Here is a 277802-nt window from a genome sequence, read left to right on the forward strand (position 1 = left end):
GACAGAATTCTTAGCTGCAAAGAAAGAGAGCAAAGCCAGACTTCTAGCCTGGGAGTTGACCTAATGGGAACTGTACCAAAGGGTGGGGCCATATCCCTGGCTGCGGGAACTGACTGGGACCTGGGTAGGCTGGGCAGTCCCCACAGAGCCAGACAGAGGGCCTGCCCCCCTGCCCTCCTCATTCCCCAACCTCTTCCTGGACCTTCTCTCCCTCTATAGTTGGAACGCAGTGAATACAGTGATAGCGAGGGAGGACAAATGAGGAGAACTGCATTTATTTGCCCTAATCCATCCTGGAAGAAGTCAGGACAGACTCTGAGCTGCTTGGCCCAGGGGGCAACTTGAGCTGCAACTAGGGTGAGGGATCCTGGGGGCTGTCTAGGACACTGAATCTTTTGTGCCTTCTCCTTGCTGCCAACACCCCCCACACACACTGCTGTTGGGACTCTAAGGCCCTTTGTCTGTCACTGCTTAGTCACCCCCTTTGTCCTCATCTCAGTTAGGGGGGTGGAAAGGGGCAATAAGAGTCCTCTGGTGATAGCTCCTCTTGCCCCTGCCCCTTCTGGTCTCCCATCCTTTGTCTGACTCCTGCAGCCCCAACCCCCTCCACTTAGGACTAGGGTCAGGGCATGTGGTGGTCAAGAGGTGGGCCTAGCAGTCAGAAGGGGGTGGGTGATACAGGAAGTGATGGACACCAAGGCAGGTATTAGTGACCTGAGCAGGAAGGGAGTGGGAAAGGAAGTACAATGGCGGATGTGATGTGGAGCACAGGAGGTGACAAGGCAGAGAGTGAATAGAATGGGGGCAGGGGCAGGTGGTCTGCCTCCGGGAAAGGAAAGTGCTGACTGTACTCTCCTTCCTGGGGATATCCTGGGGAAAGGAGTGGCCATAGCATGGGGTGAGCAGAAATTGCCCCTACTTCTGAACCCTTTACTTCCTTGCCTTGAGAGTCCACCCCTAAGACTTTGCTGAGTTCTCTCCAGTCCAGAACCAAGGGAATCATTTTGCTTCCTTTCCCTAACACCACCTCTTCCTTCCCAAGCACTCTCCCCATCCCAGGCACTGGGTTTCTTTTTCTCTCAGTACCCTGATTTTTCTGTGAACACAATGCTGCATCCACCCTCTCCCTGTCCCCTGGGGAATGAGAAATAAAAGATTACTAGACATTCCAGGAACTGTAGGGTTCTTGCTGGGACAAGGTGGGGCCAAAAAAGGGAACCAGGTGGGGATTCCCTCCTTTGTATTGACACAGGGTGCATCTGGGTTCCTGAGAGGGAGAAAATCATTCCTGTGCTGGGGACTGGCTGACTTGAGGCTGGAAGAGGGTTCAGGGCAGTTGGGAGTGGGTAGGAGCAGGGCCAAAAGCCTGGGGGAAGCTACTGGGAGCTGGGCCAGAGAAATGGGGAGTCAGGAAGTGGGAAGGGGGAACCTTGGAGGGAATGGAGGCTTAATGGCTGTTTGGGCTTTGGAGGGGGTGGGGAGTGGTAACTCAGGAAGGGGGAGCCAGAGGGAGAGAAGAGACATTAGGGAAGAGGATGTACCACTCTGGATCTTCCTTCTATAAAAGGAAAAGTTATTAACCCCTCCTGCCTTGTCCTCTGCCCGCTCCATGTGCCCATTCTAACCAGACTCATCCTACCTTTGGGCAGTACATTCCCTGGTCACTGTCTTCTTGCCTGCCCCCTCTCCCTGCCTCCTGTACTCTCTCCAGCTTCTTGGTCCCATCCTGAGCCATGTCAAACCACCTCCTTTCTTTGTTCTGCCTTCCTGGATGCTTCCTTACCTGTTCCCCACCCTCTTTCCCTAGCAGCTCATTCAGTTCCCTCAGCCCTGGAAACCAGCCTCTAAGGGCAGAGGGCAGCAGAGGGATCCCTGAGAAAAAGGAGGCCGTGCCAGGTTAGATAGTGAGAGCGAGAATTCTCCTGGGACCATGGTCCTTTCTGTGCGTATTGGTTGGGCCCTTTCCCTGACTTCCTACCCCTCCTGGGGCTCTGTCCCACCAAAAAGGGAAAGAGACAGCTGAGAGCCGACAGTAGAGTTTGGGAAAAGGCTATGTCATCAGCTGGCCCAGTGCCTGTGATCCATCCGGCTGCTAGAGATTCCCCTCCCCTGGGCAAGTCCCATTTTTTTTTCAAAGGAAAACAAAAATTAGGAGTTTGGGAAGCAATGAGACACTCATTTGAGTCCTACCAACAAAGCTCCTGGCTGAATGGCTTATAGCTCAGCCAATCATAGCAGCTCGATACGATTAAAAGAGCTGGCGCGGACAGAGGCTGGGAAGAACCCACAGGGAGACCCACAGACACACAGACACAGGAGAGAGAGGAGAGAGACAGAGACAAAGGCTTGGCGGCAGAAGGAGGCAGAGAGAGGGCAGGCACAGAGCAAAGGCAGACAGAGTCTGAGAAAGTGCAGAGGGAAAGGGGAGAGAAGCTGCAGAAGACACGGGCAAGGAGAGACAAAGATCCAGGAAAGGGACTGTGGGAGGAGAGTTTGGAGGAGCCAGACAACTAGGCACCTCTCCTAAGCCTAAGAGCCAAGTTTTCTCCATCTCCTCGGAAGGTCCCCAGCCCCTCTGAAAACTCTGCCTCTGACCCTGGCATGAGTCCGAGCCCCCAGGCTACAGAGAGGAGCTTTCCAAAGCCAGGGCAGGGAGGACTTGGTGCCCAGACGGCCTCAGTCCGTCCCAGCTGCAGCACCAGTGCCATGTCCCGGACGGACTCGCATCCCGGGAGGGGCTTGGCGGGGTGCTGGCTGTGGGGAATCCAACCCCGCCTGCTGCTCCCCACTGTGCCCTTCTCAGAGCTGGTGCTGCTGCTTCTGCTGCTGCTGGCCTCCCTCCTGCCCTCAGCCCGGCCGGCCAGCCCCCTCCCCCGGGAGGAGGAGATCGTGTTTCCAGAGAAACTCAACGGCAGCATCCTGCCTGGCCTGGGCGCCCCTGCCAGGCTTTTGTACCGCTTGCCAGCCTTTGGGGAGACGCTGCTACTAGAGCTGGAGCAGGACCCAGGCGTGCAGGTTGAGGGGCTGACGGTACAGTACCTGGGCCAGGCGTCTGAGCTGCTGGGCGGGGCAGAGCCCGGCACCTACCTCACTGGAACCATCAACGGAGATCCGGAGTCGGTGGCATCTCTGCACTGGGATGGGGGAGCTCTGTTAGGGGTGCTGCAGTATCGAGGTACCGAACTCCACATCCAGCCCCTGGAGGGAGGCACCCCTAACTCTGCCGGGGGGCCTGGGGCTCACATTCTACGCCGGAAGAGTCCTGCCAGCGACCAGGGCCCCATGTGCAACGTCAAGGCTCCTCCCGGGAATCCCAGCCCCAGCCCCCGAAGAGCCAAGGTAGGCAGCCCTGGAATCTGTGTCCTGCAGTGTCCTCCTGCCATGTCTGTCCTACTGACCTCTATTCACCTTCTCTCCACCCACTTTACTTCTGGCTATTCTGCTTCTTCCCTCCCTTCTGCCTGCTTTTTTCTCTTTCCACTAGCTCCTTTCCTGGAAGGTTCTGGCTTCTCCCTGCCCCAACCCTTCTCCTAGCCAGACTGCTGGTCCCAGGGGGCTTCCCAGAGGTGGGTCAGAGACTCTGTGCTGGGAATGACCACTCCACTCCCTATCCCCTCCCCACCCCTGCTGGCCATGGCATCCTACTGACACAGTCCCCAACAATGAAGCCCTCCTAACAGCCCTTTGGCCTTGACTGTTTTCTGTGCCCCAAATTTGATTTTCACTCCCATCACTAGTTAGAGGAGTGAGGTTTGAGGCCCAGGGAATTGGCCTCTGGATTCGGATGCTGCCTTCAAAATTGTCCTGGCACACTGCAGACTAGGGCAGGAGTGGACAGGGGAAGAAAGGCATCCTGAACCCCCTCCTGGTCAGTCCCCTTCCCACACTGTGGACTCACTGCAAGGCTGCCTGAGGCTCCATCCTTTCCTCCCTCCCACTCCTGGTCTCCCCCTTCTTCCCTTCCTTCCTCCCTCCCTCCCTCACTAGCTTTAATCCAGACCAGACGCTCCCTCCACACCCGCCACGCTGAGATCTGGCCCTGGCCCTAGCTGCTGACTGAATTGTTCCTCCCACCACACAGGGCAGACACGTTGCAGCCCAGCCTTCTAGCCCCAGTCCTGCAGGCCCCAGCCACACTCAGGCCTGGGGGACCCCACAGTCCCTCCCAGAGGCAGTCCCAGCTGCTTTTCACCAGGGGGGCCCACATAGCTCTGGGACGTGGCATCCCCATCTCCTCCCCTTCTTAGAATCAACAGATGATTTCTCAGAGTTACCACAAAAGCCCTGGGATTTGGGGTTGAGGGGAAGGCCCAACCAAGACCCATCAGGAATCCCGTGGGATGGATATATGTGGACCAGCTGTCTCTGCTGAGTTCCAGACCCAGGAAGTAAGGGAGGGGAAAAGTGATCCATGGGTCTGGGATATTTCAGTGTCTTCCCCTATTTTTTCCTCTCCAGCGCTTTGCTTCACTGAGCAGATATGTGGAGACTCTGGTGGTAGCAGATGACAAGATGGCGGCATTTCATGGTGCAGGTCTAAAGCGCTACCTGCTGACAGTGATGGCAGCAGCGGCCAAGGCCTTTAAGCACCCCAGCATCCGCAACCCCGTCAGCTTGGTGGTGACTCGGCTAGTGATTCTGGGGCCGGGTGAGGAAGGGCCCCAAGTAGGGCCCAGTGCTGCCCAGACCCTGCGCAGCTTCTGTGCCTGGCAGCGAGGACTCAACACCCCCGAGGACTCGGACCCTGACCACTTCGATACAGCCATTCTGTTTACCCGTCAGGTGAGGCCCTAATCAGCACCACAGGCCATGCACTGCATGACTCCAAGAAGCACCACTGCATCAACTGTGATGTAAGTGGTGCCTCTGGAGTTGTTCAGCATGGTACCTGGCTCCAGACACTCTATCAATGCTTTCTGGGCCCTGACGATGCTGGGTACTCAGTGCCCAGGTCCCCAGTAATCTGGATCTCAGCCCAGTGGACCCTGGTGTCTTGGTTCCTCATGCATCTTCCATGATCCCTCTCCACAGGACCTGTGTGGGGTCTCTACTTGTGACACTCTGGGCATGGCTGATGTGGGCACTGTGTGTGACCCGGCTCGGAGCTGTGCTATTGTGGAGGATGATGGGCTCCAATCAGCCTTCACTGCTGCTCATGAACTGGGTACGTTAGGGGTGTGGTCATGGGCCACCTGTAATGGGTGAGAGAGGTATCACAGGGTGAGGTGAGGAGACAGTGAGCTCACCAGGGTGCAAATGGGAGTCACAAAATGTTTCTTCCTCCTCCCCAGCTCTAGGTCTGGGGCCATTATCCTTCTTCACTCTGGGTATAGACAAACATTTAGATTTTTCTATTAAATGAGATGGTGTGTAGAAAGCTACTGTGAACTCTGTGTGTGTGTTTGTGGGAGGAGTGGTGCAGAATTGAGAGAGAGATTATTCACAAGAGTCAGTGATGGAGTGGGTGGTGTCAGGGCTGGGATGCTGGCTATAAGAAAAAGTGGGTAGGGAGAGGTGCTGAGGGTATGATGGGAGAAGGGGAGACAGAGTAATGAGGGCTAGATATTGAGAAGCCCTCAGAGGATCAGAAGAGGATTTCGGGCAGGGTGGGATCTGATCATCCAAAGCTGCAATCAGGTTTATGATGGGCCTGCAGCCCCCTGAGGGCACAGGGATGAGACCCTTGGACTCTAACAGGGTCTCTGGTTTCACAGGCCATGTCTTCAGCATGCTCCATGACAACTCAAAGCAATGTGTGGGTCTGAATGGACCTGGGAGCACCTCTCGCCATGTCATGGCTCCTGTGATGGCTCACGTGGATCCCGAGGAGCCCTGGTCCCCCTGCAGTGCTCGCTTCATCACCGACTTCCTGGACAATGGCTACGGTAAGCAGACAGCACTCCCCTTTCCCTGTGCAGGACTCAGTTCCTGGCCCTCTCTGTACCCTCTCCTCTGCCACATTCCACATGGACTCCCTCAAAATTGACTCCCTCAAATGTGCTTCCTCTGCAGTGTGGGATGGGGTGAGAAATGCTGCTGTCTTTGTGTGGTCCCCACTCGCTCTCTGAACCAATAGGACTGCTAAGGGAAGCAAGTTTTGGCTCAATAGATTTAGAACTGACCTTCTGAGAGCCAGAACTGTCCAACAGTAGAATGGGCTAGCTGTAAAGGCGGTGACTGCCTTGTCACTCAAGGTGTGCAAGCCTGGCAGGATGACTACTACTGAGCAGGGATGTTGGTGAGAAGCAGACTCAAGAATTCTGTTGTTAGTTAGAATATGTAGGAAGACTCAATGCTTTGAGTTCTTATCCTGATCCTGTTCTTTAGATGTGTGTAGATGTGTGGCTGTGAGTAAGTGACTTTACCTCTGTGTAGCTGATCTGTAAAACAGGCGTAATAATAATAACAACCATAATTACCTCATAGATGTTGGCCATGATTAAATGAGATGCTGTTGGTCAAGCATTTAGCCAACACAATCACATAATAAGCATCCACTAAACTGTAGCTGCTATTTAAAGCTTCTTCCAGCTCTAGGACTGGGATTTTAGGATTCATCAAGCCCCAGGGAGCCCAAGGTTTCAGCTGGCAATCAGCTGGCACCCCTTCAGCCAATTGCTGACTTTATACCCCTTGCTTCTTCCCAGGGCACTGTCTCTTAGACAAGCCAGAGGCTCCCCTACATCTGCCTGTGACTTTCCCTGGCAAGGACTATGATGCTGACCGCCAGTGCCAGCTGACCTTCGGGCCTGACTCACGCCATTGTCCGCAGCTGCTGCCGCCCTGTGTTGCCCTCTGGTGCTCTGGCCATCTCAATGGCCATGCCATGTGCCAGACCAAGCATTCACCCTGGGCTGATGGTACCCCCTGTGGGCCTTCACAGGCCTGTATGGGTGGCCGCTGCCTCCACATGGACCAGCTCCAGGACTTCAATGTGAGATCCCAGGGCAAGAGTGGGGCAGAGGGCCTCAGGGAGTGGGGACTGGCCCCAAGCCGAGAGAGTATTTATCCCACTTTTCCATTCTGTCTTTCTGTAGATCCCACAGGCTGGTGGCTGGGGTCCCTGGGGATCGTGGGGTGACTGCTCTCGGACCTGTGGGGGTGGTGTCCAGTTCTCTTCCCGGGACTGCACGCGGCCCATCCCCCGGAATGGTGGCAAGTACTGTGAGGGCCGCCGTACCCGCTTCCGTTCCTGCAATACCCAGGACTGCCCAACTGGCTCAGGTGAGGAGAGGGAGGGATGAGAGCCCTTGGGAGGGATTGGTAGAACAAAGAATTGTCCCTTGAGTTCAAGGACCAAGGAGGTGTTGACTGTCCCTGCTGTTGAGGGTAGTGACTTTACCCTTCAGGAACCTTTCCTGGCAGTCTGTGGGGAAGAGAGGTGCCATGCTGTCCAGGGGTCTGAGAGGCTAGATGGAGGGGCTGGAGAGGGCAGTGGAAAGAGAGAGGGGCTCTGACTGTCCATTTTAACCCTACAGCATTGACCTTCCGTGAAGAGCAGTGTGCTGCCTACAACCACCGCACTGACCTCTTCAAGAACTTCCCAGGGCCCATGGACTGGGTCCCTCGCTACACGGGTGTGGCCCCCCGGGACCAGTGCAAACTCACCTGCCAGGCCCAGGCACTGGGCTACTACTATGTGCTAGAGCCACGGGTAAGGGCCCCCAGATCCTGTCTGTGCTCACACACTGCCCAACAAGCCCTCTACTTTTTGATTGTAAAGATCCAAAACAGCAGCATTGCTGGCATTCCCACAGCCACGCCCAGCCAGCCTAGGGGCCCACTCAGACTTCTTTGTCCATGGGTATTTGGAAAACAAGCCCTAGACTCCAGATAAGTTGCCAGTTTGGCAGCTCTAGCTGTCCCATTTCCCTTGGTTTCTTTTTCTCTGTCTCCCCATCTTCCAGTGCTCCATTCATGAGAATGGAATTGTGTGGCCTTTTGGGCAAGTCTTTGACCCTCTTTCCATGGGCTCCTCTGTCAAATTACAGTGGTAGCCTCAATGAGCTTATGGTTGGCCAGTCCCTCACTGAACAGGCCTCTTGGAGACAGTGATGTCCCTGCACTCCCTCTCTGTGATAGGGCCGTAGGTTGAGGCTGAAGAAGGAACAAGCCTAGCAGTTTTGCAGCCTTCACCCCCATCCTGGGAAGAATGCCTATAGGTTGGCTGCCCTCTAGCGTCCAGCCAGGATGGTACCACCAAAGTTTAGGGCTTGGTGTTGGAACTCAGACCTGCAATTGGCGTGTTGGCTTCTCCACTTGCCAGCTGTGTACCTTTGGGCAAGCTCCTAATCTTTCTAAACCTCAGGGTTCCATCTCTACAAACCTCAAATAGTGGTTTTGAGGTTTAGATAGCATTTAGCACAGTGCCTAATTCATACTGAGTGCTCTGAAAATGGTGGCTTTTACTATTATCATTATGATTATCATCCCTTACAGTGGCTAGGGTTCCCTCCACAGTCCATCCACTTCCCCTGTCTGATGAGATAATGGTCTTGTTTGGCTTACCAACCCCTTTTGACTCAAGAAGACCCTTTGCATCACTCCTTCTCTCTTCCTCAGGTCGTAGATGGGACCCCCTGTTCCCCAGACAGCTCCTCGGTCTGTGTCCAGGGCCGCTGCATCCATGCCGGCTGTGACCACATTATTGGCTCCAAAAAGAAGTTTGACAGATGTATGGTGTGCGGTGGGGATGGTTCTAGCTGCAGCAAGCAGTCTGGCTCCTTCAGAAAATTCAGGTTCATCCACTGTTTCCTCCTCTCATCTTCCTGGACATTATTCTGGGCCCTGGGTTACAGAGGTGAACTCAGCACTGTTTAGCCTCTCAAAGAGCTTAGCTACAGTCTAGTGTGGGAGACAGATAAGTAAGCAGTTGTAGCACAGTGTCCCACCTGTTCAAAGGTGTCAGCCTGGGCTGCTGTGAGGGCCCTTGTGGGCATCAGGGAAGGCTTCTGCAGGAAGTGACTTCCCTCCTGGAGGAAGAGTACGAATTGGACCGGCACCAAGGGGCAGCAGGTCTAAAGGCCCAGAGATAAGAGGGAGAAGGGCACGTTTGCAAGTAGCTCAGATCTAGGCTGGACAGCTTATATCTACACACACATATACACACATATAATCATACAAACAGCTCAGAAAGGCTGAGAGGATTCAGGAAGATGCTGAGTTCCCCTCTACTCCTTCTACACAGGTACGGATACAACGATGTGGTCACTATCCCAGCAGGAGCCACCCACATCCTGGTCCGGCAGCAGGGAACCCCTGGTCTCCGGAGCCTCTACATGGCCCTGAAGCTCCCAGATGGCTCCTATGCCCTCAATGGTGAATATACGCTGATACCCTCCGCCACAGACGTGGTACTGCCGGGGGCCGTCAGCTTGCGCTACAGCGGGGCCACTGCAGACTCGGAGACACTGTCAGGCCACGGGCCCCTGGCCCAGCCCTTAACGCTGCAGGTCCTGGTGGCTGGCAACCCCCAGAACGCACGCCTCCGGTACAGCTTCTTCGTGCCCAGGCCAGCCCCTTCGACGCCACGGCCCACGCCCCAGGACTGGCTGCACCGCAAGGCGCAAATTCTGGAGATCCTCCGGCGGCGTTCCTGGGCGGGCAGGAAATAACCTCACCATCCCGGCTGCCCTTTCTGGGCACCGGGGCCTCGAACTTAGCTGGGAAAAAAGAGGAGGCTCTGCAGCTGCCTCATGCGGAGACACAGTGGGGGAGGGGCTGTGAGGGTGAGCCCCGCCCCCTTCTCTGCCCTGACGCGCAGGCTGGCCCTGCCCTGGTTTCCTGCCCTGGACGGCAGTGATAGGTGGAAGGGGCTGGGAGACAGTCCCCTATCTAAACTGCCCCCTCTGCCCTGCTGGTCACAGGAGGGAGGGGGAAGGCAGGGTGGGCCCCAATTGTATTTATTTAGTATTTATTCACTTTTATTTAGCACCAGGGAAGGGGATGAGGGCTAGGGTCCTGGGGAAACTGACTGCCTGCCCTCATGGCCCTCACCCCAGCTAGGAAATCCAGGGTGGTACTGATAGGTGCAAGTGATCTGTGTATGTGTATGTGTGTGAGAAAATGTGTGCGTGTGTGTGTGTGTGTGTGTGTGTGCGTGTGTGCGTGAGGTTCATCCTGCCCAGCTTTCCTCTCTCTGAATTTTATTTTCTGGGAAAGGAATATTTTCAGGGAGTAAGGGATTATCATATTTTTAAAATATAAATTGAATTCTACTATTTATATGCTCCTTTTGGAGTCAGACAAATGTGGGTTGCACCCTGACTCCACATCTCTGAACATTAGTTTCCTCATTTGACAATAATAATACCTCCCTTGTAAGGATTAAATAATGTAAATAAAGAACTAGCATAATGCCTCGCACTTGGCAAGTGCTCAACAAATGGCAGCTGCTGTCAGTTATTATCACCACCCTACTGTCCACCTCCACCGTCCATGGCGTCTGCAGTGCATTTGGAGGTGGCAGAGACCTGTGTCACTGGTGCCTGCCCTTACCCCCAGGCTCAGTTCCTTTGGTTGGGAGAACCCTAGCCTGGATTCCGAGGGACTGTCAGAGAAAGGACGATTCTGTCCCTGATCTCTGGAGGCTCCCAACCACACGGAGATGGAGGTGTAGTAAACACTTGGCTACAAGCACAATTTATAAGAACATGAAGGTGCAAAGATAACAACAACAACGACTTTAATACAAACAAGTGCTTAGTAATGAAAGTTCTAGTTGAGGGGATTTGGTGGTAGGGAGCTGTCACAAAAAGAGCACTGGAGGGGGAGCCAATGAGTCTGAATCTGAGTTGGGGTTCAGCGTCTTATTAGCTGGTAGTGTTGGGTAAGTCACGGATGCTGAGTCTTAGGTTGTCCATATGTGCAAGGGGGCTAAAAATAGGTCCTGTTCCCACAGGGTTGTTCTCAACAAGTGTTACAGTATTTTCAAAATAGTGGAGGCTGTATCCGAGTGAGAGGTTACCCTCCTAACTACTGAGTGTCTGGCTCAGGGTCCCCAGAATCAAACAGTGTAAACCCAGCAGACTTCTTTGAAGATGCAAGGTTAGAATGGAATTTAATAAGAGGAGTAGGGGCGGAAAAAAAAGGCATGGAGAAGGAATTGAGATGAGGGGGAGCCAGCTGTGCAGTGGTGGCAAAACACCTGAAGGGCAGAAAGTGCTAGAAACAGCTCTACTTTTCCTTCTGAGCAGGTGAATTTCCTTAATAAAGAACTTGGGCAGTCCTGTGTGTGTCATGGAGGGAACAGTGTTGGACAAGGGTGGCAGGTGATTCCTGCAAGAATCTGTAGTCCTGAGTGGCAGTAGCAGGACTGCTAGGAATTGGGAAGGGCTAAATGTGAAGGTGAGGGAGGATCTATAGGTAAAGAAGACTTTGAAGTGGGAATGGAAGAGGGGACATGGGAGAACTAGAAGTGCTCCACTCTGCTGTCGTAGCTCTTAGCTGGGCTGCCAAACATTGCTTGGGCTCTGGTGCTGGGGCTAGGAGGTTAAGACAGGCTATGGAGAATGTAGTGATTGTGTGCACTATGCTCACTGGGGCTGGGCTTTGCTGATGAAGTTCTATACCAGGCAGTGTCCTACACAGTTCTGTGACTTTATACCACCCAGCATGGCACTTACTCTCTTGGCAGCACTGGGAACGGGGCCACCCCCTACTCTGCTTAGCCTCTTCTCTTCAGTCTGCATGGCCCCCACTGCTGTGCTGGGGCCCTGGCCCTTCCTCCTGTCTTCCTACCAGCCAGGCTAGAGGAGGAAGAAACAGGAGAGTGGCACAAGGCCAGAGTGATCTTCACCTGTTTCATCTAATTAACAAAATTGGGCCCTCAGTAACACAGTTACAGACCTTAATACTATGAGCTCATGGTACAGTATGCAGAGCTCTGTGCTGAGTAGATGTGAGGCTACAAACACAAACAATATATGACTAAAGATGCTCACTGCAATCTGGGCGAAGGTTTTGTACCCAAAGATAAAGAATGGACAATACAGGACATTTGAGTTTGCAGCTCCTCGGAGAGAGGGCGTTGGAGTTAAGTTCCTTATGACTTCCCCTGAAATTGTTTCCCTCTCATGGGGGGCAAATGAAAGTACAAGGCTCTACTAAAGTCTATAAGGACTGCAAAGTGTGGTCAGGGGGAAGTCGGGTTCGAGGCTGGAGGGAAACAGGAACTGAGCATTCTCCTGTTATGCAGCCTGCAGATGTGGAGGAAGTTGTTGAGAAGGGTGTGCAGACCCTTGTGATTGGCCGAGGGATGAGTGAGGCCTTGAAGTTACCCCCAACAACTGTGGGGTACCTCAAGAAAAAAGGCATTGATGTGAGGGTCCTCCAGACAGAGCAGGCAGTGAAGGAGTATGATGCCATGGTTACCCAAGGTGTCAGGGTGGGAGGGGTGTTCCATTCCACCTGCTGATGGAGACTTAAGAGAATAAATCACTAAGACATGATTTAACAAAAAAAAAAAAAGAATGGACAGTACAAAGAACTGTATGATGAGGGTAAATTGAACTGTGTAGAGACCAAACCCTGGGCTTAATGGACTATGAGGGTTAAGGAGACTGAGTCTTGGGCTGGGCCTTGAGGAACAGGTAATCATGATAGCCCTTCTTATGTTTCTTTAGTGCTCAGGGTAATTCACACTTTGTAAATCACTTCTACACATATATCTTAAGGGAAAGCCCTTTACTCACTGAGTAGGGTTCTGACTGCCATGAATAAGATTTTCCTAGAGGCCACTTGTGTGATTAGGGTGGATGAGTGGTGGTTCACAGTGAAAGAGGAGACAAGAGAGAGACAGCGCCTCAAAGAGAGGTGATGGGCATCCTGGTCCTAAATCCCAAGTGAGGCCTAACCCCTTTCTGGAATGTTCTGACCCATACAACCCTTCCCAGACCCAGGCTATAGACTGCCTAATATCCTGATGTCAGGGGTCCAACAAGTTCTTGCTATGGATGTGGGGAGTGCATACATCCCTGGAAAAGCCAAGATGAGCTCTGTCTCCCCAGTCTGTCTACTTACTGCCTTCATGGCCCTGAGCTGAGGTGTATAAGCAGAAGCAGAAACAGGAATAACAGGAAGGAAGAAGGCACCGAGACAGTCCAAGTATCTGGTCCTTAAGGGAATAAGAGAGAACTGGAGAAAGAAAAGCCAGTGACTGTCAAGAGAGCAAGAGCCAAGTCCCTGGAGAAGTTCAAGCAGAGACAGACCACCATTTCATGTGACGGCAAATGTGCCTGTGTGTTTGAGGTGGGGGAGGAGACTGAAGCAAAAACTGTGAGTTGGGCCAATTTCTTTAAGTTCTTTCTGTCCCCTAGATTCTCTGCTTCTGTGGTCAGAGCAGAGGAAATCTGGGCATTTATCCAACCACTATTTTTGTGGTAGGGGTGGGAGAGCCAGCATTTCTGGGGGAGCTGTGGAATGAGCTACTCGTTTACACTTCTACTCCATCTCTAGCCCCACTTCTTTAATCTCTATATAGTATTAAAGTATTTTGTTTTCTAAAATATCAGATTGACAGTAAGTGACAAAACCAGCACCTCATTGGTCAGGTTGTGTGGGGGAGGAAGGGGGAAGAAAGTGGAATTTAATGTATTAACATTTTGTTGGCTTAAAGGATGTTTCTGAACAAATTGAACACCTTCTCCATTGACTATTGCTGGGGGGAAGCCAAACTCATTGGCAGCAAGAGGAACCAGCTGACAGCTGGGGGAAACCACCAGTTCTAAAAATGCTCAAAAAGAGGTTGGGGGGGAGGGGCAGTAACAATACTGTACAATTTCCTCAGACAAGACCTTATATGGGAACAGGCCCAGAGTACCTAAGTAGCTTTAGAAAGGAAAGGGAGGGAAGGAAGTAGATTTAAGGCATCCCTCACAGCCTTTGGGCAATGAGCAACAGGTCCTACAAACCCAGTAATATATACGTACACAGTGACACACATTGACATATACATGTCCAACTTTGTAGAGATACATTAGCATATTCTCTTGATAATGTAGAGGTGATAAGTAAGCATTGAGAAGCTGGAAATATGAGAATTGGGGCCTGAAAATGGGTCAGAGGAAATACATTAATTGACCTAATTTCCCAATGAGAATGAACTGTTCATCCCATTTATTTGTTAAATAAGCCATGAAGTTATAAATGAGAATCAAATCATGTTCTCACAGTATCTGGAAAGGACACAGATTTTTGGAGTCAGACTGAATCTAAGATTTGCAATAGCTGAGATGTAATGATGTGATCTTAAACTACTTGATCTCTGGGAGCCTCAGTTTCTTTACCTATGAAATGGGTATACTACTACCTGGCTTTTGGAGAGGTTGTCAGAATTTAAGAATATAATGATGTAAATGCTTGGCCCTGTGTCTGGCTTCTAGTAAGTGTCAATACATGTTGATTCTCTTCCCCTCAAATCTCTTCCTTTCACTGTCCACTTCCCACTCCTGCATTAGCATTAGAAAATAATTATACCAAGGAACTTTCTAGGTCAGATGTATGATGGTTTCTTTTGTAGAGTTTGTGCCAAAAATTCTGGGTTACATTCAGGGTTGAAAAAAGGGAAGGCAAGGTCTCTATCCTCAGAGAGTACACAGTCTGGTGGTTGAGACAGTCAGTAAGACAAAAATTCCAGAACTGAGTGCTGGGCACCATGAGTGAAGGGGCATAAAATATGGGATCATAGAAGTGTTCCCAGAGGAGGTGTCTGCCTCCCTTCTAGAAGTAAGCTGTAAGACCTCCTGGTGAGTAGGATAATAGTGGGAGAAGAATTTCTGCTTGCTAGGTCAGCTCCTGGGCTCTTCTCTGTTATGCAAAATCAAAGTCAAGTGAACAGACTTGAAGCTGGAGGATAGTACTGTAAGGAGCTGAGTAGGGTTAGAAAGGGTAGTTTTGGGGAGAAGCTACCATCTAGGTGGAAAATGTGGAGTGGAAGAAAGAGGATTTTAAAGACCCTGGACTGCGCATTAAAAGTGCTCCTTTTGGAGAGGGTATAGCTCAAGTGGTCGAGGACATGCATTCCTTAGCACGCATGAGGTCCTGGGTTCAATCCCCGGTACCTCCATTAAATAAATAAATAAATAAACCTAATTACCTCCCTCCCCCACAATGATAATAATTTTTAAGTGCTCCTTTTAGTGCCTCCCCCCTCCCTTTCCCCTTCCCCATGCCTCTGATGTTTCCTTGAGTAACTGAGGTAGAGATTTAAATGATTTTAAATTAGTTTTTTATTACTAGACAGGGTTTCTTCTATTATGTTGTGTGTCATGACTGGGCCTCTAGGGGCCTCAGGATTTATTCAGAATATAGAAAGACAGGATGTTGTGGTGGAAACCAGCAAATTAGAATTTACGTTTTCAAGAACATAGCAGTTCTAGGTGACGATTAAGCCCAGGGTGTGGCCAGGGTGAAAAGGAGTAGAAATGAAGGTTCTTGAAAATAGGGAGCTTACAAATGAATGTAGGGTAGTTTTCAGCAGTTGGTAGATAGAGATGGGGGATAGAAGGTGAAGGTCAGTTTTATACAAATAGACACCATGGAGAAGCAGAAGCTAAGAGGGAGGATCCTCTAGGAGAACATTTCAATTTTCTGTATAAGTCTGTCTTTTCTACTACATAACACAGTGAGACCCTTAAAAAAAATCAGGACTTTTACTTGGCTCCTACTTTGTCCTCAAAATTAAAACTATTAAAATATCTGCTGTCTGCTGGCACTTTTCCATAATTGTCAGTAATTATTACAAAACTCCTTAAGTAAGATGGGTTTCACTATACAGATGAAACCCAGAGAGTATATTGCTCAACATCATCCTGCCAGTGGATTTCAAAACTACTATTTTTCTTTTTTTCATTTCTTTCCCTTTCTTTCTTTCCTTCTTTTTCTTTCTTTCTTTCTGGAAAACCTTTCATGAACCTCCACTTGTGAATGAGGTGCAATTTCTGGACTATCATATTTATCACACTATATTGTTTTCATCCCCCACCCGCCAACACATAAGACCATAAGGTTTTGAGGCAGAAACTGCAAGTAATTCAAGTTTCCTCGGTGTGAACATCTGCTTCTAAGGAGCACAGTATGCAAAGGGGATGGTAGAAGCCACAAGATAAACATATTGCAAATTCATGATGCGTCCATTTTGTGCTAATATATGAGGAAACCCATTTTTACATTAAAGCAGAAGCTGCCCTTCCCTCACACTGATTTTTTCCTTGTTTTATTAACTAGCCGTTACAATTTCAAAGCCTGAGGGATACAAAAATGCGCCAGAGCATTCTGCAACGATGTACACTGAGCAAGAAACAACTTTGATACTAAGTGGCACTAGGTCGCAGGGGGAGCCACTGACACACTGGGAAGGGGTCTCAGCCCAGACTGGGGTGATAGTGAGATCTTCGGAAACATCGGCCTCTTGGTCAGTCTTGGCACCAGGAAGGTCCTGGTTTGCGCTGCTGTTTTTACAAGTCTGAAGGGTGGTAAATGGAATCCCGCTAGAAGTCAGTCCGGTGGGGGTGAGCCCCCGAGCTACCTCCCGAGGGGTCGAGCCCCTCGCGGCCTGCGGCTTTGCCTCATCCGAGCCCGGCTTGGCTTGGCCGCGCTGGGTCACGGGCCTCCCGGCTGCCCTGCGCTCGGACCCTGCGCTCCGCCGGCCCTGGGCGGCTCCACCCCAAGGCCCCGCCTCGTGACGCGAGGCCCCGCCCCCGCAGCGCCCGCTTCCAAGATGGCTGCAGCGGTGCCTGCCCGGCTGTCGGAGTGGCGGTGACGACGGGAAGCAGAAGACCAGGTATGTGGGCTGGGGATGGTGGGATGAGAGGCCCAGGAGAAGGGTTCGGGCGATCGGGAAGGTGAGAAGTTTTGGGTAAAGGCTAGAGACAACAATGAGCAGGCAGGAGGACCTAGGTGCAAATACGGACAGAGGCCGTGGGCTCACATTGCAAGATAGGGCAAACGCAAGAAGAGGTTGGGGCGGGATGAGGGTGCTCTGAAAGAACTGGGCTGTAACCCCCTGCAGCGCGCTGACCACGCCCCTCTAGGTTAGCTAGTCCAGGTACTTCTGACAGGTTCTGCCTAGCCCTCCCTCTCCCTATCTCATTTCACCAATAACCCTGATCCCTACTCCCGCTTGGACTGGGGAAAGGTGGAAAAAGGTAGAGGACGCCACCCCCACCCTACTCCGCCCAGCGCTCTAGGCTTGTTTGCTTGCAGCTCCCAGGTGGTCACGCTCCCTGCACCTGCGGAGCTAGCTTCCAGAAACGTGAAGAACGGAAAGTGGCCTGTTTCCTCCACCTCCCTGGGTTCTCTTGAGGCCACTCACAGCCCTGTTGTGCCTGCCTCACCCCTTGGCGAAAGTAATGTCTCCAATAACTGCCCTGTCCCCACTCTCCAAACAGGTTGGTCCTGTTGGGATGGGGGATGGTTAAATACGGAGTGACTCTGACACACCACAGGGTAACCCGGAGGAGAGGCCAGGGACCTAGCAACTCCTGCTCCTCCTCTTTTCTTTCCAACCACTTTCTCTCACTTCCCCAGCTGGGAAACCGGCTTCACTCTGATCCTAATTTCTGCCCCTCTGCGTGTGGCTGGTTATCGTTGACCTCTGTTCCAGCTGGTCCCAAGATCGCTTTTGGAGTTCTGGATGGAGCCTTTCTCTGTCCTCTGTGACAGTTCCAATTTTAGATAATGTCTCACATCACTGCTCCCCCGGGACCCTCTGGAGCCCCCATGAAGACACCTTGAACCTAGGTGAGTCTATCCCCCTCTAAACCTGGAAGAGAGGTTCTCCAGAGAATCCTCTGAAATGGCCTTGGGACATGATGTAAGCATTCTTGGGGGTGGGGACTGAGAACAGACGGCCAGAGCAGTTTGAGGAAGGGGTGGAGGAGAGTGAAACTTGGGCTGGAAGTGACAGGTGGTAGGGCTGCTGGTGGTTGCATTCTATTTCTTTCTGTACATCTGTGTGCTCCATTCTGTGACTTTGTTCTTTGCCACTTTTTCCTCTTTACCCCTGGCACCACCTTCATTCCTACCTGATGATCTCTCTGTTGGTTTCCTCTCTTCCTGCCTGCCCCAGAACTCTCCTCTCTCCCTCTCCAGACCTCACCCCAGGATGTTGCGGCGGCTGCTGGAGCGGCCCTGCACATTGGCCCTGCTTGTGGGCTCCCAGCTGGCCGTCATGATGTATCTGTCACTGGGGGGCTTCCGAAGCCTCAGTGCCCTATTTGGCCGAGAGCAGGAGCCAACATTTGACTATTCTCATCCCCATGATGTCTACAGTAACCTCAGTCACCTGCCTGGGGCCCCTGTTGCCCCAGGAGCCCCTCCAGCTCCTCAAGGTCTGCCCTACTGTCCAGAACGATCTCCTCTCTTAGGTGAGTACAGAAGGAAGGCAGAAGTGAAGGGAATACCAAGGTGTGGGGGCAGGGAGGCTTGGACAGGCATAGGATGGCAGGAGTGGGTCTTAGAACAGGAGGTTCCTGTAATTGGAAGGTGGGCAGAGGTTGGGATACAATGGACTCTGAATTTGGGGGGTTGATTAGGCTCTTAGGTTGAGCCACAGCTTTCCATTGCCTGCTTATTTATGGGCTCTTCCCACCTCGGGCTAGGAATTACTTCTTTTGTAGACAGTCCTTGGTTTAGTTGTTAGTTGGAGGTCATTCTGTTCTCTCCATTTCCTAACTGTAAGCTTCCAACCTTGTGAGGTAGGAGAGACTTCTGGAATCCTAAAATAAGAAGGTAGGTTGGGTAAGGAGCCTGCACCTTCCAGACTTTGCAAAGCTGTCCCAATGATGGGGAACCCAAGGCTTTGTGAGATTTCTGAAAGAGCCCTTGGGGAAGCAGAGCCCCCAAATCAGACTGCCAGGGACAGTTCTCCTTGCCCCTCTAGTCCCTGACCTTGCCATTCCCTTCCAACAGTGGGTCCCGTGTCCGTGTCCTTTAGCCCAGTGCCATCGCTGGCAGAGATTGTGGAGAGGAATCCGCGGGTGGAACCGGGGGGCAGGTACCGCCCTGCAGGGTGTGAGCCCCGGTCCCGAACAGCCATCATTGTGCCCCACCGTGCCCGGGAGCATCACCTACGCCTGCTGCTCTACCACCTGCACCCGTTCCTGCAGCGCCAGCAGCTTGCTTATGGCATCTATGTCATTCACCAGGTACCCCCAAACCCCGCACCACTCTGACTTTTTTTTCTTATAAGGAAGCCTCAAGTAAATTCCACTCCACTCTCAAATAATGGGTCACTGAAATAACTTTAAGAGGTCAGACTGTTTAATGTGGGAATGCATCTAGCACTGCTCTGCTAACAGGTTAGCCCCATATCTCTCCTTATTCTGTTTAGGGTATTCCCACTGTCCTATAATACTTTCATGATTTTTCCTCTCTTGAATTTGGAATTGTGCAAATTTGGAATTGGATAGATATGGGCTAAAATTCTACTTCTGCCATTTGTTCCAATATGTGACCTTGAACAAGATACTAACTCCCTAAATGAGGCAAAAAGCAGTAACTAATATACCACCTGTTTCACATGGTTGTTGGTTGTCAGGATTAAATGCTGAACAGCAGCATAAGTCGGGCACATACTGATACTCAATTTTTTTTTTTTTTGTGTGTGTGTAATGAGAAAAGGAAAGTTTGTCTTTCTCTTCATTCTCTTGGTCCTACATCCCACTTTGATTTTCAATCTCTTTTCACTTTATATTTCTGCCCCCTCTTCTCCATGCTACCTATAGACATTGTTTGGTCCTCCTACATTATCTTTCAGGCTGGAAATGGAACATTTAACAGGGCAAAGCTGTTGAATGTTGGGGTGCGGGAGGCCCTTCGTGATGAAGAATGGGACTGCCTGTTCTTGCATGACGTGGACCTCCTGCCAGAGAATGACCACAATCTGTATGTGTGTGACCCCCGGGGACCCCGGCATGTTGCTGTTGCCATGAACAAGTTTGGATACAGGTAGAGGGCATGAGAGGGTACTGGAAGCAGGGAAACCCACCATCCAGTGGAAGAACTGAGGGGATTGTGCGTAGAGATGTCTCCTCTAGACTTGTGGAATCCAAGGATCTTTCTCTCCCCAGCCTCCCGTACCCCCAGTATTTTGGAGGGGTCTCGGCACTCACTCCTGACCAGTACCTGAAAATGAACGGCTTCCCCAATGAATACTGGGGCTGGGGTGGTGAGGATGACGACATTGCTACCAGGTCAGACTTCCTGCCACCACCTCCCTTCCTCACCCTAGCCTGGCTCCCTGTCCCCTGAGGCCACCATGACCATAGCCCTTTACCATTAACCTATAGCTCCCTAGTCCTGCCCATTCATCCCCCTGAGTCTTAGTCTACCTAGGTTTTGCATGCTGCTCTCCATTCTCTTATCCTTCAGGCTCCTAGATCTGATTAGTTATGTTCCTAGGAGAGGAGAGAAGAGAAGATGAATAGGCTATAGTATCATGGGATTCCGGAGCTGGAAAGGGGCCTAGAGACCATTTAGTGCTGCCTCTGCTAGGATTGCATCCAGACCACTTCCTGTGGGGCTGGGAAAGGAGGGACTCTGCTCCACATAGCCCAGAATTTTTTTTTTTTAAAGTCTGTGCCAGTGGCATGATGCCAACTCATTTTTAGCATGTGAAACATTTTGACCTTCAGCCTTGGCTGACCCAGTTTCATATCTGTGGTGTGAATATTTGGGCTTGATATGTTGGATCCATTGCCTTTCCTCCCCCTTTGTCCTCTTGAGGTGGCATCTCTCTGAATTCTTGTTCTCTGTATGTGTGTAAAGCACCTAGCAATTTCTAAATGTGTATATCCTTTCAGTACCTTCCCAGGCCATCTTCACTTCTTGCTTCTGTGTGTCAAAGTTGGAGCTTGTTTCTTACAGATCCTGATTATTTGGTTCCATTTCTTTTCTTAACATGGGAGGGGGGTGGGGAAGGGGAGGGCACAGGAGTGAAGAAACTCAGTCACTAATCTAAGTAAGAATCGCTGAGCTTGGGTCAGCAATTCCCAGGCTTGTCCTATCTTTTTGACAAAATGGCTCCTCTCAGTCCTTCGCGGACCACAAGGGCAGCTCCTGGGAGCCATTTAGGAAAGGAAGATGGGAGGTGCAAACCTACCTCTGCCAATTGTTTAAAGGCCCCAGGGTACCTGGCATTAGCCCTGAGGATTTGGATACAACGAGCTTTTTACATTCTCTTCAGCCACTTCCTTCTTTCAGTTTAATTTGCTCTCCTCTTCCAGTACTTGGCTTTTTTTCTTTTTTTCGCCTAACTAGGAATAGCTGTTCTTTGTGTACAGAACATGCAACCCTTTCTTGCTGGCCTTAGCTCTTCTTGCTCACCTGTCAGCAGCTTTCTTCCACTCTGGATCCTCCAAGGTGCCCTCATTTTCCCATAGGGTACGCCTGGCTGGGATGAAGATCTCTCGCCCCCCCACATCTGTGGGACACTATAAGATGGTGAAGCACCGAGGAGATAAGGGCAACGAGGAAAATCCCCACAGGTAGGAAGGGAGGACTGCCTGGGAATTGTTACTGGATCTTCAGGATTCTGTACCCTAGTCAGGTGGCTCCTAAAGGTCACTAGATTCTTGGCTTTTCCTTTCTGGGTCTTAGTCTCCAATCTCTAACCCTCAGATTTGACCTCCTGGTCCGTACCCAGAATTCCTGGACGCAAGATGGGATGAACTCACTGACGTATCAATTGCTGGCTCGAGAGCTGGGCCCTCTCTATACCAACATCACAGCAGACATTGGAACTGACCCTCGGGGTCCCCGGATGCCCTCTGGTCCCCGTTACCCACCTGGTTCCTCCCAGGCCTTCCGTCAGGAGATGCTGCAGCGCCGGCCCCCAGCCAGGCCTGGCCCTCTGCCTACTGCCAACCACACATCCCCCCACGGTTCACAGTGACTTCTTCCTGCCTATCTTAATCATGAAACTGAATCAGAGAGGTTGTATTCTCCCCACCCTCAGCTCCTCACTGCTCTTAGAGGGATGTGGGGGAACTGAACTCTAGTGCTGTGCTGTGGGCAGAGGCCTCTCCTCACTGCTGAACTGGAGCTGAGCTCCTCTAGCCCTGGGGGGGTCCCTATTTCTAGGGTCACCTGCCAGGGCTTATGACTGTGAATCCTTGATGTCATGATTTTATGTGATGACTCCTGAGAGTCCCCTGCCCATGGGGTAGGAGCAGGGCTGGACCCCAAATCCCTTCCTCTTCCATGGAGAGAAGAGTGATCTGGCTTCTTCTGGGACTTCTGTGAATATTTATTCTATTTATGGTCCCCAGGAAGTATGTCTGAAGGAAGCCCCTCCCTGGGTACTTTGTGCCAGTGCTGGAGTAGCTCCCTCTTCTGGACCTGGCTCAGGAGGCTGGGATTTTGATATATTTTCTAATAAAGGACTCTGTCTCACCTCTGTTCCTGCTTTCTGCATCCCAGGCACCCTTTGTCTGTCTTTGCTCACCAACCCCTCCTTATGCCCGTAGGTGATGGAACAGCCAGACCAAGCTAAACTCCAGCAACTTTTATTTTCATGGGTAAGAGAATCCCCACCTGCAGGAGGCAGGAAGATGTGGGAATTGAGGATCAACTGTTAGGGTCTATGCCTAGGACCTGGACTGCTGCCTGGCGCCCACTCTCTATGCAATCATTGACAGCAACCCCCTCATAGGAGGCTCCGGCCAGAGTCAAGGGCAGCTTTTGAGCAGCCAGGAATTGGGTAGCTGACTCTGGAAGGAAAAGATAAAAAGGAATGTTACAGGTGGGGGTCTCCATGGCTCTCCGCAGCCCAGTTGCCTTCCCAACTTACCCAGTTTTTGCCAGTGGCCTAGTGTATACTGAGGGATGGAGTTCTGGAGAGAGAAAAGGGAATACAAGGAAAAAATTATTACTGATGTCCCAGGCCTAGATGGACAATGACAAATATACTAGTCCCTGCCTCCAAGGCCTTCAGGGGGTAGTTGAAAAGTGTTTATCTTGTGTTACCAACTCACTTTGTGTAGATGGACCAAGCAGTGACTTGGTGGCTCCTTCAGACCTAATTGTGTGGCAGCTGCTTTCTCTGCCTTCTGTTGGAACAGCTCCTGAGATAAGACACAGCCCTTGGCTTCTAGCATCTGTAACCAGGAACCTCCCAGCATCACCTAGGGAGGGAATATGGCACTGACCAGCCTGGACTTACCTATACTGGGGCACAGAGGAGCCCTTTGGGAACCCCCACTAAGCAAAGCTGCCTTCTCTCACAGTCAGTCTGAGACCAGGGGGGCTCCCATCGTGCTCAGGGAAAGCGACTGAGTCATACACGATTCCCAGGATGCCTGGATCTTCTGAGGATGGCACCAAATGTCCAAATCCCTGGCGAACAGGAAAAGACTGGGTCAGGAGGGAAGGGTTCCAGATGAGCCCATGTCTCCCCTTCCTCTGTCACCTGGACAGGCAGACGAGCTCCTTGGTATTGTAGATTCACCACAGCCACAGACACAGCAGTGATGGTACTCAAGGCACGAGCCAGAGGTGCAGCCTCAGTAGGGAGCAGCTTGCTGAGTACTAGAGGAGAGCAGTCAGAGGCCAGCCTCAGGAGGCAGACACACTACAGTTTCACCAACCCTCCTTGGGATTGGACTCCCACAGGGATGACCAGTTCAGGGGCATGGTATGGTTCTGTTGGCCCAGGAAGAAGCTACAGTTTGCCTCACCCTGGTTAGGGAAGGGGAGGGTGGCTACCCCATTACCTGAAGCTGGAACGGCACTAATAATGTGGTCAGCCTCCAGGCTGCTGTGCCCTAGAGACACCTGGGAGGATGAAAACATTGAAAGACACACAGATCATGAGAATTTTGCCTCAGTTTCCCAGGTACCCAAGTGGCAAGAGAGAGACTAGGTGCTGACCCAGGATGAAGAGACTGAATGACTAAGTAGTCAGCACAAAAATCAACCCCCTATTACTCCAGGAATTGGGCCAGAGGCCAGTGTGGCCACTCTGAAATGTTTAGGGGAGCTGGGTGGTTCTTTCTCCTACCTGGGAGCCTTATAAGCACTACTTCAGTCCAAAAACTTGGATCAAATGGGTCTTGGAGCAAGGTCCACAAATAAGGCCTAAGAACCAGGGGTAGCCCCTATTTAAATAGCTTCTAGGGCGGGAAAACAAGGAGTAACTCCAGTTTTGCCAACTAAAGCATTTAGACAAAGATGAAAACTCTAACACACAGGTTGGTTACACTCCAGGGGGCTCTCCTACCTTCCAGCGCCCTCCTGCCTGGAGGCTAAGCCCACAGACTGGCTGGCCTTTGAGAATACTGACACCCCTACTAGTCAGATAGGTGTTAAGGGCCTGGGGCAACGTCTCCAGCCCTCCACGGAGTGACCACTGGCTCCAGCGCTCAGCTCTAGCTTGGCGAATGAGAGCTGAGTCTGGCTGTGGGCTCCGCCCTGCAGGGAAGGAAGCAGAGAAGAATCATTAGAATAGCACCCCTTGCCTCCAGTCCCTCACTCTGGCAGTCCTTAATATCTTCAACCCTTGAACCAACACCCCCCCCTCACCTGCCCCCAGCAGCAGCCCCAGTAATATGGAACGATGGGTTTGCTCAGCTTGGAAGAGACTGGGAAAGCAGGACCTGATGCTGAGCTCACGGCTGTTGCCAGCAAACACTCCGCGGCAGAGACTGTCCATGGCTAGAGACGCCACCTTAAGGGTGAGACTGGGATTGAGAGTCCAAGGAATAAGCTGCACTAATTTCCCCTGCCCCTGCTTGGTAGGGAATGGAGGTAGGGTAGGGTTTGGTTGGGAAGCAGTTCCACCATAACAGAAGAATGGGACGGAAGTGAAGGCATTCACCCCCAACACTGAGTTTTGGGGACTACTGGGTATGAAGGGAAGAGGGCATTTTCAGATGATACAGAAGAGACCCTAGGCTGTAGGTCTGAGTAAGGAGCTCTGCAGCTAATTTAGGAGGGCAGGGTTGTGGGGGCCTCTGGGCAGTGTTACCTCAGGACCAAGGCGGCGCTGGGCAAAACTGTGCACAGTCTCATCAGGGTCTTTCCCCCGGGGTGTGGTCAACTCCCTTAGCCCAGCCCAAAACAGAGGTTTGGAGAAGGGAGGTGAAGGGCGAAGTAGCCCCCTGCATGGAGGAAGGCAAAGTGAAGAGGGAGCTCTGACTTACCTCCCCAGCTCCAGGGGTCATTTCCATTTATTTGGCCCCTTTTGCTGGGAGGGCTAACAGACTGGGTGATGAGGAAATGGAAGGGATGTGATGATGAAACAAAGTAGGACAGCAGTAAGGAGGTGATACGGTTACCTGATGCCAGACGGCAGGGCGTGCAGGGCACCACCTACATACAGGAACCTGTTCTGGGCAGCTGGATGGTCTCCCCGGACAGGTAACACTTGTGAGTCCAAGCCAAGCTCAGAAACCTGCTCTCCACATGTCCTCAAAAAGAGGAGAAACTAAGGAAAGGACTGACCACCAAATCTACTTCCTCCCATCACCTCTATCTTCTAGCGAAGGCCTCTCCTCAACCTCTCCTAGGCATTCCACAAGCTGCTCACCATGAGCAGGGTCCGGGCTCCCAGGGCTCCTGCAGGCCGAATTCCTCGAGGTCCAAGTTCAAAGATAGCACCATCTGGTCCTCTTACTGAGCGAATCCAGCCTCCTAGGCGCTTGCTGCCCTCCACCAAGACCACCTGCGGACAAGAGGGAGACAGCAGCACGGCCTATAGCCTCAGGTTAAAGGGTGTGGACGGGAAGGAGGGGGCGCATTCCTTCTTGCTGGAAATGGAAGCAGAGTATTAAAGGAGGGTCCCTCAGGCATGGCGGGTTGGGGCACTCACCTTGGGCGGACAGGAGGCCCGGATCAGGTGGTAACTGGCGGCCAAGCCGCTGATGCCTCCGCCCAGGACGACCACGGTCCGACCCATTGGGAAGCCTGGGGGAAAGGAGGCGATACGGACAGGCTGACCGGAATCCCCTTGCTCTCCCAAAGCCTGGCCAGTTCTGCGTTCCACCCCCGCCATTCACTGCTTTAGGGAAAACTAAGGCAGAGCCAGCGGATGGGCTGGTGGAACTGTGAGGTCCCTGTCCAGGGCCCAGGACTTACCCAAAGAGAGAGGTGAGAAAAATGAGGGGGAAAGAAGAGGTATAGGTCTCAAGACAAACCCAGCCGGCGTTCCGCGGGGAGGGGGATAAGGACCACACCCATGCTATCTTCCCGCGCAGGGTTCGGGGCGCCTACTGGCTGCCTGAGTTCGGAAGCGCTCTCCCTCCCACCCCTCACTAGGCCTAACGTTTTCAGTTCGCTGCCTCCGCCCCCAACCTTTTAGGTCTCTCTGACTCCCCGTCCACTTTATTCTCGCGGCAAGTTCCAGAACCTACTTTTTCTGCTTCTGGATTGGTGAGTCCTAGAAGGTCCCGGATCACATCCACCAGTGAAAATACTGAACTGACAGTGGCTCCTCCTCCCGCAAAGGCGGAGAGATAGCAGCTCTGCGGTGCTGGAGGTAACTGGTTCGGCGCCGATTTGTAGACAGTGGCCATATCCAGCACCACCCTCCCCTCAGGGCTGGAGTGACGAGAGCTAGATCCTGGTTTGCATTCCCCAGCTCAAGCTTCTCAAGCCCAGTTAGGGTGAGAACCCTGGAGGAAGGGCCCCATGAGCTTTCGTTGTAGGGAGAGTAGATAGGGACACTCGAGGCTGGTCTGTGGGGAGGCAGCTCCATAAACAGCTCCTTGATGTTAGCAACAGCCTGGGCCTACGGGAGCTAGGGCCGCCCGGCAACGTACTGTGTTTGTCAACAGGGGTCCTTGGGTGCCTCGCTCTCGAGGGGCAGCCCCCTTTGCCGGCAAAACCCGTCGACCCAGTGCCTGCACTCTAGTTCCAGGCTTCCCCGCAGCTTCACGAGTCTCAAGCTCGCCTTCCCGTTTCCTCCCATGTAAGCCTTCGCTGCTTGGGCAAACGTTGGCATCAGCGTGTCCCGGTCGGGCACCGTCGTCCTCAATCCCACCCACAAGGCTGAGCACGCCCCATCTGTTCAGAGAGGAAACTGAGTCCTAGGAAGACTACAATTCGGCCCAGTTCTGTATCCCCACCCCCTACGCACAAATACAAATAACGATATCTTTTTCTTAATAAATTTATTCACAAAAAGTGAGATTGTAGAGGGTCTGGGGGCTGTACACAGGCAGGGGGCTGGGGAGCTTTGTACATGGGGCTGGGAGACAAGGGAGCCTCCAGGTGGAAGGATACTTCTTAATAAAAAAAATAATGGGAGGTACCACCACCCCCTCCCCCCTCCCCGATTAAAAAGACACAAAAATAGACGTCTCTGAGGTAAACGGGGAGCTTGGGGCTTAAGGGTGTTGAAAGGGTTTCACAGGTGCCAGGGCTTAAAGAGGGTGTCACAGGCACCGGGGTGGCTCCTGCATCAGTTGGTAGAACAGCACGTAGCCCTCACTGGATGCCACTTGGTTTTCACTGACAGGGGAGACACTAGGAAGAACGGAGATGGGGAAAGCGGTGTGATCATTCCTGTATATTACCCCCTACCCACCAAGATCAACCTCACAGCATCCAGGTAGTGATCAAGAAAGACCCCCTCTCCTTTTACGAGGCACTCTGTTCTCCTAGGGCTTCATATTACGGAAGGGTGTCAGGGCTGCAGCAGGAATGGGGCAGGAGTTGGATAGGAGGCTGCTCTCACCGAGAGTCATTGTAGACATGCCAGCCAGTCTGGCACCGGCATAGGGCTGTGTAGTGGCCATAGTGGACGCTGCCCGAGTGGTTGCAAAGGGCATACAGCTGATATATGGGGCTTCCTGTGGGGTTAGAGATGACCAATTCTACAGTCAGAGCTGTTCCCCGCTCCCACTCTCTCCCTTCCCTTCATGAGACTCCTTAGGACCTTCCCTACCAGACTCACCGACTTTGTCACTGGCAAAGTCCCCTAGGCTCAGTCGCTGCAGTGGAAAGTCTACACCTACTGAACTTTTCTTGATGGAGCCTCGGGAGGCAGAAAATCGATTAAGATCTAAGCTCTGGTTAAGGAGAATTTGGGACGTAGAGGGCCTTTGAGGGGGACAGAGGTCTTGAATGTTGTCCACTCCCCTCCCTGAACACACACTGGGAGCATGGTAGGGATAGGTGGACTGGCAGGCTTTTCCTAAGGAAAACTGAATTCCCAAATGTCCAGCCTGTGCAAATATGGAGAATGAGGAAAAAGAATGGATGGGAGAAACAAAAATTTGAAGATTAGGATACGGAGCACGAGGATTCGGGGGAATCTCTGTACTGTCAACTTTTTGGTACTTCGTGTTTTCTGCCGACATCGGTCACACACCTGAATAAATGTCAAATAACACGTGATCAGGTTAATGTGATCCTCACCTCAACTGGCTTTTCTGACACCCTGACTTACGTATAAATTTACTATGCTATTACTTCTGTATCCTCTGCCTTTCTGCCCTTTGCCCTAGGAGTAGTAAGATATATCTGGAATTCCAACACAAACCCTGACACTTAAGTGTTTTTCCTCATACTAAGGCATCATGCAACCCCTTTTATCCATATGGAGCCCCCTCCCCAGGTCTCCCACCCTTACTATATCCCTTATGAACCCCCACATACTGGGGCATTCTCCGATTCTAGCTCTTCTTCCTTGGTGAAAAGGCTGAAACAATCCCGCAGAGACACCTTGCCCCCAGCAAATCCTTTCTGGGGGGGAAACGGGAATGAAGGGTCAGCATGTTCTGAATTTCCTTTTCCAACTCTTCTCAATTAATCCAGGCTTCAACTCTGCTCCAGAGACCCACAGGGTTCCCTCCCACACTGGGGGTGGGTAGGGGTGGGTCACAGAACCCATGTCCCATCCACCCCTGGAATCCTCTGGAATCCCACCTTGGGGATGGGCAGGGACAGGTCACAAAAAACCTCGAAGGTCGTGGAGCGATACCCACAGGCCTGGCACTTGAGACAACTTTTCAACTGGCCCACAAACAGGTCTAGATAAAAGCAAAGGGGCAGGAGAAACAGTCATTGTGGGATGCCTGAGATGCTCCCTTGGATTCCTGTCTCTTCCCACCCCTTTCTTTGCCTGACCCTTCCTTTCCCACCACCACCGTTCCTCCCAACCCCCTCACACCTTTTCCACATTTTCATCATCCAGTCTTATTTACATACCCCTGATAATACTTATTTTTTTCTGTGAAGCCTGCACCCCGCCCCCCATGCCCTAATATCCCGCCATCACTTTGTCCCGTTCCATACCCACAATCTTGCTGTCCTCTCGCTCCAGGTAACGCTTCCACATTAAGTTGGCTCGGTCATCATCGCTACCACAGATCAAGGGAAGTGGGGAGCACCCATGAGATACTAGGAACACTGGGCACCCCCAACACCACTGAAGTGATCCATAGAGCCCTGTACCCCACCCATATCCCAGCTCCTTCTCTAAATTTCAAGAAAGAGTCAAAGGAAGAACATGCTGTCTTCCTCCATCTGGTTCAAACCCCTTAGGTACCTTGATGGAAATTAATTATATCCTCCTCCGACAAAATGGTAACATCCCTAGCATTCTCCTCTGTCTCCATCTGTACCCCTCAGCCTCCCTCCTCCTCCTGCCTCTTCCTACTTCTGCACTGCTTCTCAAACCATTTTCTAAGCTAAGCATTTCCCTGGACCCTACATCTTCAATCTTGACTAGCTCAGTTCTGTGAAGGATGAATGCTGCTGATAAACTACTGGGGAGAAAAAGAAGGGGGAGCAATCTTACCTTAACTCAGGTTCTTCTAGCAGAGCCCCTCCGCGGCGGGGTGGAGAGGGAGCTGGACCACTGGCCAGGATTGGTGGAGCCCGGCGGCCTCGTCGGTTGATTTCGAGGTGTAGCCGCTCCATGAGGAGCTTCAGAAACTCTTGCGCATCCTGCTGGCTGCAGTCAGACGACGAGTGTGGGCAACTGACCTCTACCTAGATCTGACCACAGACACTAACTCCTGCCCAGGCATCAGTCCCCACTTCCTAGATGAAGATCATCTCAAGGCTCAGAATGTTGCTGCCAGGGGCCCTGGTCGGCCCTACCCCAAAACATGGCCAGAGAGAAATCCCACACCCCAAGCTCTCCCACCTGTATCCAGAGAAGGAGGGAACGTATTTCTGGAAGACAGCTCGGAACCGAGTAGGATTCACAGCTTCGCAGGAGTCAGGGTGCCACAGGGCACCAATCACATCTGCAAAGGCTATCGGGGTGGGAATGGGGAATGGAAAGAAAGGTTAACAACTGGAAGAAGAAAGCAAGAGGAGGCTCAGAGAATCGAAAACAACCTCTAGGAAAGGAGGCACTGGGAAAAACAGATACAATTGACAGCTTTCAGGGTTGGGGCCACCAGCACTGGCAGGTGGACATACAAAGGGCTGGGGAAAGAAGACTTGAAAGGAGGGAGCAGGAGTTGTTGCCCCACCTTCAGTGAGCTCTTGGGCTCGGCCTCCTCCAGGCACCTCTTGCCGGAAGTCCCTTCTCAGACAGAAGTCCCGAAGAGGCCGAGTGCTGCTCAAACACTGCAGCACAGCATTCAGGAAGCACTGGAGAGCAGCAGAGACACTGTCATTATCTCTCCAGACCAGTGCCCAGGAAGCCTTAGGAGAACTCCTTAAGCTCTCCTTTCCCACGCCTTCCCTAAGTTTCCTTCCCCACGCCTGCCCCAGCACCATTTCACATTCCTGTTACAAAAGACAGAAGAATGGCTCTTACCGTGTTCCCCAGATTTCGGAGGCCAACATGACCGGAGCCCAGAAGCAGTGTGTGATGAGCCTGGAAGGTCAGAGTACAGTCAGCGGGTTCCCATATATCCCACCTGGCACTTTAACCTTTCGACAGCATGCTGCCCACTGCCTCCCCAACCCCAGCCTTCACCCCCAAACTCCACACTCTCCCTCACTGGGTATTGGGGTCTCCCTACCTCACTGGCCATGAGCAGTAAGCCCATCACAGCTGAGTGTACCACGGACTCAGCCATGGCTGTCCCACCTGTTGCCCACTTACTCCTTTGCCCAGCTAGCCGGCGATACAGCTCCTGGGGCAACTCCCCAAGCACTGGCATGGTTGCCCAGTTGCTCCCCACCCCAACCTTGCTACCCCCAAGACCCCCTCCTGCACCCGTGGCCACTTCCTGCACCCTCTCCTGATGGCTCCAACTGCAATCAGCCTAGCTTACTTAGCTTGGGAAATGGGCAACCACACTAGCTCAGATGTTCTAAGCCCGCCCCTCTTGGGCTCCAGAGATTAATTAGGCCTAGGCTGCATCCCAGGAGAGAAGGTACAGCAAGGGAAAGTAAGGGCCTGGGGACCCAAAGAAGAATTCCAAATGGTTGAGTTAATTCCCAGGGGACTGAAATGGCACATCATGCTGGGTAGTCACAGACAACCCCGAAAAGGGCCTATGAGGCTCAAGGGTACTTAAGTAAGGGAGAGGAAAGTCCAAACTGCTGTAATGAGGGGTTGAAAAAGAACTTGGGGAAAAGGGGGAAAGGAAAGCCATATGATGGCAAGAAAGCTGGAGGCATGGAAGAACACGGGCATGGAAGACCATATGTGCTGGCAAGTCCTCACCATCTTGTCATTGGAGTAGAAAGGCTCAGAGGGCCGGGCAGATATCACGTGGAAAGGGCCATGGGAAGTAGGGGGCTCCGTCCGTATGCTGAGCAAGGTGGGGGGCCCAGGAAAGCCCCCAAGGCGGCGGAGAGAGGTGCTACGTCTCAAAGGGGGTGGCTCAGGCCGTAGAGCCAAGCGGCTCAGTGCAGCTCCTAGCTCTCCAGTGCCACGATGCCCTCCCAAGGCAATCCCCATTGGACGCAAGTCTCCACTGCTCACAGACTTGGAACGAGCTAGGTTGGTCCTGGATGGGAGAGGCAGAGCCACAGCTGGGGGTGGTGAGCCAGGCAGGGGAACTCCATGATCTGCCCGAAGCGGGCCTCTGGGACGGGGGCCTGAGGTCCGTCCGCGTCCCAGCTCCAGTTTCTTGAGCCGTTCCTCAGGGGGACCTGGCCTGGGAGGCAGAGGTCGTAACATAGGGTTCGGCCCAGGGGCTGGGCTTCGGCGCTCCTTGCTCCGGGCCCGAGAAGCAAATGGTAGCTTGGATCCCACTCTGGGCTGGACATTAAGAGGTGGCTCTCGGGTCCGTCCCAAGCGGTGCTCAGAAGCCTGGGGCATTGTGGACACCACAGACTGGACCTGGGAGGAGAAGAGAGGGTCAATATTTGAATATGGAGGGAGATGAGAACATACGCTACCATACTAGTTTCTACATGTATGGAGGGCAGGAACCATGTCTATGATGTTAGTCACTGTATCCCCAGTACCCAGCATAGTGTTTGGCACAAAGTAAATACTTAGTATCCATTAAGTAAATGAATTAATGAATGGTAGTAGCCCAGGGCTTTGCCTCTTTCTACATTCCTCACCCTCTTCCTTCAGAACACAGCTTTACTGGAGAGCCAACAGTAGTCTCTATCTTGGCTGTCTTTATAATCTAAATGCTCATGAAGGTCCCCCATACCTGGCTAGTCAAGTGGGATGTGCCCTGGGTGACTTAGGACCTCTGGTCAAATGAGGGTGTGGATGCAAGTCTAACAGTCCATAAGACAGCATTCAATACTCAAACCCCTGCCCCTCCGGGCTGCAAATGAAGCCGACTAAAAGGGTGACTTGCGAATCACTCCCTCCCCCACCTCTGAGCTCCAAAGTGGTGTCGGGGATCAGGGGCAGTGGCCGGGAGGGACGACAAACAACTCCCTGACCCCTCATCTCTGCACCTCTCCCACCACAGCAGGCTTAACCGGGTCCGCCCCCCTCGAGGGCAGAAAGGCCGAGGCCGCTGATTGGCTACGGAGTCCGGCGGCGTGTTCTCCGCGATCCACGGATGCTGTCGCTCCAGCCCAGTTCTCCCAGGCCTGCTGGGCTCCCCGCGGCTCTGCCTTGGTGGAGGGCGATCTCTCGGGTCTGGAGCAGTCCTCCCTCGGCATTCTCCCCCCCCCCCCCCCACGCCATAACGCCCCGGACCGTACCTGTCCCCCGGTGAGGCGGTGGGGGAGGCCAGCCGGGGCCAGGCCCCAGCTCAGGGCCACCCCCTCCTACCCTCGTGCAGCCCCCCTGCAGGCCCGGCTGCAGCTTTAGCAGCAGCTGTCGCCCAGATCTCTCCCGCCGCAGGGGCCGCCGCCATCTTTGTTGGTCCCGCCCGGCCACCGGCCACCGGCTTCACTGTCTCTCACAGCGCCTGCGCACCCACACTCGGAGTCCACCCACCCGCTTTCATGGCGCTTGCGTGAACCCGCCCCCTCGGCTCCGCCGCCGACACCATGGAAACACAGCCAACTTTAGGACCGCCAGTTCCCTGTTCTGCCCAGGATTGTCTTTAAATCATCGCTCCAAAGCAAGTCCCTAAAGTACAGAATACCATCGCCCCATCCTGTGGCCTTTAGGGATGTAGATACGACAATCATGGTATGGCCCTCCGACTTCCAGCACATATCATTCCCAGGGAGCAGGGGTGTGAATGTGGGAAGCTGCAGGGCCTGGATCCAGCCCACAGACCAGTGAAGAAGTATCCACATAGGGTTGGAAAGATCCCTGGTGGGCAAAGAATGTTAGCCCTGCAAAACCATTCCTCAGGCATCTTGCAGGCCAAAGCAGTAGGCTCCCTGCTAAAGGACAAGAGCAGAACTCAACAGCAGAGAGAGCAGTCAAGATTTCCTTTCATTCCCCAATTCCAGACCAGAGCATCCTCCATTTCCCTCTCCTTCCGGAACTAGTGTAATTGTACAGGTGCCTTGGGTCTCAGCCTGCTGACCGTTAGCCTGCTCACCCTCTATTAACTGCCACCAATGAGAACCACAAGCCACTGAGGAATCAGCTTTTATTGATGAGTTATCTCCAGAAACTAAAAAGACTATGTATCCACTTTCAGTCACCCCCATCCCTCCAGCACCTTACACTGCTCCACCTGGAGAAGGGATATAAACTGTTTTTCAAGGCCCTAGTCTTTCCCCTCCCTGTGTAGCCCAACTCAGAAATTCAGTAGCAGTACTGTTGTTTTTTTCAGCAGTGTCTGTTGCAGCTACAATTATGGCTGAAGGGGTGTGGGGGTAAGCAGTTAGGTGAGTAAGAAGAGTGATGCACAGGAAAACAGGAACGTAGCCTATCAAAGGTCCCTCTGTCCTGCCTCAGTGGCTCCATCCTTCATTAGTTGCATTTCTCTTTATGCTGAATCACTCCTTTCTGAATCAGATCGGGGATTTCCACTGCCAGCCAAGGACCCAGCTGCAACAGAAGGGAGACCCTGTGAGATTACTACCACCCAATCAATACCTCTTATTCCACAGAAGCTCCTTCCTAGAGATATTCTAGGAGAACACGCCCAAAGGAGAACAGTTATTCCTTGTACTCTCAGTTACTTTTATTACACTGCTTAGGACCTAACCACTTCCCCCTCCCCCTCTGTATTCCAGACTTACCCCTAGAGCCATGAGATGAGCTAGTCCAAACTTGGGCACGTTCCTGGCCCACAAAGGCTTAAAGTGATCGGTCAGGCATATTTTGCCACCCCTGTAAGAGGGACAAGATGAAGAAGGTGTTGACATGCAAGGTATGCTATAAAGCATAGCAGGTTCTTGGGAGCACAGGAAGACTACCAGTGATCAGAACTGAGAACAAGTTCAGCTAAGTGCTTTTGCCCAGGGTTGGCAGAAGACCTGGAGCAGCTCTAGGCCAGCAGACTCTGGGAAAATTCCTGCCTTCCAGAGTTCTTCTCCAAAGCCTTCTTTGACCTTTTCCCATCTCCTTTTCAGTCCTACCTGTACATCTTTGCTGTTTTTCCATCCAGTTCAGGGACTGCAATTTCTGGAGCAGTAGTGGGATATGTGATAGGAATCTGGAAGAATTATAAAGCCTTAATGAAACAGAATCAAGATAGAAAGGAACCAATCTAATCAGACATACACATTTCTTAAATGAAATGCTCTGCGAACTCCCCAAGCAGCATGTACATACCAGGATTCTGGACATGGAGAAGAGTAACTATAACCTACACTTGCTTCAAACTTCAGCCTTTCCCTCCCATTTAAAAAGTTTTCTTTGGTCCCTCAAAGAGGTTAGCTTGTGAATAATTACCTAATCCCTCCTGTTCTACTAACCTCCATATTCCCTACTCCATCATACTCACGTCAAACTCGATGTCAAACTCATATTTGAGGAGGTCATGGATGTACCAGCATTTTCCAAACCACCTGTAACAAAGACCAAACCTCAGTCCAATCTTCACATTCTTCTAATTCTCAAATGACACTTTCTTGGTTTAGGTGACCAGCCTGGGAGCCTCATGGGGTACGAATTGGGGAACTCTGGAACTGTGACAGTGGAGACCAGAAAGGGAAAGGAAAGGCCTAGCAATGTGCTTTAGGACATCATAATGCTCAAACTATGTAAGATCCCCACCCCCACACCTCCCAAGAGGGTCTGCCTACCGAGTCCCTTCCTTGTTGGACTCCAGTCGGAACCAATCATTGTCCGCATTCTTGTTGTTCTCCACATACTAAAAGCAGAGAATAAGGTCTTTGAGGGGGGAGTTGGGACCAAGGGCAGTCCCCACTCCCTCAAAAGAAAAGTGTGTGATTACTTCCTCTCTTAGTATGTTTATCCAACTTTTCTGGCATAAGTAAAGCTGAAGACAAATCTACATGGTAAGTAGGGGACTTATCCTGAGCAGAGAACAGAATGCTTGGGTTCCACTCAATTTAGCTGGCACAAAACACTTTATGATATTTTCTGGGTCCTATTCTCACTTCTGACAGTGTCTGCCCTCATCCCACAATTCATTTTACGGTATATTCCTTCGCTGGAGGACCTCATATAGTCCTGGTTTTGACTAGCACCCATATGCTGATGACTTCCAATCTTTATCTTTAATCCAGACCTTTTCTCAGAGCTTCAAACTCCATTATTCATCTGTTTACTGGAATTTCTAATTCCATTTCACAGGTACCTGAAATTCAGCATTTCCCCCTAGTCTTTCAGATCTGTTTCTCCACTGTATCAATCTCAGGTGGCAATATTAGCATTCAGTCAAAAACCAAGCCAAAAATCTGGGAGTCATCCTTGACCCTCCCTCTCGTTTACTCTACAAACCAGTCCTTTATGATGTCCTGCTGATATTACCTTCTGAATATTCTTCAAACCTATCTCTTCTCTCTAACTTCACTATAGTTACTGAGTTTAGATCATCATCTTTCTTTGGCTTTTTTTTTTTTTTTTTTTTTTAACTTGAGGAAATCACAGGGGTCAGCACATCTGGAGTGCAATGGATAAGCCTCACCCTGGGAAAACCACCTTTGTGATCATGGTATCTCCCTTGCCAGAGAAGTATCCTTTGCCTGGATTAATGACAGCCCCCTAACTTTAGTCTTATCCCTGTCAATTCTGTTTTCCTCCCTACTTCCACTGTAATCAATCTAAACTCAAATCTCACCATGTTACTCCTCCACTTAAAATCCTTTAAAGGTATCCCAATGCCTCCAAGATAAAATTCAAGTGCTCAAACCTATTCCTCAAGTCTTATCTACCACACCCTGCCACACATTTGATGCTCTAACAACTCTGAACTACTTGTGTTTCTTCACACATCATGGTGTTTCTAGCTTCTATGCCTTTGCTTATGCCGTTTCTTTTGTCTTAAATGTTCTTCTCTTACCCTCATGTTTTATCAGGCTAACTTATGTTTAAGGATCAGCTCAAGCATTGCCTCTTCTAGGAAGACTTTCTTGACCAGACTCAAGCTGGATTAGGTATCTCACCTCCTGCTTCAAACATTCTAGCAATTTCTCAGACTCCCTTTCCCTCTTTCACCTTGTAAGGTATTATAATGATCTGTTTCTGTCTATCTCGGTTGGCTCCACTTTATTTGGCCTTCCCAAGTGGTACTAGATGTACAATATATACATATTTTAATGAAATGAATACATGTACCAGGAAAGCTGCTGGTCTTTGAAACAGAGACCACCGCAAGGAAGTCAAACTTTCTTCTTCCACAGAAGGGAGACTAGCTGAGAACATGGCTCATTCCTAACTACGAGCTCAGCTCCTCAACTCTCTGCAACTAATACCTGCTTGAGGTTTTAGCTTTAACGTGTATTCCTTCCTCAGGACAAGTAAAGGAGGTAGCAGAGAGAAGCGGACCAGGACTTAGAGCATCAGGAATTCCTTTTGACCACCTCCCCTACATCCAGGAGAGCAACCATCTGGGGCCAGAAGAACACGTCATCTTCCAGGGCAGCGTATCCCTAAAGTAACTGCTGTTTTTAGCCAAAGTCTGGTTCCACCGTGGTTTCTAACCTGAGTCTCTTCTACCTCCTCCCCTCCGCGCCTCCCTAAGCCCCTCAGCCCCGCAGTCGTCTAATATCTATGAATTTGGAAGTTAAACTTTAAAACCGGAAGCGGCTTCCACACGGAGCCGATTCGTAAGGACACCTGATTGCCCGCAACCCTTTTGCGATGCGGTCCGCAGCAGAAGCACTACTGACCCGGATAAGAGACTGATACTCCTCTTTGAGTCGCTGCACCCACAACTCTCGATCTCGAGGTCCTGCGTTAGTCTTCAGCACCGGGATCTCAGACACAACACGCCGGGTGGCCTCGTCCGCCATCTTGGTCCAGGGCGCAAGTGAAATGCGGAAGTGGCATTACCTGTAGTTTACATTCAGAGTGCCTCCATCTTTACTATGGGAAGATGGGATATTGGGCTACCTTAAGGCTTCCTAGAATGCGATCTTTATTTTCTAGTAACGAAGACAAATTTGTCACCTGGTCACCAGCTTGTGGGTACAACGAGAGGAACAGAAAGGAAACGGATTACTCTGTTCTGAGTATGGCACCTAATAAACGGCAAATTGCTGAAAGAGTGACTTCCGTTCATGCTCAGAAACGTAATCTCAGAAAACCCTTCCGGCCACTTTCCCAAACTTAGAGTTGTTAGAATTTCAGTCTGTTCTAGGCACTGTTTTCTTAAAACGCGAGATTCACACGTTAACGCTTGGAATAAGCTTCCTTAACTTCCATGTAGTCCGGGTGAGATAGCGGGGGCCCGGGGGGTGTGCAGGGAGGCATGCAGTCATCCAATAAGAGGGTATTGAGCTCCTGGTAATGATTGGAAACCGTGGAGAATCAAAGTACAATATACAGTCTTGGCTGTTTAGATTTAATACAATAGAATTAAACAATTTTTAACAAGTGTCAAAGGAGTTCAGAAGTCGCAAGATGAGTTGCCTTACTCTAGCCTAGACATTTTTGCTTCTGGAATTAACTTCTCTAGGAAGGAGTCACGTCTCTGACTCTTGTGCACGACACACAGTAGGTACTCAGTAATCCTTTGCAGAATGTTGTATCTTCCTAAGTTGGCTTTTAAACCCAAGAGCATTATTTTTAGCCTTAATTTAAGTGTCTTGTTTACAATGTTGATAGTTTCAACCAGTGTCAGTAACTTTGGATCAGAGCCCATTAACCATCAAATTCTATAGTCTTATCTACAAAATTTAATTTCTAATGGCTGAAACCTCCATTACAATGTTGAGAGCAGACATCCTTGTCTTGTTCTGATTTTAGGAGGAAAAGCATTGTCTTTCTGAAGTGTAATATTAGCTGTAGGCTTTTCGTGAATGCCCTTTATCAGGCTACAGAAGTTCCTTTCTCTTTCTAGTGTTAAAGGTTTTTTAATCAAGAATGGATGTGGATTTTTTTTTTCCAAATACTTTTTCTTTAATCACTGAGATGATGATGTGAGCTTTGTCTTTTATTTCTTTCTTTAAAATATTGGATATTCAATAAGGCTAAGGCAAAGCTCTGTAATATCTCACTAGAGATCTCTCTCCTTGAGAAGTAAAGGTTTATTCCCTTTTGGGTGTGGGCACTGTGAGATGGCAGATGCAGAGATTTGGAATGAGGCTTGCAATTTAATTGGCATAAGACTTTGGAGATGGGGAGAGAGAGACAAATGGGTAAATATAGGTTAAAGGATATAAACTTTCAGTTATAAAAAGAAAAAATTCTGAGGATCTAATGTACATCATGACTATAGTTACTAAAATGATATTGTATGTATTGTATGTTTGAAAGTTGCTGAGAGTATATATTAAGCATTCTCAGCACACACACACACACATACATACACACACACGTTAACTATGTGAGGTGACAGATCTGTTAATTATACTGATCTTGGTAATCATTCCACAATGTATATGTATATAAAATCATCACAGGTATATGATATACATGTATATCAAATAATTTAATTATATACAAGTGTATTTGTCAATTATTCCTCAATAAAATTGGAGGGAAAAGACTTTGAAGAGTTACTTTAACTCTGGGAACTGCATTTTCTCACCTATAAAAGGAGGATAGTAATGCTTATAGGGTGACTGTAACTATATGTGCAATGTGTCTTCATTCATTCACATAATAGACTTTCAGGATGAAATTCGTATCAAATATAAGCCATTAATTTTCAAACTTTTAAAATACTAGAGCCAGGTTAACAAGCAGACTCTCTCTTGAAATTTCAAAATACAAAAATGACCAATGCAGATCTACTCTTGTTCAAGTTCAGGCAGAAGACCTCTAGCTTTAGAATACTTCCCCTATTGTAATCTTTAATTGTTTTGAAAGACTGGAAGCTCACAACATGGACTGCATGTCAATCTTGTTTATTGCTGTGTCTCTAAAACCAAATGCCATAATGCCTGACACAAAGTAAATGCTCAATGAATATTTTCAAAATAAAGGAATATCTTGATAGGTAAGTTAAGCATCAGAAAAGCTGTCTTCTTAAATCTGCATCTTACTGCCCCACCCCCATCACCTTACTAGAGCACTTTATAAAGCAGAGCTCATAATGTACATGATAATACAAAAGGCTGTCTCTTCTTTAGACATTGGGCTGTCTCATAAGTATAGTTGTATCTCTGAATATTTCTTTTAGAGATTCTTTTTTCTTTTTAAATTATAAGCTTAGCTTATTCTTGCTTTAAGTAATTCTCACAAGAGTTTGAAAAGACTGAAGAAGAGTGTATAGGTTGGAACTTCATCTTTTTTCAAAGGAAGAGCTCATTCACATGCAAATATTTATGGAGTTCCTACTACATTCAAGCACAAGGCAGGCAGAGTCCTTGCCCTCATGGAAATTGTCCTAGAACAGCTATAAAAAGGAATTGGACAGAACTGATTGGAAAACTCAATTCTGAGAAATGCACTGATGTCAGACCATTGTTAATGGGATAGTACTGTTGGGTACACAGGGAGCACCTGAAAATGGTTGAAAATCCCACTGTTGGTCACCATGGGGAAAGGTAACTCCTGGGACAAAAGGAGAAATCTTGAATTAGGGAAGGAATTTAGATTTTTTTCTCCCTCTGGTCTTTAAGGGGTTAATCTGGACTCTGATATTCTGGAAGATAACTCAGAATGGTGAGGGAAATGCTGGCTCTACTACAGGGAGGTAGCCACCCTTTAGAGGATCAGTGTAGATGGGTTTTAGAAATTTTTCTCTTTTGTTACTGCCTTTAATTATTCTGGACACTTCAGCAAAGAATTCTTGTAAGTTATAACTTGGTCTCTGTTATGCTGTGGGGAATTAGGGTCCACACTTAGAGAACTTGGTAAAGAGAATGATTAAATAAATAAATAAATAAATAAATAAATAAATAAATAAATAAACCCCCTAACATTTACACAGTGCTTACTATGTGCTAGGTACTGTCCTAAACATTTTGCAAAATTAGCTCCTTTAATTCTGGCAACAACCTTAAGATAGTGACTTCCGTTATCCTCATTTACATTTGAAGAAATGAGGAATAGTCAAGTTCAATGAAAGAAACACACACAGACACTAATTTGTAGAACTGGAATTCACTCTCAGGCACAGTCTGGCTCTAGATTACATCCTTAACCAACTGATAAGCCTTTCTATCATTTCTAGCCCAATGTGAAATTAGCAGCATGGATCTGGGGGGGGGGGTTGGAAGTGGTGGCAGGGGGCTGGTCAGGGCCTTAAAAGGGCATATAGCTATCAATAATGAACCCATGTTTCTGAAAACACAAAGACTGATGGTTCTGAACCAAGCAGTAGAGCTGCAGGAACACAAATGAGACAATCAAACCCTCCCTGGAATGGGCTGAATTGTGCACAGGACCCTCTGGTATCACCCCCAGGGACATTGGAACTATGGACTTTGAGTTTAACTGTTCTCTACTAGCTAGTAAGATCTTGGCAAGGGTTGGGGGTGCCAGAGGATTTTGTTAACAAAGATGAAAAGATGTAGTCTTTGGGGAGGAGAAACTAATACACAATCAATTACCATAAAATAAAAAATCTTTATTCTGGAGGTATACAAAGTACTGCCTGAATAAGTATGCCTGAGAGAATAAGGTAAAGCTAGTAGTATTTGAACTGGACCTCTTAGGAGGAATACACTGAATGTGCAGGCAAGGAGAGAGCAAGGTAAGTACGGTATTCTAGGCAGACAGAAGAGCATACAAAAGGCTGGAAGGCATTAGGGAATACAGTTATTAATGACAGCAAATATCCAGATCATTATTTGTAACAGAAGGGGAAAGAGAGCTCCTAGAAACCATTAATGTTATACTAATTATATGCAATATGCTATATACAAATATTTATAAAATAAGCATAAAATCAGACTGCAAAATTTTACACACACATGGTTTTAAAATATTCACTCTTAAATAGATAATGCACATATTTACTCAAAATTCAAAATGTACAAGAGGATATAGAATGAAACACAAGTTTCTTATCCCATTCCTTGGCTATTTAGTACCCTTCCCGAGGGGTTCCTCCCCTCCAGCTAGTTTTTTATATATCCTTTCAGATATATTCTATGCACTTACCAATATGTACACACATGTGCATTCTTTTAAAACTTTTTATGCACATCACAGCATACTATACACATTTCTGCACATTGCTTTTTTCACTGGATAACATATCTTGGAGGCTGTTCCAAATTAATGTATATAAAACTACCTCATTCTTCTCCTCTCCCCTCCTTTCTTCTTTAGTAGATGTACACCACTGTATGGATCTACCATGATTTATTCAACAAGACCCTCATGGATGTATATTTAGATTGTGTTCAGTCTTCTGCTATTACAAACAATGTTGCAGTTTATAGTCTTGTCTACTCATCATTTTGCACATGTATAATAAATACTTAGATATGGAACTGTTGCCACAAAAGATTGGTGCATTTTAAATTTTGTTAAATATTGCCAAATTGCCCTCTATAAAGACTAAATCAATTTTTATTCCTATTGGTGATATATGAAATGACAAGCTTTCCCCCAAAACAAATCAATGTTAACAACAGAGTTGGGGTTTCTAAAATTTTTTTTTTTTGCCAATTTCATGACTGAAATGGAATCGCAAGAAAATTTTAATGTCCATTTCTCTTATTATAAGTACGGCTGAATATATTTTCATAGGTTTAGTACCCATTTGTATTTCTTTTTTTGTAAGTTCCTATATCCTTCGCTCCTTTTTGATTATCATCCATTTTTTCTTACTGATTTGCATGAGTTTTTTTTATATTAAAGAGATTAGCCATTTGTGATGAGTTGTAAATATTTTTCCCAGTTTGTCATCTGTCTTTGCTTTTATTTATGGTATTTTTTTTTAACCATGTAGAAAATTTTCATATATGAAGTTATCAGTTTTTTTGCTTATAATTTCTGGTGCTGAGATATCACAAAAGTCTATATTATTTTTTTAAAAAATTATCCCATTTTCCTAGAGTACTTTTTCTCTTAAACTGAAAGTGGCTTTGCTTGTTCCAGCTTATTTAAACAATACAGAAAAATAAACTCAAAATCCTACCTCAAGAGATTAAAAACTATCACTTTAAATATATATCCTTCCAGACATCTCTATGTACACATTTCCTTTCTTCTACATTCTCTGGATTTATATAGGTTTTTGAGATGGATGCAAAACTTCAGAACTTTCAGCTTTTCTTTTTTCCTAGTATGTGTAATTAAGACTATACATTTTTCTGTAAGCAAAGCTTTAGCCATATCCAAGTTTTGGTATGTTGTATATTTATTATCATTCAGTTCCAATTATTTTCTACTCCCACTGTGATTTTTTTGGGGGTGTGGGTTAGAAGTTTATTTCATAACTTCTAGTTACCTTATTGCTACTTATTTCTAGTTTAACTGCAATGAGGGCAAGAAACACACTTTGTATAATTTCAATACTTTGAAATTTGTTGAAATTTGCTTTATAGCACAATACGATCAGTTTTTTAAAAGTTCCAAGTGTGCTTGAAAATAATTAGTAATTTGCAGTTTGGGGGTATAGTGACTATATTTGCTTGTTGAATGAAATTTGCTCATGTTAAGATTTTTATATACTAAATTTTTTTGTCTATTAGTTCTTTATCAGTGAATGAGTGGCGTGATAAATCTCCTGATTGTGAATTTGTCTATCTTTCCCTTGTAGCTCTGTTGCTCTATATATTTTGTTATTCAGTGCATACAAATTTATAACTTCCCAGTGAATTGGACTTACTGATATGAAATGCCATTATTTCTAGTAATGCTTTTGCCTTCAAGCCTACTGTATTTGTTATTATATAATTTTCTTTTGGTTTATGTTTGCATAGTATATTTTTCTCATTTTTTTACTTTCAACCTTTTCATACCCTTATATTTTAGTTTCTAGTACTTTATATTAACTATGATTAGCTATTAATGCATATGGAATTAATTTTGAAGGGTATTTAAGGTGACATCTTTATTAATACAAAATTTCCACACATATTTGGGTCTGTCCTTGGACCTTCCATTCTATTCCATTAATTTGTTTACTCACAGGGTATTAACCCACTGTTTTAATTATTGTAGATTTACATATATGTTTATATCTGGTTGAGTTGGCTTCATTACTTATCTTTTTCAGAATTTTCCTTTCAATTATTCCTTATTTTTCCATGTGAATTTAAATACATTTGTTTGATTTTTTTTAAAATCCTGCTGATATTTTGATCTAGACATTAAATTTATAGGCAGTGTTGGGAAATTGACAACATATGTTCTATCCAAGAACATGATGTTACTTTCCATTTGATCAAGATTTCTTTTATGTTGGTAGCATTTTAGAATTCCATTCATACAGATCTTGTACATTCTTGTTAGTTATTCCTAGGCATTTTATCTGATTTGTTGCTATTGGGTCTTTTCTTCAGTTTTATCTTTTACATGTTTATATATATAAAGGATATTTATTTCTGCATGTTACGTCCCCCTACATCACTTTACTAAATTGTTATTATTTGTAATAATTTTAAAGTTGATTTTCAAGATTGTCTATGTAAATAAGCTATCATCTGCAAAAATGATAATTACATTATTTTAGCCATGTATAAATGTGTATAAATAGCTAAAGCTTGGAAGAAAACACGAAGAAATGAGGTAATATGAGTTAGGAAAATTCTCTTTGTTATAACTTCATTAATGTTTAGCTAAGACAGTAATAGGATTTTTAGCATTTTAAATGAGTTCAAGGCCTGGATACATGGTGTTTTTGAAATCAAAAACACTACATAAGTGAAATTGTACTCCCTTCTGGTATTCTGAGGAATTCACAATATGGCAAATGTCCACATTTTCAAACAGGGAAATTCTAGATAGTGAATTCTGGAAACCAAAAAACTGAGATTCCTGATTCTCAGTAAAACTATAGAATAGCTACTAAAGAGTGTTTTATGAGTGAGAAAAGAAAGCAGTGATCCTCAGATGCCTACAGGGGTTCAGCACGATGTGTTTCAGTCTCCCCAAGTGTCAGCTCTTCCTTGCCTCTGGGCTTTTTGCAGGTATCCTCTCAGCCTAAGAGATTTCTCCCTTTCTTTACAAGAAGGCTGACTCCTTTGTCTCCTTCCGGTCTCAGCTTCCATGTCACCTCCTCAAAGAGAAGCTTTCCCCAATCATTCATCTTCCTGTAACAGCATTCTGTTCTTCTCCTTCATAGTACCCATCTCAATTTAAAGTGATTTATTTGCTATTTTCCTTAGTGTCTGTCTACCCCTGTATACAGTGAACTCCATGAAGACATGGACCATGTCTGTTTTGTTTACCACGTGTTTCCTATCCTACATGCCTATCACAGTACTTGACATTAGTAAATGTTTACCATGTATTTATTAAATAAATGACTGAATAACTCTCCTTGCCAGTATTACTAGATTAACAGACTAGGAGGACATCACAGATACAGTACATCTTGATTTCAGAAAAACCTAACAGTTTCCTGATATGTTCTTTGAAAAGGATAATGAATTGGCTAGAATATAGAAGCATTTTTATTCGATTAAACAACCAACCAAAGAAATGATTAATTCTCTAAGTAGCTGGTGGGGTTGGTAAGACAGGGATTTTTAAATTTTTTTCCCATCATGGCCTGCCTGTATGATAACCAATGACTTGGAAAAAGTCATCCCCATGGGGGCAGCAGAAAGCATTAACAAAGACCCTCCTGAACTTCTGAAATCTGGTGAAAATTGTTATATATAAATATTAGATAACATTTATCCAGTACTTACAAAGCTAGGCCCTGTGGTGATACTTCACATATATTATTTAATATAGTCTTAGAACAATGACCTATGAGATCGATGTTATTTTATATCTGTCGCTTTTACAGATGAGAAAATAAGCTCAGAGAAGTTAAGAAACTTGCCTAAAGTCACATTAGTGAGGGTCAGAGCTGGCAAACAAAGAAAAGAGAGTAAGTTAAGGAGAATTTTGGACAGATCATTAGGAGTCAGTGACTGATTGTGGTCCCTATTCTTCTATTCCCTAGGAGGGAGGAGTCACCAGAATTCTAGTTAAGGGCTTACAGCTAGTTAGGAATTACGAGTGAAATTAGAAGCCAGTATGATGCCTGGGTGAAAATGAGTAACTGGAGTAGCTTGGTAACTGGAGTTAATGGGGGCACCAAGAACTAGAAAGGACTGTCAGGTCAGCAAGTCACTGTAGAATAAAGTTCAAGAGTAAAGCCCAGGCAGGGCCACAGGGATCAGAGTGGGCCTGGAAGATTCAAGAGGGTATCTGGGACGATGGGTTGCTAACAGCGTGCAGAATTCTTTAAGGGAAAGTCTGGTTTTAAGACTTTAATTCTGGCAGAACTAGGGAACAGCATGGACTGGGACAAGCAGCCTTAATAGAGTATTGAGATCAAGGAAGATAATAGATCTATTATAATTTGAGTTGGTACTACCATTGACTTGGAAAAAAAAATTTAGTAGGGACATATTAGCTATCTGAAGGGCTGACATGTAACTATGATGTATTGATTCAGAGAGGGGAAAAAAAAAAAAAAGGACCAGAAAGTGGAAGTTACAAAGAGATTTTTCTAAGTACAGAAAAAAAGGCTTTTCTAATCACTGAAAATTACAGTGAATTAAGAATTTTAGTGCAAGACATACTGGAAATAGAGGCATGTGAAAGGTAGCAGAAGGATGTCAGTTTAAAGATTCTAGTGAAGGATAGAGATAATTGTGGGAACAGAGTTTATTAAGAAGAAGGAAAAGATGGGAGTCAGGGTCCAGTTGGAGGGGCCAATGTTTGAAGGCTAGAAGGATGTTATCTCAGCTGAGGCCTGAAGGAAGAGACAGGAACTGAGGAACAAGGCAGACGAACAAGAGAATCCTACACAGGGTTCTCAAACTTCTCAATAGAGTTTTCTCAAGTTTTTAGCTGAAGCAAGGAGAGGGTGGAAAAAACATCAGGCAATAGATGAGGTTTATGCTGTAACTGCAGAAATGATGTATAGTTTAATCCAAAGGGGAACAGCTGTTTAGCCTCAAATGACAAAAAATCTTGTTTGAAATATTTTTCTCCGTATTGGGCATGAGAGTGCCCACCTCTACGCAAATCTCCTTGGGTTAGTTATTTACTCCATTTCACCTCAGGATATCTGCTCCGCTCTTTATTGGCATTATGATCTCTTCAGCACCTATACCACCTGTACCTTCATGTTATTAAGAGTGAACTTCAAGGGTCCCCCAAACAGAAAACATTTCTACAAATGTAGTCATAAATGGACTGATTTAGGAACAGCTGGCCAAGCAATTGTCCCAATGTCTGGAATTTGTAAAATTTAGTTAAGGTTTGGCCCCAGGGCAAAGGATTAAGTCCTACAAATCCTGTAGAGGAAGAGGGATTACTTTGAAGGCCTAATGAAGAACCCCAGCCCTTGCTTTAGCTTTCCATTCTGAGTGAAGAGGGCAATCTGTCTTTTCCCCGCAGGCTGCAAAGAGCAGACAGGACACCATAGTGTCAGAGATGGCAGTCCTCCGCATGGACTCTCCTCTCTTATCCTCCAAATGGGGTTGGGTTAGGTTAGAGAGGAGATGGGCTCATGGAAAGGAATTACTACTGTGATGCCAAGACTGCTAGGTGTTAAATCACTTCTGGATATGGGTATAGAGAGAATATGATTCTATTTTAAGAAGTAGGGTCTGGGTCTGCCTCTTTCGTGGGCTTATGTGGTGGGGCACATCCCCCTTCCATACATCACAGCTAGTTCTGTCCTGATGAGTTCCTTTCTGAAAAGCCAGGGAGTAATCTGTGAAGAAAATGAGAATATAGGGAAGGTTGTTTGCAAATGAACAGTTCCAGTATCGGAGGGAGGGACTGGGGCTGTAGACATTTTTAGCTTTTTCTAATAGGTATCTCTTCTCTTCAGTCTTCTAAAGTAGAGGCTGTTCTTTCTCCCACTCCTGTAGGAAAGGGTGGCAGGCTATCATTCTTCTCTGCTATCCACTGCTACCTTCAGATGACTGTGCTTTCATCCTCTTGCAAAAAATCTTCCCTCTTTGAAGCTTATGCCATTTGGCTGTACTACTCTTAATCCTTCATGCTTACTGAGTGCCTATTAGATAACCTCTCTGCGCCAACTCTTCCTATCATTCTGGGTGGTTTTAGGAAAATCCATACAATCTCTAGTTAGTTCTTGACCTTCTCAACTCCAATTTATACTCCTACTTTTGATTCCTTAACTATGCCATTTCTGACAACACAGGTTTTTCTTGAAGGCAGCTTAAGGGCCATAAGAAGGAATGGGAGAGGTGGTATTCTTGAGTGTGGAAATATTGGTGGTGCTAGAACTGGCTGGTGTCAAGTTCAAGACCCACTGAAAGACTGCAACTGGCAGCCCTGACACAGAAGAATGGAATACATGGGGGTTGAATTCCACATGATATTTGGAGGAAGGTTCAGGATCTGGATTTGACCTTTATGCTAAGCGTCCTGGAAACCTGGGTCTAGAGTTAGCTTTTAACCTTTCCTGCTAGCTGCCTTTCTGGGGACATCTGACACTTTTAACAACTTTCATCCTCTTGGAAGACTCTCTTCCCTCTGTTTCTGTGACAATCACCATCCAGTGTTTTTCCTTCCTCACTGGCTGTTCCTTTTTGAAGATTTTCTTCTTCTACTTGTGCCTTAAATGTTAAAATTCACCAGGGCACTTGTCTTAGCCCTCTGTTGTTCGCTGGGGAGTTTATCCAAATTTATGGCTTCAGCTACCACTGAAATGTTCATAATTCAGAATTTCTGGCCTGTACAACACTGGAGTTTTTAAAAAGTAGTTTTCTATAAAAGCAATACTAAACAAATTAAAACAGTAAAGATGGATCTAAAATAAAAAGTGTAAGTTTCATCCCTCCCAGGCCTAATCTTCATGTTTGTTTGTTTTTAACACTTGTATGAATATGCCATACATATTCTTCTGCACTTGCTTTTTTTCCATTTAATATATTTTCTCCTATGTTTCAGATCTGTGTATTCAATTACCACTAGCGCACCTCCATCTGGCTGTCCCATAGGTATCTAAAACTTTCCTTTCTTTGGACTTCTCCCTTATGATATATATATCTATCTCCCTCATGATATATATATATATATCTCATTATATATTATATATATATCTCGTATGGCTAGCATCTTTTTGCAGTCAACAGCATGAAAAAATCTGTTTTTATACATTGTGCCTACCAGTCACTCAGTTTACCTCAATTTTGTTTCTACCCCACCATATCTCTGAAACAGCTTTCTCCAAAACTACGAAAGGACTTACTTGTTGCAAAATCCAATGGATACATTTTAGCCACATCTTACCTGAACTGTATGTTAACACTTTGATCAGTTTCCTTGACACTTCTCTCCTGGTTTCTTATTTCCTTCCTATTTACCCCTTCTCAGTGTCCTCTTTTCTGTTCCCTTCCCTCATCTCATTCTTTAAATGCAGATATTTCTCTCTCAAGGCTCTTACTCACTTCCACGGCTTTAACAACCTTCTATATTCACACACTCAGGCGTGCACACACTCCAAACCCTCCTTTGGGACTCCCACCCAACATTATCTAATGTTCCATTGTCTAATGGATATCCCACAGGCGCCTAAAACTCATTCTTCCCCCACCTCCCAAAGCACAAAGAAAATGGTATTATTATTCCCCATTTGCCCCAAGTCAGAACACTAGGAAATACCCTGGATTCCTCTCTCTGCTTCATACCCACTTCCGATCAATTTTTTCCCCATTTGCATTCCCCCTTCATAGGACAGAGCACAGTCGTATCTTACCTGGTAAGAGCTTCCGAATTGTTCTTGACTCTAATTTCGTCCCCTCCAATCCATTCTCCCCATTGCAACTAGTGATCTTTCTAAAATGCAAATATATCGGTTCACACCTCCGCTAAGACTCTTCAAGACGTATTCATCGCCCTTAGGATAAAATCAATTAATTCACAACGCCTCGCGTTAACCGGCCCCTTCCAACCTCCCAGGCCTCATCTATTACCTCTCTTTTAATGATACCACACTGCTGGCAATTCCAGATGGTACCTGGCCCCCCACCCCCAATTCCCAACAGTCCAGGATTCAGCCCAGGCGACACTTCAGGAAGCGCGTGTTCAAAAGGTAAATGTTCAAAGAGTGAAATCTGAGAGGGTATCTGAGCAGCGCTTTCTGTTCCGTACTCAGGTTTCACAGAACGTCCGGGTTACCAGGAAGCTCAGAGCAAAGGTCAAATCCAGAGCATGAACCTTTCCCCAAGTTCGCAGGGCAACCCTGACCCCGTAATGTTCCGCCCTTATGCGTCATGGGTACCAGTCGCAGTCTTTCAGCTGGTCTTGAAGTCGACACCAACCAGCTCCAGACCCACCAATGTTTCCACACTCAAGAATGCCACCCTCTCTCATGCCTTTACACGGCCCTGAAGCCGCCCTGAAGAACAACTTGCGTTGCCAGCTTGCCCGAAAGCAAGATGGCTGCCAATCCCTATTCTCTGCTACCAAAGTGAAGCTATCCCCTCCCCGTTTAATGCCGCTGCCAGGCTGCCCTCACCTAGCATGGCTACTCCGGCTCATGCCTCACTATGGTCTCGAAGCCGCCGCTAACCGGCCAGGTTCCGGGAGGCGCTGTTCAGGATGCAGCCACCCCCGCCCGCCTCTCCCCTCCCCCACGCCCGCGGCGGCGGCGGCGGCGGCTGGAGCCCGGATGCGGCCCCGTGAGACAGGCCCGGGAGAGCGGCGCGGATGGATCCAACATGGCGGCGCCGAGCCTGAGCCGAGAGTGAGGCGGCGGGGCGGCCGGGGTGGGGAGGGGGAGTAGAGCGGGACGGGGCGGGGCCGGGCGGGGCCGCAAAGGGCTTGGGGAAGGAAAGTGGAGGGGGAGGCGGTGGCGACGTCCAGCCTGAGAACCTCAGGAGAGGGAGGTGACGGGACGCTGCGAGGTGGGGGAGGGGAGCGGCCGAGGGGGGCGTGCGGGGGAGGTGGCAACTGTGGGAGAGGGCAGGGTCGAGGCGGAGGAGTAGGGCAGGGGAGGGGCGTAAACAAGGGCCGAGGCTGGGCCGGGCTAGGGGTATTAGAGAGGCCGAGGTGGGGAGTGGGGCTACGATCCCGCCGGGCTGAGGGGGTAGGAGCGGGAGGGAGAGGCTGAGGGTGTGAAGGGGAAGGGGGCTGGTGGCTTGTGGTTGGAAGGGGGACTGGACTCTTGTGAGGGGTGTTGCGGAGAGGTGGGAAAAGGTGAGGATGGGACTTGAGACGTTTGGAGGGAGGTTCTTTAAGTGTTAAATTGAAGGTGGAGGGGGAAGGGCCTAGGGGAGACTTTGGGTGGAAAAGGAGAGAACGGAGGTTTGGGGAATGGAGAGCGTGTCGGTGTGACGAGGTAATGGAGAAAGTGAGAGTCTGGGAGGAAAGTTTGGGAGGAAGGGGGACGGGATGGGAGATAGGACGGTGGAGCTGCACGGGTGATAGAGGTTCGGGAGTTTCCCTTTCCCCTGTGGAAAGGGAGAGAGAGCAGAGTTGAGCAGCATCAGTTGCAACCAATTCTAATTGCCAGGCCTTTAGCTTTTACTCGAGTGGGAAGGGCAGAAGGGAATGGTCATGTGGGTTTGGAGAATTGGGGTTGGATGAGGGTTCAACTGGATTTGCTTTCCAAAAGCTCCCTAGCTTGCTGCTCCCTTGTTTTCCCTGGTTACCAAAGGAAGGGAAAGTGGGGAGGCTGGTATGCTGGAGTGTGGAAGGAGTGAAGGGCTTTCCTAGTTTTAAGTAATTAGCAATGCCAGAATGGGGAAACAGCCATGCTGTGATGGAGTCCTGTCTGCTAAAGTGGTGGCTCTGGAAGTCTGAGACGGGAAACAGAAAACACAGGATTGCATCTAGGCAGCCATGCTAATTAAATGAGTGGTTTAGTTTCCAGACCTTTCTTTCGCTGTTTAAGTGCTAGGAGGGAGGGGTCGGTATCCATATATGAAAAATGTTCTTGGTGAAATGTGTATGTTTGAGTGGATACTGCCCCAGTGGATATTTTGTTGTGTGCCAGGTAAGGGAAAGAGTGAAGATAGAATTTGGAGGATAGTTGTGATCTTATAAGTGAAGTGATGGAAAGAAAGTGCCTTCTTTGGCTTTGACCACGTTCTTCCTAATTCTTTTCAAAGATGAAAGTCAACGTTAATGCTGTAACAAAATAGGTGGTCTCATAAGGAATTGAGGAATCAGGTGAGATGTCAGAGGATAATTGGTTTTCCCAGAAGTTGTTGAATTTGGAATGTTTCTTGCCCTGAGCCACTGAGGCTAGAAGTTCCTGGAGTTGGTATTGTTTTTCTGTAGTAGAGAGTTAGGGAAGCCTGGGGACTTTGTTAGAACTGAGTTCTCTCATTTAGCTTAGAGTGGATTATTTCAATTGAAATGGCTTTAGGCTTGTCTATGTATTTTTGCAACTGAGATTGACTGACTCTTTGGGTCTCTGAGGTTTCAAAATAAAGCTTGAAAATTTACCCCACCCCCGCCCCCCGTTTGTTTTTGTTTTGCTGCTGGCTTTGAACCTTGTGCTAGGAAGAGACCTGGGAAGTTAAGTTTCTTGCAGAGGTAAGTCTGGAGCTTTTTATTATTTTCTAACAATAGAAGGGAATGGAAATGGCAGTAGAAATGTAATGTGGGTTGAGCCCACATTAGATGTCAGGGAAAATAGGTTTTTACCCACCCAAGTACATAAGATCTGTTGTAGTCACTGTCCCTTTGGGTAACTGGAGATTGGTAGGAGGGAAAGGAAAGCAGAAATTAGGTGCCTTGGGCAAGCCTCCAGCTTTGTTTTGTTATTATCTAGTGTTCTTGGTCAGCTCTGAGAGAAACATTTTTAAACATATGGAACATTGTACTCTAGTCTACTAAATGTTGCCCTTGGAGGGTTGCTGAGGCACCTGCCATGGGAAGGCTTTTCCTTTAGCTTACTCTTTCTTCCAGTTGTTCTGGAATCTTCATTTTGAAAACATACTATGTAATTCTGACTTACAGATATTTGGTTACATTTTCTTGGTGCTACTAACAAGGAAGCTCTCTGTGTTAGTCTTAGCCATCTTTAAGGTTTTCCATGCCCTTTACGTTTCAGGTTTCAAGACATCACTCTTTAGTTTTCCATATGACTTTCCCTCTCTGAGGGCTTCTGAGAGAGTCAAATACCTCAAAAAATACACATCTCATTCCTGGTTGGGATGGGGCTAGACTCTGCTTGAAAGTAGAAACTTAATAGATGAACAATCAATAAAATCAATCAAGAGGATGTCCTGTAGATACATATAGATTGTCTTTTGGCCCTTGGCTGGCTTGGACCTCCCTAAAGAAAACAAACAACAACAACAACAAAACCCTCAACTCCAGGATATGCAGCAATTCATTTGAATAAAGAATTAGTTTGGGGAACCTCTTTGGGGGATCCATATGTTAGGCTCTCAAATGGACCCAAATCAGCCAGCAGGATCAGGACTTTGGTTTACTGAAGTGTTTGTCTCCTGGTATCTGACGGTATTTCAGGCACCAAGATTCAGAAGTTCTTTCTGATCTTCTGTTTAGAGGGGGTACATTCTCCTCACTGCTCTGATACCTTACATCTAGTATACTTTAAACTGAGTTCCCTCGATTCACTGCCACAGAAAGTTTGGTTTAAGAGGAAATTGGTCACATTCTTTTAGTGCCGAAGTTAGATTCTTGGAACCCCCATCTGAATTATTGAGTGAGTGAACTCACCATCCTAAACGATAATTAAGTGGGGAGGGCTGCCTATTAGCCTGCATGCCAGCCTCCTGACATTTCTCCCAAGGACATGGCCTTGGGGAACTTCTACCTCTTCTACGTTTTGCTTCATTCCATAAGCAGTGTAAGTCTGACCAGGAACCTAACAAGAAGAGTCTGCTACTGATCTAGTTTTGGGACTTTAAAGATGACTGCAAGGGTTAAGTGCAGGATCCTTTCTGTCTGTCTTGCAGGGGATGGCTTTTCTCTAATCTTCACAGAAATCCAGATTGAACTAGGTCAAATTAGACCTCCTGGGAGGGGGCAGAAGGGAGTGTAGCCCTATTACCTGCTGTTCACCTGAATAGCAACAGCAGGTGATAGAGAAGCCAAGGTTGGAGTGGAATGGAACTCCTTAGTTAAGTTAAATGAGTCTTTGACTGGCTTTTCTTTCCTTCTGAAATATTGTTTGATGGGTTTGGGTTGGGGGGACCAGATGGGTTCCTTATCCAGGTCTAGGGTGGATAGTGACATTCTGTCTCTTCTTTAGACCCTTCATCATGCTCCATCTAGAATAGGGTTTCTCATCCTTAGCATTATTGACACTTTGGGCCAGATGCGGCTTTGTTGTGGGAGGCTGTCCTGTGCATTATAGGGTGTTTAGCAGCCTCCATCACTTTTACTCACACTAGTAGCACCCTCCTTACCACCCCCATCCCCCAGTTACGACAATCTAAAATGACTCCAGACATTGTTGAATGTCCCCTGGGGGACAAAATCGCCCCTGGTTGAGAACCACTGACCTACAAGTTGTGACAATCCTGGCACTTTGATCTAGCCGAGGACCTAGGACTTAAAGGTGGCTGTTTTCCCCTTAAATCTAGGGAGTTAGCCCTAAGGGTTGAGGCCTGCTGTAGAATTGCATCCATTGATACATAATTAGGGCCACAGTGCTTTGCTGTATTCATTTTCCAGTAACCAGGTACGTGGGGACAATATTTCTTAATTTCCCAGAGTTTGTAGTCAGGACACTGAATTAGGGAGCTCTGGAGCAACCTGCTTTTCTGATTGGTTGAATGTGAAACCTGCCTATCTGTTTTTTTCTGGTATCCTCATAATCAACAGCTGACCAAGGGGAACAGGTGGGATAGGGAACAAGAAGAAGTTGTAGGGGCTCCAAGGAGGCTGAGTCTTCTCATATTGCCTGCTATGAGCAAGAAGTTATTTTTTTTCAGTCCCCTCCATTTGTACCCTGTGACTGCAGCAGGTGAAACGAGAGGAAGAGACAAGGAAAACCAGCTAATAGTTGAATAGGTATTTTCCCAGTTGTTTCCTATGCTTTGGGTGGGGCATCTGGGCTCTCATAGTTAGATATGGGCTGTATTTCCTGTCCACATGTCCGAACCCATGGTGTAGGGCTAGGTGATTCCAGGGTGTACCTCCCCTTTTCTCTGGGGTTTGAGTATTTCTGTGCTTCCATTTAGGATTACTAAAAAAGAGAGGACCAGGTCCTACTTGCTCTTCAGTGTTTTGAGTCCCCAACAGCTTGACTTTTCTGAAGTAGTTCATCATTTTCTTCTCTTTCTTAACCTAGCCTCAGTTTCTTGGAGTATAAAATGGACAGAACAACCTGTCTCATTGTTGAGTAGGGTGCTGTGGAATGGGTAGCTCTGCAGTGTTGGGGAGGCTATAGCTAGTTAGAATATATGCTGGGTGCCTGAGTTATGTGTATTTTTTTTTCCCTCTTAAAATAGCTTTATTGAGATATAGTTCATAAACCACATAATTCACCTATTTAGAGTATACAGTTCGATGGCTTTTAGTATGGGCATAGTTGTGTGTCGAATTGAGTGAATTTTTAATGGGGTCCTCTCACTCTTGGACTTAAGTTTTTTCCTTAATTGATACTGCTTGTGGTGATCTCTTGGAGATTCAGTTCAGTTCAACAACAGGTTGCTCCTACTATGTGCCAGCCTCCATCCATTGCTGGGCACTAGAGATATAAAGAGGAATATGACTTAGTCCTTCTACATGAGTCACTTAAGATCTAATAGGATAGTAAATACACAAACAATTTTAGTACACTTTGATAAATGGTTTAAAGGAAATGCACACAGTGTTCTATAGGAGCACAGAAGAGGACTACTTATCTCAGCATGGGGTGTAGAGAATGAATTTGAAGATGGCATCTGAGCTGAATCTTAAAGGTTGAGTAGGAGTTAGCCATCTGAAAAAGGGTGGTGATGGAAAAGAAGGGAGAGGGGCATTCAGGCCAAGGGAACCTGAAGAAAGCTGTAGAGAAATGAATTGCATGATATATGCGAATTATAAACAGACTGACAATGTTAGAGGAAAAAAGCAAGTTATGAGGTTGACAAGGTAGGCATCTTGGTGTGTTGTATAAGGAGTTTGGAGTGTTTTTATAGGTAGGGGGGAACTGTAGATAGCTCTTAAGCAGAAAAGTGATGTGGTCAGTTGTACATTTTAAATAGTTAATGCAGCTGGATGTAGGGGATAGATTTAGCCAGGTTAAGGTTGGTGGTAAAGAAAGTCCTTAAGGATGCTGTTGTAGTAATCCAGGTGAGAGATAATTGGGACCTGAACCAGGGCTGTGGTAGTAGCGGTGGAAAGGTGAGGCAGATTTAAGAAATGTTTAGAAGTAGCATCAGCAGGAATTTATAATTGATTGGGTGATTGGAGGTTGTGGTCAGAAGATGGAGCAGTATCAGGTGGTTCTGCCTGGCCAGGCAGTAAGTATGAGTGGCTAAAGTGGAAGTGAAAGTTGTTGGACTTGAGGATTGGTTTTTGGCTTGGTCACTTACATTACTCAGGATAATGGAGAAATTTGTGTATCAAATGGCAAAATATATAATAAATGTAGGGATGTGATTGGTCATTGACAGGACTGGTAAATGACAACGATGAGGAAGGGTTAGAAGGTGGTATATCCAGATGATGTGTGAACATCAGGGGAGTACAAGTGGCATAGGAGAATTGCAAGAATGCTCAATGCAGGGGCTTAGTAACGTTGTTCTAGTTCTGGCCCTGCTGTCCCTAAGTTCATCTGCTGCAGCTTCTATGTTAGAATTAAGAGTGAATTCTCTACTTCCCTTCACTTTTGGCTACCTTTCATTTAAGGAATGAATTGATTGGGGTGGGAGGCTGGTAGGGAGAGTACAAGGGACCAAAAGCAGTATTTTGGAGGCTGGGGGAAAAATTGGGGTAATATCTAATAGCCATTTCTGCTGAATATGTAGCACTAAAATTGCATATAACAGTCTCTCTTAGAGGAAGTGACTATATTTCTCCAGTTGGGTCTGGACATAGGGCAGCATCCGCTGGGTGTGGAGAGTCGTAGGTTTTATTTTTTAATAAATACTTTGTAAAATTTAAGAAACACTTATTAAACACTACATTGTGCCAGGCATTGTGTTAGGCTCTGGGAATATAGGAACGCATAAGACTAGCTCCTGCCATTGAGTGGCTCACAGGTTCTTTCCTTGCCCTTACAGTATAGTGGGGATTGCAGCTGCTGAGTGGGAATTCTGGAAAGCATTGCGCACCTGAGCCCCCAGCATGGCGGGCCTAAAGCGGCGGCGGGCAAGCCAGGTGTGGCCAGAAGAGCATGGTGAGCAGGAGCACGGGCTGTACAGCCTGCACCGCATGTTTGACATCGTGGGCACCCACCTGACACACAGAGATGTGCGCGTTCTTTCCTTCCTGTTCGTTGATGTCATTGATGACCACGAGCGTGGCCTCATCCGAAATGGACGTGACTTCTTATTGGCGCTGGAGCGCCAGGGCCGCTGTGATGAGAGTAACTTCCGCCAGGTGCTGCAGCTGCTGCGCATCATCACTCGCCATGACCTGCTGCCCTACGTCACCCTCAAGAGGAGACGGGCTGGTGAGGGTGCAGCAGGGGCTGGGGACACTGGAGTCAGGGAAGAGTTGTGGGAAGCCATGAGTGAGCAGCGTAGGAGTCCAAGCGGGAGGAGGCATTGACCCCGGGAAGTACCGAGGAGAACAAGTTGTGAGGCCCATTGGAGGGTTGGACTAGGAGAAGGGAAGGGTGTATCTTCTCCTAAATGAGTCCTTCTCTCTCTACAGTGTGCCCTGATCTTGTAGACAAGTATCTGGAGGAAACATCAATTCGCTATGTGACACCCAGAGCCCTCAGTGATTCAGAACCGAGGCCCCCCCACCCCCCTAAAACAGGTGAGAAGATATTAACTCCCCCTAATGTCTGTAATCAAGAAAGAGGACACTGGACCTGTCATTTTCCCAGCTTTGCCAGCTTAAAGAAAGGACTTTGTCCCCCCCCCCCATATCTGGCAGCATAAAAATCAGATGAGGTGTTAATGCTTCATCAGGTCCTGTAATTGTTCCCACATTTTGTCCACCTTTCAGGTCACATTATTGATACTGCTCCTAGTGCTAAGTCTAAATGATTCCTTCCTCATTCCAAGGAAGTATTTGAATTTCTGCTTTTACCCTGCTATGTCTTCTCCCTTTTTACCCTCTGGTCAGTGCCTCCCCACTATCCTGTGGTGTGCTGCCCCACTTCGGGCCCTCAGATGTGTAGCAAGCGGCCAGCTCGAGGGAGAGCCACACTTGGGAGCCAGCGAAAACGCCGGAAGTCAGTGACACCAGATCCCAAGGAAAAGCAGACATGCGGTGAGAAAGTTCAAGGGTTCTAGGTGTGGAGTAGACTTGAGGGGAAATACAAAGAACTGCTGGGTTGCTGGGCAGTTTATGCTATTCAGTGCAAGGCTCACTTTGATTGTTATTGCAAAGTGAGGTTGAATGGCTTAGTCTCTGGGTGGAGAATTCCTCTACTTTGTGGCAGAGTACATTCCAGTTCTTTCTAGTTAATACCAGATGAAAGAGATGCCGTTACGCCATCCTTATTGTAGGATGAACCAAGTCATGATAGAGTATTAAAGTGAACTTCTGTGTGTTAATTAGGAAGATATCTCCTAGAATCAAGGTGCTACCTGTAAGTGATGGAAATAATCTGAGCCGGGCATGGCTCATTTAAGGGAACTTCTTGAGTTCAGGCAAGGATTTCAGAGGTACATAGAAAGGAACTGGTTCTGGGAAGAGAGAGAGAAGCTGTCCTGTGATATTCCCAACTTTGCTACTCTGCTGCTCTTTTCAACCTTGCATGTGAACTCAGCCCTCACTGCAACCTCTTCTGCATATATTCTTTTCCCCACAGACATCAGACTGCGGGTTCGGGCTGAATACTGCCAGCATGAGACTGCTCTGCAGGGCAATGTCTTCTCTAACAAGCAGGACCCACTTGAGCGCCAGTTTGAGCGCTTTAACCAGGCCAACACCATCCTCAAGTCCCGGGACCTGGGCTCCATCATCTGTGACATCAAGTTCTCTGAGCTCACCTACCTCGACGCATTCTGGCGCGACTACATCAATGGGTCATTACTAGAGGCACTTAAAGGTGTCTTCATCACAGACTCCCTCAAGCAGGCTGTGGGCCATGAAGCTATCAAGCTGCTGGTCAATGTGGACGAGGAGGACTATGAGCTGGGCCGACAGAAACTCCTGAGGAACTTGATGCTGCAAGCATTGCCCTGACCTTTTCCCCCTTCTCACTTCTCTGGGGACTGTTCCCACCCACCTCTGGAGCTTACATACTGTTCTGGGGTTTGTTCTCTACCCTTCCAACCAATCACACCCCTGCCTTTTTTTTTTTTTTTTAAAGGAAAGACAAAGGAAAAATGGAAGTGGTGTTCCCCACCCCTCCCTGCACCCATGTGCCTGGGCTTCCCCTTTGTGTCCCTTTTCCACTTAACCCCCTGATGTGTGTCTCACCTTGCCACTGAGCCGTAAGACAAATGTATAGGGAGAAGCAAAGTCTATAGAACATAGTCTTTGTAAGGGATTGAAGTGAACACTGCTTTGGGGTGCATTGAGGGGTTTTCAGTACTTCTGGCTTTATGAGGGCTCTTAAATTTTGTCTGAAAAACCAAAGGGCTGTGAGTAGGGAGCTGTGTGGAAGGTGGGACTTTGAAGTGTATTTTGGAAATTAATCACCACCCTCTCCAAAATTATAGAATTTTTAAAAAACAAAGAAGCTGTGGCCCTTTCCACTCTATCCTGGCCTCTGGTGCTGCTCCTCTGCCTCATTCCCTCCATTCCATAGCTTCAAACCTGTCTGGTGTGGCTCCATCCTTTTGCCCCTTTGTCATACCTCTTCAAATGAGTAATAGGTAAGAGGACTAGGTCAGCCCAGTCACCTTCCCAACTGTGGTGTTTGTGTGTTTGCACACATACACAGGGTGGGTGGAGAAGAGGTTGCTGATTCAAATACACTCCCCCTGAAAAGGGGAAGGGAGTGTGACACTTTATTTCCATGTTCAAGTGAAAATAAATAATGTACCCTGCAGCCCTTTGCCCCTTTGCTTTCTTCTGGCTTGGGCAAAGGGCATCATAGGTGAAAGTGAAGTAATTCAGTATCAGTTCCTTTCTTGTTTTTCCTCCCCCACCCTCTATCCTCACTCCCACTCCCAAGCTTGGGAGCATGCACTGGGGCTGGGACATGCACTGAGTGTCGCACTTTTATTTGGGTAGGGAGGCATGTTGAATGAGCCAGGAGGCACAGAACTGGAGCCTAGTCCAGCTGATACAATACCACCTTCCTTTTCAGCTCCCCAAAGTGATGTCCAGACACAGACTTTATGATTATTATATTTTTTTTCAATGCCAGTGCTGCTCAGCCCTCAGCATTACTTCAGTTTTCATGAAATAAACAGTGACTATAAAATTCCACCTTTCTGAAACTGAAATCTGAGCTCAGGCGAAAGTTTTTTCTTTCCCAAGAAGCTGAGCCTGTGTTCCGTCAAGAGAGAGAAGGTTCTCCAAGTGAGGGGAGCTGCGCCTGGGTCCTGCCTACAAGTCACAGCAACACCAGCTCACAATGGGGGTCTCAACTGACAGAAGTCAAAAGTCTTAAGACAATGGGTGACCCAGACTGCTGTAGAGGTCAGGCCTGCGGTGCTGGAACACAGGCAGGTTTTGGCGCAACTGTCGCAAGTAACCGAGGTCAATTCGGGCAAGGCAGAGGCCTGGTCCTTCAGAACAGCGGGCCACCACAGTTCCCCAGGGATCTACCACCATGCTGTGGCCATAACTTGCTCTCTTCTCATGATGGCGTCCACACTGTGCTGCCGCCACTACATAGCACTGGGTTTCAATGGCACGGGCCCGCAGCAACACCTGGGGACAAACAGAGGCATTCACTTAAGTCCATGAACAACTAGTCGGGAAGTGATAGGCAATGGACATTACAGGCCTGTCTACCCATTGTGACCATTCTCATAATTGCCTACGAATGATTTACTATCTTAACTATTCTGAGAGACAATGATCTGTGGAAATGAATTTTCCCAGTAGGTGGGAACGGGAAGAAAATCTTTCAAATGGTAGAGCCAAGGGGAGAGAATAAGGTTCAGAGAAGGCGCTTATGTTCTGAAGAGGTGTCCTCTTACCTCCCAGTGGGCTGGGCCTGTAACAGATCCAAAAGCTGAAGGGTAGGTAAGTATTTCTGCTCCAGCCTGAACCAATGCCAGAGAGAGTTCAGGGAACCGCATGTCATAGCAGATAGCCAGACCAATCTGGAATGAAAAACAGCCTATTTAGTCCGCCTGCCCTATCTGTCACAGCATCTAGTCAAATCTCAGCTACCCCACTTAGGGCTTTCTATCCTCCACTACCACTTTCAAGTATTCCTATTCCCCTCCCTCATGTTCCTCTCCCACCCTCATCCTCTTGCATCTCCCACCTTGCCTGCTGGTGTGCTGACAGGAGACTCAAGACTGGGCCCAGGTATGGTAGAGTTGCTTTCACGCATAGGTCCCTGTCCTGGAATCTCTACATCACACAGATGTGTCTTCCTATAAGTGGCCACTACTGACCCTAGAGTAAGAGGGAGAAAGAGTACTCAGGGCTGGTGATCTGGAAGCCCAGCTTAGTTCCTCTCCTCCCAAGGAGGAGGCAGCTTATGAGGTACGTAAAGAAGTACAAAGGCCCCTAAAACCCTTGGACAAGGAAACAGAGTTTAGACAACAGTGTTCTGGAGAATCTTAGTTTAGGTAGAAGAGTCTGAGAAGAGGCAGGCTAAAGAATTTTGAGGTCTCACCCTTGTTGTTCAGAATCACATGACAATTGTAGATTTTCTGAGTCTGCTTCCAGTCTTGGCCACGCTCATGGAAACCACCCAAGGACAGCCAGAGTCCACATTCCCTGAGGGGGAGGGGACACTGACGACTCTTCTCAAGGCTCTACCCTCATATCTGGCAATCCTGGGACATTACCCCAAAAGAAACTACCTCTCCCTCCCCCTTTCCCTGATACCTGGCAAGCTGGGTATATTCTCCCAAAAGGTTCCCACTCAGTGGCTCAGACAGGCGTAGCGTCTCTTCAGGGTCCCGTGCAATGAAGTCAAATGCCTCAGGCAGGAAAGCCAGGCAAGCGCCCAGTCTGGCAGCCTCCCGAACCAGCTCAGCACATGTTTTAAAGTTCTGCTGCTTGTCTGGTGTCGACGTTACCTGGCACACAGCCACCAGGGGCAGTTCCCAGGAGGAAGAGGAGATAGCCATGTCTCTGGGTCTGTGAATAGCATAGGCAGGACTGATTTCCTAGTATGGGGAAATCCAAGTTTAATGATAAGGGCTTAAATGAGGAGGCAGGAAGGCTGGACTTCCTTTTGATTTTTCTCTTACAGGGCACAATGACCCATGGCACAATGACCCACTTATCAAATGTTCTGTAGATGGTTGGCACCCTAGTGTTTCCCACCACCCATTCATTTAACATTTATTGAGCATCTACTATGTGCCAGGCACTGAGGACCCAACAAAACATGTTACCTTGGCTGAGCACAAAGTACTGAGAGTCGAGGTATCCGCAGTCCAGGACACAAGAGAAAGGACAGGAGCTGGTGAGGAGGCCTGATGATAAAGCCCAGCCTGAAGAAGGTGAGGAAATCAGGACACCAGCCCCTCCCTCAAGCAATAAATTTCTAAGATCCTCTGACTTCTCTCTGCATGCTGTGAGGCTCAATCAGGGCCCTGCCTGTAAAAACCCCCAAGTCTTCAAAACACTCTCTACCGTAAGTAAGTATGGGCTACCAGAAGAGATCATAAAGTGGGGAGATGGAGAAAAGGGCTCTGCTCGGCACCTGAATATCCCGACTTCCAGAGATCTCACATCAAATTGAAGCCCTTTTCTTCAGCCAAACTTTTCGTCAGTTCAAAAGTCATCTCCAAGATACTCCCTTGGTTTTCCTAGCCGCTCTTCTCGACTGTGCACTTGCACAATTTTATTGACTCAAAGCATATTTCCCCCCTTCCACAAGAATCTCTGAGGGGAAGTCCACCCTCCCTCGCTCCTCACCACCTCACGGCGGGCAGGGGACAATTAGCACTCGGATCCCAACCCGCGCCCCTCTCTCCAGTTAACCCGTCCTTCCCCGCCTCTCTCAGGGCAGAGCCTCTGTTGCACCAAGTTAAAGCACCGCAGGTGGAATTCACCGCGGCGGGCAGGATAAGTAGTAGGTCCTACATGAAGATACGGCCAAAACCAATCGCAGGATCTGAACCGAAGAGCGACCTGGAGACTGAGGCGCCGGAGCCAGTGGGCGGTAACTCGGAGACCGGACGTGACGCGAGGCGGGGGCGGAACTGCGCAGGCCGGAAGCCCAGCAGGCGGTGAAGATGGCGGAGAGCAGCGGTCGCGCCGGCAAGAGCAGCGGGAGCGGCGCGGCGAAGGGGGCGGTGTCGGCAGAGCAGGTGAGGAGCCGGGAAGGCGAAGGAGAGCAACCCGGCTGGGTCTGGAGTCGATTCGAGAAGAGCCGGGAGCCTGCGACTGGCTCAGGCCTTTACTTCAGTCCCACATTAGCGTGGCCACCCAGAGAGGGGAGGGTCCAAGAGAAGATAGCCGAGCCCCCGGGGAGAGAGTAGGCGGATTGGTAGGTGAAAGCCACGCCTCCGTTGGGGCGTTTGGTGAGCCTAGGGGAGAGGAAAACTCTGAGAAGCAGAATCTGGGAGGATGCACAGGTCTAAGAGAAGATGCGTGGTCACTTTCCCCACTTCTCCGCACCCTCAAACAGGATATGGCTGGGCAAGGCAGCTCGTAACGAACCTCAGGGGATTAGTCAACGGGCTGGTTGTGTAGTCTGTTACGTGACCCCGAAACCTCGCTGACAGTCGTCGTCAGTCTGCAGAGCCACGTGACTCCCATACTCGAACAGTCTAGTGTTCCATACTGTTTTGATTCGGGAGTCATTATTAGGTTGAATTTCTTAAGAGAGCAGAAACCCTTTTCTAATCCGAGCTTGCTTTTCTCCCATCGGTAACGTTTGATAAATTAGTCAGAAAGCCCTTTGTGGCTTGGGAACCGTGGTTTGCTAATAGAGGGGCTAATGTTTACTAAGGGTGGGAAGAAATCTACGTAATAGGAAGGGGAACGTAGTTAAAACAACAGCTCTTTTAATTACAGGTTCATTTATCAGTTTTTCGTTGAACAGTTACTACAGGCAAAGGTATCTGCATAAAGATTTTTAAAACTGACACCTGCAATGAAAGAGCTCTTAGTCTGGTGAGGAAAACAAGACATACAAAATGTTAATATGAGGCAGGAGTAGACCTAAGAGAGGTATAAAGTTATTTGGAATTTTGGGGAGGTAAGAAGAGATAGTTTCTGATTTTGGGGGAAAAGGCAAGGGAGAAGGAACCTAATATTTTTGAGGGTCTACTATGTGTCAGATACTCTGCTGGGTACAGTGAAACAGATACATGAAATAGACCTTGTTTTCAAGTTAATGGACAGACTCATTTCAGAAAAGACAAACCAAGCAATAAGCTTCACAGTGTTCCTCGCTGGCTTTCTCAATGTCGGCTAGAGGAAGGACCCCTCCTAAGCAGGAGGTTATGAGATTGGGGGGCCAAGTGGGAAAGGGAAGTGTGGTACAGTGGGGTGGCTAAGTGAAGGAGTGCACTGGGGTCAGATAGATCTGTGTTTGAATCACATTTCTGCCATTTACTATCTATACATGACCTCCCGTGAATTACTTCTTTTGGTCTCCTGGGAAGACATAATGATTCCTACTTCACTGTATTTCAATTATTAAGCTAGACAACGCATGCAAAGTGTTTTGCACAGTGATTGGAATATACTATGTGCTTAATAAATGCTAATTATTTTGTTTTCTAGAAGAGAATCCTTCATCTCGATTATAAAGGATGAGGGAAGTTAGTCAAACAAAGAAGGAAATGGAGAATTTTCTAGATAGAAGGAATAATGTGTTTAAAAACACTGTAGCATGAGACTGCCCAACATGTTTGGGATACAGGTGAACTTAAGGTTTGGGATGGACTGCAAAACTTGAATGTGAGGAAAAAGGGATAAAAGGAATTTGGGGTGTCCCTCAGGTTTCTGTCTTTGATGGTGCCATAGGGAATGTAGGAAGATGGATAAATTTGGGGAGAAAATAAGTTTGGGTTTGGGCATCTTGTGGGACATCCAGGTAGAGACATTTAGTAGGAAGTTTTATTTATAAATCTTGAGTTACAAAAAGAAATCTGAGTTGGAGATACAGATTAGAGAATTACGAGTTTATGGATGATAGACCAAGCTGTGGTTGGGGATGAAATCATCTAGGGTTTGTACAGAAAGTGAAAAAAGAAGCAGAACAAGAGTGAAATCAGTATTTAAGGGGTGATAGAGAAAGAGAAGCCCTTAAAAGAGACTGAAGAATTGTGATAATTGAGTTCTGAGGCTGTTCCTTGCTTAACGTTCTCTGGCTTTTGTTTGTATTCCAGACAGACCACTGGGTAAACAATATTATATTTATCATTGCTGCAAATTTGAGCCACATATATCCCATATAGACAAGCTGGAAGCAATAACACATTGTACCAAGCACTTTAACTTGTTTTATCTTCTGTTAATTACTATGATTTGAAGTAGCTGTATTGTCCTCCCTTTACAGATAAGGATATTCAAGTTTTAGACACTTAAGTTAACTTATCCAAAGTTAGTAACTAGAAGAGCAGGGCTTTTAATTGAGGGACTTGAGAATAAGACAGACCTATTTTTTTCTACTTATACCATGACCATATTAGAGATATTTCGGCTGAGCTTGAAGGATTGGATAGATGTGAACAAGTGGCAATGAAAATGGAATATACAAAATAAGATAAGAAGAGGAGAACTCGGGAAACCATAGATTGACATGAGGTGCAGTTACTGGTTTGTTTAGCCAAATCATGAGTAGTAGCAAGTTAGAAAGATGTGGTCTTTAAAGCAAGCTGAATCTTTGCATGGCAAAGAATTTGGGACTTTTTAATGTAAGTAGTAACAGAGTCACAGAATATATGTTATACTATTGATTTTTCCCTCATTACATAAAACAATATGTTCATTTTAGAAAATAAAAGAAAAAGTACAAAATAAGAAATAAGTAACCGGGGGGTGGGAGTAGCTCAGTGGTAGAGTGCATGCTTAGCATGCACAAGGTCCTGGGTTCAATCCCCAGTACCTCTGTTAAAAATAAACAAACAAACCCAGTTATCTCCCCACCCAAAAAAAAATTTTTAAAAAAGGAAATTACCCACGATCCTACTATCCATAAATAACTATTCTTATCATTTTGTAGTATATTCTTCAAGAGTTTCCCCCCTTTATGTTTTTGTATATGTGTGTGTAAATAGAAAGGGAGGGCATGTGTATTGTACACATTTACATATTTTACAAAATGAGCATTATACAGTATGTGCTGTTTTGTAATCTGCTTTTTAAGCCTAGTAATATATCATGAATATCTTTCTACGTCATCCAAGTGTTAGCAGAATTAAATTAGCAGCAGTGTATATGATGGATTTGGAGAGTCCAAAAAGGAGATAATGTAGAAGATTCGCAGTAGTTCAGAGAAGAGGTAATGAAGGTCTCAACTAGGGTGATGTTGGTGAGCCTAAGAAAAGTTGCTAAGGTAGAGGCAATAAATTTGGCTTTTAATGGGATAAGGGTGTGTTCAAAGACGAAACCAGGGTTTCCTGTCTGAAGGTTAGAGTGGTGTTATTAGCAGAAATAGGGGAGACAAGAAGAGGAGCAGTTTAAAACGGGGCAAAAGATGATCAGTTTAGCTTTGAATGGCCTGAGTTTAAGGTCTCCATAGGACATTTAGGTGGAGATGTTTTGTAATAATAGCAGCTTCTATTTACTGACAATCTGTTGTATGCTGGATATTGTTCTAAGTCCTTAATGTAATTAATGAATCCTCACAACATCCTGAGACAGATATTATCTCTCCTTTATTGGTGAAAAACTTAGATTCAAAAAAGAAGTAACTTGTAATAAACTATAATGGAAAAGAGAAAAAAACTATGCATATATACATACATATATATGTAAAACCAAATCACTTTGCTGTACACCTGAAACAAACACAATATTGTAAATCAACTATAGTTCAACAACAACTACAAAAGAAGGAGTAACTTGCTCATGGTGAGACTTTGTAGCCGTTTCTGACTCCAGAGCTTCTTCCTCTAACTTGGAAGTGTGGATCTGGAATTTCTGAGAAAGCCTGAGTTTGTAGGCAATTACAATAAAGGCAGTTGTTGAAACTATGGAAGTAGCTAAGAATACCAACGGAAATAGTTCAGGTAATAAAGGGAGAAGTCCTATGAACAGAATCTTAGATTCGGTCTCCATTGTAGGGGTGAGAGGAATCTTTAGAAAAGAGAAAGGCGGTTGACAGAGGTAGGAGAACCAGAGAACTGAAGGGTCCTGGAAACTAAAGGAGAATGGAGTACCTACATTATATCGGTCACTTGACATATATCTTGGTTTAGTTCTCATTGTTACCTTGTGTTGGTTCTCTTCCCTGTTTGATTTTGCCCCTAGGAGATATTTGGCAATGCTTAGAGACATTTTTGGCTGTCACAAATAGAAGGAACTACTACTGGCTTTTAGAGGGTAGAAGCCAGGGATGTTGCTAAACATAGAGTGCACAGGACAGCTCCCACAACAAAGAATAACCTGGCCCAAAATATCAGTAGTGCTAATGTTGAGAAACCCTACCCTATGGTATATTAGCTCCATTTTATAAGTGAAAAAAAAGAGAAGTAACTTGGTCATATAGCAAGTAAATGGCAAAACTAGGATTTGAACCCAGGTCAGAAAGTCAGAAGTCTGGGCTTTTTCCACCATGCCACATTGCTAGTTGAAGGAAGAGTTTCAAGAAGCAGATTGTAGATTGAGAAAAGGTCACTGGATTATGCAGGTAGTTAGGAGACCGTTCATGATCTCTGTCTGAGAAGATAGTTTAATAAGTAACAATAGTTTAATAACTAGTATAGACAGAAGACAATCAGAAGGCGATTTAAAGTCGACTGGGAGTGAATGAGAGGTGAGACAGTGAGTATAGACTAGTCCTGAAAAAATTTGATGAAGAGAAGGGATGAGAACCATCATTTGATGGAGTAGTAAGATCAAGTTTTAAAAAACTTGTCAGAAAAAGTGGCACTGTTTGTCAGAAACAGCGGCACTGAACTGAAAAGAAGATATTTAGTGCAGCGATAGCCCAGAAAATGCTTTTCCAAATGCATCTACACGTAATTCTATATCTCTTCTATTCTTCTGTTGAACCCAGTAAGAGTACATATCATGTAGATAAGAAGACCAGATGACATTTGGGGGATAAATGTAATGATTGTATACTTTCCCCAAAGTTACCAGAGTTATATGGTATTGATTAAAAAAACAAACAAACAAAAAACACAAAAATAAATCAAATGGAAATAGTTTGACTTTCATAAGAGATTATTATGTGATAAGCCAGGAAGCTAGGAATAATATATCCATAAAAAACGGATTCTTAGAGTTAGACAAACCTGGGTAGAAGTCGCAGTTCTGCAGTTTACTGTGTTATTTTATCCACCCTCCACATTCCACCAGCCTTGGTCTCCTGATCTATAAGATGAGAGTACATGTCTTATGTTTTTTATTATTGTTGTTTGCATGGATTAGAATTAAATGAAATAAAAAGTCTAGCACAGTACCTGGCACCTAATAGTGTTCCTTTACTATGCAAATTGAAGGAAGGCAGGTTATTATAGGACTATGAAAGAAATAGGTATTTTAAAAGAGGTTACATCTGCATATTTGAAATTTTCAAAGAATATAGTGATAAAGATTAGAAGGCAGGCTGCCTGGTGGAAAGTAAGGAACACAATATGTAAAAATAGAAAAGGTTTTCTATTAAAAAATGTAAGGCATTGATATGCATTTATATATGAGCACATAGAAGGAATTAACATGGGGGTAGAGAATAGCTAGAACTGCTTCCTTGAAGAATCTAAGTTGAAACCTGAAGAAAGAATTAGAATCAGGCAGGGCAAAGGGAATGAGAGAGGTCTGGGTAAGTGTACTAGGTAGCATGTGGATTCTGCCCTGTCAAAGGCAGCTGATTAGAGGAACTGCAAGTGGTTCCACAGGGCAAGAGACCTGAGTGTAAGAGGTGGGGAAAGGCTGATTGGGAGAGGTCAGCAGGAACCAGGTCTTCATAGGATTTTTTTCTGCTGTGTTCAGAAGTTTGGATCTTTTACCCTGAGCAGTGGGAATCATTGAAGCTTTATGTGTAGGAATAATATGGTTAGTTTTAAATTTTAGGTTATTTGTGCTGAATGTGGAGAACGGATTGAAGGGGGCAGATCTGGAGGCAAGTGTGGAACTCAGGAGGCTTTAGTGCAGGTGAGAGAGGATAATGAGACGGAAGTGGATGATTTGAGGTATTTAGCAGATGGGTATGATTTAGAGAGTAACTGGGTGTGGAGAGTGAGTCAAGGATGATTCCCAGGTTTCTGGAACTAAGATCTCTTCCTTCTCTAAAAATTGTTAAATTAACAAAAATAATATAAGCTACCATTAGGACTCTGAGGCAACAGGTGCAATCATGATATTTCTGATAGCACTGTAAAGTCATCTGGTCATCTTGGAGAGCTTTACAGCAGCAGGAATTAGAAGCTATAGTAATGTTAATCCCTTTTGACTCATTCATCTCACTTTTGGGAATCTGATTCAATAAAAATGGCTGTAAAATTTTTGTACTCTTTGTCCAGATATTTAAAGTCAATGCTATTTATTACAGAAAAATTGGGAACAACCTAAATGTCCCAATAACAGAAGAATAGACTGTTCTTAAAAATATATCAATAGGGTGAAAATGCTATTATAGCCCTTAAAAAAAAAAGAAACCACATCCTGTGGATGAATAAAGAAAATCTCTCCCTCCCCCTCTCTCCCTTTCACACACAAGACACACATACACACACGCACACACAGAAGAATATTATTCACCCATAAGAAAGAAGGAAATCCTCCCATTTGTGACAAAATTGGTGAACTCTGAGAGCATTATGTAAAGTGAAAATAAGAGAAAGACAAATACTGTATGATCTTACTTATATGTGGAATCAAAAAACAAAAACAAAACACAACATGAACTCACAGAAACAGAGTAGATAGATGGTTGCTTGGAGGGGGAAGTGGGGGCATGAGTGAAGGTGGTCAAAGAGTACAAACTTGGAGTTATAAGATGATTAAGTTCTGGGGATGTAATGTACAGCATGGTGACTATAGTTAACAATACTATATTGGACACTTGAAAGTTGCTAAGAGAAGAGATTTTAAAAATTCTCATCACAAAAAGTAACTGAGGTGATGGATGTATTAATTAACCTTATTGTGGTAATCATCTCACTTATAAAATCATAATGTTTTATACCTTAAACTTACACAATGCTATATGTCAATTATATCTTGAGGGGGTAATTAGGTTAATTTATTTATTAAATTTTTTTTTTAATGGAGGTATTGGGGACTGAACCCAGGACCTCATGCATGCTAGGCACGCATGCTACCACTGAGCTATTCCCTCCCCCTTCCATTGTATCTTAATAAAACTGGGAACAACAGCAGCAAAAAAAGACCACATCCCTTGTAAAATTATTTGTACATGCCAGTTATGAGAATGTAAAGAGCTCTGTAGTAGTTTCAGGGCTTGAAGTTACTTTAGAATAGGATAAGTAGTTGGTATTTTTTTTAGGGGGAGGTAATTAGGTTTATTTTATTTATTAATTTTTTAATGGTAGTACTGGGATTGAACCCAGGACCTCATGCATGCTAGGCACGCACTCTACCTCTGAGCTGTAACTCCGCCTAGTAGTTGGTATTTTAACTGGATTTTTTTTGATGTTTATGTGTAAAATGATTTAACAGGGTTGAGAGAGTCAGCAGTGACCTGGCCATCCCTGCTCATGACAGGCAGCTTTAGGAGAACAGGGGATAAAGGAAAGGGAAGGAAAATTAGGTCGAGCCATAGGAGAGAAGATCATTAGAAAAGTTGTATTTTAGGAGGAAGAATGTGGGAATAGAGCACAGCCTCTCTGTCTTCATTACCTGGCAGACCCCAGAGATGGCAGGTTAATATCAGCTTATTTTGCATTTAACTAACAGTTTTCATTTAGCTGCTAAGAGATTTCATTTCCTTCAAGTGCATCAGTGGCTGAAACTTTTATAATAACTAGGGATAGCTCATATACTTAAATAGATTTACTTTAGTTTGGTATTTGATTAAAACTCTATAAACTGGACCAAGAGGAAATAGGGGTTGTTAATTAGCAAGAGAGTTTGAAGAAAAGTTGGAATTAAAAAATATATTTTTACCTTTAGTTGTGTTAAATTGGTGGTTGAAAAGTAGATTTCTATTAGTTACTAAGGAAATAAGTTCAGGCCTCAGAAATTTTAGACATTTTAGCTGATTTCATTGATGTATGTTAAATACAACATCCATCCAGAAGAGTGGGTCATTTGGATGCTAGGAGAACATCTAGAATCTAGTTTAATTGTAGAATATTTTTAAATGAAAGTATTTTGATGTGTTACATTGACAGTGGTGAAAATGCTAATTATAAATGGAGTAGTTTTGATATAGGCAATTAAGGTGAAGGAAAGTAGCTTGTAGTGAGTGAGATTTCCAAGGCATTTGCCAAAATGAGTGGATGAAATAGACTGAGATGAGAGGATGGTGGATGGGAGAAGGAAGCAAGTTGCTAGAATGACAGGTTCCTAGTTAAATTTATTCCTTCATTCATTGGGCAGTAGAAGGGACTAGGGGTGGTACAGGACAGCCATTTGGATTATCAGCTGCATATGAACCTTGCAGAGAGAGCTAGAGATAAGGGATCCTAATAAAGATGAGGTGGTTAGTCATCAATGGTAATGAGACTAGAGATGATGTAAATAGGAGTGAGAGATTTGGCAGCTGTTTGAATGAATAGGCCCACTGCTCTCAGCTGATTTGGAGGGTACAAGGGGGCACTTCTGGATTTGGAGAGAAGGCCGTTATAGTAATTAATGTACTTCACTGCTTACAAAGCTATTTCACACTAATTCACTCATGTGATACAACAGCTCTGTGAAGTAGGTATTGTCTGCATTTCACAGGTGAGAAAACTAAGGCTCAGAGAGATTAACCAAGTGGTTCTCAGTTCTGGCTGCACATCAGAATTTTGTGGGAGATCTTTTTGAAATACAGAGGCTTGGGCCTCACTCCCAGTGATTGTGAAATTGTTTTTAGGCTCCACTATTTGTGTTTTAAAAACATTCCCCTGGTGATTCTAACATGTAGTGATGCAGCAAGGGTTGACTGAATAGGGTGAGAGGTCTGTCAAAGGCCATAAATCCAATATGTGGCAGGCGCAAAACTTGAAACCTGGTCTTTCTCTTTCATCTGCTACTTCTTTCCAAATACAGTCATCAGAGCCATATACTGGAAGTGATGGTGGTGGTGTATTAGTATCCAGTTTGATTTCCAGAGTTAAATTCTGGTTTTCACAGTTTTAATTCTCTGCTCAGTTTCTGGAGAACAAGATGCTGGTAGTAATCACTTTTCTAGGCCTTCACATATGTTATTTCTTGTGCCTTTTTAGCATCCTCCCCTGCCCCCCACCCCGCCCAATTTGTCATCCCTCAGGCTTCAGTTAAGGTGTTTTCTCTCAGGAATCCTGTATGTTTAGAGGCTACAAAAATGGACTTTGGGCAACTTTTTTTAAAGGAGTGTTTTAGAAAGATGGTGGTAGGTAGAACTGAACACAATGAAAAGAAAGGTTAAACAGCTAAGCCACACAAAGTTCAAGAACTTGGGCATCTTTGGGGATTTCAGGGATAGGGGATCATCTCTATAAGGTATCTTAGCTCCAGCTGCCTTCTGTACCTGTTTGTCTCTACTCAAAATTCAACCTGCAGAGAGTCTAGCATAGAATAGGTCAATGTCCCTGTGGTCAAGGAGCAAGCGTTCTGTGATTAGTAGCCCCACAAGAACCCCACTGAATTAAGGAGGGGCAGTTCCCCAATGGGAGGGATGCTAGGCAGATCCAAACAAGAATCGCTCATTACAAAGCCTTTCCTGATAGCCCTCTTTAGCTGCAAGTCTAAGTTCCCCTGTAGGTGCTACAGTGGCTCTCTACCCCCATTCCTATATTATAAACGCCTTTTCCTCACCAAACTGTAAGCTGCGAGATGGCCCAGCAAATGTCTCACACCTAGTAGGCATTCAGTGTTGGGTGAATGGAATTCCAGACAGACTTAAGTTAGAAACGGCAAACTGTGTTCTACTTCTTTTCCAAGGTAGGTGTCTACTACTGCATCTTTGTAAAGCCTGGCATCCTATGTTGTATGTTGACCCTCTGCCATTTTCACTGTTCACTCTCTCAATTTTATCTCTTTCTCACCTTCTTAGGTAATTGCTGGCTTTAACCGCCTGCGGCAGGAACAGCGGGGCCTGGCATCGAAAGCAGCTGAACTGGAGATGGAGTTGAATGAGCACAGGTGAGGAAGCCGGGAGAAGCAAACAGTTGGAGAGTTGGATGGGCCATTTTGTAAGAGAGGGTTGCTGCAGAGTGGGATGGAATTCTCAGATCTTGCCTTGTCCTCCTTCCTCAGCCTAGTGATCGATACCCTGAAGGAGGTAGATGAAACCCGCAAGTGCTACCGCATGGTTGGAGGGGTGCTGGTGGAGCGGACCGTCAAAGAGGTGCTGCCTGCCTTGGAGAACAACAGGGAGCAGGTAAGCAAGAATCCCTGAGTAGAAGCTCTGGGCAACAAGGGGTAAGGAAGAGGAGGCCAGGGATTTAGGGAGTATGGGGGAGGAAAGTCTGGGTAGGAACTCACGTCGAAGACAGCATAAATAGCCTAGTAGCCTTTGCTCTTTAGGCTATGCTAAGTCTAACTCCTTAGGCAAAAGAGTTGCTGTGTGCCTCTTTCCATAGGCTCTGTGACCTGGCTGGGTTGGAAGAGGGGAGGTGGATAGAATGGTGTTTCTCACACTGTAGTCCATGGATCCTTGCATCCAAATCACCTGGATGACTAATTTAAAATACAGCTTTCTGAATCTGCTGATTCAGAACCTTTGGGGATGGGACCCATAAAGTGGCATATTAAAAATAAGCAGCCCAGGTGCTTCTTCTGCACACTAAGGTTTATAAATCATTGTTTTAAAGAAAGGAGTACTTTTAGTGTCTGGGCTCTAATATTAATAGTTGGTTAAAGGTGAGGTTAGAGGTATCATCTCTCCTTCATTTCCCCAAGTCATAGTCCATAACAGATGGGAGAAAGGAGTCCTGAAATCCTTATGTAATCCCTGTTGTTTGCCCTCTAGATACAGAAGATCATTGAGACACTGACACAGCAGCTTCAGGCAAAGGGAAAAGAACTAAATGAATTTCGGGAAAAGCACAACATTCGTCTCATGGGGGAAGACGAGAAGCCAACAGCCAAGGAAAACTCAGAAGGGGCTGGGGCTAAGGCCAGCTCAGCTGGAGTGTTGGTCTCCTAGGGAGCAAGGCCTTTGCATTTTTTTCTACCCTGATTCCCACTTCTAATTTCTCTTTATTGTTATTATTATTATTTTGTCTGCTGTTGTAATATTTTTTTTGTTAATTAAATGTTTTGGTCAGAATGTTTATCTCTAGTATGAAGCTTTCTCCCAGTACTAGAGGCAGAATTTGCATGGGGCACGGACAAGCATATAATTTGTGGTTTTGCTTCCATCAGGTTAATGGCTCACAATATCAGACTAGGTCCCATATTTTACCGTTTCCCTTGCAAATAAAGATACATACCCTATTCACTGCCCTCCTCCCAAGAAGATTCAGAGACAAACGTTGACTCTCGGGATGAAATTTAATGAGCTTTCAAAATGAGGCAGATCTGGTGACAATGCTTTATGAGTTTGCAACAAAACAGAGGCTTGGCAATATATCTTGGCACTGTTCTTTAGATAAAGAAGTCCAGGATGCAAACCTGTGAACTAGCTGTCCTGCCATCCTCACCGAAACCCCCAACCAGGTAAAGCTGATCATTCCAAAGGCAGGTCCGATGGCCCGTGCGTTTTAGCCCATGGTCTGCACAGGGAAAGTGGAACCACAGAGAAGGAGACTTGCCTGTTGGGTAAGGGCGGAGGGTGGTTATTGAGGCAGTAGCATTTTGGTCCCCATGGGGCTCTTAACAGGACCAAATTCTTGCCCGTTATTTTTCTCCTCACTTGATTTATGGGCCTTTAAAATATTTAATATTCTGTTTATTCCTTCAACTTGTTGACTAATTCTTCCTCCTCCCTAACCCATTCCTCCATCCTCTTTCTTTCTGTAGTCCTCAGGTTCTCCTATCTTCCCACCTTTTACCCTTCTGAACCATTAAACTGGCTCTCACGGGTATCATAGATGTAGAGGTCATTGCAGATGGTGTCTCTGGCTCTGGTCAGAGTTTCTCCACCAAACAGCACAGCAAAAGGCCCAACCACAGAACATGAGTGATGCCGTAGTCCTCGAGGCCCCTGCCGAGACCCCTGGCCACTGCTCACCAGCCTTGCAAGCTGTTCCGTCAAACGGGGGGCAACAAGTGGTTCCTCCTTGAGGGATAAAGAAGGGACTGTCTGGAGGCATTTGGGCATCACAGTTTTAGCTCCCTTCCACCCTTAGCATGTGAGTAGATAATACCTTAATCCTCCCATGACTCCAACGCCCAGCTACTTCTGGTTCAGCTGAGTTGCATCCCCCAAAGAGCAATAGCTGGTGACCTTGGTGGAGCCCAGGACTTTGAAGCAGGGCAGCACAGTGACCTGAGCGTGAGACTGTATGGCAGCCTTCTTCCTTATAGCTGTGGATATGCAGAAATGCAGCCCTGAGTTGGGTTTTCTGAAAAATCTAAGTGCTGTACTGCCATTCCCCGATTCCCACCCACCTTGTAGAAAGGAGGCAGGATTCAGTGCAGCAGTTCGGTTGAGAAGGGAGGGTAATATTGGTAGAGTTTAGCTATCTTAGACATTAAAGAGTTCTGGGGAAGGAAGATTTGGATAAATTGTGTGCGAATCTACGTAGACAAAGGGTTTTGGGCAACGGTGTCGTACCAATAAGTGCGGGCGCCAGGGTCCAGCCTTAACGTGTAGATGCTTCCATAACGACGCTGAGTGCGGGTCCCGCCCTCCCTGCCTGCCACCCGCAGCTCTCGATCGGAGAGGCGGGTACAGGTATGACTACTGAGGCCAGCAGGGGGGCAGTTGCCTTGGGCGGCTCTCCACGCCTCCCACACACCTAGCTCCGTGTCCAGGGCGGCCACTGTGGCCAGGCGACGCGACCCGTCCCAGCCGCCCACCACGCAGAGCCAACGCCCGCCCACTGGCGCTGCGTCGTGATGGCTGCGCCTGGGGCCGTCCTGGGTTCCTACCCGCACGGCCTGGCCTCCAGCCGGGTCAAAGACCACCGTATCATTGCTCGGCTCTCTCGCTCCTCCGGCTAGAAGACCCCCTACCAGATAGAACCGTCCCCGCAGTTCGGTGCATGAATGGAAGGCCCGGGCCAGCAGCGGGTCCCGCGCCACCGGCCGCCAGGTCCAGCCCGAGCCTCCCGCCCCACCCACCGCCCCGGCCATGGGTACAGGGAGGGGCGGGCTGCGGCGCCAGGAGTCCGGAACCCCCCTACATCGCGGCCCAGGCTTTCCCGGAACAGCCTCTATTCCCCTACCGGAAGCCGTTCCGGGTCCCCACCACAGGCCACCGGCTTCGCTCCGCCGTTGCCCAGCAACCACTGCCGCGGCTGCCGCACCACCGCTGCAAACTGAAGGTCGCAAAGCACTGGTTACCGTGGAGATAGGAGACTTGGGTAGCCACCAGGAACCACACAGTGTTGTCACCATGGCGACAGGAGCTTTTCGAGTTAAAGAAAAATCTTGAAAGATTAAATTCCGAAAGTCGGAGGATACCCAATTCGTGAGAAAGATCCCTGTTATCTAAACTACAAATTCACTTGGGATTATGACATTTGGGGGGATGAGGAGGGAACCAAGTGCTTTTGGCTTTGGCGTTTCTAATACGTACTGACCTCTCCAGAGATGAGCTAGAGGAGGCAAAAGTCAGAGGGAAGGCAGTGAAAGTGGACTAAGCACTGACCTGGGAGTCAGGAGACTTGGGTTCTGGTGCCAACTATATCTTGTCTCTCAGAGTGATTATTTTTCTCCAGGTCTTCTCTTTCTCATTTATAAAGTGTACCTTTGGCTTCTCCCTTAGGTGTCTTCCAGACCGACTATCCCGTAGTAAAGGCTTGAAGGTCCTAATTGACTGAGTGGGACAGTCCTTTCCTCTCTGGCCACTAGAGGGTAGTAGAATCTAGTCTGTCAGGGAACATTGTAAGGGGAGGGGAGAGAGAGAAAGAGAGAGAGATTGGGGTGGGGGTGAAGAAAGGAAAATACCTTAGGCATACTTGAGCCTTGGAGAACTTTTCACTATTGAGTTCTAGGAAGAGTAATTCCTTATTTCATCCTGTCTCATAGGCTTACACAGCACAAGGAAACTGAGGTACTGTGGCATCTGGAACTCAGAATTAAGGTCAGGGAGTTTCTCCTGATAAGATCCAGGGCAGAAGCTGCCCAGCCTTAGAAGCTGGATGGGAGTGAGGTAGGGGAGGAGTGAGAAGAACAGACTCCTGCCCCTCCCTGGTATCTTCCTTTTATTCAAGCCAAGTCCATGAGCTTCTTCTTAACTCTATCCCTCCAAGACCCAATGAAGAATAAAGAAGCCCAGCTCCAAGTGAAAATGTACACTTGGAGTGTACATTTAGCTACAGGTGAAAATGTAGACAAATTTCTACTCCCAGCACAGCTGGGGTGGGACAGAAACAGGGCTTGTGTCCCCCAAGGCTGGGCTGTAAATAAGAGTGATGACTGCTTACTTTTGCCTTTGATTTCTACACATCAACTTGATCCCCATCATGCCCAAGAAATTTAGGGCATAGAGAGTGGCTGGGGCTGCACTGGGGACGGGCATGTAATTCAGGGATCTGACAGCATAACAGGGCTTTTCCTACTCCTGATGGTAACTCTCAGTCCTTAGAGAAAACAGCATGGGGAGGGTATGGGCAAGAAGGTACCAGGACCTGTTTCCCACCTATAACCTTAAAGCTGAGACCCAATAGTAGCTTAGAAAGTCTCTATCCACCCAACTATAGCTTCCTCTGAGTCTGACAAAGAGGATCCTCAGTTTTCCAGATCATGGTAAAAAAAAAATGTCTTAAAAAAAATCACTAACTTCAAATGTCCTTGGTTGAAATCTGAAAGCTAGTCTTTTCCCTAAGGCTCTGACTGGCTAACCTCCCAACAGCTGGATTTGGATCTGTCACACTCCTACGATTTAGGCGAGGAGCTGCCTGGGGGGTGGTGTCATTTTGCTTAAACCTTATTGGCTTATATGCCCATTTTAGGCTATTACTTTTGCTTAAGTCTTTGGCTGCTCTGCCAGACTCATTTTCTGCCTCTTCTGGATAGAACAGGGAACTCCCCACCACAGGGGCCTTTCCAGCTCCTCTCTCCCAGCTTTGTTTTCCTTCTACTCTCAGCTTCCACTTTGACTCTGAGTCCTCAGCATTTGGCATCTCACTTGAACATGGAGCCTGAGCCTCACATATTCCTTGAGTGTATCCTCCCCCTTACCAGTTCTGCACCTCCTCCACTTCCAACTAGTAGCTAGAGGTGTCTATCCATTTCTGCTCCTGGGGAAGGACTCCTACCTCCCCAGTTTAGTCTGACTCAAGCTCATATTTTGAAGAAGGCAGAAAAGAAATGGAGGAGGGGGAAGAAGAAGAAAAGAGAGAGAGAGAAAGAAAACAAGCCTATTTGCATTTGTCTAATCCATACTTGACTCCCCAGGGCAGCATCTAAAATGGTCTATAATGACCTTGTCAATGATTAAAAAAACAAAACAAAACAGAAAAACAAAAACTGAAAGGGCATTAAAATAAAGTGAAAGGCACACCTGAGAGAGAATTGTTAGAGACAGGGAGAAGGGCAACCAGGGCTCCTCCTCTGGACCTGCTTTCACCTGCTAACAATGTACAGGGACAATCTCTGTCCAGGAGTGGGGATGGGAGCAGATCATCCTGAAAGTCTTAGAATCCTGATGTGATCCATGAGTTTGGTCTCCTCAAATGGCTGTTTCTGGCAAGCAAGGATCCATACAGCTCAGCTTTCCAGTCTTAGTCCAGCCCCAAACCTGTACCCTCTTGTCTCAAACCTCCACAAAACTCTTGGTCTATCTTCTCCTTCCCTTAACTCCATTTTCTGACCCTGGAACCATCCCTGGTTCTCAGCATTGTTCAATACACCTAGAAAGTGAAAAATTGGACCCTAGGGGTCTTAGTCACACTCTCAAGACTCTCTTAGTTCCCTCTGCCTACATCTCCCAGGCTCTCCCATCCTTCAGGCCCTCTCTCTGGCTCTTCCTCTATTGTCCACTGACCTTTCTACATTTTTCCCACATTTCATTCTGGCCACTTGATTTCCTGGCCCCATGCTTTCTTGGCACCAATTCTGGCTCTTTGCTCTCAGCTCAGCCGGAATAAGGACATGGACAAACAGAAGGACAGAGGAATGACCAGGAAAAGAGACTCCAAGAGACCAGATCTTGAGATGTGTTTGAGACGTGAGCTGAAAGGAGTTTGAGAGAAAGGTAGAACTGTAAGCCGACTTGGGGGTGGAGGGGAGTGAGAATCAGGGGAGTTAGAGAATGATCGGAGGCGAGATGAGGATGGGAAGGAACTTGAGTTTTTGAGGGACATAGTGATATTAAGTAGGAAAGTATCAAATGGGTCGTTGTTGAGTGGTGGAAACTGAGGGTGGAAGTGGAAAGTAGCTGAGTGGGCAGTAGCTAAGTGATCCCAGAATTGGGCAATGGGCATCCAGAAATTTCGCTTTAGGTCTTTCTGTCTGTTTCAGAGCTTGTCTCAGCTTCTTGTCTCTTTGAATTGCCCTTCTTCAATAACCCGTCTGTGTATGTGTGTGTTTCTCCCTGTCTCTCTGTATCTTTCTATCTCTAGGTTTCATCCTGTCTCATTGTGCCTTGGGATCTCTCACCATTTCTACTTTATGTTTTCTCTCTGGGTCTCTGCCTTTCTGTCCTCCCTATCCTCTCTCTCCTGAAACAGAGCCAGCTCTCTGACTTTCCTGCAAGGAGCTTTGGAACCTTCCAGGAGTGGCCAGGCTTCTCTCCTTTGGCTGTATTCTAGAATTGTAGAACCAGTTTGGTGTCCCTGGGCACAGTCCTAGGGTATTGATTACTGATGAGGATGTGAGTGAGCTTCAACATACAGAGTCTTTTCAGGGAGTCAGATTTCCCCACAGAGGACCTTAGAGCATGGAGGCCTAGGCCCAGGGAGAGAAGCCAGCTGGCAAGGAAAGATTTGTCTCCAGTCTCTGTTCCTCTACCCTTTCCTTCTAGCTCATGAGCCAGTGCTTCCTACTCTTGCTAGTTATCACAGGTAAGGGCCTCTTTCTCTATTTCTTGATCCCTAGCCCTTCTTTTATACCACTCCTAGAACTGAAGGAAAAATTGACATTCAGGAAGGCTTCAAGGTGGGGCTGGAGGACAGTTACTAGAGGTTTCTGCAAGGAAAGCATGAGATGTGGCAGATGATGTGGAAGATGCTCAAAAGGGAGTCAGGGGCTCTACGCGGTTTCCACCCCTGCTTCTCCAATAGACTGGGACTTCCCTCCTCCATCCTCAGCTCACAGGCTCCCAACCCTGCTATCTCTGGAACTGAAAACTGATGCAGCACAGGGTCCAAGTCTCTGAGTGCAGTGGGAGTGAAGCCAAGAACTAGTCCTGCTGCAGTGGGGCCTTGGGGGTGTCTTGGAACCTGAAGACCTGGCCCTTGCTTTCCAGGGCCACGCAGAGAGACAGCCTGGAGCACTGGGGCTCTGCAGCTGCCCCATATTCTGGCCTCTGACCAGGGCAGCTACACCTGCCTGCTGAGTGCTGAGCACTGATGATGGAAACAGGTGGAGCTGCAGGTCTGAGGTAACTTCGGTGCTGGTGTGGAGAGGAAGAAGGGGATTAGTGTTGACGTGATGGAGAGGTGAATATTCCTGGATCATACAGGAGGAGGACTATGCTAACAAATTGCAAAAGGAAAATCTACCTTCCAGTTACAAGAACCCCCTGATCCTACTAGTCCCCCTGATTCCCACCTCCCGCTTGTGTCCTCTCTGCTTCTGCCCCTCTCCTTCAACGTCTTCCCTCAGGGTCCTTTCAACACTTGCCCTCTCCCCTCACAGTCTTCCCCACTGTTTCCCCCCTGGGTCTCATGGTGTCTTTCTTATTCTTCCCGCATGTTCTTTTCTGTAGCTGTCCTGCCAGCCCCAGTGCCTGGTCCGAAGGTGATGCTTGACTGAAGGGCCTCAGGAGGCTTTTCCCCGGGGAAGCTAAGTTGGGTGGTGGCAGGAGCCCAGGCTGATGGCCAGGAAGTGTCAGTCTTTGGCTCAGAGAGGAACCACACTTTCAGCCTCTAAGGTGGATACTTGGGGACATGAGTGAGAGGCTACAGAGGCCTGGTGTTACCTGAAGATGCCCTGGTGGTGCAGGTCCTGCAGCCTGAGCTGGCCCCTGGGGGCTGCCTACATGTTCCCTGACAGGTGGGCTCTCTGGGAGGAGCCTGGCTCTTTCTGAGGACGGGGGTGGGGACAGGGATGGGGAGAATGCAGGGGAGCATAGTTTGGGTTCTTCCTAGAATACACTCTGTGTCCTAGGACCCCGCCTAATTGTTGCTCTTACCTCCCCCTTACCACTGCCCCACCTACTGCTGTTGTTACTACGTGGAAGACTATGACTTCCACAAGGGCTTCTACTCTTGTCCTGCATTAGCCAGGACCTACTTCTAGCCTTCTAAAAGTGCTATTCCACCCAGAGACATGGGGTCAAAGAATAAACGTGTCTCTCTTTTAACCCACGCCCTGGTCCCTGATCTTGTGATTATGTATTTACAGAAGCTTGGGGAGTTCATGGGGTGAGAGCAAGGAGGGGGGCTCTGCACTCAATGGCCTACTGAGAAACAAGGCCCAAATATGCCTTATGTTCAGCTACTTCCTCACTTCAGCTTTAGGGCTCTTTAAGGACAAGCAAATCCAGTCCCCTGAGCTCCAAGGGATATTGTTAGGCCCCGAGGAAGTGTGGCTGTCATTAAGGGATGGGGCTGGATACTGGGGATCCATGGGTCTGCAGGATAGGCAGATAGGAACGGCACGGCACACAGCACATGGTAATGTCTAGGTGGAATCTTGGAAAGCAAGACACCACCATCCTCATACTGGGCACAGTGAAGCTCCAGTTGGAGGGGAGCAAAGGTGTTTTCCACTGGAGGAAAAACTGCTAGAGCCCCTGTTTTCTGTGTGAGGGTCCCTCCCCACCCTTCCGTGGATGAGGAGCATCCTAGGGAGGAGCAGGAGGAGAGACTTTGAAGCTTCTATCTAAAATAACCTTGGTCCTGGGGGAGGGAGTCCAGTCCCCTATCAGTAATCTTCCACTATAATGTCAGTCAGCCCACAACACCTCTCTGTGCAAACTACAGAAACCAAGGCAGTGAGCAGATCAGGAATAGCTTAATATCACACAGAGAAACAAAGCCATTTAGAAATGGATTGCAGACATTTTGTCCACACCCAGGCTTCCAACTAGTTCCACTCTGATTTATTATCCACTCTCGACTCTCCCAAAGCCCAAGGGTCTCCCTGCCAGCTTTTGACTCTTTGACCTGGGCTCTCACCACAGACAAACAGGATATTACTCACTAAGAAGATCTCTCCTTCCCCCAACCCATCTTTCTGATACCTGCCCCCAACCCTTCCAAGCTTGACCCACTCCCTCCTTTCCCTGCTCACTCAATCTGACCCTCACTCTCACTACTCTTCTCCCCCACACCACCCCACCCATCCTTGTCCCTCCCTGACTCACCTCCAAGCCCCATTGACACAAACAAAAATTTCAGCACAACCCACTCCAACCGGTTTAGCTTAGGTGTGCAGCCTGCCATGGGGACAGACACAGGTTACAAGCGGATGCTTGGACACACGCAGGTAATGAACATCAGCAGTTATGCACACAGAGACGGCCCCAAGTATGGACACAGAGACACGGAGGGAACACATAATGGAGGGATATACACTGTTACAGCTGTTTACGTGTCTGTCTCTCCTAACTGAGGGCTCCTTGAGGGCAGGGACCACGTGTTATGTCTTTGTCCTCTCCCTGGAGCCTGGCACAAAGTGGTGCTCACTAAATATCTGTCAAATGAACTCAGGCATGCAGGCGTGCACGCAGTGATGCCACTCAGACAATATACCTGCTAAAGATGCCACCTTTACTTGAATTGTTCCCATTCTTAGGTCCCAGAATGTGGGTGGGAGGAGGTAGGTAGTGAGGCATGAGGGGAATGGGGGTTCAATGAGAAAGAAAGAACAGAACCCAGGAGACCAGGTGCTGGTCTGGAAAGTCTTTCCTAACCAATGTTTTCTTTCAGCCCCAGCATTGGAATTTGCCTTCTTCCATGGGCATCATCTCAGAAGAGGAAAGGAAGGGCCTAAGAATGAGTGTGTGTTCCCTAAGAGCATGGCCCTTGTCGGATATACAGGGTTGAGGGCACAAGAGGGCAGGGGGCTTGGAGACAGAAACTTGTTAGATGAGAGGTAAAAGATCTCTACTTCAGGCAGAGGTCTGGAGTGACTGCCAGGCCCAAGTGTTCCCTTTCAGGCACAGTGATGCCCCTAACCCTTCCTTGAAGGCCACCTTTGGTGTTTACTAAGACCTGAACATACCCCTGAAAAAATATCAGATACGTCCTGGCCTTAACATCTCTGGAAATCCCAGCCTCCCTCTGGTGTTCCTTATGGCTGGAATTAGAAGTGAATGATTGAGGGTCCCAACCAGAGGCTCACAGACTTCCTGACTGGTGGCACTGTGGAGGTGTGGTGGTGTATTGTGAGTGGAAAGGCTGAAGGGGAAATAGAGGCTGGGTATCCACCACATGAGCTAACTGCTTTCCCACCACTGTGCCTCAGTTTCTCCTGTGGTTTCCTGGATCAGGAGGGGTAAATCCGTGGGAAGGAAAGGAGCTCCTCTGAAATCATGCGATAGGATCCAAGGTGTGATAATTATAATTATAACACAGGATGCTCCTCCTCCCTTTCCCCCCGGCTCTACCCCACCCCTGCCACAGTGGATCTCAAAGAAGCATCGGGGTGGGGCTGCTCCCCCAGCACAGGTGGGGATGTGGGTCCTGAAGAGGGGAAGGGGTTCACCAAGGTGGAGGTGGAGAGAAACCAGAGCTTTGGCATTCAGCCTGGCCCCTAGGCTACCCATGACCCATGGGAACTAGCCCTTGAAGAAGGGGTCACTGCCATGTACACTGCTGAGATCTAGGATCTGAAGCCAGAACTGGGGTCCAGGTCCAGAGGCAGGATTAAAGTCCAGGTCACTAACCAGTTTCAGGAGAGTCAGGATCTCTGCTTCACTGATCCCACCTGACCACCTTTTCCGTTCATAACTTTAGGCCTTGGACGAAATGTATTCAGTTCTCATTAAGTGCTGTGGACTGTCCTAGCACAGATGGTGGAGACAAGATTAAAAAACAAGCCTGACTTTCAGGGAGTTCACAGAGCACAGCTCTCAGCCTGCCCCTCCTTTTAACACATTTACAGAATCCTTGGCACACAGCAGGCTTCAATCGATGTTTCTTGAATTGAAGCATACAATTTAGTTAAGGAGATAAGATGTGCACAAATTATGAGGACACAAGCTATAATAAAGGGACTAGCAGAGGCCGAGGAAGAACAGAAGGGAGAAAGATTAATTTTAGGGGGGAGGAGCTGAGAAGGCTTCATGGAAGATGTGGCATTTGAGGTCAGCTTTGAAAGATGAGTAAGATTTTGACAGGTAGAGTTGGGAGGAGGAGTGTGTGTAGAAAATATTCTACATGAAATGACCCTCCCCTCCTTACTGTTCTTGACTCCTCCTTCCTGCCCCTCTCCAGACAAAGGATCTTGTTGCAAGATTTTAACCCATATATATTTTTTTTCTCTCGTGTCTTCCCATATATTTTTTTTAGTCCCGGTCTGTCAGTGACCTTGCCCCTTCCCTTCCTTCAGTTTTTAGGGAGTCCAGAGTCTGCCCTCTCCTCTGGCTATCCCAGATAGGCCAGTAAGATTTTGTGTAACTTGGTGGTTACAGTACATGCATCCAAGATGAAAACAGGAGGTTTTGAGAGTATGAATACACCTATAGAAATCAAGATTTTCCTTGCAAAGTCCAGACATGTGGCTTTGTCCAATGGCCATGGATAAATGGATAAAATGACCAAGGAGGTGACGGAAAGGAACCCCTTTCCATTCAAGTAGCGCTGGTGCACTTTTGAGACTCCTGGCCAGTAATAAGAAGGTGTTGACACTGAGGGAGGGCCCTGCTAGGGAGGCCAGGAATCTGTGTGGCTAATTCCTCAGTCAATCCCTCTGCTTCTCCTATAAGAAGGAGGCATGTTGGGGAGGGGGTCACTCAAACTCCTTCTCAGGGGTCTTTGAACTAACCCTGTGCCTCAGGTATAGAGCTCTCTGAGCAAACCATGACACTATCAAAGTTGTGTGTCCTCCAGCAAGCCCCTTCCCCACTCTGGGCCTCTGTTTTCTCATCTGATGGATGAGGTGTTTGGGCCAGTACTATCCTCAGTTCTGGTCTTCTCTGACTCTGTGGCTCCAAAGCTGAACCCCTCCAGGAGATCGGGGAACTTGGCAAGGCCCCGGGAAGGCAGCAAGGCTGGCTGGGGTGTGGGATGCTTGGGTTCCTTTCCACCCACAAGGGCCTTGCCCCTGTTCCTCCTGGCCTGGTGCCTCCCTCTTTGAGCCACCCTGGGCCTTCTCCTACCCCTCCCCCACTCCCCCTTGCCTCTCCCTGTCACAGCCCCTTCCACACACGGCCAGGTAAAGCCTGAAGCTGACGATGGGATCCCACCCCCTGGGTCTCTCCCTCCTTCCCTCCCTCCCTGGCGCCCATTAGCCAGCCCAAGCCGTGGGGGCGGTGGCTGCCGAGTCCTAGTGCCAGGCCCGGCCCCCAGAGACGCACCTGTTCTGACCTGCTGAGCAGGTTCCCAAGTTTCTGCCGTCGTTGTTGGCCACAGCGTGGGAAGCCGCTCTGGGGGAGCTCTGAGCTCCCGATCACGGCTTCTTGGGGATAGCTTCAGCTGGGTGGGCGGACGGGGCCGGGTCCCCTACCGGAGACCCCAGTGGGATAGGCAGGTGCGGCAGTGCCTGAGGACTCCGTGACTTCCTGCCTTTTGGGCTGGTGCCCTACCCAGCTCTAGAGCCGGCTCCCAGGGAGAACTCGGTGGAACTTCAGAAACACTGGGCGGCTCTGCCTTTCGACCAATGCCTCTGTCCCTGGGAGCCGAGATGTCGGGGCCTGAGGCCTGGCTGCTGCTGCTGCTCCTGGCATCATTTACAGGTAGGACTTGCTTCAGGATCCTTGCTTTGAAGCCCAGGCTGACAGACACACACACACAAGCACATACACACGCACGCACGAACACATACACATTCTCTTTCCTGTGACTCTGGACTGAGGAACCAATTTCTCTCTCCCACCTCCAGCTGCCAGTAGTGCCCCCAGAAGAGCCCCCAGAAGAGCCACTGTAGCTCTTCTGCCTCAAGTCCCCTGTCCCCTTCCAGCCCCAGGCCAGGTCAGTATGTCTGGGGTCTCCGACCACCTTAGCCCAGGCCTTGCCTGGGCCGGAGCTGCCTCTGGGGGAAGAGGTATGGTGAATCAGTGCAGATGGGCAGGGAGGTAAAACTGGTGGGGACCCTTTCACCTCAGGGTGTCCTGGAGGTTCCCTCGCCTACCCCTCTGGGCTCCAGAATTGCTGACTGGGGCTGGGGCTGACTCAGGGCTGAGCTGGTTTCCACAGTCATCAGGGTGATGCCCAGAGAGGTGACAGGGTCTTTCTGTCACCTTCTCCTCTCTCCAGGTCCTAGGATACCAGGACTGGGGCACCTGTTGGGGGACTACAGGGGAGCTGGAAGCTTTTCTCATTCTGGTCCCCTCTTTCCCTGGGTGCACTGTGAGGTGCCAGGGTGGGAACAAGGTGGTTACTTAGATGAGTAGGGGGTTGGGGCAGGGCACCTTCTAGATAGGGTGTGGTTCCCTTTTGTTTATCTCCCCATTTTCTCAACTAGCTGCCTTGTATTACTCCTTTCTAATGTATGTTTAGCAGCTACAAATTACAGGAATTTATAATCTTCAGAGTGGGAGAAAGAATACGTGTGTGCGTAAGTGTGTGTGTAAAGTGTGTGTGCACAATGAGACCACGGTGGGATTCCATAGGCTCTTCCCAGGGTAATGGGTAACCGAGAAATCTTTCTCCTTGGAAAGACAGGGCCTTATCTACTTTGGGCAGTTTGATTCCCAGTCCCAGGAGCAGGAGCGATGAAGCCTCAGTTGTCCAGCAGGGCCCAGCAGTGATTTCCTCAACCTCCATCCCCAGCTGAAGCTGTCAGGGAGAGAGTGAGACTCAAGATGTGTGGATAGGTGGGGGGGTGCTTTTACTCTGATCTCATAATGGAAGGGTCTTTGGCCCAGCCTCCAATCGCAGGATATTGAACTCCAACCCCTGCCATCCCCCATTCCCCCTACATCTTAATTCCCATCTTCCAGACAACACTTTTCACTTGTTTAGGCCAAGAGGGCGGGGCCTGGTTGCTGGGGCCAGGGAACTCGGCAGTCACTTTCCTGTATGATCTACCCACACCAAAAGAATGGAGCCATGATGTCTCAGGACTTGGAAGGGATCAAAGAGATCACCGCTCCAATTTCCCTCATTTTACAGATGGGAAAACTAAAAGAAACAGATAGGCAAGTGAGATCTCTAGATTTCTCAGCATTAGAATCATAACGGGGGTTGGTGTCCTGGTCTTCTAGTTCATTAAAGAATAGTACCTCTGAGTGCAGGCTGGGTATAGCCAGGGCACTAGACGCTGGAGATGCAGTGGTGAACGAGACATGATCCCTGTCTTCTTTCTCCATGACACAAAGCTGTTCTTTCTAAGAGAAGCCCAGGGAAGGGGAGAGGGGACCCCTTCTAGTTAAGGCGTCACCCCAACCTTGCCCAGTGCCTGATGGACAGGTGCTGTGGCTAGGGAATCAGCCTGGCTCCAGGATTGCCCCAGGAGGTTAATGCCCAAGGAGACACACCCTGCTGCTGCTACCACCTTCACAGAGCTGGAGGGTGCTCTGAGGACTGGTACTCAGACCCCAGGTTCCCAGCCCAAGGATCAGATGGGCCCACCTTACTGCCACCCCCATCCTGGCTCCTCTGTGTGTAGGCATCTCCTCAATGCCTCCAGGAAGCTGAAGTGTTTCTTGTCTCTGAAAAAGCCTTGGACTGGGAAGTCAGGAGTCTTGGATTCTGGCCCTGTTTCTGCAATTAATTTGCTATGTGACCTTGGGCAACTAAGAAAGCAGACTTCAGTAGACCAAGAGGTAAGAACAGATGATCATTACCAGCCTTCTAGCTCTGAAATCCTGTGGCTGTGTGAATGTCTGGCCCCTGACTGAAGGTGGGTGCTGGGTGCTGGGTGCTGGGTGCTGGAAGAGGCCGTCAGTCTCGCTGTGGTGACAGAAGAGGAAAGGTCCTGACCCCATCTCTCAGTGGGACCAAGGGTAGCTTTACCCTGGATACTGCCTCCTGCCCCTGCACTGCAAATTAGTGCCCCCACCAAGTCCTGGGCCATTAGAGCTCTGAGCCCCAGGGCTCTGCCCCACCCCTAACAGAGAGAGGAGCCCAGGCTGGGGAGGCACCTCCACACCACAGCTCTTTGTCTCTCTTTAATGGGATGAGTTTCCGGGTGAGGTCCCCTCCCTTCTCCCTCCCCATCTCCTGCCCTGGGGCTGAGGGCCCAAATCTACAGTTACCCCTCCAATAAGATCCTAGTTCCTTGACATTTACTTGGGCCCAACTAGGTCCTGCAGGACCAGAGGGCACAGGATTCTCTGAATTCTGAGGTCTGTCCTCTGAGGGTTAGGACCAGCCTTCTGTCTGAAGTTAGTTTCCTAGAAAGGGAGGGGCTCCATCCCTGTTTTTCTACTCCTGTTTACAGAGGGGGGCAGGCCCTTTCCTGTAGGACTTACCCAAACCCAGGGAAGCCAGAAAGAGAAGCTGGCTTCCCCGCCCAAGGTGGGGAGAACTAGGAGAATCCCAGGGAAACCCTGCAGCCCTAGTGACCTTGGTCCCACCCCAGTGTTTCAGGGAGCTGGGCTCAGGGGACCCCAGCCACAGAGATGGCAGTGAGGGGCTCATAGTGGAGTCTACAACCCCAGCTCTAGACTGCAGCCTTGGGATCCTGGGGTCCTCCAGGCAAAATGAAGGGGGGGCTAGCCACTGTGGGGAGCAAGCCTAGTGAGGAGAGAATGCCTGGGCTTTCTGGCCTCCCAAACTTGCCCTGTGCTGACCAAAGTCAAGGCAGAGAGAAGGGATGGGGGTGGGGTGAGGAGCTGATTCAGGAGGAAAGGGAGGAGAGGAGCCTAGGGGCTGAATCTGGGGACCAAATCTAAAATACAAAGGTCAAGTTCAGAACCCAAGGCCAGCCACCAGCCCTCCCTGAGGAGGGCCATGCAGGAGGTGGTTGGGATCACTCTTTCACTGGGACAGGGGACTTCTACCCTCAGAAGTTTTCCCCATAGATTTCAGGCCATCCCCCTCCCACCTTGCCTTTAAAACTGGTGTGTCCTGAGAGCTGGATTGAGGCTGTGATTTGGGGTGGGGTGGGGCAGGGCTGGTGGGGGGATTGTTGGCTGGCAGGATTGGGGAGGTGGGGTTAGGATCTCAGGAGTTTGGGAGAAGCTGAATTCTGGGTCTCCCACCCACAGTGTGGCTGTTGTGGTGACTCAGCCAGGCTCAGACTCTGGCTCCGGGGGGTTTAGGGGACTTATCTGTGCTGGGAGCTGTGTCTGGGCCAGAGCCGGGGCTGCCTCAAGGCCTGTCCTCCTCCATTGTTCTCACCTCCCTTTGTGATTGATGTGGCCCCCCTCCCCAGACACTAATCTGTGGTGGGCGCTTTGCCCAGGTTGGGAAGCTCTTGCTAAGCTGGGGGGCTTAGGACAATGGGGGGTAAGTGAGTGAGGTGGATGAAGGCAGAAGGAGAATCTGCTGGTTTTCAAAGTTCTTTGGCACTCCAAGGCCAAGGTCATGGGGGGAAGGATGGAAAAAAAAGTGCTGAGTTGTTTATGTCACCTGTCCTGAGTAGTGGGCTTCAGGGGTCCCTTTCCAGGTCTTTTCTTTCCCCAAACTCACCCACATAGTCCAGCTTTCTCTGGTGGAGGCTGCTGCCGTAGGGTGAGGGGAGGCAAGAGTTAACAGAGGAGAATGAGACCCTAGAGAGCTGGGACCCCTCCCCCAGCCCCAGGCAGGATCCACCCCCCTCCTCTACTTCCCACCAAACCTCCACCAGACAACCCTCACCCTAGGCCTGGAGCTAGAGCTGGTTTTTCTGGTGGTGGAAGCAGCTGGAGGCCTGACAGAGATTCCCAGGGAGAGGCCTTCTTGGGGGGCCAGAGGTGCTGGGGGGCCTGGGGGCTTGGCTGTGGGGTGAGAAGGGCGGGGGGTCCTTCTAGGAGGAACCTGAGGAGCAAGGGTAGAGAGAGCTTTGTTTTGTTCTGTTGGGGAGTCCTTGATAGCAATTTCCCATTACCTGGAGGGACAGTGACCTCATCTCTGGGTACCTCCACCTGAGCTGAATCTGCCCTCAAGTCTGGGGTGAGGTGGGGAAGGATGCCTGGGCGACACTCCAGACAGGTACAGGAGCAAATCGCAGAGCCACACACCGCTGACCAAGGCAGCTGAGACAGACAGCCATGCGGAAGCCAAGAGAAACCAACATCAAAATATTTACTATGGGAGCACATTCACACACACGCCATTGCATAGCTCTCTCTGGATGCAGACGAGCACACACATTCTCTTGAAGATGAGACACGAATATATGTATGTGCAAAACACACCCAAATTCCTGCCTAGACAGCCTCTCATGCATGTGAGCCAGCACTGAGACCCCCAAGCCCTCACTCAAAGATGTACATTCAGGCACAAGAGGCTCACACTTACTCCCTTCCTCCTCCCCCAGGCCCATCTCTAGGATCCCAACGTGTACCCCTCTATATCTGAGCAGGGGATGCTGATGGAGAAAGCGCCCTCAGAAAGAAAAGCCTCCTTCCCCAGAGATGGTGTTATCTGCAGCTGCCAGCCTCAGTTTCCCCTCCTGAGATCAGAGTCCAGGCTTCACAAATATAGGAAGGTTGGGACCCAGGCACAGGGTGGGGAGCAGGCAGCCAGCCCAAGCCAGGAATGGAGGGCCTGTCTGGGAGCAGGCGGGGTACATAGAGGGCAGGGCCCCAAAGAGGCCCGTGGGGGCCTGGCCAGGGGTGGGGGAGGCCGAGGGCAGGGATCCCGTCTGGCCAGTTGGGCCTGTTCTCTCCCTTGCGCAAGGTGGTGGCTGGTGGCGGCTGAGGCTAGGCCTGCTGTGCAGCAGCAGCTGAATCACCAAGGCTCCTGACCAGCGTCCTGGTGCTCCGGGAAGGAGGGGTGGGGAGAAGCAGAGGGAGGAGGCCCAGCCAGCAGAGTCCACCAGCCTCAGCAAACAATTTGCAGCAGAAGGGTCCGTGGGCTTGGCCTGGCCTGGCCACTACATGCCCGCAGGGTGACCTCACCCGGCAGGCGGTGTGTCTCCTTTGCTCTGGTGACATCATCATGCTGACGCCGGGCGGGCACTGGGTGGGGGAGAAAAGGAGGAGACAGTCCTGGCCTGCCCTACCCTGGGTGTCTGGGCTTCTGGGTCCATTTAGCCCAGGACAGGGATTCTAGAACCCAAGTTCTCCTTTCCTTCTCTTGTAACTGTGTGTGTGTGTGTGTGTGTGTGTGTATGTGTGTGTGTGTGTGTGTGTGTGTGTGTGAAGGAAGGTGTTGCTCAGGCTAACATGCTCCCACGAATAGTGGATTCAGGACAATGGGGGGCTGTGGGTGAGATCCAAAGGGACTTTCCTGTTTTACTGGGTTCCTCATCCTGCAAAGCAAAGCTTGGGTTTATCCCTTGGGATAATGGGGATCCTGGACTCACAGGTAGGGATGTGGAGAATTGGACTCAGACATATATTAGGGACCTGATATATGTTGTACCCTAAGATGGTGTTTTTTTGGGGGGAAATGTGGATGATTAGTGATGGGGAAGGGACAGTAATCCCTGGTTGGCAGGTGTAGGGATGGGGATAGAAAATATGTCACCTGACATTGTCCCGGAAAGAGTCTTTGGAAGCGTTTGAGTGTCCCAGTAGAGCAGGCTTGGACTCCCTGGCCTGCATGGACACTAGTTTTTGAAGCAAAGGATGTGCTCAGAAGCCCTTATTTCAAACCCACCTCCAACCCTTCCTTGGCAGCCCTGCTCCCTCCAGTGCCAGGAGGAGGTGCCTGGGAGGGGTGCGGGTAGTTAGCTGGACTCCCAGGCTGGGCTGGGTGGGACCAACATCAGCTTAGGCTGGTCAGGGCCCTGGTATCTGGCCCTGCAGGTCTGTCCCATCCCATTCAGGCACTCCCAGCTGCCAACAGCATCCTCCCTTCCTCCTCCCCTGCTAGCAGGGCCATGGGATCCCCTTCCTCAGCTCCATGCTCTACCTCACTGGAACCCCCTGGTCCACTCTAGTGGGGCTTCACTTTCTCCCTCCATGCCTATCCCCCTCCATCCCCTCCCTTCTTCCCATGTCCAGTCTGGAAGTGCTCCCTTTGGCAGAGAACCAGGCTAGGCAGCCTATCCTGTCTCCACCCTAAGGTTGACAAGTCAACCCCCTACCTGTCCAGCCCAACCAAAGGCTGCTCACTCCTCCTTGTTCTACCCCTTCCTTCTTCCGCCTGTCTCTCTCATTTATTCATTTACCCACTCATTCATTCATTCAGTCAGTCAGTAAACATTAGCTGAGCACAAATTATGTGCCAGGAATGCAGACCACTGAGCACTAGGCCAGAAACCATGTTTCCATATGCGATGTGAGACCCAGTTTCTACTCTTGAGGCTCTCAGTCTGGTGGAAGACAAGAAAATAGCAAAACAACCCATGGTATAAAGTATTATGATGGGTCAAAGCAGAGTGCTGGAGGAGACCAGAGGAAGGGCACCTAACCCTGCCTGAGGTGGGGGTGGGGGGAGGGAGACTCCAGGAGGAAGTGATGTCTAAGCAGAGTCTTCAAGGATGAGTAGGAGTTATCCAGACAGTGATGAGTAGGAGCTACCAGACACAGGGATGAGGGCGTTCCAGGCAGGAGCATAACATGAGCGAGGTGAGGGACAGCAGGGTGTGTGAAGTGCTGGCCAGAGGCAGGAGCTTTGAACTTTGGGGAATTGCTGTATAAACATTCCAAGGCAGGAGCCCTTGCCATCCCAGAGAGCCTTCACACCCAGCCCTCAGCCCCCAGCCCTGTGTTTCACATGCTTTGTTCCACAACTCCAAATTTCTTTCTTCCTAGCCACCAGCTTCCTTGGCTCTGCCTTCCTCATAAGGTACTCATCCTAGAAACCTAGGAGTTGTCTTCAGGTCTTTCCTCTCTCTTTCTGGTCAGTGACCAAATCCTGCCGGGTTTCCCCCAGGAACTGTCCCCTCCTCTCCACCCCGGCAGCACTGCTCAGGGCTGTAGCTGCAGCGTCTTAGTGAGTCTCCTGTTCCCAGTCTCCCTGCTTTCTAGTTAGAGGGCACATGCCCACTGGCTTCATGCTTTTGTGACTCCCTCCTTCCTCATAGGCAAATCTGAATTCCTTTGCCTGGCGTGGAAGGTCCTGGGTGATTTTACTCCAACCAAATGTTCCACTCTGCCTTAGTAGTGTCCCCTCTTCTCTGCTTCCTGAACCAGCCAGCCTCTCTGCCTCCTTGGGGTTTGCCCACCTTGGTCCCCCATCTGGGACCCCTTTTCCGGTCTCACCCCTTCCTGGTTCTACCCAACTCATGCTTGAGGCCCTCCCACATGACTCAGGACCACTGTGACTGTCCCATTCTACAACTAACCTGCAACATGCCACTAAGCACTAAATCAGAAGCCATCACACATATTTCCATATCTGTCTCCAGATCTCAGATTCTGTAAGTGCAGGAAATGCATCCTTTTTAGCAGATAAAGCTCCACGATAGATACCCTGAGTGCTTCATACCGTTCCTCGTCAAGGTACAAAACACTCACTCTTTGTTGCTGGTCCCTAACTCCTGTCCTCTGATTCTGGCTCATGGTTCTGACCCCATTGCTGTGTGTCTGTCCTGACCTCATCTCTCTGGGCCTCTGACCTGGGGCCTTTCTGTTTTCAGTGACTTGCTTGTTCCTGCTTCTGAGCCTCCATTCGTGCCATTCCTCCCACATAGAACACCTTCTTCTTTCTGGGAATCCAGGTCTCTCATCTTCAAGCCATGAAAAGAATGCTCTGAAGGGCCTACCGGGATGGACCCTTCCTCCCCTACATGCCCTATCCCAGACACCAATTGTTCCCAACCCCTGAATAAAATCCATTTCCCTAAACTCCCTGAGGGCAGAGGCTGGGCCTCTCCTCCTGTTATAGCCTCCCACCTTCAGTAGCTCAGGATACAGTCCTGGGCTGGGAGAGGGTGTGACTCTTCCAGGCACCATCTGTATGGCCTTAGGCAAGTCACTTCCTCTCTCTGGGTCTCAGTTTCCTCATCTGTTAAATGGTGATAATAACGCCTACCTCTTGGGAACATTTTGTGGATCTAATGAGGTAATGGTCTGAACGCGCTTTGCAAGCATAAAATGCTCCAGGAGTTCTGGGCTGCCTTTGCTGTCATTATCATTATGAATAAATAAGTGTTCCCCTGGCTCTGGCAGCGCCCCCAATCCTGGCTGCTTCTGTCTGCCCCCTACAGGCCAGTGCCTGGCAGGTGAGCTGGAGACCTCGGACCTGGTGACGGTGGTGCTGGGTCAGGACGCAAAGCTGCCCTGCTTCTACCGAGGGGACCCCGGCGAGCAGGTGGAGCAGGTGTCATGGGCTCGTGTGGATGCGGGCGAGGGCACCCGGGAGCTGGCGCTGCTGAACTCCAAGTACGGGCTGCACGTGAGCTCGGCCTACGAGGGCCGCGTGGAAGAGCTGCCGCCCCCACGGAACCCTCTGGACGGTGCGGTGCTCCTGCGCAACGCTGTGCAGGCCGACGAGGGCGAATACGAGTGTCGTGTCAGTACCTTCCCTGCCGGCAGCTTCCAGGCACGGCTTCGGCTCCGCGTGCTGGGTAAGTGCTGCTGGCTGTGGGCGTGATGGTGGAGTCGGGGGTGGGGGTGGGGTGCCAACGTGACGAGTGCTGTGTATACAGAGGCACCAGATCCTCAGGCCCCTGGAAGGAAGAAACCAGAGGCAGGGGAATGGAGAGATGGGGACTTCAGAGACGGATGGGGCAGAGGCAGAACAGGAAGGAGAGGTGGGGGTCCTATGGGGGAAAGGTAGCCTCATCCAGCCCACCAGCCCGCCCACCCACCCACCTAATCCAGAAATTCTCTCCAGGTGACCTCAAAAGCTTGATCCAGCTTGGTCAGCCTTGGGGAAGAATCTATACAGCAGTTCTTCCTTCTGCTGACCTGAAATCTCCCTCTGGGTTACTTTCACCCTCTCCAGCAAGATGGCACAGGCTTAATCTCTCTTCTACACAACAGCTTTTCGAAGACCTGAGGACCCTTGTCATGCCCCACTTAAATCTCTTCTCTAAGCTAAATTTACTAGTTTCTGCAACAATTCTAACCAAAGACGCTCACTCAGAGCCTCCCTTGCCATCCTGGGCTCCATGGTTTTAAAATGCGGTGCCTAGACATGGACACAGGCCCAGCTCTGACAGTGTGGCTGTGCATGACCAGTGAGGCTAAGACCTTCCTTGATGTGGACCTTCAGTGAATGCAGCTGCAGACCACGATTGTCTTTTAAACCACCACTTTGCCCTGTGGGCACTCGTGGTCAATGGGTGCCCTAGATTTACGGTCAAGTTAAATCTTTTCCCTCCTGTGCTTGGGCTGTTAATGTCATGAAGATAAAAATAAAGGCCTTTATAGTTTCCCTTTATTCACACAGAAGTTTATAATACCAGCTTGATAGCAATCCCTGAGTGTGAATCTTGGCTTTACCACTTAATAGCTAATGATGTGGAACAAATCATTTAACCTCCCCTGTGCTTCAGTTTCTTCAGCTGTAAGATAGGGATAATAATACCTGGTTTGTGTTTCTTGACGGGATTAAATGAGATAAAATTTTTAAAGGTTTAGCACAATACTTGGCCCATAGTAAGTACTTAATAAATGGTGGTTATTATTAGTATTATATAGTTGTTATCTGGTTAGTTTTTAAATTCATTATTTTTATTAAAAAATGATCATGTATATTGTAAAAAATTCAAACAATGGAGAAGGGTACAAAGTCAGCTGAAATTCTACCACTCATCTGGTGTCTTTGTTGGATGAAATAAGATGAAAAAGGGGCCTGAAACTTTCCACCTGTGCAAGACTGAGCTGGGGTAGTGTGGCACCTCCTGACAGGGTTGTAAAGATCATGAACTCCTCTTCCCCCTACCTGCAGTGCCCCCCCTGCCCTCATTGAATCCTGGTCCAGCGCTAGAAGAGGGCCAGGGCCTGACACTGGCAGCCTCCTGCACAGCAGAGGGCAGCCCGGCCCCCAGTGTGACCTGGGACACAGAGGTCAAGGGCACTTCATCCAGCCGCTCCTTCACACACTCCCGCTCAGCTGCTGTCACTTCAGAGTTCCATCTGGTGCCCAGCCGCAGCATGAATGGGCAACCACTTACTTGTGTGGTGTCCCACCCTGGCCTGCTCCAGGACCAAAGGATCACCCACATCCTTCAAGTGGCCTGTGAGTACTTGGATCTTGAGTAGAGTGCCCCCATGGGTCCCAGGAGGTTTGGTGAGATACTGAGAGACCCTGAGCCACACCAGTCTGGCCAGCCTGGGTCCCAGAGGCCACCTTGTGTGGCCAAGAGCACTAGTCCAAAGGTAGAAGACCAGGAGCCCATCCCAGATGACTTTGGCAAGTCACTTAAACCTCTCTGGCCTTCAGTGTCCTCTTGCTTACAAAGGAGACTGCTCTGCCCAGAGGGTTGGGAGAATCAGATATAAACATGGAATAGAAAGCATTTTGTAAAATAGTGTAGGATTTGAAGGGAGACTTGGGGTGAGCCTTAGTTCTGCTGGTGGCCAGCTATTGTTATTCAGTCTTGTTAGGATTCATTTTTTTCATCAGCAGAAGGAGTATAATTATATCAACTTTACAGGGTTCTGATGGGAATTAGAAACCATAAAGGCAAAACATCTCGCACAGTGCTTGGTGCATAGAAGGTGCTCAGTAGATACTAGATACTTGGTAGACTGGGCTTCTTGGGGGATAGGCCTGTTTTTACTCATACTAACCCAACATTTGACACAAAGTAGGTCTTCAACAATGTTTATTAAAGAAATGAATGAACTAGTAGGATGCTTAAGCCTTTGAAGAATCAGGGAGCGTTTGCTGAGCACCTGTCCTATGACTAGCACTATGCTAGAGATCACAGGGGATTCAGAAAATGTGTGACATTGCTTTGCAGACGAACTTACAGACTTATTGCACAGGTAAACAAATGTGGACCCTCTGAGCTTAGAGAGGGGAGGGAGCCATCAGCAAGGTGGGGCTGGGCTAGGTTTGGCTGCAGATGAGTAGGACAGAGAAGGGCCAGGGGAGGCTCTTCCAAGCAGGGTGGGGCCTGGGGCGGGTGCCCTTCAAGGACATAGGATAAGCAAGATCAAAGGGATCCTTTCCATTCTTTCTCCTCCCACCTCCATTCCAGTCCTTGCTGAGGCCTCTGTAAGGGGCCTTGAAGACCGAAAGCTGTGGCAGGTTGGCAGAGAAGGAGCTATGCTCAAGTGCTTGAGTGAAGGGCAGCCCCCTCCCTCCTACAACTGGACACGGTAAGGGCCTGGCTTGGGACCAAGGTCCTTCCCTCTCAGGACCAGCATGTACTCATTATGGGCTGGGACATTATATTCTGAACCCCAAATAAATGTGTTCAAAGCAACACAAGAATTTGCATGGTCACCAAACATTATTATTGGCTTTCATAAGGAGTGTATGATACATGGTAATTGGTAGGGAATAAGCTAGTAAGTCCTTGGCTTTTTTCCCTAACCTTAAAATTATGAAATATTATACAGTATTTAAATGTTAATACTTTCTATATTTATATAACTGCCTAAAGTGGATAAGACAAAAAGATACAGCTTACTATGACTGTTGTTAAACCAACACTCCTGTAACCACTGCCACGCTGTCAGCGCCTCAGTAGCACCCACCCATCTCTGCCAGTTCCTTGGCTCTTTTCCAGGGTCTGAGATGTCCAGACAATCAGGGATGGGTCATGGTCTAACATGTGAGCTGATGGGCCATGCATGTGGCCTTATGCCTGGGGCTCTGTTCATGTACTCTACCATACAACATCATGAGTGTTGGGACATATAGTCAGATTTCCCAAGTACATCTGAGCATAGAGAGGAATGGCCTGTCCTGTCGTGTGGACTTTATACCATGCAGGCCTGGTACCCAGTGCTGGATGATGTGATGCCCATGGGAGCATGTGGGATGGCACCTGTGTGGATCTTCCCCCAGTGTGTGGGGGGGTGCCCGGGTCAGACTGGGCGGCAGGGAGAAAGAACCTCTGCCTAGACCTGCCTAGGGGAGGGAGGGGCACCGTGGGAACAGCCGGTGGCTCTGGGTGACGTCATGGGGGAGGGAGGTAGAGAGCTGCCTGGGCACGTTGGGTGGTGGCAGCCTCAGCCCGCCCCAGCCGGCACCCATCAACTTCCCTGTCCTCCAGGCTGGATGGGCCTCTGCCCAGTGGGGTCCGAGTAGAAGGAGACACTCTGGGCTTTCCCCCACTGACCACTGAGCACAGTGGCACCTACGTCTGCCACGTCAGCAATGAGCTCTCCTCGAGGGATTCTCAGGTGGTTGTGGATGTTCTTGGTAAGCACTGGGGCAGAGACTGGGACCTGGGCTAAGGGCCTGGTGGGGGCAACAGGAAGCAAGATGGAGAGAGTGACTGGGAGAGTGTTTATCTGGAGGGGACAGGACTGCATGTATTTTGCAGAAGGTCATACCAGGAGGGTGGTTTTGGATGTGTTTTGTGAGGACAGTGTTTCGGGGTCTGTGGGGTCTGGGGGCTGGTCAGGGATCTGAGCATCTGCCTCAGACAGTGGCCTGTCTCCAGCAGACCCTCAGGATACCCCAGGGAAGCAGGTGGACCTGGTGTCGGCCTCCGTGGTGGTGGTGGGTGTGATCGCCGCACTCTTGTTCTGCCTTCTGGTGGTGGTGGTGGTGCTCATGTCCCGATACCATCGGCGCAAGGCCCAGCAGATGACCCAGAAATAGTAAGTACTGGCCGCTCCTGGGTTGGGAGAGCTAAGCTGGGAACAAAGAGGAGACAGGCAGGAGGTGGGCCAGGACCAAGGAGTGAGAGGAGACTGAGAGGCCTGACATCTAGGGATCTTGTGGACCAGAGGTAGGCCACGTCTCTGGGGGAGGTGAAAAGGGTCTTGGGGCCTAGGCCACAGCTGGATGAGGAGAACCACACTGCCTGAGTGAGGCTCAGATCCATATGCACCATGCACACACACACACTGTGGCCACACTGCCACCTGCAGCCACTCACTAACGTTTGCAGGACAGCTCAGCACCCACACCCTCCAGTCCTGTCTCACATAGGCTCTGCCAGGGTAGGTTCACCTTGGGAGGCTACCGCTAGCCTCAGCTCCTGACAAAGGGGTGTCTTCACAGTGAGGAGGAGCTGACCCTGACCAGGGAGAACTCCATCCGGAGGCTGCATTCCCATCACTCGGACCCCAGGAACCAGGTGTGTGCCAAGGTTGGATGCATTCATGGGGCCCGGGGCCTCCCCGCAGACCAGGAGCAAGGCCTCCTTGGGGTCTGGCCACTGACTCTTAGCTATGGCTAGTGGGTGGAGCTGGGGTGGGGTGGGGTGGGGTGTGCAGAGCTGCCTTTGGGTCTGCCGGGCTCCTTCAGAAAGTCCCCATCAGTTCTGGCCTAGGGGTTGCTCTGGGCAGCCACCCTTAGCACTGGTTTCAGGGTGGGATTAAGGTCGGGGTGGGGGAATGAGGATGTTTATATCAAGGAGAGAATGGATACAAGGGGCTGGGGGAAAGAGGCTGCGGAAAGGAGGCTGAGCCCTGTTCTGACTCCTCCTCCATGTCCGGGCCCTGCAGCCGGAGGAGAGTGTAGGGCTGAGAGCCGAGGGCCACCCTGATAGTCTCAAGGACAACAGTAGCTGCTCTGTGATGGTGAGGCCCCCGGCCGGCCCCACCGGTTTCCCCACCACTTTCCTCAGGCCCCTCTCCTGGTCCCAGATGTAGTGCGTCAGCAGCCCCCTTGCCAGTCCCTCGCACTCAGGCTCGCACTGCCCAGCCCCGCCCCACACCCCAGCTTCACCTTTGTTCTCTAGTCTCCCCTTCCCCAGGCCTAACCTTCACTCCCAGCCCCTGATCACTGACCCCACCATGCCCTAGTTGGCCCTCTCATGTCTGGCTGCCCTGCCCTGCTGCCTGACTTGCGCTCTGCTCTTGGTCTCCAGAGTGAAGAGCCAGAGGGCCGCAGTTACTCCACGCTGACCACAGTGAGGGAGATTGAAACACAGACTGAACTGCTGTCTCCAGGCTCTGGGCGGGCAGAGGAGGAGGAAGATCAGGATGAAGGCATCAAACAGGCCATGAACCATTTTGTTCAGGAGAATGGGACCCTGCGGGCCAAGCCTACGGGCAATGGCATCTACATCAATGGGCGGGGGCACCTGGTCTGACCCAGGCCTGCCTCCCTCCCCTAAGCCTGGCTTCCTCTGCTGACATGGAAGATTTCAGCTCACCCCTGGGGGAGCCTCTCTAAACCCCTATTTCTTGAGGAAGATGCTCCCCACCCCACTGACTGCTCTACCTTTTCCTCCAACCCTTTGTTCAAGGATGGTAGGGCTCTCCTTGCTGAGTCCCTCCCACAGTGTGTGCAGGTCACCGTGTATGTCTTTGTGCTGGTGTGAGTGTTCACTGACTGCATGTGCATGGAGGGGTGGCTGTGCCCATGGTGTGCACTGTGCTGTCATGTCAGAGTCCAAGTGAACCATGGTGTGTGTGCCACAGGATTTGGTGGCTGCATGGGGAACGCCATGGGGGACTGGTGTGTGTGTTGTGTGGCTGTGTGACCTTTGCCTGTAAAATGCAGGTGTTTTCCTCAGACCCCAGAGCAGTATTAATGATGCAGAGGTTGGAGGCGGGATTTGGAGACTGTGGGCCAGATCCAGGTGTGCGGGCATAGCTGGAGCTGGAATCTGGCCGTCTGAGTGGGGGAGCCGGGCTCCCACCACTTGGGAGCCATCAGGGCAAGTGTGAAGCACAGGGCCTAGGGGTCGGCTAGAGGCTCAAACTGTTACAGAAGAAGCCCTCTGCCCTCTGGTGGCCTCTGGACCTGCTGCATGTACATATTTTTTGTAAATAAACCTGCACAGGGGAGCTGCTTTAAGGAATACTGCTCCAGACCCATTTATAAGAGAAAAGACTTTTTAAAAAAGCATTTGATTGATCTGGATGTTTATTATCACAGGGATTGCTGGAAGTGACATCAGCCTACACAGGAATTCAGCAGAGCTAGACCTTGCTCAGGCCCTCCCCCCAGGGGCTAATTCCTGTGGTTCTGAAGGGTGCTCCCTCTATGGCACCTTAATCCAGCAGCCTTTTGGGAGGGAGCCTGAGAGCTGATGGAGTTTGAAGAAAGGGTGTGCACCCAGCAGTTACTGGCTACCGGAGGACAGGCCCTAGTGTCTCCTCAGCTCTTTCCCTGGCCTCATGCTTTCCTAGTTGTATCCACAGTTGTTTGTGGTCCCTTGGTGGGGGGAGTTGCTGGGACTTGGAGACAAGGGCTCCTGGTTCAGTTGTGGTGTAGGGGAGAGAGAATAGTGGTTATAGACCAAGGGAGGGTGGGAGTTCAGGTGAGGTGAAGGAGCTGCTGGGGGTGAGAATGTCTCCTTTCCCCCAGGGGTTTAGGGTCACTAACTTGGGGCTCTTCCAGTAGTTTTTTTGAGTGGGGGCTGGGGTTAGATAAGGTCTATTTTTGCCCGGCCCACCCAAATATATTCAACCAGAATACCTAGATTTAGTGCCCAAACCCTGCTTGGCCTGAAATCTGCTAGATTTCTGGACCAAAAGAGAGACTCTCATCCACTGCTCCCCAGCCAGCCCAGGACTTTGGATGTGGAACCTGAAGATACGGAATTCTAGTGTGTACATGTTCTGTAAATATGTGCATATTTGTACATAAAATGATTCTGTTTTTAAATAAACAGAGAAAACCTGTTCTTTCTGGTTCCTGTCTTGCCCTGTAAACTGTGTAAGTCCTGAACCTCTGCCGTCCCTGTCTCTGCACCCTTCTCCCTGTGGTTCCAGGTAGGGGAGGAGTTAGGATGCCTGGAGCTGGGGGGGGGGGGGGGAAGAAATGGCCTCCACAAGCTCTTAGGCCATCTCTGAGAGGCCCCAGGTAGGATAGTGGAGCTAAGCCCCCTTCCAGTGCCTTAGTGGGGAATATTTTATATCCTGTATTGTACTGGAGTCTCACTACAACAGGCCCAGGAAGTAGACAGCAGGGTACACTTTTTTACAGACAAAGAACCCGAAATTCAAATGAGTTCCCCAGGATGTTAGAACTGGAAGGATTTAAAGATCACTAAGTCTAGTCCCTTCACTTTTCTATATGTGTGGAAACTGAGACTCTTCGAAGTAATGTGACTTACTGAGTATATAGGCCTGTCAGGGCCAGAGCCTGGGCATTCTCCCTCCTCGGCGTGCCTTGCACAGCCCTGTGCCTCCTTGCTCCTAGGCAAATCTTGGATCTCCACCCAGACCCCAGAATTCTGATCTCCAAGGGTGTCAGTCACCTGTTCACGCCCCAGGCACTAACACCCTACCCTAGGGCTCTGACATCACCTCCTCTTGACCAATGAGTGAAGTCCCAGTGATGGGTGAGGGTGTGAATGTCAGCTACCTCCCCCACCCAAGCCTTGTGGTTGCAAAGATGCTCTAACAGGAAGCGGGTTTAAGGAGCTGCACAGCTTCCTGCCCCCCCCCCCCCAGGGCTGAGTGGGGCGAGAAGGGCGAGTGCCAGTCCAGGCCACGAGACACAGTTTCTTGCCGGGGTCCCGGGAGCTTCCTCTTCCACAGCAACTTCCGTGCGGCCGGGGCCCCAGCGGCAGGAGCTGCTGCCCGTTGCCCAGGCCACCCTCCACCCCCAGTTCCGAGCCCTGCCCCCTGGGGCCGGGCCAAGCCCAGAGGCTGGCTTGGGATCCCATGGGGGACTGGTAGGGCAAAGGTCGTGGGGGCCAGAGGTGGCTGGGCCAGAGCCCTGGGGCTCCGGCCATGAAGTCTCGGCAGAAAGGAAAGAAGAAGGGCAGCTCGAAGGAACGGGTGTTTGGGTGTGACTTGCAGGAACACCTGCAGCACTCAGGCCAGGAGGGTAAGGAGGCCAATCTGGAGCTGCTGTTGGGTGGATGGGGAGGTACATGGACCTTCTTCAACCTGATCGAGTCTGAGGGTACAGAAGCAGCTTCTGGGAGTTCATGGGCAGAGAAGGGGCAGTGGCTTGGGGTCACCACCCAGGAGGCTGATGAGCAAGCAGGCAGGAAATGTGGCTCCGTGAAGAGGGCAGGGGAGCTCTCTTGTGTGACTACCTGGGGATAAAGAGTCTGGGGATGAAAATGGGAGCACTGAGAGAGCCCTGAGGGGAGAAGATGGAGAGATTGGAAACCCAGGAGAGGTATAAGAAACAGTAGTGAGAAGATGACAACTGGGGACAGGGAGTAGGGCTGAAGGGGCAGAGTCAGGAGATGAGTGGCTGAAGGGGCAGTGGATGCTCCTTGTGTTTGAATGAAAGGAGACCGGAGAACGGCTCTTGGAGAGTCTGAGGATGGCACTAGGGGAGACATAGGCTCTGGTCCCTCTGCAGCCTTGTTGGGCCACAGGTGAGGATGGAGGGTGGGGTTAGCTCCCTCCCACAGTCTCTGTGAGTCTCCTGTTCTTCCTGAGCAAAGGAGAAACAGGTTCAAAATGGTGGGCGAGAAGAGAAGCTGCTAAAATGGGGAACACCAGCGGAGTAAGAGAGATGGCCTGAGATCTGGTGTGAAGATGGGTAGAGGGGGCAGCAGAGGGTGGGTGTGTGTGTAGCTTGCCTAGCATCCTCGCTGAGTTACCTTGGAGGGGTCTTGGACACCAGCAGGACCAGGGACAAGGTCGGGCTCCTGACTGTGCGTAGTGTGGAGTAGACACACAAAAACATTTATTGATTTTATTTGGAATTGAACACAGGTATCCCGGCTGCCCAGCCCAGCTTGTTTTTGGTACTTTGAGCTCCTCCCAAAGAAATGCACGATTCTTTCCCCCAACCCCCACCCCACCCCAATCTGTCATTTCCTCTTTGTCCTCTGCTCTGGGCTGTGGTGCCTGCAGTGGAGGAAGGGTGATAGTGGTTCCCAACTCATTTCCTGCTCTTAGCCCCGCCCATGTGTCCCCAGACACCTCCTTCCCTTTTTCTCCTCCCCCAGAGGCCCCCATCCCCACTGGGCTCGGTTAAGGGAAAGCCCAGGGTCCCAAGAAATAGTATTAAATAGCTGAAGTGGCTTTTCTGTGCCTTTCTCTTCTCATGGAGCAGAGCCCAGCTGCCAGTGCAAAGCTGACTCCTTTACAAGGGATTCTTCTTGAGAATGATGACTCTTGGCCAAGGGCCACATGATTTAATTTGGGCTGATGTTCTTCCAGTTCTCTGCAAACCCTCAGTTTAGCTTCGTCATCCTGGCACTGTCCTTTCCTGTGCACCCCCCTCACCCTGCCCCGGCCAACCTCTTGTGGAAACACAGAACTCACAGCCAGCCCAGATCCCACTCCTGTAACTCTTCCTGGCCTCTGTCTGCATCCCCAGGTGAGGAGCATGTTCTCTGCAAGGAATAGACATCTGGTTGTTGTGTCCTGATCCTGGTGAATCTCAGAGAGAGAGAGAGATACCTCCTGCCCTTCACCAGCACCTCGCTGAGCCCAAGGGTGGGCCAGTATCTTGGGTACCAGAGCAGCAGTGGCAGCCTTCTTCCCCTCCCCCAGCTCTTCCTGGCACAGACAGGTGGATAGTGGAAAGACAGAGAGAGGCCAGTGACGGCGCCTCTCTTTAAGCCAAGACCCAGTGAAAATGAAAACCCAGGCTAGCAGAGAGCTGTGTTTCTGGTTAATTTATCCTCCCTGATTATGCCGGTTTTCCGCATCCTTGCTTGATATCAGCACCCTCCCCCAGCTCTTTGCCCTTGGTGGATCTCTTCCTTCCCAAGCCCTTATATGTATTGAGTTCTTCCTTTTCCTAATCTTTATCTGTTTGATACCTCGTCTAGGTTTCTGATTCTCCAGGCTCCCCCAAGCTTCAGGTCCTCCTCCCTGACTCACCCCCATTTCCTTGATGTCTCTATTCCTTTGACTCTACCACCCCAACTCTGTCTCTAACTTTTATCTCTGGACCTCATTTCTCTTCTTTCTATATCCTTGACTCTGCCATCTCTCTTACTCTGTCATCTCTTCCCCCATCTCCTTGACTCATTTCATCTATGGCTCTGACTCCTTAGGCTCTTGAATGCCTTCTTTAAGAGCCTTCTGTGGAGGTTCAAAATCAACAGAGAAGGATGGGATGAGGAAGATCTGGCTTGGTTGGAGTTCAAGTGAAAAGAACCTGGGGTTTAGGTGACAGCAAACTATTTATGAGTCAACAAGAGTAATGTGATGGCCAAAAGAGTTGGGGTAGCATTAGTCTCCCAAGAGTAGAGCATCAGCTTGAACCAGGAGGGACTGTCCCATCTCTGCATTCAGTGCTGGGAACCTGAGATCAGGGAGACCCTGGCAAATGGGCGTAGATCCTGAAGGGATGGATGGTGGACTGCAGGGCCAGGACCAAGGTGAGGCAAGGGAGGTGACTTGAGTACAAAATTTAAGGATTCTTTCACTCTAAGGGCGGGGCAAGTGCCCTAGGTGCCTCCTTCTTAAGGAGGCATTCAGTCTCAAGATCGTGCATGTGCACAGTGGCTCTTACACAACCCTAAGAGTGAGTGTTTCCTTAAATTTTGTACCCTCCATACCTTCCTTCCTTGTCTCACCCAAGCCCTGGCTCTGGGGTGCAGGAGGGCAAAGGGTGTGGATACCAGGTCATATAAGGAGAGTTTAAAATAGTGGTTGATGGGTTTATTGATTTCTTTCAGTCTGTATTTCTTCTTATTTAATTCCACAAAGAGCTTAGGATGGATGACCTCCAAAACCCTAAACTACAAAAAGAATAAATGACTGAAGGAATTAAGTTGAAGGGAAAACAAGAAGGGTAAGATCAGTACCCAGAAATGCATCTCAGGTGGTTCTGTTGGTTCTCAGATATGGGCTCTGAGCTCCCTGGTAGTTAGAGAGGTAAACAATCAGGTATAAAATTCATAAAGCCCATAAGAAAAAAAATAGGTGGCTTAGGAGAAACACAGCTTTTTCTGACAGTAACACAAGACAGGGATTTCTTTGGTGAGTCTCAGGTAATTGGACTCAATGTTTTGTCTTAGGCAATATTCTCTATTAAATCTCCAGTTCATTGACTAATTCACTGAGTAACTTAATAAACATCTGTTGAGCACCTGCTCTGTTTCAACACTGTGCTAAATGCTGGGGAGTATGTTACTATTTGTCAGAAGGTATAGATACAAAATATACTAATCATAACAAAGTGCAATGAGTATGATAGTACAGATATAAACAAAGGACTGTGGGAACTATAATACAGAGACAAGAAAAGAGTTCAGAATTGGAGATGATGTTTGAGGTATGTTTGAGCTCACCAGGCAGAGACAGAGAGGAGCGCATTCCTAGGCAAGGGAATAACATGAGTGATGGTACCATGGGTTGCTCATAAGGTTTATCAGGGAACTGGCTGGAGCTAAGGCTGGAATGGCAGCTGGACCTGGTTTGTGAAGGTCTTATACAGTATACCATGTTGAGGAGTTCCTATTTTATTCTGTATCCGTAAGGTAAGCATTGAAGATAGGGGTGGAGCAGAGTGCATATGTAGCAAAGGATTTAAGGCATGGAAGTGCTTTAGAAAGATAACTATGTGACCTTGTGGAGATGAGATTCAATACATGGTTTCTGAGGATTTCCCATGACTGAGACACCATAACAGATAATATGAGGAAAAGCAAGATGGGTCACACTTAGGTCTTGTCCTTAAGGAGCTTACAGTCTAGTAACTGGAGAGGGGTCTGAGGTAGGGAGAGATAATACTGCTTTTTGCATCTTTGATTTGAATCCTGTTTCTAGCTGAGTGGTACTGAACACTCATTATCTTTGATCCTCAGTTTTTTTGTCTCATGCGCAGTGCTTGGCACAAAGGCACTTCTCTCCTGAACTGACCTGTTTGAAGGTCTGTCACAATTCTGAGTACCTTCCTATGATAGATCTAACATCTGTGCACTCACTTACCAGTGGGGGAGGTGCTTAACTGTAATGCCCATCAGCTCTGTTCCATTATGGTTGGTCGGAACAGTGAATATTCCTTTACCTTATGTACAGTGTTACATAAACACACCTTTAAGACCAGTCCTTTACCCTGAGTCCTCTTCCAAGCAGATTGCTGCCCCTTTAAAAATTTCTGTAGTAGCAACTAGTAATTCCAGAGAGACAAACTTCAGGCCAACACAGGCAGAACTTTCTAATGGGAAAGGGCAGTCTGGAGAGGCAGTGAGCTCCCCCACACTGTGGGGATTTATGCTGAGACTCTAGACCCAAAGGGCAGAGAGAATGTACCAGGTTGGCAGATGGGAGCTGATGTCCTGTAAGACTCTTTCTGACAAGTTTTTGTTCCATGAGCTTTGTCTTCAATCTCCCCAAACCCTCATCCCTGGTGCGTCCACTTCTCAGACGCCCTAGAGTCTCTGATCTCCCAGACCTTCTGATTTCTCTTTCTCTGCCCGATCTGTATCCCCAGTGCCCCAGGTGCTAAGGAGCTGTGCCGAGTTTGTGGAGGAGTATGGAGTGGTGGATGGGATCTACCGCCTCTCAGGGGTCTCTTCCAACATCCAGAAGCTCCGGTGAGTCAGGCAGTGAGGGGAGGACTTGGTTGCCCCCAGGGAGCCAGAGGGGGAGACGATGTGAGGAGAAGGAAACATACATGCTAGATACTGTCCAAGGGAGGAGGTCTTGTCTCCTTAGGAAATGTTGAGACCATGCTCTGCACTCCCCACAGGCTAGCATGCATGCATGCATGTGTGTGTGCGTGCACACACACAAATACACACACACACACACAAACACACATCTCCACTCCCATAGGCACCCACCCAGCTTTGAAAAAAAATCAGATATAATTCACTTGCCATAAAATTTATCATTTAAAAATGTACCATTTAAGGGGGAAGAGGGTATAGTTCAGTGGTAGAGTGCTTGCTTAGCGTGCACGAGGTCATGGGTTCAATCCTCAGTACCTCCATTAAATAAAAAATAATAATGATAATACATAAATAAAGGAAATAAATATTACCCCCCAAATGTACCATTTAGTCGTTTTTAGTATATTTGCAAGGTTGCGCAACTACCACCACTATCTAATTTCAGAACATTTCATCAACCCCCAAAGAAACCCTGTACCCATTACCAGTCACTCCACATTTCTCTTCCCCAGCCCCTGGCAGCTACTAGTCTACTTTCTGTCTCCATGGATTTGTCTATTCTGGACATTTCAAATAAATGGAATCATATAATTATAATCTTCTATGCCTGGCTTTATTCACTTAGCATGTTTTCAAGGTTCACTCATGTTGTGAGTACTGGTATTCATTTATTTTTATGGCTGAATAATATTCCATTGTGTGTCCTTATTACCACATTTTGTTTCTCCATTCACCAGTTGATGGCTATTTGGGTTGTTTCTATCTTCTGGCTGTTATTAATAATGCTGCTATAAACATTCATGTACAAATATTTGTATGGACAAATGGTTTCAATTCTCTTGAGTATATACCTAGGAGTGGAATTACTGGGTCATATGGTAACTCTATGATGAACTTTTTAAAAAACTGCCAAACTCTTTTTCATAGCAGTTGCATCATTTTATATTCCCACCAGCAGTGTATGAGGGTTCCAATTTCTCCACATCCCTGCTAACACTTGTTACATTGTGTCTTTTTGATTATAGCCACCCTAATGGGTGTGAAGTGATATTGCATCCGTATTTGCATTTCCTTGATAGCTAACGATGTCGAACATCTTCTTTAGAGAAATATCTATTCAAAACCTTTGCTCATTTTATTTTACCATTAAAATGGAGGTACTAGGGATTGAACCCAGGACCTCATGAGTGCTAAGCACGTGCTCTATTACTGAGCTATACCTACTCCCTTCCCCAAATCTTTGCTCATTTTAAAATTAGCCTGTTTGTTTCCTTTGAGTGGTAAGAATTCTTTATATATTCTGGGTATTAGACACTTATCAAATCTGTGATTTGTAAATATGGTCTCCCATTCTGTGGTTTGTCTTCATTTTCTTGATAGTGTCCTTTGATACACAATAGTTTGTAGGTTTGATATTAAATTTATCTATTTTTAGTTTGGTTGCTTATGCTTTTGGTGTCATACCCAAGAAACTGTTGCCTAATCTGAGGTGATGAAGATTTACACTTAACGTTTGCTTCTAAGACCTACACTTATTGGTTTTTACACATATCCAGAAACACACATTTAGGCTCATCCCCTGACTCCCTGACTCCTACACAGCCCTACATTTTTACTCATGCCTACAGCTACTGCCTTGACATATACCCCTGTTCATGCATAGATCCACTTACCTACCCACTTACCCATTTCTCATCCACTCTGCATGTTGACAGATACAATGTCTTATAATTGGTGCCTCGTGTATATATATGCCCCAACCTCTTCCTTCTAAGTTTCATACAAGCTGACCCTCAACCCTATAGTGCCCCCATCCCTACATTCTCCCAGATACCCCACCACTCCTGACCACTCTGCACCTCCCCAGGCAGGAGTTTGAGGCTGAGCGGAAGCCAGACCTGCGGCGAGATGTTTACCTTCAGGACATTCACTGCGTCTCCTCCTTGTGCAAGGCCTATTTCAGAGAACTGCCTGACCCCCTGCTCACTTACCGGCTCTATGACAAATTTGCTGTGAGTTGAGAAGCAGAGGGGTGGAAGAGAAGGCTGAGGGTGGTTGCTCTGGTTTTGACATTCCAGGTGTGTCCAGTGCCAGATAGAGTACTACGAATCCTGAATGACAGAGACCACGTGGACGTGAAAAGATTTCTCCCCTACAGACCTCCTAGCCCTGCTACCTCTGCCCTCCCCTGTCCCTCTTCTCTTCATTGTCCCTGCAGACCACACATGGCGGGGGTGAGACTTGGGGAGAGTAGCGGCCAGACAGAGAATAGAAGCTGGAAAGCCCTTGGAAATCACCTAGACCAGAACTTCCCTACATTTAAGAGAATGAGAACTCTTTTAGAAAGTCAAAAATTTTCTTAAGCATGGCCCTCCATGAACTATGATTGTGTGTTGAACATCTTTTGAATAAGAAAACTCATGGCCAAAAATGCCATCTTGAATTGAGGAACACTTTTAAATTATGTTGCATTTTATTGAGCACAACGTCATTTAGAGATCCTGAACAGGAGCAGACACCATTCAGCCCCCACAGGCCAGGCCGGGTGGGCAGAGGCCTTCCTGGATATCTTGGAATAATTCCATGGCCTCTGGGGCACTCACAGGATGAACCACTGATGTATTCCAGTACCAGAGCACTACTGATGAGGATGCTAAGGCAATGAGTTGCCTAACGTCACAAAGCTATTAAGTGGCATAGCCAAGATTCAGCTGCAGGTCTTGTGGGCCCCAAATTCTGTCTGCTGTGTCAGTGTGCATCCAGAGTGGGAGATGGCACTGGGACCCGCACAGATTGTTTCTGAGAGTTTGGCTCAGAGCACTGGGGAGTAAGCAGGGGCAGTGCTGGTCATTGACCGCTGCTTCTTGAACCCTTCCTCCCAATCAGGAGGCTGTGGCAGTGCAATTGGAACCTGAGCGCTTGGTCAAGATCCTAGAGGTGCTTCGAGAACTCCCTGTCCCAAACTACAGGTGTGTGGAGCTCCTCCCCACCCAGGGTCCTGACTCCCTCCACTCAGCCCAGGCTTTGACTTGTCACTGCTCTTCCTGCTCCCCAGCCTCAAACCTACCCCTGCCCTGAGGGTTCCCTGTGTGAGCTCTGCCCCACGATGCCCCCTTTCTGCAGGACGCTGGAGTTTCTCATGCGGCACTTGGTGCACATGGCCTCATTCAGTGCCCAAACCAACATGCACGCCCGCAACCTGGCCATCGTGTGGGCCCCTAACCTGCTGAGGTGGGTGGTGTGTGAGCAGGGTGTGGGGATCCTGGCAGAGCCTCACCCCTGGGAGGCTGCTGAGGGTGGGGTGTGGCTATGTGGGTGCACTGGAGAGGGGTCTCATGGAACCCAGTGAGAATGGGAAGGCTCATGATTACATTGAGTGGGCTGGAGCTCACCCATGTGAGCCCCGTCTCTGAACTTGACTGAAGTCCCTAAGGGCAAGGCCTTTGTGTTTTCTTACACCATATCACTGAGCTCAGGGACTGGAGCAGGGCAGGTCCTTGTCAAATGTTTGTTGAGCAAGTGTCTTGCATTCTGTTGGAGAAGTGCCTCCATATCACTCCTTTTGGTACAGGCCAGGCTATAAGAAGTCCTGCAATTCATTATACACAAGGCTCCCTGGTGTGCAGAGGAGGTAGAGATTAATCCTGAAGAGGGTGTCCAAGAAGGGTTCTTGGAGGAAGTGGTATTTGAGACTTAAATCATGACTGTAGATTAAGAGGTGGGGATGAGGTTAATGGCATGCAGGGGAAAGGGTTTATGGTATTCTTAGGGAGAAATGGGGCTGGGAGGGGAATAACTCCACATCTCCATAGGTCTAAGGACATAGAGGCCTCAGGCTTCAATGGGACAGCCGCCTTCATGGAGGTGCGCGTGCAGTCCATCGTCGTCGAGTTCATCCTCACACACGTGGACCAGCTCTTTGGGGGTGCTGCTCTCTCTGGTCAGTGTCCTTCCCATCCACCATATCACACTCTTTGTCTGGGGAGTCATGTCAGAGTTATAGAGGGCCTCCAAGATCAGCTAGTTCAGTCTTTCTGCTTTACACATGATTGAACTGAGTCTCATAAAGATGTTTCTCATGATCACATGGAGACAACCTTGGAGAGATAATGCTGCAGTCAGGACTCGAGCAGGCCTCTGTTGCTCTCAGTCCAGGCCATAGCCTGACATCTTAATCACTATCCTGGTTCTCAAGGCTAGTGACTGATCATTCCCACTCTCAGCCTTTTGGGCCAAAGTCCTGGGATCTCCTGGACCTCTTTGTCCCCGAGGACTTCTTCTTGAGGAGCTAGACACAGACGATCTGTCTCCAGAGGCCTCTGAGTATATCCCTAGCCTGGTAGTTGGTGAGTGGGAGGGTGCAGTGAGAAGGTGGGTACCCAGATCCCTCCCCCATCTCTGTTCCTGGCTGTCCAACTCCTCTTCTTTTTCTAGGTGGTGAAGTGGAGAGTGGATGTCGATCACTTCCTGGAACCCGGGTGTTGGGCAGCCCCGAGGACCTTATGCCCAGGTCTCTGCCCTACCACCTGCCTAGCATCCTACAGGCTGGCGATGGACCCCCACAGATTCGGCCCTATCACACTATCATAGAGATTGCAGAGCACAAGTAAGGCCTCCTTCCTGGGTCCTCCTCCCTTGCAATGATCATCAGGCTCCAACCCCAAAGATTTCTCCATTCTGTCCAGGAGGAAAGGGTCTCTGAAGGTCAGGAAGTGGAGATCTATCTTCAATCTGGGTCGCTCTGGCCATGAGACCAAGCGTAAACTCCCACGGGGGACTGAGGATAGGGGTAAGTCTGGGGAGATGTAGGGGGAGCTCTGCTGAGGGTGTGCCAGGCCCTGGCTCTACACACATCCCTGTCTTGCAGAGGACAAATCTGATAAGGGGACTCTGCGGCCAGCCAAGAGCATGGACTCACTGAGTGCTGTGGCCGAGGTCAGTGATGGTGAGTATAGGTGTGTACCTCTGTGTGTGTGTGCACTGGGGTAGTGATGGCCGGTGACTGTATCTGCAGGGAGGAAGGGGGGTTCCTAAGTATCTTTTGATGGAGTGACCTTTGACCTGCTGACTGTGATGGATTTGCAGTAGTGGCTAAGGGAAGCTGGGCCTGGTGCCTTCCAAGCTAGAGAAAACAGAAAACACTCTCTAGAGCCTTTCCGAGGTGTCCAGGCCTCTTGCAGCTTAGGCTATTCCTACCTCTCTCTCCTCCACAGAACCAGAGGGGCTGGTGGGACCCAGCAGCCCTCGGCCAAGCCCACTGCTGCCGGAGAACTTGGAGAATGATTCTGTGGAAGGAGTAGAGGGTGAACAGGAGCTTGAGGCAGAGGCACGGGGTGGCACCAGCTCTGAGCCAGGCACACCACGAGCTGGGCGGTCAGCAGTCCGTGCTGGGGGCAGCAGCCATGCACAGCGTCGTGCTGGCGTCCACATCTCAGAGCCGTATGCTGTCAACCTCCCATCACACATCAGATGTATTCTCAAAATACCCCCAAACATCTCTCACATCTCCTTGGCTGGCTTCACCCGCAGCCTTGAGTATCCTGCCCTACAGCCCCGGCCAAGCCCTGCCTCTGGCCCTGGCCCCCCAGGTGAGGACCCAGGGATTTCCCAGGACTGGGAGAGGGGACTAGAGCTCTAGGCTGAGGCTCTGATGCTGAGGATCTGCCCTGGGAAGGGCACAAGCCTCAGCCCTTGGGCTTTGGGTGGTTACCTTCAGCTGCCTCCCGGGATTTTAGCTTGAGGGAATCCAATAATATTATCAGGTTGTGTGAAATTCATGGAGAGAGGATCTCTGGCAGCCTTCAGATCACTGATATATCCAAGAATGAGGACCTGTGTCAGATATATACACAGCAGGGATTACTAAGTACAAGGTGGGAATATATAATAGATAGTAGTAATAGTCACACTAACATTAATACTAATAGCTAACATTTGTAGAGAGCTTACTGTGTGCTTTGTTAAGGACTTTGCAGGCATTAGCTCATTTCATTTTCTCATAATCTTATCATAGGTTTTTTGTTATCCTTATGTTACAGTAGTGCAACCTGAGACTTAGGTTAAGCAACCTGGTAGGAGATGGCAGAGCTGGAATCTGATCTCTGCTCTGACTCCAGTTCCTGAAGCGCCACTGATGAGGAGTGTTGAGGCAGCATAAGACAGTGGGTACAGCTATAGAGTTAAGTAGACTTGGATTCAAATTTTGGCTGTGCCACTTATTTGTGTGACCTCGGACAAATCTAAGTCTCAGCTTCCTCATGTGTAAAATGAGGATAAATAACCTATATTTTAGGGTTGTTTTGTGGAGGAAAGAAAATAATGCATTATAAAATGTATAGCACAGTGCTTGGCACCTGGGAGGAGCTCAATAAAGGTGACTATAGGCCAGTAGTTAGGGATATTGGTCTGAGACAATCAGCTACATGGAGTATCTATGCTGGCAATACTGGGCCTATACTAGCAATGCTAGGAAGACACATTGCAAAGGTCAGGGCTGGTCCTGACCTTTGTATCCTGGGACTATCTCTCTCCCAACAGATGAGAAGCCGGAGGAAAGTCCAGCCCCAGGTCCCCTGGCTGACTCAGGCCCAGTGGACATGGCCCCTGCCCTGGAGGACTGCCTGTCCCAGGAGGTGCAGGATTCCTTCTCCTTCCTAGAGGACTCAAGCGGCTCAGAGCCTGAGTGGGTGGGGGTGGAGGATGGGGAGGTGGCCAAGGCAGGACCAGCAGGAGCAGCTTTCTCCCCTGGGGAGGACGACCCTGGGATGGGCTACCTGGAGGAGCTCCTGGGAGTTGGGCCTCAGGTAAGGAGGCACTGTGCTGGGTTTGGGGGTGGTAAAGACTCTGGAGGGTGGACAGGGCCACCTGGTCCTGAGCCACAATGCTGTGCTTACAGGTGGAGGAGTTCTCTGTGGAGCCACCCCTGGATGACCTGTCTCTGGATGAGGCGCAGTTTGTCCTGGCTCCCAGCTGCTGTTCTCAGGACTCCCCTGGCCCCACGCCTGAAGCAGATGAGGAAAGTGGGGAGGAGGTCTTCCTGAGTGCCTACGATGACCTAAGTCCCCTGCTGGGGCCCAAACCCCCACCCTGGGAGGGTCCAGGCAACCTAGAGGAAAAGGCAGCAGAATGCAGAAGACAGGAGGCTCCAGGACAGTCTGAGGGAGAGCAGGCATTCTGGGAAGTTGGGGAGGACAAGGAGGCTGAGCCTGGAAGCAGATGCGATCTCAGAGAGGAGGCTGAGGGGAGTCCAGAGAGCAAAGTGGAGGGTGGAGAGGCCAGTGAGGAAGGAGGGGAGGCTGAGGGAAGCCAAAAGGTGGTTGTTGGTTTGAGAGAAGGAAGCGGGGAAGAGACAGAGGAGACAGAGGCCAAGGGAGAGGAGTCCAAAGTTCAACAGGAGGACGAGAGTTTGGAGGAAGCTACAGGTGTGGAGGAAACAAGAGGAATGCAGGGTAAAGACAAGGAAAAGGAAAGAAAGACTGAGAGAGAGGAAGAGGCTGAAGAAGGAGATGAAACCCAGGTAGAAGCTGGAAGGGACCCAGAGCATGGGGCCCAGGAAAATCAAACTGCTGAGGAGGGCTGGGAAGTTGTACACAAACAAGAGGCTGAAGGAGGCAGAGAAGATGAGGTAAAAGGACAGAGGGGGATTGAAGACCAAGAAGAAAGAGAAGACCGAGGAGATGGTGAAGATAGCAGAATCCCAGAAGCAGCAGCTGAAGGAGGAGCAGGGGAGGTCAGCAAGGAACGGGAAAGTGGAGATGGAGAAGCTGAGGGAGACCAGAGGGCTGGAGGTGACAATTTAGAAGAGGATTCCCTCCCTGAAGGGTCACATGTAGAGTCCCTGGAGGTTGACAGTGCCAAAGAGGGGAATGCCCAGTCCTCTGCGACAGAACAGGCAGCCCCACAGCCACCCCGGCCAGAGGAGATGGAGCCTGAGGGGCAGCCCAGTCCCCTTGGCTCAGCTGCTGGTGTGGGCATGCGACTGGCTTCCACCTTGGTTCAGGTCCAACAGGTACGCTCTGTGCCTGTGGTGCCCCCCAAACCACAGTTTGCCAAGATGCCCAGTGCAATGTGTGGCAAGATCCATGTGGCACCAGCAAACCCATGCCCGAAGCCTGGTCGGCTTGATGGGACTCCTGGGGAAAGGGCCTGGGGAACAGGGTCCCGAGCCTCCCGCTCTGCTTGGAGGAATGGGGGTAGTCTTTCTTTTGATGCTGCTGTGGCCCTGGCCCGGGACCGCCAGAGGACTCAAGTTCAGGGAGTTCGGCGGACCCAGACCTGCACTGGGGGAGGAGACTACAGCCTCATCCCCCAAACCTCCCCCTATAGCATGATCCCCTGCCCATTGTCCTCGGCCTCTCAGCTGCCTGGAGCTACCAGATGAAAGCACAGAAGGGTCTGGACCCCGGAGTCGGCTTAGTCTACCCCCCAGAGAACCCCAGCCCCCTGACCCCCTTGTGCCTCCCCAGCGCCGTTCATATGCATTTGAAACACAGGCTAACCCTGGTAAAGGTGAGGGACTGTGATTAGGATCTGAGCACTTGGCAAAAGGGACACTAGTTGTCTTGAATCTCTGGGGTCTTGGACTAGCTGTCTCTTCTGCAGCCTGAGCAGCTATAGCGCCCAACTCTATAGGTTTTGGCCCTCCAGCTTCTCTTTTTGACTGTGGGAGGCACTGTCTCTGTTGGTTTACCTGAGCTTGTCTCAGACACAAAGCACTTAATCCTTAGGAGATTCCAAAGAAAGTCTCCAAGATCCTGTTCCCACAGAATGGGGTCATTGGACAAATGGAACAAAGAATAGGTGGAAAATAAGTTTTCTCAAAATGAAGAATGAAGAGGAACTCCAGCCAAGTTCCTGCCCTCCTCTGAGGCAATGAACTCTTCATCATGGAAGTCCAGGGTAGAGGTAGGGGGACAGGGCCAGTTCAGAGCCTATTACACACAAACACTTGTAGAGTTACCCATCCTTGCTCTACTCTTGAGCCCTTGGACACCTCTTGATCCTCTTAACTTGATTAGGAGGAACATGTCCAACAAGCTCTTTCAAGGCCTTCAGTACTTGTTAGAGGGGCTGGCTCCCTTCCCAGCTACCCCACCCTCTGCTTCCCTGTATCTTAAAGAAAAAGGTCTTGTATAGATCTCTTTGGCCTCTCCTTTCTCCTTTGGAATAACTTCCTATTTCAGGGAAGGGGACTGGCAATATTCAAGCCCTGGGACTGCTTCTCTGGACAGGCTGGGGCCACAGGTCCCAGGGGGTGATGTCTCAGAATAAAAATTGTATTTTTACACATAAATAATGTGGAGTCTCATTATTCTTGTTAAAGTCTTGGGTGATAGGTATCATACTTTCATGTTTAGCCAAAGGTTGTCTTTCTTTTGCTTTATTGTTTGGGTGCTCTTCCCCAGTTGTTGTCATGGAGACCTGTGACTTGAAACTAGAGCTGGGTTCATAGTGGTCAGGAAATGAGGAAGAGAAACATATTTACATAATGCTCATTATCTGCCAGGAAAGGCTAGGTATTTTATGTGCGCACAGAATCTATGCTCTTGATTTTATTTAGTTCACTTAACAATTCAATAAGGTTGGTACTGGTATCTTCATTTTACAGATGAGGAAACTAAGCCTAATTAAGTCAAGATGTTTGCCAAGGTTCTTACAGCTAAGATGTGGCAGAGGTAGGTCTTAAACCCGAGTTTGTCTAGCTCCAGAGTCTAAACTAGTCTCACTACATCACATTACTACAGACCCATTAAGGGTAGGTCCGGGCTGAAAAGAATGGGAATCAGACCTCTCACAGAAACTCTGAGCCTCACAAAAACTGGAAGCCTTCGGGGTATTCGGGTGACCGCTGACATTAATACAAGTATATCCAGCTCTATGTATGCCCAGATACATCTTAATCTCCAGTAGTAAACTTTAAAAAGGAGTCCTGATCCAAGATGGCTTCCAAAAAAAGCCCCTCTTAAAGATGGAGCCTCCACACGACGTCCCTTGCTTGCTCTAAACTGGCCTCTCTCACTCCCTTTGCCTGGAACTTAAAAAGCCGTGTCCGCAGAAAGTTGGCAGCAACAAGTTAGTCGTCTTTCTCCCGTTCTTGCCTAAAGCGACTAGGTCTTCAGCGTCATTCTCCCGGGGTCCCCAGACGTTACTTTTTCTCGCCTCTAGCGACATCCCCATCACACGCGAATCCCTCAGCCCTCATCAAGATGGAGCAGACGGAAGTGGGGCGGCTCAGAGGCTGAGTAGGCTGGGCGGGTCGAGTGAGACAATTCCGCCCCGCAGCACCATGGCCGCGGGTGGGGAGTGCGCATGAGCAGCTGTCCATGGAGCTACCCAAGTCTGGAGAGGGAGAGCACAGTCGGGGGAAATCTGCGGCTGCGGCGCCCTTGGCCGGTGAGTGCGGGACCGGGCGGGAATCTGGAGACTGGAGACTAGGTGGGCCTGAGAGGCAGGGTAGCCTCGATTTTGTTTCCGTTTTTTAGGTTAAGGAACTCCTGGGGCGGAAGCCTTTGTTTTGAGGGAGGGGGCCGTGCTTGGTTCTTTATCTCCTACCCCCTTTTGTGGCCCGAACTCACTCCCCGCCCCCGGGTGCGCACGTCCCCGCCCTCCTGCGCTGCCAGCCGCGGGCCGCGGGGTCGGGAACCGCGGGGTCCGCTGAACCCCCGGCATCCTTTCCTGCCTTTGCGGAGTACCGGCGGCGCGGGCTGAGCCCAGCGGATCTGGCTGGGTCACGGTGCGGGCTCCAGGGCTCGCGCCTGGCCGGCGCTCACCTTCTAAGCGCCTACTGGTTGGAGGGCCTGCAGAGAGACGTCGCATTCTCAGGCAAGCTCTAGGCGCCTGACTTCTTGTGGGACCTGGTTATTTTTCCCTTTGTGTCCGGACTTTGCCGGGGCTCTTGCAGGGCCCTCGTTCCCTGAGCATGCACGCCACAACATTCCTATCCTGCTTTCCGTGTCTCCTATTCCTGATGCTCAGGAAATGCTTCCGGATGTCCAACTAAGATTTGAATAAGTAGCCTGACATCGTTGCTGGGTGTCCTCAGAGGCTGCCCCTGGCTGACAGCTGTGGGTCATAGAGACGCCTCTTGCGCTGTGTTGCTTCCTTGTTGCTGTCAGCGCAGCAAGTCTCGGAGGGGCACTTCCTCTGCAGGTTTGAGGATGGAGAGGTAGGTGGTCTCGAAACACTGGTCCTACTTCCCCTTAGGGACTGGGATCTTCTTGCAGCGCTTCTTCCTCCAGACAGTTTCATTTTCAGTTCCTTTTTTTTTTTTTTTTTTTTTTAATTGGTTAACACTTAGGATACGGACTTTCCAAGGCTCCTCCACTGAAGACCTTACTTGGATAGGAAAGGTTTGGGGGATCTTATGGGTAGAGAATTTACAAAAATTTTACCTCTTTCCTATCTGGATTATTTTATTGCTTTGTACTGTGTAGCTGTTTATTTCTGTAGGCATCTGTCTGCTCAGCCCTTTGTTTATCCTGCCCCCGCCCCCCCCAACCCCCGCAGGGTGTCAAGGTCTTAAGGCAGGCACCTCATAGATGGATTCATCTCCCATTGTCTCTTCTTCTGAACCCTGAACCTGGAGTTTTTTCCCTTCTTGCTGAGGCTCAGTTGGTTTGGAGTTGTCATGGCAACATTTTAGCAACTGTTATTCTACAGGAAGGCTTGGTCAATAAAATACAAGAGGCTTGAAGATGATACACTTGGATTTTAGGGTCTTTAACGAATGACATAAATCTGGACTCCCCAAAACAGGAGCCCTGTCAGTAGAATGGGGCCTAAGGGCCAAGTCTGGTCTTTGTGGTTCCGGAGGTTTTCCAGTGGGTTTCAGGTTTCCCTTTCCTAGATTTGAGAACAGGAATTTCTTGGTGTGCAATGTGTGGCTGAGAAGCTGGAAAAAGCGTTAGCATCCATGGCCCTGTGTTTTTTGACAGCTGTGGTCTAAACATGGCCGTTCCCTATGTCATGGCAGATCATAATAGCTTTAATAATCATCCATCCAGAAATATGTTGCTTCTCGGTGTTTCAGTATAGTTATCCCCTCCAACCAGGAGTTGGAATGATAACTGGAGGGGTGAAGAACACTGTTGGTAGAGTTGCTTTTTCAGTCATTGGAGCCCAGTCCTCAGCATCAGAATGGAAAAAGCTGATAGTCCCCTAAAGATGACTGGGTTATGTTCCTGGTTGTGTCTTCATGGAGCCTAGCTTCTAGAAACAGAGCGCTTTCAGTTTCCTAGACTCACTGCAGACTCCCTGATTTCTACCAGGACATAGCACTCAGGCCTGTGAGGCAGGAGATACAAAGACTTCCAAAGAAGGACCATTTCCTCGGATGCACCCCCTCACAGAGAGATGAAGGGGTGAGTGAAGAAGAGATCGGGTCTGGGATGGGAGATGGGAGGCCTGGGAGAATGCAGAATGGCTAAGAGCACTGGCTCTGGAGTCAGGCAGACCTAGATTTAGGTCCCAGCTCCATCACCTACTAGCTGTGTGATTTGGTTTCCTGTTTGTAAAATGCAAGTAGTGCTACCTACCTCATTAGAGCTGTTCTTATAATTAAATAAGAGAGTACTTGGTAAGTGTTTAGCTCAGCGCTAAGTAAATACTAGCTCCTGTTACTCTAACCTAACCTAACCTAGCCTTCTGTTGGGAATGCCAGTGAGTTTGGGAGACATTTTCATTCACTTCTTCCCTTCTTCTTCCTTTCGTTCCTTCACAGACAGCAGAAAACAGCTGAAACGGAAGAGGGGACGGTACAGATTCAGGAAGGTGAGTGGGAGAAACAGAACTGAGCTGAGACCAAGAGCCCATTGTGGCCTCTTCCTCTCCCCTGTGGGTCCATCTCCTGCGTACCCTTCTTTTTTTAAATAACATGCAGGTGGAACAGAGGGAGAAAGGCAGTAACAGACTTTTCTTTTTAATTCAGGTGCAGTGGCAACTGGGGAAGACCCAACCAGTGTGGCTATTGCCAGCATCCAGTCAGCTGCCACCTTCCCTGACCCCAACGTCAAGTACGTCTTCCGAACTGAGAATGGGGGCCAGGTAAGGGAGGGGGCCAGGTGGCTGCAGGTGTTACCTGGGGTTGGGATTGTGGGAGGTAACTGAACCTGTCATGGGGAGACCTGGTTTGGCGGATGATGTGGACTATTTGGAGGGTGGGGGTTGGAGTAGAAGGTTTGGTTATGTGTGGGGTAGGGACTATGCTGAAACCTCTCTATGGGGAAAGGAGGGAGAATGGCTGAATCTATGTCTCTGAAGGATTCTTGTTTGGGACCCTTATCCAAGAGAAGCTTTATGAGGCGCCCTGGTATCTCTTGTACTTACTCTCTTATTTTCTCTTCCTTTCCTTCCTCTTTCCTCCCTGCCTCTAGGTGATGTACAGGGTGATCCAGGTGTCCGAGGGGCAGCTGGATGGCCAGACTGAGGGGACTGGTGCCATCAGTGGCTACCCTGCCACTCAATCCATGACCCAGGTACAGGGCTATGGGCTAGGGAGGGGACTAGAGCTCTGGGTTGTAGGGAACCAACAGGATGAGGGTGTGGCTAGGGCTGGTGAGGCTCTCCCTTTCTGGATGTTTCTTCATCCTCCCAAGGGATAGAAGCTGCAGAGTAGTTCACTGGGAAGTATCTGACTGTCACTAGACTCTGTTCTCTTGCTCCCCTTCCCAGGCCGTGATCCAGGGTGCGTTCACGAGTGATGATGCAGTTGACACAGAGGGGACAGCTGCTGAGACGCACTATACTTACTTCCCCAGCACTGCAGTGGGAGATGGGGCAGGGGGTACCACATCGGGGAGTACAGCAGCTGTTGTTACTACCCAGGGCTCAGAGGCACTACTGGGGCAGGCGACCCCTCCTGGCACTGGTGAGATATTGTGTGAGGATGCTGGCTGGAGGGGCTAGGATAGGCTGTGGGACATGGCTGGTGGGCAGTGGGCCTTTACTTATGATCCGTTAATGATCACTGAAGACCTGGACAGGCAGTGAGTCTGGGGCTGCCCTTCCAGCAGGAGGAAGTATGTCCTTTTTAGAGGAGGGTCCCAGGACCTTGGTCTTAGAGCTTGGTGAGGTTCCTCATCCCACATCCTGAGAGAAGCTGCCCTGCATCTTTGCAGGTCAGTTCTTTGTGATGATGTCACCACAAGAAGTGTTGCAGGGAGGAAGCCAGCGCTCTATTGCCCCCAGGACCCACCCTTATTCCCCGTGAGTAACCCTTGTTTCTTTTTAATTACTAGGAGTGGTCTTGATTCTTCCCAAATCTAGTGTAATTCTTTACCTCAAACTCCAGTCTCATTTTTTGACCTTCCCTCACTCTGACCACCCTGGGCTCTGTTGTTAGGAAATCAGAAGCTCCCCGGACAACTCGGGATGAGAAACGCAGGGCTCAGCATAATGAAGGTAGGTATGATCTGCATGTGAAGGAAGCTTGGAGCAGTCTGGTAGGACTAGGGACATCGGTGATGTTAGGGGAGATGTTCGGTAATTTTACTCTGGGGCCTCTAGTGGATTCTCCCTAAGTCACCTTGTCCTCTACTTTGCCTCACAGTGGAGCGCCGCCGCCGAGACAAGATTAACAACTGGATTGTACAGCTGTCCAAGATCATCCCAGACTGCTCCATGGAGAGCACCAAGTCTGGCCAGGTCATGGAAAGACCCTGGTAGTGGGCAGGATGCCTGAATTCTGTCTCCTGGTATCGTTTCCAGAAATGGTAGAGAGTGGGCACACATGGCAGTAGTCTTTTGTTATCTCTAAGGTTCTTGAATCCCTGGGAGAGGTTATTCGAACCATCCCTAGGGGAAAATGAGGTCCAAAGTGTGAACGTGTTTTTGGAAAGCAAGCCAGGTATCTTATATCCTAGTCCTCATTTTGTTGGCTTTTTCTAACAGAGTAAAGGTGGAATTCTATCCAAAGCTTGTGATTATATCCAGGAGCTTCGGCAGAGCAACCACCGGTTGTCTGAAGAACTGCAGGGGCTTGACCAACTGCAGTTGGACAATGATGTGCTTCGACAACAGGTCAGATCCCTATCCTCAGTGTAGCTGTCCTTGACCTTCATAGCCACTAACCCAGTTTGGGACTCCCTACTTTGTTTTCCATAGAGAAGGCTTCATCTTTTACCCCTCATCAGTGGGTTTCAGAATAAGTTCAGGTACTTAGCTGTGCCAACTTTTCTACCTGTTCCCCTTACTGTCTCTTTCCCACGTCAGGTGGAAGATCTTAAAAACAAGAATCTGCTGCTGCGAGCTCAGTTGCGGCACCATGGAGTAGAGGTCGTCATCAAGAATGACAGCAACTAACTCTGGGCGTTCAGGGGCTTTGGGCCCTACAACCCCTTTCTGAGAACTGCAGATAGCCCAGGAGCAACAGGCTAACCCTGTCCCCCTTTCCTTCACTGCCCACTTCTGGCATGGGACTGGGGGGAGTTCAGAAGGCGTCTTTGAACTGAGGCCCTGTGATACAGTGAAACACACACGTGGTGTGAAACATACACGTGGACGTGCACTGACAGCCTTGCCCAACCCCACCATGCAGCCCCTGGGCCCTTGTGCTCCTCTTGCACAATGCATGTGCTGTCTCCATGCTGGACACTGGACACACTAAACTAGGGGGCTTGCCCTGTGCTTGCTTAGGGTGCCAGCAGAGGGTCTGCTGACAAGCAATGGTCTGGCTTGCCCCAGGACTCTGGCGCTTCCACTGGTTCTTCCTTTCCCTGGAGCTCAGATGTGCACCTGAGGACTCTGAGGAACAGGCTTTAGCAAGAAGTGGGGAATAGATGCTTAGCAGTGGCTGCTGCCCCAGGAAGAGGAGATTCTCCAGAAATCAGCTAAGGCCTATGCAGAAGTCTGGAGCCAGGGAGAACAACAGGCAGGGGCCCACTTGGGGCCTTCCCCCTTGTGGCCTTCCCCCTTGTGGGGACGGTTTTTTTTTTCTTCCTTTTCTTTCTTTAATTTTTTTTTTAATTAAGATAAAATGATCAGAGCCACAATCGTCTCTTGTTTTTCCTCCTCTTGTAGGCGCTAGGGCGGGAGGGAGGGTGCACATTGCACTTTGACCAGTAAGGGTTGGGCCAAGATTAGGGTGGGGTGCTGCTCCTCTACTCAATACTCTGAGCCTTGCTACCTGGGACAGACCAGTGAGTCGTTGGCCGCCCACGCCCAGCAATCGCGAGCATTTCCTCAGCGGGCTTATGTTAGGGGCACCGCGAATAGGCGCCGCGGGGGCGGGGCGGGCGGGAGGCGGAGCCTTCGCTTCCGGTTCCGGTCTCGGCTCAGGATCGGATCGGGCTCCGGTTTCGCGAGGCCGGGGGAGATGCTGCTGGCACCGAGGGGGCGGGCCTGGGCCACTTTACTGAAACTCGCATTTGCTGCCCGCACCATGGCTGGAGGTACCTGCAGGGGAGACCTGGGGCCTCATCTTGTCCTACGTATGGCCCTCGGAGCGCGTGGTGTCCCCCGAGTAGAGGTGTACACGGAGGGAAACGCGAAAGGGCGTGGCGGAGGGGTCCTCCCCCAACTCCTGCGGGGTTGGGGCGCTGCCAGGTGAGGGGGCGCCGCGGCCGCCGGGTCTTGCAGTCCCGCTCCGTTCAAGGCTCTCGTGCCCCCTTCCTCAGAGCCCACAGTCTCGCTCCCTGAACTCCGTTCGCTCCTAGCCGCGGGACGGGCCCGGCTCATCGACGTGAGATCTCGGGAGGAGGCGGCAGCTGGGACGATCCCTGGGGCGCTCAACATCCCGGGTATGGGATTGAGAGGGGACGCCCCGGTGGTGGAGTAGAAACAATACTGGAGGGTCTTAGTCAATGGAACTGCCCTTAGGATGGTGTGAGGAAGGCACTGGTTACGGGGGTCCTGTATTCCGTTAGCCCTTCCTAAACTTCCCTTAAGAAGGGTTGATTGGAGGCGGATCCTGGCAGCGAAACTGGGCCTTCCAGTTTGAGGGAATAAGAGGCGATGAGGAAGGAGCAAGCCGCCTTCTCTATGCTTGACTGCCCCAAGACTGGATGCCTGAGTCTGCCCCCTCCTCGCAGCTAGGGAAGTGGCTCCCCTTCAAGGGTTTGGCTGACTTCCTGTGAAAGTAGACTGTATCTTGTCCTTGAGGTTTGGAGGGGGGAGGTCACCATGTGTTGTTTTGGGGCCCTCTGGAGATTTGTTCGACCACAGGACCGGACCTTCCAGGCTCAACCTCTGAACCTGAGATTGCCAAACTGCCGGCTTTCCATTCTATCCTCTCGACTCCTCCTCCCAGTGTCAGAGTTGGAAAGTGCCCTGCAGATGGAGCCAGCAGCTTTCAAGGCTTTGTACTCTGCGGAGAAGCCAAAGCTGGAAGATGAGAATCTTATTTTCTTCTGTCAGATGGGCAAGCGGGGATTGCAGGCCACGCATTTGGCCCGGGGCCTTGGATACAAAGGGTATGGAGAAGGTGTGGATTGCTAGCTGGGGTGTGACCAGGGACTGCCTTCTGGGCCTGCCCTTCCCTCACCCCTCTTTTTCTCCACAGGGCTCGGAACTACGCAGGGGCCTATAGAGAATGGTTCCAGAAAGAAGGTTAGGTTGAAGGTGGCCTACTGAATGCTCTCTCCCCTCTGCCCATGGCCACCTTAACTAAGAGTGATGAAGGGGCTGACTTACTGAGTCTGGCAACTCCTTATAGTGCTGTGCACTCAAAAGCATCAAATAAAGAGCATTTAATCAAAGTACTGGAAGCGCTTAATTGGTCAGTTGGACTGGAAACAGTTCTAATCTTAATCTGGATGTCAGTTCAGCCTTAGGTCCTTCCAGCATTCTCTCCTCTCCAACTCTCCCCACACCAACAAAACAAAACAGCAGTTTGCTGAGACTATAATTCTCCTAGGGACAGATATAGATATAGATATAGATATAGATATAGATATATAGTCACTATTTGAATATCTTTTTTTTTTTAGTGGAGGGACTGGGATTTGAACCTAGGACCTCGTGCGTGCTAAGCGTGTGCTCTACCACTGAGCTAAACCCTTCCCCTATAACTCTCTTTCTGGAACAATTGTTTTCAGTCCAGGATGCACATCAGAATCATCTGGTAGTTTAAAAATAAATAAATAAAAGGAAAAAAAAAAAAAAAAAACCCCGAAAACTTTGGGCCTCATCCCAGGCTTGGAATCTTGAGGGTGGAATCTGGGCATTAGTGATTTTATGAACCCCTCAAGTGATTCTAATAATGCAGTCAGGAGCCAGAACTACTGCTTTAGACCAGAGGTCAGCAAATTATGGCCCCATTTGGTCTTGCTGTCATGACCATTTGTTTACATATTGTCTGTGGCTGTTTTTGTGCAAAAATGGCAGAATAGTTGCAACAGAGACTATACAATTTCATGAAAATTTACCTAAAAAATATACCCCAAATTCTTACTATCTAGTCCTTTATAGAAAATGTGTGCCTACCCTTGCTCTAGAGCTTCAGGCCCCCAGCCCCAAACTCACTTCCCAAAGACTTTGTCACTGGGTTAAGGAAATGAAAGGGCTGTCCCAGGCTGTCTAGTGAAGGAGTGGATGCCACTCTTAATCCCTGGACACGAGTCAAACACAGCTTACAGGTGTGAGGAGCTCCTCTCGTGACACCAAAACAGGTCTCAGTTTTTATCAGCACTTCTCTGATCCCATGCTGGATTTAACAAAATTTAACTGGTTAAAAAAAAATTTTAAAGTACATGCTTATCACAACAAAGTTTAACACTACATGGTAGGTGTGTAACTTCCCTCTAGCATGGTGCATAGTTTGATGCATATCCTTCCAGACCTTTTAAATATTTTAATGGCAGAGTTTTAATGTCTTAAGTTTGACTTCAAAAAATTTTATTTCTTTATTTGTGAGAGAGAAGGTTGAGTCAGAGATGAACCCAATTTTCTGATTTTTCAAGTTTCTGAAGAAAGTCCTTCAAACATTTCCTGCATTCCTTGCCCTTTCTCTCACCTTTTCCTCTTCCATTCTGCCTTCTGGTCTATATCCAGCTCTCCTACATCTTTTATCTCACAGTCTGCATCGCACACTCTACACAATCCTCCTTTCATCTGGGCTCTCCCCCTTCTTTCACAGAGCTATTTCACTCTCCCTGGACTAATCACATTACTGTCTGTGCTTAGCTGGACAATTTTGGGTCTGGAGATAAAGTTGAAATATGTGAAAGAGTCTAGTTTAGGATTTGGCAAATAATAGGTGTCACTCTTTCCCTATACCAAAATTCGTTTGGTTCTCAGATTGGTTGGGAAATTGTTCCTGGGGTCTAATTTCCCTCTTTGAGTTTTAACTGTTCTGCTCTTCTTCTTTTCCCTCCTCAAGTCTTTTAATTCGATTATAGCATTTCTTGTCTTTTTTTTTTTTTTTGAGGCATAATTTACCTACAATAAAATGTACAATTCTGAAATGTTCAGTTCATTGAGTTTTGAGGATTCTAGGCCCACTTGTAACAACCATCCTAAGCAAGATATAGAGCACTGAAATCCGCCAAATTTCTCTGGGGATCCTTTCTGGTCAACTCCATCCTTAATCTCTTTCTAGGCAGCCATTTTCTATCTTCTATTACCTAAACTAGTTTTCTAGCTTCCTTCTTGGCTTGCCAACCTATACTGTTTGTTTTCTTCAGTTTAGCTGATGAGGGTTAGAAAAGATCCAGGAAGTAAACTGAACCAGCCCATGACATGACCATGCCCTGTGGCTTGATCATTGTTCACAGAACATTCCTCTTTCCCTCATTAACTATATGGTTCATAATCTTGATAGGCTGTTCCAACTCATTACCTTGCCCTTTAAAGTTCTCTTTCCCTTTCGTCATAGCCAACTGTTTCAGCAGGTGAGGCTGAGCCAGAATTTACCAGTTCTACGTCCCTGCCTTGCTTTCTGCCTTCCCAGGCTGTATCAGACTCCCCCCTCTCACTATGCTTTATCTACCCTAGGTTTGTGTTGACTGTGTCATCATAACTACTACGCTACATGTTTGTGGTTTCTCTCTCTCAATTGATTATGAACTCCTCAAAGGCAGGAACTGGCTTTCATTTCCTTGCTTCCAGTGCCTCGGACAGGAGTTCTCAGTAGGTGTTTGTGGAGCCTCGCTAGCCTCTCCACTTTCTGAATCTTCTAATTTCAGTCTTTCTGAAACAGTGCTGCCTGAGCAATCTTAAAATAACACACATTTTTATCTTATCAGTCAGAGTTGATAATTTACAATAGGTCCTTGTTGCCTAGTGGCTCAAGCACACTTCTTGGCCAGGCCTTTCAAGCAGTCCGTAGTCTGGATCTGCATCACCCTGCCTTTTCAAACTTATCTTTCAGTGCCAGCTCCCATCAGGCTGGTTTTTCAGTGGCCTAAGTAGACCCTACTCCTTCCTGACCCTGGCCTTTACTCACCATCTTCCCTGTTTGGGAAGCTTCCAGCCACTTTTGTACCACTCTGAATTTCATAAGAATTAGAAGAATGTCTTTGGCAGGGTGCTCGCTGTCTTTATCCAGAGGGCTTTGAAACTGAAGGAAAAGGGAGAAAAATAACCAGATAAAATTATATAACTAATCCATGAAGGACACAAGAAGCGGGAGAACACTGGGTAAGGCACACACCTCTATGTAGCACTTAATCACGCTGTATTACAGCTTTCGTGGTTCTTCCCCTTTGGACTGAGTTCTTTAAGAGGTAGGAGTGTTCATTTTTGTATGATCAACAATTAAACCAGAACTGGACATATAGGAGGTACTCAATAGATGTTAAAGTTTTATTGAGGTATTTAGTAATTCCCAGAGGGGAAAATGCAAGGGGAGAAGTTGGGAATAATTCTCACAAATGGTAACATGTTATTTTGTGAAGAGAAAAAATTTTATTTCTTTCATTTTCTTTTTATTGACGTAGAGTTGATTTACAGTGTTGTGTTAGTTTCAGGTGTACAGTAAAGTGATTTAGTTTTGTATATATTATATATATACTTTTTCAGATTCTTTTCCATTATAGGTTATTACAAGATATTGAATATAGTTTCTTGAGCTGACCAGTAGGTCCTTGTGCAAGTTACTTTTGAACTGTTCTAATTCTCACTTTCCTTATCTGTAAAATGAGGGTTAAAAGACATCTCTTTGGATGGTTGTGAGAGTTTACTGAGTTAACATATGTAAAGGGCCCACTAAATAAAATGGATGGATTTAAAGATGTATATATGAGTAAATGCAAGATGATATATAAAATAGCATAGATATCATTGAAACTTGATGGAAGGGAACTTATGACTGGCAGTGGGAAATTTTTAAAAGATAATATATTTAATAGAATAGTCACACATCATAAGTGTGTGGCTTGTTGACTTTTCACACACTCACTCAACCACCACTGTGGTCAGAAAACAGAAAGCTTCTACATGGCAAAAGCAAACAAACAAAAACAAACAAACATTCAAAAGTCAAGTCAAAGTCAAAACTGGGGGAAAAATTCAACTCATAGTATATGCAAAGGGCTAATTACTGGAATATATAAATGGATAAGAAAAAGACAACTATCCCAATTAAGAAATGAGCAAAACAAATGAAGAGACAGTTCACAGAATACTCTTAAACCTACAAGAGTGCTCAGCTCACTCATAATAAGAGATATGCAAATTAAAACTAAATTGATGTTTCAATTTACATTTATAGATTAGCAAAAATTCAAGTGTTTTATAAAACACTTTTGGCAAGACTATGGAAAAATAGATATGCTAATAGATTGTGTAAACATAATTGGTACAACCTCTGTGGAGGTCAATTCAGTCAGTATCAATCAAAATAACTGCATATACTCTTTGACCCAGCATTCACATTTCTGGAGATTTATTGTACAAATAAACTTGCATCCATGTGAAATTATATATGTGTGTATGTGTTTTTCTATTACCTTATTTATACTAGCAAAATGCTGGAAGCAGTCCAGGTGTCTAAGTTAAAACTGGCTAAATAAACAACAGTGTAAGCATACAACTAGAACATTATATAGCTGTAAAAAAAGAATGAGGAAACTCAGTGTCCTTGCAAAGGATCTCTAAGACACATTGTTGGGTGAAAAAGAAATGTAATATGCTATCCTTTGCATAAAAAAACAGGTAAGATAATATAAATACATATTTATAATTGCTCATGTTAGCAAAAAGAAACTCTGGAAGGACACAGACAATTAGTAAAAAGCCACTCCCTGAACACCTCTTTAGCATCCTTGTTGCTTCCTCCATTCAGGTGCTTAGGAAAAATCCTAACTGTGGTCAAACACAATTAACCCGTTACTCTCCCTGCTGTCAAAAACAGCTGGAGTAAATTCATACCATCTTGACTGGTCTCTTTTTGAATTTAAGTCCAAAGTATCTAGTGGGCACTTAATACTGCTCACCAGTCCTAATACACTTCCCAAGTATGTTCAGTTTCTGTCTCCACTTCTCCCCACTCTTCAATCTCCTAAACTTCCCTTTTTCCTCTGTACTTTTAGTTAATGACTTTACATCATACTCCAGAGACAGAAGAAACCAGACTGAATTTTCATCATCTTCCAACCAACAAATGTACCATAGGCTTCCCTCCTGTTATGATAGATGGTTGTCCCTGCTCCCCTTTGACCTTCAGTTTGAGCTCTGGATCCCATTTACTCAATGGCATAGTACTGTGAGAGGGGAGAGTATAGCTCAGTGGTAGAGTGTGTGCTTAGCATGCACAAGGTCCTGGGTTCAATTCCCAATACTTTCATTAAAAAAAAAAAAAGAAAAAAACAACCAATTATTTCCCCCCAACCGAAAAAAAAAAAAAAAAGTGAGAGAGAGGGAATCAGAACAAAACAAACAAAAACCTTGGTACTACAACTATCCCCTCTTTTTCATCACCGTTAATTTTTTCCTTTCTATGGGATCATTGCCATTAGCAAGCACTCATCTCCATGTAAACAAAATACCTACTCTGCCTTCATCCAACAGCCTTCCAGCTGCTGCTCCTTTTTACTGCCCTTCTCAGCAAAATCTCTCCTGAACTGACTATAGTAACAGTCTATATTTCCTCAGTTTACATCTCTCCTCAGCCTACTCCATACAGGTTTTATTGTCTACTCCACTACTCCATCGAACCATGAACAATATACACGGATTAGTTATTAGAATGCGTGATAATAGGAAGGGGGCATGCCTCTGACCTAGGTGCCTCTTTTTTGGTGAAGGCAGTTCCCAAAGAGGCCAACAGCTGAGGAAATAGTTCTTCATTTCTGAAGGGGAGTCTGGGTAGCACATCACAGCACCCATTACAGTATGTTTTTATGTGCAGAAAACCCTACATTCCAAAAAGGATAAAAGAATTTTTTAAAAAGTCAGGGCTAAGGGAAAAATTGAATAGCATAGTCAGATGAAGTCAGGATAAGGTCAGATGGAATGAGAAATGCATGTCAGTTTTTGAACTCCAAAAATTTGGATTGCAAATTTGGGTTTGGTCTTCCTAGAGACTAAAGCCAAATGACTAACAAGATTGATTATAAAATGTAACGGTATCCATACAACCAATACATGAGAGAAGCACAGCATTTCTCAACAGGAACCTCTGGAAATATCTATACCCAGAGAGCTATTAGTGCACCATGCCAGCTTGAAAAGAGGTCACTTAAGGATTCTGTTTGCAACTCTGCCCTTGTTCAACATTTTAATTAACTTATTGGATTGGGTCATAGACAGCAGGTTTATGAAACTTCCATATAACACAGATTCAGATGCTACTGCTAATACACTATATGACAGAATCAAGATTTATATTTAATATTCCCTTTCAAGATTTTCTACCTTACAGACAACCTCACTGGCCTGAAATGTACAAAGTCAGCTTAAAAAAAAAAGACTACAGAAAACAAATGTCAATGACAACGACATTTAAAATTTTATTATTTCTTTAATCAACTTTATGGGACAAGGAAACTGATGACTATCAAATTATTTGCATGCTCCAAAATTACTTTGATTCTTTGTAAATATAAACATAAATGCTATAGAGAAATAACTAGGATGCATGCTGTTTATATTTACTTTTTTCATTTACTAATAATCATTAGCATTATTTCATGTATACTTTTCTGTATATTAATATGCTTTTCTATATATTAATTCATTTTCAAAACAACAAAAAAAGATACAAATGTATGTATGTATATGCATGACTGGGACATTGTGCTGTACACCAGAAACTGACACATTGTAATTGACTTTACTTAAATCAAAAAACAAAAAAACCCCAAAAAAACAAACAAAAAAGAAATTGTGTAGGGATAAATGCAAAATGTACTTTGGTTAATAACAATTGCATAAATATAGTATGTAAGAGACCTGATTTAATAGTAGTCCAAGTGAAAATAAAGACTTATGGGTTTCAGTTTGCTGCAAATTGACTATAAGTAACTTAATAGTTACAATAATATTAATGTTATTAATTATTAATCCTATAATATTAATAAATATTTGCAAATGCATTATTTTTAAGGTACATTAATCATTCCAAATTTATTTTTACTATTTTTTTTATTGAAGTATAGTTGATTTACAATACTGGGTTCATTTCAGTTGATTTACAATATTGTTTTCATTTCAGATTTACAATATTGTATTCATTTCAGTGACTAAGTTATTTTTTTTGATTATATTCCATTATAGGTTATTACAAGTTACTGAAAATAATTCCCTGTGATGTACAGTAACTCCTTATTGCTTATATATTTTATATATAATAATTTGTATCTGTTAATCCTATTCTCCTAATTTGTCCCTTCCCACCTTGGTACATTTGCAAATGTATTCTTTTTTAATTGAAGTATAGTTGATTTACAATATTATACCAGTTTCAGCTGTACAGCATAGTGATTCAATATTCTTAAAAATTATACTCCATTTAAATGTATTACAAAATAATGGCTCTATTTCCCTGTGCTGTACAATGTATCCTTGCTGCTTGCCTATTTTATACATAGCAGTTTTCATCTCTTAATCCCATACTCCTATTTTGCCCCTCTCCCCACTGTATACACTAGTTTGTTCCCTGTATTGTGAATCTGTTTGTTTTGCTATATACATTTATTTGTTTTATTTTTCAGATTCCAAAAGTGATAAAATACAGTGTTTGTCTTTGTCTATCTGATTTATTTCACTAAGCATTGTACTATTTGCATCCATCCATGTTGTTGCAAATGGCAGAATTTTGTTCTTTTTGTGGCTGAATAGTATTTCAGTGCATGTATATGTGTGTGTGTGTGTGTGTGTGTGTGTGTGTATACACATCTTCTTTATCCATTCATCTGTTGGTGGACATTTAGGTTGCTTCCATATTGTGCCTATTGTAAATAATGATGCTATGAGCATTTAGGTGCATGTATGTTTTCAAATTAGTGTTTTCACTTTCTTTCGATATATGCCCAAGAGTGGAAATGCTTGATTAAATGGTAGTTCTATTTTTTGTTTTTTAAGGAACCTTTATACTGTTTTCCATCCTGACTGCACCAAATTATATTCCCACCAGCAGTGTAGGAGGGTTCTCTTTTCTCCACATTCTCACCAACATTTGTTTTTTGTAGACTTTTTGATGATAGCCATTCTGGCAGGTGTAAGGTGTAAGGTGATATCTCATTGTGGTTTTGATTTGCATTTCTCTAGTAGCAATGTTGAGCATCTTTTCATATTCTTGTTAGCCCTTTGTATGCCTTTTGTGGAAAAATATCTATTTAGGCCATTTTTAAAAGTGGGTTGTTTATTTTTTTGATATTGAGTTGTATGAGCTCTTTGTATATTTTGGATATTAACCTCCTACTGATCATATCATTTGCAAATATTTTCTCCTATTTAGTAGGCTGTCTTTTCATTTTGTAGATGGTTTCCTTTGCTGTGCAAAATCTTTTAAGTTTAGTTAGGTCCCATTTGTTTATTTTTGCTTTTATTTCTTTTGCCTTAGGGGACAGATGAATAAATATATAGCTATGACTTTCTGTCAAAGAGTGTTTTGCCTACATTATCTTCTAGGAGCTTTATGGCTTCAGGTCTTACATTTGGGTCTTAAATCCATTTTGAATTTATTTTTCAATATGGTATGAAGAAATGTGCCAATCACATTCTTTTACATGTAGCTGTCCAGTTTTCCCAGCACTACTTATTGAAGAGATTTTTTTTTTCTCCATTGTATATTCTTGTCTCCTTTGTCATAGATTAATTGACCATAAGTGTGTGGATTGCAAATGCATTCTTAGACTGTAAATAAGAGTGATGAAAATAGCTATCATTTCAGTACTGAAAATGTACCAGGCCCTGTGCTGTGCATATTACATCAGTTATATTATTTAATTTTTATTTTGCTATAAGATAAGTCATATTACCATCATCATAACTGCCTCCCAGATGGAGAAACTTTCAGAGAGATGTGAGCTGGCCAAGGACAGATAACTAGTTGGGAACTGAGTTCGAACTGAGATCTGTCCATCCCATGGAGAGATAGTTTCTCCAATGCCTATATGAAGACTACTTGAAGGTTATAAAGATGTTTAGCTTAGAGAAAGAAAAGAGGCTCATAATAAGTATCTTAAAATACTTGAAGGAAGGTCTGTCATGGGTAAAGAACAATGAGACATTTTGTATAACTCCAGAGAGCGTTGCTTGAAAGTTACCAGGAAGCAGATTCCAATTTTGTTGAAAGGATATTTTAACAATTACAAATTGTTAAAAAAGCAGAATGATCTGCCTTGAGAATTTTTAGAAGAGTTTAACCAGAGGATGTATAAACTCTTGGTAGTTGTGTGGGCCTTTCTGTGAAGGGTGAGAGGATGCCCTAAATAACCTCTAAGATGACCCTTCTACCTAAAGACTAATCAGCCTAAGAGTTCCTTTAAACCCCTCCTCAAGTTCCCCCATCTTAAAATTTTCTCTAACAATCACAGCCCAGAGTGATTGGTCCCTTCTCCAAGCTCTTCTCTCTGTTCCTTTTTACTCTCATACTTAACTTCACATGTATGTCTTTATCTCCAAGGGTTTAAATTTCCTTGAGAGTAAAGAACAGAGGTTAGACATGGCAGGCACCCAAGTATTTGTTTCAATTTAGTAATACGAAGTTTCTCTTTTGGTTACGTACTGTTCTGTTTCCTGCATTAGTCTTGGAAGTAGATTGTAAACCATTTGAAGTCAGGGATTGTGGATTATATTTATTTTGTCTTCCCTCACAGCACCCAATAGGTGCTTGATAAACATTACTTTAAGTTGGGTGGAGCCAAAACTAGGCCTTTGGCCCAAAGGAATGAGAACAAAAGTGAAAGAAGCGAAAGGTCAAAGAATATCACTGTTTTGGATACAAGTCTGGATATTTTACTTGCAATGAGATAAGGTTCAGGAATTTTTCCCACAGGCAACCTGGATATACTAAGATCAGTTAAAATTAAATCATTATAAATAGAAACTAGTAATAGTAACTATGTTGAACATGAATTTCAATTAAAAATGACTTAACAATATCAATATTAAGAGAAAGCTTGAGTATCAACATAGTACAAAGAGGGCTTAGTGTGACTCAACTATTAGTCACAGTGAGAAGATAAATAACTCTGAAATGCAGGGGGCTCTGCTGACTGATCAAACATGTGTAAAGGACATATCCACAGTCACTCACAGTGTTTATAGAGTATCTGTAGGTCAGTTTGTATAATTGGGTGTGTTTGGTAATGTAATCCTGCTTTTCCTACTATTGAACTGAGTGTTCCCTTCCCCTGCGTTTTCCCTTTCTTTTTCCTTTCCTCCTCTTTCTATAGCCCAACTCTCAAAGCCCCTGAGTGCTGCGAATGGAGTCGACAGAGGAACATGTTTTGGGGGTAATGTCAAGATATCATTTCACTTCTCTCCTGGTCTTCTCCCCCACCCTCTCATATTAATATATGTGGTTTTCAGTTACCGAAGGACGGGACCAGGGTTTCTGCAGCACCCAGCAATTTACATTCGAACAACCAACCAAATAAAACCAGGCCTATCTCTCGCAGGTCCCACTGTACAATCCCTTTCCCTACCTCCTCCTTTAAGATGGTCCTCTAATCTTCCAGCTCCAACTCAGAATCCAGCCAGTCGGAAAGTCCCTACTTCAGGAACGCCGCCCAATCAGGGTGCCCTCACCTGCAGAAGGTGAGGCATGGGTCTCCTTACACGACCGTCTCCGGGGCCAATCAGAGGCGGCTCGAGCTTGGAAAGGAGCCAATCTGCCCCAGTAGGGAGTAGTGGGCGGAGTTTTACCTGGCGACGGTGAATCGCTCAGTGGAGCGGCGGCTCCCTCCACCAATCGGAATGTGCAGAGGCGGGTGCTGACCAATCGGGCGTGGAAGGAAGGGCGGGGCGGGGGCTCAACCTGGCGGCTGGAGTTTAGTCCCTGCGCTGCTGTGGGAGAAGCTGTGTCTGTTCTCAGGGCTCCGGCGGCCGCCGTCTTGTTGGGATCTTGCTCGTGATGGGGACAATGACGAAAGCTGGCTGGAAACAGTTGCTTCTCTTCACGTCGGTGATCTTGTGTAAGTTCCCGGAGTTTCGGGAGAAACCCGTGGGTCTAGTCAGAGGTTAGAGGGAGGCGCTCCCCACACCTCTTGCCGGGCAGAGGGGAGGGGTTCAGAAACTAGCCCGCCTCACCCTCCTAGTCCTCTTTGCCACCGCTGGCTCGTCCCTCTTCTTTCCCCTCCCCCTTCCCCTGGTGTGTGGCTGGCTCCCCTCCCCCACATCGGCGAATAGTGACCCCTCCTTTTAACACCCACCAGTTGGGAGCTGCCCCTTCCACATATTAACCATAAATAACGGGGAGGGGTGGGTTCCCCATTCCTCCATCCTCATTTACTGATGAGGGCCAGTGGGCCTGCCCACAAACACCCACACAGCCCGGATCACGCATCTGGGAAGGGCCATCCTGCCCCTCCGACAGGCATCCAACATCCGCGAACAACCCGGGAGAAGTCGTGAGCCTCTCATCCCCTTACTCCCTCGGCCCCTGGATACTCTGTTTCTGTTTCTCTGAAGTGTCCTCAGAAAATCTAATGGAGGTGGGGTGGAAGTCTCTTTAGCTTTCCTCGGATCTTTGGGTTGCTGTGGTTACTCTGGAAAAAGTGTCTGGGTGCAAAATCTGAAAAAAAAAAAAAAAAAAGAAAAGAAAATTGACATCTGAAATTTCTCAGAGCACAGCATTCAAAGTTCCTTTCTAGAATAACTACTTCAAGAGAGCTTAATAAACTTTGTTAACTGAGTGGCTATTCCCAGGAGGAGGACCTGTCTTCTGGTTGGCTGGATCGTTCTCAGAGCCAGAACTCTCCGCTTCCCCTGGCCATGTTTGAGAGTTTTTGTTTCCTTTGTAAACTCCCTTTCCTGTGGAACAGTGAGGCTCACTCGCTGGGACATGCCTCTGTCTATAGATATGTTTGTGCCTGGCTGAATGTATGGTTTGTGCCTTAGTCTACCTATGTTTGCACCTGTACGCTTATCTCTGATTCTTGAGTGTCTGCATGTGTGCTTCTGTGGATGATTGTATCAGTATGTGATCTGCAAGAATCTCTGTTTTTCCCTCAAGGTCCAGGTTTTAGGAAGTGTAAAAGAAATGAACGATTACAATCAATATTGGTAGTTATAAGGTAATTCACTTCACTTAATTTGAAGGGGTGCCATTAGATAGATGGATTGACTACCCCTTTGTCCCTAATAACAAAAACATTAAGCCTTGGGGTGGACTGGACGAGTGACAAGTCTAATCCTCTCTCTATTGTACAGATAAGGAAACAGGTACAAAGAGGGGAAATGACTTTGCCAGACTGACAAAAGGACCTGGGAATGGAACCAAAGTCTCCTGACTCAATTCTCATTTTCCACTCCTGGGTCCAGCATCTCAGTCACCCTGTGTCACAGGAACCAGCATATCAAACATCAGTTTGGGATACTGCTACAGTGTCCCTATCTTATCTACCTTTTTCAATTTTTCTTTCCAACTAGATTTTTTTTCTTCTCTCACTTCTCCCTTTCATTCTACTCCTCTATTTCCCTTTTTTCTTCAAGTACCATTCTTTTCCTCCCCCATTTACTTCTGCCTGTATAAGCTTCCTAGAGCTGCATCCTTTCCCCCTTCCTCTTTCTTCCTTTTCTCTACCCCTCATTTTCTATAATAATCCCACAATAATCAAATACTGGTGTTGAATGTGTTGTGATACCACCCTTCTGAGCTTGGGAATGTCTGCTAGTCTGTTCAGGGACTTGAGAAACAATGGTTTAGTGGAAGCTTGAGATGAAGCCGCAATAGCTGGACGGGACAGTAAATCCTGGGAAGTAACATGTCCAAGAGATGGAGGAACTGACCGTTTCACATTTAAATAGGGCTAGACCTGAGGGGAACAATGTGATTAGTACAATGAGAATGGAAATAGAACCCACCTGGGTTCTAGCTTGGTTTTCTGCCTTATTTGTGATTTTAGGCTAGTAACTCAGTCTTTTCATCTGTAAAACAGGAGCAATAATACTTGTCCTGAGGATCCACCAGGATAATAGCTATATTACATATACATGAAGGGATTATTATTGGGCAGCTATTATCCCCTTTGGATTTTGTGAGGATGAAAGAATGCTGTCCCTAGTGGAGCAGGTCAAAGGAAGCAGGGAGAGACACTGCTAGATTCCAAATGGCAAGAGTGAAAAAGTTGGGGCTCTTGGGCATCTAGTCTGCCTCTGGGATGTTGGAAGTACATATAGGATGCCCACGTGTTCTTCCTCCTCCCTTCTGGGTTGCTCCTCATTGTAAGCTCTGCCTTCAGGGAGGAAGAACAAAGGATTAAGTAAAGACCCAAACCCAGTCTGGGGAACCTAGTGGAGAGGAGGGCCTGAGCCTGCAGGGACAGGAATTGGAGACTAAATGCTGGGAAAACTGGGCTTGGGAAAAGCAAAACTGGTGACCGAGAGTACTATCCTCTCCCTCCCCCACTTCGAGAACCTGTGCTTAGAAAAGTTTCCAGCCATCTCCCAGGTGGGAAGAGGCATTTCTGTTTAACAGTAGAGTGTGGATAGGATGATTTGGTGTAACCACAGGGAAGGAAGAGGAAGCCTAGGCTAGAACCCTGGTTTTTGCATACACCCTCTTTACATGAGTTGTTGTGTCCTGACATTCTGGGACATTCTGGGAGACATTCTGGGAGGGAGGAACTGCTGCCCTGTGTCTGGTTCAGTGGGTGAGTCCTGGTGTTTGTTACTGATATTTCTGACTCAAGCCTTTCTAGCTTTGCTGTTCAGGCTTAGACTTACCTCAAACCATTGATTGGTGAGTCACTCCTCCTTTCCCCTCCCTCTACTGGGGGGTTGAATTTACTCCCGGGAAAGAATTGTTCCCTCGAAACCAGAACCTAGAAACTAGTGACAAACTAGTGACGCAACAAGTTGGAACCAGGAAGAGAGTGAGTGGAATTCCAGTGTCTTGACCTTTCCTACCTGGCTCCAGAACACTTTCTCTTCATATTTCTCTTTGGTTTCTTTGCGATCTGTGCTTGCCTGGGGTCTCCAGCCTAGTTTTGGTTTGGAGTAGAGCTGCTGTAATTAAAAAAAAGTTTTTTTATTTAGAGTATGTTAATACATTAATGTGGTTTGAGAATCAAAATTATATTAAAGGAGTGGAAATATCACTCCTACCCTCTTCCTGTTTACTCTGTACCTCCCCTATTTTCCTATGTATCTTTCCAGTGTTTTGTTACACAGATATCAGTGTATATAAATATATATCTCTTTCTTTTCCCCTTTCTTGCACAAAAAAAGGGCACACTATATACGTTCTACTGCATCTTGTTTATTTCACTTAGAATACACTGGAGATCTTGTCATATTGGTGTTGTGGCCTTGGCCATCAGGATATTCCACCCCCTCCCCTGCTCTTCTCCCCAGGTCACCTGGGTCAAGGGGCCCCTGTTCTGTGGATACAGAGATGGCTGACAGTTCCACTCAAAGATAGATTTAAAAGCTACGCACATTTTATGTGATAGATTAGGAAATAATGGAGCTTGTTTTTCACATCTGTTAGCATTGAGGAGAGACCCTGGGGATCTCTGAATTCAGATCTGCTTCCTCTTTAGAGGGTCAGGAAATACCTGGATGGCCACTTGTCAGTTGTAATTGGGGAAGAGGTTTTACTGTTGTTCGGGGCTTGTGAGAAGCAATGTGAATGGATGCATACCGGAGTTTTCCAGGCATTGAAAACTCAGAGTTCATCTGCCTGGGACTCCCTGATAAGCAGTGTTTCTGTCTAAAGTCTGCCTGGTGTCATTTGTTTTACAGTGTGGGGGTAGGACTGGAGGAAGCAGCTGGTTGGCAGGAAGTTTGATGCCAGGCCCCTGGAGGGAGCCCTGGGCAGGCAGGCACAACCTTCCTTTGTGATAGGGACATGGGTGGGGGAGGAGCGCTGAGCAGGTAGAACTGGAAATTCTGCTGAGAGAGGGCAGGAGGGAGCAGTGGAGTGAAAACTCTCCTGTCCTACCCTGCCATAACCACTTTCTGCCATCATCGGAGGGCTGTGCCAGCTGAGCGACGTCGCTGGAAGTGCAGCCAAGGCTGGCTGTTTAGTCCCAGCCCAGCCTGCTGTTGGGCTCACAAAGCCTTCCTCTTGCCCACGCATTCCTTGTCTGTCCCACCCCAACCTCTAGGAGTGAGTTCAGTCTTTACAGGGTGAATGCTGTGAAGGAAAGTGCAAACCGGGGGTGGAAGCCCTGGGTGCAGGTTTTAATTGTATTGCAATGTCAAATGCATTTGTTAATCCAATAAACATTGGTGTTTACTATATTCTGAGCACTGTGCTAGAGATTAGGGATTAAAAAAAAAAAAATGAATAACATCTACTATCCAGAAACTCTGAGGGGAGCCAGAGGTATTGTAACAATCAGCCCAGGAAGTTAGGTAAACTATGAGCATGCTGTAGCTGGGGGCTTTCCGAGGCTTTGGCTCATTTCCCTCTTCTGAGGCTCCAGCTCCCTGACAGCTGGAGAGTCCTATGAGGCTCATCTGCCTAGAGGGCAAGTTTGAATGAATCCTTAGAGAGAACCTGAGAGGCTGGCTGGCTGGCTAGCTTTCCTCTTTTCTCTTTCTCCTTCTCCTCCTTCTCCTCCTCCTCTTCTTTTTCTTCTTCTTCTTCTCCTCCTCCTTCTTCTTCGAATTAAAATAAACTCATAGCATGAAAGCAACTTAAGGAGAATTCTAATAATTAACAGGATGCATAGGGAAAACAAAGGTTTCTTAAAGCAGTAGAAGGAACTATCTTTTCTGTTGTGGGTTTGACCTACATGTACCAGGGATGGTAGATGGTGGGTTCTGTCAGGTGTCTGGACACCTCCACCCTCTGTGACGACCTTCTCATCACAGCATTGCTTCAAGGGGGCAAAGCACAGTGCTAGGAGCAGGGGACGATACAAACGTAATTTGGTTTCTCTGTTCCCCAGTAACTACGGACATGGACATGTATTGACTAAGTAGAATACAGGGCAGAGTGTGCCAGGGACTGTCATCACAGTACAAATGTTTGGGGAATGCAGAAGGAAAGAGTTACTTTTTAAAATGATAGGTTTTTTATGAAGAAATGATAACATGCTTAATGTGGAAAAGTTGAATAACAGGAATATAGAGAAAATAAAATCACATGTCATCCTGTTATCTAAACACTGATTGCTGGTTTTTTTATTCTAGTCTTTCCTCTTTGAATAAATGTGTGGTGTAAATGACCTGTGCAAAATATATCAGGAAAAATCAAATGGCTGTTTGGTAACACTGACCTTTCCTTAAACCTTGACTCTGTGGGCAGAAATTGATTAGGGCTCACGTCACACCAGCTCAATGGAAATCCATAGATATTGATGTTTAAACCAAACTTGTGTACTAATACTGCTTTGAGCTGTGGCTGATTTGTCAGATTAGGTAGGAATCCCAGTGGGAAAAACAAAACTGTGTTATGGGTCCCTTCTCATTTAGGTTATTAGTTAATGACTGAATATTAGTTTTAGGTGAGGTAGTTGACTACCTGCATGACAGAGAGGGTAAATATTCTACGTGCTGTCGTATGGTAGCACGTTGTGGTAAACCTTGACTCTCTGTGTGTGTGTATGTGCGCGCATGTGTATATACATATATATATATATATATATATATATATATATATATATTTTAAGCAAAGTATTCTTTAAAAAAAATCCATCCTCTAGTATTCTACTGTATGGCTGTACTGTAATTTACTTAACTGCTCACCTTTTGTTGAGCATTTAGGTTTGTTTTTTTTTTTACCTTTGCTGTATGAAATAACATTAAATTATCCTTATACACATATCTTAAAGCTTGCCTTTGATTATTTTCTTAGGCTATATTCCTAGAAGTTGGGGAGAGATTAATATTGGCTGGGGAAAGGCATGATGGATCAAGAGACATTGGAACAGGATCTTGAAGGTTGAATGGGATTTCTTTGCTTGTCAGATGGAGATGCTGTGTAGTAGCACAGTAGTTTTGGAGACTTAGAATTAGGCAGGCTTGGGTTAGGATTCCCATCTTGTTTGTAGCTGTGTGATTTTGGGCAACTGCTAAGCCTCAGTGTTCTCATCTATATAATGGGTTGATAACAATAGTACTTGTCTCACAGTGTTTTTGGGAGAATTTAATGAGACAATGCATGTGCTCTTGTTTCTTCCTGCCCTCTTTCTATCCTTGAAGTTTATCGGATTCACATACACTGTCCAGGATCTTGATAGTGTAATAACCTCCTATTTCTTACTCAACTGTTACTTCATTTCACCTTTGAACTTTTATTTAATCATTCTGCGCTTCCTGTTGTGCCACTATTTGGATATTTCCTGTTATTCTTTATCATCCTTCCTTTCTTTTTGCCTTTGTTTTTGCTTGTCCTTTCTGCCTTTGTTTTATTTTTCTTTCCTTCTTGTGATCTGTCTGATTTTTTTTTCCTCCTTAATTCACTCTTTCCCACTCTTTTTTCCTTTAAATTAAAACATTTAATACATACTGGGCTATTACACAAATGTAGAACATAGGAAAGAAAAGCTGCCTGTATTCTCATCTCTCAGATAATATGTACTTTCAAGTGTTTGGAGTCTATTCTTAGAAATTCCTTTATGTGTATACTCAGATTATTTTTATTATTTGTAAGAATAGGATCATATTCTACCTATTGTTTTTAAACTTTGGATACATTTCTATGCCAGTACTAATTGATCTATCTTGACCTTTGGGACGGCAACTTTTTTTTTTTTTTTTTAAACATAGTTGTGTGATGTATCATATCCTGGAGCCAGATTACTTGGGTTAGGAGCCCAGCTCTGTGACCTTGAGCAAATTACTTAATTTCTGTGTCCCAATTAACTCACATGTAATATGAGAGCAATAATAATATTTATCTCATAGCATTATTGCAAGGATTAAATGAATTAAACCTATAAAGGACTCAGAAGAGTACCTGGTACATAATATTCAAGAAATGTTAGCTACTATTATTTTATTCATGCTATTATTTTATTCATTTGGTCATGCTCAGTAACATATGTCTAGAATTTAGATAAACTTATTTAAAAGTATAGGACAAAATTTGCAAAGATCTTCAAGAGTTCTGCTGATTTCAAAAAATTATTTATTTACTTTTGTTGAGGTCTAATTGGCATACAACATTATTTTAGTTTTAGGTATACAACATAATCATTGATATTTATTGACGAACGATCACCACAGTAAGTCTGTATTCATTACCATACATAGTTACAGAATTTTTTTTCTTGTGACTAGAACTTTTAAGATTTACTCTCTAAGCAACTTTTAAATATGCAATACAGTATTAACTACAGTTGCGATGCTATACATTACATCTCCACGTCTTATTTATTTTATAACTGGAAGTTTGTACCTTTGACTATCTTCACCCCTTTTGCCCACTCCTCCACTCCTCACCTCTGGCAACCACCAATCTGTTTTCTATATCTATATCCTTAGTTTTGTTTGTTTGTTCTTGTTTTTGTTTTGATCCCACATATAAGTGAGATCATATGGTATTTGAATTTCTCTATCTGACTCAGTTCACTTAGCATCCATATTGTCACAAATGGTAAGATTTCATTTTTATGGCTGAATAACATTCCATTGTTTGTATATACCACACCTTCTTTATCCGTTCATTCATTGATGGACACTCAGGATGTTTCCATTTCTTGGCTACTGTAAATACTACAATGAACATGGAGGTACACTTACCTTTTTGAGTTAGTGTTTTCATTTTCCTTGGATAAATATACATAAGTGGCATTGCTGGATCATATGATAGTTCTATTTTTAATTTTTTTCCTTTGGTGGGGGGAGGTAATTAAGTTTATTTATTTATTTATTCTTAAAGGAGGTGCTGGGGATTGAACCCAAGACATCATGGGTGCTAATAAGCATGCACTCTACCCCTTGAACTATACCCTCCCCGCTATTTTTAATTTTTTGAGGAAAATTCATATTGTTTTCCATGGTGGTTTTACCAGTTTACATTCCCACCAACATGATGTTTGCATGAGGGTTCCCTTTTCTCCACATCCTCATCAACATTTGTTATTTCTTGCCTTTTTGATAATAGCCATTCTAACAGGTGTGAGGTGACATCTCATTGTGGTTTTGATAATTAGTGATGTTGAACATCTTTTCATGTATCTGTTGGCCATTTGTATGTCTTCTTTGGAAAAATATCTATGCAGAACCTCTGCCAATTTTAAAAACAGATTGTTTAGGTTTCTTTGTTTGGTTTTTGTTTGTCTTTGCTATTGAGTTGTATGAGTTCTTTATATATTTTGGATAGTAACCCCTTATCGGATGAATGAGTTGAAAATATTTTCTCCCATTCTGAGTTTGCTTTTTCATTTGGTTGGTGGTTTTCTTTGCTGTACAGAATGTTGATTCTTTCATTGTGCAGAAATGTCATCATGCTTACTGGAATCAAGGCTGTAGTGACTGGAGATTCAACCAGAATGCCCACTGCTGATGCCCAAGTTAAGCCTTTGTATTGGTCTGCATGGACTTTCATAACAAAATACCAAAGATTGGGTGGCTTAAACTGCACTCATTTATTTTTTCACATTTCTAGGGTCCAGAAGTCCAAGATCACTGTGCCGATAGGGATGGTTTCCTCTGAATCCTCTCCTTGGCTTATGAGGCCTGCCCACTTGCTGCCTCTTCACGTGGTCATGCCCTCTATGCACGAGCAGCTTTGGTGTCTCCTTGTAGAATGACACCAGTCGGATCGGATTAGGGCATGTCCATTTTGACTTTAAAGGGGCCTGTCTCCAAACGCAGTCACATTCTGAAGTGCTGGCAGTTAGGGCTTTAACATATGAATTTTGAGGGAACACAGTTCAGTCTGTAACAACCATAAACCATTTGAAGGTCACCTCTGCAGAAAGAGCAGTGATTTAGCCAGGTGTCTCCTCAGATGACTTGGGCCTACTTGGAGTCTTGGGTTGTCTCTTGTGGTCATGAAACAAATGGGGGTGTTTTAAGTGGATTCACATCTTTCCCCCACTTTCTGCTGCTATTTTAGACCTTGTGGTAGAAAACCTCCTGGCACTTCTTCCACTTTTGTCTCTGCACACTTCCCCTGCATGTAGGAAACAAGCCTCTACTATCATGCGTGCAGACACCTACAGACACACTGAAGTCTGGGTATAGAAGTCACTCCCTTTAGCAAAATGACAGGTGGAAATCACTCCTGTGCAGAGAACTTTAATTCTGTTTCATAACTATGAAGGAAATTTAAAAACAATTACTTTTTAAATATGAAGCTAAGTTAGAATGCTCCTCATCCCCCACCCCCCTGAGAACTAAACAGTTAAAAAACAAAACAAACTTTTGCTAGCATCCACATTTTTAAAAGATTGAATCAAGTTTGTTTTTCCTTCATTTGGATGTGCCCCATCTGCCAGTTTGAAAAATGGGCTTATCTTTTATAGATAAACCTTAACACGTAGATGTTATAGTGAATGGTCTGCTGTGACCTAATTTGTTAAAGCTCTATTTTGTTCCATGTCAACTTGTACCAGGCATCATGCTAAGTGCTGAGAGCTCAGAATGATAAATTAACACGTGGTCGCTGCTCCCTGGGGGTTGACTGTCTGATGAGGGCAGACATACATGTGCAGAGATGATGTCATTATAATATGAGAAGAGCTTTGACAGTATTTTGCTGGGGAAGAGAACTTAACTTGGTTATGGTGAGGACTGGGGTTGGGGTAGGTCATTTCCCAGAAAGTAACATGGATGAATGGCTCATGGCCAGACAGAGAAAGAGGGGAAAGGATGTTCTACACAGGAGGAACAGCAGGAGCAAAGGCAGAGACTGTGAGATAGCATGTCCTTGCTGGGATTGTAAGTAGTTTTGTATTGCTTGAGGGTAAACTGCAAGAGTAAAGAGGGTGATGAAGATGATAAGCTTGTCACCAGGTCAGATAGTGATGAAACTCTTGCCTTGCTGAAGAATTTGAATTTTATCTAATAGGCAATGTGAAATCATTGAAAGCTCAAAGCAAGTTTTAGATCATTGTATAGTGTAGCCTAGCCTCTGGAACTGGACTGCCTTGTTTTGAATCTGCACCAATTACCTGCTCTGGACCTCAGTTTCCCAATGTAGAAAATAAAGGTGATCATAACAGTATCACCCACCTCCTAAGATTGTTGTAAAGATTAAATGATAGTCCATGTAATGTGCTTATAACAGTGCCTGGCATATAGTAAGTGCTCAAGAAATGTTAGCTCTTTCTGCAGTAGTGGGATGGAAGATGATTTGAGTGAATCAAGATTACACAAGACAGAGAAACCAGTTGAGAGACCAAATACAATTCTTCAGGTGATGACAGCAGTAAAAAATGGCAGTTGGGTATGAATAGGAGGGGCCAACTTTGAGAGAGATTGGGGAGATGGCATTGTTATGTTTGGTATTCGATTGACTACTAATTTGTACGTGTGTACAGCATGCCAAGTGTAGGTCCAAGTTTAAGTGTGAAAGCAGGGGCCATGATGAGGCAAGGGAAAATCTAAAATAGATGAGGAGAATGGGTGGGAAACTGAGTGTTCTGATATAGATGCGATACAGTGATGGAAAGCCCTCAGCTCTGCTGGTCTATATATGAAAGTTCTAGAAAAGAGTTAGCTTTTCCAAGGCAGTTACAGTGATAGAGGAGAGATGGTTTGGTGGGCTGGGATGTAAGCATTTTTCAGGCAGTATTTATATGTATATGTCTTAACTGAAGAAAACGCTGAGGTCAGAAAAAGAAGTATGGACAGAAGGACGGATGGGCAGATGATGATAATTATAAGATTTGTGCTTCCTGTTGGTCAGACACTGTTGTAAGCACTTTATTTGTATTAGCTTGTTTAACTCTCAACAACAGCCCTTTAATGTAGAAACTGTTATTATCCCCATTTTACAAAGGGGCAAACTGAGGTTCAACATGACTAAGTGGCTTGCCCGGGTCACACAGCTCTTAAGTAACTGGAGCTGGGATTTGAATGCAGGCGGTCTGGTACCAGAGGCTTGATCAGGAATGTGAAGGGGAGTACAATTGAGGATGGCGGCTGTGTCCTGTGGTCCCCAGGAAGGAAGGACATGGTAGTGAGGCTGGACTTGACTCGTGGTGTGATAGGCATTCACAGAACATTTTGAGTATTGCAGTCAGGCCGCAGGCACACGTGGGCAGTCCTGCATGGTCAGAGGAAGGTGGGAAGGCAGTGAGGTGAAGGGCCCTGTATTTTAAACAAGAGGAGCCTGGATTAGGTAACAGCAGTCAGAATTAATGAGAGGGGGAACATGCTTGTTGCTCAGTATGTTTGTGTATATATGTGATATCATTCCTGAACGTGTTTTAGATGGGATAACCTGAGAGGATTCAAAAAAGAACTTTAGCTAAAGTCAGAAGTGATGCAGAAATGATCACCAAATTCATATGCTGTGATTTATTTATTTTCTTTTGGGTAGCCCTTTATTCCAAAGGCTAGTTTTTAGTTTAATTAGAAGCTCTTCTTTATTTGGGTGTTGTCATAGGTTGGGTTCCTGGGATGCTGACTCTGAGATGTCAATTATTGTACCAAGACATTCATTAGGGAGTGCTCTTGGGATCCACACCTACGGAAAGGAAGCAGGATTGGGCAGAGGGAGAAGCTGAGTTGCACTGTAGTCCCAACAAACCCTCAGCCTACTCCTCAGGGAGCTTGAAGCAGGAATAGCCCTTCAGTGTTGTCCCAAGCTGGGGAGTTGGCCATAGAGCAGGGGCATGTGCCCCCTCCTCTCATTGATCAGGCATTGTATGCCACTGCCCAGCCCCTGCCTGGTGGGAGGCATAGCCCTGAGCAAGACAGTGTTCTGGGTCTCCTCAAAGACAGCTGATAGAGAAAGCTGACTTGGCCAAAAAAAAAAAAAAAAAAAAAAAAAAAATCAAAGCATTTCATTATCTGCGTTCTTGATGAGAGCGGAGTCAGTGACTTCGGCGTCCTCAGTTTTCATTTTAGTAAAGGCTATTTGGTTTAATTTCTGTACCTGTTATTACATTTGATTATAGATTTGACATTGAAATGTACTGCCAAATATACAGATACAAGGTAATATTATTTAGAAATAATTATAGATACAATGAACCTTTTAAGAGAGTGACATTTTATTATATACTTTAACTCTGTTAAACCAGCACTTTTCTGAGCAACTGCGTTGTGTGTAAAAGTATGGCATAATAAGGGAAAAAGGGAGGTATAGCAGTAACCCATATGCTAATCTCAGCTTTGACACTTCCTAGCTATGAAAACTTGGACCAGCCACTTAACCTTTTATTTGTTCATTTGTTTGCTTATTTATTTATTTAGGAAGAAACTAGTTTATTATTTCATTTCATTTCATTTATTTATTTTTACTGAACACAACATTTTAGGCACTCAGTTTTCTCATTTGTAAAACGGGAGAGAGAATACTTATCCTGACTAATTCAGTGTTGTTGTATCAAATTGAAATAAATGTATATGAATGTACTCTCTAAATATTTAGGCCAAAAAAAAAAGGGGGGGGGGGCGTAGAGAAAAGAAAAGAGAAAGAAACAAGAAAAGAAAAAGAAAAAAGAACCTAAAGGACTTCAAAGAACATCTAGTTCAAACCCTTCATGTTTCAGATGAGAAGAGGGAGCCTCAAAGGTCAAGAGACCATATTCAGTGATGTGAGTAATTTAATAAAGGAAAAATGTACTTACTTTGAACAGATGTACTTACATTTATCTAAAGAAGACAGGAATTTGCTTAAAGCTATAAATAAAATATCCTTCATGAGGCTGAGCTTTGAAAGCATGAATGAGAGTAATTGTGTAAGTGCGGCTTGGTATCTGTATCACGCCATCCCAGACCCTGTCACTGGTGCTTATTTTGGAATGCGTGGGCCCCTCCTGTGAACCCTGTTGCCTCCCTCCCCCATGTTATTTAATTAACCTTGTCTCTCCTCACCTCTTCTCTCCGCCTCTTCCCCACACTACCTTTTCTTTCCCTTCTCAACTGAGCAGGAGGAAATTCTAATGAGATAATCTGAGCCCCCGTCTGGTCCTGACTCCATCTCAGAACCAGCTGTGTGATCTTAGACACGTTTCTTTGCTGCAGTTTCTCCTGTAAAACTGGGATGATAATATTTGTCCTGCTGACCTGTCATGCTTGTTTCAAGGATCAAATGATATAATGTATGTGAAAACACTTTAAAAAGCACAAAATGCCCTACAATTGTTGAGTATTATTATTATCCCATTATTGCTCCTCCCTTTCCTTCCCTCCCTTGCCTCCAGCTTTGCTGGCTTCCTGCCAGGATTGTTTGACAAGTGACTGCAATTATTGGTTGAGAAGCTTTCTCTGAACCATGAAATGTCATTTGGCAAGCAGCTCTTGGACTAGTAGGAATCTAATTAGATTATTGGGAATCATAGAGGGGGGAAAAAAAAGAAGTTGCATTTGAAAGAAACATTTTATTTCCATTGATAAAAGAAACATTGGCCTGCAATTGTAGCGAAAAGCATGTAAAGAAGATACTTAATGTATTGGTGAGAGGGTATGAGACCCTAGAGGAGCTTGAATCTCTTGAATCCCTTTATGCTGGGATCTCAGCTCAGAGAGTCCCAGCCCTCTAAGCCCCAGCAGCTGGGATTGCTCTTCCCTCTCCATAGCATCTCTCTATCCACCCCTGATGGACCCACCTCTCTTCTTCTCAGGCTCCCTGGCGTTGGGCAGGGGTGCAGTGTACAGTTCTGAACCAGAAGTCAGAGTTGCTGAGAATAAACGTGAGTTGGGAGGGGCTGTGGAGGGTGGCAGAGGTCGAGGGGGAAGGGAGGTGAGCAGGTGCAGACCCCTGGGGAACCTCCAGCCCAGACTGTGGTTTGAGCCCATTTCTCATCTTCTCCGTTTGCTGCTGTTCCTTCCTCCCACTCACGTTGATCCTGTCTGCAGCTGCCACGTTGTCCTGCTCCTACTCGGGCTTTTCTTCTCCCCGAGTGGAGTGGAAGTTTACCCATGGTGACATCACCAGCCTCGTTTGCTACAACAACAAGATCACAGGTGAGTTGCTCCATCTCCTTCCTGACTGCCTGGGTTGTAGAAGGGTTGAGTGTACCTGGATTCCATGGGAGGGACTCACCCTGGGGCTCAAGACCTCCCATTGCCATCCCATTGCCAAGGAAGAGGGCCCTTGTGCCTTGGGTGCCACCATCACCAGCTTCTCTTGGCTCTCCAGCTCACTCTGCTCCTGCCCCTGCTTCCTCTCTCCTGGCAGCTTCCTATGAGAACCGAGTTACCTTCTCAGATAGTGGCATCACCTTCAGTTCTGTGACCCGGAAAGACACCGGGATGTATACTTGTATGGTCTCTGATGAAGGCGGCAACACCTATGGCGAGGTCACCGTCCAGCTCATTGTGCTTGGTACGTGCCACAGGTCTTCTGTGTGGGCTTGCAGTCAACTGCTTTCCTAAACCTTAGCAGGCTCTGCTAAGCTTTGGAGCTCACTGAAGTAAGGGAGGGAGGCTAGAGCTGTTGGAAGGGGGGTGTCATCCTAGTTAGCTACTTTGCCTTCAGGCAGCCCTCCTGCCCCTGTGATCAGTACCTTCTCTCCCTTCCCAGTGCCTCCATCCAAGCCTACCATCAACGTCCCCTCCTCTGCTACCATCGGCAACCGTGCAGTGCTGTCCTGCTCAGAGAAAGACGGTTCCCCACCATCTGAATACTTCTGGTTCAAGGATGGGGTACAGATGCCTACGGAGCCCAAGAGCAACCGTGCCTTCAGCAACTCTTCCTATAGCCTGAATCACAAGACAGGGGAGCTGGTACGGATGGGGTCAGGGTAAAATGTGTGTGTGTGTGCACATGGTTATAGCACCCCTGATGGTGAGAAGGAAGAGCAAGCAACAAGGTGAACTTGATATTAGGGTCAGGAGACATAAAAGACAGGTACTTGGCTTCTTCAAGCAAGAAGCCAATATGTTTTCTGCCCTCCAGATCTTCGATCCTGTGTCGGCCTTTGATGCTGGAGATTACACTTGTGAGGCACAGAATGGGTATGGGTCACCCATGAGGTCAGACACTGTGCACATGGAAGCTGGTGAGTGAGACTGTAGTCGGGGCTTGAGCTCAGACCCGGGGCGGGAGCCGGGGTCTGCTTTGGTGTTTTCAGTACCGTAGTGTGCATTCAGGTGCCTGACCTCTCATTTATGTCCCACAGCGGAGCTGAATGTAGGGGGCATTGTGGCAGCTGTCCTTGTAACACTTATTCTCCTTGGAGCCTTGATTTTCGGCATCTGGTTCGCCTATAGCCGAGGCTACTTTGACAGTAAGTATTTACTCCCAAAGGCTCTCCTTTGTAACGTCCCCGTTTCAGGGCCTGGTTCTTGGCCACCTGAGTCCTGACCTGATGCTGAGCCTGTATGTGTCTGGTTATCTCCCAGGGAGTGCCAGTCACCCCTATCTCAGGGCTGAGTGCTAGATCCCCATCTTCCTGGCCGTGCTGTCTTATTTCCTGCTGACACTCATGGTCCCATTTCTTCTCTTTCAGGAGCAAAGAAAGGGTGAGTGAGCTTGCTGTCCTGGGGCTCTCTGAAGTTGAAAACCTGGATGTATATGGTTTGAAGCTGAGATGGGCCCAGGGGAAGGGGCTGGAGGCATAGGCAACCAGCCTGGTAGGGAAGATACCCAGATCTCTACCCCTGTCCACTGTGGCCATGGGCTTGTTCTTTCCCCACACCTCCCTACCGAGAACTCTGTGCTTCTGTGAAGTTCTCAGTCCTGGCCTCTGAAGTTAGCAAGCAGAGGTTAAGGTGAGGACCAGGGGACTGAGTGTCTTCTTCTGGCTTGTCTACAGGACCTCAAGTAAGAAGGTGATTTACAGCCAGCCCACTGCTCGCAGTGAAGTGAGTATGCCTGCCTGGGGATGGGGAGGGCCTCCTGGCTGGAATGAGGGGTTTCTAGCCTGTGTATATGTGTTTGGGGGGTTATCAGCTAAAGAAGGCTATGGAGACTTGACCTGGATGTTTTATTTCCCCAGGGAGAATTCAGACAGACCTCGTCATTCTTGGTGTGACCCAGGTCCAGCTCATCTCCTGTCCTCTGTGCTTGCCTTACTCAGGTGCTACCAGACTCTGGCCCCTGATGTCTGTAGTTTCACAGGATGCCTTATTTGTCTTCTAGCCCCTACAGGGGCCCCTACTTTTATCTTAGGATGTGTTTTTTTTTTTTTTTTAATAATGTCAGCCATGTACCCCTTCTTCTTTCCTCCCTCCCTTCCTTTCTCACCACTACTGAGTGGCCTGGGACTTGTTTAAAGCTTTCTTTTCCCACCCCTATGAGGGAGCAGGCAGGAGTCCTGAGTGATGCCTGCTGACTCCCCTTCCAAGTAGCCAGCAAGAATGGCAGGGCCCTCACTACCCACTGCACGTAGTGGTCCTCAGCTAAGGATCTTGAGTCTGGTCCCTTGGCTCCTTCCTCCTGTACTGAGGACCGGTACCTGCTGCTCTAGAGAGGAGACTGGAGACTGGGGCAGCTGAAATGGTCGTTGCAATGCAGCGTCAAGCCTCTCCGCCTCTGCAGCCTCCCGCCTTCCCATGGGAAGTGCCACTGGGATCCTCCTGCACTGTCCTCTTCCTGAACACAAGCAGACCCAGACCGACACCAACTGTGTCAGTGGGGAAAACGGGAGCCTTTGTTGTGGAAAGTACAGTAGGCTTTTGGGGGACGCTGAGCAGAAGAGTTTTTAGACCACTGATATGAAGAAAAGAAAGCTGGAGCTGGTAGCTCAAGCCATCACCCTTCCCTTGGCTGAAACACTGGAACAACTGGGCTGACCCTTTTAAGATGTGTCTGCAGGGTTTTGGAAATTGTGTAACAATCAGCTCTGCTGAGCTTTGTGTGTGTGTGTGTGTGTGTATGTGTTTGTGTGTGTGATCTTAGCTCTATGCTGAAATCGAGTGTGTGCTGGAGGGCTTCGTGGCTCTTTGGTGAGACTGTGTTTTTATGTGGGGATGGGAGAAATGAGATTCCTGGGCTCCTTAGTACAAATAGGAAAATCTCCAAAGCCCTGCTTCCCAGCAACCTGGGCTGGTCCCCGGATCCCTGTCCCACCCCTTCCTGGTTCCTGCCTTAAGGCGGAGGTTCTGAACACTGGACCTTCATTCTAGAGCCCTTCCTGTGCTGGGGGAGGGCATCCCAGGGGAAGCCTGCGCTGTGCTCTCGGTTCTACTTGGTCTGATCCACCCACCCCTCCAGCCTCTTCCACCCAGATGCACTGATAGACTTTCCGGAGGCTACAGGGAAAGTTGCTCTGGAGCCTGAGGCAGGATTTCTCAAATCTTTTCGAGAATCACTTTAGTAGTAGTTTAAAGTAGGAAGTACTATGTTTCGTGGGGTAGGTGTGAGTGACAGCAGGGATGAGCAGGGTAGACCTGCCTTGCACTGCTTTCCTCTTCCCACCCAGACCCTTCTTTGCCCTTGAGTCTGTTTCCCCCTCTGCTCCAGGCCTCCCTCCCCCCAGTCTATTTATTAACTAACAAGAGGACAGATAGGGGTCTTCTATGGATGATCATTTCTGCAGAGAATCCTGAGCACCACTTGGCCATGTTCTGTTCCCTGAGCTGGGAACCCCTCACAGAACTGAGTTTTCTTTTCAACAAGGATCCAGAAGGAAAAACAAAAACTAAATCAAACTGTCACGCACCAGTAAAAAATTAACTTTCCAGATGGAAGTGAAATCTAATTAGGCCATAAAAAATAGAGATTGTGAAACAGTTCAGTAAGAATGAGATTTTTGAAGTAGGTTTCAGTTTTGTAACATGATGGGGAGACACGGTGGGAGGGATGTGGAGAAAAGGCTGCAGGGAAGCAGAGGTGAGTCATAAGTCAGGGGCTCCTCAGTCTGAAGCAAGTGGTTCCTCCCTCCCTTCGTCACTGGTGAGGAGTGTGAGTCAGTTATTACTGCCTTGGAATTTATGGCTCCAGCTTACAACAACCCCTTTGAGTTGGAAAACACCTTGTCTGCTTTCATTTTAGAATGTCAAACCAAATTTTTGTAATAAATGTTTATTTTTCACATTGAGTTTGTTTAAATTCAGAAGTTCTATATTAAAAGAATTTGGATTCCCAGGGTGACTTGGACATCCAGAAATCTTCCCTTGTAGTCTTATTAACAGGGTAAGGATATCTGTCTACAGAGTCTGGTAGTTACATTTCAACTTAACTTACCATTGGCCTGTACTTAAATGGGAATGATTCAAATTGACATTTCCTACATTAAAGGGAGATTGGAGCTTGGGGAAGGGGGCAGTTCCACAGAGATTAGTGTTTTAGACATGAACCCAGCCCAATCAAGGATAAAATGATTGAGCATTAAGGATATGTTTGTTGTCCATGTCTTTACAGGATCTACAGGTCAAGGCCAGGAGTGGGGAGAAGTGGGAAGTGGGGTTAGTCCATTTCTGAGTGAAAAGACAGTATGTTCTGTGGGGTGTGGAGAGAGCTTAATAAAGGAGATAAACAAAGAAAAACTACAACTGGCACTACAGGAAAAAAAAAAACAACTAATTTTGTAGCTCCTCCAATAGATTGTCCCTTCTTTGGTACTAGTTCTAAAAATCTTGCATGAAATGGAACTTTTGTTTTTTGGTGGGAGAGGTGGGTAACTTGTTGAATAATTACTATCATCCACTAACTTATTTACTGGGTATTACTATTCTCAATTTACAGATGGGGGACAAAGTTACAGAAATGCTAAGTAGAACTTGCCCATGTTCACACAACCAGCACCAGGCAAGTGGTAGATCTGGATTCAAGACAGCTGGGGAAAGAAGGTTAGCCTTTGACCCCACAGTGACCCTGAATGAGAAAGCATGCGGGAGGAGGAGGGACTAGAGACAGAAGTGAACTTTTTCTGTAGATGTGACTATGTGGGAATTAGGAGAGAGGACATTGAAAGTAATGATGTCCACCTGGGGTTTTCTCTGAACAGTGACTATCCCAACAGCATCTACAGGCCAGAGTGAGACAATCAAATATGAAGCTCTTAATAAAGCGGAGGGCCTATGAGTGCCACCTTCTGGAATGAAGGATAAACTTCACTGCATTTTTACCAGTAACCCAGATGAAAAACAGGATGCATATATTTGTGGATGGCAAGGAGTTAGAACAGCAACTGCATCAGTTAGCAAAATGAAAATTCAGAAAGGTCTCAATAGGCAAGAATGACGAACTCCATCTAACAAAGTGAAATTCAGGAGTAAGATTCTGCCTTTGGGTCCAAAAAGCCAGCTCTTCTTGTATAAAATTGAAAAGATGTAGAATAGAACTAGAGAGGGACTCTTTGCTGATGGCATGATACCCCTGTACCAAGTTCTGTTTTAGGTGTCAAACTTTAAGATGATTACAGATGAATTAGGATATGTTCATAGAAAGTGATTTCGGTGGTGAAGGGACTTAAAACTATTTCATATAGAAACTTCTAAAAGAATCAATGTCAAGCCCAGAGAATCAGAGACTTAGGCAAGACAAAATTATGGTCTTTAGATATTTGAAGATTACCGTATGGATGACCTCAAGGGAGAAAATTAGACCCAGTGGATGATAGCCAAAGAAGACAGGTTACAATTGAACGTGCCCTTCAGGGATTTGAGGAGGGGATGGTGTATGGTGGAAGGGACACTAGTTTTGGAGTCAGGCAGACTTTGACTTCAGCCTCTCCTGTGATGTTGGCAAAGTTTTCTCTCTTGGTCTCAGTTTTGTCGTCTCAAAAGTGGTGATAATACCTACCCTACGAAATTTTTAGAAGTAAATGAGACAAGATCTGTAAAGCAGTTTCAGTACCTCACATTATGTGAGCTGTCCGTCCCTCCTCCCCACCCCGTCACTCAGACTGGATATTCTAGGCCAGGAGTTGGCAAACTTCCTGTAAATGGCCAGAGAGTAATTTTTGTGACAAAGATATTTTTAACAAGAAAGTTTGGTAAGAAATGTACATGACCCAATTTTTATATCAGAGTAAATCCAGATTACACCCAGATGCTTTGAAGAGGGGATGTGTAAAAGCGATTGATTCCTCTGGCAAACGCAGCCGTTGTTTATAAACGTTGGAAGCCGCCTAACATGACGGTGCTATTCCTTCATGTTACCTCCACTCAGATACTGTTCTGTTACCCACTAGTTGCCGTCTCCACACATTCATCTATCCTGAGATTCACAAAGGGGCCAAATCTCTGCAATATTCCTTGGACATGTCTGCCCCCTTTTAACTTCAATGATAACTTATTTTGCATAAATTTTTTCAAGTCGGGTGGGTGAGCTTGGCTCATGGTGTCGACTCAGCAAGCTCAAAGTTGCCTCCAGAGAATAAATTATTTTTAGACTTTGCGGGCCATGCAATCTCCACACAACTTTGCAATTGTAGCAAGGATGCATCCATAGAATGAATGAGCATGGCTGTGTTCCAGGAAAACTTTATTTATGGACAGTGAAATGTAAGTTTAATAATTTTCACATGTCATGAGACAAGTAACTTTTGATCTTTTTCAATCGTTTCAAAATGTAAAATCCATTCTTGGATCTTAAGCTGCACAAAAACAGATGATGGGCTGGCAACTGGTATATATACATATATATTTAATACAAAAGAATATTTAAATTCTTGTCCTTAGAAAGCCTATGCATGATTTGGAAATGAGACTGAACCAAACAATGGCCAAAGAAGAATTATCCACTCTATGCATTCTCTTTTGTCTGGTTACTCAGAAATGTATCATCATTGTTCTTGCTTATCACCTCACATTATTTTTATCCATGTATTCACCATAGTCTCCTTTCCCTTCCACATAAATTTGAGGTCCTCCTTTCATATACTGATAGGGCAATTGGTATTTTATTCTTAACTGAAGTTAAAAGAAAGCAGCTAACCTCATTCGGCTTTGAATGCAGACTTCAAAAAGATTCCTTTAGTCCAGGTCTGTAAACATCCCTGGAGAGAAAGAACCTCAAGACAGTGGGAACAGCTGGACAAGAATAAGGGCTAAATCATGGAGCCTGCAGGAGAGAAAGGAGTGAATGGAAAACCAGAATGTCAATGAGAAGTCATGGGGGAGGAGGGTGTAACTGGTGGGGAGGCTCACCCCTACTATTTGAGAACAACACTTAAATCTAGTTTCTAAAGTTTAAAACAAATTTCTTAAATGTATGGATTTATTTTTTATTTTTTAACGGAGGCACTGGGGATTGAATCCAAGACCTCATGCCTGCTAAGCATGTGTTTTACCACTGAGCTATACCCTCCCCCCTAAATCCAGTTTCTGTTTCTAGTTGATTCTTAAACTATGTGGAAATAATGAGACAGTCATTTCAGTAATAAATTATATTTATAGCTCCTTGACTGATGTCACCAACTTCCTTGAGGGTGGGGAGCTTGTCAATGTACGTGCCCAGCGTCTGACATGTTGTGCTGATCAATAAATGGTGAATGAGTAAGTATCATGTAACCAGATCTGAATGAGATAAGTCAAGATAACTGTGGAGCTGCTCTGTTGGCTGTCACCAGCTTGTTTTTTGGTGTGCAAGATAAACGGAAATAAGCAGAAGGGAGTTGGGGGACAGACAACCCCAGGCCCTGCATTTTTAAACGCTGGCACCACAAGCATTTTGTTCTTGATGTGTGGGCAGTGGAGACAGTGGAGACAGTGGAGCAGGGTACAGGGTGGAGAAGAGAATGCATTGGCCTCATTTGCTTGTCTCTGGTGTGCCGAGTCCTTCTCAGGGTCTAGGCTCCTGGGTTCAGCGCTCTTCTCAACTCTGAGTCCAGCTCAAGGTTTCACGTGTTGAGGTGGCCAATAAAGAGCACATTGAAACCTTCCTCAGGAAGACATCAACCTGTACAGAGAAGGCTGAGAATGAGGTGCCTTTATCCTGCCCTGGAAGGAGCCTGGCAAGGATGCCCAAGGGATGCAAGGACCACTTTAAGGCCCCAGGCCTCTCTCTCTTGCACTCTTTTCCACCAATGTTTTGACAATACTCATAAGAGGCTTGTGACCTCTAATTCTGTTTGCACACAGAACACCTGAAGTCTACCTTGTAGGGAAAGAAAACCACATCTTTTCCCCACTACCCCCCTGGGTGCTTCTGTGGGGCCTTGTACCTTAGACTGATGAAAGACAGATCAACAAGAGATGAAGAAACACTTTATTAACATGTGTCATGCAGACCCAGGGGAGTGCTACGATGAGTAACTCACAGGAGTGGCTAGAACCTGGCATATATAGCATCATAACAGAGGAATAATACATTTTTAGAGGAGTGATGAGACAAGCAAAAATGACTTTGAGTTTCTAGGGTGGCAAAATATAGGAAAGTTATATGGGGAAAACTAATGGAAGATAAGGTTACTTAGGTTTGTTATGTAGATTTCCTCTGGGGCCACCTCTTGGCTAAAGGTCTAGGGTTGTCTCTGGTGATTAATTTCTGTCTTTCCTGGTAGAGAAGGTGGGTGGGTAGGTCGGGGAGACACCTTGACAAGTTTATGTTCTGCTTTTAAGCAAATAGGGGAATGACAGAGAGCTTTTCTTGTATTCACTTCTCACTGCCTTCAGCTCTAAATAATCAACAAGTCAAGGTGGCATATTTTGGGGTGGCATATCCTGCTACCTTTCAGTGTCTTTTTTTTTTTTTTTTTGGAGGGGAGTAATCCACGAGACACAGGATGAAATCCTTAAAGATATTCAGACCAAAAAAGAATGTCATTTTTGGGTTAAAAAAAAGAAAAAGAAAAAAGGTGTGAAAAAGATGTTAGAGCTTGAGATAAGCAGATTTAGGTAAAAAACAGCCTTATATTTTCCTTCACGGAGTTACACATTTAGGAACTACGGAAGAACCCATGTATCTGGGATTGTTTCCAAGGAAGCAGTAATCTGGTTGGAGGGCAGGAGTGGACGCTGTATTTGCACAGTGCTTTATATAAAAATAGTCAACCTGGAGTTCTCATTAGTGCCAGGCATTGTTCCAAACACTTTAAAAGCACTAACTCATTTAATCCTCACACCTAAAAGGAAACTACTGTTATTATCCCCATTTCAAACGAGGAATTGAGGCAGGAAGCAGTTAAGTGCCTTGCCCAAGGTCACATAGGAGTGACTAGCCAGAATGCCAACCCAGACGGACCAGCTCCAAAGCCTGGGTTCTAAAGACTCCCTGTTCTGCCTCTACCAAGGTTACAGAAGCATAATTATCTATATAGAAATGAGCTATTGGAAAGCTCCCCTAAACTGACCCAATACTGTAACTCTGTACACAACTCCAGAGGCTTTAGGATAGTCACAAATAACAGAGCCATGCTGAAAGGCATTGCAGACCAGAGCACAAATTGGCCTGAGGCCCAGGGTACCACGCTCATGAAATTCAATGTGAGTTGCCAGGAGGATGCAACCTGGGGCTCTTGCCTGGGGCTCCCCATGGTGCCTGCAGAATCCTGGGCAAGAAATCCTTTCTGGAAACATCTGAGATTTGTCTCAAGAAAGCATTTCTTATGGATGCAGGGGAAATTTCCCTATTCACTGAAAACAATTTTAATCCTGCGATAGGGCCATATGATGTCACTTTCAGGTCTTGTGCATTTAAAGAGAGGAGGAAAACAAGAAAAGAAGAAATAAAAGGAAAATATGATGAGAAGAAAGAAGCTGGCTGGTGGGGGAAGCAGGTGCTTAGAACTTAGAACAGAGTCTAAGTTCCAGGGGGTCTATGGGTTGCCCTCTGCTATAATCTGAATGTGTTCCACCCAAGTTCACAGGCTGAAGGCCTAACCCACCACAGGTGTTAGTATTAGGAGGTGGGGCCTTTAGCAGATGCTTAGGTCATGAGGGTGGAGCCCTCAAGGTGGGATTAGTGCTCTTACGAAAGAGGCTCCACAGAGCTCCCTGGCCCCTTCCACCAAGGAAAGGTCTGTGATCTGGAAAAAAGCCCTTGCTCAACCATGCTGGTACCCTGACCGCAGACTTCCAGCCTCTACAACTCTAAAAAATAAATCTCTTGTTGTTCATAAGCTACCCAGTCTATAGAAATTTGTTATAGCAGCCTAAAGGGACTGAGGTACCGCTTAATATTTTAAAGAATCTCAGTGGGCAAAAAGACTAAACAGCAGGTGTACTTGTGAAATGAGGTTGGTAAGAGGGTGAAGCCCAATGTCTGCTGTGACAAGGGCCAGTTCCTTACCTTTCTCCTGTGTGGAACTTAGTGACAAGGGAATAACCCAGCAGGAACCTGGGGAGCCTTCCTGGGACAGACCCCTCCCCTATAACCTCTGTTATAGGTCCTCTCTGACAATAGTATCTCATGTATATTTCCTGAGTTTTTCAGTTGCTAAAAACCACCACCAAAGGGAATAAGTCAATTACTTGATGATCAAGAGCAAGTAGCCCTCAGACCTTCTGGCACCTAGGGGTTGATAGTGTTGACCGCCCTGTCACCTCAGCATCAGCCAATCAGAGAACTGTGCACAAGCTGATCATGTACCCTGTGATGTCCCTCACCCCCTTACCTGGCTTTTAAATATGCTTCGCTGAAACCCTTTGGAAAGTTTGGGGTTTTCTTGTGCGTGAGCCACCCCATCCTCCTTGCTCAGACCCACAGTAAGACTTTCTCTGCTCCAAACTCCAGTGTTTCAGTTTGTTTGGTCTCATGGTGTGTTGGGCACACAAACTTGCCTTTGTTAACTGTTCTCTTAAATTGAATATTGGCTCTCCAAAAATACCACTAAAATAACCTGCTGGTGAGTCAAAACTGAGTTTCTTGCTTATTGTAGTAAGAGAGAACGACGTTGATAAAGTCTTAGTAGAGCCTCAGAAAAGAGAGGGCAAAGAGAGAGTTTTGATGAAAATTCTAGAGTCTGGTTTAAGGGGGGAAGTCTTTCAATGTGGGGAGAGGCAGGGGGTGCCGATAGAGATTAGGCATACTCTGTGGCAAAATAATTTAGGATTGCTGGGAAACTTGCTAGGAAAGGGTTTCCTAGCTACTCTTGGTTGATGAGCCATTTTACTCTAATGACAGTTAGTTGGGATGTCAAGTTCCTGGGCAAGAGTTTCCTGGGTTAGTAAGGTCTTGTTAATATGCAGACCTTCACATAGTAAAATCAGGTTAATGTAAACAGTAAACTGTGTGGGTGTGGACTATTTTAGTACTCATTTAACTCAGGAAGTTAGGAGCATGGCACGTGCTATAGTCAATAGGAAAAGGGATTAAAATACAGGTTTTTTTTCACTAGGGAAGAAGGAGCAGGAAATTTAAGAGGTAAGGAAAAGGGCAAATGTACAATAGTCCTAAAGAAAAGATACTTTTCCTGCAACTAGATATACCACCACCAGGTGGAGCTAGACCCTCCGGCATGATGATGCTTCTGAAGATGATACTATGTTACAAACATGATTTCCTGGAGATGGAGTTTAAGTATGAAGAATTAAAAATAGTTAACTCCTACTATATTGGCAAAATTTAAAAAGCTCGTGTAGGGAAGGAAAAATAATTTTACTTCTACTCTTCCAAGTTCTTGGTTGAAGACCCCCAAACCCCACGCACCACCTGCCCCCAATGTTAAAAAGATTAACAAGAAAAAAAACCCCGGAAGTTTAATAGAAGGTATACCTCCAGTACACATGGGAGATATCCAGGAAAACTGAATAACTGGCCCAAATGGCTGAAGGTCTCACCTTAAATACCATCTTTAGCTAAAGACATAAAATTTTGGAGGGTGGGAATGAGAGAGAGCTTCCAATTTCAGGCAAAGCACAGTAAACCAGGGTAAGGTTGTTAAGCAGATTTAAGTTCAGGCTTTTCCCACTGGTAAGAAGTTCTAGAGATTTGATCATCCTTCTCTTCCTAGTACAGGGAGGGAGATACCCTTGCAGATGGAGATTTCCCTTATACATGTAAATTTCTCTTACAAAGAGTAACTTCTTTGTTTTTAGAGCTTTTCCTGTGTCTGCTGTTTGTTTGTTTTTTTAAAGTAATCAGCTTAAGATAATCCTATGTCAATGTAGGGAAGCAGAATTTGCCACCCTAAAATATGTCTCATTTGTATATTAACTGTTTTAAGTTGGTTTTTTCATGAGAAACAGCAGACCCGGAAAGGGCTCTGAAAACCAAGTAGGAGTTGCCCTTTTGTAAGAAACATTTACATTTGTAAGGGAAATCTCCATTTTAAGGGTTTACCTCCTTCTCTGTACGGGGAAGAGGAAGATGACCAAATCACTAGAAACTCTAATCAATGGAGAAAATAAAGACCTAAATCTGCATCCCAATCACCCTTGTTTGCTGTGACTTTTCTTAGCAACTTTTCATATCTATCCCCAGCCTCAACATCCTCTTTTGTCTTTAGCTGAGGATGGTATTTAAGATGAGGGTTGTGGCCATTTTGGTGAGTTGCTCAGTTTTCCTGGGTCTCTTCCTTGTATACATGTCATTAATTAAATTTTGTTTGATTTTCTCCTGTTTATCTGGTTCATGTCAATTTAATTGTTAGACCAATCAGAAGAACCTACAAAAGTAGAGGGAAATTTCTTCCTCCCCAGTACCAAAAAGGCATATTTTGGGGTGGCATATTCTACTCCCCTTCACTTGATAATACTCTTGGCAAGGCTGTGGGGGAATCACTCATATGTTGTTGGTGTGAATACAAAAAAGTATAACTGATGAAGGGCAATTTACCAATGTGATAACAATACTATTGTGAACGAAAATACTGCAACCATATCAGTAAACAAAGAATGCTGAAACCAAGTCCTCAGCGGCTGCCGCCACCCCCAACTGAGGATAGGCCTGCAGCCCAGCCTCTGCAGCCACTCACAATGGTGCACTCTGAGTGGACTCAGAATAATAAAGGACAAAATAATGGCCCGAGATAGCTAGATGCTTGTCAAAGGAATGAATTCAATGAGCCCAAATGTTTGCTTCCTCTCATACCTAGAAAAGCACTAAATTCTTTAACTTGAGATGCCTGTTTTTCTTTAGATAGCAAGTAATCTTATTGTTCCAACTACCTGGTCTCTGTTGTAAAGCTCCTATATATCCTAGCTCCTCCGCTACCTCTTTGGAGCAGTTCCTCAGAGAGGCTGTCATCCTGGCTAGAGTCCTCCCACCAAATAAAACATAACTCTTAACATTTAGGCTGTGCATTTATTTCAGTCGACACTATGTATACATTTAAAATTTGAACTGGCAATCCTGCTACCAAACCAAACTTGGATCCACTCACCTGCCATGCAGCAAAACCAATCTACTGACACCAGGCTATGGTGAAGGAAAGTACAGCATTTACTACAGGGCACCAAGCAAGAATAACGGGCAGCCTGTGCTCAGAAGACTTGAACTCCCTGATGCCTTGCAAGGAAGGGTTTCTAAAAGAAACATTTGGGGTGAGTTTTGTAGCTCATGGATTTTCTTCTTATTGGTTCGTGTTGAGGTAAGAGGGTGGTGTTTTGGGAATCATAATCATCAACCATCTGGTTCCAGCCAGTCCAGGGTCTACATGATTGTGGTCAGCACGTAGTCACCATCTTTGGAATCGAGGGTCTCAGTTTCTGCAGAACAACTCAAAGATATGCGTCAGATTTTTATGTATATCCCTTGAGGAGGAACTAGGACTCCATTTTATGGCTGAAATATTGTTTAAGCTATCATTACTTTTCTTGCTTGACTACTTTTCCTTGTTTCTGCATTCCCTCACTTCCCTAATTAGTAGCTGCTTGAGTCTGCTCTTTAGAACTCAAGAAAGGCCTAGGAGACTAAAACCTTTTTTCTATAGGCAAGAAATGGGGTACATGGAGGGGCTTTTGTATCTGGGAAGTCCCTAGAGGTTCCTGCTCATTTTTACCTCCCCCCTCTCCTGCCCCACCTTTTTTTGGTAGTCTTCAATCCTGAGGAAAACAGAGGTGGAAAAAAAGGGAATAAAGTTTTGGATAGAGAGGTCAATCATAAACTCAGCAGGGGAATTCAGTTTTAGGGCAACTGTGTTTCAATCTCATGTCTAGGGAGATATATCTCTAACAACATGAAAATACATGTATACAAAATTATTTGATTGCAGTATTATTTGTAATTGCAATGTATTAGAAATTACCCTCAAATGCTCCAAAATAAAAAAATTGTTTCAATAAACTTTGGTATTTTCACACAATGAAATACTAGAAACTGTCAACTAAAAAACACAGAACATAAAAATTGTGAGTGAAGTTTTATTCAGGGACCTTACTGAGGACCATAGCCTAGGAGACAGCCTCTCAGATAGCTCTGAGAAATTGCCCTGAAGAGGTAAGGGAGAAGCTAGGATATAGATGAGCTTTTTTTTTTTTTTTTTAGCTAGGAAGAATACGCAGTCAAGCGTCAAAATATTACTGCTAATCACAAAGAATAGACCCCTTAAGCTAATGATTTTAGTGCTTTTCATTTATGGGAAGATGCAAGAATCTGGAATCATTTGAAATTTTTCCTTAGATATGCATCTTAACTGGGGGCCAGTATACCCAAAGAACAGACTATTTCCTGTTTTTCTCCATCCTGTATATCTGGGAGAACTTTCAGTGGGAGACTGCAGTGGCTAATGGCTTGATCCTTGTAGGACTGGAATGGCAGGCAACATTTTTTTTTCTTTACACAGCTGTAAAAAAAATAGTGAGGAAGAATCTATAAACTAATTTGGACATATAGTTATATATAGGTATAAATTGATCTTTTGGGAGGGCAGGAAGTCATAGAACTTACATAAGTCACAGAACTTACATGCCTACCAATTACCTCCAACTTAAAATACCTCAGTATACAGAAGGCCAGAATCTGACAACCTAGAGAGATATAGACAATACAAAGTCTTTTCTATATCAGCTTGGGACCATCCTTGTCCCCACCTCAGGGCGGGGTTGTGTCTTTGGGGGCCTGTGAAAGACATAGGCCTGATTGGATGCCCTTAAAGATGAAGTATCCACAGGTGAGGCCCCTGAAGCTGTAGTCAAGGGAGTTCTCCAGACTCCACTTCTCCTGGGGCTAGCTGAGTGCTCGGGCTGGAGATCATGTCCCTTAATTTGCTTCCTCGGGGCCAAGTGGGCCGCAGGGGAACTGAAAGAGTAGAAAACTAACAAGATGGCTACTGAATTGTTCAGGCCTGTACTTCCAACTAAACTGATCTTATGACTAACATGCTCCCCTCCCTGTGCGCTCTTTTCTTAGAATAACTTATCCATTTACCCTAGAGGTCTTGAAAGAAGGTCATGGACTGAACCTCAAGAAAACGGGCAGACCCTCCTAAATTCCTCCATAACAGCAGCGAGTTCTTACAAAGACGAAAGGAATGTAGCCCCTGCTCACACCCTGATTGCTATCACCCTCCTGTTCCCATTTTTCTATAAAACCCCAGGACCCTTACCCCAAGGCAGGCTCACAGTCTTTAAGGCATCAGCCTGCTGTGGGTCCCTTTGCCTGGCAAAGCTATAAAGCTGTTCTTTTCTATTTTCCCAAAACTGTGCCTCTGCCTCTCAATTCAGCTATGGGGTACAGAGGCTGTTTTTGGGGTAACAATTTCTGGCAGCCTTGGCAGCCCCCACCCCTTTCCTCTTTCCCACCCCTGGACATTTTGGGCTGTGGCTGTGAAGCCTGTCGCTTCAGCACCAGTTGGATGAATACTGAAACTTTGGGGACTAGCCCAGTCCTGTGTTGCTGTGGATGAGACAAAAGGGGCCATCTAGTGGCTGCCTGTCTCCTTGCTTTATTTTTCTTGGAGCTGGGGGTGATGCTGATGACCATAATCTTGGAGGGAATTAATGAACAGGGCCTGTGGATCCTAAGAAGGTGAGCATTCCCGGCTTTGTGCTGAATAGGGACTCTGACCGGGGAGCATTCAAGTGAGGGCAGGAATTGTGTGCTTGGTGTAGAAAGGGACCGCTGAGAGGCACTGGGATATTCAGCATCTCTTTGGAGGGCCCAGAAGAGATCATGGAGGTGGGGGTGGGGTGAGTGCCAGCGCCTATTATTCACTCCTCCTAGCCTGGCAGGGGAACACAGTCTTCGCGGCCCAGCCCCATTTCTTCCAGCGTTTCTGACACCTGACCTGGCCCTCAGTCCTACCTCCCACCTCGGTGGAGAGTAAATCCTGGCCAGACCGGTTCTGAACTTTTGTGATGCAGAGTTAGTGAAAGAGCTGAACTGGAAAGGGTTCCAGAGGCAAGGGTAGGGCCCTTACAGGGAAGTTTACCAAATCTGCATTACAAAGAGTCAGGTGCCAGGAAGTAGTCCTGGGAACCTGAGTGCAAAGGCAGTTTTCTGTGGGTTGAGAGGGTGGGATGGGGGGAAGGGAATTATGAAAGAGTTACTGAGACTAAAGATTTCTCTCCTTTCAATGATCTTTGGAGGATAATGTAACGAAGGATTTTTTCTCCTAATTATTTTGTACTGAAGGGGAGCAGAATTTGTCACCCCAAAATATGCCACTTTGGCATGAGGAGTATTTCGAGCTAAAGGTAAAACCCCAAAGATTCAGGAAAAGCTGCTTTACTTCCCCCTCAACTGCCTAAATTTACATTGGAAAGGGGGGCCTGAACCAGGACGAGAGCTATTTGTTACCAGCTATTTGTTACCTTTTTACCTAATAAGAAACTTATCTGCATAACAGGACAACCTTTGTTTTCCAAATATCTCTGCCTTTCTGTGAGTGGCTTTCTTCCCCTTTGTCTGCTAAGAAAAAGGCACAATGAGAGAGTTGTGAGTTTAAGGGACTTACTGAAGATTATAGCCCTGGAGATAGTCTCTCAGTAGCTATGAGCTCTCCCTTTATATTTATATATAAATTCAATGTATATATGATTTTTTTTGGCTGGGGAATAATGCAGTCAAGCGTATATTTTGGTAAAAGATGACTGCTAATCACAAAGAACAGACACTGCGAGCTAATGATTTCAGTGCTTTTCTATGAATGGGAAGGAATCTGGAGTTATTGAAATTCATCCTGATATCTAATTGTCTAAGGGGCTGTTTAACCAGAGCACACAGTGCCTCATCCTGTTTTTTATCCTGAATTCCCCACAGGGTGCACAGTCGGTGGGCAACCACAGCAGGTTATGATTTAACCCTTGTAGAACCAGGCCGAAAGCAACACTCTTTTGTTCTCCTTTGTTCACACCTTTGTATTTCCAGACCCCTACCCCTTTTCTTAGCTTTGGTAACCTGGCTGCCTTTGAGTCTTCATATCTTTATGTGGCTCCTGTAGGTGTGTAATTTTGTTTGTTTTCTCCCTGCTAACTTGTCTTTTATCAGTTTAAGAACTGTCAAAAGAACATAGAAAGGAAGACTGGAAAAAAAATTCTCCCCCTACAGTGCCTATTTGAATTGTGATTTTTTAAATACCATTCCTCTAGGGGCTTTAACCTTACCAAATTTCAAACTTTCATTTCTGTAAATTATAACAAATACTGTTAATCCTACTGTATTGTGAATTTTCTTCCCCCACCCCCAACATCCAACTCATATATTGAAGTTCTAACCCCTGAGACCCTTAGGCTATGGTTGTATTTGGAGATAAGACCTTTAAAGTGGTGATTATGGTTAAATGAAGTCATTAGGGTAGACCCTAATCCAGTGTGACTGGTATCCTTATAAGAAGAGGAGATTAGGACAAATACAGACCGAGGGATTATCAAAGTGAGGACACAGCTAAAAGGGGGACAAGGAAAGAGGCCTCAGTAGAAATCAAACCTACCAAGACCTTGTGATCTTGGACTTCTAGCCTCCAGAACTGTGAGGAAATGTATTTCTGTTGTTTAAATCACCCGGTCTGTGGTGTTTTGTTATGGCAGCCCTAGCAAACTAATACTAGATAATATTAATAGTATTTAATACTAATACTAGATAATAATGATAGTATTATTAGTATTAATAATAGTATTTAATACTAATACTAGATAGTAATGATAGTATTTAAGGATGATGCCTACTGAGCACAATCTTAACTTCTACAGGAAATACACTGTAGGCATTATTCCATGTTTCCATTCATCCTTGACAGTTTTACTCATAACTCAATCTGACTTTTCCCACAGACTCTGGTGCCTTTTGTTTCTCACTGCAAGCCTGTGTTTTGGAGTCAGGCCCTGCTGGAGCTTGTAGGGGAGCAAAATTTGCCACCCCAAAATGTCTCTTTGACACAAGGATTATTTTAGGCTGATTATTTTTAAGAAACTGGGGACACTGAAGAAGCTCTGAAAACCAAGTAGAAATTACCCTTTTATAAAAGAAATTTACATGTATAAGGGAAATCTCCATTTGTAAATGTGTCTCCCTCCCTGTATCAAGAAGAGGAGGATAACCAAATTTCTAGAAATCTCTTGCCAATGGAGAAGGCATGGACTTAAGTTTGCATAATAGGCTTACCCTGGTTTACTGTTCTTTGTCTGAAAATCTCCCATAACTGGCTCTCCCTAACATCTACCATCTTCTGTAGCTAGAGATGGTCTTTAAGGTGATGGCTTGCACCATTTCAGGGAATTATTTAGTTTTCCTGGTTTCTCCTATGTATCAATGTTATTAAACTTTTGATTTTTTTCTCTTGTTAATCTGTCTTATATCAATTTAATTGTTAGGCCAGCCAAAGAACCTAGAAAGGAAGAAAAAGAAAACTTTTCCACTCCTACAGGCTTGTTCATTTCTCTGCAACTATAAAGCTTTGTATCCTATCAAAATCTTCTGCAGTTCACATTTCCAAGAGGTTGGCCCCATGCAGTTGAGGGCTACGTGGTAGGTCCACTTTAAGAATCACTCTCACGTTAGGTGCTCCTAGAACGCCCATTTTTTTGGAGCAGGGGTGGGCCACAACAGAAAGAAAACAGGAAATTATAAGCAGGATTTAAGTTGAGGACTTGTTTATTAATACATGTATTAATTTATAGAAAAAATGAAAAAAGCAAAGAAAACTACACTCTTTTACCAAGGCAGGGAACTTTTGGGAAGCTGGTACATTAATGGACTGTTGGTGGTGGTATAAATGGTTACAACCTTCTTTGGATGCATTACAGCAGCATATTTCAATGGTCATAAAATTGTTCACACCCTGAAGTTCATAATCCCTCTCATGGGAATCTGCCCTAAGGAAATAATTACACATAAACAAAGGTCATATATATATACACATATATGTGAAAGACGTTCATTGTAGCATGATTTGTAAGAGTGAAAAATTGGAAAGAAACCAAATTCATAACAATAAGCAAATTGTTATGTTAGAACACAAAGGCCAATGAAATATTATGCAGATATTAAAAATGATAATTATGAAAAACATGTAGAAACATGAAAAATTTTTATGATTTTTTTCAAATATACCTATTGAGAATGCAAAATAGCATCCATTATAATTGCATCTATGTGAAAAATAGCATACAGGTAAAAATTGGTAGATAATAAGAATGATTGACACAACATTGTAAAATGACTATAACTCAATTAAAAAAAAAAGGAATGACTACAGATACCAACTACTATATATAAAATAGATAAACAACAAGTTTATACTGTATAGCACAGGAAGCTCTGTTCAATATCTTGTAGTAACCTATGATGAAAAAGAGTATAAAAACAAACAGAAGTATGCATATGTATGTATGACTGAAACATGATGCTGTATATCAGAAATTGATACAACATTGTAAACTGACCATACTTCAGTTAAAAAAAATTATAAAAAAATGAATAAAAACAATTTTCTTAAGTTAATAAGGTGAAATTTTATTTCAAGTACATATTATATTGTATTTTAGAAATTTTATTTGAAGTACATATTATAGTTTTTTATATTAAAAAAGTGATCTGATTATTAGGACCATGTCAGTGGGCTCTGCCAAAATGTAATTTTTAAACAAAGTATGACTCATGCAACTATAAAGTGAACATGTGTCAAATATTTATTTAACTTGTTAATGAGGGAACTGGCAGATAGCAAAGCTGATTCAAAGAGCATTTGCAGAATACAGATATATATAGTTGTCAGGAAGGGTATCCTGGAATAAATCAACTAAACTAGAAACAAACTGAGGGATAAAACTTTGGGGTAATCTTTAATCATTTGTGATTTTTCTGGGCAAAACTTTACCAGTTAACATTTAACTTCAGAGTTTAGGCCCTTATTATTTGTAAATAGCAAATCAAAGGTATATACCTTAGAGCAACACTGTCCAATAGAAGCATAATGCAAGCTGCATATGTAATTTAAATTTTTCTATTAATCCTATTAAAAAACTAAAGGGAAAAAAACCCAAGTGAAATTGATTTTAATACATATCTCTATAGCCAAAATATTTGTCTATTCTGAACATTTGATATAATTGGTTCATTCATTCTGTAGCATATCTCAGTATTTGATTTTTTTAATCACCAAATAATATTCCATTTTATGGGTTTGCCATATTTTATTTATCCATTTATCAGTTGATGGACATTTCTTTTATTCCTCTAGTTTCTGTGTGTTGACTAAGAAACAGATATTATTCACGGTCACTTGTGGGGCTGCATTCAGCTGGGAACTCAGAGGGGCTCCTTAGTTCTCCTTGATTCCTGTCTCTCCATGCTGTGTGTCACCCTCCAAGGCTTCATCACATGGGCCCTCTCTCTCCAGTAGGATGACTTGGACTTCCTTATCCATGGAGGCTGAGTTCCAAGACAGCAAAGACAGAAGGTGCCACCTCTTAAGGGCTAGGCTACACCTACACAATTTCTCCTACATTCTGTTGGTCAAAGAAGGTGACAATTTCAACCCAGATTTAGAAAGAGGAGAAGTAGGTTTCACCCCTTGATGGGGGGAGTGATATGAGTGTAATCAGTGGGGAAGAAATGTGGGTAACATCTTTGGAGTCTGTCTACCACACCCACATTTACCAGTCTTTTTAAAATTAGGTAGGGCCATTTGACTAGTTGTAAACAATGGGCTGTTAGCAAAAGTGACATATTTCACTTCTAGGTGGAAGCAAAGAAAAGCCTGCAAGATGCTCCAGGTATATCATCCCTTCTGCAACTAACAAGGCCTCATGATGAAACTGCTGTGAGCTGCTCTGTGGATAACAGTTATTTTGCAGTCACCCAGACCTGCAGCAGACTTTGCACTAGTAAGCAATAAACCTCTGATGTGCTCAGCCACTGAGTTTAGAATCTGTTAGAGAAGTATGACTGAGCTGATTCTGATTAAAACACATGGCTTATGTCCTTACCTCACCCTTAAATCTAATACTGATGCTGCTTCTGCAGCTCTGACTCCTGGCTCCCTGCCTTATCCATTGAACCTGCCTTTGTGCTGTTGCTTCTGACTTCTCTGAGTAAACTTGCCTAATATAGCTGACCTTGGGACCTCCCACCTTTAGTGGCTGGTGTGCCTGAGAGATTGGCCTTGGATTGTCCCTGTGACCTGTTGTAGGATCATGGAGAACAGAAGGAGTTGTAGCGAAGTAATTGAAGGTCCTCGTGGCTTCAGTTTAGACATAATGGCAAAAACAAAACAAAACAAAACAAAACAACAACAACAAACCAAGCTATATACAAAGGGGAGCTGTCAAAAGTTTTTTAATTTGAAAAGTGATTGGGAAAAAAAGGTTTGAAGAATAATTTGCTGATGAAAGCATGATATATGGCTGTGATATTTGTGACTTACAATACAAATATATGTATTTGGTTTTCATCCCATTTCTGGCACAGAGCTCCTAAAACCCTATGAATTTCCTGAGTGATGAGAACAATAAAGGTGTCTTTTGTTATGTAAATAAGGTAAAATTTGGACCCCACCTAGGGATGGGGGCTAGTAACCTAAAGAACCAACACTATGATTAGAGGGTTGGAATTTTCAGTATCACCAACACTTAGGGAGGGGAGACAGGTTAGAGGTTGAAGCAACCAATGGCAAGTGATTTAATCAAGCAAGCCTATGTAATGAAGCTTCCATAAAAACCCAAAAGGAGAGGGTTCGGAGCCTCCAGGTTGGTGAACACCTAGAGATTTGAGGAGAGAGGCATCCTCAGAGAAGGCATAGAAGCTCTGCGCCCTTTCCCCACACTGTGCCCTATATAGTTATTCTGTCTGGCTCTTCTGAGTTATACCCTTTCATAATAAACTGATAGTCTAGTAAGTAAAATGTTTCTCTGAGTTCTGTAAACTGCTCTAGCAAATTAATCGAGCCCAAGGACGGGTCATTGGCCTCCTATCTACAGCCAGTAGATCAGAAGCACAAGCGACAATCTGGATTTGCAGGGTAGAGAGAGCCATCTTGTGAGTCCTTAACCTCCCAGCAGGTAGCATCAGAATTGAGTTGAATTATCAGACACACAGCTAATTTTGAAGAATTGCTTGGCCTTGAGGGGATAATCCCCCCCTAACCCCACAACTAGAATTGGGTCCAGAATGCTTAACGGCAGAAGGGTGAAGTTGAAGAAAGGGTGATCAGTTAGGGAAATGGTAGTGTAATTGTTAATGCCAAAGCCGGTAATTAAATTTATATAATATTTTATAGCTGAACTTTCACTTAGATCATTCCTTATTAATTCTCATAATTTTGTAAGGTAGCCATTGTTCTCTTTGCAGCTGGAAAATCAAGGCTTGGAGATATTGGTGATTTGCAGTTACTAACAGACAAAGCCAGTACTTTGATTTCATTTATCAATTCATGCAATCTTATTTAATTCAAATCCCTTTTTGGAATCCTGCTAGGTCAGTGCTTCCAAACCTTTGCATCCTGGCACACAGAGAAAAGGGTGACATCTGCATGGTATTACTGTGGGAGATGCTCCTTTAATTGTTGCCAATAAAGGACTCTCTTGGGGAGGGTGTTATGCCTCAAGTCTTTTGCTAAGATAATAACTGAATTGAGGAAGTATGCAGGGTAGCCATATAAAAAATGATCAAATATAATTTTAACTGGAGTAAACTTTTAAATGACTGTGACAACATGGTTTTGGCTTTTGTATTGCTATAAAAAGTTTGCAACCATCAGCATCTCCTGGGACAGCTGTAACCTGTTCATGCTCTACAGAGGGGCTGTGATACAGGAGCTGGGAAGCTCTGGGCAAGGCACTGCCTAGTAAGCTGAGAACACAGGGATGAAGGAGACTATTTGCCTGCAAGAATTAAGTCTAATAGGTGAAAATCAACAAAAAATTTATTATGGTGTAGTTTAATGAGTCTGATGACAGAAGTATATTTAGGGTGCACCAAACTCAGTCTGTGGGAGTGGGGTTATACTAACCATTCCTTTCTTTTCTTTTTCTTTTTCCTTTTCCGCATCTGGAGGTAGAAAGACACTCTCATCACCAGAGATGGGGAATTCAGAGCCAAGAAGTGTGTATAAATAAACCTTGTTACTTCTTTACTAATTTACTACCCACAGCCGAAACTGTGTAGATTCTTCACTAATTAAGCACCAAAAGCTAAGTTTCTTTGGCCTATAAGTTCCTCACAAATTTATCGTTTGTCTAAAAAGTATAAAAGCTGCCTACTTTGGCCACTTCGGAGGTCCCATTACTGAGACCTCTGTGCACACAAATTTGTATTTCCCTCTGATAATTTGCTTGTTTTGTGTCAATTTAATTATTAAACCAGCCAAAAGAATTCAAGAAGGATAGGGGGGAAATTTCCCTTTCCCTGACAGAAGCATTTATTTATTTAACATGAAATCATACAAAAAATTTATGTAAACACAAGTCCAAGTTAAGCCATAACACAGATAACAAAAGACAAAGTAAAAACAAAGAAAATCAATTGGTGACTTTATACATTGTACAGCAGAAGATCTTTTACAAAATACTCATCTTAGAGCAACAGAAGGCCAGTCATTAATATCTTAGCATCTCCTCCTGTTTTCTCCAATGCCCCCCATTAGTAAGGCTGGAAATTGTTTTGGTGATCACCACCCCCTTGAGATGCATTGCCATAAGGCCTCTATTGGCCGCTGTTGTCTGCATATCCATGTCCACATCCATACTTCACATAGTTATACCAAGTATGATCATATCTGCATAGCCGCTGTACTTTTGATCACCACCATGGGCTCCAATAAGGTTCTTAGACCTTATTCCGGGGTGTGTGTGTGTGCATTTGACTCAATTTTGGCACTCTCTGCCTAGAGACAGAAATCAGATTCTACAGGTAAAAGGTCCCACAAGACCACCCTGCAATTCAGACACGAGTTGAAAGCCCAGAGGTTCCCACAACCCCCTCCTCAGGTTCAATTAACTTGCCAGAGCAGCTCACAGAACTCAGAGAAACATTTTACTTACCAGATTACCAAGTTATTATAAGAGGATATTAAAGGATGTGAAACAACAGCCAGATGAACAGGTACATGGGGAAGAGGGTGCAGTTTCCATGCCCTCTTTAGGCACCGCTCTCCTCAATCTCCACTTGTTCATCAACTTAGAAGCTCTACAAATCCTGACCTTTGGGTTTTTATGAAAGTTTCATCACATAGTCACGATTGATCAAATCATTGGCCATTGATTGATTCAACCTCCAACCCCTCTTCCCTCCCTGGAGGCCAGGGGGTGGGACTGAAAGTTTTCATCCTCTAATTACGTGGTTGGTTCTCAACCAGCCCCCACCCTTGGGTGGGAGCACTTTCCCTGAAGCATTTTCAGGACCCGAGAATAAGGGACCAAATATTATTCCATTGCTCTTACTACTCAGGAAATTCCAAGGGCTTTGGGAGCTGTAAACCAAGAACTATGGATGAAGACCAAATATATATTGCCCCTTCCCTTTTAAAGCTTTGGCCTTCGTGGGGGACGTCTATAAATTTGCCATCCAGTTTGTGTTCTTTCACTCCCAATACCTTATGAACACTAGCCGCACAAATCCAAAACTTCGTGATCTTCTCTTGACTGGGTCTGTTTTAACTGTGCAGTCTACAGCTTCCCCAAGTGAGACAAATATTCAGTCAGCTCTTTCTTGCTTGGATCCCAGCTCAAGGCTCTAATAAATATTTTACTGTCATCCTGCTGATTCTTGCTTGTGTTGATCTTACATCCCTCTGCAAATTCCTCTGTGTTGCTGTACTTATTCATGTCCTCCATGGTGAAGGAGCTGGTGCAGCAGCAATGGTGGAGCGTTGCATGGAGCTGGATTTATAATGGCGCAAAAGAGTCCATCCCTTAATTTTCTGATGCTTTGACATCTTGGGGCCTTACTTATCCTGGAGGGACTGCCCCTTTCAAGGTTAGGTAATTCCTAGAGACAACTGTCTCAGGGATGCTCCTGAGTGAATGTGATCAGCAAAATGGAAAGAAGCTTATTTCGACTGGTTTTGAAATAATCTCGGTTGCTGAGAAAACATTGTTTCCCCTTTCCCTTCTAGGAATGGCAGCATCCCTGAGACAGCCAAAGCTATTGTCCTCACTCAGTGACTTTCTTTTTTTTTTTTTTTTTTAACTCTTTCTTTTTTTTTTCTTGGGGGTATGTGTGTGATTCAGTTTATTTGTCATTATTACTATTATTTTCAATAGAGGTACCGGGGACTGAACCCAGGACCTTGTATATACTAAACACTGTGCTCTACCACTGAGCTATGCCCTCGCCCCAGAATGACTTTCTTGTACCAGTACTATGGAGAATGAGAGTGTTGGACTGACAACAGCTTGGCAGTACCTATAGTCTATGATTTTGGTGATGCCCAGAAAACAGCATCTTATTACTCACCCCTTGGCCAGAGTGAGTTAATGCTCCTCCGAACTCACAATAGGAAAGATGATAAATTCAATTATGTTAGATAACAGTTATCTTCACTTACTACAGCCTGGCTGTCTTCTCTGAGTGCTATGTGTGTTGTCTCATTTAATCTGCATGACTCCACTTAATGTCTGAACTATTATTAGATCTATTTTACAGATTAGGAAACTGAAGCATTGCCAGGTTCAAGGACATGCCCAAGGTCACAAAGCATAACGTGGGAGAGTCAACATTTGGAATGAGGAAATTTGGCTCCAGACTTTTTACTCCCGGCAACCACACTATTAGCCCCTCGGTAACTTGTTAGGACCAGGGCAGAACGACCAACACGACGGTGAGACAGTTTTATTTCAATTGTGTTGGGTAACCATTGGTTTATTTTAGCAAATCCAAAGTCGAAGCATCATATCCTTCATGGAGGCTGAGCCTATGATATAAAATTTAAACCAGTCATTATTTGTGTTTGGGATTTGAGACTTTAAAGGAGAACGAGAAAATTGTGAAGAGAGCTGGAGGGAATATATCTGCTAACACAGCCGCTGCACCCTTGGAGGTGTTTGGTGGTGACTTTCTTGTGTGGCTGAGTTTCTTCTTACAAGCCTCTGGGGCCGTCTCTGAGGATAGGCTCTTGGTCTCTGAGGTAGGGAAAATGTCCCTCTTGGCCAGGTTTGAGTCCACAGAGGTGCTGGGCTTGACCAGTCAGGCTGGAGTGTTGGGTACAGAGAATGTTTCAGGTGACCTAAATGGACTACTTCTAACATGTTCCTTAATACTGTTTTCTGTCTCTTGTTTTCAAAGGAATTCACTGTGTATTTAATAATGAGAAAGCAGTCAGAGTCTGTGTACTGGAGTGAGTCACTGGGTGTGAAATGGAGCATGTGAGTCCTTGCGGGGCTCAGGGGAAAGTGCTTAGGGTCGTGTGTGTGTGTGTGTGTGTGGTATGACTATGGTGTGAGCGTGTGTATGTGTGTGGGAATGTGACCTTACCTTGCTGAGTCTCTGGGGCCAGAGCTATAGGACCCTCTGTCCAGGTGCAGACACTCCATACATTTGAGGACTGAATTGCAAGGGTTGGAGTTTCAAAAGCACCATTGTTGGATGCTTAGCCTTTGGGACAGAATGTTTAGTTGCCTGACTTGGGTGAAGCTTGTGTGCAGAAACATTCTGTGGAAGACTTTTGGAGCTGAGATGGCTTGAGAAACACAAGGTGTCATTTTCAACCAGAGGTTTAGCTTTTCAGAGCAAAACTCGACCTCCCTGCCCCTGGCCAGGGTTTGCACAGATATTGTGCAGAGCAAGGGCAGGGGGCGGTTATTGGAAGAATCCTGGACCATCCCTAGCCCTCACTAAGGCCACTCCTCTCCCCGCCACGGGTACTCTCTCTGGTCAGCGGTCACCCTGAGCACTGACGTCCGGGGCAGGAGGGCTGGGCTCCCACCGGCAGCAGCCTCGATGTCCTCTCTGGGACAGAGATCATTCGACTCCTGTTTTTTCTAGTCTCTGTGGGAAGTCTCCTGAACACAGACAGCTGGCTGGGATGTCTCTTCTTAATGAACAGAATACATAGGCGATGCATTTAGCATTTTCCCTACAACAGAACACAGAATGTCACCTTTATAACCTCCAATTTTAGTTACTTGATCAGCTATAAACATATCACCAAGCCAGTGCCGCATGTTTTAGTTATTTCCTGAGGCTAGAAAAAGGCTATGTAGACTCGTGCCCTGCCTGGTAAAGCCTTCAGCCTGAAAATGACCCCTTCTGCTTACATTTTTCGGTTAGAACAAGTCACATGGCCCTGTTTAACTTTACAGAGAAGAGGTGCAGTCTTCCTTGTGCCTCCAAAAACAAGAGAATTAATCACAGCCAACAACCCTAATGATTACCTGAAAAATTTTCTTATGAAGTGATATAAGTGATTATTTCCTTCTGGTAACAAACAGCAGAGATGCATGGGGGACAGATCAGCCTTCTCTCCCTCCCTCCCTTTTTCCATAATGCCTTGGACACTTACAAACCACTATACAACCCAAGAACTAGAATGTTATCAATAACTTATTTAAACCTATCCCTTGCTCCTTTACATTGTCATTGTCTGAATTTGTGTTTGTCATTCTGTTGTTTAGACTTACTCGGGCCAAAATCGTGGCCTGAGTTCGCCTCCTCTCGTGGGCACACTGAAATTACAACAGAGCAACTGTTGATGAGAAAGACTGAAATCTAGCAGAAAAGATCTACAACTAAAGACATAAAGAAGGAACCTCAAGGAGATGGGTAGAAGGGGGTGGAGTCTTGACAGAGTCAAGATTCATAGCCCTGGGTGGATGACCCCAAAATGGGAGCGTAATCACAATTGCAAACATTCTTCCCAAGGAACAAGTGGTCTGAACACCACATCAGGCTCCCCGGCCTGGGGTTCCTGCACTGGGAAGATGAGCTCCCAGAACATTTGACTTTGAAGACTAGCTGGACTTACTTTTGGGAGAGTCAGAGGACTGTGGGAAATAGAGACTCCACTCTTAAAAGATGTACATGTACCTTTTAAGGGACCCAGGGCAGAAGCAGTAATTTGAAAGGATCCTGGGTCAACCCACCTGCTGATCTTAGAGAGCCCTCTGAAGAGGCAGGAGGTAACTGGCGTTCACCCTGGGGACAGACACTGGCTATTTTTGGGAACTTGTTTTACCTCATGGACACTGGTGCTGGCAAGCATTGTTTTATAATCCTCCCTCTGGGTTATTAACCCCAGAACCTGCCCCACCTGCCAGCCTGTGAACTCGAATACTGTGATGCCTCAGGCCAATCAACTAGTGGGGCGCAGACACAGTCCTACCCACCAGCAAGCAGGCTGCCATAAGACCTCTGAGCTCACACCCATCCTGGGACATGGCCTGTCCACCAGAGGGCCCAGGACCGTGCCACACACACCAGTGTGCAGGCAGTAACCCCAGAGCCCCCAGAGCTCTGTAGCCAGAAATTGTAGGGTTTGGCCCTGCCTGCTGGTAGGCAAGAACTAGCCCCAAGGCCAGTTTCACATACTGATGGGCAGGCACCAGACCCAGGATCCTTTGGGCCCTGACCCCCCTTACCAGGGACACATCAGCCCAGGACCACTGCAGCCCTGCAGCCTGCCATGGCAGGACCCAACTGACCCACCAGAAGGCCAACACCAGCCCTGAGACACCTTGGCCCCTTAGTTGGGTCCCCTGGGATCCAGCCCCACTAACCAGCAGGCCAGCACCAGCTTTGAGACACCCTGGAATCTGCAGCTAACCATGCCAAGAACTGGACCCACCAACTACCTGCTGGCAGCCTCCATACAAGGCAGAGCCTGGGAACCAAATGGACTGTGGGCAAGCCAAGCCTACCAGATCACCTACAGTAGTCAGCTCACCACAAAAGAAGGGCCCACGTAGCCCACAGAGGGACACCCCTGGAACATATATCCCTGGTGACCAGAGGGGAGTGCACTGCTGGGACACATAGGACATCTTCTACAAAAGACCACTTCTCTAAGATTGGGAAACATAGCCAACCTACCAGATACACAGAAATAGAAGCAGCAAACTAGGCAAAATGAGGCAACAGAGGAACATGTTCCAGAAAAAGGAACAAGATAAAACCCCAGAAGAGGAACTAAGTGAAGTGGAGATAAGTAATCAACCCGATTAACTGCTCGAGCTAATGATTAGAAATATGATTAAAGAACTTGAGAGAAGAATGGATGGAAAGAATGAGCAGTTATAAGTTTTTAACAAAGAGTTAGAAAAATGTAAAGAAAAACCAAACAGAGATGAAGAATGCAATAACTGAAATGAAAAATACACTAGAAGGAATCAATAGTAGATCAGATAAGACAGAGGAATGGATCAGTGAGCTGGAAGACAGAGTAGAGGAAATCACTGAAACTGAACGGAGAAATGAATAAAAAGAAATGAGGACAGTTTAAGAGGCCTCTGGAACAACATCAAGCATACTAAAATTTATATTATAGTGGTCCCAGAAGAAGAGAGAGAGAAAGGGGCTAAGAACATACTTGAAGACATAATAGCTGAAAACTTCCCTAACCTGGGGAAGAAAGCAGTCATCCAGGTCCAGGAAGCACAGAGAATTCCAAACAGGATCAACCCAAAGAGGACCACAACAAGTTGCAATATAATTAAAGTGTCAAAATTAAAGATAAAGGGAGAATATTAAAAACAGCCAGGGAAAAGCAGGAAGTTTTGTACAAGAGAATTACCATAAGGCTATCAGCTGACTTTTCAGCAGAAACTCTGCAGGCTAGAAGGGGATGGCAGATATATTGGAAGTGACGACAGGGAAAAACCTACAACCAAACATACTGTATCTGGCAGAGCTTTCATTCAGGTTTGATAGAGATATCAAAATTTTTAGAGACAAGCAATAGCTAAGAGAGTTTAGCACCACCAAACCAACTTTACAAGAAGTGTTAAAGAGACTTCTCTAAGTGACAATGGAAAGGTCACAACTAGAAACGTGAAAATTATGAAAGGTAAAATTTCATTGGTAAAGGCAAATATACAGTAAAGGTAGTAAATAAACCATGTACAAAACTACTAGGAAGGTTACAAGACAAAAGTAGTAAAATTATCTATACATTTGCAATAAGTAAAGAATACACAAAAGAAAAATATGTAAAAGGTGAGGTCGAAAACAGTAATCATGGTGGGAAGGGGAGTAAAAATTCAAGGTTGTTAGAATTCCTTTTGAAATTAAGAGAGCAGCAACTTTAAATAATCATATATATAGCTATAGATAAACCTCACGGTAACCACAAGCCAAAAATCTATAATAGATACACACACAAAAAAGAGAAAGAAATGCAAACATAACAGACATAAGGGGAGAAATTGACAGTAGTCATTCTGTTGTTTAAAATACAGTTAACAATCACACACACATACTGGCAATCACATCTATGTCTGAATGAAACATTGTTTAATTTGTATTTAGACTATAAAAATCCTATTATATTATATGTTGTTTTTTGGGGACACAATTTTTCCTATATTATGTAACTATGATTCTTCTATATTGCTGCACATTTATTCATTTATATTCAATGCTATTGATATTCCATTGTGTGAATATACCACATTTATATTTCTATTGCCCCTTTTTTGAGCATTTGTTTTGTTATTCCAATTAAAAGGAACACTGCTAGGAACATTGTTGTATGCATTTCCGGGTATCTATGTGCTAAAGTTCTCTTGAGGATATGACTAAAATTCAAATTTCTGAATCATTAGAGTTTATGAATATTCCATTTTACAAGGTAGTATCACTCCCCACCCCCTCCCATTTGTACCAGTTTATACTCCCACCTGCAATATATAACAGTTATAATCAATACATGTCTTCTTCAATATTTGGTATTATCAACCTTTCTTTTTGTTAATTAAATGTTCATAATTTGCATTTCCCCATTTCTAGTGAGGTTAAATATCTCTTCATATGTTTGCTGGCCATATGAGTTTTCTACAAGATGCTTGTATATATATTTTGCACAATTTTCTATTTGATTATCTTTCTCTTATCTTCTTATTGATTAATAAAATTTCCTTATATATTATTATTTTTTTTTTTGTGGGGGGAGGTAATTAGGTTTGTTTATTTATTTATTTGATGGAGGTACTGGGGATTGAACCCAGGACCTCGTGCATGCCAAGCATACACTCTACCACTGAACTATAACCCACCCCCACATATTAGTATTAACTGATATAAATCCTTTGTTGGTTATATGTGTTGCTAATATGCTCTCTCAATGCGTATCTTTTACTTTTACTTTACTCATGGTATCTTTTGAGGAACAGAAGTTCTCAAATGATTACCATAGAGCTAGGAAATAAGAAAGGTGTTATAGTCTATATTAGTTACGGTTATTTCCTGTGCTAGGGTCTTTTGCTGCGGACAACTGAGCTTTACTATGAAGAATTCTCACTGTCAGACCAGTTCACTCCACATTCCTCAGGATTTTGATGATTCAGAGGAAACAAGGTTGGGTAAAACTGTTGGTAATTAATACGCCAAATTCACCTACAGAATGCTTGGGATCTTCTTGGGATCACAGGGAAGTTGAGGAGAGTGAAAGGATGACAATCTCTCTTGCTGACATTATCTTGAAATTACAAGGAAGTGAACAACTGTAGGCTCCTACAGCATGTTTCCAGAAGAATGGGGAAAACAGCTCTCCAAGACTAAGCTTCCATGACTCTCCTGCATGATTTCTCTGCACTGCGCCCTCCGGGCAGAACCCAACAGCTTTCATGCTCCAGGAGGCAAATATACAACTGAATCTTGGAAAGTCACTAATGGTTGAAATGACAGAAAAACGGGAAATTTCATTGTCTTGTATTAAACATTACGTATGGGTCATGTTATCTCATTGATAGTATCTAAAGATTCAGGCTGGTGGAATTACAACTTGTTCCTCCTCTCACAAGCGGGGTGGAAGTTTTAAGTAATTAAAACACGTGCTCAGGAGACTGTTTTGGAAAGAAAAATGTATGTTGAGTCACTATATATATACGTGTATACATACATACGTATACACACACATATCTATACACAAAAAAGAATGTAAGATACATGACTACCATACTAAGAAAAAAATGTGTAGGCAGAATTGGCAACTGAACTGTAGATTTTTAAAGATCTGACAAACTAAGAGCAAAAAGGAGAACAGGGTAGGAGGAGCCAAAGCATTTAGAAAATATAAATAGGCTAGATGTGAAAGATAAAATGGTATTTTTCAGACTTGAGGAAGTGAGTCAGAGTAAAATTTCTGAAGTCCAAGACCCAAAAGTTGCTCTTTGATATAGGCTGGGAAGAATTACTAGAATTAAGACACAAGGCAACAAAAGTGTCTGCTAAGGAATTATACCTCTGAAATGATGCCTCAGAAGCATCATTTGGAATGAGACCAATGTGCTTTTGGACATTAATTGGTGTATCTAACTGCCTGTGCTTGTGCCGGATTGCCCTGACTGGGATGGAAGACAGAGAACTATCAGATAAGAGAGGGGAGATGCTGGAGGTCAAAGCATGTGATCTCCAAGTCTCTACCCTCCCAGGAAGAAAGCACACAGATGTGCTCAGGAACACCAGCAGAGGCTGCTGGAACAGGGTCTGTCAGAAAGACTGGGAGAACTTCACATGAACGTTATGTAGGGAGGTGGGCTGGGGGAATAAAAAGGGGAACTCTTGGGGGACGGGAAATCCGATCTAGACTCTTCAGTTTTTGTGGTCTAATGAGTGGGTATGTGGACATGTGTAACCCCTGTGGTAGACGGAACTGCACGAAGAACCAGGGAATCTGTTAGCCCCGATATGGATTATACATGACAGACAAACAACAATGTGAAAAAAAGAAAATCTTCCAGAATAAAGTTTGCCATGTAAAAAAATTCATTTATGCATTATGCTGTGCACCAGAAATTGGCACAGCATTGTAAACTGACTATACTTCAATAAGAAAAAAAAAGAATGTTCATATCTTTAAAATGACTAGATAGCTTGGTCGTGCATTTCTGACTGCAACATGAAACTCAGATTACATGCACTTGTTTTCAGAGGTGCCAATGTAAAAAATTAAAGGGAACACTGGCTTCCACAAATTATCATTAAAATCTCAATTTTGATCTTTTAAATTTATAATTCACAGAGTAGGTATAATTCACAAATGAAGTGGCAGGACATCTAGAGTCATTATGTATTCTTTTCCATTTTTGCAAAACACTGATATATTAATATGTCAAATGTAACAATTTAAGTATATAAATTGATGCTAAATCAGATTTTGACTTATACTGTGTAGTTGACTCTTGAACAATGTTGACTCTGACACTCCCCACCCCACTGCAGTTCAAAATCTGAGTATAACTTTATAGGCGGCCCTTCATATAAGCAGTTCTGTATCTGTGGATTCAACCAGCCGCAGATCCCATGGTACTCGAGAACCTATTTAGTGAAAAAAAACTGTGTATAAGTGGGCCATGTGTTGTTTGAATCATCTCTACATTAAAAGACACTAATGTAGACATTTTTATAGAAAGACAAATTTGTACTTAATTATCTTTAAATCGTGTAAGGCAATCCATTGATGTATTTCTCCTGCAATTTGGGAAAACTTTCTTCATTTCTCATGTGGGAACATCTTGTTCCAGCACAAAGAAGCAACGATTGATCTCCATTTCCTACACCATACTGTTGGTGTCAGGGAGACAGCCTCCAATTCTCTGCATTGGGATAGCTGTTTCTCTGTGCTGAAGCTGGAATTGCAAGTTCCTTGTTCAAATTCTGAGATGACTCCTAATGTGCATTGCACTCTTTAGCTCCTGGGTCCTTGACTCAGATGCAGGTCCACCAGGTTATTTTGTGTCCTGTGTATTCCCACCTTCTTTATAGGAATATCGCATTCTTCCCATTTAATCTGAACCTGAAAGCTATCACAGCCAATAAACAACTGGCTGATTCTCTTCTGGTAAGTGAAAGTTCAAGAGAGATAAAAACACATAGAAGGGGAAGCAATTTTCTAGTCTTTCTGAGAAAGACAGAAAAAGGCGTAGAATAATGGCTGTGCTTGTTAAAAACCCAGCCATGATTTCATTCCAGGAGGAACCCAGACCATATTCAGATGGTTGGGAAATAAAAGCACTTGAGTTCTTATTTAGTGTCTGCTTCTTTCTTTTTCTCGTACAGCTTCTTTTTCATTAAAATTTTTTTGTTTGTTTTGGTGGGGAGGTAATTTGGTTTATTTATTTGTTTGTTTGTTTGTTTGTTTATTTTAGTGGAGGTACTGGGGATTGAACCCAGTATGTCATGCATGCTAAGCATGTGCTCTATCACTGAGCTTTACCCACCCGCCTCATACAGTTTGCTATAAGGAAGAACCTTGCTTACTTTTGGGCATTTGTGAAAGTATCTTCATGCATTAATGAGAGTATTTCTGTTGGATAAATTCAAAGAGGGCTATTGCCAGGTGAAAGGGCATATGTATTTAACATGTTAATAATTAGTGTTAAATTGCCTTCTAGTAAATTATCAAAACTGAAGGTGGTTTTAGGAACTCCAAACTTACAGTGGTCTTGGGGACTTGTCAACTTTGTGGCTGGGGTATACTAGAATGACCTTCACTCAGTGAAACATGGTAAAAGTATGATTTGAGAAAAAGAAGGATGAGAGGATGGGCGTTGATGAAACTTTAATTCTTGGGTGGCCACTGACCTTTAAATGTCACAGACTTACAAAGACCTGAGGAATATGCATCGGAGTTGGGAATATAGGAGTTTCTGTGTTTATGTGGACTCTGGAATCTTGGGTCTTCATGCAAAAGTGGCTGAATTACATAGAAGGGCTGTCTGTATGTGGATCCTGAAGGGCAAGATATAAACTCCATGAAGGCAGGGACCATGGTGATGTAGTTTACCAGTATATCTCAAAGGGAAAGGAAATGATTTCTCTGGGGAATTCATCATTCCTTCAGTACGCAACAATCTATAATCAACTATTAAGAGCCAGGCCCTGGCCCAGGCTCTGGAAACACTAAGAGAGGAGAGCAAAGCCTTCATCATGTAGAAGAGCTCAGAGTCAGGCAGGGCTGTGTGTGGAACAAACAGCAGTATCATAGGGTAGAGTATGGTAAGGACCACAGGACACAAAACTGTCTACCTGCTCCCAGCTTAGTTTCCAGGGGATGGTAAGACACCCACAAGACTGGTGGGAAGAGGATGGCACTGGTGCTGGGTTTGGGCTCAGTGAACCAGATTCCTAATTCATGTTGTCCATTCGTTGCTTTGAACAGCTGGACTTTGTCCTCCATCTTTCACGGGAGGAAATGCACCCTTCCTGATTGCATCATGCTGTAACTCATCATTTCTCAACTGGTCAAGTACCACTTCACAATCTCATCAAGCACATGACCAGATTAATTATGAGGAAACTTTCCAGGGCTGAGGGTTGCCCCTTGGGTGGAGACAAAGGGGAGGAGAGCTGATAACCATTAGGTCAGCTGGAAAAATCTGTATAGGTCTACGTTTTTAAAAAAACTAACAAAACTGTATCTTTGTCCAGAGTTCTTTACATGCATACTCTTAGGTACGGTTTTTAATTTGATTCTGAAGACAACCTTGTGAGGGATGGGAGCCAAGTGTTGTTGACCCCTACAGTTTCAAAAATTAGCATGGTCAGGGCCACGCGGGTTGTGAGCTGCTGGGCTGGAACTCAGTCTACATCTTCAGCTCCGAACCCAGTGTTTGATTCAGAGTATCGTTGCTGCCTCTCAGTCTGCTTCCCCTCAGCCCAGCTTCAGACAGGGTGACTGGGAATGGATCAAAAGATGGAAAAGGAGAAGCAGGACTGAACTGAAGGGAACTGAAAGTATTTTCTGCAAAGGGGAAAGCAGAAGAAAGAAAAAGGCATGGAACTCTGGAGTGTAGCCTCAAAGCAACTGCATTCTGGGGAAGGTGAGATGCCTTCACCCCTCCCTGGGGGTGTGAAGAGGATCCAGCTCTGCCTGGCCTTGCTGGAGGGTGGAATCAAAGTGTGTGTTGGGGGTGGAGGGCAGCAAAAATAGGTCTACATCCTGTCTGGGTGAGAGAAGCTGAGAGAAGGAAGAAAGAACAATTATGGGAAAGTAGAAAAAGAAGAAGGGAGGAAACATAGAAGTACAGATAGGAAACTAGAGCAAAAGCAAATTTTTATGAAAAAAATTTAATTTGCACGTGCTTAAACTTTGATATCAACTGGCAGGGAATCCCCAGGCCTGGTAGATTTTTCTTGTGCCCGCTGCTTGTCTCCTGCAACATTTCACTAACTTATCTGGGGTTCCACTTCTCAGACTGTATTCTTCACAAGCCCTCTCCCCTCCACCTTCTCGATGTCTGTTGGGATGGAACAGGCTCAGAAAATGGCTGTTAGGCTTCCCTGGAGTCCTCTTCATCTTGCCCATAAGACGCAGAGAATTGGAAAATTGCTTGGGCATCTGCTGTTTTGAACAAAGCAGCTGGACTGGGGTAGAGCTCAGGACAAGATTTTGAAGCTGGTTCTGAGTCACTGTGAACTCTGAGCACCCGCCCACGATGCAATCTTCACAAGTTTAGCTTGTGGGAACTGTCAGACCAGGTCCAGGGACTGGGGCTTCCTCCAGGCCTTGTTAGCATTCAGTTGATGAGAACAGCCTCAAGTTGAGGAAACTGTGGCTGGAGCCCGATAGCGAGGCAGTTCTGCTCCGTGTCACCCTCCGGCTGATGGGCGGCTGCTGAGCCTGTGTGGGGCAGAGCGTCTGCAGGGAGAGGAGCCGGCCTGACTCCCAGTCTTGCAGGGATGTTGGGGCAAGCGCTCGCCCTCACACTCCTCCTGCTCATCACGGGGCACCAGGGCCAAGGTAAGGAGGCCCAGCCTGGCAGGGATGGGGCTGGCATGGACAAGGGGCCGTGGCCCTCAGGGAAATCAGAATCCAGAGCTTCTGGATTGTGCTGCTTACGTGGTCACCTGGACCCGTGACTCTGAGCAGCTCCCCACAGCTCTGGACAGGCTGGGTCAGACAGCAAAGGCTGGCAGTGGGTTGGGAGGTCCTTGAGCAGTACATCTGGCCAAGCCATCAGCAATCCAGGCCGCCTCGGACAAGGCGAGTCCTTCCCACTGGCTTCAATTTTCCTTTCTGTATAGTGGGGAGAAAGTGTCCTCCTTGCTGGCTGTAAGAAGGACAAATAAAATATCCTCTGATTTGGCGCGATTACCAGCAGAGAGGAGAAATGGCCCTTGAGCTTGGGTTTCTCCAAGGAAGTCAGGTGGTTCTGGAGCTCAGGGACTGACAGATTGTTTCCTGAGGCAGGAAAACTGGCAGGAGGTGGGTGGTGGTGGAGAGGTGGTGATGAGGAGGTGGGGATTTGGGGAGGAGAGATGGAGAGCTGGGGGAAGGGGCAGGGAATGGTGTGAGGCCAAGGCCAGAACAGGGGCTTTACCTGCATGGCCTGGTGCCTCATCCCCCAGCTCCTACAGCAGCTCAGGGGCTGTGGGAACCTGAGAATTATTAGGGAAATGTTGGCTGGGGCAGGGGGCAGGGAAGGGAAGAGAAGGAGACAAAATTAGGAAGCTTCACAGCAAACTGGAAACTGTCAGGTGGGCCCCAAGCTGTCTAATGCTTACTGGGGCGGGTGGAGTTGGGTGGGTGGGGAATCTCAGCTGAGGGCTGCTCCCCTCTCCCTCCAACCCTGAGTCTAGTATGCTCTGAGATGTGGAGCCTGCATTTTAGATCAGCGACTCACTGAGGGGCATCATGGGTAGGGGTGGAGTGAGACCACGCTTGGGCACAAAGGGAGGAGACAAGGCACAGGGCAGTGTTTGTCCAGGGCCCGTTAGAAGCCATCCCTGGGTACTCAGTTTCATTACCGAGCCCCTGAGCACTTGGGTCCTTCAAGAAGAACATTCTAGGCTCTGGTATTTGTAACGAGTATCAACTGGCAGGGAATCCAGAGGAGGGCAGGTGTGATGAGGAATGGGGTGGGGAGCAGTGAGAGAAGTCTGGAGTCTGGGGCTCTTGTATGTGGGCTCGGGGGACCCAAAGACCGAGGATTCTAGGCAAGAGAGCTAGGTTGGAACCTGGGCTAAGTAGCCTCAAAAGCCGAGGAAGGACCCACAGGGTTTGATGCCTGGCTTTGGGGGTAGGAGTGACAGAGGGCTGAGGCTGAGTCTGAGACCATGACCCTGTGTGGTAGGGGGACGATGCTCCCTGCATCCTGGTTCCCAGGTCGGTGGCACTGTCTCTGGGCATGACTGTGCTGAACCCCTTGCAGGGTGATCCAAGCGAGTGATTCTTCGAGCACAGGGAGGAAAAGATTTTGATCTCAGGGAGCTTCTCTTTCTTGCTCTGCCTTGTGTCTGTGGGGACCTGCCAAGTGTAAACTGACTGAAACTGCTCTGCTTATTTGTTTCAATTTTTAAACTTTTTAGTTTAAAATAATTTTGAGGTTCCAGGAAAGTTGCTAAATAGTACAAAGACCTTTTATATTTCCTTCACTTAGATTCACCAGTTGTTAACATTTTCTCACTTTTGCTGTATTTGTCTTTCTCTCCGAATATATGTATGTGCATATGAATATACAATAATAATTATTTTTGTGGAATATTTGAGAGTAAGTTGCAGACATCATGCTTCTTTATTCTTAACTATTTTAGCACATATCTTCTAATAACAAGGATATTCCCATATCATATGATATCATATCATATCACATCATATCATAGCATATGTCACATCACATCACATCATATGTATCACATCACATCATATCAGCACAATTACCAAACTTAGTAAATTTAGTGTTGATACAATCAAATATATATAGTCCATGTTTAAATATTACCAACTATACCAAAAATGTGTTCTGTGGCATCTTTTTTCCCATCCAGAATCCAATCAGGATTACATGTTACATTCAGTTGTTACGTCTTTTTGTCATCTTTAATTTACAAATATTCCCCAACCTTTCTTCATCTTCCTTGACATTGACATTTTTGGAGTACAAGTCACTTGTTTTCTAGAGGGCCCCTCCATCTGGGTTTGTTTGATGTTTTGTCGCGAGACTCACGTCATGAATTTTTGGCAGGAACACTGCAAAAGCGATGCCTAGTCTTGTTCAGCACATCCTATCAGGAGACATGATGACAGTGAAACATTTTTTCTAAGACACAGTTTATTGAAGAATTCAATATGCATAATATGTATGTAAGAAGCTCATAACACTCTTGGGCTTTGCAAAGTCTTCCAAAGGCTTCTCACTTCAGGTAGAGCAAAAGCTGTACATTTTACAATGGCCCCCTGATCTGGCCTCCCTGAACACTGCTCCTTCCTCTCTGCTTTTCTCACTGTATTTCAGCCACATGTCCTCATGCACATTCCCCTTCGGGGCTTTGTACTGTTTCTTCCACCTGCTCCACCCTCATTTGCCATGAGGCTTGCTTCCTTATTCTGCTTAAATGCCACTTCTGCAGTGATGTCTTCCTCACTAAAAATGTCAACCTTCCCTCCTGCAACTAACCCTCTTCACTTTTTTTTTCTCTGTAGTGCTCATCTCCATTTTACATACTATGTGTTTACTTATTTGTCTTATTTTCTGTCTCCTATGCTCCTCTTTTCCACACTAGAATGCAAGATCCTTGAGGCCAGGGCTTTTGTTTGCTTTGTTCATTGCTGTACTTCAGCACCCAGAATAGGATGTGGCACAAGTAGACCCTCAATACATGTTCATTGAATGAACAAATGAATGAGTGAATATTTTAAATAATCCCAGGAATAAAGTGAGTTTATCTGCCTACTGGAAAGTTTCATTGGGAAAAGCTGTTCTAGATTTTAAATCATGTACCAACTACCTCTGTGGTCTCGAGGAAGTTAACTAACCTCTTACGTTTCAGTTTTTCATCCATAAAATGAAGTTAACGGTGCTGCCTGCTTCACAGGGGATGTATGAGGATTAGGTGAGATATAGTATATAAAGTGCATAGGAAAGTGTTGAGCTATAACAAGTCCTCCAAAATGAATGCTCATGTTATTCAGCTCTTTGGAGGCCGAGCATATATTTCACTTAGTTTTGTAATCAGAGTCAAGAAGAGAGACTATTCAGTAATCTTTTGTTGACGTTAATTGATTAGAAAGTGAGTTAAAGAATCTTGAGATAAGATGACAGATTTTTTTAAAAATTCCTTTTTTAAAAAATTATTATTTTGGGGAGGGGAAGGTAATTAGGTTTACTTATGTATTTACGTATTTGTTTATTTTAATGGAGGTACTGGGGTTTGAACTCAGGACCTTGTGCATGCTAAGCATGCATTCTACCACTGAGCTATACCCTCCCCCCACAGGATGATAAAGTTTTAATGTGTGACTCTTTTCTGAGGGTTTCTCATGTTCACAACCAGGATCCTAGGGAGACTTCGACATTTTTAACTTAAAGGAACATGTTGTCAAGACATCTAATTACATGATTACATTGTATTGTAAAATATTCTAATTGTTTTCACAATAGCATCTCCCCCCATTCCCACTTCTTCTCTGGATACATTTTGAGCAGCTTTGTGCCAGGCACTGGGCTGGGTACTGAGGATTCCGCGGTGAATAAGTACACAGCCCTTTGTTCGCAGAGTCTACATCTATCGTACGAATCAGTATGTAATTGCAGCCGTGATTATTGCACAACAGAGCGCCCAACACGGTAGGTGCTCAAAACGTATTAGTTGAGTGAATAAATGATTTATTTTCAAGTGTCTTAGATGCTGATTGGGATGATTTGGGGACCATATGTGTTGGGGAGCAGGGACTTTCACATTACTGTCCACAGGGGTGGGCCTGGGTCCTGAAGTTCATTTGGACCCTAAATTCAGGTTTTGGCTGTGCATTCTGAGGAAACCCCAAAGGATACACTGGAGACTGTGAATGCCCAGGGGCTTCGAGGCCTGGGATGAGACGTGCTGGGGTGGGGGAAAAAGGGCAGGGACAGCATCTCACAGGTTATCTCTGAAAGTTGCTGGCTGTTCATATAGGTAGTGTTGAAACTTTCACTTTTCAGGAAGGATTCTCTGATTGCAACTCCTCTGGCTGGGATTCAGACAAGTTCTAAGAAAGCTGGACTCATTTTTGCCTGTCTTCTCATTGGACTTACCATCCAACAAAGTGTGAATAGTGAAGTAACTGGGCACAGGAGAGAGACTGGGACTCAGAGAACTCAGGGTTGCAGCACCATCCTGGAGGAAACCAGTTTTATAAAAATTCCCCTAGAGATAGCTGGGCCATTGTCTTCATGACAGGTGTACAAAAAAGTGCACAAAATTATAAATGTACATATAAATGAGTTATTGTTAAGTGAATATACCCTTGTACCTACCACGTGTTCTCTCTGTTACCTTCTCCCTCTCCCACAAATATAATCACCCTTCTGACTTCTAACATCATAGGTTAGTTTTGCCTGTATATAAATGGAATCATAAGGTATACTCTTGTATTTGGCTTCTTTTGCTCAACATCTGATGAGATTCATCTCTGTTATCACTTGTAGCAGGTCATTTTCATGACTGTATAGTAGTTCATTGGATGACTATACAGTAGTTTATTCATCTATTCTGCTATTGATGAACCTTTGGATTGTTTCCAGGGTGTTTTTTCCCCTATTACAATAATGCTGCTGTGAGCCTTTTTGTTCACGCATGTCTGTTAGGTGTATCCCTAGGGGTAGGGTCACTGAGTATGTACATATGCCTCTAGCAGATGCTCCCAACTATTTTCCAAAGTGGTTGAACCAAGCAGTGCATGAGAGTTCCAAGTTGCTTCAGGGTCACTGGTTTTGCATTCTGAGGGCCTGCAAATGGGAAATGAAAACACAAAGATGTGGAGCCTGTAAGGTGAAAGTCGAAGCCAAGGGAACCACATCTCTGCAGCTTCCCTGGTAGTCTGCACGAAAATCTTACATGAGCGTCATTTCTGGGAAATGAATTAAATTCATTAATAAATCAGTTGAACACTTCATGAAACCCTTACTGTGTTTCAAGAACTATGCAAAATTTTGCGGGGAAAACAGAGATGAAACAGACATTGATTCCATCCTTAAGAATCTTTCAGATGGTTAGAGGAAAGCAGGCCTGGACAATAACAACTCTAAGGGAAGACAGAAAATGCTAAGGGTACCAACAGGCTAGACACATTTAGGAGCACAAAGGGTGCTCAGAAGATGGAGATTCCTTCAAGATAAGGACACCTAGGGAAGTGGCCTTGAAGGATAACTAAGAGTTCAGGAGATAGGAATAAGGTAGAAGGACAATCCAAGCAGAAGGAACAGCCTGAACAGAAGTAGGGAAAATGTAGGCTAGAACAGGGAAACATGAAAAGTAAATGCCTTTGTTATCTTGGGGAAGATTGTATTACAATTGGGATGATTCAGTTAACTGATACAAAGAGTGGGGGCACAGGCTAGGTAAGTTTGTCAGAGGTAAGGAGGTTGCATTGCCTGAGAAGAGGAGTCAATACAGTCAGCAGAAAGCCCCCAAGGGTGGGGCTAGGTCAAGAAGAAGAGAGGCGATGAAGCGGGACGGGGTCCGTGGAGGATATTTTATCTACTTTATGATTTTGCCTTGACTAGGGCCAGCCCTGCCTCAGCGTTTCTGGGATCTCACTGAGCTTTATCCCCCCAGTCCCCATCAGAAACCCCTTCTGTTGCGGTCACCCTAAGCGCAGTGGCCTGACCCCGAGCTGAGAAAACCTCAACATCCTTTTGTTGGCTAGGAGAAGTTATACTTCTCTGAAGGTTTTATTTTTTTCTCCCCTGCCCTGTCTTCTGGGTGCTCAGACCTCAGCCTTCCTCCCACCTCACCCTTCTTCCACCCAGCAGGTCCAGGTCAGAGGAAGCTGAGCTGACTGTGGACACTGCTTGTCTTTGGAGGCTGCAGCCCTTGCACCCAAGTTCTGGGCTGAGCAGGACTCACTGCTGAGTCAGCTCCTCTCCCCGACCGACCCCCATGCTGGCTGCCTTCTTCCTGTGAAGGCAATGGAGTTAATCATTTGTCCTTTGCCCTCCCTCTGCAGACTTACTGTTTCGCCCCCTTCTTTCTTAACCACCGGAAGAGGGGCCCCAAAGCTGCCGAGCAGTAGCAACAGCAGTGGCAGCAGCCCCGGGGCCTCCTCTGACCACCGGAATCTGCTGCGGCCTCTCCGGTCTGAACAATCCACCACCTGCTGTCGGGCCTACCTCCACTTCTCACCAACATGGGAGAACTTGTGTTGAAGTTACTTTTTCATCCTGGCATTTCTTATCTCTCCATCTGGCGTAAGCGCCCCTTTGAGATGGGGCGGAGGTCTTTTTGTATCAGTCACAATACCCAGTACGGTGTACCTTGCCCACTCGCTTTCTGCTGTATCCACCCCGCCCCCCACCTCGCCTCACCCCCACTTCTGTCTGGCCCTGCCTCGCTCTGAATACCTTCCTTTGCTCCATACTGGGCTGTTGAGGGCTGCAGAAGAAAATTCAAGCACAGAGAGCAACCACAGATTGAGAACCTTTTGTTTCAGCTGGGTCCTCAGTGGCCCGGGAATCCTGGTTTCTGAGCCACAGCTTCTCCCATTCTCCAAAAGGGCGATCCCACACCTTCACCATCTCTTCAAAATCCTGTTCCTTATCACAGCCTCTATCAGCCCATGCTCTCCTTCAGAGAAATGGAGACATCCGTTAAGGATTCTGCCAACCCCACCAATTCCCCAAGTCAACCTACCTCATCTGCTCCCATAAAGAACCACATTAGCCTCTGTTCTTTGCCTAGGGACCTCTCCTCCTTTCCTCATCCAGTCCTTCCCCGTGTGCTCTGGACATCACTGCTTCACCTGGGAGGTCATCCAGGACCTCCCTGGTCCATGATGACATCTCTGATCTTTCTTCTCCTGCTCCTTTTTCTGCTGGCTTTCCACTCTCAGTTCATTATCCCCCATTTAAAAAACATTGGAAAATCACCCAGTTCTCCCTTCCGTGTCTTTCTTACTACTCATACAGAACACTTCACTTCTGACACCTCTGGTCACCACATGTGTGGGTTTTTTCCCCCACACCAAGCAATTCTCTGTGACACCAGCTGAGAGTCCTGTAGTTCAACTCAATCCTGACATTATGATGCCGTGGTCTTTCTTGTGATCAGCCCCCCGCCAGGAGTCATCCAGGAGTCCACCCAGAGTCACCTTAACAGAATGCAAGATGCTCCTGGTGCTCTTATTACTTAGGAATTTAAAAGGGTTTTTGGAGCCTCATGTCAGGAACAGGGTTAAAGACTAAATACTAAATAAAGCAAGAGATATTTTATTATGGGAAATTACAGGGTTTCAGAGACTCTGTGCCAGGAACTGGGGAGGAGAGACATATATATATGTATATATTTATTTCTATTATCTCACAAAAACCAAACCAACAAACCAAAATAACACCTGGTGTTCTTCCTCACTCCTCCTGTCCTGCCCTATAGATTTTTGATTTTGTGGCAAGCACTTCTGGCACCCATCCTGGAGCCCTTAAACTTGGCTTTTCTTGTTGCTCTTGAAGTTGCCTCCTGTTAAATACTCAAGATTCATCTCTAGTCTCAGCCCTTTGCTGCTGAAGTGAGGTGGAGATTTGGACGCCCATCACTTAGCCCAGCACCTGGCCAATGAAATGTGTATCCATTGGTGTGGCTCCCTCTCTATTGGGCCTTACCCTTGACCCTTCATATGACTGACATTGCTATTGCTAATTAATCAGTCTTGGAAGTTCCATATTTTCCTTTAGTACTTGCTTGTTATGTATGGAATGTGTTTCCACCTTTCTGCGTACCATTCTCTTCCAAACTCTCCCCAACTCTGCTTGCAGGGTTCATCTCTTGAATGTAATTTTATTGCTTTATCTTCTCCCATTTCCATAGTCTATGAAGGTGATGCCCTGTTTCTAGGAAATTAAGATTTATGATATGTATGTATTTCTTTGCAATCGCTGCCAATCACTAAGATCGTCTCTCTTAGTACTTCTATCTCTAACATTCTGCCTAAGATCTGCACCTTCTGCTTGATTCCTGGTCCCCAGAGGGCCTTTGAAGTTGCTGTTCCCTCTACCTGGATTTTTTTTTTTTTTTTTTTTTCCTGTAGCTCTTCCCTTGGCTGGATCCTTCATATCTTTCATTTCTTAGCTCAAATGTCACCTCCTCAGAGAGGTCTTCCCTGGCTATGAATCTACTTCTCTAGTACCTCACCTTTAAAAACTTTTTTCATGGCATCTCTGCCTCTCTGAAAGAATCTGGTTTCACTTTTCACCTATTTATGGTGTGTACCCCAAGTGGAGTGTGAATTTCATGAGAACAGGGATCTTGTTTCTCTTGCTCACCTTCTATTCCAATTCCTTAGAGCAGTGGTTCTCAACTGGGGACAATTTTGCCCCCAGGGGACATTTGGAAATGTCTAAAAATTTGTTTTGTTTGTCATGACTAGGGCAGGGGTGCTAGAATCTAGTGGATAGAGGCCAGGGATGATGCTAAACATCCTTACTATGTGCAGGACAGCTCCCCTTTCCCCTGCAACAGGGAGTTAATAGGCCCCAAATGTCAAGTGTCGAGATTAAGATATCCCGAGCTAGAGCAATGCCTGACACACAGGGAGTATTCAATAAATACTTGTTGAAAATAGAGGTGAATAGTCTTCTTATTGTCTCAGAGGAGCTCACTGATTCTTTTTTTTTTTTAATTATTGCATTTTAAATTTTTAAAAAATTTTTTGGCAGAGGGGAGGAATTAGTTTTTTTTTTTTTAATACTTATTTATTTATTTTTAGAGGAAGTACAAGGGATTGAACCCAGGATCTTGTGCATGCTAAGCATGCACTCCACCACTTCAGCTATGCCCTCTCCCCTGAGCCATACCCTCCCCCACCACTGATTCTTATAGATGTACCTGGAACCTAGATTTACGACACCTTCTTCATCAATCTGTAAATTTGCCTAATCTACTTTCTAGTCTATTTTACCTGTATAAGTTTTCTGATCCATGGATTTATGGCTGTTATTTGAGTAACTTAGAATCAGGAAGACTTTTCTTTTTCTTTTTTCTTTTTCCATTATTTTATCGAAGTATAGTCAGTTTACAATGTTGTGTCAGTTTCTGGTGTACAGCACAGTGCTTCAGTCATACATGAATATACATATATTCGTTTTCATATTCTTTTTCACTGTAAGCTACTACAAGATATCGAATATGGTTCCCTGTGCTATACAGTATAAACTTGTTTATCTATTTTATATATACGAGTCAGTATCTGCAAATCTCGAACTCCCAATTTACCCCTTCCCACCCCCTTCCCCTCTGGTAGCCATAAGTTTGTTTCCTATGTCTGTGAGTCTGTTTCTGTTTTATAAATAAGTTCATTTGTCTTTTTTTTTTTTTTTCAGATTCCATATATGATTGATATCACATTGCTATTTCTTAGGAAGACTTTTCTAATATTTAGCCAAAAGATGAGTGCAGAAATTGTCTATATCTCCACTCTTGCTGTGGCAATGTTTATACAGTGGCAACATTCTATTAGCTCTTATCAAAGTATCTTTTACTTAGTTTAATGATCAGAACAACTCTATAAGAATTAGCAAGTACTCCTCTTTTATGTTTTATATTTTTATCAAGATATAACTTACAGTCATGTACAAAGAGTTTAAGTGAACAGCTTGATGAACATTTATATATATATGTACATGTAACCACAACCCATTTCAAAATATAAAACATTTCTAGGCTTCTTTGTGCTCCCTCCAAGATGATATTCCCTTCAAAGTTAACCAATATTCTAACCTCTCTTATCATAGATTAATTTTTTTCCTGATTTTGAACTTCATATATGTAACAGCTTTTACTATATACTTTTGTGACTGACTTCTTTATTAATAACCAGCCTGATAGGATCCACAAAAATGTCCATCCACATTTTTGCTGGTAGAAGTAGTTTATTCATTTTTGTTGCTGTGTAACATTACATGAATAGAACGTGGTTAAAAGATGTCAGTTTTCCAAAGTGGTTGTACCATTTATATTCCCACTAGTAATGAATGAGAGTCTCAGTTACTCCTCATCCCTGTCAATGCTTAGAATTTTCAGTCTTTTAAATGTTTGCCATTTGGGTGGGGATGTAGTAGAGTCTCATTTTTTTCTGATATCCAACAATGTTGGGGGCCCTTTGCATACTTTTTGGCCAATTGGATCTCATTTTTTATAAAATGCCTGCTCAAGTCTTCTGCCATTTTTTTTTTAAATTGTTGAGTTGTCAGTTTATTTCTTACTGATTTTTAGGAATTCTTTATACACAGGCATACCTTGTCTTATTGAGCTTCACTTTATTGCATTTCACAGATACTGAGTTTTTTGTACAAATGGAAGATTTGTAGCAACTCTGTGTTGAGCAAGTCTATTGGTGCCACTTTCCTAACATCATTTGCTCACTTTGTGTCTTTGCCACATTTTGGTAATTCTCACAATATTTCAAACTTTTTCATTATCATTATATTTGTTATGGTGATCTGTGGTCAGATATCTTTGATGTCACCATTGTAATTGTTTTTGGGCACCACAAACTGTGCCCCTGTGAACTTAATTGTTAAAATGCCAACTGTTGACAAAATTAATCAATAAACAATCAATGATAAGAATAATAGAGAGTTTTATTTGAGACGAACTGAGGACTAGCCTGGAAGCCTATTTCCCAGATTACTCTGAGAAGTTGCTATGGATAAGCAAGGTTTTCAGCACAGTTTTGTATCTTGTTAGAACAAAGAACATTAGACAAGTCAGGGTTACATTTCTTCAAGGTTTAAAAAAAAAAGAACAGACCGGCACATATACAGCGAGTCAGTATGGCCTTGGCACCTGGGAATGGAGAGGGCGTCTTAATCATCAAATGAGTACCAGCATCAGTGTCCCAGCATTAGTGTCCCAGGAAGAGGGGCATTTAATCTTTACTTTTAACATGGATATTCTTTACTTCTGGCCAATGTGCTCTTTTCTTTAATAATTAAAGAAAATGTGCAATGTACGTTTGATAGGCCACAAACAGGCTAGTTTAGTTAGCATAAATTCAAGTTAACTCATGTGTAAGCCAGAATGACTTCCGTAAATCTCAGTATGTGAACATTTATTGTACCACAGCAAAAGATTAAGAACATTATATAAACTTAGTTGATAAAGTAGTGGCAGGTTTTGAGGGGATTTTGAAAGTTCTACTGTGGCATTATCTACTCTAGAGAAATCATTTGTTAAAGGAGGAGACAATCGATGGTGGCAAACTTCACTGTTGTGTTATTTTAAGAAATTGCCACAGCTAGCCTATCTTCACCAACCACCACCCTGACCAGTCATCATCCATGAACACTGAGGCAAGACCTTCCATCAGCAAAAAGATTACAACTTGCTGAAGGCTCAGATGATGGTTAGCATTTTTTAGCGATAAAGAATTTTTTTTTTAAGAATTGTTAATTAAGGTTTGTGCACTGTATTGTTCTTTATAGACATAATGCTATTGCACACTTAATAGACCATAGTATATGGTAAACATAACTTTTATATGCATTTGGAAACCAAAAATTGTGTGGCTTTCTTTATTACAGTATTTGCTTTATTGTGGTCTGGACCTGAAACTGTGTTATCTCCCAAGGTGTGCCTGTGTTCTGGATATGAGCTCTTTATTAAATATATGTGTTGCAAACATTTTCTCTCAGTCTGTGTCTTGCTTTTTCACTCTTTTTATGTTATCTTTTGCCAAATGGAAGTTCTAAGTTTTAATGAAGTCCAATGTATTAATCTTCTTTTATGGTTAGCAATTTTTTTTGTCCTGTTAAAAAAAAATTGTCTACCGCAAGGCATAGAAAATAATCTCTTATGATTTCTTCTAGGAGCTTAAATTTTAGCATTCATATTTACATCTATGATATATTTTGAATTAATTGTTACATGTGGTGTGAGGGAGATGTCAAGATTTGTTATTTTTTTCTTATGGATATCCAACTGAGTCAATATCATTTATTTAAAAAGACCATGTATGTCTAGACTATTATATCCCACTGACTATTTTTCTATCTTGGTAATAATAGCATACTGTCTTTAATTTTTGAAGTTTTATAATACCTCTTGATATTGGGGGGTGAAAATCTAGTTTTGTTCTTCAAGATTGCCTTGTCTATTCTATGTTCTTCACATTTCTATATACATTTTAGAATCAATTTGTCAATTTCTATGAAAATAACCTGCTAGGATTTTAACTGAAATTCTTTTAAATCTGTAGATTAATTTAGGGAAATACTGACATCTTAACTATAAGTCTTCCAATAAAAACAAGGTATACACCTCTATTTATTTGACTCTAAATTTTTCTCAGAAATCTTTTGTTGCATTAAGTATATGGGTCTTAAACATTTCTTGTTGAGTTTATTTCTAGGCATTTGATTTTTTTGGTACTGTTGAAAATAGTAATGTTTTCAAAATTTCATTTTTTATATGTTTGTGCTAATGTATAGCAATACAAGTAATTTTTATGTAATGACCTTGTATCTAGTAACCTTGCTAAACTGACTTAATACATTCAAAATAATTTTTCATATAATCCCTACATACACATTTATATCATATGAATAATGACAGTTTTACTTATTCATTTCCAATTTTTATTCTTTTCATTTGTTTTCTTGTTCTGTTGAACTAGCTATGACCTCCAGTACATTGCTAACTGAAAGGGATGATTATCAAGTCCTTGTCTTATTCCTGAAATCAGGGGAAAAGCATTTTATATTTTATCATAGAGTATGATTTTAGCTGTAGTTTTTGGTACACACTTTAATTGGATTGAGAAAATTTCCTTCCATTCCTAGTTAGGTGAAAGTTAAAAAAAATCATGAATGTGTGTTGAATTTTAACAAATATCTCTTCTGTACCTATTAAAACTATCATTTATTTTTCTCTTTTGTTCTGTTAGCATGTTGAATTACATTCATTGATTTTAAAATGTTAATAAACTTTAAATACTTGGGATAAATCTCACTTGTTTAGGATATATTATTCTTTTTATACACTGCTAGGTTCAGTTTGCTAATGTTCAATTTGCATTTATGTTCATGAGAGACATTAGCCTGTAATTTTCGTTTTTTGTTAGGTTGTTATCAAGTTTTGTTATCAGGGTTTTACTTAAAAAAATGAGTTTCTATTCTATGTAAGATGTTGGTATTAATTCTTAAATGTTTGGAAAATCCACCAGTGAAGCCATGTGGAAGATTTGTAGGGAGATTTTAAAGTATGGATTCAACTTTAATGTATTTAGCACTCTTTAAATTCATTTTTCTTCTTGTGTCGGTATTGGTATGCATACTTTGGAAGAAATTTTAGCCAGTTTAATTTTTTCCAAGTTTATTGACATAAAGTTATTTATAATATTTTCTTCTTATTTTAATGTCTGCAGGATCCCTAGTGATATCTTTTTCCATTTCTGGTATTGTCAATTTATTTTCCCCCTTTTCTTTAGATTTTGCTAGAAATATATAAATTTTAACTTTTTTTATTTGAAGAATTTACTTTTGGCTTTACTGATCTTCTCTGCTCTATATTTGCCTTCTTCTATTCCATTGATGCCTGCTCTTAACTTTATTGTTTCCTTTCTTTGGGTTATGATTATCATCATTATTATAATTACTGTTCTTTTATTAGTTTATTGAGATTGAAACTTAGATTATTGACTTGCAAACTTTCTTCTTTTCTAGTATATAAATTTAAAGCTGTACATTTCCATCTAAGCACTGCTCTAATTGTATTCTATGCTTTGATATTTATTATTACTTAGTTCTAAATATTTTCCAAATCCCACTGGGATTTGTTCTTTGACTCATGGGTTTTTAGAAATATGATGTTGGGGATTTTCTGGTTATTTTCTGGTTTTGGTGTCAAGGTATAACTTTATAAAACTAGTTCAGAAGTATTATCTTTTTCTATCTCTGAAAGGATTTGTCTAAGATTGGAGTTATTTCTTTTAAAACATTTGGTAGAATAAACTAGTGAAATCAAGTAGGCTTGGAGTTTACCTTACGAGAAGGTTTTTCAATATCAACCCAATTTACTTAATAGTAGACAATTTTCTATTTCTTCTAAATTTTAAAACTTATTGACATAAAGCAGTTCATAACTCTTAAGATCTTATTAACATCTATAAGTTCTATAGTGATGTCTTAAGAAAATTCCCAATATTGTTTTTTGTACCTTGTCACATTTCTTTTGATCAGTCTATCTTTGCACTAATGTATCTTAATTTTTTATGAATAAAAATGGTTCTACTGTATAACTGTTTTCCATTTCCTCTTTCTCTGCATCCACTCTCTCTTTTTTCACTTAATTTGTTCTTTTTGTGGATGATGAGATTGAAAGCTTATTTTCAGCCTTGTTATTTTATAACAATATATTTAAGACTGTAATTTCCTCTCTAATTGTGGCTTTAGCTGCATCCCATAAGTTTTTATATATAATATTTTCACTATTAATTAATTTAAAATATTTTCTGATTTGTATTATGATTTCTTCTTTCACCATTAAGTTCACTCAAGAAAATAGGGATTTTTAAAAAATGTGTATTTCCTTATGTTGATTTCTAGATTTAAAATTACTTTATGGCTCAGCATTTGGTCAAATTTTGTAAATGTTCATGGACTCTTGAAAATAATGGCAATTTTTTATTGAAGTATAGTAGATTTACAATATTGTGTTAGTTTCAGGTGTACAGAAAATTGATTCAGTTTTATATATGTATAGTTTATATATTGAATTTATTTTGTATTTATATTATATTTCATTATAGGTTACTACATATTGATATTGAATATAATTCCCTGTGTTATATAGCAAATCTTTGTTGCTTATCTATTTTATATATAGTAGTTTGTATCTGTTAATCCCCTACTCCTATGTCCCTCTCTCTCTCCACTTCAGTAACCATAAATTTGTATTCTATGTCTGTGAGCCTATTTCTGTATATAGATTCATTTGTATTATTTTTCAGATTCCACATAGAAATGATATCATATAGTATTTGTCTTTGTCTGACTTACTTCACTAATTATAATATTTTCTAGGTCCATCCGTGTTGCTGCAAATAGCAATATTTAATTCTTTTTTAATGGCTTTATAATATTCCATTGTGTATATGTATACATACACACACCACATGTTCTTAAGCCAGTTGTCTGTTGACGGGCACTCAGGCTAGCTATTGTAAACAATGCTGCTATGAACACTGGGGTTCATATATCTTTTTGAATTAGAGTTTTCATTTTTTCCAGTTGTATATGAGGGAGTGGGATTGCTGAATCATATGGTAGCTCTATTTTCAGTTTTTTAGGGAATCTCCTTACAGTTTTCCAGAGTGGCTGTACCAATTTACATTCCTACCAATAGTGTAGAAGGATTCCCTTTTTTTCCACACCCTCTCCAGCATTTTTTCTTCAAGGAATTGCAGTTACTAAGGAGACTGTTATCCTGGCAAGTATTGGTGCCTAGTCCATTGTCGCAGTTACCAGGGCAGCTGGCACAAGGTGTTCCTTGCTGGTAAGGTGTATTCTTTTTACTCACTTTATTGCCAGCAGGACAATATTGGCAAACATAGTAGTATCTAAGACTGTCTTGATTAGGACAACAAGCAATTCCACATCCAGCAAGGTAGGATGAGTACCAGACAGGCTGGGTATAATATACAACTGACTGCACTGGAACTCTTCAGTTCTGCACCACAGACAAAATTGTGGCATTCTTCACACCAGCTTTGGGTCGCATCTGACTGGGCAGTAGAGTCATCCTGACACGCAGAAATTCTCACCACATTTTGTACTGGTCTATCGGTCATCTGGATTACCGTGTTCTAAAGCACACTGGTTTGCCCACTTCTGGGCATTTGCTGTGGCGTCTCTGCTCCATTTCATCTTTAGTATGTTGCTGGCAGGTGGAGAGATGGATTTCCTTAGCTCATTGTGTTTATTTACAATCTCTCTTTGGACTTCCATTTGAGTAGTTAACGAAGTAGTAAAGGATGGATCTTTTTCTTCAATGGGGAAAGATGGTAGCAGCACTGTAGCTAGAAACAGCACTACTGGGAGTAAAGCCATTGTGTTGGTTTTCAGAGCAGGATGAAGTATCTGCTTTATTTGGATGGTTGCAAATGGAAAAGCACTGTGCCCTTTGTTGCAGGTGTTTTAAGATCAGGATGGCATGGTTCTTCTAGGGTGTCTTCAGAAAGAGCATGGCGTATGGTTTCATAATCCCAGGCTCCAGAGCTCAGATCTTCCTGCTGCAGGGATGGGAGCCAGAGGCACTGACTGACTGCCTATTTTTCTTTTTTAATTGTCTTCTAGGGAGCAATCCTTGTGGGTACTTTCTAGTAACTAAAAAATTGGCAAACATTAGTGAGCAATGACTGCAGTCCTATGTGCAAAGTGCTGCAGGAAAGAATTATGAATATAACTCAATGGGGGAACAGAGGAGGGAGCTGTGAGTTCAGGCTTGGAATGTTTCTCTTACTGGGTCTGGCCATTGTTGGTTGCCTCAGTGCTGCAGGGAGGGAGTCACATCAGATACAGTGTTTATAATACTGTAGCTAAAAATTCATCTCCTGAAGCCAAATTGACTGGATTTTAAGCTCCTCTTTGTTGCTGTGTAACTTGGATCAGTTACTTTTAAATTCTAACTCAGTTTCCCCACCTGTAAAATGAGGATGAGACTCTTTTAGGGTCATTGTAAAGTGAAATAGTTAAAACATGTAAAATCTTTAAAACCTGCCTGTCCCATAATAAGTACTCAGGAGATCTGAGCTATTACTACTGGTCTGTGGCCCTTCAGACTTCAGCACAGAGCTGGGGAAGAGGGGAGGCAGTTAAGGGAAATGCATGTTCAGGGTCTCTTAAACTCTAGGCTCCTCCTTCATATCTCCATCCTCTTGGCCCAAGGGAAGTCACATCTAACTGCTCACAATGCTCAGGCCTGATACCCTGCCTTCCACGTTCAGTCTGGTTCTCTTCCCTGTAATCCCTAGATTCTGCTGAGCATGTGGCTGGACTCTCAGGAGAATCTGTCTGGTTACAGCCCCTCAGCACACAGATGAAAACATACTCTGTTCATTGGAAGATGAAGCCGCCCTCAGATTTAAGCTATCTGATACTTAATTGGAAGAATAATTCTGGTGTGATCCATGTGGAGCAGCCTTTGGATCGTTTCAAAAATAGACTCAATTTTATGATCGAGGACCTAACTCTTCACATCAAGGAAGCTCAGCAGCAAGACAGCGGGCTCTACAGTGTGGAGGTCACCAGTGACACTGGGAATGGTTTGGAGACAGAAGTTCCAGGTTTCTGTATTTGGTGAGTCTCCAGGAACAGCTCACCCTGCACCTCTGACTCCTCTAGGGCTTGTGTTTCCAGCCCATTTCTGATCAGAATCTCTGCTTCCAGATCATGTTGAGAAGCCCAGCCTGCTGGAGAAGAAAAAGACCCTGGACAGAGGGATAGTGCCAAGTGACTCTGTTCTGCTTGGTCTCCGGAGGTGGTGATGTTGATGTGAGCTATACTTGGTATAAAGGGACTGAGCTGATCCAGACACCAAGGAACCTCACTGAACTGGAAGTGCAGATTGATGCTGATGGTTTGCATATATATACCTGCAATGTCAGTAACCCTGTCAGCTGGGCAAACCACACCCTCGAACTCACCCAGGGCTGTCAGAGTGGCCACCGGAGTAAGTGGAGCACTTTGGGCTGTAACAGGGGCTGGAGGTGTTGGACCCCCCAACCAGGCTCATGTGCAAGGGAGGCTTGGGTGTGAGACCCCTTGGCTGCCTCTTCCAATGCTTTGCAGCCCTTCCCCAGAGAGATAGTGGCCTCTACGCACACAGCTCCCATAAAGTCAGGGCCGTGTTAGTCTGCTGAAGAATTGTATCCCCATAAAGATTGTCCTTCTGGGAGATGCGAGTTTCTCCTTCACATAGAGAATGCTTAGTTATTTGGTGAGTCACAGCCGTGCTGATCATTACTTTCTTTTTCTGAGAGACTGATAGAGACTATTTCCTCCTCCTGAGTGGTAACTCCCCCAAGCCACATAGTTTCCCACGAGGTGACTATGCTGTACACAGTACCCTGGGTCATGGGGTCATCGGGGTGAGGCTGGGGGTATCTGGAAGAGTTTTTTTTTTCCTGCTTATTCTCATCCTGAGAGCTTTCCTGAGTTAAGTTTACACCACCTTTTATTAGGTAAACAAAGACTTAATATGCCATCAGCATGAGCATCACAGGGAAAAAACAGCCTTCCGTCCCCATCCTTAAGGAACTTACAGCCAAATGGGACAAGGAACTAAGCACTTATGGGCAAAAAAAGAAACAAACAAGTTGAGGTAAAGTGGAGTGACAAGGACACTGACTCTTGGTTCATGCCAGCCATGGCTTCATCATTCACTAGCTCTGTGATCTCAAGCTGATTCATTAACCTCTCTGAGCCTCAATTTTTCTTTCAGGTAAAATGGGATTGATAATAATAAGTACCTAACAGGAATACTGTTAAGATTGAATGAGATAATGTTTGTAAAGAGCCCAGTCAGCTGGCACCTGGAACTTCTCCCCACGTGGGCTGGGTTATGCATCAGGCTACATGTGTGACATACATGTTAAATGTAGACATTTAAATGAAGGAGAGGGGAGGATATAGCTCAGTGGTAAAGTGTGTGCCTAGCAAGCACGAGGTCCTGGGTTAAATCCCCAGTATCTCCATTAAAAATAAATTAATTAATACAACCTAATTACTGCTCCCCTAAAAAAAAAGGTATGCAGTGCTATATGTCAATTATATCTCAGTAAAACTGGAAGGAAAAAATTTTTAAAAATAAATGAAGGAGAGCAGTGAAGGCAGGAGTAGCAGAAAGCAAAATGGAAGAATTGCTTGGCAGTATAGTAGGTATGCAATAAATATTTGTTGAGTTAAAAACAAAAGAGTGGATAGATGTAACATTTGCTGTGCCAGATGTTTTACATATATTAGAGCCTGAAATTAACCCCCATGTGTAGATAACATTATTCCCTGCTTATAAGAGATAAAACAAAGTCTCAGAGAGGTTAAGGATGTTGCCCAAGGGCACAGAGTTTACAGATTTAGACTTGAGCCAGTGTGTACCCATGCTCTTAGCATCTCTCAGAGGAGGTCACCCAGTTGAGTGAAGAGACCACCTTGATGGTGAATTCACAGGGTTTGAGGAGACCAGCCACTGGAGAGAGGACTGTGGGTTTTGAGATAGCCCCTGTAGCAGACAGGTGGGAGGGGAGAACAGAGAGGGCTCAGCGCTCAGGACTTGTGCCTTCCTGTATCCCTCAGACTTCATCCTTCTGACCGTATTGGTGAGTGTCGTGTTTCTCCTAATGGCATTGTTCCTCATCACCTTCACCTGCTGGAGGAGGAAGAGAAAGCAGTCACGTAAGTGGAGGGTCCCTAAGAGGTGCTGTTGCCTGATTTGACATCCCCAGCGGCAGGGACTTGGGAGCACAGGACCTGCTCCCTTTTCCCGGGAGCACTGAGATGTATGTATCTGGTCAGGGGAGGGGAAGCAGTAGCTGCTGGGCTCCTTGTGCAGGTTTGTGCCTCCTGGGGTGGCTGCTGGATGTTTACAGTCTGATCCTCAGTGTGCAGACTTACCTGCAGTCTGCCTGGCCTGATGGAATAGATATGTCAGGAGAGGGTGCCGACCCTGTGCTCTCTGGGCATCCTGGGAAGAGTGCTAACCTACCTCCTTTCCAGAACTTTTCTCAAGGTCTTGACCATCTAGGAATGGAGGTGGGACTGTCAAAAGCAGAAACCTGGACAGGTTGTCCTCTGCAGATCTCTGCAGCTCTTTTCTTTGCTTCCTTCCTCTCACAGAGACCAGCCCAGAGGAAGTTTTGACAATTTATGAAGATGTCAACCACATGCAAGTCAGGAGACAGCAAGTACGGCACCCTCGGGGCTGGGGTTTCTTTCAGCTAGTCTGGAGGATGCTCTTGGGAGACTGACTATTCAGAGCAGGAGGACAAAGAGAACAGGACTGCTGTCCTGAGTCCTCCTCATCTGGCCTTTCTCCATCAGCCTCCTAGCTCTGGCCCTGGAGGAAAAGAGGAAAACACGGGAGCAGAGAAGATGACAAGCCAAAAGGGCATCTTGGTGCAGAATCGCACCGACTGGGAAGGGATGGCACCCTGGGGTCCTCATTTCTGCCCGGTCTCATTAGCTGGGCTAAGCCCCAGGTAGAGTCCTATCTTCCTGTATTTTGTGTCTGACCATAGATTCTTGTGTCCCTGCAAGTCCAAGTTTACTTTCGTGGGTCTTTGATTATGGCTCAGGCTAGGGAGGGTGCCAGCCTGACCAGCCAAAGCGCAGGAGTTTTCATAGCTGTCTTGGTGGTGGTCTGTACTCTCAGCATTTTGGGAAGAAGAGGCCTGAATCTGGCTGAGATGCTAGAGGAGTAACCAGCTTAGCACAAAGGTCAGCTGCTCCGGGAACCTCTCTGGCCAGTCAGTCTCTGCAGGCAGTGGCCAACTCTGCCTGCCACCCAGAGGTGTCGAAGAGGAGGAAACTGCAGCGGGCCCGCAGGGCCCCCTGCTGCTCTGACCCGAACGGGACAGGATGTGGTGGCAGGCCTGGGGGAAAGGCAGCGCCCAGCTGAACTGCCAGGTAGGAAGGGTGGTGGGCGTGGGAAGGAAGGGCCCTCTTCCCACCCCCATTCCTGGTGTTCAGCCTTGGGGTGCGAGGCAGGAAGTCCCAGCAGTGGGGCTCTTCCGCCCTCATTACACACTGCAGCCCTGTGAGGCCTCCTAGAACTGAGAAGCAGCTTCCTTCAGGTAGTGGGCTCAGAAGGAACTAGGAAGCAGGGCAGCTCCACTGGCCTGTGTTCTTACCCCACCCATGGAATATTGGGGCCTGACAAACAGAAGGAGACTGTCTCTCCCATTGCCACTGGACGCTGGCACAAATTCCTGAGAGCGAGTGCATCTGCCTCCAGCCACTGACACCCAAATGCTTGGTAAAAACAGCCTTTCCTCCCCCACAAAATGAAGATGGCTTTAGAGTAGGTAAATGGAGGTGAATTCAAGGGAGAATAACTCCTGAGAGTAGAAGAAACCTCTTGGGGATTCAGGCTTGTTGCTCTGCATCTGACACAAGGCTTCCTCCCTCCGTGGCCTGATCTCTCCCTGGCCTGCCCCTACTGTCCCCAAGATTCTGCTTGAAGGTCTAAATCTCAAGTTTCACAAGGTCTCACTTTGGGGCCTAGCTTCGACCTTTCTGGAGACACTTCACTCAGGTCTGGGCAGAAGAGAAAAGCAGAATCTCCTGTGTTTTTGTCAGATGCCCATGACTCTCCAGCCTCCAAGGATGGCTGATGTTTCTCTTCTTCTCTTAGCTTCTTCCTGCTTCTGGGGGTTCAGTTTCTTCCTGGTCTAATGGACCCTACTGGTCTCCACTGGCTACCCCTTGGAGCCCTAACTGGCAATGTGTGCTCAGAGGGGAGCAGCATCAAAAGCCTCCAGTCCCATCTTGGGTGGGGCAGGACTGAAGAGGGAAGCAGGAGGGGTGTGTGCTCCTGCCTTTGGTCTGGGGTCCCCGGCTCCACCCAGCACCAGAGCTGCCCAGGGGGCTGGCTTGGGGCCAAGAGCAAGCTGGCCGCCAAAGCTGGACCTAAGAGAAGGGGCTTTAAAACATTTAGAGTCCCCGAATCTCAGTGTCCTTTGGTAAGTCTCAGATCACAGCCCTTCTCAAAGCTCAGCCCATTACCAGTAGTTACGTGGCAAATTTAGTCAGAAAGTCAGCAAAGGCAAGTTTCTAAGTTACCAAGATAAAGAAAGTGACAGGACACCCCGTGGGCAGGGTCACTTGATGCAATCCCTCTATACCTGGGCAGTTCCTCCCTCCTGACCACTGCTGCTCGGTGAGTCGTTCCTTCTACTGTCTCTCTTCATTTTGAGGTGACCATTGACCACCTCCCTGCCCCCCAGGCTCCTGGGAGCCCCTTTTCTTGTGCTGTCTCTCCCTCTTCAACCCAAATCTGGACAGACACAGCTGTCTGCTCATGTGACCCATGTCCCTTTACTATTTCTTGTGCAGGAGCAGAAGCCAAACTCCCCTGGAGCAGGGAACACCATCTACTCTGTGATCCAGTCCCAGGTACCACTTTGGTTTCTCGAATCCCTTCCATACCTGTCCACGGGGCTTCCTCACACCCCCTAGAAACTCACACCCTTGAATGGCAGAGTAAGACCTTGGTGCTCCTGGAATCCAGGAGACAGCTTGGCCTCAGCTGTCTTAAGCTTTTTGTAAAGATGAGTGTAATTCTGGAGTGTCTTGTCAGCTGAACAGAGGTGGAAAGTCTAATGCAGGGTTTTTTTTTTTTTTTTTTTTAATAAATTAAATCTGAGCATCATCTTGGGGACTCCAAAAGTTTCCATTGTTACCTCCAAATAGAAACTATACCCAACAAGATGAAAAAAGTAGATATTTGCTTAACAAATATGTGCCACGCCACATTTATAAAGTCTTTTTTGGCGGGGGGAGGATTAGGTTTTGTTTATTCACTTATTTATTTTTGAACCCAGGACCTCGTGCATGCTAGGCATGCACTCTACCTCTGAGCTGTGTCCTTCCTCTCCCTGATGCAGACATTCTTTTTCCTTCCATGCCTGATAGCAAGTGTGGTCCAGATAAAGTTGGTAGGAGGAGGAAATTTGTCCTGGGGCTCATCTTCTATTTCCCTCCCTGCTGCTTTCAATTCTTGAGGACCTCGTTCTCCCATCCCTGCCCTTGACTATACCTGTTTTCAGGAAAGAATGCATCCTGTGTTGTTCTCTTTTACCTTATTATGACTTGATAGTAACATTTATAACGCTTAATATGCCTGTTTTCTTAATGAATCACACAAAACCAGCTCATGAAGTAGGTCTAATACAAACCCTATTTCACAGCTGAGGAGACAGACTCAGAAATGAACTAACATGCTCAAGGCCACGTCGCTGGGTGGTGGCAAAGCTGAGCCAAGCGGTTTCTGACTCTTTACTCCATCTCTACCTACTTCATCTCTAACATGCCGGTATTGTAGAAGTTCACATAAACCGGAGAAGCAGCCTCTAATACTGACTGCTAAAATGCCATTATTGATAACCCAGACCACCCCAAGCTCTCTCAAGAGAAATGCTGCTCCCTGGTGGCCAGTGATGAAAATTTCTGATAAAAATGACTTTTTTTTTTTTTGAAGAATTAAGACTTGGAGCAGCAATCTCTTCAGCTTGGAGGCTAAGCTACTGGACAAAGAAAACTCTTGGAGAATGGTTATAGGCTTCAGAGAAAGATCAAGAAAAGAAGGAAGAGGAAGAGGGAAGGGGAAGAAGGGAAGGGAAGGCAAAGGGGAAGGGAGGAAGAGAGGAGAGAAATGGAAAAGAGAGGAAGGAGGGAGGTGCCCAACCACTCAGTGCCTCTCTGAAATTCCCAAGCTGGGTGTTGCCTCCTCCTGCTCCCCCTAAGAGAACATGATTCACTGATAGTAGGTCAAAGTCAAAGAGCCTCCAGGAGAGATGTAAGAGCCATTGATATCTGCCAGTTTCCTGGCTTTAGCCACATTGAATTCTAACAAGAAAAATTTGAATAAATGCAAGAAAGAGTTCTTCTCACACTGAGATGTTGGTAAGAATGAGATGCCTCCTTTGGGGCATCTTAAAAAGAAGATGGTTACCTGCCCTTGAGGACACCTGGTTCAGGTCCAGAGAGGAGAGGCATGTTGCCAAAGGGAGATAGTGATGTACTGAGGAAAGAACCTTGGAGAATCTGGGGTTTACATCGCACTTCTCCTGTGAGCACACTCTCTGAATTGGGCTGTTTACCCTTTTTGAATCTCATCTGTAGAATCGGGCCTATTAAGGTGATTCCTCTTTCATAGGAGCATTATAAGGGTTGGGGAAAATATACATACAGAGTAAGCACTCAGCAAATAGCAGCTATCTTTAATGACGGAGTGGGACTAGCATTCAGCTTGTCTGGCATCCTGACTATTCCAGGGTTCTTTTCACTAACGCTTAAAGCTTCTGTCTGGGCAAGGCTGAGGGGGAGGAATGGAAAGGATGCCTACCTCCCCAGGGTTGTGCTGGATCTATGCTTCTGAAATGGTTTTATTTCTCTTCTCATTAGTCTTCTGCTTCCACATCACAAGAAACTGCAAATACATTGTATTCATTAGTACAGTCTTCTTGGAAGGTAAGTCTCCTCCATGGGGGTACTGTTTATGCAAAGATGCATTTTAGCTTGAGCATATGCAGGCATGTGTTTGCAGAGGGTGTGTGTGTGTGTGTGTGTGCGCGCGAAGTTCTGAGAGAGCTGTCTTCCACTGTGTGTATCCTGAGTAGCTTCTGTTAAATGACTGTGTTTAAATGTTAATGGGTCAACTAGAAATGCCTTTCTGGTTCTGTTTGGAGAAAAAGAGCAGCTCTGAGTCTAGGAGAAGAGTGGATTGAAGGCGTCTCCAAGAGTTTCTTTGGGAGGCAGAGGGCAATCAGAGACACAAGGGGGTGGTTTGTGCTGAGGGACCATGGAGTCCTCAGTAGACCAGTTGAGGCTACAGTGAGAGATACTGGTGAGGTTTCCAGGGCATATAGCCTGGAGCTAGAGGGTTAGATTGGACTTAGAGATACACAATGTTGACTTTCAGGGAATCAGACAAAGGTTCTGACCAGTCACCTGTTTGTGGAGGCCTCCAGGCCAAGGCAACCAGTCAAGGTCCCTTTGAATCTTGCTCCAAGCTGAGCTCACAGCTGTTATGTGTGCCTGGAAGCACAAAGTTGGATATCTTAGTGCCCAAAGGCATCTTTCCACTTTGGGTGGGAGGGAGGGAAGTGGGAAGAATGATATTTCCAAGGCTGGAGTCACATTATGAAGCCAAAACCTTACCATGGTGGTATGGGAAGTTGGGAGTCTGCCAAACTGTGGAAGTGCGGAGTATATGCAGGTCAGGAATCATGTGTTTGTGTCAAATGGGGAAGAGGTTCGGGAAGACTTTCAGATGTTTTGTCCACCCTTCTTCCAATAAGTCATCCAGTCAACTTGGATTCCACCATGAGAGGTATTTATTTTTGAATTGTATGCTGTAATTCATGGACGTATAGATGGTCACAGGCACACCATGATCACATGGTTCAGTATTATGTTATGGAGACTCTGTATACTACTGAAAGTGCCTCTGAGATCAGTGTGTGCAGTGCTTCTCCATGTTCAGAGTATGTGCTAGGGTTGGTACTTACGTATGTGTCGGAATTCTTTACCCAGGGGGTGTTTATGTATGCTACGTGTTGAAGAGATACATGGTTTGAGGCAGTATTTGTATTAGATTTGTCTGAAGGATGTGTGTGTGTGTGTGTGTGGTGTGTGTATGCTGGGAATAGGGGTATGTATGAATTTTAGGGGTATGTGGGTGTGGGATACTAAATTCTGACTTTGGCTCAGAAATGTTATATCATAGGCAAGTATGCATTGTGCCTTCTTTGGAGACCAGAAACACCCTTGTTTACTCCCAGGGTAGAAAATGCTATTCACTTCTGGCTGAGGATACTTCAGGGACTTTCTGGGCCCCGAGTTTCTTTTGGGACCTCTCACATTAGGAGTGAGACTCCCTTGCTTTCTTCCTTTCCTTCCTTTTTATTGAGGTATAGTCAGCTTACAATGTGTCAATTTCTGGTGTATGGCATAATGTTTCAATCATACATATACATACATATATTTGTTTCCATATTCTTTTTCATTATAGGTTACTACAAGATATTGAAGATATTGAATATAGCTCCCTGTGCTGTACAGAAGAAACTTTGTTTATCTATTTTTTATATACTAGTTAATATTTGCAAATATCGAACTCCCAATTTATGCCTTCTCATCGCCTTTCCCCCCCAGTAACCATAAGATCGTTTACTATGTTTGTGAGTCTGTTTCTGTTTTGTAGATAAGTTCATTAGTGTTTTCTTTTTTCTTTTTTTGGATTCCACATATGAGTGATACCGTATGGCATTTTTCTTTCTCTTTCTGGCTTACTTAATTTAGAATGACAATCTCGAGGTCCATCCATCTTGCTGCAAATGGCATTATTTTATTCCCTTTTTATGGCTGAGTAGTATTCCATTGTATAAATATGCCACAGCTTCTTTATCCAGTCATCTGTCGATGGACATTTAGGCTGTTTCCATGTCTTGGCTATTGTATACAGTGCTACTATGAACATTGGGGAGCATGCACCTTTTCTAATTAGAGTTAGGAGCGGGACATTCCTTAACTTGAAGTTAAATACTCTTTATCCTCTGAATTTCTAGTCTGGATCCAAGAAGAGGAGCCCCAGCCCTTCCTTCAGTAAAACTATCTATGAAGAGGTAAGATTCTGGAACTCCTTCTGATTGGGTTTAGTGCTCATAGCATGGACGTGAAGTTGTACACTTGTGAAAAGTCATCTATAGAGTCTCAGTGCTATAGGGATTTTAGGGACCTTCGAATCCAAATCTTCATTTTAGAGACAAAGAAACTGAGGTTCAAAGAGATGGTCTAAACTGAGGTCCTATCCTGTTTTGGAGTTTGACTCTCACTGAGTTCCCAGTTGTGGGCCATACACTGGACATCTTTCCTTTCCAAGGGTGTGTGTGTAGGGGGATGGGGAACAGAGAAGGGACGATAAATGAATCTAAATGATTTTCTCAAATTAGCAATTAATTGGGTAGCATTCTAGGACATAGATGATTTTCAGTTGCTGTTGGGATAAACACTGCATGAATGTGAGCACTGAGCTGGTGGATGAATTGATTCCCATCAGGCCATGTAGGGAATGGAAAATAAGGACTCAGTTTTATTGAGGGCTTATTATATATATGGTAGCCTACCAGTGGCTTCATGTGAACTCTCATTTAATCCTCACAGAATGCTATGAGGTAGGTAGAATTATCCTTTCCATTTATACCTAGAAAATTTAGGGCATGGAGATTACCTGACTCATCAGCCTCATATTACACCCAAGATTCCACCTGTGGCCCAATAAAGATGTTGCCACCGGGTCACAAGGGAGAAGGTAGATGGATGCCTCCCTGGGATTCCTGGCACTTCTGCTGTAGCCACACATTAAGGCCAACTGGACATTCCAGGGCTGTAGAGGACACCGTGTGGGCTGAGGCAGTCTAGGTGGGTCATGAAGAAACTCAGTGTGGTTAAAAAGCACTAGAACTGGAGCCAGAAGAACTGGATTCAAGCCTCTCCTGTCCTTCACACTGTTGACCCTGAGTCATTTGCTTCACCTGTCTGAGCTTCCTTCTTTTATGAACTATGAATGGGAATAATAATTCAGAGCCCACAGGGTTGTTGTAAGGATCTTTTAGTGGGAGGGCCTGAATTTCTCCTTTTCTTCTGCAGGTTGGAAACAGAGCATCCAAAGCCAAGAACCCTGCTCGACTGAGCCGCAGGGAGCTGGAGAACTTCTGCGTCTATTCCTAGTTACTGCAGCCATTATCCCCTCTCTTACAGCCCAGCTTCTGCTTTGGGAACCAGTCCAATGGATGATACTGCATGACTCTCTGGAACGATTCCCAGTCTGGAGAGGATACAGGAGTTTGTTCATGGTCTATATTTTGCTTTGAAAATGATTTCTAACAGCCAGTATAAGAGCAAGGCCGTAAAATAGTATCTCAACTTAACAGACCGGACAAGAGTGGGTAGAGGTATTGGGTAGTTCACAAAAGACCACCCAGAAAGTCCAAGTACTGGTCATCTTTTAAGTGCTGTGCAAATGTTTGGTGGTGTTATTATTAGCATACAGATTCCCTTCCCCTGGTTTCCTAATTTGTTATATGTCTTCCCTCCTCTCTAATCAAGGATGACCACATTTCTAGACCCTTCCCTTGCCCAGGCCATCTTTCAAAGAGGAAGGAAAGATAATGGGGACTCAGAGGAAGAGAACCAGCCCCCTCTGTGAAAGTGGACAAAATAGCTTTAAGCCAGCTGGCAGGTTCCCCAAAGGGGCCAGGCTTGGGCTTTACCCAAACACAGAGGAAAAACTCCTCCACCACATATTAAGCCTTTACTTCTGGCCAGGTGGTCACAAAGGAGTGTGGACAGGAATGAAACTAGACGGTGCAAAGCAAGCCCATCTCTGAGTGGGAAAACCAGCCAGAGCCCATGCCATCTTGATAATCTGGCCGTGGGACAAGTTTTGTCTATAGTATGATGTTTGATTTACAGAAACACATTATTAGGAATCTACTTTGGTTTCTTTACACATTTTCACAGTCAGAAACAATACTGTATTTAGGTTCTGAGTCCACCATGAGTGCTCCCCATGGCACATGATGGAGGGAGGACTCAGACAGCTGAGTGATTGGGAACCAGACATTATGCTGGGCTCCTCTGAGTCTTCAGGACAGACCCTTCCACAGGGCTGTGGGGAGCAGGGCTGAGACTCTGGCTGAACCCAAGAAAGGGAGGATGAACTGGAAGAGATCTTACTCAGAGACCCCAACAGGTGATATTGCATGGAATCTGATTCTTCAATTGCCCTACTCTGTATTTAATGTATGAATCTAATACAAAATTGTGTTGGTATTTAGAAGCAGCCTGAATTTTTTTCTTGAATAAAATTCATGTGTCTCCTCTTTATTCAGTACTTTTTCCTCTATAGCAGCCAAAGGGCACTTGTGGGCCATCAATAAACACATGTCTGTTGAACTCCTGCTGGAGAAGAAACTGGCTCCCTGGTGAGCTGTCAGTGTCTCCCAGCCTTGTTCATTATGGAACAGCAAATTCTAGGGTCCCTGGATCCGGGGAGGCATTTAATCTCATGGGATGGCCACTCGCTCATGCCCTACCTGGTCCCTCTCCCCATGGGTGCGTGGCTGGCCAGAATAGCTTTTTCTTGGAGACAAATGTGGACAGACCATATGCCAGAAAAGGTGTCAAGGGTGAAAATCAGGAAAATATATGCAAAAGGAGGGGGAGCTGAGCCACAGAGTCAAGGAATCTGGTGAGCAGAGGGAATGGGAGATGGTGGGCGTTGTAGATGCTGACCGTTCATGTGTCCTGAGATGTGTGGATCTTGAACTGGCCAGATTTATTTAAGGAGCTAAGGAGACCCTATGTGCCCAGGGCCTTTTGGGAACCTCTATTCTGGAGTGTAATAAAGTACATCATCATCATCCCGTGTGTTTGCTGAGCTTCTGAGATAATGCCTTAGAAAGATACTATCCAGGCAACGACCAGCCAATGAACAAGCAGTAACTAAGCTCCTGCTGTGTACGAAGCACTGCCTGGCTCCCAGGAGTACCCACTGCAGGTCACAGAAGACATCGCGACTCCATGGACCATGTGCAGGAGAGCATGACAGCAGAAGCCCAGCATTAAAAGCCATAATGGGCTGCAAAGCATGAGTTACACAAATGCACATAAGAGTGTTGTGAATGTAAGTCAAGGGCAGTGCAACTGACTGGCAGGGGGACAGGGCGGAGGCCACACTTTGGAGGAGAAGAGAGTTACTATGGCTGTTCTGCAGCCAGACCTGACAATAAGGAAGGAAATTCTTTTGGGTAAATATGGGAAGCTTATACAGAAGAGGCATTTTAAGCACTTAAAAAATATATCAAAAGAGTGATACACATGGTTAAAAAAAAATCTAGCAGTATAAAAAAGCATGCATTAAAAAAACCAAAATCCAAAAGACCAACAAACCCAACAACCCAGTTCCCTCCCCAGAGGCAGTCACTGATTTTTTTGTATCTCCTTTCAGAAATTTTCTCTATTCACATAGACATCTAGCTATTTATTTCTTTTTTTATCCAGCTGGTACCATATCCTACACACTGTCCTGGGCTTTGTTCTTGCCATTCAACAATTTATCCTAGAGCTCTTTCTATATTAGCACATATTAGTCTTTCCTTTCTTTGCAAAATTGGCAGGTTTTGCCATTGCATGGGTATACTTTCATGCATTTAACTAGATTCCTATTAAATGAACATTAAGGTTATTTCTAGCCTTTTATTTTGAAAAATCCTACAGGACATGATTTCATCTAAATCGTTGTGTCCATAAGTGAAACCACCTGTTAGATTTATCTTAGCAGCAGTTTAGCAGACAATGCAAAGGTCCAGATTCTCTTGGCAGAGTTTTGAGGTGTGCATCTGAGCAGAGAGGAGGAAACAGTATGAGCCTGCAAGGAGACAAACAGCCAGGAGACTCCAAGCAAGAGTCTGTGTCTGATCTGTTATTGTGCTTGGGAAATCACCGGGCGTGAGAGGAACAGGGAGGGTCAAATCCAGGCATCACTGAGACACTAAAGAAAATACTGAAGTGCTTCAGTTTGCAGGAGCCGCAGGCTCTATGAAGTCCAGCGGAGAAAGGAGGCAACTGCTGTTCTTTTCAGGTGAGATTTTCATAGGTAGGAATTTCAGGAGACTCGGGATCATTCTGTTGTGGAAGTGGACCCGCCTGTGAGCCGAAAGACACACAAGAATATGATTAATAAAGCTTAGAAGGCACCGGTTTTCTTTGGCCCTGTGCTGGTGAGAGAGAAGAAGGTGAGATCAGGCTATGATTGGTCCCTTCTATAGAAAGTAAAGTCATATGGACTGGCCCAGGGACAGAGCAATTAACTAAGCTGATGACAAGCATTTATGGAGAATCCCCTTATGGTGAGGACCATGAGCTGGGCTCTCTGAAAGGGAGACATAAGACAGTTCAGAGCAGCAAATTGAGGGTAACAAAAATGACAATAAAAGGCCTTGCTTTCAAGAAGCTACAGTCTAATGATCCCAATCTCTACCTTAGCTAGAGAAAAATACAAACATTTATATAAATATAATTCAGGTGATAGAGGTTATGTTCCAAGGTAATGATCCAGCCCATTAGACCTCCATGTTCCAAGGATTCTGAGGATCCCTTGTCTGGGAGTGTTCAGGGAAGGCTGTAAAGAGCAGATGAGACCTGAGCTGATGCAGAGAGGAGGGGAAGTTAGGTACCAGCAATAGCTTGGGAGTAGCACAAACCGTCTTTGAGATATTGTGCAGAGACACACGTCAGAGAAATAATAACTAAAGTAGGTTTCAGAATTTCCTGATCAAGTGGGAAATAATGGCTTTAGGAGCCCTGGAACCAGGATTCCTGGTCCTGAAAATCCCAAAGGTAAAGGATAAACTGTCGAGAGCTTGGCTGAGCAAATGCGCTGATTTCCACTTACACCAGTGGGTGAGAGTGTTTCCCCCGTCTTAAGCGCCTAGGGTGGTTAGGAGCCAGGCAGAACTGACCCAGACAAGGGGGAACTCATTGCCATTCTGAAACTCAGAACAGGGACTGATGTCCATGGCTTTAAGAGTGACCAGTATTGACCCAAATACAAAGGGCCAGGCCCAAGCAGCTTTGAGAAGCAGTGAAGAATACAGATAAAGTTCCTAGACGGCTAGGCATTATGCCGTGCTCTAGTAATCAGGACATAAACCCATGATGGTTGAACTGAACTGAGTATCTGCACAAGTTTTTTGTTTTTGTTTGTTTTTAATTAAAAAAATTTCTTCAGGGCAGAGGTAATTAGGTTTATTTATTTTTTTAGTGGAGGTACTGGGGATTGAATCCAGGACCTAATGCATGCTAGGTATGCACTCTACCACTGACCTGTACCCTCCTCTCCTGCACAAGTGTTTACTGAGAAATTCTATCCATTTTTTAAAGTCCAACCCCAGTTGTGTTTTTCATGAAGTCTCTCCTGTCTACCTCAGTGCAGTGCTATCTACCATTTCCAATGCCTGAAAAACCCTTGAGAATTGGACATGTAATAAGTGGTCATGTGGAGTACTTTCTCTCTTCTAGGTGACTGGATCAGCTCCAACCCTCCTCCAAAAAAGGATAGAGAACAAATCTTCAAGGTCAAAGATGGTGTCTTAAAAATATCTAAATCCCCATAGCACTTAGCCCAGTTCTGGGCAAACAAAGGTGTTCAATAAATATCTACTGACTGATTCATCAATCACAGAGAAGTAGCATAATAGAAAAACTTTGAGAGGTTTTTGTTTGTTTGTTTTTGTCTTTTTTTCTTTTAATCTTGTTTGAACATATTACAAAGAGGGAATTCGGGGGGAGACTTGAAAGCAAAAGTATGAATGGACCCAATGTTTTCAGGAAAATTAAAGTGGAGTGGACAACTAGATTCAGAGCAAAGTTAATGGTTTAAGATTTTTCAGGATTATTTTAAAACACTTTGTGGTTTTTAATACTGAATCTCCAACTACTATCTGTGTGAACTTAAGCAAAATTAATTTCCTGAATCTTAGCTTCTTTGACTATAAAATTTGGATGATGGCACACTGTAGAGGTGTTATAAGGATCAGATGGGAATATGTTTGTCATTGTTTTGTAAACTGTAAAACTTTATGTAAAAGTAGTTATTATTATTATTATTATTAATGGGAAATTCTAAGCTTAAGATGTCTTTTAACACTATAATGAAATCAATGTATTGTAGTTAATAGCACATTTTTCCAAAAAATCTTGATATTAGACTGTTGGCTAATTTCCAATTGTTTTGAAAAGTTGCCTTTTTGATGGATTAGAAACAGATTTAAAAACATACATGGATCATACAGTGTTTGGGTTTACACATTCTCATTCTGGTCAGTGTTAAGATTAATCAATATAAGATATCATTAAGTTAATTGGAAATGTTCAGCCTTCAGCCACATAGATGTGAATGAGAAATATTTGTTTCAATACTGACCATAGAGTGTGTCCGGAGGTGCACAGTGAACGGAACTTAAACTCCATGCTGTGGGAATCTAGGACATTCAGTTAAAATGATCTGGGTAATACTTCCACACTCTGTGGGCCTTAGGATACAAAGAAAATTGTTCTCACCATCTGAGGTTTCTGTACAGAGCAGTAGATTGTGGCTGAGCTCTCTTTCTCCTGAGGAATGGGGGTCTTTCCCTGAAACAGACCAACACCAGGTTATCCATAATCCCCAAATGAGAGCTTTCCAGAGTTTCACTCTCAACCCTTGGGGAGAAGGACCACCCCACCAGGTTCTGGTTTCACACAGAAGGTGGGAACTGCCTTAGTGCAGTGGAGATAGCACCTCTGGTTTCACAACACCTCCCTCAATTATGGCTCAAGAATGGGAGTTGAAGGATGAGTTCCTTCATTCCAAGGGACTCCAAGGTTGGTAAGCATGGAGAGAGTCACAGTTCTCCACCCATGTGCCACTGGTCCTGGCCCCCAGCCCCTGGCCCCCAGTTTGGAAGGGTTAGTCATCCAGGATACAGGATTGTCTAGAAGGAAGTGGGGGAGGGAAGGTATACTGATCCAAAGAGCTCACCGTTAAGTTAAGGAAGACCTGTGTATACATCGTTTCCCCTTCAGCCACTAGTGCAGGTGCCATGTCACCTGGAGTGACAAGATCATACTCTGCCTGCCCCTCAGAGTCTGAGTCATGTTCAGCATTTTTCTGAGTGAATAAGTCACACGTTTGATCTTTTCCATTGACAGGCTGGCCCATCTCTGTCCTCTCCTTGTCCTCCACAGGTTGTTCCACTGCTGTCAGAGCAGCCTTTGGAGATGTGCCTAGGCTGTTGCCTGGCAGTCGTAGTGCAAGTGTTCAACTTCTCATGCCCATGGGAGAGCTTGATGTATCCTGTGTGGCTGGCGGTTGGCTCTGGAACACATTGTGCAGGGTTGGTAAAAAGTGTGCCAGCCCTCACCTCTCTCTTGCTCTGTGCAAGGGTCCAAGCTGCTCTGACTCCTACCCCAGATAAGGCCTAGAGAACTGAAGGAGAGGCTGTTTTCCTGTCCCCTCAGGAGGCTCCATTCTACTCTCCCTTCCTCCTTTCTTTCAAGCATTCACTTATTCATTCATCGGGCATGACATGTGATGGACTCAGCAACTGTCAGTGGGCAGAACTGGCCCCAATGAATAAACCATCCTAAGTGCCATGACAAGTACTCTGGGGAAACACAAAGGTAAATTAGACCTGGTCTCAAAGGAGTACACTGTCTAGCTAGAGGTCACAGGATTAAGGACCTACTATGTGTCAGGCAATGTTCTAAATGTTTTTCATGAATAAATTCATTTAATCTGCATAAAACCCATGCAGCATAGACAATAACTATCTTTATTTATGTTTTGCAGATGAGGAAACTGGAACATATGAAGGTTAAGTATTTGCCCAAGTAAGTGGGAGGGCCAGGATTTGAAGATATGTAGTTTGGTCCCTGATGTTCTTAATCACTACTCAATACTGCCCTCTGTGGGCTTTGTGTGTGTGTGGGGGGCGGGGAGTAGATACAGGGTGGCCTGGTTCAATGCTGAGTGATAATAGTGCTTACCACCTACTGAGTGCACACTGTGGGTATTGCCCCATGCAGTCCTCATAGCAACTCTGAGAGGCTGGTGCCCTCATTTTGCAAAGTAAGGAAACTGAAGCTTAGAGACTGAACTGCCCAAGATAACTAAAAAGGAGGAGAGCTAGGATTGGGACATAGGATTGTTTGACCTTAGAATTCATATACCTGACCACTAGGTTATCTTGAACAGATAAAGCCCATGAGGAACCATTGATGGTTTTCGAGTAGTCAGAGTTAAGCTTTGCAAAGAGGGAGCAGAAAGGATAGAAAGGAGAAACTCTGGAGAGGGAATGGTCAGTTAGGAAACAGTTATAATATTTTAGGGAAGAAGTTATAGGAATGAGTATGTCTGTTAATAAGGATTGTTAAATAAATTAAGGTACATGTGCAGAATGGAATAAATGGAAGTGAGTCTTAGTCTGCATATGCTAATATTACTAGGATCTACTGTTAAGTTAAAAAAGTAAGTTTGCAGAGGGAGGGTATAGCTTAGTGATAGAGCATGTGCTTAGCATGCATGAGGTCCTGGGTTCAATCCCCAGTACCTCCATTAAATAAATAAATAAATAAATAAATAAATGCCTAATTACCTACCCCCAAAAGACTGATTTTTTAAAAAAATTTAAATTAAAAGTCATTTTAAAAAAGCAAGTTCAGAAAAATGTTATAGATTGCTCCCATATGTATAATCAAAAGAAGTGTGTGTGTGTGTGTGTGTGTGTGTGTGTGTGTGTGTGTGTGTATACATGGTCTGTAAATGCATTAAAATGATCTGAAAGGATTTAGACATGCATATATCTTCATATATCTTAACAGTGGAAGTCTCTTCAGGGAGAGACTTGGAGATTGGGATTTAGAAGGAGATTTACTCTTAATTTATACCTTAATTTATTTAAATTATACCTTCTGAATATATGACTTTTTAATTAAAGAAAGAACCTATTCAATAAAACAAGAAAATTGGTGACAGCATGAACTCAGACAGCAGCAGAGTCTTTAGACAAAAGGAAACTTTGGAGACGGAGTGGAGAAATTAAGGAAGAAGGCCTTGGGCACTGAGAAAAGGTGCTGAGGGACGAGGGAGGTGCAGGGATGACAGTGGTGTCCTCAACACTTTTTTACTCCTCCTCCTCTTCCCAGGGTGCCAAGGAAGGAGGGTTCAGGCTGGAGGAGACCAGGGTCTGTCTTGCCAGCTCTGAAGAGGAAGCTGATGGGAATCTCCACAGTCCAGCCTCATTTCCATTTCTTGCCCCCTTTTTCTTGGTTACACTTTCCCCCGAGAAAAGACTACACTGTTGGATTACTTGAGGTCCTGGCTCCCCCAAACAGTCCCTCCTTCTATTCCATTTCTTTGGGGAGATCTCCTCCATGAGAGGTGACACAGGTTTTTTAAAGCAGGATTTGTCTGAGTGGCCAGAATTTGGGGGTTCCTTAGTACTCCAGAGCTCCAGAGTTCACGGTGGTAATTTAGGACACTGAGATTTGGGAGTGAGAGAGTAAGGTGCAGGCATCTCAACTCTCCACCCAACACTCATCAGAGCAGCTCCACTTTTACATGCATTGTGCTATTGAGGTGTTGCACAATATTTTGTTTGAAAAAAGCATTCCTTAGCTTTTTTAAAAATTGGAAAACTGCTGCCTCAGTAATACTCAGGTAATAGGTGTCTAGACAGTCTCATGGGTTTTTATTTCAATTAAGTTTTAATTTTGCTTCTGCCACAGATTTTCTATTCTATCTGACCTTTGTTTCTTCATTCTTGGGAGTGGAGACAATAATCCCATTCTCATCATGGGCCACATCCAAGTGATGACAGTCAATGCCTGAGGAATCCTAGAGACCTCAGAGGACAGTCTGTGTCTCCTAACTCTGGTTACTATCTTGACCTCCTGGTTGTGGCTTTTGTTCTCCAAACCACCATCACTTAGCACATTGCTTCTCAAAATTTAATAGACATGTGATTCACCTGCAGATCTTGTTAAAATGCAGATTTGCATTCAGTACTCTGGAGTGGTGCCCAAGATTTGCATTTCTAACCAGCTCTTGGGGAATGCCCATGCTGCTGGTCACACATGCAGACCACACTTTGGGTAGTCATGCTCTGAAACTTTCATCTGGCCCACTGGCCCATTAGCCTGTGTCACTGGTGATATATTACCTGGTATGTCAGCTGGGGCCTCAGCTTGGCTGGAACTGAAGTCTGGGGCCGAACCTGAGAAGCCAAGTTTGAGAAGGGTTATCAACAGGGCTGTGAGGAGAAAGAGAGTCTCCGAATCTAAGAATCAAAGGAGACGGGGAGAGATTCTGAGGACATAGACAGGGAAAAGGCTTTAGGGAAGAGGGTGAGCCCTGATGTGAGTACAAGCCCATGTGAAAGGATGGCCAGAGTCTAGGGTCACCGTCGTTTGAGGAGAAGGCTCTGGAGCTTCCTGCCATACCTCTGGAAGGGAGAGCTCTGTCCTCTCTGTGGTAGCCACTCACCAGCTCGGTTTACTGGCTTACAGTAATTCTTCCAGGGACCTTATGTGTTCTAACCACTCTGTTCTTTCTGGGAACTACTTCATTCTCACTTCAATACTGACATTCCAGAAGGAGCTGCCAATCACAAAGCTCATCCCCTTGCCCAGGCAATAGTCACATGACAGTGCGGGGCCAATCAGAGATATTCTTGAGATTTCTCAGATTGGAGTTGGAGGGAAACATCTTTGTTCCCTTCCTCGAGTCAGAACTACTAGTATGTGTGAGTCTGGAGCTAACAGTGGTTGTGTTTTGGTACATTCCTGCCCTGCCGCTGCCTGCAGTAAGAGAGAGACAAGCTGGCTGAAAGGGAAAAATCAGGATGAGGCATGGAGAGTTCTGGTGACTTTTAAGTGCCAGTGACATTTATCTCTAGGCCAGCTCTCTCCCTTCCTTCCCCACAGATTGCTTATGTGAGCCCCCGAATAATAAATCACTCCTCCCTCAAGCTGAGAAGAAATGCAGTATTGGGTGGGAAGGGGTTGGAAGGGATTATGAGAGGACAAGGAAGCCTCCAAAGGTCCCAGGGAAATGGCCCAGCGCCGGCAGATGTCATCAATCTCAGAAACCCACCTCGTCTCTTTTGCTTCCAAAAGTACCAGCCGGAGATCCCAAAGCACAGAACAATGAAAACCAACAGGGAGAACCCAATCCAAAGCTTTGTACTTCTCTGAGGCCCTGTGAAGAGGCAATGAGTGATTTCAGTATAAATAATAACAAGGGAGTTGGAGCAAACAGTGGGCAGAACATAATGGCCATCCTACCTGACTCTTTAAATTCCATGCTATTGTAGGAAGTATTCCTTTTCATTCGTTCAATCTACAACTATTTATTGGACAGTCATATTCTAGGCAAGACGTTATAGCAGTACAGAAGGCAGACACTGCCCTTGGGTGGAGTGGTTTATGGCTTCCCAAGGTCACAGAATTCTAAGTACCTAAACTGGGATTTAAATGCAGGCTGCCGATCCTACATATCTGTATCCATCACGCTACACTGCCCTTCTCTATAAATGGTGTAAGGGAAGTTCTAGGCTCAAGACTAGTCCAGATTCCTACTGATCAGGGTTCTAAATCCATTTACAAGGCACAGCCTGACCCAGAGTTGTCACATCCTGGGTAGACCTTCCTTTTTTTTCTACTTCCCTCCAGGGAAGAGCAGAATAGAGTACTAAAGGTTCCAATCTTGCTTCTGCTGTGTGACCTTGGGAAGGTCTCTTACCCTTTCTGAGTCTCAGTTTCTTTATCTGTGTAATGGAGAATACTAAGAATCTCTGCTGCATAAGATTGTTGTGAAGCTTGATTGTGCGAAGGCACACAAGGACTACAATAGTGCTTGACGTCTAGTAGGAGCCACTAGGACTTTCTTTCTAGCTCCCCCTCACACAGCCCACGTTCTTTTGTAGTCTGCATGCCTTCCCATATCAACTTGTCACCAACTCTTTCCTACAAACCTCCAACGTTGTGCTGCCCAATAAGGTAGCCACAGGCCGTGCATGAGCCCTTGAAATGTGGTGTGACTGAGAAATTAAATTGTCATTTTAATTTTAATTAATTGAAATTTAAATTAAAAAACAGCTACTCAATTCCTTAATGAAAAACTGGTAAGTATATTTGGAACAACTTGGATGTAAACGTATTTTTTCAACTGTTACTTGTATGAAATCAGAATACAGATCAACTACTTCCTGTGCAAATTTAGCGTCTGAATTGAGATGTGCTATGAGTATAAAGCACATATGGGATTTCAAAGACTTAGTATAAACTGAAATGTAAATTATCTCATGAATAATTCTTTGTATTGAGTATGTGTTGAAATGATCATATTTTGGATATAGTGGGTTAAATAAAATATATTATTAAAATTCATTTTACATGTTTCTTTTTGCTTTTTTCTAATATGGTTATTAAAATTGAAATTACATATGTGGCTTCCATTATATTTCTATTGGAATACGCTGCTCTAAAAGACTTGCTCAACTCCCTCACTGCACTTCATAGAGAACCCTTCAGAATGAAAACTCTTGGATCTGAGGACCCAAGGCTCTGAGGTCTGGCTAAACAAAGATGGAGAGCAACCTGGACAGATGTTCCCAGAAAGAAACTGCCAGGGAACTGTTGCTAACAGGGTTGCTGGCTGTGCATGTGAAGTTGGGGTGGTTTTCTCCACTTCTCCAGGAGATGTTGAGGTGAGATCCTCCTTGGGACAGGACAGCTTCTTTCTGCAGGGGGGTCCAACTGTATGTCACGTTGTGTCCACTGTCTTCCACTGAGCATGTCAGGCTGACCCTGCAGATGCTGGCCTCTGTAGGGCCAGAGGCTAAAGGTGACTTTTGGCTTTTTCAGCCTCCCTGTGTGAGGAGAAAGGCAGATGGGATCTGGAGTCAGGCCTGCCCACTGGGCAGTCACCATGTCTTCACACGTTCAAAATGTATATTCATGAAGTTGTGTGTTGACACTGCCTTAGGGCTGGGAAGTTGCCTCTGGGAGTATACCAGGCCTTTCCCTTGATAGCTATGAAGTCTCAGACACATCCTGTATCTCTTTGGGCTTTTTTAAGTTTTTAATTAATTTTTGTTTGTTTTTGTTTTGGGGGGAAGTAATTAAGTTTATCTATTCACTTATTTATTTTAATGGAGATACTGGAGATTGAACCCAGGAGCTCATGCATGCTAAGCACACACTCTAGCCACTGAGCTATACCTTCTCCCCTCTCTTTGGGCTCTTGAGGCCCGGATGTGAAATAAAAGAGTTAATGAAAAGTGAAAAAAGATATCACATCATTCTATACAGTATACTGTGAAGAAGTAAACCCATCAACACAAAGAACCACAAAGCAGGGGAGGGTATAGCTTAGTTGCAGAGCGCGTGCTTAGCATGCACAGAGTCCTGGGTTCAATCCCCAGTGTTTCCATTAAAATAAATAAATGCATAAATAAAAAACCTAATTACCCCTCCAAAAGAAATAAGCACAATGCTTCTACATGCCCTGAGGTCCTTCAAGACTTACATTTTGAGGTCTCATCATCTAATTTATTTACTCACATGAAGTGAGGAATTTGAAGACGTGAGCACAGCACTGACACAAGTAAGAGCTCAATAAGTGTTAACAATTTTAAAAGCAGTGTAAGTCTGGCACCCTTTGTTCCCAATTTAATATTATTTTTACTTGATCTACCTCTTGGTTATTTGATATGTAAATCACAGTAGATCTGAGCTTGCATATTTTAAGAGGACCATGGGTACCACTGAGACACCAAGTAGGGGACAAGTTGACCACGTCTGAATGATACAGGTGGAGAAGCTGGCAAATAGAAATTATACAAACTGTCCAGCCAAGCTCCCGTGTGGCCCAGGGCTGAGGAGGAAGACTGTGAGTTCTATTCCCACACTCAGGGAAGCTGAATAGTTCTCTAAACTCTTGAAGGTCACAAAGTCTTTGGACACTAAAGGCTTTCTCCTCAGTCCTCTCTGATTTTATGCCAGCCATTTCTGCCCTTAAGCAAAATGATAATGTTCTATAAAAATGTAGGTTGGAGAGGTCTTGGTCTCACCTGGTGATCAATGCAGGAGGATGGGGCAAGTACCAAAAGATGGATGGTTGAGGCTTAACTGGAAGCCTAGAAGAAGGGGGATGTGGGCTGGGAAATTCTACCCAGCTGCTGGTTGTATTTTCCTCCTGTAAATTGACTGGTGTGAACTGAGTAGCTGTCCTAGTGGTCTGAGGGATTTTGTAGGAGGAGAGGCCTGAGGGAGGAGGTAGGTGGGAGAAGCTGCAAAGAGGAGAAATCTTTCAGGGAAGAAGTCTAACGATGGGCGCTCTATTCAGAAACTTACGGTAGATGAGCAGGATGATACGTTCAGTGCTGATAATTCTGGAGTTTGAGCACACATAGGCGTGGTAGGGGCCAGCATCCTCCATCTTCAGCTGGCCAATCTTCAGGGAGTAGTCCTGGCTGGAGATCTGCATCGTGTTCTTATCGGGATCCTTGAACTTAATGAGCTGATTGACTGTTGCTTCTTGTCCCCGCTTTTTGCTGATAATAGTTGTGTTAAACATCCAGACAACTTTTTCTATATCCTGACTGTCCTGGAGTGCTAGGGGCAGGGTGATGGACTCTCCCAGGATCCCTGCCACTGTCTCCCCCATTGGTCCTCCTCTGGAGGCTCCTAGATCTGGAGTCAGAGATGAGACATTGCAGCTTCAGCCACTGGCCCTGCTCCCTTAACCCTCAGCCTGCCTGAAGGGGACAATAGCCCCATAGATCCTCCTGCCCAGGTCCCTTCTCCCTTTCTCTGATGAGGCATCCCCGCTGATTTCCCATGACCACTTGTCATGCACAGGCATGCACTTGGCTCTGCCTATAGCATACCCAGGCCTCCCCTGCCCTCTCTGCCCTTCTGAGGAGACCGTAGGAGACATCCCTACCCAGGCAAAGGACAATCTGGATTTCTGCATCCACACTTTTTTTCCCTCCCTTTCTCTACCGTTAGAATTGCACAGCGCCCTGGGAGTTCCCAAGTCCCCTGTCAGTCTGTCTCAGGCTCCTGAAGGTAGAGAAGAAAGGATTTTCATGTCTATTTTCTTGCCTACCTACCTCACCTGTGTCTTGCCAGAATCCTGGGATTTAGACTCTATAGTGGCTCAGACTGTCTCTGGAATCCCCTGGAAAGCCTACATGGAGCCAGTTACCTGTACAGAACTGCCAGTTGTGGATGGGACGGGAGCTGCTCTGGCTGACCGGGTTCTTGGCTGTGCAGGTGATTGACAGGTCTGGGTCACAGGGCAACCAAGAGATAGTGAGAGTGGAGCCCCCCCAGGATTCAGAAGCATGGGGGTCCCTCGAGGTCCAGCTGTACAGAACATCTTCCCCTGCTCGCTCCACGGAGCATATCAGGGTGATGTTACAGGAGGCATTCTCAGACACGGTCATAGACTTCACGGTGACTTGAGGTTCCTGCAGCTGCTCTGCAGGGATAAAGGCAACGGGGAAGCTACTCAGATCCCTTTCCTAATAGGACAGAGCTAAGAGAAAAAGGTGGTGATGGTACAGAAGCTGGGGGCAGAAGGGAAAGGCCAGCATTATCTGTTCCAGTGGGATGTTTTCTTTTATTTTATAGCAGGCTGGGTTGAGTGCCTCTCCTCTGTGCTTCTGCAGTATCCTCTCTGGGTATTATCACCATGACTCAACATAACAGTAATCTGATTATGTCTCTCTCTCCCCCACCAGTTTGTGAAATCCTTGAGGACAGGGCCTGTGTCTGAACATCTAACACCCGCCTGGCCCATGAAAGGCACTCATAAATGTTTGGTAAATAAGTGAATGAATGAACCAGTCTCAAACACTGGGGAGTTGGAACGTCTGTTTCTAGAATTTGAGTTGCCCTGGCCTTTTGGTCTAAATTTAGGACCCATTGTGCTTCCAGATCTTCTTCCTGGTGCTTTCCTTCCCTTTTGTTCTGTCTCTTCTGTTCAGTGTGTGTGTGTGTGTGTGTGGTGTGTGTGTGTGTGTGTAAGTTTACTTTCTTTTTGTTTTGGATAGGCAAGACATACATAAAATTGAATTGGCAATGATACAAAAGGTCATACACACAAAAAGCTAAGCTTTCTTGTCCCCAGCCACTCATTTCCTCTCCCCAAGAATTATTGTTCCTGAAGACCATAACTATTGTGGGTTTCTTGTTGATCTTTCCAGAGAGATTCTAGTTATAGACACATATGTGATAGCACACTATACATACTGTCCTGAGCCTTTAAAATTTTTAATAGTGTATCTTGGAAATTGTTGTATGTTAGTACATATTAAGCCAATTCATTCTATTTCTGTTAGTTGCATAGAATTCCACTTCCTTAATATAGAGAGTACCCAAAAATCAATTAAAAAAGGTCAAATGACCTGATAGAAAATGGTGTCATAGGCTGAACTGTGTCCTCTCAAACTTCATGTGTTGAAATCCTAACCCTCAGTACCTCAGAATGTGATTGTATTTGAATGTAGGACTATATTTGTAAATAGAGGTAATTAAGTTAAAATAGGATCATTAAGATGGTCTCTAATCTGATATGACTGGTGTCCTTTTAAGAAGAGGAGATTAAGACACAGACAATGCAGACAAACAGACAACCTAAGGATCTGAGGACTTAGAGGAAGAAGGTGGCCATGCTGCAAGCCAAAGAAAGAGGCCTCAGAAGAAACGAAACCTGCTGACACCTAGACCAGCCTCCGGGCTTGTGAGAAAACAAACCTCCGCTGTTTAAGTTACTCAGTCTCTACTGTTTTGTTACAGCAGCCCTAGCCAGCCAGTACAGATTCTGGCACCAGAAGTAGGGTGCTGCTGCAAGAAGTACCCCAAAATGTGCAAATGGCTTTGGAACTGGTTAATGGACAGAGGCTGGAAGGGCTTAAGTCATATGTTAGAAAAAGCCTTTACAGTCTTCAAGAGACTGTTCATAGAAATATGGATGTTCAAGGTGATTCTGGTAAGTGCTCAGAAAGAAGAGAGCTGTAGAGAAAGCTTCTATTATCTCAGAGATACACATATATTATCATTAACCTAATGTTGGTAGAAAGATAAACATTAAAGGTGTTTCTGGTGAGGTATCAGCTGAGAGTGGAAAATATGTTATTGGAGGAAAGGTAATACTTATTATAATGTGGCAAAGAACTTATACAAATGTGTTCTAGTGTCTTGTAGAAAGTAGAATATTTAAGTGATGAACTGGGTGTTTAGCTAAGGAAATTCCTAAACAAAGTGTTGTGGGCTTTGCCAGTCTTCTCCTTCTGCTTGTAGTAAAATATGGGAGAAGAGAGGTAAGATGAGGAAGGAATTGTTAAGCAAGAAGAAACCAGAATTTTTAAGATTTGGAAAATTCTCAGCCTATCTATACTGCAAAAAATGAGAATTTGTGTCTGGAGAGAACACTGAGGGTATGACAACGTTGGCTGAGAAGATCCTGGTGTGATTCATGGATCCAATCAACCATTTCAATAGAAATTCTGACAGCCTGGACAGATGGACAAGATGGCACAAAGTGAAGGAAGACTGTAAGACTTTTGGGATTCCATGGGATGCGCCGATAGAGCTATCCAGCTGAGACTATGCCTTACCCTTCAAGAAAAGGGAAGAATAACCCCAAAGTCAGTTCAGACAGAGGTCGACAAGGCTGCCAAGGCCACCATGGGCCTAGAGGGCACAGCCCAAGGGAAGTTGGTGGAATGGTTTCCTCCTTGGTTCCATGGGGCAGGGCTGCTGCTCAGGGCCAGCGTTTAACGAGGTGGAGCTGCCACCCCAGTGGGCCTGGAGGATAGATAATAGAGCCAAAGAAGATTATTCTTGAACTTTAAAATCTAATGGAATTTGCCCTGATAGATTTTAGACTTGTTTGAGATTTGTGGCCCCTTTCTTCTTTCTGATTTCTCACTTTGGGAATGCAAATGTCTTATGCCTCCTTTTATCATACAAGCAGGTAACTTGTCTGATCACAGGTTCACAACTGGACAGGAATTTTGCCTCGGGATGATTTATACCTCAAGTCTCACTTACACATGATTTAGGTGATATTTAAATAAGATTTTGGACTTAAAGATGGAATGGATTAAGACTTTTGGGGCTGAATCTATTTTGCATGTGAGAAGGACATGTGTTTTGGGGGGCCAGAGGCAGAGTTTTATGGGCTGAATCATGTCTCCCCCAAATTCATATGTTGAAGTCATAATCCCTAGTACCTCAGAATGTGACTGTAGTGGGAGACAGAGCTTTTAAAGAGATAATTAAGTTGAAATGGGGTTGTTAGTGTGGGCCTTAATCCAGTATGACTGGTGTCCTTATAAAAGAGAAGATTAAGACACAAACAAGACAGACAGAGGGACGATCAAGGAGGACATATTAAGAAAGCAGCCATCTGCAAGCCAAGGAGCAAGGCCTCAGAAGAAATCAAACTTGCTGACATTTTGACCTTGGACTTCTACACTCTAGAATTGTGAGAAAGTAAATTTCTGTTGTTTAATCCACTCAGTCGGTGGTGTTTTGTTATGGCAACCCTAGAAAGCTAATACAGATGGTTAACAGAGAGTTGCAGAAGAGAGTATACAAATGACTTTTCAACACATTTTGGCTATCTTTTCACCCTTGACACCTGCATTTATGGAACTGGGTGAGAATGGCCAATGTGATAGTTCTCTTTGTCCGAGAAAGAGAAATTCCTGGAGAGGAAAACACACAGCTTTTAAAAATTAAATGTCAAAACACACAGGTGCTCTCCGGAACTCACCATAGATGTGCAGAGTGAATTCCTCATTTCTGGTGACATTAGAACTCACTTGGTTTATCTGGGCTTGGTAGGATCCTGCATCTTTCACAGTCAGCTTATTGATAGACAAAGAATTGTTCTGGGTGAAGATATTTACTCGGCCCTGGTAGCTTCTGTCCGTAAAGACAATAACTCCTCTTGGGAATGCTAAAGCAAAAGATCCTTGGGGACCACTCCAGGTGATATGCTCAATCTCTGTGTCTGTTGAAATGTCCAGGGAGAAAGTTACCGAACCCCCTAGAATGCCTTTCACCACAGCTGGGGCTGAGTCCTTTCCAGAAGCTCCTAGCCCTGCAAAGACAGAAGAGGGACTTGGAGGAGCAGCTGGACTCCTTAAGCCAGCCTTCATTTATTCATTCAATAAACACATATTGGGAGTAAATACCAGATGTTGAGAAATGAGACAAGATTCTGGCCCTTCTTTCTCTAGACTCATTGTCTAGAAAATGTATTCATTCATTTGTTCATTCATTCGTTTACCAAACATTCGCTCCCTCAAATGTAGCTACAATAATCAGTAAAACAGACTTTATAGGTTGCTGTTCCAACAGGGAAATTAGCATTGTGACTTTGGATGAATTTCTGAATTTCCCTGAGAATTAGTTTACTCATCTATAAGATGGAAATGTTCACACCTGTTCCATCTTCCTTCAGGAATATGGTAGAGATTAAATAAAAATAAGTTGCAGTAAATCCTAAAGAAGTAAAATGAAGTAAAAATGGAGCATCTTTTTAAAAATAAAATGGATTCATGGATGGCTAACGGGGTGGACAGATGAATAGGTGTGTGAAAAAACAAGTAAAATACCAATGGTAGAACCGAGAGGGAAGGTGTATGAGTGTTCATTGCAAAATTCTTTCAAGTTTTCTGTATGTTTGAGAATTTTCCTAATTAAATGTTGGGAACAACAGGAGCATCTCTCACCTCTGTCTCATTTTACCTTTCCTCATTGTCCAGGGCATCTCAGACTGACTTTGACTTGGCCAGGGAAATCTGGTCTGTCCTTAGGAACAAGTTTTGGGGTTGGAGGTAGTAGGCATTGATTCAGCTCCTGATTTCTTCATCTCAGGAAAGTCTCAGATCGCTGATAAACATTGTTCCCAAGGCTTCCAGAAGCCTGACATCTGGCCACAGCAGCTTTACTCCCTTGTAGAGGCCCTGTGAGTGTCTGCTGGTTGGCCCCAGCCTGAATTCCCAGATTCCAGGGCTTCTGAGGCTCTAGAGAGTGCTCTGGAAAGCTAGACCAAATCAGGTGGGCTCCGGACCCAGACTACACCAGGGATTCTGGGTGGAAAAATACGTAGAAGATGTTAGAGAGAGAGGAGAGACCAAAGTACAGCCTGGAGGGATGGGAAAAGGTTGAAATGTGTTCTGAAAGCAGTAAAGGGTTTACAGAATATGTGGACGCAGAGGAGACAGTACAGCTGGTGCAGGCCAGAACCCCATCAGCTGAGCACTTGGACCTTGGGGAGAGACAGCTAGGGAGGACTCAGTACTGGAGACCCTGGATGTGACAGGGTCAGTTCATTTCAGGTGGATGCTGGGGGCAGATTCAGAAGACAGAAGCTGAGTTGTGTGATGCTGGTTTGAAGTTGACTGAAAGAGAGCTTTTCCCATCCAGAAGACACTGCTTATGATTGCCATGTGTATATTAGGCACTTTGTAGAAATCACTTCATTTAATCCTCAAAATTGTCTAATAAGTAGCCCCATTTTTCAGATGAGGGGCTGAAATTTAGAGAGTTTTAGCCACTGGCCTGGGATGACTGAGTTGGTCAGTTGCAGAGCCTAGATTCTGTGTACAAGATGCCCCGAGTGTGGAGGCTGAGAGCACTGACCACCCAATCCTGGCATCCCAGTCGGTGCTAGGTCTTGGCTGGGTGCATTTGAGCTCAGGTCTTCTCACATCAGCAATAAACAAAGCCTCACAGGCTATCAGTGTGAGAAACAGGATGTGATCCCCACAGGTCAGGTCCTGTTGCAGCAAACGGTGCTACGTAGCTGCCTGTACAGTGACTGGAGTCCCAGGTAACAGATATCTTATTTTGAACTGCATATCATTTGATAAATAATAAAAGGGGGTTCGGAGATTGTGATAACTGAATTGTCCATTCTTTAATAAGCGGTTATTAATAATTTCTGAATAATGTACTTAACTGTGATTATTGTAACAGTCATAGCTTCCATCAACTATGTGCCAAGTACTTTACGTATATCATCTCTAATCTATGAAACAGTCTTACACGACATATCTTACTAACTGCATTCTACACTTAAGAAATAGAGGCTCACACACCTAATAAAAGACGGAGCAAGGATTTAATTTCAAATACTTCTGACACTTAAGCTGGTGCTGTGGGGAAGAGGAGTAGATGTTGGAAATTTTCACTTCATTGCCTCCTAAGTTCCTGAAGCAGCTCCTTGGAAAAACATTGAGGAAACTCCCTTCTAGACCAAAAAGAGTGAGGCTTGAGGTCACCCTAATTGGTAGAATCTGACAGAAGGAGATGCCTCTTTGCCCTGAACTGCTTGAAATTCACTGTGTTGACCATCTGGAGCTTGGATATCATTGGATGTGGCTAATTTCAGGTCTATCCAACACAACCAAGAAGCACTCCAACAAGTTGGGTGTAGATATAAATAGCCCTGCTGCTTCCTGTGTTTTTATGGTGAGTGAAGATGAAATCGAAAATGACGAGAGATCAGATCGAAAATTCAACCCCGAGGTCTAGGCTCTCCCTACTCATATATGCACCTAGGAATTTTTCTAGAGGTCTCCTCACTGCCCACCCTACCCCTACTGCTCTCAGGTCCCTAGTGCTACCCGGACCATCCTCCCTGAATCCCTGGGGAAAGCAGGATCCCAGAGGGACAGCAGGTGCCACAGTCCCAGGTGGCTGAGATCCTCCCAGGGGTACTGGGTCAGCTGTGCCCACTGGAGAAAAGTGTTTCCCAGAAAATAGCTGGGAAACATTTTCCCAGAAACTAGCAGGACTTGGGCCTTGCGGGGAGGTAGGATGTCAAAGAGAAAGGATATTCAGATGGAGGCCACCTAGCCCAAGGCCACCAGACCATCTCCAGATCCCCAGTGAAGCCTCCACAGTCCAGGATATGTGATAAACAAGGCAGGATGTAGAAAGAGGCTCCCACAGTCCTCTCTCTCCCCAGGAAATTGATAGGTGACTTGACATCAGCCGGATTTCCCTCTGTCTCTCTGTGGGTTTTATCCACATTGTACAGGGAATAAACTCATGACTCAGTATTTCTTAGGAGGAAAACTTGGGGATGAGAAAGACATTCTGAGCTCAGACTTACTTGAGACAAGGGTTAGTACATCACCTATTCGTGTCTGTGAGACAGTGCGTGCGCACGCGCACACACACACGTGCACACACACACACACACACACACAGCTCAGAATAAGGTGGAACCTGCAGAATAATTACCAAAAGGAGAGGGATTTCCCTGATTTTACCAACTAGAATCCCCAGCAGAAATGTGACCAGCCTCAGAGGAAGACCAGTAGCAAGAGGTGTGGCCATAGTGTGGACTTACCCATGAGCAGGACAAGGAGAGGGGTCCGTAGAAAAGGAGAGACTACGTGTGGATGACTCTTCAGTGGTTTATTGGACAGAAGCTGTGGAGCCCAACCATCTGTATGTCTCCTTGGGCCCACCATGATGGTCTACTTGCAGACTGCAGGCTGAAGGAGGAAGTACTTACCACAGCTTCCGCAATCGTGTGTGTATGTGTGTGTGTGTGTGTCCCAGGGAGAGTTGTTTATACCCAGCACCACAAGCACCACAAATTCTTCCCACATGCTTAGCCTTGGGTAGAGGTCTCAAGTCTATTAACAGGCTTCACGGGATTTGCAAACCGATGTCAGTCATCACTTGCTTCAACCTCAGGTGACTTGGGTTCTAAACTTGGCTCTAAAGATGCCCCTTAAAGCTCTCTATCTCCTGCCCTTGTATGATCACCTCTTCTTGCATGTGGGATGGATTTACTGACTTGCTTCTAGTGAGTAGAATGCAGCAGAAGGAATGGGATGTCACTTCTGAAATTAAGTTACAGAAAGCCTATGTCTTCCACCTTGGGCTCTCTCTCTCCACCCTTCCTGCATACTCCTCCCCCTCCCTGACCTTATGCAAGGAGCCAAGTATTAAGTTTTGAGCAGCAGGTCCCCAAGATGAAGAAGGCCTCCAACCTCCAGTCAACACCCAGCACAGAACTGGTGTCTCTGGCCAACAGTCGATGAGAACCTGAGGTCTGCCAAGAGCCTCAAGAGTGAAACTGGGAGTGGATCCTCCACTCGGAGGGCCTTGAGATGACTGCAGTCCTGGATGACATCTTGACTGTAGCTTAATGAGGGACCCTGAGCCAGAGGCACCCAGCTACACTGTGCTTGGATTCCTGATCCACAAAAACTGAGATAATCAGTTCTTGTTGTTTTAAGCTGCTAAATTTTGTAATTTGTTACACAGTAATGGGTAACTGATACAATGCTTCAATAAACTCCCTATTTTGCTTAAGCCACTTTGCATTGACTTCCTGCCAGTGCAAGAGAAAGACTTTAACTAATCTGGAAAAAGCACTGGGGATGGATGTTGCAAGTGACAGTTGTAGAATTGGCTGAGTTGAGAAGTGAGGTTGCGGACAGCATAATTCCCTTTATCTTGCCTTGGGAAACTGATTTCTTTAAAAAAGAATTGATAGTGCAATAGCTGGTTAAACTGTAGCTTCTTCAGAAGCTGGTCATGAGCTGATGTTGCACAGTCTTGAGACTGAAGGCCTGCTAAAATTTGTGCTCTAGGAGCCTCTCCTGCCTCACTCTAGTCCTGGCCCTGTGGCTAGAACATGGCTATCTGGAGTTGCAGGACACAGGGCCAGGAAAGTTTACCACAGCTCAGATAAAGGGTCTCATAACCCAGGAGCTATGTATGGACTAAGTGTTTGTATCTTCCCAATATTCACATGATGAAGTCTAATCCCAAATGCAATGGTATTAGGAGGTGGAACCTTTGGAAGATGATGAGGTCAAGAGGGTAGAGCCCTCATGAAGGGGATTAGTGTCCTTATACAAGAGACCCCAGAGAGCTCCCTTGCCCCTTCCACCATGTGAGGTTCACAGTGAGAAGATGGCTGTCTGTGAATCTGAAGGCAGGCTCTCACCAGGCACCAAATCTGCTGGTGCCTCGATCCTCACTTCCCAGCCTCTAGAACTGTGAGAAGTAAATTTATGTCATTTATAAGGCATCCAGTCAATAGTGTTCTTGGTATGGTGGTCCAAATGGACTAAGACACCAGATTAAAGGCAATGACAGTTCAGCAGGTGTTTTAAAGCAAAAGTGGGCATGAGTCAAGGACTCTAGGAAACTTACTCCAGCAGCAAATTGGAAGGTAGATGGAAGGAATGAGACTGAGATGAGGAGACAGGTAATGGGCTATTAAGGAGCCCAGGTAAGAGCAGGAGAGCAGGGACAATCTGGGTGGGAGGAAAGGGTTCAAAAATATTGATAATAATAAAAAATAATCATTAACATTTGTTGAGTAATTACAATGAGTAAGGCTTCATGCTTGGACCTTTACATATGTTTTCTCTTTTAATTCCCAAATCAACCCTATTTGGTTGATACTCCTATTATTCCCATTTTAGAGATGAGGAAACTGAGGTTTAGCAAGGGAAATGTCACTGGAAGGACCTTCTTTGAATTTGTGAACATAGGTAGACACAGTCTTGTGATACTTAGAATTCAAATGAAGTATCATTTAAGTACAGCAATCAAATACAGTAAAAATCTAAAATAATGTGAATTTCCGTAGACTACAGTTGGCACATGGGGTCCTGAACTCACCCAGCCCCTGTCCTTACACAGGGAAGATTAATATTCTCATTGAGCTATGGATGCAAAGGTACCTAGTGTTGGGAAGCAGAGAGGAGGCAAGTTGGTCCCAACATCTCTAGTTGTTCAGTGTCCTTGGACCAGGCCAGCAAATGGGTGCAAATGACCAGAAAATGTCTGGAATCCCTGCTACTGTCCTGGGAATTCAGCCAGTCACAGCCCCCAGAAGCACCTATTTACTATGCATTGCACCCAGGTAGCATCAAACCCCAGGCTGGGCTGCAATTTACATTCCGCAGCCACAGTGCCAAATTCAGTTGCATAGATTCACCATGAGCCCCTAACCAGCCCTTCACTGATGTTGCAGTTAAGATGATCCTGTATTTTACACAACTGCACAGCTGGACTTTCTGGACTTTACTTTTAATATTATGTAGGGTTTTAATACATATATTCTCCTAAAGATTGGAAGACTATGAAGAGTATAGAGGTTTGACATGGTCAATGCTTTTTACACCTAAATGGAAAGAGTGTTAAATGTCTTAAGAGCTAAAAGAGATGCAACAGAAAATCAACTGCTGTAGCTACAGAAAAAAGAAGAATCAGGTGATACCATAGGTTGCAAGTTGAATCTAGGGGGCACAGGCTTTGAGCTCGGCCTTTTAGAGGGCATGAACAAAGCAAGTAAAGAGACCTCAGTGGGTCCCATCAGCTAATGTCTCAGTGATATCTGGTCATTAGGCAACCTTCCTTGGTTGAGAAGGTACCCCAGGGAAGAGATGGGATTGAGATGACATAATTGTTTTATACGTAGTTATGAGTCTTTCAATCCTGGAAAGATAAGGAATTCAGAATAGACACATTCAAGAAATCAACTAATATTTTTTGTTTAAGTATACACATTGTTTGAGAAATTTAAATTATTAAAAGAATAGCTAACTTTGTGGTTCTGATTTGAATTATGTCAGTAAGTAATTGATTTACATTTGTGATTTTAACTGGAAATCTTGTTAAGTTTATATGAAGTATTGAATATTTTAAGACAACTTAAAAATAACCATACTTACAAGTTTAATGTATTAGATTTACAAGCCTTCTTTAAGTATTTAGGAAAGTTTATTTGCTGATTAAAATACTTTAAAAGGAAATTAAATGTATTACACTTAATAGTGAGGTTTGAAGTGCTTAAAGGAATCAATTTATAAATTTATAAAATGAGTCAAATGTTATCAATAACCCCTAAAATAGGTTGTTAAAAATTGCCTGATAATATGATTTGTAAGCTGAATTAAGGCTGACCCAGCTTTATAATTTGCATTTTTTTAGTAAATTGAATATTAATTCCTTTTTTTTTTTTTTGGTGGAGGTGGGGAGGTAATCAGGTTTGTTTGTTTGTTTGTTTACTTGTTTATTAATGGCTCCACTGGGGGTTGAACCCAGGACCCTGCGCATGCATTGAGCTATACCCTCTCCCCGAATATGAATTCTTAAAAGCAAATGGCCTGTGAATATTTTTTTTATTCACATAACGAGGAAGTCTTACTGGCTGGAAAGAAGTTTGCTAAGCTCACATGGCCAGCAAGCAGCGCAGGCAGGACTCCACCCCATGCACCAACCCTGAGACTAAACCATCAGTGCCACCTTATTTTTCTATTGACATGATTTTCTTTCCCATTTGCCTGTGAGCCACAGGCTTACAGAGACTTTCTTTCTTCCTTGAATCCCCAGTCACAACACAGTGCCTTTTTGGCACCTGGCAGGAGCTCACACGTGTGTTGAATAAATGAGTAAGGAGACCCTAGTGAGAGTAGCATCCTGGAGTCCGAGAGAGGGGACTATTTCAAGCAGGGAGGGCCCCAATGTCAAATTCCACCAAGCAGTCATGTAAGACAAAGTCCAAAGGGTGTGATCAATAGGAGGTTGTTGGTGACCTTCTTAGAAGCAACCTGAATTCTCTTCAAGTCGTGTCGGGGCAACTGGCCTCCATATAATTGTCAAAGTCTGAGAAGTCAGGGGGCTGATAGAAGACACTAGTCACCGTCACATCCTTATGGAGATGCCAGCAGAGTCTGCATAGCCCTGCAGAGCCATCAGGACTCTTGACACAACTCCCTCAACTGTACCACCAACAGGGCAAGACAGCAAAATAATATGTGACCCAGTCTTGCATGGTTGGATGTTGAGGTGGTCCCCAAGGTCTTGTCCCCTGGACCCTTCCAGCCTTGTTCCTGTGCTCAAGGAACTCCAGGTAGTCTGCGCTTTCCTCATTTCTGTCCTTGGGCCATTCTGGGCTTGCTCTTCTCTGCCTGCTGACTCAGTATCTGCCCATGTGCTCACCAAGCATGTAGGAACTAAGCCCTCACCGTATGCTGACACTGAGCTGGTCACTGGGACTTGAAAGATGAAAACGGTAGGACTGCCCTCAAGGGAGGCTGGAAGTCACTGAGAAGAGTGTGCAGATAAGCAGACACTTATGGAACAGCAGGGTAAGTGTTACCATAGAAGTGAGGACTGGGAAACTGAGAGGCCCAGAAGAGGGCACTGTTCTAGCCTGGGGTTTCAGAGAAGACTTCCCCAAGGTGGTGATGACTTTAGTGGGGGATAGGAGGATGTAGGGGGAGGTAAGTGAGGCAGGTGGCAGGGATTTGGCAATCCAGTAAGCTGAACTGCAGGAGCCAATTTATAACTGTGAGAAATCATAAGGTGTGTGGGGGAGTCTGAATGTGAGACTTGGTGACAGAACATGAGGCCAAGAGGTTGGCAGGAAGTCAGCAGATCCTGAAGGGTTTTGTCCAGTAGGGCTGTGACCCTGGACTTTACCTTGTAGGGGGTGGGGCGCCTTGGGAGGGTTTAAAGCATTGTCAGCCTTGGCTTTAAATAACTCATTCTGGTGCCTCTCGCACATCTTTCTTTCACATCCCCTTATTTTCATACCCTGTGACTCAAATGTTACATGTGATTAAAGTGGTGAACTCCAAAAACAGGAAACACTTGAAGGCTGACACTACATTTGCACAGTCCATCAGCTGTCGTCAGGCAGGCCAGTCTGCTAGTGAATATCATGGGCCTTTCTCTACCGTGGTCCTTGCTCCTCCTTGGTCTTCTTACTGGTAAGTCTATCTTTGCTGCTATCTTCCAGGCACCTCTACCTGCCTACATGTTGGGTTTCTCCAGCAATGGGTAATTTTCGCTGAAAATGCTGCCTTCCTAAGAGCCAGAAGTATGTGGTTATGTATGTGTGGGTGTGTGTGGGAGGATGCTTGTGCTGTTACCTCAGGCCACACAACCCAGATTGTGTCCTTTTCACCCTCATATTTCTTCTGCTAATGAGCCACGAGGAGCCTGGACGTCCCCAGAGAGACTGATGGTGGGCCCATGAGATAGAGGATCCTCCACAGCCAGTTCCAGGACCTGCCTCTTGTCATTTCAATCCCCTATGTCTTTCCCCTTCCTGCCTCTCCCGCCAGCCCCTGACAGTCACTTTCATTGTGAATTGACTTTCCTTTCCCATAAATGACTTCAGCAGGAGATCTCAAACTTGGCACCTTGCCGCTGTTCCCCTCCCTCTTTGTTTTTCCTGCTCACTCCACCCCCAAGGACCTGAGTGGTGGCAGGGGATAGGCTTGGGGAATAGAGCTCTTGAGAAATCTACGGTGAGGAACCAGGTTCTGCTCTTGGTCTCCAGAGTTGCAGGCTTTCATTCTCCTTCGGGGGAAACCAGGTAGAACTGATTATCTGAGTCACCTGTCTTCAGGTGGCCCCTACCCCAGCCTTAAGGATGTCTCCTAGCCCACTATAGAATCCCTTAGATGTGTTTAAAACTTGGCAATTTATAAAGAACTTTTATTTGAATTAAAACAAATCTGATCCCCACGACAATCTTGTGATGTAGATAAGGCAGATAGTATTATGCCCCTTTTACAGATGATGGACTGAGGCTCAGAGAGATTAGGGGACATCTTTTGACACATGGCTGGTAATCTGTGAAAATGGAAGTCTGAGGAGCCCAGGTGTGGGACTGAGCAGTGACAGGGAAACTCAAGAACCACATTGTCCCCAAACAAAGTCACAGAATTGAAACCCAGAGGTTAGATTCTTGGAAAGTTCCCCTCGCCCCCACTTTCCTATCCCCCCACAGAGCAAGCACATCCATGAGCTTTCCTTCCTCCGTGGTGCCCAGGTCAGGTCCTTGGAGTTCACTAGCCACCAGGGCATCCCTTGGGCATTTGGCAAAAGAATAAGACAGGTCTTACCTTAAAAATCTTCATATTCCTTAGGTTCAATTCTAGAAATGTCTATTAAGGTCTCTTGTGTGCCAGGCCTAAGGAGTGTGTGTGGTAGGGGTAGGGGTGGGTGGTGCATAGAGAAGAATTAAGTCTGGTGAAATCTTGCTGCTGGTGGCACAATGTAGTCATAAGAGAATCCGCTTTGGGGTCAGGAGAACTTGGGTTTCATCTGGATTCTGCTGCTTCCTCGGTAGTGACTCTGGGCAAGTAAGTTTCCTAAGCTCTTTGAGTCTCATGGTCTTTATTTGTGAAGTGGGAATAAGAATATCTGCCCTGCTAGTTCTTCCCTTACCTACTTTACTTCTCCGACAGGAAAGGTTAAATAAAATAGCATACTTGGCACAGGGTCTCGCACTGGGGACTCATGTCCTGATCTGATCTCTTTGTGTCTCTTTCTCCTCAGTTGAATCCAGGAATAGGATTCAGAAAAAGAAGCTCTACACACACCCCACTGCCCCTAACCATGCGGCTAAACCATCAGCCTTACTTTACTTTATTGCTCACATATTAATTCCCTTTCTACCGTCTCCTTTCCTGGGGGAGCTCAGGAACTATTGGGAAAGACCAACAACACAGCCATTTGTATGAGGCAGAATGAAGTAAATGCCTAAAACCAAACAAGCCAACCAAAGCCCAGGCTGAAGGAAACCAAAGGGAGGCATGGCCAGACCGGAAGTGTGGAGCTCAGCTAAGTCTCCGGACAGGCAGCAGCACTTGAACTAGGCTTTGAAAGTTACTGTGCTCCAGGGTGAAGGGTGAGCACAGCTGCTTAGTCCAGGTGGAATCCCTCCAGGCTAGACTTCAGGTCCTGGGCCAGCCTGGGACGTGGAAGGTTCATCTGGTGCTAGCAGCCTCTGTCTTGCCCCCTTCCAGCCGGCTTGCATGATCCTCCAGGTGGAGCCAGAATAGCCCCATGGCAGAAATGAGCACCAGGGCATTCGGTGGATTGTGAGATGGGCACACAGGACACTGCACCTTCCCCAGTGTGGGGTGCCCACTCCCACAAGACGACCACCACTCCCCTGCCCCATCACTATAGCTACTGTCAAAGGAGTTCTCAGTTCCACTTTTGGCAGAGAACCTCACCACCTGGCCTAGGAATTGGCTATGTAGCCAGTGCTCTGGATTTCGGTTTGATTCAGGATCCGGGTCAGGCAGCCTTTTCTCTTTAAACAGCTGTGCAGACTTGAGTCGGTTTCAGACTTTCTGCCTCCTGGGATTGTGTGTTAGTGTTACAAAAATTGTCTAACAGAAATGGGGCACACTACTTAGGAGTGTTTCTCCCACACCCCAACATTTTCTCTATGAGAGCACTAACTTGTTTTGGTGAGGATACAGATGAGATGGAATAAGTCACCAACTTATTCCAGTGACATTAAGTGCCAACAGTGAGGCCTTTACTTGCATTATCTCATTTAACACTCACAAAGTCCCAGGTGAGAAAACCAGGGCTCAGAGAGGTTAAGCAACCTGCCTAAGATCACACAGCTAATGCCTGCAAGGGCTTGAACTCAGGCAGTCTGTCTAGTGCCCTGGTGCTTACGCTCTTCTCTCAAGTACATTATAGGCTGATATCCAAATGACTGTCCCACTGACCACACTTAACCTGGCTTGGCCAGCACAGCACAAGCCCTCCCCCTGCTCTAGAAAGATCTATTCCCAGATTTCTGGCTGGGCCTCAGAGGAGCTGGTTTCTGTTTCAGAAGTGGCCAAACAAGCAATTATGGGGGATGCTGCAAAGCAGTTTGTGCTGTGGGCGAGGCTGGACTAACTGAGTTTGGGCCCTGTTCCCTGAATTGGCAAGAAAGAGACAGAGTAAAAGTAGAGCTCATCCCTTTGGGACCCTCCCAAGAATTTTCTTTGCTCTCCATATCACTTCGTACCTGCAACCCTTAGGACAGCCTTCATCAATCATTTCCTTATTTGTTAATTAATTAATGTAAAGGCTGAAGAAGACCACTCTGGCATGGAGGAATGGGGAACATGACCTGTGTTTCAGGTCTATCGTGAACTAGCTGTGTGGTCTTGAGCAAGGCAACTAAATTCTGTGGTCTCTGTTTTCTCCCCTGCAAAATAGGAATAATAATCACTGCCCTGACTCTCTCTCAGGCCTGTTGTGAGCCTCCAACGTAATAAGCTGCTTCTGAAGCTTCTGTTCTGTGTCTGCAGGACCAGGGGCTTCCGGAGAGGACTCAGCCCCCGTGGTGGTAACTGGGACCCTAGGGGGGTCTGTCATTCTGCCCCTGCAGCTGCAGGATGAACAGCAGGTGGAGAGCATCCTCTGGATGTGTCGTTCGGTCCCCAGGGCTATAGCCACGATAACCCTGGTAGAAGCTGGAGGGCCAGATGCCTTTTCCCAAGCGGAAACGCCATACTGGGGTCGTTTGAGTGTGGTGGGGCCAGGCCGCTCCCTGCAGATCAGCGGCCTGACCTGGGAGGACGCAGGGCCCTACCGAGCCCACGTTAATCTGCGGAATTCCCGCATCACCCACACCTGGGAGTACAGTCTGCACATCTACGGTGAGTGTCCGGGGGATGGCGACAGGTAGGCGTGGGCAGAGCCAGTCTCAGTCATTTTATAGCTTTTCCCACTTCTCTTCCCTAACATTTATAATTTTCTTTCTAGTTTCAAGGCTAACGTGTTCACTGAGAAAAACGTGTAAAGTAGACTTGCCTGGGAGAACATTCAGAAAAATGTTGGGGCCCAGGATGTGCCCCAGACCATTTGCAGCAGAACCTCTGGGTCTGTAGCAGGCAGAGAATGGGATTTCAGGTCCCGAGAACCAGGTTTTGCCACAACCTAGCGGTGCGGTCTTGAGCTTCCTCTTTGCTAAAGTAGGAACGCTGCCTTCTGTGAGAGTGACATTCATGTGAAAGGGCCTCGTAAAGCTCTGTACAGATGTGCGAGAACACTATTATTATATTCCTTAACGAAATTTAAACAATTGTTTTAGCAGGGAAACTACGAAAGAGGGTGAGTGGAGGCAAGGGGAGTGGGTGCCAGGCAAAAGTGGCAGCAGTAAGAAAGGCCAGGGTCCAGCTGATTGGGCCAATGAAAACACAGTCAGGCCCTTTTAGACTCAGGCAGCTTATTACTAATATTGACAGTGAGAGGGAGAGTGACCGATGGTCTCAGGTCCCTGGGTCCTTGTCCCACACCCCAGAAAGGATGACACTGAAATAAAAGGGGCTGGATGACTGCAATGGGAGTTGCTGAGGAGCCAATTCTCGACTGCAGAGGAGAGGTTTTATAGTCTGCTGCCCTGTTCTGCGGGGGTGGAGCCGGAAGCCCTGCACCTCATGAGAAGCTGCCTTATGCCAGCCCCCTAGGAGAGATCAGTGGGAGGCCAGTGAGAGATGGCTTCAAGGTAACGTCTCAGAGGCCACCCTCCTCTTGTGTTCTGGGAGGCTCACAAGGCATTTTTTAAGACTCAGGTTAGCTGTGGTTCCAGTCTTTCCCTGGGGAACAGGATGCCATGGGTGGCAAGGTCACCGGGAAGCCATGGCAGAGCTGTTCCCCTACAGTGGGTGGTAGGACAGGTGCCGATGATGAGTGAGGATGAACACAGGGAAGCTAAGTCATGGAGAGAAGGTGGAGAACTTTCTCAGACCTCTTCCCTGGGTTGTATGACAGGAATGATTCCTGTTAGATGAAGGCTTTTTTTTTTTTTTTTTTTTTTTTAGTGAGGGATGATGGAATTACCTCTAGTCCGTTTCACATGGTTGGCGAGAAAGCATTTCTGCCATAAACTGGCCAGGGATGGCTATGGCCCATTCCTCAGATGGGATAAGGGAACGATGGGTGGGGGGCTGCTGGGATCCGGGGGAGGATTATTCACCCGAGGTGGTGGCAGGACCCCACTTGCTGTGTTGATGGTCATCCTGGCAGGACAAGCTCAGTGGGGGTTCTGGGCAGGATATGAGGCTGTGCTAACCAGCTGGAGGCAGAGTCTCCCAGAGAGTGTCCTCGGGGCTGATGCTCCAGAGGCAACAGTGATGATAAGGGGTCAGATTTTCATCCTTTGCAGGGTAGTTCCCAAGTTATTGGAGCCTCATAACAGCCTTGCTAGCAGGCAGGAAAAGTTTTTATTTTGAGGCTGAGGAAATTGAGTCTCAGAGGAAAAATGACATACCTATGACACAGAACTAGATCTGGGAACAGAGCTCGGGTACCTCAAGGCCACATCCTGCTTGGAACACTGGTTCTCTGTGTTTCTTGTATGTCACTGTATTTATCTGCCTGAGCTAGAGAGGACACTGGGGAGAAAAGGGCCTGCAGAAGAAGTCACAGGGGAAGGGTTTAGACCCCAGGGTCTGGTCCATGGAAGACACACTGGGGTGAGGCAGCAGCAGGTTACCCTGCAGTGGAAATGTCTAGCTAATCTTCTCCTGGGGAGACATTCTGGGCTGTATGGCCTATTTTGCCCAGTTGAGCTGCCCCTGGGGGTGCTGTCAGGTGGGCAATAGCAGAGCAGCCTTCTCCCAAGCCCTGTGACTTGTTGAGATTGTCCTGATTGTCTATTGTCTGCAGCTGTTCTTGCTGCCGCCCCAAACCCTCCTGGTTCTGGCCTCGAGTGGCAGGTGGGCAAATAAAGGCAGTATGGATACCTTACGGAGAGCATCCGAGTGCCTGGTCCTGGGGGAAGAAGGGATGGAGTGGAAGTTGAAGGGAATGCTGGGATGTGGGAAAGATCTCCAAGGCACAGGGCCATATCCTCTGGAAGCCTTGTTCAGCATCTGGATGCTCAGTGAATACTGCAGAGCCCTCTACTGGGGAAAGATGTAATTACAACACAGTTCCATACTTGCCGGTACCTAGAGTCTTCATCGTCAGTGCAAGGGCGGGAAAGCCCGCTTTAAGTCAGATCCACTGGGCTTGGGTCCTGGATTCATCACTTAATTGATAAGACTCTAGGCAAGTTACTTTAAGCTCTCTGAACCTGTTAAATAGAGTAGGTATAACACCTTTTCTACCTACTTGTGGGAATCCAATGAAATATTAAGTGACATGCCTTGTAAAGCCCAAAGCTCTAGAATAGATGAGAGCAGATCTGCCTCTCCTGTTCCTTATGTGTACTCAGGATTGTGCAGGGTCTTGGCAGCAATCTCCACTGCTTCTGCCCTGAAAGGAAGGTCCAGACCAATTTTCCAGTCCTCAGTTTTTTCTCTTTTGCACGTACAGAGCAGCTGGCCCATCCCCGGGTCACACTGAGTTCCAGGATCAGTGGGAATGACACTGTCTCGTCACCCTGACATGTGTGGCAGAAAGCAGAGGAGGCACTGTGACCTACAGCTGGACACCCCTGGGGCCCCGGACTGTTGTGTCCCATGGAGGATCTGTCCTCAGTGTCTCCTTGAGGCCTGGGGATGGTGCTTTGAACTTTACCTGCGTGGTCAAGAACCCCGTCAGTAACAGCACTTCCCTCCCCGTCTCGGTGCTGCCCTCGTGCACAGGTACCTGGAACCTGAGCACATACTCTGCACAGCAGCTCTGCACACGTATGGAGGATGGAGGAAGGGGTCCTGTCCCCTTCAAGTCCTGAGGGAGTGGGTGGGCCAGGGTGGGTCCATGTGGTTAGGGAGAGGAAGGAGAAGATCCACTGGAGCCGATGGGGAGGGGGGAGGGGCCTGGGCAGGAGGGGCTTATGGGATATGTGTTTGCCCTGAGTGGGCAGGCAGACCCTGACACTGAAGCTGTGGTTTCCTCTCTCTGCCTGCAGGGCCAGGAGTCCTGGGAGGGGACATGGTAGGGGAGATAGTGATCGGCATGCTTGGGAGGTCAGCCATTCTGCCCCTGGAGGTCCCAGCAGGGCAGGAGGTGGAAAAGGTTACCTGGATATCTCGAAGACTTGTTGCAATTTTGCAGCCAGGACCAGCAGGCAAACCAATCCTGGCTGCTGGGACTCAGGGACCCTACAGCAGGCGACTGAGTGTCCCCTACCATGACTACTCTCTTCAGATTAGCCCCCTGGGGCCGCAGGACTCTGGCCCCTACAGAGCCTGGATGACTCTGCATACTCCCCCGATCAACATCACCAAGGACTTCACCCTGCGCATCTATGGTGAGGAGGGTGGAGGGCCTACACTTTAACTTTGACCTTTCCTCTCCTCTGTGTGGCTGGACCAGAGCTTTCTCACAGCTTGAATCTTCCCTTCTTGGCACAGAGAGGCTGCAGGAGCCCACTATCACGGTCAGCTCTCAGATCATGAAGGATGGGACCTGCTTCATCACCCTGGCCTGCTCGCTGGACCAGGCTGGAGAGGATGTTCAGTACAGCTGGGACCCTCGCGGCCAGGGAGCAGTTGTGTCACATGGGGGGACCACCCTCAGTGTCTCCAGGAGGTCTGGGGTCAGTGACAGCTATCGCTGTACTGCCAAGAACCCCGTCAGCCAGAGCTCCAGCTCCATCCCTACCAGCTCCCTCTGCTCAGGTAATGACTTCCTTCTGTGAACCTCTCCCTCCCAGACAGATTCTCAGCATCCTTGCCTGTCTTCCTTAGGGTTCTAGGAGTAGCTGAAGAGAAGGAGGGCAGGATTAGTTTGCAGCAGGGCGTGTCTCTGGGTGGCAGGAGATGTGGGCTCTGGAGCTACCGTCCTGCTCTGTCCACCTCCTGTCCATTGGCCTCAGACCCCTGGACTAGCTGCAGACTCAGTTGGGTATTCAGCTCTTTCCTGGGACTCCCTGAGGAAAGGTGCTTCCCCCCTCTCCACTCAGTCCTGCAGAGCCCACGGAGGAGGGGTCCCAGGCCTTGCTGCCTGTGTCCTCAACAAGCCCCAGCCCCTCCCCTCACCCAGAGCTGCCCTGGGATGGTAGCTGAGACTGTGTTCCTCTGGCAGGCAAGGGTGGCCTCTCCTGGTTTCTACAGGCCACGGCAGGAAACCACCTTAGTCCAAACACATTCTGTCCCTCTCTTCTTCTTGGCTAACTTCCATGACAGTTGCTCTGCTCCCTGTCTTCAGTTCCTCGTCAACTCTTCAACCCCTGGTGGCTGGTTTGCACCCAGTGGCACTCTGATTACTGAGGTCAGTGGCTACTCCTCAATTCTGTTCTCCTCCACCTGCTCTCCTCAGCCACATGTGCTGCCCTCTCCTGGACTTCTGCTCATGGGTCACCATTGTCGGCTGAAATAAATGTGCAGCCTAAAAGTTGAGAGTTATGTTTTATTTGACGGGAGGACTCAAGCCAGGATGACAGCCTCTCAGATAGCTCTGACGGGCTGCTCCAAAGAGGTAGGGGAGGAGCTAGGATATATAGGAGCTTTACAACAAAGACCAGGTTGTTGGAACAGTAAAAGATTGCTTGTTATCTAAAGAAAGCCAGGTATCCCAAGTTCAAGAATTTAGTGCTTTTCTGGGTATGGGAGGAAGCAAACATTTGGGCTCATTGAATTCATTCCTTTGACAAGCACCTAGCTATCTAGGGCCAGTATCTTGTCCTGTCTTATTCTGAGTCCCCTCAGAGTGCACCATTGTGAGTGGCTGCAGAGGCTGGGCTGCAGGCTTGCTTTCACTGGGCCGATGACTTAATGGCTTCAGCATTCTTTGTTTACTGATACGGTTTTGCAGTATTTTTCATTCCCACCATCTTTCTCAGGACTGATGTTGCCCCATGCCTAGGCCTCTTCCCACCCCTCTTGTTTTCTTCCTGTCACCAAAGGCAGAAAGCTGGACGTCATTTAGAGCTCTGTCTTCCCCACAGCTACCTGCCACTGCTCACGTGGGCCTCACTTCACATCTTCCTCGCCTGGTCCCCTAATTCCTCTTCCTTCCCAATTGCTCTCCTGATTTGGGGCTAATTCTCAATGAAAGAAATGCTTGTGTTTCTTTTCTGCTTAACACCCTTTGATGTCTGCCCGCTATCTAAGGTATAAATATTCTGATACCTCTTCACTCATAAGCAGAGCATTTTAAAGGCGCCCTGTGTTGTTCTAGTCAATGAAATCAGTGAAGAAGAGGTCCAGATAAATTCCCACCCCTCAGGGAACTCAGTTACAATCATCACAGATTGCAGCCATCCCTAGTAAATGACTTTAGCAGAGCACTGCTCTTGCTGGATAATGGCCTTTGTGTGTGTGTCTGTCTCTTCCATTGAAAGGTGACAAAGTCCACGCTCACCCTTCTTTGCATGTAATAGGTGTTCAAAATGTGGATCTGACAAGTATTTAAGGAGCAGCCTGTAACAGGACACAAGGAAACAGGATAATTGTCTTCAGATATCCCCATTCTCCCTCCCTGTCCAGCTCTGATGAAATGATGGACATTTCAGCTCCAGCCCCAGATTTGGCTTCCTCAAGGGTCCTCTAGCCCACATCTCTGACTTTTCTTCCTGAAAAACTCCTTCCCCTGTTTCCTTGTCTTCCTGTCTCTTTTCTCCTCTTCCTCTTACCCTATTTCTAACCTGTGGTCATTGTTCATTCAGCCTCCTTCCTACCCTGCTCCTTGAGGAAAGAATTTCTTCTCTTTTTGATCCTGGGAGCTTGGCATATTGAATAGATTTGACCTTGACATGTGGAGAAGCCAAGAAGAGGAATGTGAGAAGGAGGTCACCCTGTGAGACACAGAGATAAGGAAGTCTACACAGAGATAAAGGAGTGTGACCTCCTGGTGTGAGTGAGAGAGGGACATTGTACTGATTAAGGCATAAAACTGATTTCATCTGCAAATTGAGTTCAAAACAACCTAGAAACTGCTACGTAACTTCTGTTTAAAATAATCTGTTTGTGCTTTATTTGTGTTTTAAAATGTTCACAAAAAAGAGGGCTTATTCATTTAAGAAAAATTGAAGTCTGAAACATAATTAATATATTATAATAAAACATAATTAATAAAATTATTAAATATTGTGCATATATGTTACTTTTTGCTAACATTCGAGTGAATAGGCACCGAGGGCCTAGAGTCAACTCAAATTTCATCTCCTGGGAGCAACCTTTTGACCACCTTATTTAAGTAGATCTTCCCTGTTATTCACAGTCATTGTACCCTGTTCGATTTTTGTCAAATTATCACTATTTGTAAATATATATTTATTTGTTAATTTACTTGTTTGTTGTCTGCTTCCCCCCCACAAGACATTCAGCCTATGAGGATAAGAACTGTATCTGTTTTGTTCACAAGTGTAAACCAAAAGGGTAATAGAATCCCTAGCTTACAGTAGATATTTCAATCATTTTTTAAATGAATGAATTACTAAATAGATGAGAGTTGAGAATATTTTCCTTAAGATTTGAAGACTATCAGGAAATTTCATAAAAATCTGGGGTCTATACCATTGTGTGTGTGTTTTTTTCTTTCTGCTTTTGATAAAAAGGAGAAAATGGAATCTTTATCTTAAATTTCCTTGAATGATCAACAGCTAGCAAAAGAAAGAAATTTTAAAAAGAAGTCTTTTCTGGGAGGTCCTGACAGCGAGCTGCTCTGAAGTGCTAAAAAGGTTGATCTAGAGTTTGAATCATATACAAACAATGCAACCAAAAGTATAATTCAGGTGGGAGAGATAGCCTGAACCTCTCTTCTTCTTTTTTGACTCAGTTGATTACCTTGGTTCCTATTTCACTTACAATGAGGACTGACAACCCATTACACACAAAGCTTCTAGTCAAGAAGTTAGTGATTTATTCCAAAATATAAATGGACAGCTGGGATCACAAAATATTTGAGGATAAATATGTTCTATTATGAAAGACAGTCTCTAAATAAATGGAATCATTTAAAAAAAAAAAAAAGGAACTTTGGAGAGAGATAATGCAGGGAGCAAGAGAAAATGAAATAACCCCCTCCCCAAACCTATATTTAATATTCTTAGAAATGTATGAGAAGACATTGCATTTAAAAACAGGAATAGAATGGAAGATGGTGGAGTAGGAAGACCCTGAGCTCACCTCCTCCCACAGGCACACCCAAATCACAACTATTTACAGAGCAATTATTGATGAGAAAAACTAGAAGCCTAGCAGAAAAGATCTTCTGCAACTAAAGATACGAGGAAGGAGCCACAATGAGATGGGTAGGAGGGGCAGAGACAGGGTATAGTCAAGACCCACACCCCTGGGGTGGGCGACCCACAGCTGGGAGGATAATTATAACTGTAAATGTTCTCCCCAAGGAGTGAGTGATCTGAGCCTCATGTTAGGATCTGTAGCCCAGGGTTCCTGCACCAAGAAGATGTGCCCCGAGAATGTTTGGTTTTGAGGGCCATCAGGGCTTACTTTAAGAAGAACCAGAAAGCTGTGGAAAATAGAAACTCTGCTCTTAAAGGGTACACACAGGATCTCACACAGCCTGAGACCAAGGGCAGAAGCAGTCATTTGAAAGGAGTCTGGGTCATACCTAGCATAACTCCTGGAGGGGCAGGAGGTCACCCTGGGGACATGGACACTGGTGGCAGCTGTTTTGGGTAACTTGTTCTACCACGTGGGCACTGGTGCCGACAAGCACCATTTTGGAATCCTGTCTCTAGCTTATTAGCACTGGGACCCGGCCTAGCCCACCAGCCTGTTGGCAGCAGTACTGGGATGCCAAGCAGCTAGCTGGGCAGTGAGTGACACAGCCCCACCTACCAGCAGGCCTGCTTCCTTAAGACCTCGTGAGCCCACAGGCACCTCCTCCTGAGGTCCCAAGACCCAGCCTCTCACACCAGTGGGCTGGCACTAGCCCTGGACCAGCTTCACCCACCAGTGGATAAGCACTAGCACCAGGACCCCTTAGGCCTCAGCGCCAACTGCCAGCAGGCTGAAACATCAACTTTGGGACCTCCTGGGCCTTGCAGGCAGAGACCCTGAGATCCGGATTTGCTCACAGTGACCTGCACTAGTCCCAGGACGTGGTTTCACCTACCAGCAGGCTGATACCAGCTTTGAGACACCTTGGACCTCTTAGCCAGTTGCCCCATGATCCAACCCCACTCACTAGCAGACCAACACTAGATCTGGGAACCCTGGCCCCATAACTACCCACTTCAGAACACAGCTCTGCCCACCAGTGGGCCAGGACTAGCCCCTGGGCCTCCTGGGACTACAGAGCCAGCAGCATCATGGCCAGACCTGCCCACCAGTGGCCAGCAGCCTCTGCACAAGACAGGCCTGGCAGCCAACTGGGGGCCAGCCACACCTATCAGACCACCCACAGTAGTCAGCCTGCCACAAGATAAGGACTCACGGGGCCCAAACAGGGTGCACTCTAAAGCATATAGCTCTGATGACCAAAGGAGAGTGTGCTGCTGGGACACACAGGACATCTCCTACCAAAGGCCACTTCTCCAAGGTCAGGAAATGTAACCAATCCCTAGATACATAGAAATAAAGACAGCAAACGAAACAAAATGAGGTAACAGAGAAATAAGTCCGAAATGAAGGGACAAGGTAAAACTCCAGAAGGACTAAGTGAAGTGGAGGCGAGCAATCTACCTGATAGAGTCCAAGGTAATGATTTGAAAGATGAGCAAACAACTCAGGAGAAGAATGGATAAACAGTGAGAAGTTAAAAGTTTTTAACAAAGAGTTAGAAAATATTAAGAACCAAACAGAGATGAAAAATACAATAACTGAATTGAAAAATACACTAAAAGGAATCAACAGTAGATTCAATGATACAGAGGAACAGATCAGTGAGCTGGAAGGCAGGGTAATGGAAATCATTGAAGCAGAACAGAAAAAATTAAAAAAAAAAAAAAAAAAAAGAGGACAGTTTGAGACCTCTAGGACAATACCTAGCATAATAAAATTCACATTATAGAAGTCCCAGAAGGAGAAGATAAAGAGAAAGGGGCTGAGAACATATTTGAAGTTGTAATAGCTGAAAACTTACTTAACCTGGGAAAGGAAACAGACATCCTGCTCCAGGAAACACAGAGAGTTCCAGACAGGATCAACCCAAAGAGGACCACACCAAGATACATTTGTAATTAAAATGTCAAAAGTTAAAGAGAAAGAGAATATTAAAAGCAGCAAGGGAAAGCAACAAGTTGCGAAAGAGGAAACTTCCATGAGGCTATCAGCTGACTTTTAAGAAGAAACTCTAGGTCAGTGGGGCGCAACCCGATATTCTTAAAGTGATGAAAGGGAAAACTTAACAACCAAGAATACTCTGCGTAGTAAGGCTTTCAGTCCGATTTGATGGAGAAATCAAAAGTTTTACAGGAAGGCAAAAGCTAAGAGAGTTTAGCACCATCAAACCAGCTTTACAAGAAGTGTTAATGGAACTTCTCCAAGTGAAAAAGAAAAGGCTACAACTAGAAACTTGAAAATTATGAAAGGAAAAATCTCATTGGTAAAGGCAACTATACAGTAAAATTAGTAAATCAGCCATGTATAAAGCTAGTAGAAAGGGGAAAAGGCAAAAGTAGTGAAATCATCTGTTCCTGCAATAAGTAGTTAAGGGTTACACAAAACAAAAAGATGTAAAACATGATGTCAAAAACTGTAAATGTGGGGTGGGGTATAGAAACTCAGGCCGGTTAAGTTACATGTGAATTTAAGAGACCAGCAACTTAAAGGAATCATAAATAGCTAGCTAGCTATGTAGAGTGTGGGGAATATAGTTAATAACTGTGTAATATCTTTTTATAGTGACATATCATAACTAGACTTATCATAGTGATCATTTTGAAATGTATAGAAATACCAAATCAGCAATGTTGTGTAATAGGAACTAACATAGTTTTATAGGTCAATTATACTCCAAAAAGAAACAAACACACAAGCTTATAGAAAACGAGATCAGATTTGTGGTCACCAGAGGCTGTAGGATATGGGGAGGGGGAATTGGATGAAGGTGGTTAAAAGGTACAAACTTCCAACTAGAAGAAAAACTAGTACTAGGGGTGTAATGTACAACATGACAAATACAATTAACACTGCTGTATGTTATATGTAAAAATAGTTGAGAGTAAAGTAAATCCTAAGAGTTCTCATCACTAGAAAAAGTTTTTTTTTTCTATTTCTTTAATTTTGTATCTATATGTGTTGATGGATATTCACTACACTTATTGTGATAATCATTTCATGATGTAGGTAAGTCAAATCATTATGGTGTACTCCGTAAAATTATGCAGGGCTGTATGCCAATGATATCTCAAAACTGAAAGAAAAAATAAAGTAAAACCTTAAAAAATAGAGCCAGGAGTAGAATGCCAAATAAAAACTGAAAAACCAGAAAATAAGAAACAGCTCTAGAAAATTAAAAAAACATGATAACAGAAATAAATTTAGAAAGTGGAAAATTTGGAAAATGATGTTGAAGAACTCAGAAAGCAGAGCAAAAGGCAGAGATGAAAATAAAACAGAAAAGATAAGACAGTTAAAGAATCAGCCCAGCAACCGCAACATCTGAATTATACAAGTTCTAGAAAGAGAGAGTAGAGAAAACAGAAAAGAGGAAGTTAAGAAAGAAACAATATACATTTTTTTCTTAGAGCTAAAGAACATATGTTTCTAAATTGAAAAGTGTTAAATTCAACCAAGTAAATTTGAAGATGTAATTGGATTTACTCAGTGATTTCTGAATAGGGCAGCATTCCATCTGTAAATAGAAAGGGGACTCTGAGGAGTTGTGCAAAATGAAAGATTTTTATAGAAGGAGGGGTGAGCAAGGAAGTCCTTAGCAAAAGAATTGTTTCAGGCTGGATCACTTTTGGGGAGGAAGGTGAGGGCCTATCATGCAGATGACTTCTTCCTTTGATGGGGAGATGGAGAGGACTTGTGATCTCATTGGAGCTGAACAGAAAATTCTAGACTGATTAATTAAGACTACGTTCCTGGGGAAGTTCAAAACTGCAACTGGGTCAGATATTAAATCTAGATTTCTTGTCTTGGACTTTAGCACAAGTGACACTATTTTGGGTCTGTGGTTTTCTCTTTCACAAAGAGCTCATCTGATTCCCAGAACAATACACGAAAAATGCCTACACCCAGTCACAAGATCGTGAATAAAAAAGACCAGGAACAGAAAAAAGATTTTCAAAACTTTCAGAGGGAAAAAATAGATCACTGTGTTATAGTAAATATGTTAAGATATTTGTCCCTGGTTCCTGGCACAAAACTCTTGAAGACCACGGAGTTTTGTAATGATAGGAGTGTCTCTTGTCATTCCTAAAGAGTCCCTTTGAGCCACCTGAGTTTATGCTAATGAAGTGCCTCAGGATGGAGCTGGTCACCAGAGAGACCAAGTGATTAGAAAGTTGGAGCTTTCAGCCCCTCCCCACCGACCTCTAGGAAGAGGGAAGTGGGGCTGTAGATTAAACACTGTACAAGCTCTTAAACAACACGATTTGATGAGCTTCCAGGTTGGTGAACACATCCACACATGGGGAGAGTGACACTTCAATTCCACAGAGACAATGCTTGGAACGATTCCAGACTTCACCCTATGTATACCTCTTCATCTGGCTATTCATCTGTATCCTTTTTATTATTCTTTATAATAAACTGATAAATGTAAGTAAATTTTTTTTTGAGTTCTGTGAGCCGCTCTAGCAAATTAACCAAATCTGAGGAGAGGAATGTGGGAACCTCCAATTTATAGTCAGTTGATCAGAAGCACAGATAACTCAGACTTGTGATTGGTGTCTGAAGTGGGGGCAGTCTTGTGGGACTAAGTCTTTATGATACAGGAAAAAGGAATACAAGAGAATGGCCATGTCCTAGTCTCTGTTGAGTCCCCAGGATGTGCTTCCACCAAGTGAGGGTCCTTGGCTTCGCACAGGAAAGAATTCACATGTTAGCCATAGTTGAGTAAAAATAGATTTATTTAGAAGGTGTGCACTCCATAGACAGAGAGCAGGCCATCTCAGGAGGCAAGAGGAAGGCCAAGAGGTGCAGAATTGTGTGTTTAGTTTAAAGTAAGAGTGGATACTCCATAAACAGGGTGTGGGCTGTCTCAGAAGGCAAGAGAGAGTGACCGTGAGGCATGGTGTTGCTAGTTTTTATATGCTAACAAATAAGAGCATTATTCCAACTACTGGGGAAGGGGTGGGGAGTCCCAAGAATTGGGCCATTGTCCTCTCTTTGACCTTTCATGGTTAGCTCTGGAACAGTCTGACACTGTGGGTGTGTCATTCACCATGCTGGTACTTTATGAAGTTATAATGAAGCTCCAGGTCCTCAGGAGGTCAAATCTCCTGCAGTCTTGGGCTTCCAGGTCTATTGCGAGTTGACTTCTTCACCATCTTGGTGTTAACTGCTATGTCATTCCCCTAATGGCTGTGTCCTGCCTCCTTCTTTCCTGTCTCATGTAAGCTTTGAGATTGGATGCTATCTCCAGGTAGACAGTGTCAGAACCGAGTCAATTGCTTGGTGGTGTTGGAAAACACATATCAGAGTCACAGACGAAAAACTAGGTGGCAGAGTGGCATGAAACTTCAGCAGTACTAGAAACAAGAAGAAAATAGATTCTGGAGTAGAATGATTTTCAGCTCGGAATTTTATATAAATCAGACCAATGAGCATTCAAACTAACATTCAGGGCTTAGATTAAAAGATAGACACTGTCAGGTAACCCAGAATCAGAAAGTTACCTCCCACATACTCTTTCTCAGGAAGCTACTGGAAGATGTGCTCTACTTTAGTATAGGTAGTAAACTAAGAAAGAGAAAGGCAAGAGATCCAGGAAATGAGAGAGGGGAAGGGACTCTACAGATAGTGGATTGGAGAAGTCTCGGAAAGAGAGCTGTGTGGCAGGACCAGAGAGCATCCAGTCCAGATAGTGGTGTGCAGGGGTGGAAAATTTTTCTTTCTTCACCTCTAGGCTCTATGGATTGTCTAATAATTAAACTGACATAAGACAGGTTAAGAGTAAAAAAAACAAATATAATTCAGTACATATGGGAGCCCCATAAAAATATAAGACTCAAAGAAATAACCAAAACAGCCAACTTTTATACCTCTTAGACAAAGAAACAATAAATCTGTAGAGAATTGACATGACAAAGGGGTTTGGGCTTGGAATAGTAAACTGGTGGAGAAGTAACAAGCTTTGCTTATATAGCCTTCTTGGCTCTAGAGTCCTCATCTCTAGTGATAAGGATACCTTCTACCATTCTGGTCCAGGGAGGGTATGTTTCACATGGGAGATTCATCTGTTTTCAGGGGGACAAAGGAGAATCAGAGTGTCCTTGTAACACCAGTTGTTTCTCAACTACATTTAATTTAAAATAATTAATATGCCAAAGTGGCATATTTGGGGCTGACATATTCTGAACCCCTATAGGAAGAATGCAGAGTTCTGGAGACATAGAAAAAGTGGAATTGCTTGATTCCCTGATTGTCTAATGTGTTTAACCATACTGAGATTAAGTTTTATTGGTGAAAAAAAGAGATTATCCACTACAGGAAAGACAAAGAGTTGTTAGGAAGTGGAATCATAATACTCTATGTGGCTCAAATGTGAATACATATTGTCATAAATATTGAATATTAATTTAACAAAAAGCTATGTCATAACTATCCTGGTAGTGAGACAGCAAGGGGGCAGGCCCCAGCCATTCAAGGAATGCTACAGCAATTAGTATCAAAATGGTGAAAGATTCAACCCCCCGTAGGTCTTGAGGCTCAGGATGATGAGAGATTTAACTTCTAGTAGATCTTGAGCTTCATTGTATGCCCATTGTAATATATTAACATGGTGAATAACATGCCCACAGGCACCATGGCTATCCCAAGGCTAGCCACAAAAGGTCAAAGAGTGGAAAATGGCCAGCTTCCTGGGAATCCCAGCCCCTTCCCCTTAGACTGGTCCTTCCACTTATTAGCATATGAAGCCACCAAGCCCATAAAAACCAGCAACAGGGCTCCTTGCGGCCTCCTCTCTCATTCTCTCCCTCTTTGGAGATGGCCTGCATTCTGTCTATGGAATGTGTACCTACTGTTAATCTGAGCACCCAGCCCCCACACCTTGTGGCCTTTCTCTTGCCTTTCAATGTATCTCTCTGAATAAATCTACCTTCTCTCAACTGTGGCTCACTCTTGAATTCTTTCCTGCGTGAAGCCAAGGACCCGCACTTGGCGGGGCACGTCCCAGGGGCTCAACTGAGACCTGGGACACAGCCCTTCTCATGCGCCACATCTGTTTTCCTGTATCAGTAGGGTGTGGAAAGGTCTGTGAGTTGTTAAGGGGTTATAGGAGGCATGTGGGGTTGGGGAGGGCAAAGTGGGGGACAGTATAAGAGAGCCAAATACCAATTTCCATAGCAGGAAGTCAATTATCGATGTCTGAACTCAAGAAAAAGAACCAGATACATTATTTCTAAATATCAAAGAAATATCATAAGAAACAGACCCAAGAATTCATAGGTTTCCTATATGGAACACAGCAGTTCTGGGGTAGAGCAGAGGTTGGCTATTTTTTAAGTCTTATGTTATTAGTTGAATTTTAAATCTCATATCTATACATACATATGTAATACTTTGAAAAAATTAAAATACTGAAAAACACAAAGAGGTAAGGAACAACAACAACAAAAAGACAACTGAAAGTTCTAGGAAATTGACTAGATGGAGGTGGGAAGACTTAGATTGGAGTTGGGAGTTCCTCAGAAGAAGTGTAAATGAAGAGTTTAAACAAAGATGCGGAGTTTAACCAGTAAAATTTTTAGCTGAAACAAACTAACTAGTTACTATTTATGCTTATTAAAAAAAGATAGGAAAGCACTTTAACAGGAAAGTCATTCTGGGGCTGTCAGTGATCTTGTCTACTGTTCTTTATTTTTTTTAAATTTATTACTGTATTATTTAATTATTTTATTTGGGAGGGAGGTAATTAGGTTTACTTATTTTTAGAGGAGGTACTGGGGATTGAACTTAGGACCTCATGCATGCTAAGTAAGTGCTCTACCACTTGAACTATTCTCTTCCCCTCCTTGGCTACTGTTCTACACAACTGTCAGTCAGGCACTCAAATAGCATGATCCCTGACAGGAAATACACAGTGATTTGATGGCATGGACTTGCAAATGCAAACCTGTGTCACAGGGCACAGTATTCACTCTCTGCATCTAAAGAGAACCAGCATCCTTCATTTGTGGGCTATAGCCTGGCATGGGAATGAATATGGAGGAGAAGGAAGAATCAGTTCAGGGTCTGTTTTAGAGATCTTAAGAGAAGTCACCAGTATTTGTGAGTGAAATTCTTCATCACCAACCTTAGCTGAGTAGCAAAAAAGGAGGGTAATTCCTCATAGAAAAGATCCTGAGTTACTGAAAGTTCTCAGATTCCCAGAGAAGAGGTTCAAGCCCTGGTCTTTACCCACAAAAAGGCTGGGAAGTGGGTGTTTATTAGATGTTGTTTTGGGTGTGAAGTGTGTCTGCCTAGGTGCTGCCAGAGGCACTTCCTGTGTGGCTGGAAGAAGTGAGGACAGGGAGAAAAATGAGGGAATGACTGACCCTCAGAAGTTAAATTAACCACAGTCCTGTGAAAGAGTAAGTGGACACTCCAGACTATGCAGAAACAAATTGTTGGGAGAGTCTCCTTAGCTTTTTTTAACTGAAAGGCAAAGAGATTTCCACAGTCTGGTTTTCCCACAGCTTTCTCCAACCCCTTACCTCTCTGCACCCCAGAGTGCAGCCATTAAAGCTCCAGGGTTGCTATGGGGCCCATGTACTACCACACCTGCTTCTCCCTTTGTCCAGAGGGCTGGCTGCCTTTGCTGCATCCACCTGACTTCCTGCCTCTCCTTTCCCATAATTCTTTATCCAAACTCAGACTGTGTCTAGCTGTCTCTTGACCCATTTGTTTCTCCCATCAGATGAGAGTTCTTTGGAGTTAGCGATCACGCCTTATTTATCTCTGTTACTTGGCCATAGCACATAGTAGGTACTCACTAAATGTTTCTTGAGTGAGTGAATCAATGGGGGGAAAAAAAAGAACAAATGAGTTAATTAAAATCTGCGTGGAGGAAGGAACCTATCCATTCCTGTTTATCTCTACCACAGTGGATAGGTTCTAGTTGGGAGGTATTTACACATTTGCTGATGTTTATTTTAAAATTTGAAGCAATAAGAAAGTTCATAAATATACACAAAATTCAGGGGTATCTATATCCTCTCTGCCATAATTCTGATTGGTCTTCTGTGGCAATTATGTATCTCCTACAGCAAAATTATATTTTGCCTTCTTTTTTCTATATTCTTTTAAAACTCCCTTCCTGATTATGTTACCTCAATATCCTTCCCTCAGGAGGATTTAAGAAGTAAATAAAATTTAACAGTTTTACTCCATGGAAATACTGTATTTTTTCCCCAGTGCTCATGAAGCTTAATGTACAGATATTTTCTTAAGGCTTTATATTTTATTGAAAAAGCAAATATAAATACAACTGACTAGTAAATTGGCTGAATTTGTGCATGGTTTGCCAGCTGGCACCAGAAGGGGGCAGCAGCAAGCTCACCCAAGGCTTGCTGTGTGACTTGGAAAATCCTGAAGTTACTAGTTTGCATTGTCACCTGCTTTCAATGTTTCCTCTGGTTTTTTTTCCCTTTAATTCATATAATAATTTATTGTTTACAGATGAATAATCTGAAGTAGGTATAGAGCAATTAGAAAAGTTGTTCAAAGCTTCACAGCCAAGGAAAGGAGTTGAACCATAACGGAATTCCAGCTTCACCTCATTTCATCCTGGGATATGTCAGAAATAGCGGTGACTTCCTAATAATGATACAACCAGCTGACAGCAGGTGCTGGTGAACTGCAAACTTGGCAAACCACTTCAGCATTCTCTCCTTGTTTGAACTCTTGGGGAGATATCACTTCTCTTAAAGTGGATTTTTGGTAAATTAGCAAAGCAACTGTATTTTCTTGTGTCTGTCCTTTGGTGTCTGTTGCTTGACAATGATGTGTGAATGGAGAATACCACAAACCATATCAGTAAGCAAAGAATGCTGAAGCCGTCAAGTCATCAGCAGCTGCCGCCACCCCCCAGTGAAGACAAGCCTGTAGCTCAGACTTTGCAGCCACTCACAATGAGGGGACTCAGAATAAGAAAGGACAGGATACTTACTGGCCCTAGATAGCTAGGTGTTTGTCAAAGGAATGAATTCAGTGAGCCCAAATGTTTGCTCCCTCCCATATATAGAAAAGCACTAAATTCTTCAACTGGAGATGCCTGGTTTTCTTCAGTTAACAAGTAAGGTTTTAATGTTCCAACTACCTGGTCTTTATTGTAAAACTCCTATATATCCTAGCTCTTCCCCTTCCTCTTTGGAGCAGTCCCTCAGAGCAATCTGGGAGGCTGTCATCCCGGCTCAAGTCCTCCTGCCAAATAAAACATAACTCTCAACTTTTAGACTGTGCATTTATTTCAGTTGACAGATGTATCCCCACATCTTCTATATTTGCATTGTAGAGGGTTAATTATGACCAAATACCTTCCTTTTTTACCACTACCCTCTGTGTTGAAACTATCTTCTGTACATGTGAAGAATTTAGATTCACCCACACTAAGCTCTACTTTGCTAAGTGGAATTGTCACTTGAAGAAGAGCTTTTTTTCTTTTCCTTTGTGCTTTGTCCAGTTTCACTTGTTCATAGTGTTGCCGAAAGATCGGCCCCCTTTCCTGATGAGCCAAATAAACCAGAGACAAGGTCTTGGAGCTGAGAAGGAAAGAGGCAGCTTTATTGCTTTGCTGGGCAAAGGGGACTCACAGCAGGCTAGTGCCTTCAAAACTGTGAACCCACCTTGGGGATGGGGAAGGGTGATTACACAGCCATAGCTCAAACAACAAAGCATTGATAACAATCAACAGAATTATTTTCTTCTCATAAGACTCAGAGTGACATCACGGTGTCTCCAGTTGACCATGTCTATAGAGGCTAATGGTTGTTAGCCTTTCCATCTCTTTATCTTATAAACACCCACAGCACGGTCTTCTTGGTAATTCAGGCTATTTTGTAAGGTTACAGTTCTGTGATCTTCTCCTTGGAGAATGACTTAGAGACCAAGCATGATTATTACTTTTGATTACTGGAATAAAGTAGAAACAGTAAGACCAATAGCTTTAGTTTTAAAAATGGGCCTGGAGCTGTGGGTAGCAAATGGTTGGTCAGGTTTGTTGATCGTTCTAAGGGCAAGTGTAAGAATAAGCGATCTGTTAGCCTAAGTATGGCCATTTTATTAATTCTCCTTCAACAGGGCATTGTAGGCAAAGGCCTTGAACCTGAAACTTCAGACCAGGGTTTCTCATTTTCTCTCTCTTTCTCTCTCTCTCTCTTTTTTTTTTTCTCATTTGTGAAATGAAGGGGTTGGACTGAGTGATCCTTAGAGTCTATTTCAGCTCCAAAATTCTGTGTGTAAGGTTTAAATAGGAGAAGTGTGCCATTGGTCTGGCTCTGGGGACAGAACAGTGAAGCACAGAGACAAGCGTTCCCAACCCTTATGAGACTTACACCTGGTTGGAATTTCCAGAGCCCTGTGGCTGTCACCTTGATGTGGAGGGTGTGAGGAACGGAGGGTGTGGCCTGGGTCTCAGCTGGGGTTTGACCAGTAGGCACTAGGCAGTTATAGGAAAATGGAACACAAGAAGATGGCTGTGTCCCAGGTTCCAGGCAAAGCTCAGGGCTGTGCCCCGTCAAGTGAGGGCCCTTGGCTTTGTGCAGGAAAGAATTCAAAAATGAGCCATAATTGAGTAAAAGTAGATTTATTTGGAGAGATACACACTCCATAGAGTGCAAGCCATCTCAAAAGGCAAGAGAAAGGCCATGAGGTGCAGACTTGTTAATTTTTATGGGCTCGATAACTTTATATGCTAACAAGTGATAGGATTATTCCAACTACTTTGGGGAAGGGGCTAGGATTCCCAGGAATTGAGCCATCACCCACTTTTTGACCTTTTATGGTCAGCCTTGACACTGCTGTGGCACCAGTGGGAGGAGCTATTTAGAATGCTATTGTATTTCAGTGAGCGTATATTGAAGCTCAAGGTCTACTGGAAGCTGGATCTTCTGCCATCTTGGTGCTAATTACTGTGTTATTCTTTTAATGGTTGTGCCCGGCCCCCTTCTCTCCTGTTTCAGGTCCAGAAAACAGGTGATGCAGGAAACTGTGTGGGGTTTGCTGGAATAAGCGAGGTAGGAGCAGGGAGCAGGTTATCCTTAGGACCAGAAGATCAGAGACTAGCTTTGGGCACCTGACTGATGGGGAGGAAACACAGCTGAGGACAGGACAGCTGTGCTCGCAACACCTCCAGAACCAGAAACCTTTTTTAACATCCCTCTGGGGAGCTGCTCCTGAGTGGATGGGGAGGTGTGCAGGTCCTAACATGCACAGTGACTGTGAGGGAGAGTGGAGGACACCTGCAGATCGAGGGGGAGGAGGAGGAGATAGAGCGAGCACCAGGGGAGTGAGGACTGGGAGGAGCAGTTTGGAGACTTATAAGCTGTCTGTAAGGGTTGTGTGAATGAATGAATGAAACAGAGGAGAGAGTTAGAGGGTTAGGTACTTGACTTGGTCTCTGAGCACTGGTCGGACACCTCTTACCACGTGACTCAATACTTTAATCGCCTAATTAACCGCTACTCCAAAAGTCTTCAATTACTTCTTACACTTAAAGGTCTAGGGGCTCAGTTCCAAATGGAGCATATGATTCGGCAGTGGCTTCCTTAGTGAAGGAGAGTGAATAAAATGGCCACACTTAGGCTAACAGCTTGCTTATTCTTATGCTTGCTCTTAAATCCGCCAACTAACCTGACTGACTGGTTGCTGTTCTCAGCTCTAGGCCCATTGTTAAAATGAAGCTATTAATTTTACTGTCTCTGCTTTATTCTAGTAATCAAAAGCAATAATCATACTTGCTTTCTGAGTTGTTCTCCAGGGAGAAGGTCATGCAACTGAAACCTTACAAAATAGCCTGAATTACCAAGAAGACCATGCTGTGGGTGCTTACAAGATAAAGAGATCAAATGAATGACAACCATTAGCTTCTATAGAATTGGTCGCCTGGAGACACCATGATGCCCTCTGAGTCTTACGAGAAGAAAATAATTCTATAGTTTGTTACCGATGCTTTATTGCTTAAGTTATGGTTATATAACCACCCTACCACAGTTCACACTTGGGTTTGCAGTGTTGAAGGCACTAGCCTGCTCTGATTCCCCTTTGCCCAGCAAAGCCATAAAGCTGTCTCTTTTCTTCTAAGCTCTAAGACCCTGTCTCTGAGTTTCAGTTTGGCTCATCAGGGACAGGGGCTGGTCTTTCCGCAACGTTAGTACTAGGTAACTTTTGTTGAATGCTAATTATGTAATAAATGTTCTCCTAAACCCTTTATGTGTGTGATTACCTTTAATCTTTAATTTCACTACACACCTATGAGGTAGAAATTATTATCTCTGTTTTCTAGATAAGGAAACTGAAATTCAGAGATGCTAAGCTTCTTGCTCATGGTTATAGAATCAGGAGGAGGAGATATATGATACCCAGAGCTGTTCTCTATCTCTCTAATTCTCTCTTATTCTATCTCTCTCTCACCACAATTTTCAGGATGCAGATTAGTGATTAACCACCTTTAGGAACATGGGCTTTCCCCCCACCTTTCTCATTTTAAAATTAAGAATCCTTTTATTTATTTTTGTTTCATGATGCTCTAAGCCTGTTTATAACTTAGTTTTTGTTTTGCCTAGTGTCAACTAAAAAATAATGCAGGAGGCTGCAAATAAGAAAAGAGTTTATTTGGGGCCTTAAGAATTGCAATTCAGGAGACACAGATTTGGGTAACCCCAAAAGAGTGTTCCAGGGAAGAGAAAGAGTCAGGGGGTTATAAAGACAAACAGCCACAATGTTGTTAAAAGTTGCCTGGGTGGAACAGACTCATAGATGTGGAAAACAAACTGGTTAACAGGGGGGACAGGGGTGGGGAGGGGGGCGGGGAAGGGATGGTTTAGGAGCTTGGGATTAACAGATTCACATTACTATATATAAAATAGATAAATAACAAGGACCTGCTGTATAGCACAGGGAACTATATTCAATTTCTTGTAATGAGCCATAATGGAAAAGAAACCGAAAAACTATACATGTATATATATATACATGTATAACTGAATCACTTTGCTGCATACCTAAACTAACATTGTAAACTGACTACACTTCAATAAAAAAATAAGAATTAAAAAAAAAAGACTAAAAAAAACAAGATTGCCTGGCAAAAATTTTGATTGACTCTGATGGGGATCAGGAAATATCTGCCCTTAAGGAATCATTTTAGGGTCGGGGTCCAATAAGTAGATAGGTCATCATGAATTATTTTAGAGTAAGGGTCCAATAAGCATCTTGAGTTGCTGGCAGATGTTCTAGATGACTTCATTAGGACAAAAGGTGATCAGTAGGTGATATTCCATCAAGGCTAAGATGTGCATGAGTCACACTTCCTTAATGGCCTCCTGGCTCCATTTTGGAGAGCTCTCTTAGCAACCCCAACTCCATTTTGATTTTCCCTCCACAGTAGTTTGGGGTGCAGATGGTGTGGAAGAGCAAGAGCAAAAACTTTGAGTGGTCCTGGTCCTGGAGAGCCCTGATCCCCACCCTATCTCCTCTTAAGTCCCTGGTCTCTGGTCTCCTTCAACCTCTCCACCACTCACCTTGCTGTCCACCCATCTCTAAAGGGTAGACATCAGCTGTTAACCTCTGCTCTCCTTTGCCCTCACCTTCATCTCTTCCTGGCCTTTTGTTGTTTGCATTCTTCCCAGACTGAAGAATCCAACTCCAGGATCCAAGAAGAATCCTCAGCTCCAGGATCATTCCTTTTGGAAGCTGCTCCATCCGGGCTGTGCCAGCCTCATATGGAGTATCTACCTTGGCAAAGGGGAAGCAATTCTTGGCCCCTGGTACATCCTGTACTCACTTTCCATATCTCATCTACCATCTCATTCCTTAGTGTCCATTTATACCTCAATCTCCCACCTGACTGTCAGCAACTAGAAGCATGTCAAGCACATTGTAGGTGCATAATAGATGTTAGTTCAAAGAATAAATGAATTTTCTAACTAGAGAAGATGAGCAATAGCAGCATCTATTTTAAAAGAATGAATGAAAGTCCAGAGCAGTATTATTTGTGAGACTAAAATCAAAACCAAACCAAACCAATAAGGCAAGACAATCTTTGGCTCATTATCTTATCTGTAAAATTTATTATGAGGATTAAATAAGTTTATAGATATGTATGTATATATGTATATGCACATATATGTGTATGCATGTATACATATGCACATATACCAATATGTTAAATATTTAGAATGATGCCTCTCATATAGTCAATTCTCAATAAATATTCAATATTATAGATTATCATTTTATGATTGGTGAGCTCTTCTTTCTTGCTGGTCATCTTCTTGACAGATTGCAATTAAAAGCATTCTTAGCTTTATAGCCAAATAGAACCCAAAACATCTTTAAAGTTTGTCTACAAATACATGAATGGACATGTCTGGCAGAGTTCTCTCCCCCTCCTAGGGATGAAATAAGAAGGAAAGGGGCCATGCTCCACCCTGGGCTAGTCTGTAACAGGCTGTCCCCACTAGGAAGTTCTTGCTCACGGTGTCTTGCCTTGTATGATGCTTGGTTATCTCCAATTGTGTGATGAACATTGTTTATGGAGAGTTATGTATGAAAAAAATTTAAGGCCTAAAAATATAGAAAGGAATGTTATCTAAGGAATTACATGGCTGCCACCAGAAGGAGAAAAATTGATCTTTATGGTTGAGTAAGGTAATTCTACTAGGGGTGAGGTCTGGTTAACACATAATGCAGATGTACAACGTACACCAGAGGGGAAGGAGGAGGTCAAAGGGCAGAGAAAACGTTTTATTTTAATTTTTTTTCTCATGCCTTAAAATGTGAATTTTCATTTTATCACTGGTTTACTAGAAACCGATACATCTCAGAAGAGACAAATGGAAGAGATGGACAGAGCAAAGTATGTAGGAAGGGATGTGGAGCCTCCATTCCTTCTCCAGGCTCACCACTCTCCGAGCACCTCCATGTGTTCACCAATCTGGAAGCTCTCTGAACCCCCTTTGGTTGGGGATTTTCTATGGAGGTTTTATTATGTAGGCACAATTGATTAAATCATTGAGCATGGCTGAGAGAACTCTGTCTCCAGCCCCTCTTCCATCCCTGGAGATTGGGGATGGGTAGGTAGGGGGGTTGGGGGAGGGGATGGGGCTGAAATACCAACCCTCTAATCACATGATTGATTCCCCTGGCAACCAACCCACATCCTGAGGCTATCCAGGAACCTCCAGCCACCAGCCATCTCATTAGTATACAAAAAGACATATCATTTTGAAGATTCCAAGGGTTTTTGGAGCTGTGTGTAAAAGAAGTAGGAGAAAGATCAGTATGTATTTCTTATTATATCATAATATCACAGCTTCTCTCATTAGAATGTGAGCACCCTGAGAGCAGAGACCTCTGCTATGGCTCACTGCTATATTCTGTGTTCAGCACAGTGCCTGGCAACAACTGGGGCTCATTACGTCCTGCTGAATGAGTAAATGATGAAGGCAGGCATGAATGAGTGAATACTGGCCTGAAACAGTACAGACATCTTTTCTCCCCTACCAAGGTTTCTATATTTGAGAACCTGGGATTTACAGCTCACTAGCACCAAACCACACAGCTCTAGGGGCTGCAAGTATTGGACCTTGATGTGAAAGTTAAGTTCCCACTTTAACTGGCTGGTGGTTTCCTTTGCTTGCTGCTGGCTGAGCACCCAAGGTGAAGTCCCCTACTGCATCTGGCTTTGGGAAAGACCTTCAGTGTCCACCCTCCAGATCTACTGGTATCCCTAGGCCCAATTTCATCACTGGTGGAGGGAGGGAAGGTTTAGGGGGGAGAGTAACTCTAATTGTATTATCATCTGAACTGGCTCTGAAGAGAGAGGGGGTGGGGGAACGGATGTATCTGAAAGCTGACAGTTAATCATTCTCCCCCTCCCAGTCTTCACCCCCTCTGAAGCTCCTCCAACCTCAAGCCACCCTCTCTAACCTTTTCCTCTGATCACAGTAGAGGGGCTTCTTCACCTCCCCCTACTCCGTCCTCACTCGGGGAGGCACTTTCCACCCTCCTCCTCCGCACCCCTAACATGTAGGTCTCAGACTTTCCCTTGCCCCCAACAGTGGGCAACACCTCTTTTTTTCCTCACTGAATGTTTATTTAAGTTTCTTCCACTCCATTTTGTAATATGTGCTTTCGCATTAAAGAACATTTAGAAAGTGAATACAAGAAAACCAAAACACCTATTGCCCACTCCCCAAAACCCAGTATTAATATTTTGATGTTTTTTTCCTTCTGATGAAATAAATTCATATTTCATGACATGACAAAAATTTTTTTAAATGTGAAATTTTTCTTTGCCCATTTGGGCCTCCTCCTTCCCTTTTAGTGTGTATTGTGTATCTGCAATAACCAGATCTCCATAAGGGATAACATTTCTTCTTAATCTCATAAAGTGTCACAACTCCATAGGAGATAACCTTCCTTCTTAATCTTCTAAAAGTGTCACTATGACCCACGGCACACTACTTGCTTTGTACACATAAACCTGGTTTGTGTAAACTGTCAGCAATCCGTCAGTTGACCTATGCCTGTTTGTCTCAAAAACTTATATAACTGTGCTTCGACCTCTAAAACAGGCTGAACAGTCCTCAGAGCTTTCTGAAAGCCTGTCTTATGGGTTATAATCCTCAAGTGGGCTTGAATGAAATTTTCCATTGCTTTCTTAGATCAGCTGTTGATTAATTTTTTTCATCCACACTTCTAAAAAATTTTTTTGCAGTATTTTAAAAATGCAGTTATAGGCATGCAGTATATTAAAATTCACATTCTACTTTTTTCACTTGTAATGCTGTAGGGGAGGCAAAAGAACATTCCAAACTCTACCTTTGGTTCTGTGACTGAAACCCTCCCCTGTAATCAAAGATCAACAAGAGAAATACAAACATAAGTTTAATAACATGTTTACCTCACATATACATGGGAGAGGCCCAGGAAAATTGAGTAAAAATCCCCCAAACGGCCTAACACAACCTTAAATACCATCTTCATCTAAAGACACAAGAAAGATGGGTTTTGTTTGTTTGTTTGTTTGTTTTTCGTTTTTTTAATTTGCTTTTTTAAAAGATTGAAGTATAGTCAATTTATGATGTTTCAATTTCTTTGTTTTGTATATACGTATTTATTGAACTGTAGTCAGTTTACAATGTTGTGTCAATTTCTGTTGTACAGCACAATGCTTTAGTCATACATGAACATACATATATTCATTTTCATATTCTTTAAGAAAGATGTTTTAGTGGGGGAGTCAGTTATGGGAGGTAATCAGAAGAAGCACAAAAAGGTTAAGTGTTTATGTAGCTTAAGTCGCTGCCTTCTCCATTGTTAAGAGTTCCTTGTGATTTAGTCTTCCTTTTCTTTCTGGTACAGAGAAGGAGACACCCTTAGATGTGGAGATTTCCTTTATAAATATGAACGTCCCTTATAAAAGGGTAACTTCTGTTCAGTTTTTAGAGCCTCTCCTGTGTCTATTTCTTAAAAATAATCAGCTCAAAATAATCTTTATGCTCAAGAGGCATAATTTGGGGTAGCATATTTGGCTACACTTCCACATCATCACATTTTCTAGCTTTATCATCCATAATTCCTAATACCTGTATTCAGTTAACCTTTCCCTGTGATCAGACTCCTCGGTCCAGAACTTCACTCTCACACATGGCAAAATAATGCATGTTTCTGTATGTAAACTTCACAGTCCTTTTTCAAACAGGATGATTGTCAGTCCCATCTTGCTCAAGAAACATTGTTTTTAATTTCTTTTGACACTTGGCAGGAGGGGAGATGAATTCCCATCTTCCCCATCTCTTCCTGCCTCTCTTTGCTGGAAGCCAGTGTTGAAATAAATTTTTAGGTCAAAGGTGGAGCTACTTCTGCCCAGGGTGTCAGGTCAGCAAGTTGAAACTCAGGTAACTGATGTCTCTGCAAATGCTCTGCCTGATCGGAAATGCAGTGTACCCGGTCAGCCACTCCCCCAAACACCAAGCCAGCTCTGGGTCTTCTCACCCCAAACAAGGCTGACTATGTGGCTCCAGCCAATCAGATATTTTCTAATTTCCCCTTCCTTGTTCTTTATTCTTTACCTTATAAAAAGCTTCCTGTCTCCTGCCCATTTTGCAGTTCTTCAAATGGAGACTGTACACTTCATGAAATATTAAGATTTGTATCACCTAAACAGTTTTCTTTATTATTTCTCACCAGTGAAGGGGACCAAGTGTGCTACTCTGGCAGGTGGATTATTTTGAGCTCAAGGCAACCAAGACCCAACTGACTCAGGAAATGCTTTTTATCTCCCCCTAAACTGCCTAAAAGAATTTAGAAATGGGGCATGGGCGAGAAAGAGAGCTATTACTAGAGAACTTTTTCATCTGAGAGAGTTATCTGCATGGCAAGGCAAACATCTGGTAACTAAACATTTGCTCATCTTTCTGTGAATTGCCTTCGACCCATTTGAAGTCCCAGACCCACATCTCTTTCTTTAGCTTAGGATGGTATATAAGTCTACTTGCCTGATTGCTTTTGAGTCTCATATTCTTATGGATCTCCTGTATGTATAGTATAAAATTAAATTTTTCTCCTGTTACTCTGTCTTCTGTTGATCTAATCATTATACTGGCCAAAGAACCTAGAAGGGAAAAGGGAACATTTTTTCTCCTCTACACTAGACACCTTTCTTTTAAGGGCTGAGTCTCCATTTGCTTCTGTATCTTATCCTGAGTTGACTTTTGGGAAGCTGACCATTTGCAATGTACTGTCTTCATCCCTCAGCATCAGGTACCATATTTGAATCTCCTACTACAGGACAAGCACTCACACTTGTTTCATATAATCCTCACATTGCAAGCCCTATAAGGGTGTTAGAGATAAGAAAATAAAGGCTCATGGAACCCAAGTCTTTGGTGAGGGTCACTCTGCTAGTTAGGGCTTTCAACCCCAGGCCTGACTGTCTCCAGAGCTATGTTCTTTCCTACCTCTACAGCTGGAAAGAGGGGGATCCGCCCCTCTCAGGCTTTGGCTCCATCTTCCTCATCGTCTGCAGTGGATAATGCGTGGTGGAAGGAACACTGCTTTTGTGCTAGCTTTGGTTGCAAGTCTCCTACTTTCTCTTCGCCTCAGTGTCAACATCTGTAAACTGGACATATGTACCCCAGACTGGCTTGCCTCATAGTAGTCACATGAAGACCTATGGGGCAAGTTTACTTTACATGAAAGCCACAGGATTGTGGGGTGGGGATGTGTGGGGCGACAGGGGAGTCTTAGAAGACTCACCTGTTGTTGGGAGGCTCAGGCAGATGCAAAATGCTAGTGGAATCTCAATGACACATTTTCTCCAGTGGAGCCAGTCAAATACCTGAGCCCCCACCCAGAGAGGCTTTGATCTCAGTTTAGGAAATACTGTAAATTAGTGTTTTTTTGTTGTTGTTTTTTGTTTTTTTCCAGTTAGAATAATGGGGGACTCACACTCTTGCCTAAAGACCACCTGGTTTGAGGCTGAAGGAAAGAGAGCTGTGTAGCTCAGAGAACAAAGTACCAACATTTTGACTAAAGACAGAATCACTCTTAATAATTTTTCCTTTTTCCTTCATCTCCAGTCTGACTTGGCAAGGCACTTAATTTAAAATTTTGGTATTTTTTCCATCACGGTCATGGGGCTAAGAACAGGCCATCCCAAGGTGTGCCTGTCTGGTACATAGATTACTTTGAGCTTAAAATGTAACCAGGGTAAACATCAGATAGATTCACTAAACTTGTAACCTGCCTTTACTAATCAAGCTCGCTTTAGTTGTTTGTTTGTTTGTTTTTTTATGCCTTCCAAGAGTCATGTAGCCAAAACAGCGTGATGTTTGCCCAAGATGTTTTTTCAGGAACTTGGAGTCAGTTGTGTTTAGTTGGAGCTTGAGCCAGTTGAGACTGGTTATGACCATGACCCTCCAACTGGGCATACGTGAGTGTCTTTTTGGTGACCTTTTGATGTCAGAGGGTCCAAAACTCCACCCTGAGAACATCCTAACACAGCCATCTTCTGAATGAGTTTCATGAAGAAGCCTATAGCTTAGTTGTGCTTGTGCAGAACAATGATTATCTCACCTTTTCTTATTTCCAATCACCTTTCCCCATGCTCCCCACACCTCAGACCACCCTGCTTCCTTATCCCACAAACACCCTGAGCCCCTTGCCTTTGAGGTGGTTTGAGGTTTGTTCTCCCATCTCCTTGCTCAGCAATCTTGTTTTTCTTTTTTTTAAACTTTTTTAAAATTGAAGTACAGTCAGTTTACAATGTTGTGTCAATTTCTAGTGTGCAGCATAATAGTTCAGTCATACATACACATACATTCATTTTTATATTCTTTTTCATTACAGGTTACTACAAGATATTGTATATAGTTCCCTGTGCTATACAGATGAAATTTGTTGTTTATTCGGCAGTCTTGTGAATAAACCTTTTCTCTGCTTCAAACTTCAGCATCTCAGGAAGAATCTTTGGACTTCTTCCTTAATGCCTAAAAGATTTTAAGATAGAAGTCCTGTTAGGGAAGAAGCTATCACCAGAGATAACTATATAAAGTATTAGTGTTAGGCAGTTAGATAGAAACGAGCACTGGGTAAGGGGAGAGGAAAAGGGAGGGAACAATCCAGAAGATAATAGTACACCTGCTCTCAGGATAAGGGGCTTCAAAGAGTTTTGCTTTTTCTAAATGAGAGCCAGTAACAAAAAAGGCCTGTCAGAATGAACACTGCAGCTGCACAGTAGAGAGAAGGACCCAACTCAACATAACTCAATGCTCCTTATAATGTAATTAGCGTTGCGGTTTGGGCCCCCTCCCGTGGGCTTTTCTGTGTGCATCACGGGTAAGAGCACGCACAAAGGAGATGGGTGTGCCTAAGCACTCAAAGGACCTTAGCCATCAATCCGTTATGAGAATGCCCCTAAGCCAGGATGTAAGACAGGAGAAACCAAGGAGGAGCTGCCAATTTCCTCTCCTGGGTTGGCCCACCTTCAGTTCTTGAAGGTGGACTCTACTAACTTGTGCTCTACTAATGAAACTCTCTGTTTACACAATGCTTTCACTTTGAATGCTTTTCTCTCTGATAAGATGAAGAACCGAGGCCTTTTACCCCTCCTCAGGGTAACAGTAGTAGCGGTAGACAGGGAGGAATGTAGCAGAGCCTGTCTGATCAAAGTTCTCTCTGTGACCATTATCTTTGGATGGCCCAGCAAACATTTGTTTACCAAACATTAACTCTATTGATCTTCCTGTGAATTATCTTACTTGCCCTTAAAGCCTCAGACCCCTACGTCCTTTTTAGTCCAGTATATATATATATATGTATATATATATTTTTTTTCATTCACATTGTAGTATTTTCGTTCACATCACCACAGATGGAGATGGTGACAGAAGGGACCATTTCCAGGGGGTTTATTCAGTTTTCCTGGGTATCTCACACACATACAGGAGATACTGTTATTAAACTTCTGTTTGTTTTTCTTCTGTTAATCTTTTTATGACAAGGGTCTCAGCCAAGAAACTAGAAGGGTAGAGGGAAATTATTTTTTCTCCCCTACATCTGCACGGCTCCCCATAGAGGCCAGCTGGGCCCTCCTCCAAGTTCCTCAGAGCTAGGAGACTTCCTTCTACTTACACATCATGTTCCCTCTCAAATCAGTCTCAGGCTGTTCTCTTGGTCCCCTCCTGCTTAGTTTTGTTCTTGAAGGTGTGAACAAAAAATACTGCAAACCACATCAGTAAACAAAGAATGTGAAGCCATCAAGTCATCAGCCACTGCCCTGCCTCCCCCCAGTGAAGACAAGCCTGCAGCCCAGCCTCTGCAGCCACTCACAGTGGTGCACTCTGAGGGGACTCAGAATAAGAAAGGACAAGATACTGGCCCTAGATAACTAGGTGCTTGTCAAAGGAATGAATTCAATGAGCCCAAATGTTTGCTTCCTCCCATACCTAGAGAAGCACTAAATTCTTTAACTTGAGATGCCTGGTTTTCTTTAGATAACAAGTAATCTTTTATTGTTCCAACTACCTGCTCTTTGTTGTAAAGCTCCTCTATATCCTAGCTCCTCCCCTACCTCTTTGGAGCAGCCCCTCAGAGCCATCTGAGAGGCTGTCATCCCGGCTCGAGTCCTCCTGCCAAATAAAACATAACTCTCAACGTTTAGGCTGAGCGTTTGTTTCAGTCAATAAAGGCTTATTATCTCTTATATTGGCCATCTTATATATGAAGCCTTTTTTTTCCCCAGGTATTTCCTCTCTCCCTTTCTCTCTCTCTCTCTCTCTTTCTCTCTCTCTCCCTGTCTCAGCTTAAAACAGTACTTTTTATTTCTCACTATTCTGTGGACTGGCTAGGTGGTTCTCCTGCTTCATGTGGTGTTGGCTGAGGTGCTGAGAATGATGGAATGTCCGAGATGGCCTTGCTCTCGTGGCTCGCAGCTGGTGTGGCTGCTGGCTGTAAGCTCAGCGGGGCTGTCAGCCGGGGGGCCTGCTCATCTCCCACGTGGGCCTTACCACACAGAGCAGATACTTTCTCCTTTTCACACATTTTAGCACACATTTCTTCCCCTAATTTCTGATAATTCATATGCTGGGACCCACACAATGGAGACTGCCCCAGTGGCCTGGCCCACATCAAAAACCTAAACTTCATGGAGGAGGGAATATAGCTCAGGGGTAGAGTGAGTGCCTAGCATGCATGAGGTCCTGGGTTCAATCCCCAGTACCTCCATTAAAATAAATAAGTAAATAAGTAAACTGAATTACCTCCTCCAGCAAAAAATAAAACAAAACAAAAATACTAAACCTCAGTCAGTCTGCACTTATGGGAAATACCTGTCAAGGAAGCTAACATCCACCAGTCACAGTCCTCCAACTCAGCTTTAGCTAATTCACCTTACCCTAGAAAACAGAACCTGCCAGCTTGATAAGGAAATAGGAAATTCCCAACCTCCCAGCCAATCATGTCTTGCTTCTCTTTTTTGTGGGGGGAATAATTAGGTTTGTTTTTACTTATTTACTTTTTAACCCAGGACCTCACGCATGCTAAGCATGCGCTCTACCACTGAATTATATCCTCCCCCAGCCATGTCCTATTTCTGAGTTGCCTCTTTTTTTGGTGGGGAAGGTAATTAGGTTTATTTAGTTAGTTGTTTTAATGGGAGTACTGGGATTTGAACCCAGGACCTCATGCATGCTAAGCATGTACTCTAACCACTGAGCAATACCCTTCCCCCCTGAGTTGCCTCTTCTGAAACACTCTTGCCCCAAATCCCTCAGGAATAGTTCTTCACTGCCTGT

General features: G+C 45.5%; 18 protein-coding genes, 2 long non-coding RNA genes, 1 other non-coding gene and 2 pseudogenes across 55 annotated transcripts in view; 13 read left to right on the top strand and 10 right to left on the bottom strand.

The window, feature by feature from the left end:
• Positions 1-2251: 2251 nt before the first annotated feature.
• Positions 2252-10385, top strand: ADAMTS4 (ADAM metallopeptidase with thrombospondin type 1 motif 4). 3 transcript variants are annotated; one of them, XM_032463873.1, is made up of 9 exons: positions 2252-3339; positions 4459-4782; positions 5032-5164; positions 5715-5885; positions 6648-6934; positions 7038-7224; positions 7479-7654; positions 8563-8738; positions 9349-10381. In XM_032463873.1, exons 1-9 carry the CDS (start codon positions 2602-2604, stop codon positions 9800-9802), a joined length of 2646 nt encoding a protein of 881 aa, XP_032319764.1. In that variant the 5' UTR covers positions 2252-2601; the 3' UTR covers positions 9803-10381. The 3 variants fall into 3 exon arrangements, with proteins under 3 accessions (XP_032319764.1, XP_032319763.1, XP_006174030.2); XM_006173968.3 differs by having other exon boundaries at positions 2260-3339; positions 9188-10385; XM_032463872.1 differs by lacking the exon at positions 8563-8738 and having other exon boundaries at positions 2253-3339; positions 9188-9461.
• A 133-nt stretch (positions 10386-10518) lies between these two features.
• Positions 10519-12443, top strand: LOC116658685 (annotated as a pseudogene).
• A 4194-nt stretch (positions 12444-16637) lies between these two features.
• On the top strand, positions 16638-22392 carry B4GALT3 (beta-1,4-galactosyltransferase 3). 8 transcript variants are annotated; one of them, XM_032463890.1, is made up of 8 exons: positions 16638-16780; positions 17527-17739; positions 18091-18365; positions 18910-19145; positions 19757-19947; positions 20070-20192; positions 21381-21485; positions 21619-22392. In XM_032463890.1, exons 3-8 carry the CDS (start codon positions 18104-18106, stop codon positions 21890-21892), a joined length of 1191 nt encoding a protein of 396 aa, XP_032319781.1. In that variant the 5' UTR covers positions 16638-16780; positions 17527-17739; positions 18091-18103; the 3' UTR covers positions 21893-22392. The 8 variants fall into 8 exon arrangements, with proteins under 8 accessions (XP_032319781.1, XP_032319784.1, XP_032319782.1 ...); XM_032463891.1 differs by having other exon boundaries at positions 16648-16780; positions 17603-17739; XM_032463893.1 differs by lacking the exon at positions 17527-17739 and having other exon boundaries at positions 16640-16780.
• A 97-nt stretch (positions 22393-22489) lies between these two features.
• On the bottom strand, positions 22490-26320 carry PPOX (protoporphyrinogen oxidase). 5 transcript variants are annotated; one of them, XM_032463883.1, is made up of 13 exons: positions 26290-26320; positions 25808-25902; positions 25526-25660; positions 25275-25423; positions 24965-25097; positions 24520-24664; positions 24218-24408; positions 23712-23772; positions 23408-23526; positions 23224-23334; positions 22974-23123; positions 22790-22832; positions 22490-22709 (listed from the first exon to the last, which is right to left on the bottom strand). In XM_032463883.1, the coding sequence occupies exons 2-13, from the start codon at positions 25892-25894 to the stop codon at positions 22567-22569; spliced, it is 1467 nt and encodes a 488-aa protein (XP_032319774.1). In that variant the 5' UTR covers positions 25895-25902; positions 26290-26320; the 3' UTR covers positions 22490-22566. The 5 variants fall into 5 exon arrangements, with proteins under 5 accessions (XP_032319774.1, XP_014417833.1, XP_032319773.1 ...); XM_014562347.2 differs by lacking the exon at positions 26290-26320 and adding an exon at positions 26074-26283 and having other exon boundaries at positions 25275-25390; XM_032463882.1 differs by lacking the exon at positions 26290-26320 and adding an exon at positions 26074-26275.
• Positions 26321-27090: 770 nt separating this feature from the next.
• USP21 (ubiquitin specific peptidase 21) lies at positions 27091-33238 on the bottom strand. Of its 3 annotated transcripts, XM_032463876.1 has the most exons (13): positions 33028-33236; positions 31574-32194; positions 30716-30775; positions 30426-30546; positions 30092-30203; positions 29741-29896; positions 29236-29300; positions 28867-28970; positions 28597-28683; positions 28231-28309; positions 27893-28000; positions 27674-27788; positions 27091-27462 (listed from the first exon to the last, which is right to left on the bottom strand). In XM_032463876.1, exons 2-13 carry the CDS (start codon positions 32171-32173, stop codon positions 27372-27374), a joined length of 1698 nt encoding a protein of 565 aa, XP_032319767.1. In that variant the 5' UTR covers positions 32174-32194; positions 33028-33236; the 3' UTR covers positions 27091-27371. The 3 variants fall into 3 exon arrangements, with proteins under 3 accessions (XP_032319767.1, XP_032319768.1, XP_032319769.1); XM_032463877.1 differs by lacking the exon at positions 28597-28683; XM_032463878.1 differs by lacking the exons at positions 27893-28000; positions 28231-28309 and having other exon boundaries at positions 33028-33238.
• A 620-nt stretch (positions 33239-33858) lies between these two features.
• On the bottom strand, positions 33859-37815 carry UFC1 (ubiquitin-fold modifier conjugating enzyme 1). Its single transcript, XM_006173963.3, has 6 exons — positions 37534-37815; positions 35482-35549; positions 35181-35244; positions 34813-34889; positions 34474-34564; positions 33859-34279 (listed from the first exon to the last, which is right to left on the bottom strand). Exons 1-6 carry the CDS (start codon positions 37654-37656, stop codon positions 34202-34204), a joined length of 501 nt encoding a protein of 166 aa, XP_006174025.1. The 5' UTR covers positions 37657-37815; the 3' UTR covers positions 33859-34201.
• On the bottom strand, positions 36217-36380 carry LOC116658830. Its single transcript, XR_004314123.1, has one exon. It is a non-coding gene; the product is annotated as a U1 spliceosomal RNA (small nuclear RNA).
• Positions 37816-39003: 1188 nt separating the features above from the next.
• On the top strand, positions 39004-40117 carry LOC116658687. The gene is made up of 3 exons (XR_004313942.1): positions 39004-39082; positions 39197-39207; positions 40108-40117. It is a non-coding gene; the product is annotated as an uncharacterized LOC116658687 (long non-coding RNA).
• Positions 40118-40586: 469 nt separating this feature from the next.
• On the bottom strand, positions 40587-50392 carry LOC116658686. The gene is made up of 3 exons (XR_004313941.1): positions 49885-50392; positions 49668-49808; positions 40587-47651 (listed from the first exon to the last, which is right to left on the bottom strand). It is a non-coding gene; the product is annotated as an uncharacterized LOC116658686 (long non-coding RNA).
• Positions 50393-50497: 105 nt separating this feature from the next.
• Positions 50498-59999, top strand: DEDD (death effector domain containing). 4 transcript variants are annotated; one of them, XM_032463898.1, is made up of 6 exons: positions 50800-50817; positions 52421-52453; positions 57106-57497; positions 57701-57808; positions 58121-58267; positions 58812-59999. In XM_032463898.1, exons 3-6 carry the CDS (start codon positions 57170-57172, stop codon positions 59186-59188), a joined length of 960 nt encoding a protein of 319 aa, XP_032319789.1. In that variant the 5' UTR covers positions 50800-50817; positions 52421-52453; positions 57106-57169; the 3' UTR covers positions 59189-59999. The 4 variants fall into 4 exon arrangements, with proteins under 4 accessions (XP_032319786.1, XP_032319787.1, XP_032319789.1 ...); XM_032463895.1 differs by lacking the exons at positions 50800-50817; positions 52421-52453 and adding an exon at positions 50498-50657; XM_032463896.1 differs by lacking the exon at positions 52421-52453 and having other exon boundaries at positions 50713-50817.
• Positions 60000-60285: 286 nt separating this feature from the next.
• On the bottom strand, positions 60286-63396 carry NIT1 (nitrilase 1). Of its 6 annotated transcripts, none has more exons than XM_014562295.2 (7): positions 63224-63396; positions 62482-62580; positions 61967-62221; positions 61752-61855; positions 61395-61528; positions 61102-61227; positions 60286-60829 (listed from the first exon to the last, which is right to left on the bottom strand). In XM_014562295.2, the coding sequence occupies exons 3-7, from the start codon at positions 62209-62211 to the stop codon at positions 60563-60565; spliced, it is 876 nt and encodes a 291-aa protein (XP_014417781.1). In that variant the 5' UTR covers positions 62212-62221; positions 62482-62580; positions 63224-63396; the 3' UTR covers positions 60286-60562. The 6 variants fall into 6 exon arrangements, with proteins under 6 accessions (XP_014417781.1, XP_006174021.1, XP_014417759.1 ...); XM_006173959.3 differs by having other exon boundaries at positions 63176-63396; XM_014562273.2 differs by having other exon boundaries at positions 62482-62562; positions 63176-63257.
• Positions 63248-74637, top strand: PFDN2 (prefoldin subunit 2). Its single transcript, XM_006173955.2, has 4 exons — positions 63248-63402; positions 73416-73504; positions 73619-73742; positions 74334-74637. The coding sequence occupies exons 1-4, from the start codon at positions 63328-63330 to the stop codon at positions 74508-74510; spliced, it is 465 nt and encodes a 154-aa protein (XP_006174017.2). The 5' UTR covers positions 63248-63327; the 3' UTR covers positions 74511-74637.
• A 201-nt stretch (positions 74638-74838) lies between these two features.
• KLHDC9 (kelch domain containing 9) lies at positions 74839-76739 on the bottom strand. Its single transcript, XM_032463885.1, has 4 exons — positions 76083-76739; positions 75673-75832; positions 75386-75584; positions 74839-75117 (listed from the first exon to the last, which is right to left on the bottom strand). The coding sequence occupies exons 1-4, from the start codon at positions 76601-76603 to the stop codon at positions 74951-74953; spliced, it is 1047 nt and encodes a 348-aa protein (XP_032319776.1). The 5' UTR covers positions 76604-76739; the 3' UTR covers positions 74839-74950.
• Positions 76740-86086: 9347 nt separating this feature from the next.
• NECTIN4 (nectin cell adhesion molecule 4) lies at positions 86087-102439 on the top strand. 4 transcript variants are annotated; one of them, XM_032463879.1, is made up of 9 exons: positions 86087-86480; positions 94934-95293; positions 96622-96912; positions 97880-98000; positions 98903-99051; positions 99296-99455; positions 99862-99937; positions 100308-100382; positions 100673-102439. In XM_032463879.1, exons 1-9 carry the CDS (start codon positions 86405-86407, stop codon positions 100895-100897), a joined length of 1533 nt encoding a protein of 510 aa, XP_032319770.1. In that variant the 5' UTR covers positions 86087-86404; the 3' UTR covers positions 100898-102439. The 4 variants fall into 4 exon arrangements, with proteins under 4 accessions (XP_032319770.1, XP_032319771.1, XP_006174016.1 ...); XM_006173954.3 differs by having other exon boundaries at positions 86089-86480; positions 99299-99455; positions 100673-102438; XM_032463880.1 differs by lacking the exon at positions 100308-100382.
• A 151-nt stretch (positions 102440-102590) lies between these two features.
• On the top strand, positions 102591-117593 carry ARHGAP30 (Rho GTPase activating protein 30). Its single transcript, XM_032463875.1, is given in 13 exon segments — positions 102591-103590; positions 108121-108223; positions 110169-110313; positions 111188-111270; positions 111425-111532; positions 112114-112241; positions 112736-112907; positions 112987-113090; positions 113169-113246; positions 113515-113889; positions 114839-115104; positions 115197-116633; positions 116635-117593. Coding segments are annotated over 13 exon segments (3285 nt in total). The 5' UTR covers positions 102591-103493; the 3' UTR covers positions 116824-117593.
• A 947-nt stretch (positions 117594-118540) lies between these two features.
• On the top strand, positions 118541-124287 carry USF1 (upstream transcription factor 1). 4 transcript variants are annotated; one of them, XM_032463899.1, is made up of 12 exons: positions 118588-118693; positions 119276-119465; positions 120568-120660; positions 121020-121069; positions 121227-121342; positions 121672-121773; positions 121970-122165; positions 122416-122503; positions 122640-122698; positions 122847-122941; positions 123188-123316; positions 123509-123960. In XM_032463899.1, exons 3-12 carry the CDS (start codon positions 120653-120655, stop codon positions 123596-123598), a joined length of 933 nt encoding a protein of 310 aa, XP_032319790.1. In that variant the 5' UTR covers positions 118588-118693; positions 119276-119465; positions 120568-120652; the 3' UTR covers positions 123599-123960. The 4 variants fall into 4 exon arrangements, with proteins under 4 accessions (XP_032319792.1, XP_032319790.1, XP_006174011.1 ...); XM_032463901.1 differs by lacking the exon at positions 119276-119465 and having other exon boundaries at positions 118541-118693; positions 121970-121982; XM_006173949.3 differs by lacking the exon at positions 119276-119465 and having other exon boundaries at positions 118603-118693; positions 123509-124287.
• Positions 124288-124512: 225 nt separating this feature from the next.
• Positions 124513-125994, top strand: TSTD1 (thiosulfate sulfurtransferase like domain containing 1). Of its 5 annotated transcripts, none has more exons than XM_014562054.2 (4): positions 124524-124686; positions 124912-125034; positions 125544-125717; positions 125796-125992. In XM_014562054.2, exons 1-4 carry the CDS (start codon positions 124611-124613, stop codon positions 125864-125866), a joined length of 444 nt encoding a protein of 147 aa, XP_014417540.1. In that variant the 5' UTR covers positions 124524-124610; the 3' UTR covers positions 125867-125992. The 5 variants fall into 5 exon arrangements, with proteins under 5 accessions (XP_014417548.1, XP_014417540.1, XP_006174055.2 ...); XM_006173993.3 differs by having other exon boundaries at positions 124526-124686; positions 125544-125706; positions 125796-125994; XM_014562062.2 differs by lacking the exon at positions 124912-125034 and having other exon boundaries at positions 124513-124686; positions 125544-125706; positions 125796-125994.
• A 10517-nt stretch (positions 125995-136511) lies between these two features.
• F11R (F11 receptor) lies at positions 136512-154902 on the top strand. The gene is made up of 10 exons (XM_006173948.3): positions 136512-136815; positions 150541-150609; positions 150776-150883; positions 151098-151244; positions 151443-151645; positions 151818-151920; positions 152041-152148; positions 152371-152383; positions 152677-152725; positions 152860-154902. Exons 1-10 carry the CDS (start codon positions 136755-136757, stop codon positions 152893-152895), a joined length of 897 nt encoding a protein of 298 aa, XP_006174010.2. The 5' UTR covers positions 136512-136754; the 3' UTR covers positions 152896-154902.
• A 32580-nt stretch (positions 154903-187482) lies between these two features.
• On the top strand, positions 187483-216788 carry CD244 (CD244 molecule). The gene is given in 11 exon segments (XM_014562214.2): positions 187483-187959; positions 205159-205448; positions 205450-205483; positions 205574-205629; positions 205631-205856; positions 207479-207577; positions 208019-208086; positions 210236-210295; positions 212306-212371; positions 214471-214527; positions 215552-216788. Coding segments are annotated over 11 exon segments (1098 nt in total). The 5' UTR covers positions 187483-187898; the 3' UTR covers positions 215633-216788.
• On the bottom strand, positions 194042-204326 carry LOC102508802 (annotated as a pseudogene). The gene is made up of 2 exons (XR_004314119.1): positions 203560-204326; positions 194042-194096 (listed from the first exon to the last, which is right to left on the bottom strand). The product of XR_004314119.1 is annotated as a cysteine-rich secretory protein 2-like (transcript).
• A 1143-nt stretch (positions 216789-217931) lies between the features above and the next one.
• Positions 217932-237044, bottom strand: LY9 (lymphocyte antigen 9). Its single transcript, XM_006173991.3, is given in 13 exon segments — positions 217932-218611; positions 221027-221098; positions 221487-221690; positions 221692-221822; positions 224668-224721; positions 225600-225704; positions 227105-227135; positions 227137-227340; positions 227342-227376; positions 228863-229201; positions 229719-229994; positions 233298-233627; positions 236892-237044. Coding segments are annotated over 13 exon segments (1974 nt in total). The 5' UTR covers positions 237016-237044; the 3' UTR covers positions 217932-218542.
• Positions 237045-237215: 171 nt separating this feature from the next.
• Positions 237216-250707, top strand: LOC102508067 (T-lymphocyte surface antigen Ly-9-like). Its single transcript, XM_032464760.1, is given in 8 exon segments — positions 237216-237244; positions 242177-242289; positions 245635-245985; positions 248648-248695; positions 248698-248919; positions 249186-249527; positions 249631-249897; positions 250427-250707. Coding segments are annotated over 8 exon segments (1434 nt in total). The 3' UTR covers positions 250489-250707.
• A 20944-nt stretch (positions 250708-271651) lies between these two features.
• SLAMF7 (SLAM family member 7) overlaps positions 271652-277802 on the bottom strand; it is a 19837-nt gene continuing 13686 nt past the window's right edge. The window contains exon 7 of the mRNA XM_032463905.1: positions 271652-274997. Within this exon, the coding sequence (XP_032319796.1) occupies positions 274965-274997 (33 nt within the window). The 3' untranslated portion in view covers positions 271652-274964. The remainder of the gene's footprint in view (positions 274998-277802) is intronic.

This window comes from Camelus ferus, chromosome 21, assembly GCF_009834535.1.
Source record: "Camelus ferus isolate YT-003-E chromosome 21, BCGSAC_Cfer_1.0, whole genome shotgun sequence".
Classification (NCBI taxonomy): Eukaryota; Metazoa; Chordata; class Mammalia; order Artiodactyla; family Camelidae; genus Camelus; species Camelus ferus.

Excerpts from the sequence above, each read along its gene's own strand:
- ADAMTS4 (XM_032463873.1), top strand. The coding sequence starts at position 2,602 with ATGAGTCCGAGCCCCCAGGCTACAGAGAGGAGCTTTCCAAAGCCAGGG. Across the intron at positions 4,783-5,031 it reads CCATTCTGTTTACCCGTCAG|GACCTGTGTGGGGTCTCTAC; the intron begins GTGAGGCCCTAA and ends CCCTCTCCACAG. Across the intron at positions 8,739-9,348 it reads GGCTCCTTCAGAAAATTCAG|ACGTGGTACTGCCGGGGGCC; the intron begins GTTCATCCACTG and ends CCTCCGCCACAG.
- B4GALT3 (XM_032463890.1), top strand. The coding sequence starts at position 18,104 with ATGTTGCGGCGGCTGCTGGAGCGGCCCTGCACATTGGCCCTGCTTGTG. Across the intron at positions 20,193-21,380 it reads GATGACGACATTGCTACCAG|GGTACGCCTGGCTGGGATGA; the intron begins GTCAGACTTCCT and ends ATTTTCCCATAG. Across the intron at positions 21,486-21,618 it reads AACGAGGAAAATCCCCACAG|ATTTGACCTCCTGGTCCGTA; the intron begins GTAGGAAGGGAG and ends TCTAACCCTCAG.
- PPOX (XM_032463883.1), bottom strand. The coding sequence starts at position 25,894 with ATGGGTCGGACCGTGGTCGTCCTGGGCGGAGGCATCAGCGGCTTGGCC. Across the intron at positions 24,409-24,519 it reads GGGGCTGCTGCTGGGGGCAG|GGCGGAGCCCACAGCCAGAC; the intron begins GTGAGGGGGGGG and ends CCTTCCCTGCAG. Across the intron at positions 23,527-23,711 it reads TAGTGCCGTTCCAGCTTCAG|TACTCAGCAAGCTGCTCCCT; the intron begins GTAATGGGGTAG and ends GCTCTCCTCTAG.
- USP21 (XM_032463876.1), bottom strand. The coding sequence starts at position 32,173 with ATGCCCCAGGCTTCTGAGCACCGCTTGGGACGGACCCGAGAGCCACCT. Across the intron at positions 30,204-30,425 it reads AGCCCAAGAGCTCACTGAAG|CCTTTGCAGATGTGATTGGT; the intron begins GTGGGGCAACAA and ends CCACCCCGATAG. Across the intron at positions 28,971-29,235 it reads AGAGGACAGCAAGATTGTGG|ACCTGTTTGTGGGCCAGTTG; the intron begins GTATGGAACGGG and ends GCTTTTATCTAG.
- UFC1 (XM_006173963.3), bottom strand. The coding sequence starts at position 37,656 with ATGGCGGACGAGGCCACCCGGCGTGTTGTGTCTGAGATCCCGGTGCTG. Across the intron at positions 34,565-34,812 it reads AAAACAGCAAAGATGTACAG|GGGTGGCAAAATATGCCTGA; the intron begins GTAGGACTGAAA and ends TCCCTCTTACAG. Across the intron at positions 34,280-34,473 it reads CTCATCTCATGGCTCTAGGG|CTGGGTCCTTGGCTGGCAGT; the intron begins GTAAGTCTGGAA and ends CTTCTGTTGCAG.
- DEDD (XM_032463895.1), top strand. The coding sequence starts at position 57,170 with ATGGCGGGCCTAAAGCGGCGGCGGGCAAGCCAGGTGTGGCCAGAAGAG. Across the intron at positions 57,498-57,700 it reads CCTCAAGAGGAGACGGGCTG|TGTGCCCTGATCTTGTAGAC; the intron begins GTGAGGGTGCAG and ends CTCTCTCTACAG. Across the intron at positions 58,268-58,811 it reads CAAGGAAAAGCAGACATGCG|ACATCAGACTGCGGGTTCGG; the intron begins GTGAGAAAGTTC and ends TTTTCCCCACAG.
- NIT1 (XM_006173959.3), bottom strand. Across the intron at positions 61,856-61,966 it reads GAATATACCCAGCTTGCCAG|GGAATGTGGACTCTGGCTGT; the intron begins GTATCAGGGAAA and ends CCTCCCCCTCAG. Across the intron at positions 61,529-61,751 it reads TGTGATTCTGAACAACAAGG|GGTCAGTAGTGGCCACTTAT; the intron begins GTGAGACCTCAA and ends CTCTTACTCTAG.
- PFDN2 (XM_006173955.2), top strand. The coding sequence starts at position 63,328 with ATGGCGGAGAGCAGCGGTCGCGCCGGCAAGAGCAGCGGGAGCGGCGCG. Across the intron at positions 63,403-73,415 it reads GGGCGGTGTCGGCAGAGCAG|GTAATTGCTGGCTTTAACCG; the intron begins GTGAGGAGCCGG and ends TCACCTTCTTAG. Across the intron at positions 73,743-74,333 it reads TGGAGAACAACAGGGAGCAG|ATACAGAAGATCATTGAGAC; the intron begins GTAAGCAAGAAT and ends TTTGCCCTCTAG.
- KLHDC9 (XM_032463885.1), bottom strand. The coding sequence starts at position 76,603 with ATGGCCGGGGCGGTGGGTGGGGCGGGAGGCTCGGGCTGGACCTGGCGG. Across the intron at positions 75,585-75,672 it reads GGAGTCATGGGAGGATTAAG|GAGGAACCACTTGTTGCCCC; the intron begins GTATTATCTACT and ends TTATCCCTCAAG. Across the intron at positions 75,118-75,385 it reads CCTCTACATCTATGATACCC|GCAAGTCTCCTTCTCTGTGG; the intron begins GTGAGAGCCAGT and ends CTTACCCAACAG.
- NECTIN4 (XM_032463879.1), top strand. The coding sequence starts at position 86,405 with ATGCCTCTGTCCCTGGGAGCCGAGATGTCGGGGCCTGAGGCCTGGCTG. Across the intron at positions 86,481-94,933 it reads GCTCCTGGCATCATTTACAG|GCCAGTGCCTGGCAGGTGAG; the intron begins GTAGGACTTGCT and ends TGCCCCCTACAG. Across the intron at positions 99,938-100,307 it reads ACTCGGACCCCAGGAACCAG|CCGGAGGAGAGTGTAGGGCT; the intron begins GTGTGTGCCAAG and ends CGGGCCCTGCAG.
- USF1 (XM_032463899.1), top strand. Across the intron at positions 121,343-121,671 it reads GAACTGAGAATGGGGGCCAG|GTGATGTACAGGGTGATCCA; the intron begins GTAAGGGAGGGG and ends CCCTGCCTCTAG. Across the intron at positions 122,166-122,415 it reads GGCGACCCCTCCTGGCACTG|GTCAGTTCTTTGTGATGATG; the intron begins GTGAGATATTGT and ends GCATCTTTGCAG.
- TSTD1 (XM_032463902.1), top strand. The coding sequence starts at position 124,728 with ATGGCCCTCGGAGCGCGTGGTGTCCCCCGAGTAGAGGTGTACACGGAG. Across the intron at positions 124,841-125,442 it reads CGGGGTTGGGGCGCTGCCAG|ATTTGTTCGACCACAGGACC; the intron begins GTGAGGGGGCGC and ends GGCCCTCTGGAG. Across the intron at positions 125,718-125,795 it reads ATACAAAGGGTATGGAGAAG|GGCTCGGAACTACGCAGGGG; the intron begins GTGTGGATTGCT and ends TTTTCTCCACAG.
- F11R (XM_006173948.3), top strand. The coding sequence starts at position 136,755 with ATGGGGACAATGACGAAAGCTGGCTGGAAACAGTTGCTTCTCTTCACG. Across the intron at positions 150,610-150,775 it reads CAGAGTTGCTGAGAATAAAC|CTGCCACGTTGTCCTGCTCC; the intron begins GTGAGTTGGGAG and ends TCCTGTCTGCAG. Across the intron at positions 151,646-151,817 it reads ATCACAAGACAGGGGAGCTG|ATCTTCGATCCTGTGTCGGC; the intron begins GTACGGATGGGG and ends TCTGCCCTCCAG.